Source organism: Salvelinus namaycush, chromosome 20 (assembly GCF_016432855.1).
Source record: "Salvelinus namaycush isolate Seneca chromosome 20, SaNama_1.0, whole genome shotgun sequence".
Lineage (NCBI taxonomy): Eukaryota > Metazoa > Chordata > Actinopteri > Salmoniformes > Salmonidae > Salvelinus > Salvelinus namaycush.
In genome coordinates this window covers 15235489-15523846 of record NC_052326.1, presented here as the reverse complement: position 1 = coordinate 15523846, position 288358 = coordinate 15235489, and the positions used below count along the sequence as shown (strand labels likewise).

General features: G+C 43.4%; 7 protein-coding genes across 12 annotated transcripts; 6 read left to right on the top strand and 1 right to left on the bottom strand.

Moving 5' to 3' along the window:
* The first annotated feature begins 85677 nt into the window (after positions 1-85677).
* On the top strand, positions 85678-101373 carry LOC120065697 (extracellular sulfatase Sulf-2-like). The gene is made up of 19 exons (XM_039016772.1): positions 85678-85912; positions 86453-86692; positions 86860-87011; positions 87538-87707; positions 93207-93357; positions 93664-93839; positions 94003-94131; positions 94231-94287; positions 95192-95321; positions 95473-95689; positions 95990-96251; positions 96489-96585; positions 96679-96833; positions 96946-97115; positions 97330-97472; positions 97640-97748; positions 99751-99784; positions 100120-100173; positions 100530-101373. The coding sequence occupies exons 1-19, from the start codon at positions 85735-85737 to the stop codon at positions 100558-100560; spliced, it is 2655 nt and encodes an 884-aa protein (XP_038872700.1). The 5' UTR covers positions 85678-85734; the 3' UTR covers positions 100561-101373.
* Positions 101374-103543: 2170 nt separating this feature from the next.
* On the top strand, positions 103544-161415 carry LOC120065072 (rho GTPase-activating protein 39-like). The gene is made up of 10 exons (XM_039015758.1): positions 103544-103641; positions 127475-128833; positions 151050-152436; positions 154660-155329; positions 155524-155613; positions 158158-158231; positions 158605-158804; positions 159581-159672; positions 159747-159916; positions 160141-161415. The coding sequence occupies exons 1-10, from the start codon at positions 103628-103630 to the stop codon at positions 160333-160335; spliced, it is 4251 nt and encodes a 1416-aa protein (XP_038871686.1). The 5' UTR covers positions 103544-103627; the 3' UTR covers positions 160336-161415.
* A 1175-nt stretch (positions 161416-162590) lies between these two features.
* On the top strand, positions 162591-181884 carry LOC120065073 (PHD finger protein 20-like). Of its 6 annotated transcripts, none has more exons than XM_039015761.1 (17): positions 162591-162714; positions 165225-165325; positions 165515-165686; positions 165852-165936; positions 172158-172234; positions 173751-174360; positions 174593-174643; positions 174736-175005; positions 175082-175303; positions 175485-175583; positions 176376-176531; positions 177502-177680; positions 178427-178526; positions 178694-178889; positions 179013-179472; positions 179683-179848; positions 180087-181884. In XM_039015761.1, exons 2-17 carry the CDS (start codon positions 165240-165242, stop codon positions 180227-180229), a joined length of 3072 nt encoding a protein of 1023 aa, XP_038871689.1. In that variant the 5' UTR covers positions 162591-162714; positions 165225-165239; the 3' UTR covers positions 180230-181884. The 6 variants fall into 6 exon arrangements, with proteins under 6 accessions (XP_038871689.1, XP_038871690.1, XP_038871693.1 ...); XM_039015762.1 differs by having other exon boundaries at positions 162607-162714; positions 165222-165325; XM_039015760.1 differs by lacking the exon at positions 162591-162714 and adding an exon at positions 163384-163811.
* Positions 181885-182266: 382 nt separating this feature from the next.
* On the top strand, positions 182267-241990 carry LOC120065071 (protein NDRG3-like). The gene is made up of 15 exons (XM_039015757.1): positions 182267-182395; positions 207839-207910; positions 209425-209457; positions 225118-225223; positions 225724-225907; positions 226012-226072; positions 228610-228696; positions 237071-237127; positions 237294-237397; positions 237518-237583; positions 237690-237741; positions 237904-237951; positions 238054-238089; positions 238194-238245; positions 240611-241990. Exons 2-15 carry the CDS (start codon positions 207854-207856, stop codon positions 240781-240783), a joined length of 1116 nt encoding a protein of 371 aa, XP_038871685.1. The 5' UTR covers positions 182267-182395; positions 207839-207853; the 3' UTR covers positions 240784-241990.
* Positions 241991-243369: 1379 nt separating this feature from the next.
* LOC120065696 (src-like-adapter 2) lies at positions 243370-246841 on the top strand. Its single transcript, XM_039016771.1, has 8 exons — positions 243370-243455; positions 243796-243915; positions 244043-244142; positions 245124-245210; positions 245520-245623; positions 245789-245941; positions 246094-246223; positions 246427-246841. The coding sequence occupies exons 2-8, from the start codon at positions 243843-243845 to the stop codon at positions 246560-246562; spliced, it is 783 nt and encodes a 260-aa protein (XP_038872699.1). The 5' UTR covers positions 243370-243455; positions 243796-243842; the 3' UTR covers positions 246563-246841.
* Positions 246842-248193: 1352 nt separating this feature from the next.
* On the top strand, positions 248194-262695 carry trpc4apa (transient receptor potential cation channel, subfamily C, member 4 associated protein a). Its single transcript, XM_039015754.1, has 17 exons — positions 248194-248361; positions 251122-251250; positions 251372-251488; positions 251678-251735; positions 251837-251892; positions 252008-252136; positions 252298-252499; positions 252743-252931; positions 253154-253296; positions 253409-253540; positions 253684-253742; positions 253829-253930; positions 254270-254585; positions 254790-254901; positions 255059-255171; positions 255321-255527; positions 259964-262695. The coding sequence occupies exons 1-17, from the start codon at positions 248242-248244 to the stop codon at positions 260099-260101; spliced, it is 2322 nt and encodes a 773-aa protein (XP_038871682.1). The 5' UTR covers positions 248194-248241; the 3' UTR covers positions 260102-262695.
* Positions 262696-263700: 1005 nt separating this feature from the next.
* Positions 263701-280015, bottom strand: LOC120065070 (myosin-7B-like). Its single transcript, XM_039015756.1, is given in 28 exon segments — positions 263701-263817; positions 263944-264037; positions 264160-264264; positions 264778-265020; positions 265130-265385; positions 269446-269573; positions 269693-269816; positions 269915-270032; positions 270175-270262; positions 270782-270985; positions 271347-271527; positions 271766-271935; positions 272128-272238; positions 272240-272284; positions 272648-272766; positions 272918-273056; positions 273183-273286; positions 273377-273435; positions 273437-273473; positions 273612-273675; positions 273798-273890; positions 276812-276832; positions 277452-277548; positions 277968-277995; positions 278209-278365; positions 278620-278763; positions 279351-279613; positions 279977-280015. Coding segments are annotated over 26 exon segments (3051 nt in total). The 5' UTR covers positions 279552-279613; positions 279977-280015; the 3' UTR covers positions 263701-263817; positions 263944-264022.
* Between the last annotated feature and the right edge of the window lie 8343 nt (positions 280016-288358).

Below are 288358 nucleotides of genomic sequence, written 5' to 3'. Positions count from 1 at the left end.
GGGTTGGGTTAAATGCGGAAGATGCATTTTGGTTGAATGCATTCAGTTGTGACTAGGTATCCCCTTTCCCTTTACATGAAGGGCCTGATGCTGAGAGAACTCCCTCTGAGTCACTGTGACAACAAACAAAAAAATACACACATTGCTACTGGTGTGTGTGTGTGTGTGTGTGTGTGTGTGTGTGTGTGTGTGTGTGTGTGTGTGTGTGTGTGTGTGTGTGTGTGTGTGTGTGTGTGTGTGTGTGTGTGTGTGTGTGTGTGTGTGTGTGTGTCGGTAGCAAGGCCTGTAGTTTGCTCACCTGTTCACACACAGAGACAAAAGACTTTGGGAGGAAGCAGACGTCCTTGTGGGAGGACAGGCCACTACTCTACCTGTTTGTTTAGAGGATGCCCGCACCCTGATCAACTTCAACACAGCCTGCATGTCTACACGCTACCTGTTTATACAGCTGAGTATGCCTTGTCTCTAGAGGCCTCACAATGGCAGAGGATCAGCTGGAAACATGCTGCTCTCTGGTTGGGTGTAATTCCGTGTCCATTGCTGCCCTAACCACTTCTGCCCAATGAGCCCACTACAAGCCCATTCTGATCAGATGTACAACGATAAAGCCTGCAGGTTTTAGTGAATGTCTGTGGTGTGCATGGCTTACTATATATGGACCAGAGCTTCAACTCAAACATCTAATTATGTGTTAGTGCTGATGGGAAAAGATTACACACATCCACCAAGAATCTGTCATTGTGTGAATTCATTCTCTGGAGTTTAGATTGGTCTAGAATTGGGCACAGTACGGATGTGGTGTGCTATTGAATGAATGACATGTTACCAAAACATTCTGTGGTAAGCTAAATGAGGACAGATTCGGCGCCGGTTATCACAAAGTAGTACATTCTTCTGTACGTTATAGTAACGTGTTGATAATCACATGCAAAGCGGTTCCAACACACACACACACACACACACACACACACACACACACACACACACACACACACACACACACACACACACACACACACACACACACACACACACACACACAGAGATGTGCCTTTTGTTAAGTAAATCAGGAGTTAAATGAGGTGAAAAGGAGACTGGAGTGGCACTTTAACTGCAACCAGAGCAAAGAGGTACTGTACATGGAAAAGGGTGGTAACGTTAGTTGGATCCCTGTGCGTCTCATATAAGTAGAGGGAGGGAAGGTTATTGGCGTTGCGCGTCGCGGCGGGCTCGCCGGCGTCCGCCTGTCGCTGGCCTGCATGTTTTGGGGATCCGTGCGGAGGGAGTTTTGTGGCCACGGTCCTGGCCTGGGTGATTTACAGGCGGAGCGGTGACATCTGCTGGGGATATTCAGAGAACAGCACAGAGCGGGGGCCAACAGGCCAGGCAACACCACACAGCACATCTGGAGTCTAGACTCACTGGCTCTACTAGGCCTCCCTCCCTCTCTCCCTCAGCCACTCGCCTGCCTGCCTGCCAGCCTGCCCCGCCTGCCTGCCCTGCCTGGGCCACCGTCCCCTCTTTGTGTTTGCATAGGTGCTGGTGTTCAATTGAAATTGAATCCCCCTCACCCCCACAGTCCCACGAGCATACACACTCTCCCCTCTCTGTCATCTCCAAACTCATATGATGAAGGACAGAATAACTGGCCAAATGACTGTAGTCATAGAGAGCATGTGGAAGACATCACAAATGGGATTGTTATTACTATCCTTCCAAAGACTGAGAGCATAAGCGTTCACAGGGGACAGCCAGTGATCTTTCGAGGAATTGACAAACACATTGTCAAGTCAAAGAATGGTCATATAAACACATTCCCTCTGACAAACATAATAAACACTATCATGATAAACATTATATCTGCACACGCTTCACTCTCTCGCACGCGCACGAACATACACACACACAAACAAACGGACACACACGCACACACACACACACACACACACACACACACACACACACACACACACACACACACACACACACACACACACACACACACACACACACACACACACACACACACACACACACACAAACAAACGGACACAGGGACACACACACACAGCTGCTGTTGTTTTGGCAGTGTGAACTAAGTGTGGTCCTGTTTCTGGGCAAATGCTCTCCATTCCCCTCAGGGGTCTACTAATCCTGACACTCCTGCTCTCTCTCTCCTCTCTATCTCCCTCCTCTCTGTCTCCCTCCTTCATTCCACCCCTCCCTTCTCCCGCAAACTATCCCTCACCCACACAGAGAACCTTTCAAGCTGACAGTGGTTTATTTTACAAGGCCTCTATCAAATATACTAGGACTCTTTCGTGTTGTATGTATGAGATTCTATAAGGGCTACTCTGTCATATACGTCAGCACCAGCACATGCGTTTGTGTGTTTGCTATCCTAATCTTCATCAAGATATGGTTTGTGTTACTTGGCTGATGTGTTTTATGGTTTTCATGGAGACATGCTCTGTTGCCAATTATATGGCAGATATATTGGGTCATTTGCATTTAAAACGGATGGTAAATACTTGGCCACTATGTCACAAATAACCGAGATATCCAGTACCTGGTTTAGACTAAAGTTGACTTATGCATGTGTGTGTGTGAGTTTCCACAGGGGTTTCTGTTTCTAACTTTATTGTTGGTTCTGTTGTAAACAGCATCCAACCCAGGGTTTCCCCTGGCATAAAAACACAATCACAATAGAGTCCCCCTCCGAAGGGCGGAGAACTAGAAGAAACAACCTTTGTAAGAGAACCCAGAGAGTTAGGCCTCCCGAGTGGCAACGTGATTTACTGCAGACAAACAGTGCCCTCCGTTTTCCATGTTCCCTGATTTCCTCCCCAGTAATGAACATGGTGTTTTTACGGCCCTGCTCGCCCTATCACATTCACACTGTGTCATACACTCGGGGATAAATGGCTGTGTTCAGGTTTCTGGTGTTAAACAGGTCGTAAAAGGGAGCTACGCGATACCCCAACAAGGCCCTAACCTCCCTGAACTGCCTGAACTCCTCTCTCCAACTCTCAAATGGAATAAATGACTGTGGCTACTTGGGAACTACAAGGTAATATCCATAAAAAAACAAAAAGACAGCCTAGTCACATCTGGATAACACTGGTTCTGTTTGCCTTCTCTGGAAGCCATTATGACAAATAGACAAAGTGTGCTTTGCGTGTCTGAATGGCTCTCACTATGAAATCAATCTCTCACATTTGCACTGGTGAAGCGCTCACACCCATTCGCCACCTGTATCCACTCAGGTTCCCACCGTTGTTTTCTGTCCGATGAAGAGGGAGGGGGCGATACCAGATACCGGAGAGAGTAAGCACTCCCAGGTGAATGGGGCTAGAGGTGACCTTAATTCCTCTGATTACAGGTGCAAACAGCCACGGTTGCTCTCACCTGTTGAGGAGGTAGTTTGGGCTGAGTATCACACTACAAAGGTCACAGAGATCCTCTTCCCCTCTCCTGCTTTCTGAAGGTGAGATTTTGAACAGTTCTCCCTGCCTGATTGTGAAATGCCAAGCTGACCCCAGCTGGCACTAAGAACAGAATATGGAACACTACATCGGCATGTACCACCCAAAGTATATCATTCATGAGATCATCCAGGCATATTTTCATTACAGTATGTGATATGGTATTTTACAGAAAAATTAAGAAGTGCATGTGTTTCACCATAGACCGAAAACCACTCAACAAAGCGGCCAATACTTTGACAGTAAAACACAGAGGCAGCTGAATGTGATTTTTGTTATTTACTCTAGAGGCAGGGATAAGGGCTGATTCATAGTGACCATCAGAGACTTATAAGTTGTGCAATAAAATGTTGGGGAGGTGTGTGTGTGTCAGGGTTTGTATTGACATGTTGCGACAGAGCCAAGGCCCTCAGTGTTGGTAATGGTGCCTTGGCTTTGCACAGTGAATGTGCTGCTGGCTGTCTGGGTGTGTGTTTGGAGCTGCCACACTGGCAGAACACAGTGGGACACACCAGAGCCACTGGGGCGGCACCACCACCAACACAGGGCTGACCAGCTGGACCAGGGCAGGCACTCACAGGGCCTGGGTTAGCTCCTCACATCAGACCTGCCCACATGGATAAAAGAACCACTGACCTATAAGATAGGAACAGGGGCAAGAAGAGAATCTACTGCATGTCTGAGCACTGGTTCTTGTTGTCCATAAATCTATGTATGAAGTAGTGTATTTTGAGACTTCTTCCATATGGACAAAGCCACACAGTTGTACCAACAAATGCAATATTCAATCAAATAAACTGAAACTTTTCAACATAAGAGATAGTTGCGAAAGTCACTGATTTTTAAAGCACATTCAGATGTGTAGACAGCAGTCGTTCCACACAGATAAGATAACAGTTGGACAGAACAGGACTGGTATTTCTGAGGAGCTCAGTGAAGCAGAACCATAACAGACCAACCCCACTCACAGATAATGGGAGAGTGTTATTCTTCCAGCCAGTAGACTGAAACGTAAAACAGGGCTCACTATTACAACAACATGTCTGTGTAGCCTATACTTGTATACAGCATCTGTCAAACCAGTCTGTCACGTTCAGTTTGTAAAGCACTTTACTACACTTTAACCATAGTCGTAAAAAATGCTCCAGTCTGGTGTGTTAACCTGGTTTGTAACACACTACATAATGAAATAAGTGGGGTTTATATGGCTGGGTTATAACAGTACCCTTAACCTTGTCTCCAGGCTCGAATTGCTGGCGGATAGAGCCTGGTAACACTGCACAACGGAATGGGACTTAAAAGGGTTATGGATCTATCACATTTACCATATTATTTTTGGGAAGCCCAGCTGATTCTGAGTTCGGACACACAGTACCAGTCAAAGGTCTAATAAATATATATGTATATATACAGTACCAGTCAAAAGTTTGGACACACCTACTCACTCCAGGGTTTATCTTTATTTTTACTATTTTCTTCATTGTAGAATAATAGTGAAGACATCTGAACTATGAAATAACACATATGGAATCATGAAGTAACCAGAAAAGTGCTAAACATATCACGGATCCCCCCGGTACTGCTGCTCATTCCGTTCACCAGTTCCGGAGGTCTACGTCACCGGCCTTGTAGGCTTCACTGAACGGGACTCATTATCATCAACCCCGGACTGTCTTGTCTCATTACGCACACCTGGTTCCCATTTCCCCTGATTAGTATGTTATATATGTGCCCTCTGTTCCCCATCATCCTTGTCGGTTATTGTTACCATGTCCGTTGGTCCTGTGAGCACCTGTGCTGTTGTATCGGCTCCCATGTGACGTGTTATTGTGCACTTGTTTTACGGATCTCTTGTCCTGTGTATTATTTAGAGGTTTACACCTCGTTCATTTGTTTTGGTGGAGAAAATAAAAACCTCTATTACGAATTACTGTGCTTGTCTCCTATCATTATACAGCGTGACAAAACAAATCAAAATGTATTTTAGATGTGAGATTCTTCAAAGTAGCCACCCTTGGCCTTGATGACAGCTTTGCACACTATTTTTCTACAACGTAGAAAATAGTAAAAATAAAGAAAAACCCTTGAATGAGTAGGTGTATCCAAACTTTTGACTGGTAGTGTATAAAGTTTATATGTGAAAACTATTGCCAAGATGCGTTTTTTTAGATTTCCCAAACTTCCTTGTTTAAATCACTTGCTCTGCTCCCGCTTTGAAGTCCACAATGAAGGGGAGGAGGTTCTAAGGGTTATGCTAGCTGATGAAGGACTGAGAGATCAGCCAATGAAAACCAGTGGTTGTTTCGTTTGCTCCTACCACAGATGGGTTAGCTGACAACGTCACAAAAACGATGTACACGTTTCAATGGGGCAGAAGTACGTGTCTTGTGATTCTGGATGGCCAGATAGCTAGCAACCATGACAAGCTGCCATGTGGGGAATCGGTAGGTGGCTCGTTTCAGCTAGTTTCATCTTGTTCTTGATACCATGTCATGTTTTGAGGTGTTTGCTAATATAGCTAAATAACCAACAACTGTAACGATGTATTTGAGAGACAACAAGTGCTCATTGTGCATTCATGTTTTCAATAAACATTGGAGACTAAATATAGTTTACATGTTGTAAACAATCTAAGCCAACCCTGTCTGTTTTACCCCATAGTTGCATACGCGTTGGTTTTGTTGCTGAAAAAAAACTATTTTATTGACTTCCAGTCACGTCCCGTTTTGAGGCGTTTTTTGAGAGAGAGAGAGCCGGCTGGTAGACAAGATTATGGTACCCTTAACCTCTTGTGGCTGAAGGGGCAGTATTGAGTAGCTTGGATGAAAGGTGCACAGAGGTGCCCAGAGTAAACGGCCTGCTCCTCAGTCATAGTTGCTAATATATGCATATTATTATTAGTATTGGATAGAAAATACTCTAAAGTTTCTAAAACTGTTTGAATTATGTCTGTGAGTAAAACAGAACTCATATGGCAGGCAAAAACCTGAGAAAAAATCAAGATCCCATTGAAATCACAGCGAGATATGAATGAGTATTCACTTCCTACGGCTTCCACTAGATGTCAACAGTCTGTAGAACTTTGTCTGATGACTCTACTGTGAAGGGGGGCCGAATGAGAGGAGAATTAGTCACCACTGCCATGAGGTGACCATTCTTTGACCACACGCGTTCACATGAGAGGGATCTCCGTTCCATCGCTCATCTGAAGTCAATGTAATTCTCCGGTTGGAGCGTTATTCAAGATTTATTTGAACAACATTCTAAAGATTGATTCAATACATCGTTTGACATGTTTCTACTGACTGTTACGGAACTTTTGGACATTTCATCAGGTTTTAGTGAACGTGCTTCGTGACTTTGGAATTGTTTACCAAATGCACTAACCAAAGTAGCTAATTGGACATAAATAACGGACATTATCGAACAAATCAAGCATTTATTGTGGACCTGGGATTCCTGGGAGTGCATTCTGATGAAGATCATCAAAGGTAAGGGAATATTTATCATGTAATTTCTGGTTTCTGTTGACTCCAACATGGCGGCTAATTTGACTATTGTTTTGAGCGCCGTCTCAGATTATTGCATGGTTTGCTTTTTCCGTAAAGTTTTTTTGAAATCTGACACAGCGGTTGCATTAAGGAGAGGTATATCTATAATTCCATGTGTATAACTTGTATTATCATCTACAGTTATGATGAGTATTTCTGTTGAAACGATGTGGCTATGCAAAATCACTTGATGTTTTTGGAACTAGTGAATGTAACGCGCCAATGTAAACTCAGATTTTTTGTTATAAATATGAACTTTATCAAACAAAACATACATGTATTGTGTAACATGAAGTCCTATGAGTGTCATCTGATGAAGATCATCAAAGGTTAGTGATTCATTTTATCTCTATTTGTGCTTTTTGTGACTCCTATCTTTGTCTGGAAAAATGTCTGTGCTTATTGTGGTTTGGTGTGACCTAACATAATCGTTTGTGGGGCTTTCGCTGAAAAGCATATTTGAAATCGGACACTTTGGTGGGATTAACAAGAAGATTACCTTTAAAATGGTATAAGACACATGTATGTCTGAGGAATTTTAATTATGAGATTTCTGTTTTTTTGAATTTGGCGCCCTGCACTTTCACTGGCTGTTGTCATATCGATCCCGTTACCGGGATCTCAGCCGTAAGAAGTTTTAACAGACTGCTACCTGAAAGACAACACCAGACACGTTGTAGTCTACCTTTCTCATCCTGACTGAGAGAGAGAGAAAGGGGATACAGTGTCTCGCCATAGACACACACACACACACACACACACACACACACACACACACACACACACACACACACACACACACACACACACACACACACACACACACACACACACACACACACACACACACACACACACACACACACGCACTTAAACACACAAACTAATGAATAGATACAGTGTCTGTTCATATTTATAATAACACCAGTGATGTGAGAAAATATTACAATGACTTGAATTAGTGTCAGGTAACAAAACCAGCAAAAAGAGTCTGTCAAGCCTATGTTAATAGCAGTAATTAAAACGATGGTAACAACCATAACACAGATTATGACGTGCCACTCAACTCTACCCAGCATTTAGACTGATTATAGTGTCATCTCTGTGAGGGATCTCTCTCTCCATCTTAGAAGAAAATAGAAATAATAAAAAATTGTGAAAATGTATGCACATGGCTGAATCAGAGATGGCTCCTGAAGTGAAATCCCAACATTAGGATTATAAACAGCACAGTGTGGTGTCTCTCCAGTGGAGCGGAAAAGAGGTGGTAGTAGGAGGAGGACACTGTGTTCATCAGTAAGGTCATGGGAACCTCACTGGAAGCTCTGGGCCACTGGGAAATAATGAAGAACAAATAGCAAGCCTTGATGTTTACTCAGAGTGAAGTGATCCACAGGTTATTATTACGGCTGTGTTTTCACTGCTCACTGAGCTCTTGATCCTGGGCCACTACCGCTCGGGACCCTGGGACACCACCCTCTGCAACTGGATCCTGAATTTTGACAGGTCGCCCCCCAGGTGGTGAGGGTAGGTACCAACACATCTGCCACACTGACCGTCAACACAGGGGCCCCTCAGGGGTGTGTGTTTAGTCCCCTGTACTCTCTGTTCACCCACGACCATGTGGCCACGCACGACTCCTAACACCATCATCAAGTTTTCTGACGGAACAGACGGTGGTAAGCCTGATCACTGATGACGATGAGACAGCCTACAGGGAGGAGGTCAAAGACCTGGCAGTGTGGTGCCAGGATAACAACCTCTCCCTCAACGTCAGCAAAAACAAAGGAGCTGATCGTGGAATACAGGAAATGGAGGGGTGAACACGTTCCCACCCACATCGATGGGGCTGTAGTGAAGCGGGTCGAGAGCATCAAGTTCCTCACACCAGCTCAGTCGGGAAGAAGGTGTGACACCACCTTTTCTTCCTCAGGAGGTTGGAAAGATTTGGCATGGGCCCTCAGAACCTCAAAAAGTTCTACAGCTGAACCACTGAGAGCATCTTGACTGGCTGCATCACCGCTTGGTATGGCAACAGCAAGGCGCTATAGAGGGTAGAGGTCCTGGAGCTCACTGCCATCTAGGACCTCTATACAAGGCGGTGTCAGAGGAAGGCCCAAATAAATTATTATAGATCCCAGCCACCCAAGCCATAGACTTTTCACTCTGCTACCACACGGCAAGTGGTACCGGAGCACCAAGTCTGGGACCAAAAGGCACCCATAACAGCTTCTACCCCGAAGTCATTTTTCTGCATGGACCCTTTTTGACACTGACTCTCTTACACTGACTCTATGTACACTTACTGGACTCTACCCACACACTCACACATACTTACATGACATTCCAGTACTCACACACACATATTTACACCACACACACACACACACACACACACACACACACACACACACACACACACACACACACAGACACACACACACACACACACACACACACACACACACACACACACACACACACACACGCACACACACGTACACACACTTACACACACTTACACACCCTCCACATACCCTGCTGCTACTCTGTTTACCTATCCTGATTGCCTAGTGACTTTTACCCCATCTACATGTACATATTACCTCAACTACCTCGTACCCCATTGACTCTGTACCGGTACTCCTTGTATATAGACTCGTTATTTTTATTTATTGTGTTACTATTTTCTGTTTTTATTTACAAATATTCATCTGTTTTAACTCTGCATTGTTGGGAAAGGGCTCGTAAGTAAGTATTTCACGGTAAAGTCGATACCTGTTGTGTTCGGAGTATGCAACAAATACAATTTGATTTGGATTTGATCCAGCTTACTTAACTAGAGATTGTTCTCTCTGCACTGCACCTATGCACCCTCAGGCACTAGATGTCAGACGCTCATGTCATGTCTCATTTGCACCTATGGAAGAGTGTAGACCACAGAGGTGCACTGTGGAAACAACTGGCATTGGAACAAATCCAAATCAGATTAGAAACAGTTTACCTGGATCTACAATTCTTCCTCAGGGAAAGCCTCATCCTTCTAGTCGAATGCAGTCCTAAAAAGCTTTGGGGTCTTGTATCACAACAGAGAGAGAGATTGATATTAAGCATGAAATGGTAAACCTATGTCAAAGTGGTTAACATCGTGGGCAAAAGTTGCTTGTCACAAACTGCATGTTCCAGAGATGTGCTCTGATATTTTTGCTCTTGAATTTTGATCTCTGCTTCTTGTTTCTGGAGCAATGGCGCCCCCTTGTGTCTAAAACATGTTCTTGTAGCTTCAACTGAAGTGCAGGTGCTCACCAACTCCCTCAAAGTGGGACAAAGAAATGACCTTTGAGATGCGACATATCATGTTTCCTTTTGTCTAAGAATTCAGATAATAATTGACAGATTAATTTAGAATAGGGAGAACTGCATGTGCTTTACATACATAACCACTAGATCACTGTGCAACTTCAAGGGCGACTGCACTTCCTGATTTGGCCTTGTTTTAGATTTTGTTAATTAAGAAATGCTAATAGCAATGACTGAATTCAAACGTGAGTTGGCTTTGGGGTGTGGTTTGATGTGGGTGTCTCATGTATGTGTGTTCATAGGTGGGAAGAGTTAGCCAAATTATTTAGCCAATTATCTTCAGCCTGCTGGTGAGTGACCATGGCAAAGTCGGTTTGACTTTGGATAGCCTATATCAGGGGATAGTTAGGGACCGTCAATACATTACACAATGTAAATTAGACAATATTTTAATGTTGCACACCTTTTAGTTTTTTCATTAAATGCTTTCAATGTTTGTATATACATTTCTACAATTTAAAGTTGGTTTAAAAAAGAAATAAACTTTATTTTAACTAGGCAAGTCAGTTAAGAACAAATTCTTATTTACAATGACGGCCTACCGCAGCCAACGCTGGGCCAATGTACACCGCCTTATGGGACACTCAATTACAGCCGGATGTGATACAGCCTGGATTCAAACCAGATACTGTAGTGACGCAATGAGATGCAGTGCCTTAGACCACTGCGCCACTCGGGAGGTTTGTGGTTTTTAAGTAATTCAAAGTGGGAGATATTGGAGTTTTTTATATATTCTCCCATGTACATTGTGTAATTTACCGATGGTCCCTAACGAGGGATGCAGTCATGACCACAAGTCTCAACAAACTACGTTTTGGACGAGACTGACTTTATGACCAAAATCATCCTATTTACACATTGTAGTCAATTTTGATAGTTTTCTAAATGAGAAGTCGTTTTTTAGGGGCAGTTGCTCTTTAAAGAGAACATCCATCAGCCTACACTTCTTCCATCAATTCTGTTAGAAAATAGATGGCTACTAGCTAGCCGTGTAGCTATCTTTACATTATGAAAAAAGGATATGTAACAAAACAAAAGAGCTATTAACCTTCTCTTCCAGGCAGGCAAGATTATACCTCACATACGCTGTGTGTGGTCAATGATCCAATTCCATCCTGAATTGTCATGTAAGGCAAACTATAGCCTCATTTTATTCAAGGTGCTGTCAGGAAAACCCGAGGTAGATTTGCCTGGCTACCCATCCACATTGCTCCTGCCAAACTGACGTTTCTTCTCCATGATGAATGCGGGCACGTACCTAGGCTTAGACGTTGCTGACGTCTGCCAGATCTTACAACGCCGGGATAGGTATTTTACATATCAGCTAACCACATCATATGTTATAGCAATCTGTCAGTCGATGACAAAGTCGATGACGTGGCACACAACCATTGGTTGTTGCGTCGCCTCGCCTTAACTGTGGAACACACCCTGTATGTAGCGATCGATAGAGCAGCGGATTTAAATTCAAGGTGAGTCGTCAGGAACTCCAAAAAGTTCTGGGACACTGTAAAGTCAATGGAGAATAAGAACACCTCCTCCCAGCTGCCCACTGCACTGAGGCTAGGAAACACTGTCACCACCGATAAATCCACGATAATTGAGAATTTCAATAAGCATTTTTCTACGGCTGGCCATGCTTTCCACCTGGCTACCCCTACCCCGGTCAACAGCTCTGCCCCACCCCCACAGCAACTTGCCCAAGCCTCCCCCATTTCTCCTTCACCCAAATTCAGATAGATGATGTTCTGAAAGAGCTGCAAAATCTGGACCCCTACAAATCAGCTGGGCTAGACAATCTGGACTCTCTCTTTCTAAAATGATCCGCCGCAATTGTTGCAACCCCTATTACCAGCCTGTTCAACCTCTCTTTCGTATATCGTCTGAGATCACCAAAGATTGGAAAGCTGCCGCGGTCATCCCCCTCTTCAAAGAGGAGACACCCTAGACCCAAACTGTTACAGACCTATATCTATTCTGCCCTGCCTTTCTAAGGTTTCTAAGGAGGGCCTGTTGTCCAAGCCTCTGGTAGTCTCTATGGGGGTGCCGCACTGTTCGATTCTCGGGCGACTCTTTTCTCTGTATACATCAATGATGTCGCTCTTGCTGCTGGTGATTCTCTGATCCACCTCTACGCAGACGACACCATTTTGAATTCTTCTGGCCCTTCTTTGGACACTATGTTAACTAACCTCCAGACGAGCTTCAATGCCATACAACACTCCTTCCGTGGTCAAACTAAATGCATGTTCTTCAACACCAGCACCTGCCCGCCTGTCTAGCATCACTACTCTGGACGGTTCTGACTTAGAATATATGGACAACTACAAATACCTAGGTGTCTGGTTAGACTGTAAATTATCCTTCCAGACTCATTAAGCATCTCCAATCCAAAATTAAATCTAGAATCGGCTTCCTATTTCACAACAAAGCGTCCTTCACTCATGCTGCCAAACATACCCTCGTAAAACTGACTATCCTACCGATCCTTGACTTCGGCGATGTCATTAACAAAATAGCCTCCAACACTCTACTCAGCAAATTGGAGGCAGTCTATCACAGTGCCATCCGTTTTGATACCAAAGCCCCATATACTACCCACCACTGCGACCTGTATGCTCTCGTTGGCTGGCCATCGCTTCATATTCGTCGCCAAACCCACTGGTTCCAGGTCATCTATAAGTCCCCTAGCACGTGCTCCAGCAGGTATATTTCACCCCCAAAGCCAATTTCTCCTTTGGCCGCCTTTCCTTCCAGTTCTCTGCTGCCAATGACCGGAACAAACTGCAAAAATCACTGAAGCTGGAGACTCATATCTCCCTCACTAACTTTAAGCATCAGCTGTCAGAGCAGCGTACAGATCATTGCACCTGTACATAGCCCATCTGTAAATAGCCCACCCAACTACCTCATCCCCATATTGTTATTTTTTGTTGTTGTTGCTCCTTTGCACCCCAGTATCTCTACTTGCACATTCATCTTCTGCACATCTATCACTCCAGTGTTTAATTGCTAAATTGTAATTATTTCGCCACTATGGCCTATTTATTGCCTTACCTCCCTAATCTTACTACATTTGCACACACTGTATATAGACTTTTCTAATGTGTTATTGACTGTACATTTGTTTTTTCCATGTGTAACTCTGTGTTGTTGTTTGTGTCGCACTGCTTTGCTTTATCTTGGCCAGGTCGCAGTTGTAAATGAGAACTTGTTCTCAACTGGCCTACCTGGTTAAATAAAGGAGAAATAAATATAATAAAAAAGTAAACATTTGAAAAGGATTACTTCATGCCCAGGCTAATTGCGCAATGCGCATAGGCGGAATTGACTGGCCAGGTAATTTTTGGAAATGTTTTGGATGGGTTGTTTTATGGAGTGGGATGAGCACAAAATGTTTAGCAGTCTAATTCAAAGACTAATTCATAGACTAGCCTTATTAATTTAAAGTTCAAGTATATATGGCAACATTACAGAAGAGTTGTTGGCTATGCATGACCAAAACCTTATCTCAGTTCACTGGTCACGATAACAACACCCACCCGTAGCACGCGCTCCAGCAGGTATATCTCACTGATCATCCCAAAAGCCAACACCTCATTTGGCCGCCTTACCTTCCAGTTCTCTGCTGCCTGTGACTGGAACGAATTGCAAAAATCGCTGAAGTTGGAGACTTTTATTTCCCTCACCAACTTTAAACATCTGCTATCTGAGCAGCTAACCAATCGCTGCAGCTGTACATAGTCCATCTGTAAACAGCCCACCCAATTTACCTACCTCAACCCCTTACTGTTTTTATTTATTTACTTTTCTGCTCTTTTGCACACCAGTATCTCTACTTGCACATGATCATCTGATGATTTATCACTCCAGTGTTAATCTGCTAAATTGTAATTATTCGCTCCTATGGCCTATTTATTGCCTACCTCCTCATGCCTTTTGCACACAATGTATATAGACTCATTTTTTTTCTTTTTTTCTTTTCTTACTGTGTTATTGACTTGTTTATTGTTTACTCCATGTGTAACTCTGTGTTGTTGTCTGTTCACACTGCTATGCTTTATCTTGGCCAGGTCGCAGTTGTAAATGAGAACTTGTTCTCAACTAGCTTACCTGGTTAAATAAAGGTGAAAAAAAAATGTACAGGCTAGAACAGTGGTCACCAACCTTTTCTGAGTCAAGATCACTTTCGCAATCGAGATCTACCGCTCAGATGTTTTTTAACATTACTTATAAATGTAACATTAACCTAACATAACAGTTCTGTAGAAATGATGTTTGTGTAGTAGGCTTAATACATTAGCACAGCATATTGGCTATAGTTTTGTAGGCCGTCATTGTAAATAAGAATTTGTTCTTAACTGACTTGCCTAGTTAAATAAATTTACTGAACTGATGGTGCCTGCATCTGATGGTCATGGTGCTTTCAAAGCTACTGGGAACTCGGGGGAAAAGGGAAGTAAAATCATGATGTCAGTGACCTTCAGGTCGGAAAGTCTGAGCTCTTTTCCCAGTCGGATCTCGTTTCTTTCCGAGTTCCCAGTTGTCTTGAACGCTCGGAAGTCGGAGATGTCCGAGTTCCCAGTTCCCAGTTGTTTTGAACACGGCATTAGTCTCAGCGGAAGAAAAGAGCAGCCAGAGGGTCCGCCTCTCACCGTCCATGCTCTCTCCAGCCTTTCCATTGTGAGACTAACCAGAGAGAGGGGACACCATCGTCCACCTGATGGCAAAACTCGAGTCGCACCACATCCGCATTTGCCTTATGCACAAATTCATGTTGTTCCTATGACCGGAGAAAGCGAAATATTCCTTAATATTAAAATAGACATGACGAGCGGCTAATAATAATAATACAAATGCAGGGCTATCGATACACTTAGCTACTATACTTAACAAAAATATAAGGAAATCAGCCAGTTGAAATAAATTCATTAGGCCCTAATCTAAGGATTTCACATGACTGGGCAGGGGTGCAGCCATGGGTGGGCCTGGGAGGGCATAGGCCCACCCTCTTGGCAGCCAGGCCACTTACTAGGGAGCCAGGTCCAGCCAATCAGAATGAATTTTATCCTCACAAAAGGACTTTATTACAGACAGAAATACTCCTCAGCATTAACAGGGATGTAAACAAGTTTGTGCACAAAATTTGAGAGAAATAAACTTTTTGTGCATATGGAACATTTCTTAGGATTTTTTATTTCAGCTCATGAAACATTGGACCAACACTTTACATGTTGGGTTTTATATTTTTGTTCAGTATAATTCATTGCAGCTGCAGCGCGAGCGGTAGTACGGAAAAGCGAGTTTTATGTTTTGTAATAGTGTTGAATAAAACAGTTTTGGCAGTGCTGAATAAAAACTTAAACATGAATTGACTCATAAAAATACCAGCTCTTTGCTATGTTCTTTGACAGTCTCTCTCTTGTCATGGTTTTTAAAAGTTACGAAATCTCATGCAGGTTAGTACACTACATGACCAAAAGTATGTGGACACTTGCTCATTCCAAAATCATGGACATTAATATGGAGTTGGTCCACCCTTTGCTGCTATAAGGGGCCTCCACTCTTCTGGTAAGGCTTTCCTCTAGATGTTGGAACATTGCTGCGGAGACTGATTTTACAAGAGCCACAAGAGTATTAGTGAGGTCGGGCACTAATTTTAGGCAATAGCCCTGGCTCGCAGTCAATGTACCAATTCATCCCAGAGGTGTTCGAGGGGTTTGAGGTCAGGGCTCTGTGCAGGCCAGTCAAGTTCTTCCAAACCGATCTCAACAAACCATTTCTATATGGACCTCATTTTGTGCACGGGAGCATTGTCATGCTGAAACAGGAAAGGGTCTTCCCCAAACTGTTTCCACAAAGTTGGGGCCTAGCCCAAACCATAAAAAACAGCCCCAGACCATTATTCCTCCTCCACCAAACCTTACAGTTGGCACTATGCATTGGGGAAGGTAGCGTTCTCCTGGCATCCGCCAAACCCAGATTAGTCCGTCGGACTGCCAGATGGTGAAGCGTGATTCATCACTCCAGAGAACACATTTCCACTGCTCCAGAGTCCAATGGCGGTGAGCTTCACACCACTCCAGCCGACACTTGGCATTGAGCATGGTGATCTTAGGCTTGTATGCGGCTGCCCGGCCATGGGAACCTTTTTCATGAAGCTCTCGACGAACAGTTATTCTGCTGACTTTGCTTCCAGAGGCAGTTTGGACCTCTGTAGAGTGTTGCAACCGAGGACAGACGTGCTACACGTTTCAGCACTCAGCAGTCCCCTTCTGTGAGCTTGTGTGGCCTACTACTTCGCGACTGAGCTGTTGTTGCTCCAAACCTATGATGGTGCCATGTTGAACATCACTGTGCTCTTCAGTAAGGCCATTCTATTGCCAATGTTTGTCTATGGAGAATGCATGGCGGTGTGCTTGATTTTATACACCTGTCAGCAAACAGGTGTGGCTGAAATAGCAGAATCCACTCATTTGAAGGGGTGTCCACATACTTTTTTATATACTATATAGTGTATAAAACTTAGCTGGAAGCTGTAGGCACGGTGATTTGAGCTATCCGATTGGCCAGCACAGTAGGCACACTCGATACAGCTACAGATCTTCTGTACAGCCAGGTAGGCAGAGTTTCTCTTTTCAGACAAATGAAAAGGTTAAAAATGGGAACACTTTGCCTACAAATAGGAGCACAAATCTTTATTGTTGGCTTTTCTAAAGAAATGTTTGGTGATTGACTAGCCTTGACTGGTTGGTGACTACTGGGCTAGAAGAAGTGAGAAATATAGCAGGGCACGTGTTGGAGTATTAGCCTGGACTGAACAGGAATTTATCAGGTTACATGGGCTGAATATATTTACACTAATTGTATAGCCTACCAATGCTGAGTTTAAGGGACCATAGGGACTCACTGCAAGCATTGCGTGACAGGCTTCAGGTCTGGCAAGATGGTTGGAGATAGGGTCTATTTAACAGAAAATGTCAACATGCCTTCTTGTCTCTATCTCTGCGGGGTAGAAAACCACAGTTTGCAGCTCAGTTGGCTTGAGAGTACACACACACACACACACACACACACACACAGTGGCCTTCATGAAGGTCAGTCTTTTGCTGGAATACTTTAAACCAAGAGGCCCACAGTCTCTTTATAGCATTTCTCCAACACATGCCATATTTTAGCAGCTTTATTTGGGCTTGACTTACATTTAAGTCATTTAGCAGACACTCTTATCCAGAGCGACTTACAAATTTTTTACCTTTTTATATTTAACTAGGCAAGTCAGTTAAGAACAAATTCTTATTTTTCAATGGCGGCCTAGGAACAGTGGGTTAACTGCCTGTTCAGGGGCAGAACGACAGATTTGTACCTTGTCAGCTCAGGGATTTGAACTTGGAACCTTTCGGTTACTAGTCCAACGCTCTAACCACTAGGCTACCCTGCCGCCCCAGGGTAGCCTAGTAGCCTTATACTTACCCAAAGTATAAGTGGATTTCAAGTTTTGAAGTCAGTCAACTGAAGTATAAATTCAGCTGCCTCAGCAACTTGGGGCATCTACTCTCAATAGTCGGAAGTAGCCTCCTCTCCCATGTGTCCTTTCCAATATCTGAACTTGTGAAATAAAATATCCAGTAGGCTTCCACCATATTGCTCTCAACTATTCTGAATAGTCAGATCAGTGCAAATGCAGGAAAGGAGTCAAGTAGAGAAAATTATTCAGAGGGTGGATAGCTATGTGTCCTCTTGTCACATGGTCCCAGAGTCTCTACTGATCTCCACCAAAACATCACTTTGTCCCACTCTCCTTTCAGCACGTCTCATTTACAAAGACTGTACATCTTTTTTTGAACGAAGAAGATAAATATTTATTTAGCTTTTTCCTTCCTGTAGGGGTCTTGGATGGAAATATGGCATCATAAGTACTTTCAAGGAAAGGGATTTATTGATTGTATGAACATACACAGACATCAGGTTTTAAGTGTGAGCAGGATGTTAGTTGGTCTCAATATAGCAGCTCTCCATGTTTAATAAAAGTGTATATGAGATATTGATATGGTTGGCATTCAGGGCCCTGATTGATTGTGATGGCATTTGGATGCTCTCAGTAAATGCCAGATCCCATGCTGAGTGCTTGACTAATGGATGTCCACGGATGGCAGCCTCAGCATCAGTCACTTCTGCCCCCCCATCCCTTCCCTCCCCTCCTCTCCTCCTCTGCCATCCTCTACCAGAGAAAAGGTTATCTATGTTCCTCCAGGTGGAGTAGGAAGAGATGAGTGGACTGATACAGTAAGGCCCTTAGACTTCTGAATGGCAATGTGTGGGACACCCTGCTCATATTTTATGTATGAGCAGTCTTATTTATATTAACAATCACTTTTACAAGAGAGACCTGGCCAAAATAGCAGCACAAACAGTTGCAGACACATTTACAACATAAAACACAAAGCACTACAGTTTTAAAAAAACATACATTTACACATTGAACAGCAAGATGGTTTGGGAAAGTGCAACTAGGTGTCAAAACATTGACAGCCACCCACTTCATTTTCCATTATATTGTTTAACCTAGGAGCTATAGGAGGATGGGCTCATTGTAATGATTGAAATGGAGTCAATGGAACGGAGTCAAACACATTGCCTCCATGTGTTGACGTGTTTGGTACCATTCCATTGATTCCATTCCAGCCATTACAATGAGCCCATCCCGGTATAGCTCCTCCCACCGGCCTCGTCTGATGTGCAGTAAAAGAACAAAGGTATCTAAGATAGTAACAATATCCTCTCAAGATTTGTGTAAATGGGTTTTGTCAGAGACAGATGATTGAAGGCTGAATGGAAAACCACCTGATTGAAATTACAATTAGGTGCTCTCTACCTCTCTCCTTCTAGTTTGAATTCAAATATTGTCCGCTTATCCACTCCCTCACAACGATTGCCATTGCTTCATTTTCAAATTAAAATAGCAATTAAAATTGAAAAATGAATTTTAAAATCAAATTAAGAGTACGGACTATGCATCTCAACAGTTGGGTTGGAAACATGCAAATCGCTGTGGGAGCGGCCGATATGATTTGACAGAATCTCATCTGGGTAGTCACCAGTCAGATAGGAACATTACTCAACCATATTTGAGTGGAGGGCTGCAGATGAGCAGCATGGACATGTATTGTGTTGCTGTTTTTCCCGTTGGGACAGAGAGACAGTTAATTAAAGTGAGAGGTGTACAATATGTCACCCTGATGATGGGAGAGGTCCATTTCTCTAATGGCGTTCTGGACTCTGTCTGTCTACATCAGCTTTTTCTGCTTTTGCCTGACTCTCCAATCTCTGGATTTGTAATATGACGTGCCAAAGAGGATTTTACACAATTCATAATTTAGCTCTGGGTAGAGTGAAACATGAGTTCATCTTCCTTCCTGTCTATGTTGCTTATAGGGTGGTTTCACTTTGAGCTGTGGAGGAATGGTTCTGTAAAGAGCTGTTGTCATGGTTATGCATGTTTTATAGCTTAACCTAACAGGGTATTGTCCACCTTTGTAATAGTTCTACTTCAGTCTCTTTCTATGGCCCTTAGGCTTCACTTACTGACTTTGCAACTGACATAGGTATGGGCACAGAAAACACAGAACAGTTGCAGTTGGTGCTTAGTGCTTGGGTAGCAAGGTTTTTATAGTTTTGTGTTTCTATAGTTTTATAATTTTTTTGATTTTTATTTGAAATTCAGTTTAGTTTCAGTTAGTTTTCAGACCTTTTTATTTAGTTTTACACAAATATTTGTATTTCACAATGTATACTAAACAAAATATAAACACAACATGTTGGTCCCATGTTTCATGAGCTGAAATAAAAGATCCCAGAAATGTTCCATAAGCACAAAAAGCTTATTTCTCTCAAATGTTGAGCACACATTTGTTTACATCCCTGTTAGTGAGCATTTCTCCTTTGCCAAGATAATCCATCCACCTGACAGGTTTGGCATATCAAGAAGCTGATTAAACAGCATGATCATTACACAGGTGCACCTTGTGCTGGGGAAAATAAAAGGCCACTCTAAAATGCCACAGATGTCTCAAGTTTGGGGTGCAACTGGCATGCTGACTGCAGGAATGTCCACCAGAGCTGTTAATGTTAATGTTCCATTTCTCTACAATAAGCTGCCTCAAACGTCATTTTAGAGAATTTGGCAGTACGTCCAACCGGCCTCACAACCACAGACCACGTGTTACCATGCCAGCCCAGAACCTCCACATCCGGCTTCTTTACCTGCGGGATCGCTGCGGGATCGTCTGAGACCAGCCACCTGGACAGCTGATGAAACTGAGGAGTATTTCTGTCTGTAATAAGCCCTTTTGTGGTGAAAAACTCATTCTGATGATTGTGTTGAATATTTTGTTTTTTGGGATGTCACACCTTGCCACTGGGGGGCAGTAATACATAAGGGGATGGGACAGGTCATATGTTAGGTTTAAATGATAAAGTAAATCTCAATGTGACTTGGATTTAAAAGGAATAGGCTAGCGCTGAGACTGGTCAGAAAATATTGTAGCTACCTTAAATCAACTCCTAGTGATCTCAAGAGCTTTCAACCTCTTGAGGTAATGGGTAAGGTGTTGGCTTGTAAGTCACTGGATCAGGGTTTGAGTCCCAGTTGGAGCTATCCTCCAAATTTGCTACAATATGGTGGAAGGAAACTCTCAGCAAATCCAATGCTTTTTAACTTTAGTAGTACATGTAAGAAGAGTCAATTTAGCTACCTGGACAATTTCACCTGTTAGCGAGTGATAGAGGCACGAACTAGGCCTGTTTGAAACATCGCCATCTCCTGGCAGCTCAGTAGCTTAAACTCCCCAAAAGATTGAAAACCGCTTTAGTTTTTTTTTGCAAAGTTTAGAAAAAAAGGAAAACTGAACATAATTCATGATGGTTTTGTTTTGAAGTTTGAGTCAAATATAATTAACAAACCCATTTGAAAAACTATAACTTTAATGATTTTTTTTCATGATTAGTTTCAGTTTACTATAACTTTCTTGAGTAGTTCAAGTGGTGTACCCAGCCTTTACGTAACAGCCCCCACCTTCCACACACACCCCTCCAGCAGCCTGTGGATGGATGTTTGTTCTACAATTCTGACATCAGACCCTATACTGGGCCATCTCTGGAGTGTTCCCTCACACCTTGCCTAGTACTCCCTCTTGCATGCGAGTGTTTGTTTGCAGACAGCACTCGAAAAAAAAAAAGTGGTCCGCTTTTGGTACAAACTCATTAATTATTTAGGACAGCAAACATGACTGGCTGCTAATCTACATAGCCTTTAAAAGGCCCCGCAATTTATAATGCAGGCCTTTCTCTCCCACTGTGGGGACACTCCGAGGCTGTCTTAACCCTGCCTGTCCACAACACTGCTGTGTCTCTGGAATGGAGGCCACGTCAAAACTCTGCCAGGATACTTTATCTTTACCCCAAATGTGGTGTGTTTGTGTGTGCACTCAACTGTACGAGGATTTAGAGCAGGGTTGAGTAAAGCCTAAACATGTTTGAATTAGTTTTTCCTGCCTGTCTCAGATATGGGAAAACTCAGGTTATTTTGTGGCCCAGTGCAATTTCAGAAAGTATTAATGACAAGCAGGCAAGTTTCACAATTAATAATACTTTATTTGGAAAAAGGTAGGAAGTGTTCAAAAATATTATAAAAAATTAAATTTAAAAAAAGTATCCTCAAATAGAAATTCCATCCCAAAAAACGATTGGGTAAAATCCATCAATCAACATTTATCTTAATTTCAAACAGTCAATATTCATCCAAATGTAGCCTTTGTAGTCGAGTTCAACCTGGTGTCAGTTCCTCCACTTTTAGTTAGGCCTCTTCTCCTTACTGTAGCTCTCCATTGAAGCGCTTTCTCTACACAGGTTCCCTTCTCCGTGTAGGGAGGGTTCAGGTCCGTCCCTGGGAAGGCGGCAGTGGAAGTATCCGAGTCAGGTAGATACAGTTTCCCCGTGTTAATATCTTCAGCACAATGTTAGCTCATATCCTGCGTAATCATCACTTTTCCAAAGTGTACACATTACAGAAGTGACGTTGATCCGTAGATAAGAACGAGAGGAAAATAGTACTTCACTTTAGTTCATTGTTTAGAGTGAGGAGTGTTCAGAGGCAGTCGTGGATACAGGCCCGGGTGCGTCCTAGGAGCAGGCTGCCATCTGAGCGCTGTATGTCTGCACAGCAGGATACTGGGAGAGAGGCTTGCTCACTGGCTGTGCGCTTCTGTCCTTTGGGGAGTACTGTTCATTTACTTCACCTGTGCACAATCAAGAGCGGAAAGAGAGGCACGCAGGAATGTCGCCTCTCAATTTGGATTAGAGCATGTCATTGGCAAACGAGTTTAAAGACGCAGTCCGGTGTTTTAAGCGCAACAAATTTGTAACATATTGTACGAATTGGATTCATAACATATCATCCGAATTGCAAAAAAAAAAAGTTTTTGCAGGACATAACATCATACAAAATGAATTACTTAGTATACAATTGCATGACGTAGTATACAAAAAATAGGGACACGTTTTGGTTCGTGAGCACCGCTTTCTAAACTGCTGGCTGAAATTATACAGAAGTTCTTGAGCGTCACTTTAGTAGATGGCATGGCACACATGATAATTTAGAACATGCATGTGGGCAGCACTCCTGAGAATTTAGAACATGCATGTGGGTAGCGCTCCTGAGAATTTAGAACATGCATGTGGGCAGCACTCCTGAGAATTTAGAACATGCATGTGGGTAGCACTCCTGAGAATTTAGAACATGCATGTGGGTAGCACTCCTGAGAATTTAGAACATGTATGTGGGTAGCACTCCTGAGAATTTAGAACATGCATGTGGGTAGCACTCCTGAGAATTTAGAACATGTATGTGGGTAGCACTCCTGAGAATTTAGAACATGCATGTGGGTAGCACTCCTGAGAATTTAGAACATGTATGTGGGTAGCACTCCTGAGAATTTAGAACATGCATGTGGGTAGCACTCCTGAGAATTTAGAACATGCATGTGGGTAGCACTCCTGAGAATTTAGAACATGCATGTGGGTAGCACTCCTGAGAATTTAGAACATGTATGTGGGTAGCACTCCTGAGAATTTAGAACATGCATGTGGGTAGCACTCCTGAGAATTTAGAACATGTATGTGGGTAGCACTCCTGAGAATTTAGAACATGCATGTGGGTAGCACTCCTGAGAATTTAGAACATGTATGTGGGTAGCACTCCTGAGAATTTAGAACATGTATGTGGGTAGCACTCCTGAGAATTTAGAACATGCATGTGGGTAGCACTCCTGAGAATTTAGAACATGTATGTGGGTAGCACTCCTGAGAATTTAGAACATGCATGTGGGTAGCGCTCCTGAGAATTTAGAACATGCATGTGGGCAGCACTCCTGAGAATTTAGAACATGCATGTGGGTAGCACTCCTGAGAATTTAGAACATGCATGTGGGTAGCACTCCTGAGAATTTAGAACATGTATGTGGGTAGCACTCCTGAGAATTTAGAACATACATGTGGGTAGCACTCCTGAGAATTTAGAACATGTATGTGGGTAGCACTCCTGAGAATTTAGAACATGCATGTGGGTAGCACTCCTGAGAATTTAGAACATGCATGTGGGTAGCACTCCTGAGAATTTAGAACATGTATGTGGGTAGCACTCCTGAGAATTTAGAACATGTATGTGGGTAGCACTCCTGAGAATTTAGAACATGTATGTGGGTAGCACTCCTGAGAATTTAGAACATGCATGTGGGTAGCACTCCTGAGAATTTAGAACATGTATGTGGGTAGCACTCCTGAGAATTTAGAACATGCATGTGGGTAGCACTCCTGAAAATTTAGAACATGTATGTGGGTAGCACTCCTGAGAATTTAGAACATGTATGTGGGTAGCACTCCTGAGAATTTAGAACATGCATGTGGGTAGCACTCCTGAGAATTTAGAACATGTATGTGGGTAGCACTCCTGAGAATTTAGAACATGTATGTGGGTAGCACTCCTGAGAATTTAGAACATGCATGTGGGTAGCACTCCTGAGAATTTAGAACATGTATGTGGGTAGCACTCCTGAGAATTTAGGATACGTGTTATTGGTAGCACACGTGAGATTTCACATTTCAATTATTGAACATACATCACTTGTGAGTAGGTTGACCGGGCAAACATACTTCAAAACATGTGAACACAGCAAACATGAGAGGGGGAAAAAAGGAAGCTCATCGTTACCAGGTGACGTGTGTACAGGAACTTTCCATTTACAGAACAACTTGACACATTTTGTAATGTACTCGCCTGTTTAAAAACTGATTACATGAGTCATTATTTTAGACAACGGGGTTCCTTGTTAAACCAACCTACAGGCGCCACCCGCTTAGTATGTGTGGCAGATATTACAGCAAATACGGTATATTATATATGCAAATGGTAAGACGTCAACAGGGTTTAGTTAATTAGCCAGCAATGTGAGCATGGCTTTCCAAACAGAGGCTTCTTTTACTCTGGAGCGAAGGTCTCAGCAGGGGGCCCCACTTTGATCTGTAGATCCCACGGTCTGAAGGAACACTGCTCCTACTAGCAGCACTGTCAGTCAGACAGGGAAATTTCCATGTAAAAAGCCCCATGAGCACTAACATGTGAAGTTTATATAGGAGAACATGAAAGCTAAGTCTATATTTTTTTTAAATTAAGGCATGTATAAATGTTTTTAACCATTTCTATCCAAAAAAGTAGGAATAAGCAAAGGCTTTGATTTCTGCTCAAACAGATGGAAAAGGGGTCTTAGGAAACAGTTGCCGAAAAAGTCTTAAAGCTGCAATATGTAATCTTTTGGGCGACTAGACCAAATTCACATAGAAATCTGAGTTATAGATCTGTAATTCTCATTGAAAGCAAGTCTAAGAAGCGGAAGATATGTTCTATGTGCTCTATGGTCCCCGTTCTTAAGTTTTGTTTTTGCATCTTTTACTTTTGGTTTTGTACACCAGCTTCAAACAGCTGAAAATACAATACTTTTGGTTATTGAAAATATATTTCAATTTAGATGGCACACCATGATTTTCTACACTATGCATTGCTTGTTTTGTCACATAAACTTAAATCAGGCAAACTATGAGAATTTTTGCAACCAGGAAACGGCGAAGCGATTTCTGCATGTTGCACCTTTTAAAAGGTATTAAAAACATCAAAACAATCATGTTGAAGTAAAGACCTCTGACAACTAATATCAACATTTATATTTAGTTTTGCAGAAATTTGCCTTCTGGAAGTTATATTGCCTAGTGTCTTGTCATTCTGTTACCAAAAACCCACATATATTTAAAGCTAGAATCCTTAATTTAAACAATAACAAAGAGGCCACCCAGCTTGTGTTACCGCGCTTGTGTTTTGGTAAAAAGCTGAGGGATGGGCCTGGAGAAATGTAGGGCCCAATAAAATCCGTAATGTGGAGAACGCAGACAGAATCAATACGTTTTTTTTTTACTTAGTAGGGAATAAACTAAAGGTATTTCAAAATAATTAATTAGCCCAAGTTTATCATACGACATGAACAGAATGCATCAGTGATTCGAATTTCCTGCAAATTTCAGAAGAGGCAATGAGAATTCCCGATCTGTGTATGTGCGGTGCACGTGTCTACCACTTTGTGTAGCCATTAGCGATGATGCTAATGATAACCTTTTTCGGGTATAGATAGAAAGGCTTTGCCATAAACATTCTCAATTAAATGCTAACTATACTGAACAAAAATATAAACATGCAACAATTTCAACGATTTTACTTTACTGCACATTTTAGATTGGCCTTTTATTGTCCACAGTACAAGGTGCACCTGTGTAATGATCAGGCAGTTTAATTAGCTTCTTGACATGCCACACCTGTCAGGTGGATGGATTTTCTTGGCAAAAGAGAAATGCTCACTAACAGCGATGTAAATAAATATGTGCACAAAATTTGAGAGAAATAAGCTTTTTGTGTGTATGGAACATTTCTGGGATCTTTTATTTCAGCTAATGAAACATGGGACCAACACTTTACATGTTGTGTTTATATTTTTGTTCAGTATACATAGTAGCCTATCCTTACCTGGCAGAATTATATGATTATTTGCATCAGTCCAGTGGGTATTTGTTTTGCAAACTCTACCAACATTTGCACTACAAAAACACTGTTAAACAACAGTGAGTGAAAACCAGAGAGTGAAAACCTGAAGAAAGGGGGAAAATGAAAATCTGAAAAACTAAATGGAGAAAACGGAATTTAGGAAAGAACTAAACGGAATCAGGCCAAAAGATTAAAAGATTTTATAGGGCCCTAGAAATGTAACCACTCTCAAATGTGTAAGAATCGACGCTGGTAGACGAGAAACAAGTACAGGGAGTGAACATTTAATTAACGACGGACATGGAGAAAACATAGAGAAAACAGAGAAAACATAACAACATTAATGCTGACATGGGGAACCAACTGAGGAACAGACAGATATAGAAGGGCAATCAACAAAGTAATGGAGTTCAGGCGAGTCCAATATTGCGCAGCTACGTGTAATGATGGTGACAGGTGTGCGTAATGAAGGGCAGTCTGGCGCCCTCGAGCGCCAGAGAGGGGGAGCGGGAACAGGCGTGACAAAATGCCTATACATAGCTATAGATGCAAGGACGGACCATCCATGATATCAAAATTATAGTTTTAAACGTGTTGAGGCAATACAGTGTTTGTTTACATTTACATTGTTTACAAACATTGTAGTAACACAATATTGTTTTTGGGGTTCTGATGGGATACGACATTTGAACTAAGCTCATGAGACTTAAGTCTTTACTGAAGACTTATCTCTTCAGTAGGTCATATGATTGAGTGTAGTCTGACCCAGGAGTGTGAAGGTGAACGGAAAGGCTCTGGAGCAACGAACCGCCCTTGCTGTCTCTGCCTGGCCGGTTCCCCTCTCTCCACTGGGATTCTCTGCCTCTAACCCTATTACAGGGGCTGAGTCACTGGCTTACTGGTGCTCTTCCATGTCGTCCCTAGGAGGGGTGCGTCACTTGAGTGGATTGAGTCACTGACGTGTTCTTCCTGTCTGAGTTGGCGTCCCCCCCCCCTTGGGTTGTGCCGTGGCGGAGATCTTTGTGGGCTATACTTGGCCTTGTCTCAGGATGGTAAGTTGGAGGTTGAAGATATGGCAAAGTGGGTGGGGTTATATCCTGCCTGTTTGGCCCTGTCTGGGGGTATCATCGGATGGGGTCACAGTGTCTCCTGACCCCTCCTGTCTCAGCCTCCAGTATTTATGCTGCAGTACTTTATGTGTCGAGGGGCTAGGGTCAGTCTGTTATATCTGGAGTATTTCTCCTGTCTTATCCGGTGTCCTGTGTGAATTTAAGTATGCTCTTTAAGTATGCTCTCTCTAATTCTCTCTTTCTCTCTTTCTTTCTCTCTCTCGGAGGACCTGAGCCCTAGGACCATGCCTCAGGACTACCTGGCATGATGACTCTTTGCTGTCCCCAGTCCACCTGGCCGTGCTGCTGCTCCAGTTTCAACTGTTCTGCCTGCGGCTATGGAACCCTGACCTGTTCACCGGACGTGCTACCAGTCCCAGACCTGCTGTTTTCAACTCTATAGAGACAGCAGGAGCGGTAGAGATACTCTCAATGATCGGTTATGAAAAGCCAACTGACATTTACTCCTGAGGTGCTGACTTGTTGCACCCTCGACAACTATCGTGATTATTATTATTTGATCATGCTGGTCATTTATGAACATTTGAACATCTTGGCCATGTTCTGTTATAATCTCCACCCGGCACAGCAAGAAGAGGACTGGCCACCCCTCATAGCCTGGTTCCTCTCTAGGTTTCTTCCTAGGTTTTGGCCTTTCTAGGGAGTTTTTCCTAGCCACCGTGCTTCTACACCTGCATTGCTTGCTGTTTGGGGTTTTAGGCTGGGTTTCTGTACAGCACTTTGATATATCAGCTGATGTAAGAAGGGCTATATAGATACATTTGATTTGATGAGGCATTTATAAGTTATATTCTTAAAGAATCAATGGGTATATGTCATACATTTACAAGTCAGTTAATGTCACCTTCCCCGGCTCTTACTGACACCTACCTATGAGCCCTCTCTCTTTTCATTTACTGTAACCAGCCCTCTCACCCACTTAGCACCGACCAACACCGGACGACCATGGACGTTGAAAAATAGTTGAAATTTGGATAATCCAAGTATGAACCAATCTTAAAGTCTGTTTCACAAGTTTGTACAGTGCAGTGCAGTACAGTACAGTAGAGCACAGTACAGTACATTAAAGTACAGTACAGTAAAGAAAAATAGAGTAGAATATAGGTCAGTACAATACAGTACAGTAATGTACAGTAGGGTTTAGTATAGTAGAGTAGAGTACAATATAATTTACTGTAGTGTCAGTGTTTCCCCTAGGATTTCTTTTCAACAGCGGTGGCAAAGTTAGCATGCTAGCTGTTCCCATAGACTTCTATTCATTGCGGTAATGCTAGTGAGCCTTTGCGCTAGCGCTAGTTAGCAACTTCCTTCCATTAGTTAATCTATATCTGTGTAAGTAGACAAAGGGCTTAATTGCCAGAATGCCTTTAAAAACGCAGAAATATACACTACCGTTCAAAAGTTTGGGGGCACATAGAAATGTCCTTGTTTTTGAAAGAAAAACACATTTTTTGTCCATTAAAATAACATCAAATTGATCAGAAATACAGTGTAGACATTGTTAATGTTGTAAATGACTATTGCAGCTGGAAACGGCTGATTTTTAATAGAATATCTACATAGGCGCACAGAGGCCCATTATCAGCAACCATCACTCCTGTGTTCCAATGGCACGTTGTGTTAGCTAATCCAAGTTGATCATTTTAAAAGGCAAATTGATCATTATAAAACCCTTTTGCAATTATGTTGGCACAGCTGAAAACTGGTGTCCTGATTAAAGAAGCAATACAACTGGCCTTCTTTAGACAAGGTGAGTATCTGGAGCATCAGCATTTGTGGGTTCGATTACAAGCTCAAAATGTCCAGAAACAAAGACTTTCTTCTGATACTCGTCAGTCTATTCTTGTTCTGAGAAATTAAGGCTATTCCATGCAAGAAATTGCCAAGATTCTGAAGATGTCGTACAACGCTGTGTACTACTCCCTTCACAGAACAGCGCAAACTGGCTCTAACCAGAATAGAAAGAGGAGTGGGAGGCCCCGGTGCACAACTGAGCAAGATGACAAGTACATTAGAGTGTCTAGTTTGAGAAACAGATGCCTCACAAGTCCTCAACTGGCAGCTTTATTAAATAGTACCCGCAAAACACCAGTCTCAACGTCAACAGTGAAGAGCCGACTCCAGGATGCTGGCCTTCTAGGCAGAGTTCCTCTGTCCAGTGTCTGTGTTCTTTTGCCCATCTTAATCTTTTCTTTTTATTGGCCAGAATGAGATATGGCTTTTTCTTTGGAACTCTGCCTAGAAGGCCAGCATCCTGGAGTCCCCTCTTCACTGTTGATGTTGAGACTGGTGTTTTGCGAGTACTAATTAATGAAGCTGCCAGTTCAGGACTTGTGAGGCATCTGTTCCTCAAACTAGACACTCTAATGTGGTACGCCAGTGTTGAATAAAAATGTTTCCTTCTTGCTAAAATTCTATGTTATCTTCCACTTCTCAGATTCCTAACACCTCTCACATTGTCATTCTAGAAACTGTTCATGACACTGAGGTTGACACATGGCCGCCCTGCTCCAGACAACATTTCTACGTCCTCCTGTTGGCACTTGACTCCAGACAAGAGGTGGGTGGGACATGGGTGAGGACCTCCCTCTTTCTCTTTTTTCATTAGTTCTGTCTGTCTGTCTATTCCATTGTTTTCTTTCTACCATATTGAGGATCATGCATGTGCGGAGAGGTTGGGCGCTCATGAATGAATTATATCAATACCTTGGGGCGTAGAAGCAATTGCTTGAAAAAATGGTGGTTGTCCATAAATGCCCAATTAACTATTTATGGACATAATGGGAGCTTGTGATGTGAGAGGACAAATAAATAAGGCGAGAATACATTAAACATGACAAGATGATGAGTGGTATGTATCATCACTGGCGTCCTAATGACCCTTAGACGTTCGGCTAAATCACTGCCTTGCATTCATGGAGAATGGTGTACTATTAATATACGGTGTGGTTATTAGCATAAGTCGGCCTTACACATGGGTAAATATGTACCAAATGGTACTCTTGACACTGGTCCACATTGCTATGTGTGTTCAGAATACTGTAGCATTTTCAGTAATGGCGAGGGGCTGATATAGTGTGATTTGTATGCAGGGCCATGAGTCAGGCCAGTGTAGTATGGTAATGGGCCAGTAGTGGTCCAAGAGGTCACTACTGGCTATTTGCATTTTACAAGTTGCCGAAAAGCTATACTGAGGGGTTTTGCAACACTGTACTCATCCCAGTGTCACTCAAGCCTCTGTGGTTGAGTCTCCACATTCAGAGCACCTCCATGCACGTCCTTTGTGATGGCTCACTCGCTCCCTGGGTAGTCATGGTGATCAAGCGTTGTCTCAGTGCTAGGGCCTGCTGATGGATAGACACCCGCATTCAGCCACGGATTTCTCTTTTTGAAGGGGGTGGGAGGAGTGGAGGGCTGGGGGAGGACTGGGAGAGGGGCTCAGCTCAGCCTTGAACCAAATAAACAGAGGGAATGAAAAGAGGAGTGCTTTCAGAGATAGAGAGGGGTCAGTCTCATTTGCGCAAAGTCCTCCCTCATCACAAACACAGCTGACACGGGACATTCTTATCAGCGAGGCGCACACTGGGCAAAAATAACAAATTCATTTGTAACTGAGACTGCGAGCCAAGGACAATAGCCCAGCAGGACACAACGTAGATGTCTGTTAGGAGTATCAGAGGAAAGATCATTCATTCTTATTTATTCGCTGGCCCAACAACCTCACCCAAATGGGCTTACATGGCTCTCAGCTTGAAGCCCACTGAAGCACAAAAAGGCAAGACAAGTTTCCCAAGGTTACTGCATACAGCTATGGCTCTTTGTGGATGGAGTCCAAGGCTGGACTCTTTGCAGCCTATAGCTGTACAGTTTTCGAATGTATTTATTTTTCTCTATCCACTTTGTTGCGCCACGTACAGTACATCACATATTGTACATTTATTGTAAATCTCTCTTAACTGATCCTCCACTCCAGACTAATAGTCGTCCACATGCTGCAGAATCAATTTCCTCCTATGAATACTTCATTAGCTCCTTAATAAACATCCTCGTTATCCACCATGTCAGGTGGAGTAATGTTAACCCCCCAGATGTGAGCTATTTTTGTTTCCATTTTCCACTGTTAGACTTTTTTCTCTGAATCAGCCATCATGGTGGATGAGAGAAGAGCACCCATCAGGACGTTAAACCTGCAGGATTAGACTGACCTGACTTTATGACCTCACCTTCCACAGTGTGTCTGCTACTTATCTGATTCATCCATTGTAGTAAAGCAATGCTAGTTGTTTTCAACCCAATCCAATAATTATATTATAGATCTTCCCTGAAAGCTGAGGTAATTGCAGGCGTAAGCTTTCAGTATTAAAAATGGATCTTTGCAATAGCAAACCTCAATCTCTCACCTATCAGTCATCATAAAGCCTAAACAAGGAACATAGATGATAAACTGGTAATAGGATGTAGTAAGGATGAGATCAGGAAGTAATAGGCAGAAATAAAGTAGAAATTGTGCACCAATTTTAAAAGCCTGTTATATTCCAGCACCTGCGTTTTTAAGGATGTGGGTATGACCACAAATTGTTCTATATTAAATGAAGTGACCTTTCATTTAATATAGACCACATGGAGAATTCAATAAATCCAATTTTTTTATTCAGCATTTTGACATACCCCTCCGCCAACCCTGTGTTAAGTTTCACCATCATTGCAAAGCTCTTTATGACAGAATGCTCTTTATGAAAGAACGTAAAAAGTAGGGGAAAAAGGGCCTCCCGGGTGGCGCAGTGATCTAAGGCACTGCATCGCAGTGCTAGCTGTGCCACCAGAGACTCTGGGTTCAAGCCCAGGCTCTGCCGGCCGCGACCGGGAGGTCCATGGGGCGATGCACAATTGGCCTAGTCTCGTCCGGCTTAGGAAGGGTTTGACCGGTAGGGATATCCTTGTCTCATCGAGCACTAGCGACTCCTGTGGTGGACTGGGCGCAGTGCGCGCTGACCAGGTCGCTAGGTGTACGGTGTTTCCTCCGGCACATTGGTGCGGCTGGCTTCCGGGTTGGATGCGCGCTGTGTTAAGAAGCAGTGCGGCTTGGCTTGGTTGGGTTGTGTTTCGGAGGACGACCTTCGTCTCTTGGTGGAGTTGGTGGAGTGACCCAACACAGTCAGATGTCAGTGCCATGATGACACAGCTGAAGCGCATGAGAAAACACTATGAATAAATCATATCATAAAGTGGTGTCATGGGCTCATGAGTTGGCATGTCATCTCTGCTCAGGAAAAACATGTCTGTCTCAAGGGGCTCGTCCTAATCTTCTATGTTCACTGTTTACTGGATCACTGGGATGTGGTTTATACTAGGAGCTTCTCTTTGGTCTGGAATACACTCTGCAAGAGATAAGATAATTTTATTATGCTGTGTGTTGTAATGAATCGTGTCAGACTTTGCTAAGACAATCAGAAAATAGCTTCTTGGAGACAGGCCTGTCATGCCCTGATCTGTTTCACCTGTCCTTGTGATTGTCTCCACCCCCTCCAGGTGTCGCTTATTTTCCCTGGTGTATTTTCCCTGTGTTTCCTGTCTCACTGTGCCAGTTCGTCTTTTATGTTCAAGTCAACCAGCGTGGTTTTCCCGTGCGCCTGCTTTTCTATTCTCTTTTACTAGTCCTCCCAGTTTTGACCTTTGCCTGTTTTTCTGGACTCCATTCCCGCCTGTCTGCCATTCTGCCTGCCCTGACCTCAAGCCTGCCTACCATTCTGTACCTCTGGAACTCTGAATTGGTTTTGACCTTTTGCCTGTCCACGACCATTCTCTTGCCTACCCCTTTTGGATTGTTAATAAACATCTTGGACTCTAACCATCTGCCTCCTGTGTCTGCATCTGGGTCTCGCCTTGCGCCCTTATAAGACCATGTTCATCAGGATTTTTGAAGAAGTCGACCATTGAACAACAATGTAAAGGCTATGTGCTGTAAGATTTCTAAAGGATGATGCAGGGACGGTCATCACATTTCATCATATCAAATGTGATTGTATGTTTTCATGCAGCATGATTTCATCTTAGCAGCAAGGCAATAGTGTTGCGTGACAAACTGACAGATTATTTATTGTGGGCATTGCAATTTAATGCATTGTGAGGGGCCTACAATCTATCTCCCCTTCTGATTTCCATGAGAAATATACAAATATAGGACTAGATAAGGGAGTTATTGATTGGATGGGTGGGAGGAGGGGGATTGGGATGGGAGAAAGGGGAGAGGGAGGGAAGGAGGGGGAAAGTACACCTAATGCGAGGAGGAGGAGAGGGAGAGGAGGGTTTCCATATGTAATCTGTGATGCTGTGGATACATCTAAATAACCTGTTGAGAGAAACACACTCAGTGTACAAAACATTAAGAACACCTGCGCTTTCCATGACAGACTGACCTGGTTAATCCAGGTGAAAGCTATGATCCATTATTGATGTCACTTGTTAAATCCACTTCAATCAGTGTAGATGAAGGGGAGAAGACAGGTAAAAAAAAGTGTTTAAACCTTGAGACAATTGAGACATGGATTGTGTATATGTGCCATTCAGGTGACAAAAGAATATTGCATAGAATAGGTGCCAGGCGCACCGGTTTGAGTGTGTCAAGAACTGCAACGCTGCTGGGGTTTTCACGCTCCACAGTTTCCTGTGTGTATCAAGAATTGTTCACCACCCAAAGGACATCTAGCCAACTTGACACAACTGTGGGAAGCAATGGAATCAACACGGGCCAGCATCCCTGTGGAATGCTTTCAACACCTTGAAGAGTTCCTGCCCAGACGAATTGAGGCTGTTCTGATAGCAAAAGGGGGTGCAACTCAAAATTAGGAAGGTGTTCCTTATGTTTTGTACACTCAGTGTAAACCGAAGCATCAATCACCAGGGAGACCAGGAAACAGTGATGGATTCCTCCTAAAGCTCTTTTACACGACCCGAGCGGGCCCCGACATTATACATCGGGTTAGGGCAGGGTAGGGCATGTTTTTCATAAATAACTAGGGTATTGGGCAGGGCTCGAGTATCACTAAATAGATCACATTTTCTGATTAATAAAAAGGCTTCACTGAAATCTAACAATACAGCGCCAACTATCATCTTATTTTCCATTTAATTTAACCAATCATCTGTTATCTGAGTCAGTACAGTACAAGTTGAGTTCCCTTCTCTATATGCATGCTGAAAGTCAGTAGTTAACTTATCTGAAAATTAGCATTGTATTTGGTCACACAAATTCTCTCCATTAGTTTACTAAGAGTAGGCAGAAAACTGATTGGGTGGCTGTTAGAGCCAGCAAAGGCTGCTTTACTATTATTAGGCAGTGTAATTACTTTAGCTTCCTCCCTCACCTGTGAACACACACGCCTTTAGGCTTTGGTTAAAGATATGGCAAAAAGGGGAGGCATAACAGTCTGCTACCATTCTCAATAGTTTCCATCAAGGTTGTCTATACCTGGTGGCTTAACATTATTAATGGATAACAATACTTTTTCCACTTCTCCCACAATAACTTGACCAAATTCAAAACAGCAATCCTTCTCTTTCATTATTAGATATTTTATACAACAAAATGATGATTCACTTTTCAATGTCATTCCACTTCTGAGTTATTTCACTTTACTAGTGAAATAGTAATTGAAATGGGTTTTCTGCCGATGAGATCATTTAACGTACTCCAAAGTCTTTCCCCATTGTGTTTTATGTCATTTATCTTGGTTTGGTAATATAATTTCTTCTTATTTTTTGTTAAGTTTAGTCAAAACATTTCACAATCTACATTATGTCAACCAATCATCTGAGCCGCCTGACTTGTTTGCCACCTCTTTAACATCATTTATTTGAACCATACAATTGTGCAATTCATCATCAATCCAGAAGGTTCTATTAGGTCTCACATGTAATTTCTTAACAGGTGCATGCTTGTCAACAATTGGCATGAATCATTTTACATATGCTTCCAGTGCTGCATCGTGATTCACTTCCTCATACACATCAGACCAACATACATTTTTTACATCTTCAACATTTTGTGTGATCGCTTATAAATTACTTTAAGCCCAAACTTTGGCACTTTGATTTTCCTTGTTATTGCCACAATGTTATGGTCACTACAGCCAATGGGAACTGATGTTGCTTTGGAGCAAAGCTCTGCAGCATTAGTGAAGATATGATCAATACAAGTCGGTTAAGTGATAACCTGGGTCATATTACAGGCATTAGTCACAGTTAGAAGCTTCCTCTGAAGAGGACATCTAGTTGCTAACCAGTCAATGTTCAGGTCACCCAGAAAATAGACCTCTCCTTTAACATCACACACAATATCAAGCATTGTGGCCTACAGAAGCACCCCAAAAGAAGAGGCTTTAGATGAGGCAGGTGAACTTGCAACCACAACACTTCAACAACATTTGACAAGAGATCCTCTCTAAGTTTTACAGGGATATGGCTCTGAACATATAGGCCTTCCGCAACATCTCTCCCATAGGCATTCCTGTCTTTTCTGTAGATGTCATATCCTTATATTGCTACTGCTGTATATTTAAAGGAATTATCTATGTGATAGTGGAGCACGGGTCAGCTGTTTGTTCACCTGCACCTGCCCGCAATTGCTAATAACCCATCCGCAACCATCTGATTATATGTGATAAAGTAAAAAATCTGAGGCCCGCACCCGATCCTAACCTGCTAATGTAGAAGAGACGGTGGAAGGATTTTTTGACAGGGGGTGCAGGATTGTTTTTGCCTGATTTAGATGTTTCTGCTTCCAATTTCTGTCATTTTGGTAGGCTATCTGTGAGCCAACTTATCTATAACTAAATACATGCAGCTTCTATTCTGTAATTATATGTTGCCTGAGAAGACTAAATAAACCCTTGCTCACCAGAATGTCATAAATCGATAGAATGAATGCTTCAATCTAGTTGACATTGGTAAAGTTTTCTCTGTCTTCTCTGCTTCTTTCGCGAAGCAAAGACATTTAGGGACCAGGGAGAAAATGCAATATATATATTTTTTAAATGACATCAGTTTGTAAGGAAATAGAAAGCTGTGAAAATGACCCAACATGTTTATGATAATACTTCAGTTCAGCTTAGATGCATATTTTATGTGGTTGAAATATCATCAGCTTTTATGATGCTGATAAAGATAGCACCTCTACAGACGGTATCTAACTGCGCATTCACATTCTCTAAGATGCTCAAAGAAAGAAATCATATTTATCCTGTTTTTTCCTCCTGTTCCTTGGTAAAAATGTTGCCTACATTTGGTGTATCATTTTACTGCAAGAAATGCTCAGTTCTGCAGTTAATATTGTAGAGTTAGGCCCTGAAGTTTAGGAATATGCACTAATGCCAGATCGCCTAAAATAAAATAAATATAAACTCAATGTAACCTATAGATAGATAGAAATTGCACAATAATGATACGTTTATTGAGTTTTTAAGGTATTGTTTTCTCTTTATTCCTCCCGCAACCCACCCACCCTTCATCTACACAATATTGAATTACCCTAAACCTGCTCGCCCCACGGATATAACTGTGGGGACTGCGGGTTATGAGTCAACCCGGGCATCACTACTAAGTGAGTTTCAGAGATGGCCAGGATACTAAATGAATTTCAGAATTGGTCAGTATATGAATATTATCCGGTGTTATTGATTTCATTAACCTTATTTTTAAGGCTACATATATTAATATGGGCTATTCTTAGCCCTTTCCTGGGTAGCTTATTGGAGATAGACATAATATGGAGAAAAAATACATTGTTTTGTTTCGTGAATAGTCAGTCAATCAGGTGCTTGTAAATGTCAGTTGTTGTATGTGTGTGTGTGTATATGTGACTCACCACCTGGATTTGGTCTTATGTAGCAAAATTTGTAATGGTGTTTTTTACATTGGATAAAAGTAGAGACTCAGAGCTACAAAATGGTACATCATACACTGCATTTTTGAGGAACAATGGGAAAGTAATTCTGCTTTGAAAGTTGATAAAGTTGTAAACTCACTTTTGAGAAAATGGCTTTTGAATGTTTTGGCATCTAGGGAAGAGCTCCACTATCAAAGCAATTAAACTATGTAACTGTTTTAAAGTCACCATTGGCCTCCCTGAGTGGTTTCCTACCTCTCCGGCAACTGAGTTAGGAAGGTTGCATGTGTCTTTGTAGTGACTGGGTGTATTGATACACCATCCAAAGTGTAATTAATAACTTCACCATGCTCAAAGGGATATTCAATGTCTGCTTTTTTTTTACCCATCTTCCAATACAGTACATTCGTAAAGTATTCAGATCCCTTCCCTTTTTCCACATTTTGGTACGTTACAGCCTTATTCTAAAATGGATTTAAAAGATACACTCCCTCATCAATCTACACACAATACCGCTTAATGACAAAGCGAAAACAGTTTTTTTTAATTTGTGCAAATGTATTCAAAATAAAAAACAGAAATACCTTATTTACATAAGTATTCAGACCCTTTGCTATGAGACTCAAAACAGAGCTCAGGTGCATCCTGTTTCCATTGATCATCTTTGAGATGTTTCTACAACTTGATTGGAGTCCACCTGTGGTAAATTCAATTGATTGGACTTGATTTGAAAAGGCACACACCTGTCTATATAAGGTCCCACAGTTGACCGTTTCAGCAGAATTGAAGGTCCCCAAGAACACAGTGGCTTCCATCATTCCTAAATGGAAGAAGTTTGGAGCCACTAAGACTCTTCCTAGAGCTGGCCGCCCGGCCAAACTGAGCAGTCGGGGGAGAAGGGCCTTGGTCAGGGAGGTGACCAAGAGCCCGATGGTCACTCTGACAGAGCTCCAGAGTTCCTCTGTGGAGATGGGAGAACCATCCAAAAGGACAACCATCTCTGCAGCACTCCACCAATCAGGCCTTTATGGTAGAGTGGCCAGACGGAAGTCAATCCTCAATTAAAGGCACATTACAGCCCACTTTGAGTTTGCCAAAATGCACCTAAAGGACTCTCAGACCATGAGAAACAAGAATCCCTGGTCTGATGAAACCAAGATTGAACTCTTTGGCCTGAATGCCAAACGTCACATCAGGAGGAAACCTGGCACCATCCCTAGGGTGAAGCATGGTGGTGGCAGCATCATGTTGTGGGGATGTTTTTCAGCGGCAGAGACTGGGAGACTACTCAGGATAGAAGGAAAGCAAAGTACACAGAGATCCTTGAGAATGGGCGAAGGTTTACCTTTCAACAGGACAACAACCTTAAGCACACAGCCAAGACAACGCAGAAGTGGCTTCGGGACAAGTCTCTGAATGTCCTTGAGTGGCCCAGCCAGTGCCTGGAATTGAACCCGATTGAACATCTCTGGAAAGACCTGAAAATAGCTGTGCAGCGACACTCCCCATCCAACCTGACAGAGCTTGAGAGGATCTGCAGAGAAGAATGGGAGAAACTCCCCAAATACAGGTGGGCCAAGCGTGTAGTGTCATACCCAAGAAGACAGTGCTTCAACAAAGTACTGAGTAAAGGGTCTTATGTATGCTTATGTAAATGTGATATATATATATTTTTTTTCTTTTGCAAACATTTCTAAAAACCTGTTTTTGCTTTGTCATTATGGGGTATTTGGTGTGTATTGTGATGAGGGGAAATAAACAAATGTATCAATTTTAGAATTATTTTTTTATTTAACTAGGCAAGTCAGTTAAGAACAAATTCTTATTTACAATGACGGCCTAGGAACAGTGGCTTGGTCAGGGGCAGAATGACACATATTTAATTTGTCAGCTCAGAGATTCGATCTAGCAACCTTTCAGTTACTGGCCCAACACTCTAACCACTAGGCTACCTGCCGCCCCATTACAGCCTTAGAATAATAAAATGTGGAAAAGTCAAGGGGTCTGAATACTTTCCGAATGCACTGTAGGTTCCCTGTTTTGCGAGGCATTGGAAAACCTCATTGGTCTTTGTGGATGATTCTGTGTTTGAAATTCACTGCTTGACAGAGGGACCTTACAGATAATTGTCTGTGTGCGCCACAGAGATGAGGTAGTCGTTTAAAAATCATGTCAAACACTATTATTTTACAGAGTGAGTCCATCTAACTTATTATGGGACGTGTTAAGCACATTTTTACTCCTGAACTTATTTAGGCATGCCATAACAAAGGGATTGGATAACTTATTGACTCAAGACATTTCAGCTTTTCATTTTTTATTAATTTGTAAATATTTCTAAAAACATAAATCCACTTTGACATTATTAGGAATTGTGTGTAGGCCAGTGATAAAAATCTTCAATTGAATGTATTTTATATTCAGGCTGTAACACAACAAAATGTGGAAAAATAGGTGTGAATACCTTCTGAAAGCACTGTACAGTACATTATAATGGAGAGATTTAGGGATGTGTATGAGAAATTGTGCTCTGTTTTATTCTGATAGGTTTGTGTTTGTTTGTGTAAGTGCATGCGTGTATAGGTTTGTGTGTGTGTGTGTGTGTGTGTGTGTGTGTGTGTGTGTGTGTGTGTGTGTGTGTGTGTGTGTGTGTGTGTGTGTGTGTGTGTGTGTGTGTGTGTGTGTGTGTGTGTGTGTGTGGTGTGTGTGTGTGCGGTTGGGCATGTATCAGGGCTGTGCACAGACCTTTTCGGGGGCAGGTGCTCAAAAAGAAATAACTGTCACAACTGTCACAGATTTGTTGAGTAATTATGACTTTGATTATTGAATTACATAAAAGCAATAGATGGCCACATCTTAATGGCTAATTAAATTACACATCTTTAACGCAAATTTAACAACGACTTGCGGGCGGTGGGTTCAGAACAACAATGACAAAAACTGTATACAAAAAGTGCCATTTAATTTTTTTACCCAAAACTAAAGAGCACTTTAGAGACTGGAAGGGCGAAGGGGAATGCGCTCTGCACAGGTAAAGCTTTATCTGTGCACTTGCCTGATGTGCATTTGTTTGTCCATTAATGCATATTCCTCTCTGCAGCTTGTTGGTGTCTGATCCTCTTAAGGGGCCATGCCAGCCAGCCTTATAGAAGTGCCAGGCTCATAAATATGGTGCCAAGCTCTCCCTCTCCTCTCCCGCCCTCCAGCATTAAGATTGATCCCTGGTTCCCTCCCCTTCCTTTCTCTCTCTCCTCTCCCTGGCCCTGCCTTTATGAGCCTGTGAATAGGTGAAGCACACAGGCTCCAACAGATGGCCAGAGCTGCCCTGATTCACTCACACACACACACACCACAGCCACATGAATGAGAGCGGAGCGAGAGAAAGAGAGAGAAAGAGACAGGGAGAAAAAGAAGGTGAAACTGAGAACTAGAAAGAGAGGAGAACGATATAGGAAGAAAAGAGTGGGAGAAAAAGAGAAGGGGGCAGAGAGAGAGAGAGAGAGAGGAGGACAACGAGGAGAAAGAGAGATTGCAAATCAGAGTGAGTGTAGGAAAACGAGAAAGCTAGAGCGTGTCAGGAGTGTGTTGGAGTGAGTGATAAAAAGTGCAAGAAAGAGCGCAAGACACTATGTGATAGAGAGGGAGAGGGAGGGAGAGACAGAGATGCGGCGAAAAGGGGAGTGAGGCGAAATTGAATTGTAGATAGAGGGACCTTCTCTCCTCCTCCTTCCCTCCCTCTTTTATCAATCTCCTCTGAAACCACGCCTCCCTCCTTTCACTTGGGTGTGCATCTATAACAGTGGGCGGCTGTGTGGGAGTTAGACTCTCAGACTGCCAGCAGAGCGGACAGTAGGGCACAGGACAGGAGTGTGTCCAAGACTGGTCAGAGCAGGTGTATGCCTGTGTGTGAGCTGACGGACGGAGCTCTGTGTGCATCCTGTGTGTGTCGCCTCACCCGCTCCACCCAGGGACATCGCTTCTGAGGAGCACAGCTGGGAGGTACAGTACTGTAGCTTTGCTCTACTTTACACTTCTCCTTTGCTCTCCATTGCACTCGCCTTCATTAGATTTACTCTCACCTCCACCACCACCACCACCACCAGCATCATCATCTCGTCTGCGTAACGGTGGAGGAGGACGTGAACACTCACTTGCATGTGGCACTGAACTCCTTCACAAAGTATCTGACTTTGCATTGGGCTGTTGTGGAATAGACGTATCTGCAGTTTGGATCCATCTATTCATTATAAGTTGGTACATTGAATGAAAAGTCATTATAAATTAACAGTCACATTTTCATTAGGCATGTAGCTTTGTTATAAGCATTGATACAGTAAGTCACTGTATCATGGTAGTGGGTGACATTAGATGTCAATACTGTTCCTAGTAGCAGTGGTTCAGTTCTTTTATAATAGGGCACTGGTTTTAAAGATTATTCTGACATGAGGAATTGTCATTTCCTCAAGTTGACCATTTCCCCCAGGTTTATCAAGAGTGGAGTTTAGGAGATTGATCCATCTTGTAGAGCTTTGTTCTGCCAACACTGACACGGCTCCTACTTGTTCTTGGTGTAGTTTTTTTTGTGTATTAGTTTTGGTAATGGTATTGTTTCTATTCTCTCTCTGGTTCGCATTGACATAATTGATCTTGAATTGATATATTGATGAGTGTTCATGCACAACAATTATCCCAATACAATACAAAGTTGTTACTGGTTTGAATTGCTCCAAATGTGTCAACGTTTTATACTTTTGTGAGATTGAAGTGAATAAAACCATACTGTTTCTGTTCCAGTAAAAACTGCTCTACTATCCCAGGCAGTAGGCTAGACTAGGTTAGATGTTTACATAATGTTTTGTCAGTGTCTTTATGGGTGAAAAGGATCAGGCGGTAGTGAGTGCTCTCTGAGTGATGAGATAGAGAGTAGAGGGCGCTGGTTGTGACCTGGACCTGAAATATTTATTGCTGAGACTGGATGGCTGCCTGGCTGGCTGGTTCTCTGGCTGCTGTTTACTGACTGGAGGGATGAGGGGATGGAGGGCCTTTGGTTAGTGGTGGCAGAAATCAGTGGTTAAGACATTCATTATTTACTGTGCACTCTGCAGCTGGAGGCTGGATCTAACCCCCAGATCAACTGGCCTCTTTTCTCTGCTAGAGTGGAGAAGGCTGCTCCTGTTTTGTCTACCTGTCAACTAACCCCTAGGCACTCCGCTAGTTCACCCACACATATACGCACAAGCACAGATGCACGCATAGGCTACGTACACACATGCATGCACATACGCACACACACACACAGTAGACATCCCAGTACCTTGTATGATCTGTCTCTCTTTCTCCTCACACACACTCAGCAGGAGTCTTGACCTGGAGACCTGTTGGAAGACTGTCTGCTGTGGCTCAGAGTGAACGCGTAAAAGGACTTATGGACTCCACAGAGAGGGTTGCTTGTGTAGGCTATGTGTAAAAGGAGAGAGTGTGCTTGGAGAGAGTGTGGTTCCAAGCTCTGCATATGTGTATTCATCTAGAATGTTCTGTAGGTTCTGCATGTAGAGGCTGTAGAATTGACCGTTGTTGAATTAAGTACAGGACACATCTGGTGTCTCCCAGCCAGGGGGAAGATATATTGGCAGGCCATGACACACTAACCACAGAGCCAGCCAACAGGGGCACACACACACACCACACACGTACAGTGACAGGAGGCAGATTTCGGTAACAGTGACAAAACTCAAGGTGACATGGCTGGCTGTCTGACTCCTGCCTTTAGTGTGGCTGCTCACTTTACCTCCACTTTTAATTAAGCTGGTTAGGTCGAACATAGGCCTACCTAGAGGATGAAGGTGGTGAGGTGATGAAATAATACACAAAGACTGAGATGCAAAGAGCATGATTCAAATTTGAGAATGATTTGGAGGATGGTGGAGGATTGTGACTGTCTACACCCTGATACTACTGATCATCTAAGAAAATATGTTGGGTAATGTAATAAGTGAGACCTGTAACTAGTGCTCCTGTTCCCCTCTGAGTTTCCTGTTCAGCGTTATGCGCTGCTGTGAGCTGTACTTGTGATGAGAAGGTATCTGTAGATCACTGTTTAAATCTCAACCTGCAGCTCTTCTCTTTAATGATATTGGCTGAGATGGCCTCTCTATTGGTTTGTTTTGTAATTTTTTTGTTTTGGGTGGTTACAGGTCAATTGTTCTTTGACGAGCACCAATCATTCTCACTTTTGATAATTCTAATGTTATCATTTCTAATAGTAATTGTATCCACTGGCGAATTGAGAGAGAGAGAGTGAGGTGATTGCCGTCCAAGAGCCAACATATTTTTTTGCGGCAGTGCTGGCTGCCAGCAGTAATCGTTTCATATTGATTGAGAAATTCAAGGAGCTACCATTGTTAATTGATGCAAAGCATTGAATATATACATTCATGCACTTCAAAATGAATTTCGTAAACATTTCCCCAGAAGCGTTTAACTGCAGGGCACTCCCACATCATATGAAGGAATGTGCCTACCTGATTTTTGGGACACAGTGAACATTTGGGAGTATGGGCCAATTTCATCGTAAAATATTTCCTTGGTGTTAAATAGTCAGGGAACAACCTTCAAATGTATTAGTTGATGGTACAAATTATGGGATGCCAAGGTCATTTTTTTCCCATATTCTGTTCTACTTAAAGGATTACCTTTACCCTGGACCATCATTTTTTATGATTAGCTCAGAATATGAGCTTTCCAGAAGTTGTTTATATATTATAGAGATCAGCCCTTTCGTGAGCCCAGATAATTTATTTATAAATCCCATCAATGGATGGTTCATTAGTTGGGTTTCCCAAGGGAATCCATTGGCCAGTATAGCTAAATTGTAAATATAGAAAAAAGGATTTGTCTGGTAATGTGTATGTCTTTCAAATCGTGGAATATTTTCAAACCCTTACTGTCCATGATATCGGCATGGGTAAGGATTCCACATTTAGGGGGATGAAAAAGGCCGCCCTCCAGATCACAAGGGATTATTGTGAAATATTGGAGTATGGGCATGCCATTCTGATTCCCAGTTACATTGTTTTTCAATTTTGCACCAAATAGATATTGTGTGAGCTATAATAGGACAAAACGTAGTTTACATTGTTTAAAATGGATATATCAGTAAAGACCACCTCTTCCAGGGCAATAGGAGACACCCTATTTATCTCTATTCTCAGCCAGGGGGTGGAAGAATCATGTCTAAATCAATTTAGGATGGGATGAAATGCTAGTGCCTGGAATGCTAGTGCCTGCTACTTCTAGTTATTCTGAACGGAACAGAGCAGGTACTGACTGTTATTACTATGACTGAGGAATTGCCATAAAGTGTTTTTATTAAGCCAAGTCCCATATGTTCCAAAACTGACCAAAGATATGATCATTCTAGTCTATCAAAAGATTGTTCTGCATTGAGAGATAGAACTGGCCAAGGTGCTTTGGTTTCTGATGAAGCATGTAAGATATGTAATAGACGACGGAGGTTATCTGAGGGTATTTATTTTTTAAGGAGCCCGCTTTGGTCCAGATTTACCAATTTGGGTAAGTAAGTTTCGTGACGGGATGACAGAATTTTAAAAATTAGATTAATATCTGTGTTTATCAAAGACAGAGGGTGATAAATATAAAAAGCTAAATTAATGCTGTATTTAAATCACTTCCAAATTAAGGTTTGTGAATGGCTGTGTTAATCATTTCAAGTAACAGTGGACATAATTGGTTACAAAATGTTAAATACTGTAGACCTCAGGAGGATGGCCTCTTTGATTAAGGTTTTGAAGTGCCACTTTTCTAATGAACAGATGTCCAAAGAGAGAAGCATGAGAATGTGTAAGAGAGGAAGAGATAAAGAAAAGATGTGTGTTTATATACACTCACCGGACAGTTTATTAGGTACACCACCCAGTTCAAGAAAATGGATCGCTCCTACAGACAGTGAGTCACGTGGCTGTGGCTTGCTGTATAAAGCAGGCAGACAGGCATCGAGGCATTCAGTTACTGTTCGATTGAATGTTAGAATTGGCAAAATGAGTGACCTTAGTGACTTTGAGCCTGATATAATCGTCAGTGCCAGGCACGCTGGATCCAGTATCTCAGAAACAGCCATCCTCCTGGGCTTTTCGCGCACGACAGTGACTAGGGTTAACAGAGAATGGTGAAAACTGCTCCTTGATGAGAAAGGTCAAAAGAGAATGGCAAGAGTTGTGCAAGCTAACAGGCGGGACACAAACAGACAAATAACCGCGCAGTATAAAAGTGGTGTGCAAAACGACATTTTAGAACACACAACTCGTCAAGCCTTGTCACGGATGGGCTATTGCAGCAGACAACCACAGCGGGTTCCACTCCTATCCGCTAAAAACAAGAAGAAGCGGTTCCTGTGGGCACGCGATCACCAACACTGAACAACTAAGGAGTGGAAAAACATCACCTGGTCCGATGAATCTTGTTTCCTGTTGAGTCATGCTGATGGTAGAGTCAGGATTTAGCGTATGCAGCATGAGTCTATGGGCCCATCCTGCCTGATGTGAACGGTAGCGGCTGGTGGTGCAGGTGTACCGCCATCCAATCTGCAGCAACTGTGTTATGTCATCGTGTCAGCATGGACCAACATCCCTGTGGAATGTTTCCGACTTGTAGAATCCATGCCCCAAAGAATTCAGGCTGTTATGGAGACAAAGAGTACTAGATGGGTGTACCTAAAATTCTGTCCGGTGAGTGTATGTGTGTGTGTGTTTGCAATCTTCTGTGTATGCTGTGTGTCTTGAGGCTTGTGCAATGTAATTTCAATCTGCTATCTATGTGAACGGTGCAGCAGTGTAGGTATCCTGCATTGAAATATAATTACACCCATCCAGTCAGCCCCAGAGTGGAGACTTCAGAGTCCTGCATCTTTCACTGGACATATCAATCACTAGTGTTGTCAGTGAGATTCATGCCTTTGATTTCAACTAGATCGCTGCTTTTGTGACGTCCTCTGATCAGTTTTGCCTTGGCGTCATGGTTTTGAATTATTTATGAAATTAACTTTGATAGTTTCACTCATATTTTCAAGTGCAGAAATCTTGAGATCGGAAACCCTTCTGAGTATGATATGCTTTTGTTGAGGGCACAAGGCACAAGAATCCTTATCATCATCCCAATTACCATCATGGTCATCATCATCCTCTGCGTCACTGCCACCCCCATTTTCAACATTATGTTCCTCTCTAGCTACCCATCTTCATCATTACTATTTCATACCTCTCTCTCTGCATGCTGACTATGGTCCCCATTAAGACAGTAGCACCAAACAAACCAGGGTTGTGGTCAATTCCACAAATTATATTTTATTTCAATTCTCTCTCTCTGTAACTTCCATGTCAATCAATTCAAATTCCAGGTCAGTCTTTGAGTTCAGAGATAACTCAATTCCTCTGAATTCCATTGTTATACAAATTCCAATAATAAAATTCCATTAGGCTTCCAGGCTGATCATGCAACTGTTCAGACAGCCTATGTAACTATGCTGGAATATATGTTTAAATTATTTTAAAAATATCTTACCATCAAGGTTTGATAGTATGTGCATTAATTCCATGAACTGTGAAGTATAAAAATATTGAATTCCAATTCAATTCCAAAGATTAAATGTTTTTACAAATCCAATTCCATAACTTGAAGATTTTTTGTATTCAAATGTAATTCAACATAAATTCTCTACTTCATGTGTAAATTCAAGAATTGAATTGGAATTTCTAATTAAATTGGAATTGACCCCAAACCTGAAACAAACACACCCTCCCTTCCCTCCTCCCTCTTGGAAAACAGGGAGGGACAACAATCGATGTCAGCTCTCAGATAAGAGTGGTGCTAAGTGGCCCATCGATGCTATGATTAAATGAGTACAGGATGCAGTGGTGCAATTGGAACCAATATTAAAGGCGCCATGGTAAGCAACAGGGAGAAGAGAAGAAAGGTAATCAGATTAGGACTGAGTGATGTTACTGACAGAGGCAATGAGTTCCCTGTGTTTCTCATCTTTGAGCATTTAAATAGTCATTTGGGGTGCTGCTGGGTCCAAATGATAGCATTGCTGAAACCTATATTTAAACTTTTGCTGCTTGAAGATATTGTGACATACCAAGTGAAGGTTTGTCTATTTTCATTACAACTCCATGTTATGATGACTGCAGATAAAGAGGTAAATGATGAATGGGTTCTCGTAATGATTCAGTGGTTCATCATTTAGACAGCTGTAGGCCTACGGACATCTGCAAATCTATTTGGAAGCATTCCTGAGGGGCCCACAGCAAATACTCAGCAATGTATATGAGTAACAAGATTACAACTGCTTCTGACACTATTTTCTCCAATTGCTGTGTGCTTCGTCTCATCATTGATTTGAGCCTGGTCTCATAGACTAGACGTAACATAGTACATTTAAATCCGGGACACTCAAATTAGTATGATATGTTACGTTTGGTATGGTTACATAAAACATATGGTTTAACCTAACTCCTAAATTTAACGCTAACCTTAACCCTAATTTCTAACTCTAACCCTTAGCCTACCTAACATTAGCCAACTAGCTAACATTAGCCACCTAACCACCTAGCTAAAATTCTTAACATATCATACATTTTGCAAATTCGTAACATATTGTAGATTTTGCTAATTCGTTACATATGATACAAATTGTAATATTATACAAAATGGGTGATGGACAACCACAAATTAATAGATATCAAATTAAACGTAACATATCATACTAAATTGAGTGTCTCAGATTTCTGTAAAGAATAATATGAAATGCTCTGTGGCCAGGTTGTTCATTTCCATTTCTTCCAATTTCTCCCCGTCATTTTCTCTCTCTTTCTCCCGGTGTTTAGAGGTCCCTTCCCAAGCCTGTCATCTTCTTCCCCGTTCCCTCCTTTCCACTCCCTGCCTGGTCCAGCCATTGTGGTACCTAATAAGGTTTATGGAATTACAGATCTCTGAAATTGGATTTTTCACTTCACTAAAGCATGGGGATTAGCGGTTTAGTACTTGGTGCATTAGGGCCTCTGACCTGTAACTGAACTGCTTTGGTTAAGGGGCCCCAAGGTGGACAGATCAAGGGATGGACAAATGTGGGCTCTCTCATCCCGTCCCACTGTCTGTCTAATCTTCTCTTTCTGATTTAAGCCTCACAATTCTTTGGTCTTCTTGGTTAACACGTAGGCTAGTTAGATACACTCTGATATTCTGCCTCATACATTTCAATGACATAGATTAGTTTGAAAACTGAGCTTCAGGTGTTTTGTTTAATATTCATCATAATTAGGTCAAGAGATTAGGAATTGCCCCCTCTGGTTGTGTTTCATGAAGTGTGAGATCCACTAGTTAACCTTGTGATCATCAGGCCCCCTAAAGCCATGTTGTGCATCATCACAGACACAATAGTTGTTGAACTATAACTTAGCAATATCTGGGAATGGATGGAGCGATAGAGGCAGAGGGTGGAATAGTGAGGGAAGGATTGGCACGGAGACAGTACTAATTGAGTAGTCCAGTCGCAGCTCCGCTCATTGAACTCTTAATTGGGGGAGAGAAAGGGTTGTGGAATCAATCGGGGGAGAGGAACAACATTCTCCTCCACTGAAATCAATCAGGGGTGTGGTTGAGAAGGATAACATACCCAATCACAGAAACACAGCCTGATGCTTCCTCTAAGTCAGACCTGATGACAATCAAACTGCTGAAAGACCGCTGTGTCAGGCAGTTATACTCCGAAGTCCCTCCACCTCTTATTACATGTAGGGGATTGTGCACTGAAACATTTTTAATTCCTATGTAGTTTTAGTCCTGAAAATATGAGAATGTTTCTAACAATGAGATCTCACGTTGCAGTGCAGTGAGGGACAATAATTGATGGAGAATAATATTTTTTACTTGTACTAAAAATAGACTTTTCTTCTCGTTCCCCTTCCTCTGTGTAGTAACCATTTTTTTTTGCCCTGTCACTTTGTGATGTATCATCCTTTTATCCGAATCAAGGACGAGGCCAGGTGTCGCATTTTCTCTCTGCTGCGGTTGTCCCATCGCCTTGTCACCCTCCGTCCACTGAAACCATTGCCTCTCACTCCTGTTATTTGTATTACAACTGTCAATCTTTTTTATTTTAGTGAGACAAGAGGAAAATGAATAGTTTTTAAGCTACTTTTGAAATTGTGTTTCACTGGATGTCTGTGGGTGTCTTTGTAGGCCAAATAAAACCTTTTGGGTATATGGGTTTGTCTCCTCAACCTGACATGAGTAATATGTTTGTGTTGTGAACACCCTGTCCCTTTCCCCTGTATCTATCAGGCATGTGTTAACCTGCCTCATATCGCTGCCTTTGAGAACACAGCATAGGGTGGCATATAGAATCTTGAGATGGACAGACAAACAGACAGACAGGTGCGCTGCCTCTCCTCCCTTTGATGCCCGTGAGTGGCTGGCATGACCTGGCATTGAGCTCCATGGGTGCTTAGGTGTTATTCTTAGAATATCAAACACCCCCTGACACACACGCAGGCACGCGCACACACACTCCCAAAATGCTACCCTTGCTTAGTGTCTGTGGTGTAAAGCGTTATCTACTTTAGGACCACAGAATTATTTTACAGAGAACAAAGAATGAAATGTTTGTTGAGTCATATCATTACTGAGAGCGGTAGGTCAGAGTCCGGTATGATGGGAATAGAATGTTTGGTGCGGTGTTCAGTCTTGTCTTTTATGGAGATAAGAGCTTGGTTTGGCAACATGGCTGAGTGGTTTACACACTGGACGTTGACACCCAGCCAATCACAACAAAGAGCAGATAGCTTCAACACTGTCAACGTGTCTTGTCTTCACAGCCAGGCACAGAACAAAGCCTTCAGCAGGCACTAAAAGAAAACAAATATAGATAGTTTAAGACATACAGACAATTTTAGAGATCGAGACAGTTTTAGAAGTAGAGCCAGTTTTTAAAGAGCTTGCTGATTGAAAGAGCGTGGTGAGTTCAGAGATATTTCTGTTTCTCAGACATTTTGACAGGTGCATGACGTTAGAGCTGGTCTATTGAAAATATATTTTGGGGTATTTGATGATATTGATAGTGAAATAGGATCTAGACATAAAGCAGACGTTTGATCCACCTCTCTGTCATCTGGGAGGGAGGAGCGGTGGTTGTGAGTGTCATCTGCTGGGAAGGAATCATAATGGTGGAAGGCATCTGTTAATGAGGAACAACAATAGAGTATGGCATCTGTTGGGGATAAGTCGTAATGGAGTAACGCGTAAACACCAAAAAGAGCCAGAATGGAGTATGGACAGAGGCTGTTTTATGTGGTCTACACGCATCCCAGATCAGGAATAGGCTGCATGAAAAGAGTATGATGCATTCACTCACTTTGACACCCTAACAGGGAGAAAAAGACAATGTTTTAACTAGCCACATGAGAAAATACTACAGTTTACTATAGAATTCTGTAGTAAACTGTAGTATACTGTAGAGTAGTATACTTCATACTGTAGTATCCTCGATCATGTGTAGTACTTACTATTGAATGTTGTAGAATACTATAGTAAATACTACAGTACTCTCTGCAAAAAACACTGTAGCAAATAATACAGTAATGTCGGCAAAAACACTACAGCTGCAAAAACCCTACACTTTTTTAACTATAGTCAATACTACAGTACTTCATTTGCATACACCCTGCCTAATGCCCTCCCCCATATCCCAATTTCTGCCATCCATCATTGAGAAACCTACATGCCAATTATAGACCATATATTGTGTTTCCAACAGGTTATAGAAAATAGTATTTCCTCAAAGAAAAAGCCTCCATTTTTTTGTCAGAGATAATAAAACAAAAACATGACAGTAAATACTACAGTAATGTACGCAAAACCACTACAGTGAATACTACAGTATACTACAATCTACAAAAAAACTACAGTAAATACTACAGTATACTACAATCCGCCAAAACACTACATTAATTCCCTTACATAAAAAGATTACAGTTTTAAAAGTGCAGTAACTGCAGTTGACTGTGGTATTTTGGACGCAGTAACTGCAGAGTACTGCAGTTGAACTGCAGTTATACTGCATCATTACTGCAGTAAAAAAAACGGTGTTATTTTGGATGCAGTATTTGCAACATACTGCAGTTATACTGCATTCTAACTTTAGTTGTACTAAAACACTAAAACACTGTAACTGCAATCAGCATACTGTAGCATACTGCAGTTATACTGCACTCTAACTTTAGTTATACGAAAACACTAAAACACTCTAACTGCAATCTTTTTTCATAAGGGTTACGTACTGTATGTACTACAGTTTTCTTTTACTACAGTAGTTATAATATAGTTAACTGTAAATACTACAGTGTACTACCGTGAATACTACAGTAAAGTATGCAAAAACACTACAGTGAATACTACAGTATTTATACCATAGTATACTGTAGTATTTTTTTCATGTGGGTAACAATAATACTTTGATGGGTTTATTTTCAGCTCTCTATTGATGTTGTCTGACTCCTGATCTTTTTCATCTTCTCTTGACTTTCTGTGTTTACTTCCAGACCTTGGTCTCTGAACACTGCGAGAGAATATTTGAGAAGCATTGTTTGGAAAGGAAGGTAAGACTTGTTTACATCTTGTTATTGACTTCTATGAGTTTGTTCGTGTCTCTGTGCGTATGCATGCGGTACATCTTTGATGTGAACATCATAAGCCTGTCAGTGGGTGGAGTGAATCTGATGTTGTACTGGACTGTTGCATAGCTGGTTACACATCTCATGGAGCAGAAATAGCATCAACTCATTAGTATGGCATCACCATGGCTGCTGTAAAGAGACAACTGCACAGCAGGCTACTGTCAACACCACAGCGTGTACCATAGGGAATAGTCTATCAGTACCAGACAGAACTCACACATTCAAACCACTTTATTCAGAGTGACATATTTCACCTCAAATACTCTGCTTCTTTGGTGTTAAACCAAAGCCCAATTGTGTGGACTGAATAGTGTAGGTTTGGGGTTGATTGTGTGGTCTCAGTAAGCGGTGATCGTTGGTTTTAACCACAGCACAACCCCTCTGGTGGACTCATCTGTCCATCTGCCACTCACCCTGAATAAGAAAGGATCAGGGGCATCTGAGTGGAACAGCCCCCCAGGCTTGATGTCCAAGCTAAGAGTTATAAATCAATGACTGAAACAGCAGAACCCTCTGTGGTTTGGGATTCCCTCAGCGCATGGATTTATACCACAAGCTGAGCTGTTATATTCTCATGATGCAACCAATACTGATCACATACCTGATACATTCATAGCTACATAACACTGTGCTGTTTAAATTGACTGTAGACCTATTGGAAAACCTGTCTCTTTTATTCAGATAACACTGAGGTAACAGATGAATCTATTCTAGTCCATATGAACAGTTGGGCAGCTGTATGAGCAGCAGTGAACAAATGTAGCCATATGTGCACAGCTGCCTACCTCTCACAGCCTCGTAATCATTTGTAAAAACTACAGCTGACATTAATTGGTCTGTCACCTATATTCACCTACTACTGCCTTCATTCAGTAGTTTACTGCAGTGTCACTGAAATGCAGCTCAGGTACATTTCTATTAGCTAAAGAGTGGCCTGAAAGAAGAGGCTTAACTTTCACTTTCTGCATGTCTGTAAAACCGGAGAGGAATGACAGGGGAATGATGTCCCTTTGGTGAGTTATTCTGTTTGAAGCCTGATCTCCACATCAACCCCAGGGTGCGAGGCGGGCACTGTTCACCTCTCCCTTTCTTCCCTTCCTCTCTGCCAGAGGAGGCCTGTGGCAGGCTGGATAACACTGAGAAAGAAGTCTTAAATAAACTTTTCAAAGGAAGAGATCAGCCTCAGCCACATCAAAACTTTAAAGTGATTTGAGTTTTTTTTAATCACTGTCCCTTCACCAAGCCTGATTGTTTTCTGACTACAGAAATGTGTCATCTTTACATTTATTGCAGGCGGTTGCGTATGGTGCTTTTGATAGCTCACCACAAAGGGCCTCCTCTCTCTCTGCTCCCTGAATCTGACCGTTGTGGTGCTATTCTTTCCTCATAGCACATTCATATCAGATCCCCTCTCATGTCGGAAGTAGCACTCTGTCTGTTTTCTGACCGTATTTAACCAGATCACCACCACTCATCACACTGGTCTGCTTCCTCTCTCCATGCCCCTGCTCTCCTCCTGCACACTGATTAAAAGTCAAATATAAAAGTGGTCTGTTGTAGTACGGTCTAATTGATTCTTTCCACTGGATGCACCCAGAATGGGGTGACAGCAGACCATACCAGGCTTTGTCAACATTGGGCCCGGTGCCCGCCTCTCAGGAAGGCATCCCAGTAAAGCCCCTGTGTGTGCCAATGTACAGGCCACACACAGAGGCACCCCTCAGTGTGCCAGCCTGCCAGCCTGGTGTTATGGGACAGACAGATAGACACAGAAGCAGCTCCTTCTCTTTGTGTCTCTAGCTCTGAGCTCCCATCAGCTGAATGGGAGGCATGAACCAGGAAGGTCTGTGGGAGGGAGGCTGGCAGGTGGTTGATTTAAATGTGTTTGGGGGAGGCACTAGGCAGTTTCTCACCTTCTTACTAAGTCTCTGCAATGCCCACTTGCATTACCACTCATCTTACATACACGTTTCTTGAGGGACGGTGCTGAAATGTCTTACATCCGGATTCTCACAAAAGGCTTTTCTCCAATCCCCAAGTCTCCTGCTGCTAACATCATTGCTTTAATGTTTACACACAGTAATGATTAACAACCATTGGGGGCTTATATGAAGCATGAAGTGGTAGCAAATAAACCTTTGCTGCTGCGCTTTCTGGAAGCTTCAGTTTAGGGAGCCTTCCATTTGACTTCCATTTAAGGATTATACAGTTCATTTTATTGCTTTTATATAGCAATAATAATAATAATAATAATTGAATCCTGCTTTAGTAAAACATAAATCTCTTCCTATAGAAAGGCAGTATATCTCTGTGTATGTTCCTATACACTATGGATTTATGGCACATGTCAAACTCATTCCACGGAGGGCCAAGTGTCTGCGGGTTTTCACTCCTCCCTTGGACTTGATTGATGAATTAAGGTCACTGATTAGTAAAGAACTCCCCCTCACCTGGTTGTCTAGGTCCTAATTGAAAGGAAAACCCAAAAACCAGCAGACAGTGGGCCCTCCATGGAATGAGTTTGACACCCCTGATTTATGGACTGATTTATGGTGGCTTGAGTTGGCTCCTCCACTCCACATTTTGGTTTTAGTGCTTTTTTCTTGCTCCACACATTAGTGGCACACTGCATTACATGCTGTTCATTACCAGAGGACATCCATCCGCTACGCTCCTTTTCTCCATGAATCTAATTGACCTTTAGCTCAGTGTGATGCACAGTAAAATGTGATAGGCCTTTATTATAATTTCACATGCTTGAATAGCTGAGTGTATGTCCTGCGCCTGTTTTATCACCCATCTGAGCAGAGGGAATGGGGGAATGGAGAGAGCTTATAAAGAGAGGGGCAGGGAGACGGCCATTGGTCTGGTGATTACTTCATTAGATGGATGGGGCTGTGCTCTACCCGTCGACGCTGTGTTAATTAACAGGCAAGGCTGCTGATCTTCATCAAAGCTCATCTAATTTCTATTTAATGGAATGAAAAGAGAGTGGTAATCGAAATTATGTGAGGGGAATATATTTTAAAAAAGAAGAAGACTTCATTGAATCAGCGGTTAAGTATTAATTTATGGCATTATGCAACTGCATTCATTACTGGAAAGAGTTATTGCCTTATGCAAGATTCATGTTTGCATCGTGTCATTACATTGCTTTGTGACATGTAGTTCTGTCTGAGAGTAGGCCAATAGAAATGTGGGCTAGCTGGAGGGCATGCTGTACTGTACCTCCACCACACTCCCTCCCTCCCACTCTCCAGAGAGTTAGTGGGTGTAGCAGGGTCAGGAGCACAGCCACAGGGTCCTGACAGCTGTGTGTGGTTGTGACATGGGCCTAATGGATGCCTGATTAGAAATGCAGGAGCCCCACCCCAGAACTGACCTTGACATGGGCTGTGGTTACTTTTGCACTCTGAGCTGGGGGTGGGGATCGTGGTGGAGGTATGGGGTGGTGGTAACGAGACAACATTAGAGGGGGGAAAAGTCACTCTGATTCATAGGATTCAGCACACATGTCTCTCTGGATCTTTCTCTGGTCTCTCCCTCAAGTTGTCTTCCTTCCTCAACTTCTTGTTTTTCTCTTTTTCGTGTTGACAGGTGGTTGATACTTGTATGTGTGTGTGTGACTGTGGTACATGTGCACTTGGATCCCCAATATAGATTACAAGCCAAGCTCTGCAGGGAGAAACAAATGATAGCAATCAGAATGATCCAGAGGTCCACTGATGCACGATCAATCTGAGCCTTCATTAAAAGCCTGCTAGGCAACCCTATGCAATATCAATACTGCAGCGCCACAGAGAGATGTCTGGGTTGGGCTGTTAGGGAGGGAGGCTGCTGGCAGCCTGACTGACTGCTGTAACACTGTGGGAAGTCAGCCAGAGGATCAGTTAGACTGGAACACTTACCCTCATGTGCCAAAACACAGGTCAGGACAGACAGATGGGGTGTCTGGGCTGCTGCTTTAAGGAGGGATTGGGTAGGGATGGCTCTGTACCGTTAGAGAGGGGGACAGTGACGGTTCACTATGGGATCATATGAGTGGAGACAAAGGGTTCTGTGTTGAGTTTATGTTGCTTCACAAGGTGTGTAATTGTAGACTATGGACTATTAAGCTACCATTACTATGACTGTGGTCTGTTAGTCACATTTCTGAGCCTGATAGGCAAATAACAAAGATTTTAAAATATTCAAATAGAGCATTACCAAAAACTCAGAGAAACAGTGTTATTGAACCATTCCTTTCAGTGGTTCTCTACCGGGGCTAAGGAGGCATTGGAATGGACATAGGGTGGTTGAGGTCCCTCTCTTATTCCCCTCTTTATGTTCCCATCTCCCTTCCAGTCTTCACCCCCTGTGTGGTTCTGACAGGGTTTGGGGTGTGTGTTTCTAAGCCAGATAATCTACCGACAAAGGCTAAGAAGGAGAGAGAGAAGGGGGGAATAGGATGGAGAAAGGGAGTGAAGAAGAAAATAAGTGGTCTTTGCCTCTCCATTCCCCAAGGGAAAGCTTAACAGCAGATAAGACTGTCCCCACTGCGCCCATGTTCCCATTATCAGGCCCTGTATGAGACAGGCAGGCTGGGTTGGGCTGGGCTGAGCACTGGGACACTCTGGAGCTGACAGGAGATAATCCTTGTCCCTGTGGGAAGCTGTGGTCGCTACAAGTGCCCCCCTGGGAAGAACATGGGACCCCCAAAGGACATAGGAGAAGTTGGAGAAGAAAATAAACCAGTGTTTTTGAGAGCTCTGCCCAAACTTGTGTCATTCTGTACTGAAGCCTTCTGATATATCTGTAGCCCACCGTGATTTATTCTCCAGCAGCCAGTGGCTGTTTACTGAAAGGCGAAACCAATATTGTCTGTAATCATCATTAAGTCAAGGCCATTAGGAGTGGCCTCTCCCTGCACTAATTTGATGACGGAAGAGAAATGGGCAGTAATTAAAAGAAAACAAATGACAATATAAATCTCTCTCCTGTGGTGCTCTGACAATGATGGTTGATCTAACTTGATTAATGCTAGTAACCTACTGATAGGAAACTGGAAATAAACAAACAATAAGCAGTGGGGTCTCATGACCATCACTTATGTGGTTCTACCAGTGAGGTTCAAGCTGGGATGGAAGCACTTTATTTGCATAGTCCATCTGTAGATGCTCTGCAGACTATCTACAGACTACCAGTAACATTTATCTATCTATTAACCCTAACCTAACTTTAACCCTAAACTTCACCCTTACCCTAACTCTAGCCCTAGCCCTAACCCTAACCTTAACCCTTATCTTAACCCTAAATTTCACCCTTACCCTAGCCCTAACTCTAACCTTACCCTTACCCTTACCCTTACCCTACCCCTTATTCTAAACCTAGCCCTAAACTTAGCAAGTAGTTGCTTATCAACAGATAGTTTGTTGATATTATGACCATCTGTAGAGCATCTACAGATGGACTATCCGGACTATCCAAATAAAGTGTGACCACTAGGATCTATCACGCTCTCTATAATGTGGTTCCAAACAAACGTTCCCACAACTTTAGAGAACATTCCCTTAAAAGTCTCATTAGGTCATTAACTAACGTTTTCATAGGAATGTTCCTGTGATATGCAAGGAATGTTTCTAAGATACCAGAACGTGGTTACCATGTTCTCAGAATATAAGATATTAAAGTTCTAGACACGTGAAATGAAAATATTACACGAACATTCCTGTTTCCAGTTTTCTGTGGGTTAGGAGAATATTCCATTAACGTTCCACCAAACATACACAGAACATGGTTGCCATGTTCTCAGAATATATGGTAGGAATGCTCTAGACACGTTAACCTCTCTGGGGTAGGTGGGACGCAATCGTCCCACCTGGCCAATAGCCAGGGAAAATACAGAGCGCCATATTCAAATAAAATGATATAAAAATCTAACTTTCATTAAATCACACATGTAAGATACCAAATTAAAGCTACACTCGTTGTGAATCCAGCCAACATGTCAGATTTCAAAAAGGCTTTTCGGCGAAAGCATAAGATGCTATTATCTGATGATTGCACAACAGTAAACAAAGAGAGTAGCATATTTCAACACTGCAGGCACGACACAAAACGCAGAAATAAAAATATAATTCATGCCTTACCTTTGACAAAATTATTTTGTTGGCACTCCAATATGTCCCATAAACATCACAAATGGTCCTTTTGTTCGATTAATTCCGTCGATATATATCCAAAATGTCAATTTATTAGGTGCGTTTCATCCAGAAAAACACAGCTTCCAACTTGCGCAACGTCACTACAAAATATATCAAAAGTTACATGTAAACTTTACCAAAACATTTCAAACTACTTTTTTAATACAACGTTAGGTATTTTTAAACGTTAATAATCGATCAATTTGAAGACGGGATGATCTGTGTTCAATACAAAAAGAAAACAAACTGACGCAACTTTTTTGGTAATGTGCCTCTCTCAAACAATTTACTTCAAGTGACCCTCATTTACGATGGCCGTACTTCTTCATTACACAAAGGAATAACCTCAACCAATTTCCAAAGACTGGTGACATCCAGTGGAAGCGGTAGGAACTGCAAACAAGTCCCTTAGAAATCTGGTGTCCCAATGAAAACTCATAGAAAAGACAGTGACCTCAAAAAAACAAAATCTGAATGATTTGCCTGCTACATAAGTTCTGTAATACTCAGAGACATCATTCAAACAGTTTTCGAAACTTCAGAGTGTTTTCTATCCAAATCTACTAATAATATGCATATCTTATATTCTGGGGAGGAGTAGCAGGCAGTTGAATTTGGGCATGCTATTTATCCAAAAGTGAAAATGCTGCCCCCTACCCCGAAGAAGTTAAATGAGAACGTTGCAGGAACATTTGTGTGTCTTGTGACTGTTGCCGTTCCAATCAAGGCCCTGACTGGTGAACTGACTGATACTCACACACACAGTGCTTTTAACATAGTGTTTTCAACATAGATATTTGACATACATTAACATATAAGAATGTGAGACTAGGGTGACTAATGTGAGAGTAGGGTCCAGATTTTTTTTTTTTAAACCATTCCGCTCTAGGCACTTGTGTAAATCTGAAACACCTTGATAGGTGTAAGTAATGGGGTGAATGCACTTTGAAGTAAATCTCAGCTCTGTTAAAAGTACACTCAAGAAAACCTTGTATTGTTTACAGTGATTCAATAGTATCATTCAAACAGGTTAACATACCTCAAAGTACAAAGAAGGGTTTTTGTGTGTTCTCTGTCAAATGTTTGATCAGCCTGCATGTTCCTACATGTTAACACGTTTTATTTCTGTAATACATACAATAACAATGTATTCATACTATGTCCACCGCCCTCATATGACGTCTGCTAAAATGTTTTATCTGGTTCGTCAATGACATACGGAGCACACAAGATTAACTTTGATTCTATACAAGAAAAGGACAACAAAATCCAATTTATTACATGGAATATGCACAGGCTTCATGATGGCAAAAAAAGTACAAGGTTCTTGAACATTTAAAGAGATTGTCTGCAGATGTGTTTTTTCTGCAAGAGCTACACTTATTTTTTGTTGTTGTTGAAATGTTATATTTAAAGAGGAGCTGGGTTGGAGAGGCCTATGCTGCCACCTACTGTAGTAACAGCAGAGTTGAAGGCATCCTGATAAATAAGAATACATCCTTTTCCCTTATATCCCAGCATACAGATTTAGATGTTTCCTCATTTTGAATTGTACCTTATATGGGGAAAAATAAACATTGATTTAATTTTATATCCCCCAGGGGCAAACCTGGGGTTTTTAGATAGAATTCAAGCTTTATTAGATCCAACCCAGACAGGAACTATTATTTTAGCAGGTGAGCTAAATCAAGCATTCAGCAAGTTAGACAGACATAGCAATAAAAACAATTCAAATAACCTCCAAAGAGGCTGAAAAATATAATCTAACCAAGTATTTTACAGGACACCTGGAGATTATCATTCCCAAATACAAAAAACAATTTTTGTTTCTCAAATTAAGAAAAGCTATTCAAGAATTGACTACATTCAAGATTTTAAAAATGGAATACATTTTTTATGCACTCAACAATATACTGGGTTCTAAAATATAGTAAAATTCGGATCATTCTAATGTATCATGCTCAATTACACCAACAGAAAATACACTTAGTGACAGAATATGGAGAATAAGCAGAGCGCATATTCAAGAACCGAAATGTATTCAATACGTACAGTACCAGTCGATAGTTTGAACACACCTACTCATTCAAGGGTTTTTCTTTATTTTTACTATTTTCTACATCGTAGAATAATATTGAAGATGTCAAAACTATGAAATAACACATATGGAATCATGTAGTAACAAAAAAAGTGTTAAACAAATCAAAATATATTTAAGATTTTAGATTCTTTAAAGTAGCAACCCTTTGCCTTTTATTTATTTTATTTAACCTTTATTTAACTTGCAAGTCAGTTAAGAACACATTTTTATTTACAATGATGGCCTACCCCGGCCAAACCCTAACACGGGCGATGCTGGGCCAATTGTGCGCCGCACTATGGGACTCCCAATCACAGCCGGTTGTGATACAGCCTGTAATCGAACCAGGGTCTGTAGTGATGCCTCTAGCAGTGAGGTGCCGTGCCTTAGACCTTTGCGCCACTCGTGAGTCTTCATAACAGCTTTGCCACTCTTGGCATTCTCTCCACCAGCATCACCTGGAATGCTTTTTTAACAGTCTTGAAGGAGTTCCCACATATGCTGAGCACCTGTTGGCTGCTTTTTCTTCAGTCTGCGGCCCAACTTATCCCAAACCATTTCTATTGGGTTGAGGTCGGGTAATTGTTGAGGCCAGGTCATCTGATGCAGCACTCCATCACTTTCCTTCTTGGTCAAATAGCCCTTACACAGCCTGGAGGGGGATTTGGTCATTGTCCTGTTGAAAAACAAATTATTGTCCCACTAAGCGCAAACCAGATGGGATTGCGTATCGCTGCAGAATGCTACGGTAGCCATGTTGGTTAAGTGTGCCTTGAATTCTAAATATATCACAGACAGTTTCACCAGAAAAGCACTAGCACACCATCACACCTCCTCCATGCTTCATAGTGGGAACCACACATGCGGAGATCATCTGTTCACCTACTATGCGTCTCACAAAGACACAGTGTTTGCCAAAGCAAGTCTCTTCTTCTTATTGGTGTCCTTTAGAAGTGGTTTTTATTTGCTGCAATTCGACCATAGCTCAGCGTTCAACACCATAGTGCCCCCAAAGCTCATCACTAAGCTAAGGACCCTGGGACTAAACACCTCCCTCTGCAATTGGATCCTGGACATTCTGACGGGCCGCCCACAGGTGGTAAGGGTAGGTAACAACACATCCTCCACGCTGATCCTCAACACGGGGGCCCCTCAGGGGTGCGTGCTCAGTCCCCTCATGTACTCCCTGTTCACTCATGACTGCATTGCCAGGCACGACTCCAACACCATCATCAAGTTTGCCGATGACAGGTAGGCCTGATCACCAGCAACGATGAGACAGCCTATAGGGAGGAGGTCAGAGACCTGGCCGTGTGATGCCAGGACAACAACCTCTCCCTCAACGTGATCAAGACAAGGGAGATGATTGTGGAAAACAGTACAAGGAGGACCGAGCACGCCCCCATTCTCATCGATGGGGCTGCAGTGGAGCAGGTTCGGCAACTGCTTGGCAATCGACCGCAAGGCACTACAGAGGATAGTGCGTACAGCCCAGTACATCTCTGGGGCCAAGCTTCCTGCCATCCAGGACCTCTATACCAGGCGGTGTCAGAGCAAGGCTCTAAAAACTGTCAAAGACTCCAGCCACCCTAGTCATAGACTGTTCTCTCTGCTATTGCACAGTAAGCGGTACCGGAGTGCCAAGTCTAGGTCCAAGAGGCTTCTTAACAGCTTCTACCCCTAAGCCATAAGACTCCTGAACAGCTAATCAAAGGTTTACCCAGACCCCTCTTTTAAGCTGCTGCTACTCTCTGTTTATTATCTATGCATTGTCACTTTAACTCTACCTACATGTACATGTACATATTACCTAAATTACCTCAAATAACCAGTGCCCCCGCACATTGACTCTTTTTGAATCTTTTACTTTTGAAGAGAGCCAACAACTACAGGCTAAACTCAAATAAAGCATACTAGTTAATGGAAAAAAACTGATAAACACCTCTCAGCCCTCACAAATGAATACACACCAAACCAATTATAATTTTTGAAGAAAAGGATACAAATGCTTTAATTAGAAACAACAACGCTATTAATAACAATTGTAAAAGCTTCAATGAAAATCTATATAAATCAGAATTAAATAACAGTTGGACTAATCCCTGAAGCAACTATTAGCAGATAAAAAAATAATGACTAAAAATGGAAATCACCCAAAAATAAATATTAGACACTGAAAACATTCACGTGGAGAAAAGCACCAGGGATAGATGGCTTTCTCATATAATACTATTTGATATTCTGGAACAAAGCAGAGACCCTATTTACTCAAATGACATCACACATGCCACTCAATTCAGTGCTTCCAAGTTCCATGTATCTAACAGTTATTTCAGTTATATTAAAACCAGGAAAAGCTGGAGAGTCCCCTGCAGATTACAAACCCATAACTTTAATAAATTGCGACAATAAAATAATAACAAAACTCATTTATTTTGTTTATTTAACCTTTATTTAACTAGGCGAGACAGTTAAGAACAAATTCTTATTTAGAATGACGGCCTACCCCGGCCAAACCCTTACGACGTTGGGCCAATTGTGCGCAATAAGCAACAGAATGGTAAAAATATTACTAGACTTGATACATATTAATGAAAAAGGGTTTATTTAATATAGGCAAATTCAAACAAATTCAAAAACATGTTTTAGTAGAATACAATACTCTATTTATCAATAATGGCTGTTGATGCAGAAAAGCCTTTCGACCGTCTTGAGTGGCCTTTTCTATTCAAAACTTTGGAAGCGTTCAACTTTCCAGCTAAAATAACACATTTCATAAAAATATTATGTAAATATCTTAAAGCAAAAATATATACAAATAATACATTATGAAATCGATGACATTTCTTTAGAAAGGGGTACGAGACAGGGATGTCCTCTCTCCCCCCTCCTGTTTGCACTGGCAATTGAACTTGCAGAAAGAATTAGACAGAACAGGTATCAGTATTGGTAAACATGAATATAAACTACATTTATTTTTCGACGATGTCCTGATATATCTGACTAATATTGAAAACTTAATGCCCCCTGTTAAAAATATTTTCAGAAGGGCCTCCCGGGTGGCGCAGTGGTCTAAGGCTGTGCCACTAGAGATTCTGGGTTCGAGCCCAGGCTCAGTCACAGCCAGCTGCGACTGGGAGGCCCATGGGGCGGCACACAATTGGCCCAGCGTCGTCTGGTTTAGGGAGGGTTTGGCCGGCAGGGATATCCTTGTCTCATTGCGCACTAGTGACTCCTGTGGCGGACTGGGTGCAGTGCATGCTGACCAGGTCGCCAGGTGTACGTTGTTTCCTCTGACACATTGGTGCGGCTGGCTTCCGGGTTGGATGGGCATTATGTCAAGAAGCGGTGCGGCTTGGTTGGGTTGTGTTTCGGAGGACGCATGGCTCTCGACCTTCGCCTCTCCCGAGTCCATACGGGAGTTGCAGCGATGAGACAAGACTGTAACTACTACCAATTGGATACTGCGAAAAAAGGGGTAAAAAATATATATATATATTTTCGGAATACTCTAAAATCTCAGGATATAAAATAACATCAACGTTTTTTTCCTAATGGCAATAGGAAAAAAGAAAATAAGTGGACAACAACAGCAATCCCTTAAGTGGACCACAACAAATAATAAATCCTTAGGACACTTAATAAGTAACAACAAACAACAAATATATAAAGATAACTTTATCCAATTACTCAGTAACATGAAGCAGATCTAATTAAATTGAATAATCTCTCCATAAATCTTACAGTTAGAATAAACCTATTTAGAATGGCATGGCTCCCAAACATTTTATATTTATTTTCGATAATACCAATTACACCACCGAAGACATTCCCTGAAAAAGTATGCTCTGCCATAACAGAGTTCATATGGGCAAATAAAACTTTTTAAATGTCCCTAAGTCTGAGGGTGGTTTTAACCTTACAGAATTGGAATTGTATCAACTCGCTACCCAAGGCTTTTACTAGCGACATATTGTTAAATGCACTAAAGAGGAACAATGGGTACATATTGAAGATGCGCATGCTCATCTCCAGAATATTTTCATGAAACGGATAATACAAGAACCAATATCACTCCCTAAAAACAAACCCCTATGGAACAATCCTTTGATAGCGTTTCAGAATTCACTGATAAATTGGTACACATGGATGACGTGGTAATAGGAAATGCAATTATTTCCATGACAGAATTAAAAATGCATTTTGGACTGACCAATGTAGACATTTTCAAAAAATGGATATTTGTATTTTTTATTTCACCTTTATTTAACCAGGTAGGCCAGTTGAGAACAAGTTTTCATTTACAACTGCGACCTGGCCAAGATAAAGCAAAGCAGTGCGACAAAAACAACAACACAGAGTTACACATAACCAAACGTACAGTCAATAACACAATAGAAAAATCTATGTACAGTGTGTGCAAATGTAGAAGAGTAGGGAGGTAAGGCAATAAATAGGCCATAGAGGCGAAATATTTACAATTTAGCATTAACACTGGAGTGATAGATGTTCAGATGATACAGAATGGTGTCGTCTGCGTAGAGAATCACCAGCAGCAAGAGCGACATCATTGATATATACAGAGAAAAGAGTCGGCCTGAGAATATAACCCTGTGGCACCCCCATAGAGACTGCCAGAGGTCCGGACAACAGGCCCTCCGATTTGACACACTGAACTCTATCTGAGAAGTAGTTGGTGAACCAGGTGAGGCAGTCATTTGAGAAGCCAAGGCTATTGAGTCTGCCGATAAGAATGCGGTGATTGACAAAGTCGAAAGCCTTGGCCAGGTCGATGAAGACGGCTGCACAGTACAGTCTTTTATTGATGGCGGTTATGATATAGTTTAGGACCTTGAGCGTGGCTGAGGTGCATCCATGAACAGCTCGGAAACCAGATTGCATAGTGGAGAAGGTACGGTGCGATTCAAAATGTGATCTGTTTGTTAACTTGGCTTTTGAAGATTTTTAGAAAGGCAGGGCAGGATGGATATAGGTCTATAACTGTTTGGGTCTAGAGTGTCTCCCCCGTTGAAGAGGGGGATGACTGCAGCAGCTTAAAACTTATTCTCAATAGGGGGTGCTGTTTGCACTTTGTAATAATTTCGTTCCCAAATTAAACTGCCTCGTACTCAATTCTTGCTCGTACAATATGCATATTATTATTACTATTGGATAGAAAACACTCTCTAGTTTCTAAAACCGTTTGAATTATATCTGTGAGTTAAACAGAACTCGAATTTTTCCTATGAGGATGTGAGAATGCAGAATTATGCAAGCTGTTCCCAGGTCAGTTTATTAATTTGCCTGTCTTCTATTGGTTGAGATGCACTGCATACGCCTTCCCCTGGATGTCAGCGAAGAGTGAGATTTGAAATGGAGTCTCTAGGCAGATCTGAGAGGTTATAAATAGCTTGGGAACGGAGGGTCCTGTCTTTGTTCACTTCGCTCTGACGCAGGAAGGACCTTGGCATGTCGTAGTAGAAAGCTCCGGTTATAGCTCTTAGATATATCCGGCTCTGTTTTTATTCGATATAGCTGTTAAAGACATCATAATGTTGTTATTTTAAACCGAGTTATATCAGTTTATGTCAGTATATTGCGATTTTCGGATATTTATTAGTGTTGCGTTCTAGGGAGTTGGTGATGTCTGGCCCACATGGCTAATGTTTACTGCTAATTGCAACGTTGAAGACTACATTCTACAACCGAGCAACGATTCTTTTGGACAAAGGACAACTTTCCCAAGATTCTGATGCAAGCACATCAAAAAGTAAGAACTATTTATGCTGTTAATTCGTTGTTCTGTTGAAAAATGTAAAATGCATATTCCGCCATTAATTTCCGTGCGGTCTCGCTTTAACGCACGCTGTATGTCGTAGTAATGTTAATTTTAAAAATGTGACACAGCGATTGCATTAAGAACTAATGTATCTTTCATTTGCTGTCCAACCTGTATTTTTTAGTCAAGTTTATGATTAGTTATCGATTAGAATAGGTGCCTCTCCCAAGATTTCTCCTGACATTTTCTTTGCAGCTTGGCTACTTTTCTCATTGTATAACCACGATTTGTGCCGCTAAATATGCACATTTTCGAACAAACTCTATATGTATTGTGTAATATGATGTTATAGGACTGTCATCTGAAGAATTCTGAGCAGGTCAGTGAAAAAATTAATATCTTTTGCTGGGTTATACGTTATCGCTATGTTTGGCTTGAATCAATGCTGTTGTGTGGTTTGCTATTGTGGTAAGCTAATATAATGCTATATTGTGTTTTCGCTGTAAAACACTTAAAAAATCTGAAACATTGGCTGGATTCACAAGATGTTTGTCTTTCATTTGCTGTACGCTGTGTATTTTTCAGAAATGTTTTATGAGTATTTAGATAATTCACGTTGCTCTCTGTAGTTATTCTAGTCGCTTTGGTGAGAGTTGTGATGGTGGCTGCAATGGTAAACTATGATTTATACCTGAAATATGCACATTTTTCTAACAAAACATATGCTATACAATAAATATGTTATCAGACTGTCATCTGATGAAGTTGTTTCTTGGTTAGTGGCTATTTATATCTTTATTTGGTCGAATTTGTGATAGCTACCTATGCAGGAAAAAAATGGTGGAGTAAAAAAAGTGGTGTCTTTTGCTAACGTGGTTAGCTAATAGATTTACATATTGTGTCTTCCCTGTAAAACATTTTAAAAATCAGAAATGATGGCTGGATTCACAAGATGTGTATCTTTCATCTGGTGTCTTGGACTTGTGATTTAATGATATTTAGATGCTAGTATTTACTTGTGACGCTATGCTAGTCAGCTTTTTTACTGATGGGGGTGCTCCCGGATCCGGGATTGGGAGGAATTAGAGGTTAATAATCTTTAGGGATCTCAGATGATATGAAAGAGAGGTTGAATAGGCTAGTAATAGGGGTTGCAACAATTTCTGTAGATCATTTTAGAAAGAGAGGGTCCAGATTGTCTAGCCCAGCTGATTTGTAGGGATCTAGATTTTGCAGCTCTTTCAGAACATCAGCTGTCTGGATTTGGGTGAAGGAGAAGCTGGGGGGGGGGGCTTGGGAAAGTTGATGCAAGGGTGCTGAGATGTTGGACGGGGTAGGGGTAGCCAGGTGGAAAGCGTGGCCAGCCGTAGAAAAATGCTTATTGAAATGATCGATTATCGTAGATTTATCGTGGTGACAGTGTTTCCTATCCTCAGTGCAGTGGGCAGCTGGGATGAGGTGCTCTTATTCTCCATGGACTTCACAGTGTCCCAAAACTTTTTGGAATTAGTGCTACAGGATGCACATTTCTGTTTGAAAAAGCTAGTCTTAGCTTTCCTAACTGACTGAGTATATTGGTTCCTGACTTCCCTGAAAAGTTGCATATTGCGGGGGCTATTCATTGCTAATGCAGAAGGCCACAGGATGTTTTTGTGCTGGTCAAGGGCAGTCAAGTCTGGGGTGAACCAAGGGCTATATCTGTTCATAGTTCTACATTTTTTGAATGTGGCATGCTTATTTAAGATGGTGAGGAAAGAACTTTTGAAGAGCAACCAGGCATCTTCTACTGATGGGATGAGGTCAATATCCTTCCAGGATAACCGGGCCAATTTGATTAGAAAGGCCTGCTCGCTGAAGTGATTTAGGGAGCATTTGACAGTGATGAGGGGTGGTCGTTTGACCGTGGACCCATTATGCACGCAGGCAATGAGGCAGTGATCGCTGAGATCCTGGTTGAAGACAGCATAGGTGTATTTAGAGGGAAAGTTGGTCAGGGTGATATCTAAGAGGGTGCCCATGGTTACGGATTTTGGGTTGTACCTGGTAGGTTCCTTGATAATTTGTGTGAGATTGAGGGCATCTAGCTTAGATTGTAGGGTCACCTAACAGTACGAACTCTGAAGATAGATGGGGGGCAATCAATTCACATATGGTGTCCAGGGCACAGCTGGGAGCTGAAGGGGGTCTATAACAAGCGGCAACGGTGAGAGACTTGTTTTTGGAAAGGTGTATTTTTAAAAGTAGAAGCTCGAATTGTTTGGGCACAAACCTGGATAGTATGACAGAACTCTGCAGTAGATTGCAACTCCGCCCCCTTTGGCAGTTCTTTCTTGTTGGAAAATGTTATAGTTAGGGATGAAAATTCAGGATTTTTGGTGGTCTTCCTAAGCCAGGATTCAGACACGGCTAGGACATCCGGGTTGGCAGAGTGTGCTAAAACAGTGAATAAAACAAACTTAGGGAGGAGGCTTCTAATGTTAACATGCATGAAACCAAGGCTTTTACGGTTACAGAAGGCAACAAATGAGAGCGGGGCTCCTTGTCGGCAGTAAAGGGGTCCAGGCCAATTGGCTAAAGAGGTACTGTAGCCCAGGAATTGGCTGATGGATCTCTTCGGCTAGCCGGGAGATGGGCCTAGCTCCAGGCTAGCTCCAGGCTAACTGGTGCTTGCTTCGGGACGGAGACGTTTGCCCGGAGTAGCCACTCGGATGGCAGCTAGCTAGCTGCGATGATCCGGTGTAAAGGTTCAGAGCTTGCAGTAGGAATCCGGAGATGTGGTAGAGAAAAGCAGTCCGATATGCTCTGGGTTGATATCGCGCTGTGCAGACTGGCAGGAATTGACCGGGCTGAGGCTGACTGATGTTCGAGTTAACGGTGATGACCGCTAGCAGTGGCTAAGTGACTACTAGCTAGTAGCTAGTTAGCTGGCTAGCTTCTGATGGGGGTTCCCGGGTTCTAAAGTATAAAAAATAGCAGATTCGTACCACATTGGGTGAGGCGGGATACAGGAGAGTATGTTCAGTCCATAGATGGACATTGAGATAATAAAAAAAAATAAAAAAATGCGAAATATATACAAAGAAAACAATATATATACTGGACAAGACAAGACAAAAACAGATGTCCGACTGCTACGTCATCTTGGAACAAAGATGCAACTTAAAAGTTTATCACAAATTTTCGACCTGAAAGCTTTTGGACATTATAGAAATGTTGAGGGAATCCTATTTGACTTGAAAAATATACTCATATGATACACTACATGGCCAAAAGTATGTGGACACCTGCACCTGAACATCTCATTCCAAAATCATGGGCATTAATATGAAGTTGGTCTCCCCTTTGCTGCTATAACAGCATCCACTCTTGCTGGAAGGTTTTCCACTAGATGTTGGAACATTGCTGCGGTGTGGCTGAAATAGCCGAATCCACTAATTTGAAGGGGTCCGCATACTTTTGGCCATTTAGTGTAAAAATATAAACTGTTAGAATTAAGACTTAAAAAGAACTGATATAGGCAAAAGAAAAGCGAGAATGTTTTTATTTGTCAAAACGGTAGTCAAGCATCGATCATCAGAATAAGACACTCAAAATGTATAGCTCCTTTCCAATTAATGTCAAGAGTCTTATTGTAAATAAGAATTTCTTCTTAACTGACTTGCCTAGTTAAATAAAATAATAAATAATCTTTCCAATAAATGTCGAGGGTCTTCTTCTGGTGACATGATGATTGATGCTTGCCGGACGTTTTGACAAATAAAACATTCTCGCTCTTATCCATAACATAAGAACTCCTACCCTATCGGCAACAAGTCAGTTCGGTGGAAACATATTTTCTTTATGCTATTTTAGAATATTCGCATGGAAATCTGTTGCCAATTGGATGGAAACCTAGCTACAGATAGAATGTTACCCTAACTAACGGAAACTGGACACTCAAACATTAGAGGAACATTATGGCTAACATTACAAAAACGTTCTTTCTCCCTAGATTTGTTAGCTGGGTTGTTACTGGTAGCAGGACAAAACCAAATGTATAATCCGTTTAGTTTACATGTGACAAATTGTGGGGGGGCTTTGCTTCTGGTCAATAAGTGCCAATAAGACGGCCCGATCACTCAGCAGGTTGTCTTGTCGACCAGCTCAGTCACTTGTTTCAGCCATCAGCGTCCGTCCCAGTGAAATAAACCATGGTACCGCACAGTAGGACACGTCCCCCTATGTCAGCTCTCCCTTACACAACAACACAATAGGCTATAGCAGGGGAAAGCAGAGAGCACTCATTGACTCTTAATCAGCTAGAGTTTTACCCGCTGCTAGAATAAACCCATCCAGACTGAAACAAAATACAAAATACCATTTACATTTTCTTCCTCGAGGCCCAGAGATGCGGGGGGGGGGGGGGGGGGGAACCTGCCTTCGGCACAATCAAGGCTCTGTTTCTGTTTTTGCTACCACCTCCATGTTCTTTTTGGCGTACCACTGGGAGCGCGGAGGGGGACTAAGTGGCCTGACCCCACCGGGTCACCTCACACGGTGGTGGCCTCTGTTGGGCAGGCCCCAATCCGCAGCGCTCACATCCCACCCTGTTACCGATAGAGAAGACTCCACTGGTCCCCAAGAGATGATGACTGAGTTCACTCCTTCTATTATTAAAAAGCACATCCCTGCAACAACATTTATTACTGAATTACATCAAAATAAGCACATGTAAATGTGAGAGGTGTCAAAAGCATGATTTTTTGTTGTTGTTGTTGAGGTAAGGGACAAGGCAGAGTGATGTTGGTGGAGACAGGGGAAAAACATCTTGATCGTTTTGGATCTTCTCGTGTTCACTTCAGTGAGCGTGGCTAGTTAATGAGATGTTTCTCTGTGCCTTTGTACTGTCTATCACACTCCAGCAGAGTGCTGTTTGAAGTCTGATATTCTGTGTCTTGTGTGTATATGCTGTGTCTTGTTTCTAGTCCACAGGGGTCTGTCTGAGCTTTTTGTTATCATGAACGGGTCTTTTGTCTTTAGTGAGACCATTTCACATTCATCTCCTCCTCATTAATCCAACAACCCAATCATCGGCCATCTTATCTCTCTCTCCCTGTCTCATCAGAGGAATTAAAGCAATTATGTATAATATGGATGATGGGAGAGGGGGATGGTGTTTGTGTGTGTGTGCGTGTGGTACTCACAATTCTCCTATAACAGCCAGACCACATCACCAACTCCTGTTCCTCTTTAAAAAAAAGAAAAACAAACCCATAGCAGGATTAATGATGTGTTAGGCTCTAAATGTATACACATCCACGTCTCACTGTCTGTGTCTCTCTCTCTGACTGATATGGAGAGTTGTGGATGAGTGCCCCTGTGCTGCACAGAGTGGTACAAGCAGGAGAAAACACTCTGCCTGATGTTTCCACTGACACACACACACACACACACACACACACACACACACACACACACACACACACACACACACACACACACACACACACACACACACACACACACACACACACACACACACACACACACACACACACACACACACAGGGACTGTCCAACACATAAACAGCCATAAAACACTCATCTGTTTTTCCTTCGATCTGGCAGAGACTACTACTGTACCTGGTCCATTGTGTCTGTGTATTAAAATGGGAAATGGTTGTGCCAATTCTGATTGTCAGGTTTTGTAACAAGTACTGTACACGGAGCTCATCAGAACTAGAGGATACCTAAATAAATGATTTGCTGTGATTGTCTGACAGATCCTCTGGGCTATTTACATACTGTATTATAGGTTATTAGCACTCCTGCAGTAAAATCACTCCTATAAAATGATGTGTGTTTTGGTACATGGGCCCTGCCCAGTGTTATTGAATGGCATGTAAGGGTTATGTACTTTGGGCTTGACTGGTGCGGGTTCTCTGCATTGACTTTGTAAGGGGTCATTGTTTTAGCGGTTATCACATTAGTGTTCATTGATTGAGAAGTCATTGATTTACACATAATTGTCATTATAATCCATCTGTAGCTGACTCGCCAGTATGTTTTTGTGTTGCAGCTTTATCTCTTCGTGTACGTCTCAACACCTGACTATTATGAATAGTGTGCTGTCTGGATGCCATGGCATATACTATGTGATAATGCATGGATGTGTGAGTGGAGAATAGATTATGAATAGCAATCACTGCACCTCTCGATACAGTAGCTACACATTATCACGCAAAAGGGGGTTCCAGTTCTGTACAGTATTCAGCATCCCAATCTCCACCCATCCCCCAACACACCAAATCATCCTCCAAACATACTCTCTCCCCTCAGAGAAAGAGTTACTCTAACATAGAGGCAGGACGTTTCAGAATTTGCATCTGAATACCAACTTTTGTTGGTAAATTCAAGGGTCCTTGGAGAGTTTGCAAATTCTGTCCAGATGCAGCTTTACAATCCAATGGGAACAAAGTCACACATTCTCAAAGCCCTGCCAGTCTCAATTATGACCAAAGGAATCTGTGTGATAGTGTTGGCAATAGGCTGCATTCAGGACTGGGATATGTGTTTGACATTCTTAGGTGTTTCATTAGTTTGTTTTTACTTGTTGTGGATGAGTGGAGAACTTGAGTGTCACGAATGTGAAATGGACAGTGGAGTGTTCTATTTTATTCTATTTCATTTGACTCTATTCTATTTGAAATCCTTGCACTGGGAAACTAGTAAAAAAAATGCCTGAAGCAGACATTCTCATGCTTTGTTCTATCCAGACTATTCCTTGAGCTGTCTCACTCTCTGATCCCTTTTATATCTAGACAAAAACCCACAATCTTTACCATGCCATCTTCTTTATAGCGCCTTTTCTTTGTATCTGAAAGGTGTAGCTGGTAAGAAAAACTATACATTAAATTCCCCTCTGGACCTAGTGATTGTTGTGGTATTTTCTTTAAAAATTCATCTTACGGCTCTGTGAGAAAACCGATCTGTGAAAACGTGTCCTGGTTTTGGGACGCTCACTTGGGTCAACCAATAGCTACACTCCATTCACTTGAGAATATCACCGGTCACTTCTCTTCGCATGTTTTGCTCCGACCATTTACTGGAGATAAGATCTGCTGCTACTATTATAAATCAGTTGGCGAGGACGTTTTCTAGCAAGCTATCAATGTGCATAACATCAAACAAGCAGAGAGAGGGTAGGAAAAAACGGTGAAATGCCGATCTGCGTTTTGACTGAGTGACAGCAGATCATCTGCCCACTGCAACTTTTGAGACACACACAGACACACACAAGTCCACTGCTCCTGATCTGCTGCCACTTGTTTAATAGAAACGTGCAGGGAGATGAGTAGCCTAGATATTTCCAACCCCTATTAAGCATTTTAAAACACATCGTTTTTTCCAATTATGAGTAAGCTATCATGCGATCTGACTATCAACTGTCAATTACGAATACCATTTCCAATTCAGTATAGGCTATGGCCAGATCCCGCCGAGGCTACTCCTACCCCTCGGTGTGCCAGCTATTCACTGGGATGTACTGTATGTATGGGGATATAACTCAAAGAAAGTGGCAAATAAGGGACCATTTGAAAGGGAACACAAGCATTGGAATTCTGTGTGAAATATATATCTCTCGCTCTCCCTCTCTCCCAGTTGGATCATTGATTGGGGCAGACAGTCTGTTTTGTGCTTCTGTGCTCTTCCATATTTCATTGGCAGGAAGCTGATTAAATAATGAGAAACGTACGGATGGAATCAGTCGTCCTTCAATATGTAATAAGAGTCTGGTTCTCCTCATATTCTCTCTTTTTAGCCCTCTCTCCCTGGGGCATTGCTTGCATGCATCAGATGAACAACAACATTTATTTTATTCGTAGGAAAACAGCATTAACTACACTGCTAAATCTTTTGGATATTTCTATGATGTTTTGATGTTTTTGTCCAAACTGAGACGTTTCTGTTCAACTTGCTAGGTGTCTGTCCCTCTGTCCTCTGTGGAGGGACATTGCTATAATGTGTGTGTCTCTCGGGTGTTTGTCTCTCTGGTGAAAGCATTTGGCCCCTACACTCCCCTCTGTTTCACCACAACGCCCATAGTGTGACACAGCTCCGTTGTCATGCCATTCATAATTCATCTTTATCCATAAAATATACAGCCATCATTAACATTTAATGCAAAGATGGAGTGTTCAACATTATATTTTCAATGGCCTTCACATTAGGGGGATTTCAATATGTATCAGATTTTGGTGATGCACTTCCATTTTTAACCAAGATACAGATCGCATTGACATATAGTCACCTCCAAAATTATTGGCACCCTTGATAAAGATGAGCAAAAAATACTATAAAATAAATAATACAAATACAGAGCTATGTTGTATGCACAAAACATTTGGTGAAATGATATTATTTTATACTGATTCAATTGCTCAGAGAAAAATATTTTCTTCTTAAAAATATGTCAAAATTATTGGCACCCTAAAGATTCTTATAAATAAAATGAAACTGAATGTAATCTTCATTAACATTCTACTTGTTTTAAGTTCATCTAATTTGAAGGAACTGTATTGTGGCCTTTGATGGCTTCCCGTTTCACTGAGATAGAAAAATGAGGTAACACTCATGTAAAATCCCTTTGTCATCCATCACCATGGTAAAAGGTAATGAACTCACAAATGAAAATAGACAAATTGTTGTTGACGTTCATAAATCAAGCAATGATTTACTCTACTCCTCCTCTGTTCCTCTGGTGATGTAGAGGTTAATCCAGGACCTGCAGCCCCCAGCATCACTCGCATTCCGCATCACTCGCATTCCGCATCACTCGCATTCATTTGTTGCCTTCTGTAAACGTAAAAGCCTTGGTTTCATGCATGTTAACATTAGAAGCCTCCTCCCTAAGTTTGTTTTATTCACTGCTTTAGCACACTCTGCCAACTCGGATGTCCTAGCCGTGTCTGAATCCTGGCTTAGGAAGGCCACCAAAAATCCAGAAATTTCCACCCCTAACTAACTATAACATTTTCCGACAAGATAGAATGGCCAAAGGGGGCGGAGTTGCACTCTAATGCAGAGATAGACCTGCAGAGTTCTGTCATACTATCCAGGTCTGTGCCCAAACAATTCGAGCTTCTACTTTTAAAAATCCACATTTCCAAAAACAAGTCTCTCACCGTTGCCGCTTGTTATAGACCCCCTTCAGCTCCCAGCTGTGCCCTGGACACCATATGTGAATTGATCGCTCCCCATCTATCTTCAGAGTTCATACTATTGGGGGACCTAAACTGGGACATGCTTAACACCCAGGCCGTCCTACAATCTAAGCTAGATGCCCTCAATCTCACACAAATTATCAAGGATCCTACCAGGTACAACCCAAAATCCGTAACCATGGGCATCCTCTTAGATATCATCCTGACCAACTTTCCCTCTAAATACACCTCTGCTGTCTTCAACCAGGATCTCAGTGATCACTGCCTCATTGCCTGTGTGCGTAATGGGTCCGCGGTCAAACGACCACCCCCCAAACACTTCAGTGAGCAGGCCTTTCTAATTGACCTGGCCCGGATATCCTGGAAGGATGAGCCCATCAGTAGAGGATGACTGGTTGCTCTTCAAAAGTGCTTAAATAAGCATGCCACATTAAAATAATGTAGAACTAAGAACAGATAAAGCACTTGGTTCACCCCAGACTTGACTGCCCTTGACCAGCACAAAAACACCTTTTGGGGTTCTGCATTAGCAATGAATAGCTCCCGCAATATGCAACTTTTCAGGGAAGTCAGGAACCAATATACTCAGTCAGTTAGGAAAGCTAAGGCTAGCTTTTTCAAATAGAAATTTGCATCCTGTAGCACTAATTCCAAAAAGTTTTGGGACACTGTGAAGTCCATGGAGAATAAGAGCACCTCTTCCCAGCTGCCCACTGCACAGGATAGGAAACACTGTCACCACGATAAATCTACGATAATCGATCATTTCAATAAGCATTTCTCTACGGCTGGCCATGCTTTCCACCTGGCTACCCCTACCCCGGCCAACATCTCAGCACCCCTGCAGCAACTTGCCCAAGCCCCCCCCCCAGCTTCTCCTTCACCCAAATCCAGACAGCTGATGTTCTGAAAGAGCGGCAAAATCTGGATCCCTACAAATCAGCTGGGCTAGACAATCTGGACCCTCTCTTTCTAAAATGATCCACAGAAATTGTTGCAACCCCTATTACTAGCCTATTCAACCTCTCTTTCGTATCATCTGAGATCCCTAAAGATTATTAAGCTGCTGCGGTCATCCCCCTCTTCAATGGGGGAGACACTCTAGACCCAAACAGTTATAGACCTATATCCATCCTGCCCTGCCTTTCTAAAAATCTTCAAAAGCCAAGTTAACAAACAGATCACCGACCATTTTGAATCCCACCGTACCTTCTCCACTATGCAATCTGGTTTCCGCCACCCTCAAGGTCCTAAACTATATCATAACCACCATCGATAAAAGACAGTACTGTGCAGCCGTCTTCATCGACCTGGCCAAGGCTTTCGACTCTGTCAATCACCGCATTCTTATCGGCAGACTCAACAGCCTTGGCTTCTCAAATGACTGCCTCGCCTGGTTCACCAACTGCTTCTCAGATAGAGTTCAGCGTGTCAAATCGGAGGGCCTGTTGTCCGGACCTCTGGCAGTCTCTATGGGGGTGGCACAGGGTTCAATTCTCGGGCCGACTCTTTTCTCTGTATATATCAATGATGTCGCTCTTGCTGCTGGTGATTATCTGATCCACCTCTACGCAGACGACACCATTCTGTATACATCTGGCCCTTCTTTGGACACTGTGCTAACAAATCTCCAAACGAGCTTCAATGCCATACAACACTCCTTCCGTGGCCTCCAACTGCTTTTAAATGGTAGTAAAACTAAGTGCATACTCTTCAACCAATTGCTGCCCGCACCCTCCCGTCCAACTAGCATCGCTAGCCTCCTTCACTCATGCTGCCAAACATTCCCTTGTAAAACTGACTATCCTACCGATCCTTGACTTCGGCGATGTCATTTACAAAATAGCCTCCAACACTCTACTCAGTAAACTGGATGTAGTCTATCACAGTGCCATCCGTTTTGTCACTAAAGCCCCATATACTACCCACCACTGCGACCTGTATGCTCTCGTTGGCTGGCCCTCACTACATATTCGTCGCCAAACCCACTGGCTCCAGGTCATCTATAAGTCTTTGCTAGGTAACGCCCCGCCTTATCTAAGCTCAGTGGTCACCATAGCAACACCACCCGTAGCACACGCTACAGCAGGTATATTTCACTGGTCATCCCCAAAGCCAACACTTCCTTTGGCCGCCTTTCCTTCCAGTTCTCTGCTGCCAATGACTGGAACGAATTGCAAAAATCACTGAAGCTGGAGTCTTATATCTCCCTCTCTAACTTTAAGCATCAGCTGTCAGAGGGGCTTACCAATCACTGTACCTGTACACAACCAATCTGTAAAAAGCACACCCAACTACCTCATCCCCATATTATTACTTACCCTCTTGCTCTTTTGCACCCCAGTATCTCTACTTGCACATCATCATCTGCACATCTATCACTCCAGTGTTAATGCTAAATTGTAATTATTTAGCCTCTATGGCCTATTTATTGCCTTACCTCCCTACTCTTCTACATTTGCACACACTGTACATATATTTTTCTATTGTGTAATTGACTGTACGTTTGTTTATGTGTAACTCTGTGATGTTGTTTTTGTCGCACTGCTCTGCTTTATCTTGGCCAGGTCGCAGTTGTAAACTTGTTCTCAACTGGCCTACCTGGTTAAATAAAGGTGAAATTATACAAATTAAAAATGAATCAATAAAAATGGGTACAAAACAAATGCTCAAAAATAAATACCACTTATCACTATTAGGACAACAATTAAGAAGCTTAAAACTACTGGAACAGTGGTAAACTTGCCTGGTAGATGACACATGTATCTTGTTCTGATGCACAGTGAGGAAGATATTTCGTGAGGAAAATAAAAATCCAAGGGACAGTTGGAGAATTACAGAACCTGGTCACATCTTGGGGTCACCAAGTCTCCAAATGTACAATTAGACGCCACCTCCATGCTAAAAGGCTATTTGGAAGGGTTACCAGAAAAAAAGACTATTGAGAGCAACCAACAAATGTAAATGTCTGGAATTTGTTAAACGGCATTGGCACTTGCATTGTAACTAGATGCTATGGTCAGATGAGATGAAAATAGTGTTCTTAGGCCACGCCGACCAGTGGTTGGGTTGGCATCGAAAGAAGGATACAAATGCTGAAAGTACATCATACCTAATGTCAAATGTGGTGGTGGATCTTTGATGTTATGGGGCTATTTTGCTTCCACTGCATCTTCCAGCAAGACAATGACCCCAAGCACACATAAAAATCCACAAGAAATGGTTAATTGACCACAAAATCAACATTTTGCAATGGCCATATCAGGTTTCAGGTAAGGGCAGACTGTGTTGAAGTAACAATGTTTATTGCAACAGGGGCAGGCAAACGACAGGTCAAGGCAGGCAGGTAATCCAGAGTAGTGGGACCAAGGTACAGGACGGCAGGCAGGCCCAGGGTCGGGGTCAGGTCAGGCAGAGGTCGGTAATCCAGAGTAGAGGCAAAGGTACAGGACGGCAGGCAGGCTCAGGGGGGAACAGGAGCTGAGAAACCACTGGTTGACTTGAACTAACAAGACGAACTGGCACAGACAGACAGAAAACACAGGTATAAATACCCAGGGGATAAGTGGGGAAGATAGGCAACACTTGGAGGGGGGTGGAGACAAGCACAAGGACAGGTGAAACAGATCAGGGCGTCACATGCCATCAGACTCCGGACTTGAACCCCATCAAACACCTGTGGTTTGAATTGAAGAGGGTCCATAAGCGCAGGCCAAGGGATATCAAAGAATTGGAAAGATTCTGTATGGACGAATGGTCTAAGATCCTTCCCAATGTGTTCTCCAATGTCATTAAACTTATTGAAAAAGGCTCAGTGCTGTTATCCTTGCAAGGGAAGGGTGCAAAAAGTATTGAAAACAGTTGTGCCAACAATTTTTAGACCTACCTTTTTAGATTTGTTTTATTAATTCTTAATTAATTTATAATTTTCTCAATAATGTGAGCATACAATATAGCTCAGTATTTGTATTATTTATTTTATAGAGTATTTTTTCCCCTCATCTTTATCAAGGGTGCCAATAATTTTGGATGATGGTTATCGATCGTCAATCAGGCTTACAACAATGTGCTGTGTTCTCTCTCTCTCTCTCTCACTGTTATTGTTCAGTTTTTAATGAGGTCTGCTCAGATTAATATTTACTCATGTTGTGATTTGTGCCTCTGTCTAAATGGCAAATGTCTGCCTTGATTCTGACTCAAATGTTATTGGTCGCATACACATAGTTAGCAGATGTTTTCACAACTGTAGCGAAATGCTTGTAAAGATAATTGCCCCATGTGAGATTAGAACTCGCAACCGTTGAAATATGGCTAACTGTTTTAGCAGTCTGCGCCACCAATCAGTCATCAGCTGCATCAGCACTGTGGGCCTTTCGCTTAGTGTAAAATAACTGATCTGACAAACAGTTTACCTTCTATATTCGTCCTTCTTTATCAGCAAGGTATCAGCAACACTGGGTTCAAAAAAAAATATTAAGTAGGTATTATGAAAGACATACCATTACTCAACTCAACGCATGGACACTCAAGGCCAGGTTTATATTCACACATACAGTAGAAAGCATACTGTTGGGCTGTTGTTTATTTAGTAGTTATTTCTGCTGGGATTTTTTGTTGTTGTTTCCAGAAGTATAGCAGTGCTTATTCTTTTGACTAATGTAACTTTATTTTTATATTTTCACATATTTTTTTTCATCTAGGATATACACCGAATATGTGTTATGAAAGAGATAAAATAGAGAGATAGATAGAATGTTTCCATGTAACTAGGGCTGCAGAATTCACTGTTTTTCACAAAATCCTGGTTGGAGGGCTCTGGATTTCCTACTTATTCCCTCCTAATTCCAGGAATCCACCAACCAGGATTTCGGGAAAAGCAGGGAATTTATTGAAAGTTCCCGGACCTTTGCAGCCCTACATGTAACTGATAAAAGGCAATAAATCCAGTCTGACTTCATATCAGGGAAACACTGAGGTCTCAGGAGAATAATACTGGACAGTTTTCACTGCTCTGCCTCGTCAATACGATCACATACATATTATCTATTGATGTATCAAGGCAGTGTGTGAAATTGAGCTGTACATTTTCTCAACTGTGTGGATATACAGTACGCTTCCCTGACATGAGAACCCAGTGTTGTCTGGATCAGCGGGATCCGTACGGGAGTTGCAGCGATGAGACAAGACTGTAACTACTACCAATTGGATACCATGAAATTGGGGAGAAAAAAAGAGAAAGGGATAGATATAGATACTTTATAGCCTACTAGGCAAGCAATGTTTTGTTTCTGGATTTTTGCAGCACAGCCTGAATTGTGTAGCAAAATGTGTGGCCAAAAAAGCACAATTGATTCCTTCAAAACCACGTGCCATTTACTCCTCAGACAGCAACAGATGCACAGTATTTACAGTGCATTCAAAAAGTATTCAGACCCTTAGACTTTTTCCACATTTGGTTAATGTTATTCAAAAATTGATTAAATAGTCACCCCCCCCCCCCATCAATCTACACACAATACCCCATAACGACAAAGCAAAAAACGTTTTGGGGGAAATTTGGCCCAAAAAATAAAAACATATCTACATAAGTATTCGGACCCTTTACTCCGTACATTGTTGAAAAACCTTTGGCAACGATTACAGCTTCGACTTTTCTTGGGTATGACGCTACAAGCTTGGCACACCTGTATTTGGGGAGTTTCTCCCATTCTTCTCCACAGATTCTCTCAAGCTCTGTCAGGTTGGACGGGGAGGGTCGCTGCACAGCTATTTTCAGGTCTCTCCAGAGATGTTCGATCGGAATCAAGTCCGGGCTCTGGCTGGGCTTCTCAAGGACATTCAGAGACTTGTCCCAAAGCCACTCCTGCATTGTGTTGGCTGTGTGCTTAGGGTCGTTCTCCTGTTGGAAGGTGAACCTTCGCCCCCAGTCTGAGGTCCTGAGCGCTCTGGAGCAGGTTTTCATCAAGGATCTCTCTGTACCTTGCTCCATTCATTTTCCCCTCGATCCAGACTAGTCTCCCAGTCCCTGCTGCTGAAAAACTTCCCCACACCATGATGCTACCACCCCCATGCTTCACCGTAGGGATGGTGCAAGGTTTCCTCCAGACGTGTCGCTTGTCATTCAGGCCAAAGAGTTCAGTCTTGGTTTCATCAGACCAGAGAATCTTGTTACTCATGGTCTGAGAGTCCTTTAGGTGCCTTTTGGCAAACTCCAAGCGGGCTGTCATGTGCCTTTTACTGAGGAGTGGCTTCCGTCTGGCCTCTCTACCATAAAGGCCTGAATGGTGGAGTGCTGCAGAGATGGTTGTCCTTCTGGAAGGTTCTCCCATCTCCATAGAGGAACTCTGGAGCTCTGTCAGACTGACCATCGGGTTCTTGGTCACCTCCCTGACCAAGGCCCTTCTCTCCTGATTGCTCAGTTTGGCCATGCGGCCAGCTCTAGGAAGAGTCTTGGTGGTTCCAAACTTCTTCCATTTAAGAATGATGGAGGCCACTGTGTTCTTGGGGACCTTCAATGCCGCAGAAATGTTTTGGTACTTCACATCTGTGCCTCGACACAATCCTGTTTCAGAGCTCTACGGACAATTCCTTCGACCTCATGTCTTGGTTTTTGCTCTGACAACTGTGGGACCTTATATAGACAGTGTGTCCCTTTCCAAATAATTTCCAATCAATTGAATTTACCACAGGTGGACTCCAATCAAGTTGTAGAAACATCTCAAGGATGATCAATGGAAACAGGATGCACCTGAGCTCAATTTCGAGTCTCATACCAAAGGGTCTGAATACCTATGTAAATAAGCTATTTCTGTTTTTTAATTTTAATACATTTTATCCTTGTCATTCTGGGGTATTGTGTGTAGATTGATGAGGGAAAAAAGTTATTTCATCAATTTTAGAACAAGGCTGTAACGTAACAAATGTGTAAAAACTCAACGGCTCTGAATACTTTCCGAATGCACTGTATACTTTATGTCATACAGCACTAACACTCACAGTGGAGAGGAGAGGGAACCATCCATTCCTTTATTTATTGTCAAAGTCATTGCAGCAGTGTCGGTGAGGCATTTCTGGTGTTTGGCGACAGAGCTGTTTAATTAAGTGGCTTTTCACCAATGTTTTTGTATAGCGTTCCTTGTTGTTGTTTTGGTTTTCATCCCATGCCAGCGATGGGAGGATAAGGGAGGGATGGAGAGGGGACAGGAGGGGCAGAGGAGTTGGGAGAATATAAAACAGCAGAGCCTACCTGGTCAGAACCTCATCCATTCCCCAGACAGGCAACAATGCCCTGAGAGACAGAGACAGAGAGGTGCTGGAATAAAAGCAGAGAAAAGGCAGATGTGTGTGCGCGTGTGTGCGCATGTGTTCGCGTTGTGTGCGCATGTGTGTTTGTGTGCATTTGCGTATGTATGCATGATGTGTCTGGGTCCATACTCGCATGCAAGAGGGTGGGGTGGATGCACATAATATATGTGTGTGTGTGTGTGTGTGTGTGTGTGTGTGTGTGTGTGTGTGTGTGTGTGTGTGTGTGTGTGTGTGTGTGTGTGTGTGTGTGTGTGTGTGTGTGTGTGTGTGTGTGTGTGTGTGTGTGTGAGTTTGTGCTTCCGAGGGATGGGGAGGTGGATGCATGTGTGTGTGATAGAGGAGCTTGAGTGTGAGTATAGAGAGGGTATGAGTGTGTTATAGAATCAGGACGTTCACAGACAGAAGGGCCTGCTTGGATACGGGTACTGTTTGGGACCGAGAGGTCTGTTTTCCATGAGGATATCCCTGGGCATCAACACTGTGATGAGGTAGGGGGGAGGAGGGTGACAGAAACAAGGTGGCACCATTCTTCTGGAATAGTAACATACCCAACTGACTTATCTACTTTGTGTTTGCTTGAGGTTGATGGATATGGCGATATTGTTTTATTAAACGCCTTCGATTGATTTGGCTCTGTAGGCTATTTAGTTTGCATGTGAAGTGTGTGTCCTTGTGTGCATGCATGTGCGTGTGTGTCTGTGTATGTGTGTGTGTCTGTGTATGTGTATGCGTGTGTGCTCTATTGTCCCCCTAAACAATAGCATCCCAGTGAGGTTGTTGTTGAGTGAGTTACCTCCCAGCAGGGAGAGGCTGGGTTTGGGCTGATGTTGTGGGCTGTTTTGTGTTCATACAGTTTCTATGCTGGGAGGAATACGCTCCCTGTAGACCCACAGAACACTGAGCAAACACAGGCCATTCAAACCTGTCAATGCTCTCAGTCAGTGGTGCTGTTGGTTAATTTTGTGAGGAGGCCTTGTGACGCTCTTTTATACAGTGGTGTAAAGTAACTATATTAAAATACTTTAAAGTACTACTTAAGCAGGTATCTGTACTTTACTTTACTATTTACATGTTTGACAACTTTTACTTTTACTCCACCACGTTCCTAAAGAAAATATGTACTTTTTACTCCCCCATACATTTTCCCTGACGCCCAGGGCAGCAAAATCATCCAATTCATGCACTTACCAAGAGAATGTGCATCATCCCTACTGCTTCTGACCTGGTGGACTCACTAAACACAAATACTGGGTTTACATGATGTTGGAGTGTGCCCCTGGATATCTGTGAATAAAGAATTGTATGTATTTCATTTACTTTTACTTTGGATACTTAAGTACATTTAAAACCAGATACTATTTTACTCAAGTTGTAACGCTCGTCGGAAGAAGTGGACCAAGGTGCAGCGTGGTACGTGTTCATGATTCTTTATTTAATCAGAACACCAAACAAAACAACAAAAGAATAACGAACGTCACGTTCTGTAGGCTTCACAGAACTAACAAAAAACAACATCCCACAAAACTAAGGTGTCAAAACATGCTGCCTAAGTATGATTCCCAATCAGAGACAACGATAGACAGCTGTCCCTGATTGAGAACCATACCCGGCCAAAACATAGAAATAAAGAACTTAGAGTTTCCCACCCGAGTCACACCCTGACCAACCAAACATAGAGAATAAAAAGATCTCTACGGTCAGGGCGTGACACAAGTAGTATTTTACTGGGTGACTTTAACTTATTCTAATACTAATCTTTCTCAATCTCAAAGCTGTGAGAAGAAACACCACATCATATTTGTATTCAAGGCAGTCTTTTCGAAACATTTACAGCAAGTACAATCAATTGCCATTCCTGTACTGTGAACATATGTAATCAACAGTTTCCATGACAAACTCTGTTGGGGTTCGTTTGTAAGAAATCAGAGGTGTACTTGCATTATCAAATCAATATAAAACAAGTAAACATTTAGCAAATGATGCATGAAGCTATAATTTAGAGAAAATTGTACTAACAGAGCACTGTCACAACGTGATGTCTATTGTTTTATAAGGAAACGCAGTGTGTAGAGCATCAGTGAAGTATACTGCGTCTACATAATTTTCTCTTACTGAGCACACAGATAATGCACCACCACATCACCACGTCTACATTGTCTGAAATCAGTCTGATGAGCACTTTGTTATCCTGCCCTGAAACACTTTCTCAATGCACACTGTAACTATTTGAGAGCAACAATATTCTGTATTTCTTTCCTCAAACATTCACCAAAGCAACCCACAATGCCCACCTGTTCAATAACCTCTGTCTCCTCTGGTAAATCTCATACCGTCTTTAAACTCTTTCTCCTCTCCTTCACCTCCGCCCCACTCCACCCCCCTATTCTTTTCGGGTAGACGAGGGAGCGTTGGCCCCTGGCCCAGGCCCATTAGCCCCAGACTGGCAGCCATGTGTTCACCAGCAGAGATCATTACACTGAGGCAATGACACCGCTCTAATGCGTCATTAATGATTGATTAACGAGGGTAGCCTAAACAGGTGCATTTATATGGAAGAGCGCCGTGAAATGGCTCTACTCACATCTGCCTGTTCTTTACTTGAGTGTGTCTATGTGAGAGAGAAATAGTTGAAAGAGTGAGAGAACGAGAGAGACACTTACAGTATTTCTCACAGACAACTACTCCTGATGACCATAGACCAGACTTTCTGACTCGTTAATATTACATGTTTTATAATTGTCACAGCATAGCTACCAGATGGTAGCAATTTGTATGGTATGGATTGTTTCGGTCTGGTCTCATCCTTGTGTCTGTCAGGGTGAGTGAGGGAGTACGGCAGCAGAGTGGCCCCTGCTTCAGTGAGAAGGAGGTGAAGACAAGGTAGATCCATGGGAGGACGGGGCCTCCTTCTCCTCCTCCTCCTGGGGGTGGTCTCCCCGGCCCAGGGCTCGTCCTTCCTCTCCAGCCAGCGACACCGGACACGTCTGCAGAGGGATCGCCAAGCCCGCAACAATGTCCGACCCAACATCATCCTCATCCTCACTGACGACCAGGACATCGAACTGGGTAAAACACAGTGTGTGTGTGTTTGTGTGGTGCTTGTTCAGTGTCTGTCAGCATGTTAGTGAGAGAGGTTAGGGTAATGCTTCCTCTTGGCACCATTCTCCATTTGCCCACTCGAAGTCAAGTACCCCATGGCCAACTTCAGTATTGGCATGGAGCGAGTGGCCTATGGCATCCATTGTCTGAGTGCCAAACCCTGGCCATCTCCCTACCCGTTTAAGCCCTTAAACTGCATATTGGACTGGAGTGCCAGTATAACAGCCTCACTGACACCCTTTGTTCCGCTCTGATTGCTCGTGAGAATACCATTGAAAACCAGGAATTTATGGTCGAGCATCTGTTTCACTAAACAATCGGCATCAGCCTGAAAAGCCTTTAGTACACATGAATTCAAATGGGCGACACTTCACAGAAAATATTTATTCTCTCTCTCCCCCTCTCTCTCACATTCCTCACCCCCTTCCATCTTTATGCCTCTCTTCCCCTCACCCTTTCCCTCTCTCCCTCCTTCCCCTCTCTTTTCCCTGTCTCTCTCTCCTCCAGGCTCAATGCAAGCCATGAATAAGACACGGCGTATCATGGAGCAGGGAGGCACCCATTTCTCTAACGCCTTCTCCACCACTCCCATGTGCTGCCCATCGCGCTCCTCTATTCTGACAGGGAAGTACGTTCACAACCACCACACCTTCACCAACAACGAGAACTGTTCCTCACCGTCCTGGCAGGCCCACCATGAGCCTCACACCTTCGCTGTGTACCTTAACAACTCAGGCTACAGGACGGGTGAGTGTGAGCTGTGCAGCATATATATACACACACACACACACACACACACACACACACACACACACACACACACACACACACACACACACACACACACACACACACACACACACACATTATTGCATAGTGAATCACTTTGTACTCATGCCCACCTCTTGTCCCAGCCTTCTTTGGGAAGTACCTGAATGAGTACAACGGCTCGTATGTGCCCCCTGGCTGGAGGGAGTGGGTAGCGCTGGTGAAGAACTCTCGCTTCTACAACTACACTCTGTGCAGGAACGGCGTGCGGGAGAAGCATGGCAGCAACTATCCAAAGGTTCCATCCTGTTTCAGTTTTCACTCAAATATTGGATTTGTAACCTATGATGATGAATAACCCTGATTTAATCATCAAATTCTTAAAAATTATGATAATATTGTTATACAGTAGTATACAATAGTAAACAGTAGTAAACAGTAGTATACAGTAGAAAACAGTAGTATACAATAGTAAACAGTAGTATACAATAGTATACAGTAGTAAACAGTAGTATACAGTAGTAAACAGTAGTATACAATAGTAAACAGTAGTATTTAATAGTGTACAGTAGTAAACATTAATATACAATAGTAAACAGTAGTATACAATAGTGTACAGTAGTAAACATTAGTATACAATAGTAAACAGTAGTATACAATAGTATACAGTAGTAAACAGTTTATCTCAATCTAAATACTGTTATAAGGCAGCCATTATGACACGCTTTATTGCTCTATACACATTTTTATTTCCCTTTCAAGGGAGGAAGTAGCCTAATATTAGAGTTCAGAACCTCATGTACAGGCGATTATTGCTTCCACAGGACTATCTCACAGACATCATCACCAATGACAGCATCAACTACTTCCGCTCCTCTAAGAGGATGTACCCCCACCGACCAGTGATGATGGTCCTGAGCCACGCTGCCCCACATGGGCCAGAGGACTCAGCACCACAGTACAGCACTGCCTTCCCCAACGCCTCACAGCACATGTAAGGATATTGTCACGTTCCTGACCTGTTTTCTGTTAATTTTGTATGTGTTTAGTTGGTCAGGGCGTGAGTTGGGGTGGGCATTCTATGTTTTGTGTTTCTATGTTTAGGTTAGTGGTAATTAGCCTTATATGGTTCTCAATCAGGGACAGGTGTTTGACGTTTCCTCTGATTGAGAACCATATAAAGGTAGGCTGTTCACACTGTTTGTTGGTGGGTGATTGTCTTCCGTGTCTGTGTATGTTGCACCATACGGGACTGTTTCGGTTTGTTCGTTCGTTTGTTGTAGTCTGTACCTGTTTGTGCGTTCTTCGTGTTATATGTAAGTTCTCATGTTTTAGGTCAGTCTACGTTCGTTTGTTATTTTGTAGTTTGTTGAAGTGTTTTCGGGTTTCGTCTTTTCTTTAATAAACTTCATTATGTCAAATTATCACGCTGCGCTTTGGTCCAATCCCTACTCCTCCTCTTCTTCCGAAGAGGAGGAGGACACCCGTTACAGAATCACCCACCAAACAAGGATCAAGCAGCATGAGAGGAACCAACAACAGCGGCAAAGAAACCAGGACTCGTGGACTTGGGAGGAAATATTGGACGGAAAGGGACCCTGGGCTCAACCAGGAGAATATCGCCGCCCCAAAGCTGAGCTGGAGGCAGCTAAAGCAGAGAGGCGGCGATATGAGGAGGCAGCACGGAAACAAGGCTGGAAGCCCGTAAGTCAAACCCAAAAATTTCTTGGGGGGGGGGCTCTCGGGAAGTGTAGTTGGGTCAGTCAGGAGACGTGAGCCAACTCCTCCTGCTTACCGTAAGGAGCCGGTGAAGGCGGATTTGGAGGTGAGTGACGCAGAGACAGTAAAGGAGTTAATGGAGAAATTGGAGGAGAGAGTTATGAGGGATGTACTGGTTTGGTGCTTTAGGCACGACATCCGTCCGACTGAACGTGTTGGTGAGTTGATGTCACCGGGTACCGCTCTCCATACTCGTCCTGAGGTGCGTGCTAGCCGTCTGGTTAAGACAGTACCTACACCACGCACCAAGCCTCCTGTGCGTCTCCAGAGTCCTGTGCGTCTTCAGAGCCCTGTTTCTCCTCCATGCACTCTACCTGTGGTGCGTGTCTCCAGCCCAGTACCACCAGTGCTGGCACCACGCATCAAGCCTCCTGTGCGTCTCCAGAGCCCTGTACGCACTGATCATTCTCCCCGCACTCGCCCTGAGGTGCGTGCCCTCAGCCCGGTACCACCAGTCCCGGTACCACGCACCAGTTCTATAGTGCGCCTCGAGAACTCAGTGTGCCCTGTTCCTCCTCCACGCACTCTCCCTGTGGTGCGTGTCTCCAGCCCAGTGCCTCCAGTTCCGGCACCACGCATCAAGCCTCCTGTGCGTCTCCAGAGCCCTGTACGCACTGTTCCTTCTCCCCGTACTCGCCCTGATGTGCGTGCCCTCAGCCCGGTACCACCAGTGCCGGTACCACGCACCAGGCCTATAGTACGCCTTGAGAGTCCAGTGTGCCCTGTTGCTGCTCCCCGCACTAGCCTGAAGGTGCGTGTCTTTAGCCCGGTACCTCCAGTTCCGGTACCACGCACCAGGCCTACAGTGCGTCTCAGCCGGCCAGAGTCTGGCGTCTGCCCAGTGGCGCCTGAACTGCCCGTCTGCCCAGCGGCGCCTGAACTGCCCGTCTGCCCAACGGCGCCTGAACTGCCCGTCTGCCCAACGGCGCCTGAACTGCCCGTCTGCCCAACGCCGTCTGAACTGTCCGTCTGCCAAGCGCCGCATGAACTGCCCGTCTGTACTGAGCCTTCAAAGCCGCCCGTCTGTACTGAGCCTGCAAAGCCGCCCGTCTGTACTGAGCCTGCAAAGCCGCCCGTCTGCCATGAGCCTTCAGAGCCGTCCGCCAGACAGGAGCCGCCAGAGCCTTCCGCCAGACAGGAGCCGCTAGAGCCTTCCGCCAGACAGGAGCCGCTAGAGCCTTCCGCCAGACAGGAGCAGCCAGAGCCTTCCGCCAGACAGGATCAGCCAGAGCCTTCCGCCAGACAGGATCAGCCAGAGCCTTCCGCCAGACAGGATCAGCCAGAGCCTTCCGCCAGACAGGATCAGCCAGAGCCTTCCGCCAGACAGGATCAGCCAGAGCCGTCAGCGAGCCATGACCAGCCAGAGCCGTCAGCGAGCCATGACCAGCCAGAGCCGTCAGCGAGCCATGACCAGCCAGAGCCGTCATCCAGCCATGACCAGCCAGAGCCGTCATCCAGCCATGACCAGCCAGAGCCGTCATCCAGCCATGACCAGCCAGAGCCGTCATCCAGCCATGACCAGCCAGAGCCGTCATCCAGCCATGACCAGCCAGAGCCGTCATCCAGCCATGACCAGCCAGAGCCGTCATCCAGCCATGACCAGCCAGAGCCGTCATCCAGCCAGGATCCGCCAGAGCCGTCATCCAGCCAGGATCCGCCAGAGCCGTCATCCAGCCAGGATCCGCCAGAGCCGTCATCCAGCCAGGATCCGCCAGAGCCAGCCAGCCAGGATCCGCCAGCCAGCCAGGATCCGCCAGCCAGCCAGGTGCTGCCGTCCCTCAGTCCGGAGCTGCCGTCCCTCAGTCCAGAGCTGCCGTCCCTCAGTCCGGAGCTGCCGTCCCTCAGTCCGGTGCTGCTCCTTATCCCGGTGCTGCTCCTTATCCCGGTGATGCTCCTTATCCCGGTGATGCTCCTTATCCCGGTGATGCCCCTTAATTTAGGTGGGGTTATTTGGAGGGTGGTCATTGTGAGGGGGATAAAGAAGCGGGGATTTATTATGGTGGGATGGGGACCACGCCCAGAGCCTGAGCCGCCACCGTGGACAGATGCCCACCCAGACCCTCCCCTAGACTTTTGGTGGTGCGTCCGGAGTTCGCACCTTGAGGGGGGGGTTCTGTCACGTTCCTGACCTGTTTTCTGTTCATTTTGTATGTGTTTAGTTGGTCAGGGCGTGAGTTGGGGTGGGCATTCTATGTTTTGTGTTTCTATGTTTAGGTTAGTGGTAATTAGCCTTATATGGTTCTCAATCAGGGACAGGTGTTTGACGTTTCCTCTGATTGAGAACCATATAAAGGTAGGCTGTTCACACTGTTTGTTGGTGGGTGATTGTCTTCCGTGTCTGTGTATGTTGCACCATACGGGACTGTTTCGGTTTGTTCGTTCGTTTGTTGTAGTCTGTACCTGTTTGTGCGTTCTTCGTGTTATATGTAAGTTCTCATGTTTTAGGTCAGTCTACGTTCGTTTGTTATTTTGTAGTTTGTTGAAGTGTTTTCGGGTTTCGTCTTTTCTTTAATAAACTTCATTATGTCAAATTATCACGCTGCGCTTTGGTCCAATCCCTACTCCTCCTCTTCTTCCGAAGAGGAGGAGGACACCCGTTACAGATATAGTGTAACAGACACACTAATTGGACAGAAGATGCAGTGTGCTAGTGTACGCTGAATGTAGGATCAGCGATGATCCTTGTTCATTGCAGACTTTACAGTAGATTGGCATCGTTAAAGAGGTTCATGATAAATAGGCATCCATAGATTATGATAACACACTATGGGTCCCAGCCTTTGTCTGCTTGGCACAGTACCCCGAAGATAAGCACTTGGTCCTGGGCTAATACAACCTCTCCCATTGGTCATGTGAGAGACAAACAGGGAGGCAGTAATGAGCCTGTGTCTTTGGTCGATCATCCTCTCCTGTAAGAGTGAATCCCATAAGCATCGTTAAAGTACTGAATAAAAGTGTAACACAGTGATTATGTTCAGCCCAATCTGTTTTAATGTCAACTTTAATTGCTTTATCTCAGAAATCTACACCACCCCCGTTGTGAGCTTATAAATTATCTCGCTTTCCCTTTATGGAGGGAAAGAAAATGACTCCCCTCTTACTCCATCCCTCCAGAAAACCCTTTTCACGTCCACATTGCAGTGACTCATCTTCATCCTCTGTTTAAATCTGTTGTCAGGGCCTTGTGCTCCAAGGCCATAGACGATTAGCTTTTTGCCAAGTCAAATCGATATGCTGTAATGTTAAATATGCCTTGCCACCAAGACCTTATTAGATATTTAGCAGTATGTTAACTTTGAAATCATTAAGGTTCCATCTACCCCTGAGTTAATATTAATAAAATGGTCCTCTCTATGTTAGCTGATATTGATCAGAATGGCAGCAGGTTGCCTTTTCTTTGGTTCATATGCCTCCAATTCAGCATACACAATAAGTTATGAGATCAGTTTCAAAGGTGTAGTTGGAGCCATTTGCAAGCACTGGGAGAGCCTATTGTTGTATATGCCAATCGTAAAACAACACAGGGGTTGGAACCGGTTCAGGGAAAATAACAACTTTTTTGAGGAACGGAAACAGCACCCGGAACACACAAGTCCCCGCTTCATGCCAAGCCCCCTCCATGTTCATTCCTCTCTATAGATCTCTCTCTATTTCAGTTGCATCTCACGCCTGCACTTATCTGTCCATCAAATATGTAAACAACTAGCTTACCCTTTCACTAGCAAGCTGCTCTATCCGTGCTAATTGTGGAGTAAATAAATTAGCTTAATGTGAAAACGATGTTGATTTGACGTGTTCAAAAATTCACGAAATGAACTATATGAACCGTTATTTTTTGGGGTTCGAACCGGTTCAAAACTTTATTATGGTGGTCGGAAAACTGGAACTGAACGAGAAAAATATTGATTTTGTTTGGAACAGAACGATTGGAAATGATTTTGGTTCCAACCCCTACATCATGAAACCAACCACAGCTTTGTATAATCCGATTTCTATTGGAATTCACATGACAATTCAATTCAATACAATACAATATGCAATACAACACAATGCAATGCAATGCAATATAACAATGCTTCCTTCACACCAGAATTTCAAATTTAGACTATACAGCTATGCATATTAAACACTCTTCTATGAATACTGTGAGAACTATCACAATGTTCCCTACCATAATACTATTCAGTGTTAATTCAAAAGATATGTCACCTCTATAGAATGTGATCTCTAAAATGCTTTCCGTAAAGGGGGAAACAGAACCACTCTTCACCCCACCGCCTTTAAAATAACGTTTTTGTTTTGTTGATGAAACGGAGGAGAGGAGCATCCAGCATCGTGGTAAAGAAAAAGTTGCAGTACATATTCTACTGTTCTATTGCGCGTGCAGTGAAACTGTGTTTGTTGGTTGAAGTAACTTCTCTGTTGTTGTAATATTGTAAACAAACATGGCAGTTTCAACAACTACAGATTTCAGCTTAAAGCTCCTCTGGGATTTCTGGAGACATAATGGTGAAAATATCAGAGCAGTAAGCACTCCTCTGTCTCATGTGCTTGGTAAAAAAATCTATTCCATGACAGGAAAAACAAAGACACGTCAATGAAGATAAATTGTGTCGAGAACTAAGTATGTGTGCAGGTGCTTTCTCCTTCTGAGATGATTTGCCGTCTTTACTGGCTTTATCTTCACACTCGTTTCCCTCCATCCCTTTCTCAGAACCCCGAGCTATAACTATGCTCCTAACCCAGACAAGCACTGGATCCTGCGCTACACAGGCCCCATGAAACCTGTCCACATGCAGTTCACCAACATGCTGCAGCGCCGGAGGATGCAGACCCTGCTGTCTGTGGACGACTGTGTGGACAAGGTGGGTCAGACAGGTAGACAGGCAGACTGACAGACAGATAGCTAGGCAGACAGACAGATAGCTAGGCAGACAGACAGACAGACAGACAGACAGACAGACAGACAGACAGACAGACAGACAGACAGACAGACAGACAGACAGACAGACAGACAGACAGACAGACAGACAGACAGACAGACAGACAGACAGACAGACAGACAGACAGACAGACAGACAGACAGACAGACAGACAGACAGACAGACAGACGTCTCTCATGCTCAACTAAATCTACCTGACAACCTGTCTCACTGTGTCCTCCTCCTCAGGTGTACAACATGCTGGTGGAGACAGGTGAGTTGGACAACACCTACATTGTTTACACATCAGACCACGGCTACCACATTGGTCAGTACGGCCTGGTCAAGGGCAAGTCCATGCCCTACGAGTTTGACATCCGGGTGCCCTTCTACATTCGAGGACCCAACGTGGAGGCAGGAGCCATGTGAGTGCAACTTTGAAGCTTTGTATAGTACCTTTTTTAGGATATGTTTCAATGGAAATGGTTATCTTTTGGCGCTTATCTCACTGTTACTACTACTCTCTTGGTAATATCTCTTACGCAGCACTCATCTCTCTCCCCCATCTGCTCTTGTGCCCTCCTGCAGTAACCCTCATGTGGTGCTGAACATTGACCTGGCTCCCACACTGTTGGACATGGCCGGAGCCGATGTTCCCTCTGATATGGACGGCAAGTCCATCCTCAAACTCCTGGACACAGACAAACCTGTCAACAGGTACAGAGGGTCGCAACTTAATTTGCATGGTTTGAACTTAACACAATGGACACTCCATGTCGCTTCAGGATGACCTGAAATATCTTGCTTTTGTTGCAGGTTCCAGGTGAACAAGAAGGGGAAGATGTGGAGGGACTCCTTCCTGGTAGAGCGAGGGTCAGTACGTTACATTCATAATTGAGTCATTAACCCTCCTGCTGTGTTCCGGCAAAATTGGACCGATTTCATAGTTTTCTTTCTGAAAAATGTAGTTAATTTAATCTGATTAAACACACACACACACACACACACACACACACACACACACACACACACACACACACACACACACACACACACACACACACACACACACACACACACACACACACACACACACACACACACACACCTCACTCCCCTTCTTGGCTTCCATGGCAACCCCCACGGGAACCATTCCCCAATGGAATCTTTTGCCCACAGGAACCACACCTGTTGGCATTCTCACAAACAATCGCAACATTGTTTCAATAATATATAGAACTTTTTTTGCAGCTCTGGTGTATAAAGCTTTTTTGAGGCCTTGCTCACAATTAATTATGTGGCAACACAATGACCCAACGATATAATGCACGTGAGGCTCTTGATCATCTCTTTGATCACACTGGTGAGGAGGAGAGAGTCTTTGTTAAACTTAGTATTTCTTATAGTCAAAATTATCCGTACATTATGTTCTTTTTACTCAAAAACGAGTTGTATGAGCTCAGGTCAATGAGGCCTACAGGCCATAAATAGTAAATAGAAGTTCAAAACGTGTAATGTTCACAAGAACTTAAGTTGATAAAAAGATCTAACACAACATTAGGTGATAATATATATATTATTATGGATTTATAATCAGCTATAATAGGGCTGTCATTTTGGACTGGGAACACAGAATGAATTAACATGAAACAAACACAACAGGAGGGTTAATCAAGTGCAATTGAAGGGATAATCCCCCACAGCCATGTGATCAAAGTTTTATGCATGTTTAGTCTATGTTCTATTACTCTCATCTGAGTCCACCCTGTTCACACAGGAAGCTGCTCCACAAGAAGGCTGATGGGAAGGAGGTGGCCCAGGAGGAGAATTTCCTCCCCAAGTACCAGCGGGTCAAAGACCTGTGTCAGAGGGCAGAGTACCAGAGCTCCTGTGAACAGCCAGGACAGGTAAGAGTTCCGTACAATACCCACAGGCACAAACACTTATACATTAGCAGAAATATAGCTAAATCTCTCTCCCCATTTTCCCCTCTCTGAAAAAGGAGGGAGAAATGTAGCTAAATCTCTCACCCCCCCTTTCCCTTCTCTATGTGTGTAGAAGTGGCAGTGTCTGGAGGACCCGTCTGGTAAGTTGAGACTGTATAAGTGTAAGGGCATGGCCAGTCTCTATGCCCCACGTATGCAGGCTCTGATGGCCAGCAGTGGGTCCCAGCAGTGGGTTGGACACGTCTCCAATGCTGGAGACAGCTGTGACTGTGGCCCCCTAGGCCTCAAAATTACACCCCTGAAGAGGAAGAGACTGCCTACCAAGAAAAGTGAGTAGTCCTTTCAGTGGCTTATAGATTTACCATTTATCAAAGGCTTATAAATTGTGCTTGCAAATTATAGGACAAGTGTTTGTTGTCCCGCAGTGGCAGATCAGAAAACTTTACGAAAATATTACATTTTTATTGAAATGAGACATAATACAATTTAAGTTTTAAGTGACTTCCTGTGCGTCATTTAAAAACAGTGACAAATGCTATATACTTTAACCCTCTCTCTCTTGAGTCATTGGCGTTGCAATACCTTTGTAATAATAACATTGAAACGAATAACTCTTGTAACCCCATCAGAGGTAAAGTCCACTAAGAGTCTGACTAGGAACCGTTGGGCCCGGTCCATTCCCTTTGAGCTGGATGGAGACCTTTATGCTGTGGACCTGGAAGAGGGCTACAGGCCCGTGGGCCTCCGGAATACCAGCAGGCCTGGGGAGAGGAGGAGAGGATCGGTCCTGCAGGAGGACGACGATGAGGAGTTCAGTGGAATGGGAGTTACAGCCAGACCTACAACCAGCAACAGCCTTACACCACCTGCCGCTCTTAAAGTCACCTACAGGTGTGTGGTGTGTGTGTGAATATCTGTGAATATGTGTGTTGAGTTTCCATGTTAGTGGGTCTTTGAATATTAGTATGATTAATCTTTATGTTCTTGTGAAGCACACTAGCTTTACAGTAATTCATTCTCAGGTGTTGAGAGGGTGCTGTAAGAAACTGCTAACTGCTGTAAACTGTGGTAAATGCAGTTGTCAGGTAAAGGTGCTGATACAGTAGCTGGTGTGTGTTTTCCCCACAGGTGCTCCATCCTGATGAATGACACAGTCAGGTGTGATGGAGGACTCTACAAATCCCTCCAGGCCTGGAAAGACCATAAGCTCCACATCGAGCACGAGGTACTGCTCTAGTTGATCCCCAATCTGACCTGGCTGATCTGTAGCCTTTCTTGTCATTGCAGGGGTTAACTATTTTGTATGTGTTTTGTGCAGATTGAAACCCTGCAGACGAAAATAAAGAACTTGCGTGAGGTCAAAGGTCACCTGAAGAAGGTTCGGCCTGAAGAGTGCCAGTGTAACACCCCCAGTTACCTGTCCAAGAACAAAGGGATGTTCAGACTCGATGCAGGCCGCATTCACTCACTCAAGTAATGATTGTGAGATGGTGGTGTGTGAGGGAGGGAGGGAGGGAGGGTGAGAGAGAGATCCTCACAAATCAGTGTATCTCTCTTTATATGTCCTCTTGTGGTGTGTCCTCAGCAAAATGCCCTCTAAGCAGAAGAAGCAGTGGCTGATGAAGGAGCAGAAACGTAGGAAGAAACTCCGTAAACTGCTCAAGAGGCTCCGCAACAACGACACCTGCAGCATGCCTGGTCTCACCTGCTTCACCCACGACAACCAGCACTGGCAGACTGCCCCCTTCTGGACAAGTATGGAATGACAGAATGCAGACTAAAACAAATGCAGAACAGTAGTAACAGTTAGAGTAAAATTAAAGAGACATAGGATTCCTGAATTTTTACCACTCTGCTTCATCACTGCCACAAAATGATATATTGAATGATTACTAGTAAGTAGGCGCGTTAAAACTGGCCATGTATCTTGTTTGAATAACTACCTCTGTCTCTTTCCATCCCCTGCCAGTGGGTCCATTCTGTGCTTGTACCAGCGCCAACAACAACACTTACTGGTGCCTCAGGACCATCAACGACACACACAACTTCATATTCTGCGAGTTCGCCACAGGTTTCATAGAGTACTTCGATCTGAACACTGACCCATACCAGGTATCGCTCTCTCTCGCTCTCTCTCGCTCTCTCTCTCTCTCGCTCTCTCTCGCTCTCTCGCTCTCTCGCTCTCCCTCTCTCTTTTAAATCTCACAAATGAGTAGTAGCCTCCTATTGTGATTTTTTACAGTGTTTGGTAACATATCCTGTCCTCTGTTTGTCTGTAGTTGATAAATGGGGTTAGCACCCTGGACCGCACTGCCCTCAACCAGATGCACCAGCAACTTATGGAACTGCGGAGCTGCAAAGGCCACAAGCAATGCAATCCAGAGACAGGTGAGTCAGAAAGACACACACACACATGCAGTACCAGTTAAAAGTTTGGACACTCCTACTCATTCAAGGGTTTTTCTTTATTTGTAATATTTTCTACATTGTATAATTATAGTGAAGACATCAAAACTATGAAATAACACATATGGAATCATGTAGTAACCAAAAAAATGTTAAAGAAATCAAAATATATTTTAGATTCTTCAAAGTAGCCACCCTTTGCCTTAATGACAGCGTTGTACACTCTTGTCGTTCTCGCTTCGCCTGGAATGCTTTTCCAACAGTCTTGAAGGAGTTCCCACATATGCTCCCACATATTGTGGAGGCCAGGGCATCTGATGCAGCACTCCATCACTCTCCTTCTTGGTCAAAAAGCCCTTACACAGCCTGAAGGTGTTTGGTCATTGTCCTGTTGAAAAACAAATCACTGACAGTGTCACCAGCAAAGCACCCCCACACCATCACACCTCCCCCTCCATGCTTCACGGTGGGAACCACACATGCAGAGATCATCCGTTCCCCTACTCTGCATCTCACAAAGACACACCGGTGTCAGCGTATGCGCTACTGGTGTTGAAGTCAGGTGCAGGAGAGCAGAGAGTTGTGATCAGGCGCACACTTTATTCGGCAGAAGCAAACAACAGATGGATGCAACAGTGTCCTACAAACCTCCAGCCAAAGGCAAAAGTGCAAAGCGCAACAAAGTCACAAATAAGCAAAAATGTTTAACAATTAAACATACTCCGGGTTGAAACATAGTACCCGGGGAAAAACCAGCTAGGCGCGTCAATACAAAACACGTAACAAAACAATCCCACACAAAGACATGGGGGGAACAGAGGAATATATATATGCAGTTGATTAGGGAATGTAAACCAGGTGTGCGGGGAACAAGACAAAACAACTGGAACAATGAAAAATGGAGCGGCGATGGCTAGAAGGCCGGTGACGTCGACCGCCGAACGCCGCCCGAACAAGGAGGGGAGCCGACTTCGGCGGAAGTCGTGACAGCCGGTTGGAACCAAAAATCTCAAACCATCAGACCAAAGGACAGATTTCCACCGGTCTAATGTCCAGTGCTCGTGTTTCTTGGCCCAAGCAAATCTTCTTATTGATGTCCTTTAGTAGTGATTTCTTTGCAGCAATTCAACCTTGAAGTCCTGGTTCACGCAGTCTGCTCTGAACAGTTGATGTTGAGATGTGTCTGTTACTTGAACTCTGTGAAGCATTTATATGGACTGCAATTTCTGAAGCTGTTAAGTCTAATGAACTTATCCTCTGCAGCAGAAGTAACTCTGGGTCTTCTGTGCCTTTCCTGTGGTGGTCCTCATGAGAGCCAGTTTCATCATAGCGCTTGATGGTTTTTGTGACTGCACCAACTGACCTTCATGTCTTAAAGTAATGATGGACTGTGGTTTCTCTTTACTTATTTGTTCTTGCCATAATATGGACTTGGTCTTTTACCAAATAGGACTGTCTTCTGTATACCACCCCTACCTTGTCACAACACAACTGACTGGCTCAAACGAATTAAGAAGGAAAGAAATTCCACAAATTAACTTTTAACAAGGCACACCTGTTAATTGAAATGCATTCCAGGTGAATATCTCATGACGCTTGTTGAGAGAATGCCAAGAGTGTGCAAAGCTGTCATCAAGGCAAAGGGTGGCTACTTAGAGGAATCTAAAATCTAACATTTATTTAGATTTGTTTAACACTTTTTTGGTTACTACATGATTCCATATGTGTTATTTCATAGTTTTGATGTCGTCACTATTATTCTGCAATGTAGAAAAAAGTAAAAATAAGGAAAAACCCTGAATGAGTAGGTGTGTCCAAACTTTTGACTGGTACAGTACATACATACATACATACATACATACATACATACATACATACATACATACATACATACATACATACATACATACATACATACATACATACATACATACACACAAACCACTGCTACTTCAGTTCTTTAATAACATGATCTCTATTTCAGGTGGTAATGACAGAAACTCTTTAAGTGAATACAGGTACTCTAATTTTTCAGGCTTTATGTCTTTTTGTCCTTTGGTGTCTTATTGTACATTTTCCTGCATTTCCTACATTGGGTAAATAATATAATGGAACACTTCTTTTAAGCAGATTATAAAGTCTCTGAGGTACTTCATAGGGATTGCACAAATTGTCACATTGTTGATTCTATTAATGAACAACTATTTAGCACAAGGTGAATTCTAAAACGCAAGCATGATACTGTAGCAGCTTCTGTTCCTCATGTTGCAATGAATCCTAATGGCTTGTTTCCGCTGTTTGTGTGTGTGTTTCCCCCGCACGTGCGTGTGTGTCCGCGCTGTACATTCTTCAGGCCAGTTCATCGTCGAAAGAGGCCAAAAGTGAAGAAGCCCTCTTCCAAATCCCTGTGAGTTTGCATAACCCATCTGTTCCTCTCAGTTCAGCCAACCTCCCCCTCTTCATCCAGATTATCTTGCTTTGTTAGATGGCCCAGCAGCATGCTTTTCAACCTTCTCGTTTGAAGCCTTTCATGTAACTAATACTTACCTGCATTTCAATGTCATGCCCTTAAGGCTTAGATAGACCCACTTTTCAAAGTCAGTGGTGTTGTACTGATGAAGTGTCCTTTGTCTTTGGTATTTTCTGGTCATTTGTCAGAGTTGTCTTCTAGTTTTTTCTTATTAGAGTTGCTGGAACTATGATTATCAGCAATTTATACTATTGAAACACTAATATATCTCTAACTGTGTGTTGTTTATACAGAGGGCAGATATGGGAAGGATGGGTTGGTTAACAACCTGTGTCCCACAACCCACCACATTGCAGTCTGCCAATAGAGGAGGACCAGAACTACTGGAGAACCTGAGGACTTTGTACAGACTTCATGGGAATGTAATCTGATCTACCATTATTGTGGAAGTTCATGGAGGACGATGCTGATCCAACATTAGCTGCCACTGATGCTCAGATCATCACCCAGCAAAGCAAATACTGAAACATCCAAGAAAATGAAAAATATAACCTCTCCTGTCTTCTCTCTTTCTCTCTCACACACACACACACACTCATTCACTCGCACAGGAATGTCCTCACCTCTCATCTCACCAGTTGTCAGGACCGCCAAACTGAGTTGGAGACTGATCAGTTGAGTGGGGATACACTTCGAACCTGTACTTTGACTTCCAACAGCCGCCCTGAGTGAACAGTGAATGTGAGGTGTGTTTAATATTAGTCTCTCGTAACCGCCTTAACATTGGGTACCGAGATTAGTTTAATGTCAATTCTGCTGCCACAACCTGAAATGTATCATCCCTTATGGCATTGTGCCACATCTGGGTTAAATCATCACCCCGTGGGAGTATAATGTCAGGCGATAACATCAAGTCAAGCTTTCTTCTCACTGCACAGCATGAAAGGTACTGTCCAGAACACGCTAGTACGCCTGAGGGGTATGCTACAAAGCAGTATAAAGGAGTTAGCCGGCTAACTTGCCTGAATATTCTGAAATAACTTATTACTTTTTAGAAAGATAAGCTTGACATATGTATGGTCTAATTGACTTAACCATAAACACATATCTATGTTTAGCTTTCTTAATGAACCAGAAAATCAGCTGTAAAAAGACATCCACCAATGACATGTACACATTCTGCTGGTGTGAAGATGTTTGTTTGGTAGTCTCGTCTGTACCATTGTCTAGGAGGGTGGGGTAGTGGTTAGAGAAGTCCCATCCTGGTTTAAAGTGAACAACTTAATCAAAGTTGAACCTGCTTTGTAGTATACCACTCTGGAAACTTCTCACTTCTTTTTGTTTGTGTTATGGCTACAGAATGGTTCCCCAGGACATTTACTCCATTATTTTGCAATATACATTATATTAACGTTGATGTCATGCAAGGATTCTTTACACCCCCCCCCCCCCCCCCCCCAAGGATGATACAGGAGTGAGGACAACAACACACCAGACTGTATGGGGATGGAGCTGGTCAGGATATGAAAGACACATCACATCACCACCTTGCTTATCCCCCCTAGTTCACTTTAAACCAGGATGGGACTTCTCTAACCACTACCCCACCCTCCTAGACAATGGTACAGACGAGACTACCAAACAAACATCTTCACACCAGCAGAATGTGTACATTTCATAAGTGGATGTCATTTTCCTCCTTTGTATTGCTAATGCCACCTGCTAGATCCAATCAGGTTAGTTTGTTCAGCTTGCTATACATGGTGCTATGATAACATTGTGAAAAATAAAGACTTGCTGTACAGTATGTATTTGAATGTATGTTGTGCAATTAATATAAATGTTTACAATATTTTTTATAATGCAGAAAAATAGGCAGACCTCTCTTTCGTGTTTGATATGAGTTGACAAATATGACCTTTTAGAAAGAACGTAGCCTGATGAATTATCCTAGCTCTGTATTTGTCCATTTGTCCTGTCTGGACATCTCTCTGAATTTCTCCTCTGCTCTGTCGAACCCCACTGTAGTTTGAAAATACTTATTTAAGATGAGAAAGCATTTAGAAAATATTCACTGTGAAAAGAAGTCCCTGTAAAATGGCTCTGTTGTACACAAGAGTAAACAAGTTACACAACAATGTAATGCATCTTGACATGCATATTCATTTATTGCCCTCATTTTTAGCGTTCTTTGTTTCTTAGGAGTGAGACTCCCGTAGCAGAGTTCTGATTGTGAATAAAGTGTTGATTGCTCTCATGTCTGTTTACTACTTTAACCTTTAACCCTGCTATGTATTGGTCACCTCTCTGTTGTTGTCACTGCTGCAGCTATACATTAGTGGGCTCTCAGGATGAGTGAAAACGTTCTGTGCTAAGAAACTCAACCAGCAGGTGTCTCTGTTTGCATTCTTGTTGCTTACCCCCTGTCTTCCATCCAGTTCACTCTGACTGTGAGATCCTAATCAAAGATAGACACTAGAACAGGGATGTGCAACTTTGATGTGGGGGGTGGGGGCCTAAAATAATCTGAACTCATCATGAGGGGCCTCAGATAATTTCTACACATTTTGTCAATGGATGTAGAAAACATGTTTCTGTTGTAAAATTTGATGAAATTCTACACGTTTTGCCATGAGAAAAGGTTGCAATTTTATAACTAATTTCATGCACTTTTTCAAGTTTTAGTGTTAATTTTGGGCAATTCTACAATAACCCCCCCCCCCCCTACACCAGTGGAGGCTGCTGAGGGGATGACTGCTCATAATAATATCTGGAAGGGAGTAATTGGAATGGCATCAAACACATGGAAACCATGTGTTTGATGTATTTGCTACCATTCCACCGACTCCGCTCCAGCCATTACCACGAGCCGTCCTCTCCAATGAAGGTGCCACCAACCTCCTGTGACACAAACACGCAAAAACGGTTGGCGGGCCGCCAGTTGCCCAACCCTGCAGAACCAACAGCTAGTGGCCTGTTAATAATGTTAAGCCCGTAGGAACGCCTACACTTTAAATTCCCATGTGGGGGGCAAATGTATTTAGGACTCTCAAAAACTTCAATATTAAAGACGTGAAAATGAGACATAAATCTAAAGCATCAACAATGGACCAAGGGTAGGCTTAGAATTGTGTCGAATGTCCCGTCAGAGGTAGCCTTATGGCAATAGCAGGATGAGCGGGAAGCGCGTGGGTGCGTCCTGGACTCGGACTCCGGGGTGACCCCCATCGTATGACTCACGTGCAGAGGCGGAGACTCCATATCTAAATCACTACGGGAGTACAGTCTCTTGTTCAGACCGTCCAACGCGGTGGGAAAATTAACAAGAATAAGTCAACATTACATTATAATTTCAAGACCAAGGCAAAGCAATGTTTACAATGTGAAGAAAATGTCCGTGATAAGGTAAGATAACTGGTATTGGAAATTAAAACTAACGGGCAACATTTATAACAGAATTAACTTTAACTCAACCAGCACCGCAGGATTTGTTTGGCGGACTATTTTGAATTTCGAGCACCGACTAACCACACTTAAGTGTAATTTACTTAACAGACGGATAGGCTACGATTGTTTCAATGTAGCCTAGGATGTTAAACATTTTACATTTAAATTTAAAGTGTGTACTGTCTTATCCAATATCCCTGTGAAGATGAGGAATGGTGGAGGAAAGTGATATTGCAAGGTTATGGACCTAACTTTTATTATAGTGTATGTCTGTTGTCCTGTTTATACAGGTTAATGCTGAAAGATATTCAGATAATCATTTAGAAAACTAGTCACCAAAAAGTTTCCCCCCATGTTATCTGGTGGTTGTTTGAGAGCTATAACTGATATGAATAACATATTTCAGTATCCTATAGAGACAATTATTAGCCATTAATCTTGTTAAAAACATGTTTTAAGTCAACATATTCACCCAACATCAAAGCATGATTGAAATTGTTGTCTATAAATGAAGTATTTCCCATAGATGCTGTATCCTTTTTGGGAATATTTAGTTTGCCTTTTGAGTTTCATTTAATTGTCAGTTCCCACTATGATTCATCTTTAACTGATTCGCAAATTGGCTTTACTGGCTCTTTAGTGTGGTTAACAGACCAATAACCAAGGCGGAAGACAAATGTTCCGTATCCCATTTGTTGCACCGCTGTTTCACTCATGTAGGTTAAGATGGCTGGTGCAGTTAGATTGACTTGGTTTATTCACACATTAATATTCTCCAACATCTGTCTCTATGCCTTAAGACAGATGTGAAGTTGCTCATTAAAACCCTTTAGCCTCTCTTCTGCTTTGATTTTGTTTTATGAAACAGATGGTTCAATGGAAATAAGTCTTCGCCACAAGCTCAAAGAAAGTCTTATGTGAATGTACTCCATTTTTTTACTTCCCAAAAAGTGAATTATTGATGAACATAAATTAAATTGTGTGTATGGATTTGAATGTGTTATTGGGTGTCACCGGTTTAAAGCAAGCATTTCTGAGATAATGTGTTTAGCCAACCCCTGCAGTCTCAACAGCCTTGATGTCTCCGTTTAGAGTGGTTCGAGGGGACATTCAACACTTTTTTGATGGCTTTCATTCCCTCACTGGTGGTGTAACCATCAGACATATGAGTCACTCCAATGTCCTCAGTAGCATGCTGTTTGCAAAAGACGCCATTTATATGGTCTGGAGTACTAGGGAGTATACATCTCACAGCGCAGCACTATTTTACCTCTCCGTGTGCAGCTGGTGTTCCTATCCAACGTTCGGGTATTGGTGACAGCGTGAGATGGGGAGCATCTGTGTGGTGTTGGGTTCTGCCTACACACTCACTTTTCAATCCGTCCCACTCGATCTATCACACATTGTACAAGAGGATAAATCCCCCCATCGATACACATTGCTAAATACTGCACAATTTATCACTTGCCCCCAATCCTCCCTTCCCCAAAACAAATACATTTTACCTTCCTGTATTATACTTATGCTAAAAAGTTTATTCTATTCTACTGAGCCATTTACTTTGCTCTATTTATATAGTTTATTTTTTCTTATTGTTGCGTTGTCGAGAAGGAACCTGCAAGTAAGCGTTTCGTTGGACGGTGTATACCATCTGTATCTCGTACATATGATTAATAAAACGTAAAACTTCAAACATAAGCGTCCACTGACTCCTGGAGACTTTTGAAACAGAAACTAAGTAATATGGGCAATTCCACAGTAACGGAATTACACTTTGACTGCAATATGTATGTTTTTGGGCGACCCGACCAAATTCACATAGAAATTTTTGTTATATATCTGTAATTCTCATTGAATGCAAGCGGTAGATTTGTTCTGTGTATGCAATTTCTACGCTTCCCGTTCCTAAGTTTAGTTTTTGCGTTTTTACTTTTTTGTACACCAGCTTCAAACAGATGAAAATACAATGTCTTTGGTTATAGAAAATATATTTCAGTGGTTTAGATGGTACAATGATTCTCCACACTATACTTTCTTGTTTTCTCACAAACGGAAAATAAGCAAACTATTCAACATTTTGCAACCCAGGAAATGGCAGAGCGATGTTAAAAAAATAAAATATAATAAAAATGTATTTAAAAAAAACTATATAGATGCAAACTGGTAATGGAATTCAAGTAAATTCTCCCTCAGGTTTTTATGCGACCACGTTTTCCAAAATGTCTTATCTTATATTAATCTTACTTCAGAGGTCTGCAGAAAGAATGGGGTGTCAGCTATGACATGGCACCTTGAGTTTAAAAATATCTCTTAGTTATTGATCTAGACAGTGGACCCTGGAGAAGTGGGTATACTTTAATTTTGGCCCAAAAATTCTAATGGCCTGCCCGACAAAGGAAAGGCGCCCTGTGTGGAAAATTCTATGAGAAACAGTGACATACACTCTGAATGATTTAAAATGATAAATCCCATATTGGTCTTTCACAGTCAGGCCAACTCAAGCTGTACTGTGCAAAAGGCTAATAGTATTTTTATAATGACTTGCTCATTATGCGTTCTCCTGTTCTATTGGTTTTCTTTCAACTTTATTTCGTTGTCTATCACCCAAATGCATTATCCTACTCATATTAGTAACCCATGATAGTTAATGCGTCTTTAAATCCCCCCTCTTTCTAATGGATATTTCCATCTCTGTCCATGAAACTGCTTGCATGTGTGCTGTTCATTTTAGAATGGTGTTTTCCCTCAATTTGCATTTTGTAATTAACACATAGGCCTACCTCCATGTGTACATTGCTGCGGAAAAAATGTGAAGAACTAATAGTTTATAAAAAAATAAGCTAATCATTGATATCAGTAAAATCACTATAACAAATTGATAGATCTCCCATTCATTTTTACTTCTGTGAACTTTCCATAATTTCATTAGAAAATATCTTGTGGGTTTTTGGTAACGGAATTACAAAGCACGAGGCAACAATTTCTCCAAAACAAAATATAAGTGTTTATATTAGTTGGCAGAGGTCTTTATGTCAACATTATTGTGTTTTGATGTATTTCTAAAACCTTTTAAGACTTTTGCTGGTAAATGTTTTCTAAGACCCCTTTTCCATCTGTCTATCCAGAAATCAAAGCCTTTCTTATGCCTAATTTTTTTAAATGGAACATAAAAAAATAATAATACATGTATAAATGCCTTCATTTCCCAAAATATAGACTCTTAGCTTTAATTTGACACCCAATTGATATGCTCCTATGAACATCACATGTTGATGCTCATGGGTAATTTTCGATGGAAATGCCCATATGCAAAGAAGTAAGAGTCAGAAAAGCCCTGTTAATGCAAAATGTTGCAATTGCCATTTGACTTGTGATTTAGAGCAAAACAATTGGGTGAACTGTTGGAATCTTGGAAATATAATGATTATTCTAATTCTATAGTTAGAATATAATAGTGGGAACTTTTGAATGCAGTGTTTGATATGACAAAGAATGAAAAATGCCAGGGAGGTGTATTGTGAAAGGGTAGGAACCAAAGTGTTGATAAGTGTTTCCTAGGGGACCCTATAATCTTTGGCTACTTAACCTGTCTGGCTCCGGGGTTCCGCTAGCGGAACTCCTCCCACATTCCACTGAAAAGGTAGAGCGCGAAATTCCCAAAATATTTTTGAGAAATATTTAACTTTCACACATTAACAAGTCCAATACAGCAAATGAAAGATACACATCTTGTGAATCCAGCCAACATGTCCGATTTTTTAAATGTTTTACAGCGAAAACACCACGTATATTTATGTTAGCTCACCACCAAATACAAAAAAGGACAGACATTTTTCACAGCACAGGTAGCATGCACAAAACCAACATAACTAACCAAGATCCAACCAAACTAACCAAGAAACAACTTCATCAGATGACAGTCCTATAACATGTTACACAATAAATCTATGTTTTGTTCGAAAAATGTGCATATTTGAGGTATAAATCAGTTTTACATTGCAGCTACCATCACAGCTACCATCAAAAATAGCACCGAAGCAGCCAGAGTAATTATAGAGACCAACGTGAAATACCTAAATACTCGTCATAAAACATCTCTGAAAAATCGATGGTGTACAGCAAATTAAAGACAAACATCTTGTGAATCCAGTCAATATTTCCGATTTTTTAAGTGTTTTACAGCGAAAACACAATATAGCATTATATTAGCTTACTACAATAGCCTACCACACTACCGCATTCATTCATCAAGGCACGTTAGCGATAGCAATAGGCACGTTAGCGATAGCGAATAAACCAGCAAAAGATATTAATTTTCACTAACCTTCATAAACCTTCATCAGATGACAGTCCTATAACATCAGGTTATACATACACTTATGTTTTGTTCGAAAATGTGCATATTTAGAGCTGAAATCAGTGGTTATACATTGTGCTAACGTAGCATCTTTTTCCCAGAATGTGCGGATATTTTTATGACACTCAACTATTCTGACCAAATAACTATTCATAAACGTTACTAGAAAATACATTTTGTATAGGAAATGATAGATACACTAGTTCTTAATGCAATCGCCGTGTTAGAATTCTAAAAATAACTTCATTACGACATCCAGCTTAGTTATAGCGAGAGAGTGCCCAAAATCTGGGCGCAAACTACTAGTTCACATGTTCGACAGATATATGAAATAGCATCATAAAATGGGTCCTACTTTTGATGATCTTCCATCAGAATGTTGTACAAGGGGTCCTTTGTTCAGAACAATCGTTGTTTGGTTTTAGAATGTCCTCTTCTCCAGTCAATTAGCACGGAAAGCTAGCAAAGTAGCGCGAAGCTCTCCTTCCTGAACAAAGGCACACAACGCAACACGCCTAACGTCCCGAATAAATTACAATAATCTAATAAAACTATATTGAAAAAACATACTTTACGATGATATTGTCACATTTATCAAATAAAATCAATACCAGGTCCCTTCTCGCGCGTTCCAGGAAACAGGAAATGGGTGTCACGTCATGCCAAGAGCTTTTATTCCACCTCAGATCATGTTATACACTCCATTTCTTCTCTCACTGCCTGTTGACATCTAGTGGAAGGCGTATGAAGTGCATGTATACTAATATATATCAAGCACATTTATAGGCAGGCCCTAGAACAGAGCATCGATTTCAGATTTTCCACTTCCTGTCAGGAAGTTTGCTGCAAAATGAGTTCTGTTTTACTCACAGATATAATTCAAACGGTTTTAGAAACTAGAGAGTGTTTTCTATCCAATAGTAATAATAATATGCATATTGTACGAGCAAGAATTGAGTACGAGGCCGTTTAAATTGGGCACGATTTTCCCCCAAAGTGAAAATAGCGCCCTCTGTCCTCAACAGGTTAAATGTTTTCGCTTAGCTACTTCATGTAGTGAACGTATTTCTCTTTGATTTGAAGATACTGTTGCACAAACAACATGCTGATTTAGGTCTACACAATCACTGGTATTATCAAGCTGTAGAGCTAATTACATTTGCTTTGACTCGGTACATTTATTAGCTAGCGATTAGCAGTAGCGGCTAACAATTAGCTAAGAATTAGCTAACTTGCTAAGAAAATGTAAACAAGCTGTTTGTAGATGTAAGAAACACAAATGAATAGTGTAATTATAGAATGCTAGTGAATTTATATTAAGAAGCAAAGTGAAAATAGCATCGTTGTCATCAACGTTGTTGCATGTGCTGCATTGACCATGCAGACTGAAGGCAAGTGTCTTATGGTCAAGGAACAACAAATGCGCTTCTTGAGTGACAAGGGGCGGGGCTAGGTCTATGTGGAAAGCGGCAGCGAGAGATGACTCACACTTATCACATTTTAATAAACCAAACATTCAAATACCTTTTTATAGAAGGCAAATTCAAATTGAAACATCAATACCTGTATACCGTTAGATATGGTATATTGCCCAGCCCTAGTTTATTGTAACAAATCCCAGAAGTTTGCTCGCAGAATGGCAAGAACCTGCATCTTGGAACAGAGGAAAGTTTAACACAAAACCAGTTTGCCTCACTGTCTGCTCTTTCTGAGCTAAACTTAGTTCCAAAAACAACTCTCACATTGGGATGGACTGAAAAACTCCCTTATTAAAAAGCATTCTTGTTGGAGAGGGCCTAAATATAGTCTAGCTAATTAACCTTACTTTTAAAATGTCTAAATACTTTTAGCGGGTCAGAGTAGGATATGATTGTGAGCTCCTGAGATGCCTCACAATAGGATGTTGTCCCTCTGTTTACTCTGTAGACTCACAATGGTCTACAGACAAAGGAGGATGGGACACTGCATTCCTCTAGGAAGGTTACCCCAGTGCAAACCAGCCAGCCAGGCCTTTTGGGAGAAACATGACAATGTGAAGGCAGGATCTCCGTCACACAACCAATGGCTTTGATGATGGATGTGTTGGATTGGGCCGTTAAGGGCTAGTGCGATGTATTATGTCTCGTTGTTCTATGGTGCTGATTGCTAATTTTCTGTAGAGATTGGTTAAAACGTTACGATGAAAGAACGTGATAATTCATTAACACTCATTCACTCCTCTGTGATTCTCTTTGGCTTTTACCAAGGTGATGGAGCTCCTATTTTTTTCCATCCAAATTTGTGTGCCCTGTCCCAATCCAACCTCTGACATTTGGAATCCTTCTTAGACAGAGCTAAATGACTGGCTTAACTTTCTGACCTCAGCTGTGGTAAACATGGTTTAGTGTTTTAAGTGCTCATGTTCCTTGCATTAGGGCTGCATTGGGACTACCAGTCCAAAAGTTACAGATGGTCATGATTTAGAGAGACCAGTCCTTCACCTGCATCCTCAGGTTTTTACCCAGACGGATGCCTCTTTCCTGTGTGGCTCACTTGGCCACCTCTGACCCCCCTCTCACCCTGTAACTCGGCCATGGTTTAGACACTGGGGTTGTTGTCATGTTGGCAGGAGATGGGGAACAGAGATGGCAGGCGCAACTCAAATTGCAGTTCCATACAGAGACTGTCCAACTACATAGTTAAACAAGAACATTGAATGGAAAGGGTGTTGTTTGACTATTGTCCAAGCAGATGGCTGAGGTTAACTCCTTATGGGCTTTTTTAATAATCTCAGCCCTAAATGTTGGTTTATGTCTTCATTTGTTACATTTCACCTCAGATAATCTGATGATAAAGAATGGACAAAGAAATAACAAAGATTAATCAGAGTTGCATCCTAATTGGTTCATTTATCTCCATATTTGTTTGGACAAGTGACCCCATTATTCCTGGTATTGACTGACATTGAGTCGTGTATTTTGTAAACACCCTGTACTCTGTCTCTATGTCCCACATGCTCACTCTCATCCAGAGGCCGTCTGACCTGATAGTGCTCATTTGTTTGAGGATGGGAGGAGGAGTAGTGGAGGCCTGTAGGGGGTAAAGGGGGCTGTTGTTGGTCAGGCTTGCCCCCTATAAAAGAGGATTTATTGTGGTTTGACCCTGCTGCTGTCTCATGTCTCAGAGAGACAGTCACTGGGCATGTCCTGCTGGGCTATGAGGGGCCGGAAGTTCCCAGCATTACTTTAGTGGTAGGAAGAGCAGGATGGTGGGCGAAGACCAAGACAAAAGCCTCCATACAGCCACCATAGAGCACTGTTTCTTAGTTATTTTGGAGGGTTAGGGTTAGGGTTAGGGTTAGGGTTAGGGTTAGCCAACATTCAAATATTCCACATCTAAACCAATAGGAAGGTCTTGTTTAATCTTGACTCGCACACAGAGCAAGTTTGTTGCAGGGGCATTGGGTTGAGAGTGGGACCCTTGTATGGATTGGGAAAGAGTATATCCTATCTGGTAATGTAAAACTGTAAGTTGGAAATAATATTGGAAAATCAATCCTTTTTCAAGGGCCACCTTGTCAACTCTAAAATGTAGTCTTAATCCCAGGGCAGGAGAAGTGCAAACTGTTCATGTTTTGGATTATCACAGCTGTTGATGGAGTTCACCCCAAATCTCCTAAACATGTCCCAAGCTCCACCCACTGGACTCCGATGGAGGGCTATGATTGGCTGGCGGCCCTTGTGGGAATGGTAATGGAGACAGTTCTAGTTGAATGAAGTCTGGTTGCTGATCTGACAATAGAGCCCATTGTCCATGGCCATCAGGCATTAGCATAGGGTACACTGCATACCCATTGTAATGCATATGATTGACTCATGGTTCAGGTTTTTATTCTTTCACAGACACCCTCTGGGTTTATGTAACACTAGAAACCTCTCAGAAGACAAACAAGTTATGATAGAAGTTATGATATTCTCGAACTGTTAAAAAATAAAAAATATAAAAAATAATGATTTAATTTCCTAATTGTTTTGGTGCAGAGACACAGGGAATTTCCCTTTCTACACTTCTGAAGATGAACTGACAGCTATTATGTAGAGGGCAAAAAGTAAGTTGCGGAATGTCCACTTTGAGCTGGACCATTGATTTGGAACAGACAGAACCAAGCTTCAATTATGACACACCTTATGGCTCCCAGACAGTCAGGTTTGGAGGTGTGCAGTGTCACTCACAGGTGATACTAGAGTGATAAAGGTCACTTAATAGCAAACAGGTGTTTTATATTCCCTCGCCAAGGAATTTGTGCATTTTATGCTGGGGCTACCCAGTCATCATGACCCTTATGGAGGTGACCCTGCAGGGTGGTAGCATGTATAGTACAGACTCCTGTCCTTTCCCTGCTAGCCAGGCAGAATGTGACCGCAGGGCTGCTGGCTGGGGCTTAAAGTGCTTTACCTATCTGCCCCTCCTTGGCAACCTGCCCTCCCTGCCTGTCTCCTGTGCAGTGGTGTAATGTACATAAGTACAAATACTTGAAAGTACTACATAAGTCATTTTTGGGGGGTATCTGTACTTTACTATTTATATTTTTGACAACTGCATCTGATCTGGCGGACTGACTAAACACAAATGCTTTGTTTGTAAATTATGTCTAAGTGTTGGAGTGTGCCCCTGGCTGTCCGTACTTTAAAAAAAAAGATTCTGCCATCTGGTTTGCTTAATATAAAGAATTTGTAATTATTCTTTTACTTTTGATACTTAAGTATATTTAAAAACTTGAAAAGTATATTTAAAAGTTGGTTGGATGTTTTTTTTTTTTTTACATATGGTCTGTGTACAGCTGAAGCGATCGTTAAGCTGCTCTGACAGCTGACGCTTAAAGTTAGTGAGGGAGATATGTCTCCAACTTCAGTGATTTTTGCAATTTGTTCCAGTCATTGGCAGCAGAGAACTGGAAGGCGGCCAAATGTGGTGTTAGCTTTACGGATGACCAGTGAAATATACCTGCTGGAGCGCGTGCTACAGGTGGGTGTTACTATGGTGACCAGTGATCTGAGATAAGGCGGCGCTTTACCTAGCAAAGACTTATTGTGATAAGGTGCGTCTCGGTGAGAGGTGTAGGAGTCAGGCGCAGGAGAGCAGGGATTACTGAGAAGCGTGTTTAATATAATAATTATATATACATAGTCCACCAATACAAAATTGGCACAGATCTGTCTATATAAGGTCCCACAGTTCACAGTGCAGATCAGAGCAAAAACCAAGCCATGAGGTCGAAGGAATTGTCCGTAGAGCTCAGAGACAGGATACTGTCGAGGCACAGATCTGTCTATATAAGGTCCCACAGATCACAGTGCCTAAATAGCGAAAACAAAACAGAAACTCGTGCCAAACGCACGGAGGAACAAACTCAGTTCCGAAAATAAACTACACGTGCGTAATAACGAGAACAAGAAACATCAACGATAAACGAGCGCAAAATACCCACAAGCTTAATCCCGCACGAAATAAGGCAGGTAACAGGTGCCCTATATACACACAGAAATAAACGCAATTGAAACCAGGTGTGAAAAGGAACACAGACAAAACAACCAGAAAAGGAAAAAGGGATCGGTGTCGGCTAGTAAACCGGCGACGCCGAGTGCCGCCCGAACAGGGAGAGGAGTTACTTTCGGTAGAAGTCGTGACACTTATAGATCGCCGAAGTCAAGGATCGGTAGGATACTCAGTTTTACGAGGGTATGTTTGGCAGCATGAGTGAAGGAGGCTTGTTGCGAAATAGGAAGCCAATTCTAGATTTAATTTTGGATTGGAGATGCTTAATATGAGTCTGGAAGCAGAGTTTACAGTCTAACCAGACACCTAGGTATTTATAGTTGTCCACATATTCTAAGTCAGAACCGTCCAGAGTTATTTTTACTCAAGTATAACAATTGGGTACTTTTTCCACCACTGCTCCTGTGCTTTATTTGATCTCTTAACACAAGGCCAGCTTTATCATGCCTGACATATCCTCCATAAAAAATTACCCCACACTGGCTCCCAGTGTTGGATCTGGATGTGTGAGGAATGAACATGAACAACTGCTGGGGGGGGTTGACAACCTTTTGGCAAAGTGATCAGCAATGTCAGGCTGATGTAGGCTACTTCAGAAAGAAAGACACCAGAACCTTCTTTCAAAAACTATTGAAGCACACCTATACGACCACAAAAACAGTCCATAACCCAGAGACATTTGACCAAATGCTTCCTAGTTTGAGGATTTCACAACTCCATCAATGTCACCATCGCATGAGCTCCTTTCCCGGTCTCACAAGGGAAACCCTATGCCCCAAAGGCAAGTACAGATCCCATACTTCATTAATCTCCTCACCACAATTACCTATATCCTCAGGGCACTCCTGCAGTGGGGAAGAAGTTTAACAGGCTTCTTAGCACTACAGTAGAATCAATGGCATGGCAAATAAACCCATTCACATTCTAAAGGGGCAGACAGTATGCAGCCTTCAGGGCCTGATATAAAGCACATTGCTGTTAGGCCTAAAGATGTAATGAAGCACCAGGTTTTAATCCTCCCATTTATTGTGTTGCCAATGAGGAGAACTGGTGGGACGGTTGGAATTAGAGTTGAAAAACAATAGAAGCAAAGAATGTGTGTGACAGGTGCAGGGCTGTTCTATGTCATCTGAAACATGTGCACGCTCTCCTCTCCCTCTGATTGTTCTCTCAAGCCTGGATGTGGGTTCCTCCCTGTGTCTGTCCAGTACAATGGTGACCCAATACTCTGTATCCTATTCCTAATTCAGAAAATGTGTGGCTAGTAGGCTTCAATGGTATGCCGTATACCGGGGTATTTGGAAATGGCCACAGGATAGTTTTTCAATACCATTTAAACTACTACTTTGAAGTTTATTTTTTCTACATTTGAATATTTGTAGCTACTTTTTAGTACGTACCTGCAGTCAACTTGTGCAATATGTTAGGAGATAAAGCAGATCATGTTCATTTCACCTGTCACATTGTTTTACATTTTGAAGCTTATCGGTAGTCCCCAGTCACATGTAGTTAGTTTACAAGCACACAACCACGAGAGACCAGAGCCTTGTGAGTCACTCACTGTTTGATATCTTAGAACTATTAAGTTAACTGTCTAAAATGTGCTAAATGCTGTGCAGTTATCCATTTGGTTTACTAACTTCTTAGCTTCTTGCAATCAAGCTCCTCTTGGTAACAACAGCAGAGAATTCCCTCCTTGATCAAAAGCCAATATTTGTTCTGTGCATGCAGCAAACTTTGAGTAGCATTTTTGAGATACTTGTATACCTTTTATGAGCTGGGATGTTTGTCCTGGAAATAGTTTGTCAAAGACTTTATAAAAATGTTTTCATGCGTTCGTTAGCATTTAGCTAGCATTTGCTATGGGATTACATTACTTAAAATAGCGCCCCTTGTGTTCAGTGCTGGTATTACTGAATATCCCAGGATAGAACAAGGTCGGTATGACAACCTGGATACCGCCCAAGCCTAGTGGCTAGGTGTTAGAACTTTAATCAAACATCACTCTAAATGTAATAAATGGCCATAAGTCTACACCTGACATCCATACATACATCATCTTGGTTTACTTAAGCTGTTAGTTCCCTTGTGTTCATTGCAGATACATTGATATGCTTTGTGTTCTGGGGGCCCCTAACTCTAGCATACACTGTACACTAAAGGGGACATGGTACAGTCTGAATTACACACTGCTAATTCGGGGTGTGAACGTTTAAACGAAATTGGGACATTAATGTTAAAAATCTTAATCAGAAAAACTTTCTTCCACAAAATTTACAGTGCAGTTACCACAGAACTACCACGAACAGGTCCCGATCATCATCACTAAGGGAAAAATACAAATTAAACAAATGACTAACGCAACAATTCTGTAATGGTAGTAGGAGATATGCATCTTTCAAATTATTTGCCACGAATATAAAGCGCTCTGCACATTATCGTCATGTTGGAAAAATGGCAGAGAAAGACAGTGAACAACCTGCTCTACCCTGAGTTAGTACAATTTCGAGTTGGCTGCTGCGCTGGGATTTTAGCTGACCCAACATTACAACCTATTGGTGCTAGCGATTAGTGCTTTGGAAACATGCTAAAGTACGGACTAACTGCTAGAAACATGTCTACAACTTCATCAGCAAGCTGTCAAACTATCGTAAGTGACAAACTACATACTGTTTATCGGTGCACTGCCTAACATCCTTAGACATTCCATCCCTGTGTTTGTCAGTGAAGCTAGCTAACTTTCTCACTGTATATCAGAGCAAATGTCTGTCTGCCCCCGTGCCTGTATTTTAATAGTGAGTAAGTCATGCACAAGACATGTCATGGGAGACATCATCTCAATGTTAATTTTTGCCAAATCTCTTGAAGACTCGAGTGGCCACTTGCTTATGGGCCAAGTGTTCGCTTTGAGATTCAGTACATAGAACTTCATTTCCCACTAGCGATCCTATGCAATAGGACCACCATACGCAATAGGACCATATTCTGCATTGAGTTCACATAACAATTTCTGTTTTTGTAATTGTCTTAAAGGAAAACCAATAAAAAAGGGCAGTTTAAGCATTTAAGATAAATTGTCCATTTGTTATCACATCCCTACTGCTAATGGGGCTACTGTCGAGCACGGCACACTCAGTCCATGTCTTTACAACACATTATGTTTTACAATATTTGGATAAGCAGGTTGCCTGGCAGCTATGTTGTATAGACTTTGAACGTAATACATAATCAAACAGAAGGTGGCCTTTGCTAGATTATAACTAATTTTATGTTGAGGTGTATGCCACTGCTCGCACGACTGGGCTGAATGGCTTATAGAAGAAGGTTTGTTGTCTTTATATTGTCTGATTCCAGCCTCTGACACATTTCCAAAGAACCTCTGTGACCTGTTTTGCAAGGTGAGTAAAGAGGATTTTAACTGAATTTAGCTGAGTTTGTTATTTATAAAAACCAGTATCTGAGCAGAAAGAATATTTTATGTCTTCAGATAGGAAATAGTAGGTCTGTAAATACACTCAGGCTGACTTAGTTTGGCACTGGTGGACGGAGTGCTAGGTTAGCTAAATGACAGCCCGTGTTTGAAACATCAGCCTGGGCTGGTCCTCAGGAGACAGGGCAGAGTCTCTCTGAATAACCTGTTGTTAGGCGAGGTTAGATGTTGGTTTACGAGGGCAGTAAACATTAAATGGCTGTTTTAAATTGGTCACTGATGGCTTTAGTCCTATTTCCAATGAATTTAGATACACACACATGCAGTTATTCCCCATTGGTTTAGATTTCTGTTATTCAGCCGTTAGACCATCTGTCTTTACATCAACTTGTATGGCTCCTGTTAGCCCTGTACAGAACACTGTCTCTATAGTCTCCTGTCTCTTCACTTCATTGTGGCTGAGGTACTTGGAGGAAAACCTTTTTTCACAATAGTTTATCTTTGAGGGAATCGATTTGAGCTATACTGGAATTTGAATTTGATTGAAAGCCAAAACTAAACAATTGCAGAACTGTGGTGCCCTATTTTCAGACAATGCAATGTCCACTCCTATGTTTTTCACTGCTGGGAAAACTGTCATTTATACTTTGGGTTGTTTTAAAACAATGGAGCAGATTCCATGAGCAGAATGCTGTTCTGCCTTCTGGGGAAATGCCATTCAACATCTCAAGTTATTTTGGGACAACTGTAAATTGTGGGTTGTGGATGAAGTTATTATTGAGAATGAGACGTCTGACACATAGTGGCTAGGAGAAACAGGATGGAGGAGAGAGTGCGTGTGTTTATGTTGGTCTTGTTGCAATGCTCTGTCTTGTTTTCTGTTTGGGGAGGTGTTTTTTAGTATTTTTTGTCATCCTAGAATAACCACTTGGTGCATAGACGTAGTGTCCCTTCTGATGTTTACTGTAGTCAGTGAGGTTACTGGAGTGAGGCTAAGTGCCTCTCTCAGTAGTATAACCATAGCACTCTCCCAATGCACATCTGCTTCAATTTAGAATATGTTGTCTTACAGAAATTCAGGTGCCGCTTTCATTAGTCACACGAGCACATGTATAAAGAGTTCATTTCAGATCATTATAAAACATTTAGAGTAGTGTTTTCAACTTTACTGGAGTTATGCGGACTGCATTCCAAACCATTTGTAGACATTACACTGGGTGAAAAGGGTAAATATCAGGGAATATCTTTACCTATACAATTCCGGATATCTGACATTTTATTAGATATACTGTAAGGAGTAGACATGCTCCAGATACGCATTTCCTTATTTCATATACAGAGCTAGGATATTCTCTATAATGGGACTGTAACGATCGTCTATAGGTGATTGAGCGGACCAATGCGCAGCGGGTGCTGAATACATAATGAATTTATTAAATCAAGACGACGAACACGAAGAACACTTGATAACTACAAAACAATAAACGATGTGAACAAACCTGAACTAGAGAACATATAACATGAACGCACGAACAGGAAGGAACACACGAGAATGAATGAAAGAACGAAACAGTACCGTGTGGTGCGACATACACAGACACAGCAACAATCACCCACCAACAAACAGTGAGAACAGCCTACCTTAATATGGTTCTCAATCAGAGGAAACGTCAAACACCTGCCTCTAATTGAGAACCATATCAGGCAACACATTTAACCCAACATAGAAACACATAACATAGAATGCCCACCCCAACTCACGCCCTGACCAACTAAACACATACAAAAACAATGGAAAACAGGTCAGGAACGTGACAGAACCCCCCCCTCAAGGTGCGAACTCCGGGCGCACAACCAAAGTCTAGGGGAGGGTCTGGGTGGGCATCTGTCCACGGTGGCGGCTCCGGCTCCGGACGTGGTCCCCACCCCACCATAGTCAATCCCCGCTTCCGTAGCCTCCTCCAAATGGCCACCCTCCAAATTAACCCCACTGGATTAAGGGGCAGCACCGGAATGAGGGGCAACACCGGAATGAGGGGCAGCTCCGGACTGACTGGCGGATCCTGGCTGGCTGGCTCTGGCGGATCCTGGCTGGCTGGCTCTGGCGGATCCTGGCTGGCTGGCTCTGGCGGATCCTGGCTGGCTGGCTCTGGCTGCTCATGGCTGGCTGGCGGCTCTGGCTGCTCATGGCTGGCTGATGGCTCTGGCTGCTCATGGCTGGCTGACGGCTCTGGCTGCTCATGGCTGGCTGGCGGCTCTGGCTGCTCATGGCTGGCTGGCGGCTCTGGCTGCTCATGGCTGGCTGGCGGCTCTGGCTGCTCATGGCTGGCTGGCGGCTCTGGCTGCTCATGGCTGGCTGGCGGCTCTGGCTGCTCATGGCTGGCTGGCGGCTCTGGCTGCTCATGGCTGGCGGAAGGCTCTGGCTGCTCATGGCTGGCGGACGGCTCTCGCTGCTCATGGCTGGCGGACGGCTCTGGCTGCTCCTGTCTGGCGGACGGCTCTGGCGGCTCCTGTCTGGCGGACGGCTCTGGCGGCTCCTGTCTGGCGGACGGCTCTGGCGGCTCCTGTCTGGCGGACGGCCCTGGCGGCTCCTGTCTGGCGGACGGCTCTGGCGGCTCCTGTCTGGCGGACGGCTCTGAAGGCTCAGGACAGACTGGCGGCTTTGAAGGCTCAGTACAGACGGGCGGCTTTGCAGGCTCAGTACAGACGGGCGGCTTTGAAGGCTCAGGACAGACGGGCAGTTCAGGCGGCGCTTGGCAGACGGACAGCTCAGACGGCGTTGGGCAGACGGCGTTGGGCAGACGGGCAGTTCAGGCGCCGCTGGGCAGACGGCAGACTCTGGCCGGCTGAGGCGCACTTTAGGCCTGGTGCGTGGTGCCGGAACTGGAGGTACCGGGCTAAGGACACGCACCTTCAGGCTAGTGCGGGGAGCAGCAACAGGACGCACAGGACTCTGGAGGCGCACAGGAGGCTTGGTGCGTGGTGTAGGCACTGGTGGTAATGGGCTGGAGACACGCACCATAGGGCTAGTGCGTGGAGGAGGAACAGGGCTCTGGAGACGCACAGGAGGCTTGGTGCGTGGTGCCGGCACTGGTGGTAATGGGCTGGAGACACGCACCACAGGGCTAGTGCGTGGAGGAGGAACAGGGCTCTGGAGACGCACAGGAAGCCTGGTGCGTGGTGTAAGCACTGGTGGTACTGGGCTGGGGCGGGGAGGTGGCGCCGGATATACCGGACCATGCAGGCGTACTGGCTCCCTTGAGCACTGAGCCTGCCCAACCTTACCTGGTTGTATGCTCCCCGTAGCCCGACCAGTGCGGGGAGGTGGAATAACCCGCACTGGGCTATGTAGGCGAACCGGGGACACCATGCGTAAGGCTGGTGCCATGTATGCCGGCCCGAGGAGACGCACTGGTGGCCAGATGCGTTGGGCCGGCTTCATGACATCCGGCTCAATACTCAATCTAGCCCTGCCAGTGCGGGGAGGTGGAATAACCCGCACCGGGCTAAGCACACGTACAGGAGACACCGTGCGCTTTACCGCATAACACGGTGTCTGCCCGTACTCTCGCTCTCCACGGTAAGCTCGGGGAGTTGGTGCAGGTCTCCTACCTGACTTCACCACACTCCCTTGTAGCCCCCCCCCAAGAAATTTTTGGGCTTGACTCACAGGCTTCCGTGCTAGCCGCGTACCCTCATAACGCCGGTTCCTCTCTCCGGTTGCCTCTGCTCTCCTAACTGCCTCCAGCTGTTCCCATGGGAGGCGATCTCTTCCAGCCAGGATCTCCTCCCATGTGTAGCAACCCTTGCCGTCCAAAACTTCCTCCCATGTCCATTCCTCCTTCTTGCGCTGTTGCTGCTGCCCGTTAACCCGCTGCTTGATCCTTCGTTGGTGGGTGATTCTGTAACGATCGTCTATAGGTGATTGAGCGGACCAATGCGCAGCGGGTGCTGAATACATAATGAATTTATTAAATCAAGACGACGAACACAAAGAACACTTGATAACTACAAAACAATAAACGATGTGAACAAACCTGAACTAGAGAACATATAACATGAACGCACGAACAGGAAGGAACACACGAGAATGAATGAAAGAACGAAACGAAACGAAACAGTACCGTGTGGTGCGACATACACAGACACAGCAACAATCACCCACCAACAAACAGTGAGAACAGCCTACCTTAATATGGTTCTCAATCAGAGGAAACGTCAAACACCTGCCTCTAATTGAGAACCATATCAGGCAACACATTTAACCCAACATAGAAACACATAACATAGAATGCCCACCCCAACTCACGCCCTGACCAACTAAACACATACAAAAACAATGGAAAACAGGTCAGGAACGTGACAGGGACAGTTTCTACATGCATCCAATCCGGAACTCAGAAATCTCCCTGCTACCGTATGAGTCCAGGGAGATATCTGGGGTGAGATACGTTCACCTGATGCGCTTGCTCCAGCTTACATATTTGTAGAATACTATAACTCCTGAAAGAGTATGTAGTCAGTACCTGAACATTTATGTATCTGTATTTCTCAAAAACAGGCATTTCAATAGATATCCTTACATGATATGTAATATTCCTCCTCGTATGTCTGATCAAAAACGGGCTAAATCCAAACTATGAAATGCCTCGAGGCCAAATTATTTTACCTGTTCAGGCACTGGAAATCATCCTGCTTCTTCACATGATGTTGACATATCTGAGCATACATTTGCACCATATTCAGTAGTAGGCTATACAAGGCACGGAAAGGCAAACATTTTATATTTAATCAAAGTTGCTATTTCCAAAGCACATATCTGCTATTTCTGTAAAAAAAAAAAAAAATGCAGCATAGCAAATCCAGAGTTCCAATCACAACACATGTTTTCTGTAAAGATGCAAACATAGCAAGGATCGGCCTAAAACATATATTTGTATATATTTTCACAGAAAATAAAAGTTGCACACCCTCAATACCCCATACCTGCCCTGTTTTTGTTAAGGACTACGGGTGCAGGTTGGGGCGTCATCGGCGGTCCCTCGCAGTCCTGACCCAACGTGGTGGTAGTGTTGGTCTGTGATCCACTCCAAACTGTCAATGCATCAGTAATGAATCAAATTTGTGTCTATTGCAAGAAAATATTGTCATTTCACATAACCATACCACAAGGTAGCTACCTTACTCTACCTGCTTCATTCATGACGAGACAACGAACTGGAACAACCTAGAAAAGTTGTTAGTTGTTAGCTAGCTAGGCTACCAGTTAGCTTTTACCCCCCTATCAAGCCTAGCTAGCTAGCTGGCCATACTGGCTGCTGGCCAAATTAGCTAACGTTCTTGATTCTAGTTACTAAGATCAATAAAACATCTCAAATTAGCTACTCACTTAAGTGTTAACAACTTCAAAGTATTTTCTGAACAGTTTCTCACGTCGTTTCTCCAGTTATCAGTTCAACCACACACCGTTTACACACTCATTTGTGGCCCCCAAATTCAAAAATGACAGTTGTATCTCCACAGCAGAAAATATGAGATTCTTGTTGCTAGGCTACCAGTTACAGTGCTTTCAGTTTGTGCATGCCTTTATCCAGAGGGAATAGAAAAATTATAGCTAGTGTCTGAAAGAATGATATGGATTTAATATTTGCCCAATTATTGAGCATGTCCTCAACTCAAATAAGCATCAGAAATTGTCCTTATTTAGCATATCAAAATGCATATCATGATCCTGATGTGGCCCTCACTCAATAGCATATAATATGTAGACCTACTGTCAGTAAAAAAAAATATTGAACCTTTATTTAACAAGGCAAGTCAGTTAAGAACAAATTCTTATTTACAATGACGGCCTACACTGGCCAAACCCTAACCCGGACGATGCTGGGCCAGTTGTGCGCCGCCCTATGGGACTCCCAATCACGGCCGGTTGTGATACAGCCTGGAATCGAACCATGGTCTGTAGTGACACCTCTAGCACTGAGAAGCAGTGCCTTAGACCGCTGCGCCACTCGAGAGCCCTAACCGGCTGTGATTTGTCATCATATAGAGAAAATAAGATGTTCACATAGGCCTGTCTCCGGATATCTAATGAGCACATCCTGCCATAGGAAATGCCCATGAGTAATCCCAATATCATATGTCTAAAAGACACATGTGGATTCAGAATTTGTCAGGATATGGTGCACATCCACAAACTCAATATGTATTGGAAATTATCTGTATTCTCTACAATATCAAAAACGTATCATGTGAAGATATCCCCTGATATGGACCCTTTTCGCCCAGTGATTTTCTATTGAGTAGGCCAACTGCATACTCACACACTTCTAACTCAGCGACTGGCTCGAGTGTAACAGATTAGTTTGACCATCAAGTAACACTGTAAAAGTTCAACCCTATCTCACCAACCATTTGAAAGAGGGTCGATCTCTACTCTGCACAGTGAACTCGAGTGGCTGGGTGATGTTACACATCACATAGTTAGATAACGGGGAGGGTGTTGATCTTGTATAAGAGCTCCCAGAATACATCTTCCAAGAATTCCAAACCTGACCGACAGTCCATCTTCCTGCTTATCAGCAGCTGTCAGCGAGATGCTGGTTCCACTTTGTATCCTAACTACTGTTTATTTACCCTGGTGGAAAGTCCATTATGCAACCACTGTACCCCACGCTGCTTCTACACAGCTAACTCTGACCTACGCACATGACCTTTAACCCCTGGTTTCTTGTCAGCACGTTTACATGGTGGTGTCTTATGCACGTGTTCACAACATCTCTCCGCTGCTATGTTTTCTCTTTCTGATTTTTTTTTTCTCTCATTACAATAATGTAATGCCAAAAACGTGACTTTGACAGGGTTGCCAGGGACCTCACATTGCGATATTGTCACGATACTTATGTGCCGATAATTACAAGTTTTATTGCGATTCGATGTTCCAAGCACATTGCTCACCATGTCTGCTGCAGAGGGGAAGAGAGCCATAAGAAAACAAATTGTCTTACTATTTAAAAATTATGAACAAGCTATGAAGCAAAAATACTGGCGTTTTTGGTGCAGGTACAACTGACTAGAGCAAAGATAATATTGTGACAGTCAAACTGGAGGCATAAGCAGTCAATAGTCCTATGCCACACACTCCCCACTACTCTGCTTGCTGCTGTAAGGGAATGCCTCCTTGGGAGACTGGAAGCAGTGGGAGGGAGGCTGAGGAGTGGGTGTGTGGGATAGGACTATTGACTGCTTATGTCTCCAGTTTGACTGTCCCTTTATTTCCACCCGCTTCCCGCCCATTAAGCTTTTGATCCATCAGTATAAAAGTCGTCCCCTCCTCGACTGAAACTATCCATGGCGCCTCACTGCAGGAATTCTCTTTTGTGATTAGCTAGACTTGTAAACACCCCCCCTTCATGCCCATCCCTCATCACATCAAACTCTCTCAATTCAAAAGGGCTTTATTTGCATGTGAAACATGTTTACATTGCCATTACATCGTCTGTCTCTGTCTCTGTCTTTCTCTCTCCGGCTCTCACACACATTCTCTCTCTCACATAATGATGTATGTGGACACTTACATACTTTGACTGCAGATGTTCAGAAGAAAACAGGGCTAAATTAGATTTATTCGTCTCTCTTCTTGAAGAGGTTGGTCATGTTAATTACAGTCATGTAAGCTGTGACAGGGAATTATGTGTCCTTGTTCAGAGTGGGAGGCAGATGGTCTCCCAACAGACAGCAGAAACATTCACACTGACACCACACAGGCAGGGATCATGTGGAGAGCCCCTGTCCCCCTGGATGTTAACCTGGCAGTGAAGAGGGGAACGCATACAGATAGTTTCCACTGAGCTTTATGCCCAATGCAAAGGCAGTCCTGTCGACTTGGCTGGCATTCTTCTCTTCTGAGGCTATTTTGAGGCTGGGGGTGCGGGTGGCATGTGTTGGGTACTGTGGCCTGTGCCAGACACCCTGCAACCCCTCTTCACCACAGGTTCCCTGGCCATGTGTCCCAAATTGTAGGGAAATGGTCAAATACCCTCGTCCATGATGATCTGGGAGTGCATTTGAAAAAGAGAATCCCGGCTCTATGCATTTACTGGTCTGTCAACCACTGACACCGCCCCCAGTTAACTCTTGGGCTGCTTTATTCCCCTTTAACACACACAGGGACTTTATTTACACACAGAAACATTCAGGTACCTGGGGATGTACTGGAATGGTTGTGGTTCTCTAATGGACAGAAACAGAGGTAATGAACACACTTTACACAATGCAATAACTAATAGCACAAGTAGAGAAACAAAGCTTTTAACAATGGAAGCAATGTATACATGTCAACAAGCTCTCTCACTGCAGAATTAGACGTTCATCCACGTTCTTCAGACGTCACATTTGGAGTTGTTTTTGTTGCTCCTGCTGCTCTGTATCATTCCATTTCTCCAAATTTCGAAGATAAGGATTAAGTTTAGGCACTCATTCCGAATGGTTAAGGTTTGGGATACGGTTAAAACCAAAAATTACAAACCTGTGTCCAGGACTAGGATCGAACGCGCAACCTTCTGATCCAGAGTCATGGGAGTATGCCCATCCACAACACCCTAGCAAAACCCAAGCCTACTTGATGGTAATAGCGCTCACTGTTGCCCCTTCTCGACGTCCTCAGGACATGGATAGACGTCCAATTCGAACTTCAATCTTGAATGACCTGGCTGATAAATGTATATGCTACCTGCACACATTACATAACAAAGTAAACATACAATACAACTAATTTTGAAGAACAATATACATGTCACACAACTCACTTTGTGCACGCACACCATCCCAGTCCACAGAAGTCCAGTTGTGTTGAGTAGAGCATAGGTGTAGGATCTTGCTGCTCTCTCTGCAACTGCTTGGAGGAGACTGAGAAGTGTGTGACCTGGAGATTCAGAAGGGTGTCCGGCACCCTAGCAACTGGCATGGCAACCAATCAGAGCTAGGTCAAACAGGTCAGAGAGTTTGAGGCCGGCTATGGTAAAACTAGACTATCAGGCATCACTACTGGGGAATAGGGAGTTTATTTTTATTTTACCTTTATTTAACTAGATAAGTCAGTTAAGAACAAATTCTTATTTTCAATGATGGCCTAGGAACAGTTGGTTAACTGCCATGTTCAGGGGCAGAACGACAGATTGCTACCTTGTCAGCTCGGGGATTCGATCTTGCAACCTTTCGGTTACTAGTCCAACGCTCTAACCACTAGGCTACCTGAGTGAGGTGTGCAACTTGAAAGGTTGTGAGGTGATGGTAAGAGTCATCGGCAGGGAACTTGTAACAGCCACCCCTAAATATGAGCAGCATATTTTGCCCATGTAGGTCCAGACTCAGTGGTGGTATATCCGGGAAGTCAATCAGCGGCTGGACCAGGACTGGAGCTGGGTCAGGTGGTGCATGCTGGGCAGGGGCATCCTGGGCAACCCCAATGGACCTTCATCTGACACCGCCTGGTATAGAGGTCCTGAATGGCAGGGAGCTCGGCCCCAGTGATGTACTGGTTCGTACGCACTACCCTCTGTAGCACCTTGCGGTCGGATGCCAAGCAGTTGCAATACCAAGCAGTGATGCACCCAGTCAAGATGCTCTCAATGGTGCAGCTGTATAACTTTTGAAGATCTGAGGGCCCATGCCAAATCTTTTCAACCTCCATTTTCAGGTTCTTCTTCTCCAATGCCCTGTCTCTACCTCCTGCCTAGCCCCTAACTGGGTTCTCAGCCGACCTATAAGGACACGACAGGCTGGCTGTGGGTCTCTCATGGATTCATTGGCACACGTGAAGCTGCTCTGCATCAGAGAACTAGATCAAAAGAGACCATATAAGGGATTTCTCAAAGGGAAACATGACCCAAATGTATCTCCTCAATCTGACAGGTTGCCCCCTTTCTCAATGACACATTCCTCTGTACCCTGTCTGTGTGTGTATGTGGGCCAGTCTCAAACCCCTCCCCACCCCTTCCCAGTGTTCTGCTGAGTTAGCTGCTAGTGATCCTCATGCCATGCCCAGTGTGGTGCTGTTGGAGCGGATGGTGCTCTCCAGGCCTGCCGGCTGTGGTCCTAGTGCCGTACAGAGCGGGTACACCTGTCCCTTAGTCAGATCAGACACACAGAGCTATTCCCGCTGCTCCTCAGCCCACCAGAGGGATGACATCACTGCTGAACCAGCATTCTATAGCACTCACACACAGATGGACACGTGTTGTGGTCGCAAACATTCACTATACATATGGGTCGTGTAAGGGTGTTTGCTTTGTAGTCCGTTTTTGACTTTAACTTGTGTGCAGGTTATCGGATAAGCATTTAACAGGGATGGTCATATCAGTAGGATTTCCATACTGAACAAAGTGTTTTGTTATTAATTGCTTCAAAGCTGTTTTCCTCTTTCTCGTTACTCTCAGTCCTAACAACATTATTTTCTGTCTGTTTTTTAGTCCAGATTGGGTGGAGATCCTGGAGCCACGCTCTCGGGAGCGCATGTATGTGAACCTGGCCACTGGCGAATGCGGCTGGGACCCTCCCTTAGGCGCTCCCGTTCGTCAGGCTGACGGCAACCAGTGGTGGGAGCTCTTTGACTCCCAGAGCGGCCGCTTCTACTACTACAACTCCGTGGGACGCCAGACTGTCTGGCACCAACCCCAAGGGGGCGACATAGTTCCCCTCTCCCAGCTACAGGCTATGAAGCGCTGCTCTGAGGCCAAGCGGGCTGGGGGAACTGGAGAGAGGGACAGGGAGCCTGGAACAGGTAGACTGGGGAGTACAGGGAGCCGTACAGGGAGCCAGGGACGCGGCACCCCTCTTCCAGAGCACCATGGAGTGGGGAGTACAGACAGCCAGGGGCGCCTCACCCCTCGTCCAGAGCACCATGGAGCAGGGAGCCTGGGGAGTACAGGCAGCCAGGGACACCGCAATCCTCGTCCAGAGCATTATGGAGCGGGGAGTACAGACAGCCAGGGACACCGCACCCCTCATCCAGAGCATTATGGAGCGGGGAGTACAGACAGCCAGGGACACCGCAATCCTCGTCCAGAGCATTATGGAGCGGAGAGTACAGACAGCCAGGGACACCGCACCCCTCATCCAGAGCATTATGGAGCGGGGAGTACAGACAGCCAGGGGCGCCTCACCCCTCGTCCAGAGCATCATGGAGCAGGAAGCCTGGGGAATACAGGCAGCCAGGGACACCGCACCCCTCGTCCAGAGCATTATGGAGCGGGGAGTACAGACAGCCAGGGACACCGCACCCCTCATCCAGAGCATTATGGAGCGGGGAGTACAGACAGCCAGGGACACCGCACCCCTTGTCCAGAGCATTATGAATCGGGGAGTACAGACAGCCAGGGACACCGCACCCCTCATCCAGAGCATTATGGAGCGGGGAGTACAGACAGGCAGGGACACCGCACCCCTCATCCAGAGCATAATGGAGCAGGAAGCCTGGGGAGTACAGGCAGCCAGGGACACCGCACCCCTCTTCCAGAGCACCATGGAGCAGGAAGCCTGGGGAGTACAGGCAGCCAGGGACACCGCACCCCTTTTCCAGAGCACCATGGAGCAGGTAGCCTGGGGAGTACAGACAGCCAGGGACACCGCACCCCTCGTCCAGAGCACCATGGAGCAGGTAGCCTGGGGAGTACAGACAGCCAGGGACACCGCACCCCTCGTCCAGAGCAGAGTAAGCCTGTCCCCAGAACCCCTGAGACCCCAAGCGAGAGAGAGACTTCAGACACAGTGGTGGACAGCAGACCAGCTCAGGGAGACAACAGCTCGGACGAAAGCAAGGAGTCACTGAGGTACGTCTGATCTCTTTGTTTTGCTATTGAACCAAATGATTGTTGATAGGTAGGACATGGTTGGATTTAACTATTAGAGGATCACGTTTCAGTAAAGAGGCCATATGGTAATAGCAAAAACCTATTTGTTATCCCATTGTGGCATGCTGACTTTAAAATGCTTTGGGCATGAGACCATTTGACAAGTAAGGCTACCTCGACTGCTTTATTTTCACTCTCACTTATCCTGACATTCCACATGCACCACGTTTCCATAATTTTCTCTGTGAATCACACCGCAACCATTTTAAAGCAAATTGCTACCAAATGTGAAGACGGGTGCAGTCATAAAGTGCATGACATTCCCCTCTCCCTTCACGTTGGTAGAAAGGCACCTAACAGTAAGGGCCATTCAAAGACCCTATCGTGTGCTCAGCGCGGTGGCAGAATCCAAACCAGCATCTCCCCTTGAGAGGCAGATTCCACACATGCCAGCTCTATTTCCCCTGGCCCATGGCCACTAGTGCTGTCTCAGTGCCCCTGTGTGCTGCTCACTGCCGCTACGCTCCACTCCAGCCCCATATACGCTCATTTATTTTTCCTAAAACAACACGAGGCCCCTCGACATCAAAGACCAATGGGGGTCTCTGGTGGGGGAAGCCATACCACCGGAGACAAAACATGACTGAGGTACCCTTTAATAACGTTTCAGAGGAAAGGAGGAGTGTTGTCTGTTCTTGGGTAATAACATACAGAACTTCTACATTCCAGTTAGTTCTAAACAGGAGACCCTGCTGTTCCTAGAGTTGTCTGTGTCTCTTAACTTCGACCTGGCCCCTCTGCTCTCTACCTGGGTCCTGGGTATCAATCCTCAGCCACGTGGAGGACCTCACCTCGCCAGGGTCAGCAGGACTATCCTACCCTCTGACCCTGATTGCGTAAGGTAGAAGGGGAACTAATTGCTCACCCCTTGCTGTCCGAAGGCCCTGGTGGAGGTACAGCCTGCCTGACTCTTTGACATTCCATCCTTTTAGAAGCATTTACTCCCCAGGGATCTCCACCACTCTGCAGTCATCCCTAATGACTCAATGTTTCCCAGAAGTCTCCATGTCTCCCCAAAACAATGGGCATCTGTGTCTCTGGGTGGAGCTGAAGAGTCTTAAACTCTTCTGGGCTTTGCACCCCACTTAGCCATATGGTGGTTTTCACTGGTCTTTCTCTCTGGGCTTATAATTAGATCCCACCATGCAATGAGGAGAGAAGATGGAATGTGACAAACAATAAATGGATGGAAACAGAGTTTGTTTCATGTTTGGGGTTGGAGAGGAACATTTCGGGACCTGTGCCTTTCTCTTCTTCACGTCTGGCTGATTAATAGCTGAGCCTAGTCATGATTAAAGGGACATTTCAAACATTTTCAACTTCATATTCTCCAGCACCACCCCAACATCAACCTACAGTATACAAATGGTGCGTTTCTATGTTTAGGAGTAAAAAATATAGAGGAACTGTTTCCAATGACATCATGAACCAATTATTATGTAACACCTACTCATAATTGGTTAAAATCACGATTCAACACATCTTCCTTTTTTAATACAAAACATAGAAGCTTGCAGTTTTCACATATGTTGATGTTGGGGAGGTGCTGGAGATGATGAGTATGAAGTAGAATTGTTTTGACATTTTCCTTTAAGAGGCTCTGCCAGTTCAGTAGTGTGGAAGGCTCTGCCTGTTCAGTAGTGTGGAAGGCTCTGCCTGTTCAGTAGTGTGGAAGGCTCTGCCTGTTCAGTAGTGTGGAAGGCTCTGCCTGTTCAGTACTGTGGAAGGCTCTGCCAGTTCAGTAGTGTGGAAAGCTCTGCCTGTTCAGTAGTGTGGAAGGCTCTGCCAGTTCAGTAGTGTGGAAGGCTCTGCCTGTTCAGTAGTGTGGAAGGCTCTGCCTGTTCAGTAGTGTGGAAGGCTCTGCCAGTTCAGTAGTGTGGAAGGCTCTGCCAGTTCAGTAGTGTGGAAGGCTCTGCCAGTTCAGTAGTGTGGAAAGCTCTGCCAGTTCAGTAGTGTGGAAGGCTCTGCCAGTTCAGTAGTGTGGAAGGCTCTGCCTGTTCAGTAGTGTGGAAGGCTCTGCCAGTTCAGTAGTGTGGAAGGCTCTGCCTGTTCAGTAGTGTGGAAGGCTCTGCCTGTTCAGTAGTGTGGAAAGCTCTGCCTGTTCAGTAGTGTGGAAGGCTCTGCCTGTTCAGTAGTGTGGAAGGCTCTGCCTGTTCAGTAGTGTGGAAGGCTCTGCCTGTTCAGTAGTGTGGAAGGCTCTGCCTGTTCAGTAGTGTGGAAGGCTCTGCCTGTTCAGTAGTGTGGAAGGCTCTGCCTGTTCAGTAGTGTGGAAGGCTCTGCCTGTTCAGTAGTGTGGAAGGCTCTGCCTGTTCAGTAGTGTGGAAGGCTCTGCCAGTTCAGTAGTGTGGAAGGCTCTGCCAGTTCAGTAGTGTGGAAGGCTCTGCCAGTTCAGTAGTGTGGAAGGCTCTGCCAGTTCAGTAGTGTGGAAGGCTCTGCCAGTTCAGTAGTGTGGAAGGCTTTGTAGGGCATGTAGTGCTCTATTGAAAGAGATGCACCAGATAGCCTTAGTTTGTTCTTGAGGAAAGTGTAGGCTCTTTTTACAGAAGCATCATTCATTTCTATTCCAGGACAGAAGTGGGCTGGGCATTCATGTATTCCATGCTGAACATGGGGTTTCTTGACATTCAGCTATGTTCCTTTAAGGTGTGCATAATGTCTACTTCAGTTTGACCAAGTTCCCTTTTCTTACTTTGTTGAATCTGTTCAGAAATTCATGTGCATTTCAACATTGATGATGATGTTTGAGAGAAAAGTGTTCAGAGGAAACTTGACAATCAGTTGTTCCAATCCCAGTTTCCTTTTAGTTCTATAAATACATCGGAGGAGTGGTCTTACAATATCTATCTGCCTGTTAACACAGGGTTTCCCAAACTCTGTCCTGGGGCCCCTCCTGGGTGCATGTTTTGGTTTTTGCCCAAGCTCTACACAGCTGATCAAATTAACCAATTCATCATCAAGCTTTGATTATTTGAATCAGCTGTGTAGTACAAAGGCAAAAAACAAAACGAGCACCCAGGGGGGGACCCAGGACCGACTTTGGGAAACCCTGTGTTTACACACCAACTGTGTTCAGTTGGGTTGCACTGTTTAGTTTTTTCAGCTTTTTCTCTCGCTCGCGCACGTTAAATCTGTTACTCTTCTCACATGGCCTGGGAATTTCTGGGTGTTCTGACCCTGTACAGCTAATCAGGAAAATGCCTTAAACTCCTTGGGTAAACATGTCCAGAAGTACTAGAGCAAGGGATTCTGATCTTTTTAAACAGTAAATGGTTGGCGATCACCTTGCTTACGACCTCTGTACTGGATTGTGGATTTCACAACAGATGCAGAGTTTCCGCTGCAGTCATTTAGTTGTGGCGCTGCGCCATTGCAAACTCATTGCCGCCACGCAAAAAAAAATATGGAACAGCCGGGGCGCACTTTGAAGATACTAGAATAGTACACATTTAAGTCCAAAGTTGATCTATTTACCTAGTCGGTTTGTTGTGCATTCTGTGCGAGATGAATATTCCTCTCAAGGCACATTGAAGTTGCGAGTACCATAGGGAGGGAAACATGCATTCTGACAAGCAGTCAATGCACAACGATTCATACTGCAATCACAGGGAAAACAGTTGTTTTAATGGCCTTTGTTAAAAAGAGGGGGTTCCCAGCATCCCATTACCACTTTATTTATTCATTTATTATCAACTCCTAAATATGCAGGAACTGCACCAGTTTAAACCAAGAGTTTTTAGTAGCTGAATGGTTAAATGCACCTTACCTCTCCGCAATTCGCTGTGAGTGTATAAGGGAGAGTGGGGCTGAATATAAAATGGGTAGCTTGGGGTAAAGTGTATTCCAGTTTTAAACAGGAGACTGCTGTTCCTAGAGTTATCTGTGTGTCTCTTCACTTCCCCCTGGCCCCTGCTCTCTGCCTGGGTCCTGGGTATCAAACCTCAGCCATGTGGAGGACCTCGCCAGGGCCAGCAAGACTCTCCTACCCTCTGACCTCTGACCCTGATTGCGTAAGGTCGAAGGGGGAAGAGATGACCTGTGTGTGTATGTAGAGGGGATGCATGAGAGGATTCATGTGGGGTAGAAGTTGGGTTAGCTTGCCCTGTAGCTTGTCCTGTAGTGGTTTGGAGTTCCATGGGACAGATGAACTGTAGGGGAAGTGTCCTACTTTTTGAAGGCACATGACAGAGATGTGTAAGGTAACCCAGAAGTGACTTGGGGTGGTTCACATATGGGTCATAGCACCCCATTATCCTGTGGGTTGCCCCAGGGTTAGAATGGGTCAATAAAGGAAGAAAGGCCCTCCGTTAATCACAAGTGGCCCTAGGGGCAACTGATCTGTGAGATATCTCTGAGGAGGAAGTGAAGGTATGGTGTATAGTGAACTAAGTTACCAAAAGAATAGTATGTGCCTTTTTCATTAGCCGCTAATGATATAGCTACACTCAAAAGACTGACAGGATTCAATCCAAGTCAGTCAGGCGAAGATCAAACACACTTTAAACTTGTTGTTACGGATCGGTGCGCAATCGCCATTGCACAACGTGTGCAAGTCTACCTAGAGATTCTCATGAAATAGATATCTATTATATAGACATTTCTATGTTGACCTATAGCCCGTAAACACATTCTTTCTGTGTCAAGATATAGCTAATGGGATCCAGATTTCAGGCGCTATTCATTACGTAGCCAAATTAATGAAGCCCTGAGTCTCTTATTTTGACGAAGATTCAAACCTTCCCTCCTCAGCTCTGCGAATGAAAGCAAAAGTAAATCCAACCTGGTTATCATCACATGTGCCTCACTCTGAGTCATTGTAAGTATATCACCAGTACATTGAGGAGGAGTCTGTGGTTGAAATAGTTGAGTTTAAATAAGTCACACGTTGACTGGATGTTTCTAGGTCTGACACAGGCGCTAACACTGTCATCTGTCTGTGCAATCGGTGGCTGGACTAACAGCAGCGCTTTAAAGACATTGGGAATAAGACTTGTTCTCTTTTTATCTCTGTGCGCCTGGCTTGGTAAGATCATTTCTTAGTTCTTGCCAGATGTTGACTGAAGTCACTCTTATTGTGTCGTTTTTCCAGTTAAAAAGTACTACGTTGAACTTTAAGCATCTGGTTAAATGGGTCTGGGTGGCTGGTGCTTGTTGTGACTGTCCTTATTACTTTCTCTCTGTCCCAGTTTTCACTCTCTCCCTTGTAAAGTAAAAGTTTTATGGTGTCCTCAAAAAAACTAGATTACAGACCTACTTTTTTACCATTCTTTTAACTAGAACAGCAAGTCCAAGCTCTGGTTTTATTTTAAACCTGCTCTAAGCATTACCATGTTACTGGACCTAGATGTCTTCATGTACAGATTGCTATGCCGAGAAGCCTTTCATTGCTCTGATGAACGGCCAGTACCACCATGTGCACTAGTCTCTGGCATGACAAGCATGCGTATCGGTTGACCTAAAGGATACATTGCTGACTTTCATAGTTGAGGTTAATGGGAGCATGTTGTTTCTGTGGCTCCTGTGGCGCACCTCCAGATCAGTGTTAAGAGGATGTGTGATTGAGAGGATGTGTGATTGTATTACTGTAATCCAAGGAGTGTGTTCTGATGCTGTATCTGGTTCCATATGAACACATGTAGAAGCACAGTTCAGATTCCACAGGCGTTTCTCTCTGACCCCACACTGGGATGGTCTCTCTGTCACCATGTCCTACAGTCTGGAAACCAGGGGTCCCGGTGTCTGTCCCCAGCCCCAGTGCCTCCTAGCTGGGTGGGGAGACGGCGGAGGGTGGGGTAGGGTTGGGTGGTATGTGCAGCTGGTAGACATGGTGTCTCAGATCAGGGAGGTGCGTTCAGCTGTCTCATGATGACATCTGGGTCTTTAACCTCAGAGGTGTCCCTGCATGTCCCCCATCGCTCTGCCACTCCTGCTTGGGTTGTCTCTGTTGTGGGGTTCCTACACTACATGACCAAAAGTATGTTGTGGATACCTGCTCGTCAAACATCTCATTACAAAACCATGGGCATTAATATAGAATTGGTTCCCCCTTTTCTGCTATAACAGCCTCCTCTCTTCTGGGAAGGCTTTCCACTAGATGTTGGAACATTGCTGCGGGGACTTGCTTCCATTCAGCCACAAGCATTAGTGAGGTCGGGCACTGATGTTGGATGATTAAGCCTGGCTCGCATTCGGCATTCCAATTCATCCCAGATTCGTCCGTTGGACTGCCAGATGGCGAAGCGTGATTGATAACTCCAGAGAACGCGTTTCCACTGCTCCAAAGTCCCATGGCGGGGAGCTTTACATCACTCCAGCTGATGCTTGACATTGCGCATTGTGATTTTAGGCCATGGAAACCCATTTCATGAAGCTCCCAACGAACAGTTCTTGTGCTGACGTTACTTCCAGAATCCGTTTGGAACTCGGTAGTGAGTGCTTCAACCGAGGACAGACAATTTTTATGCACTTCAGCACCTGGCGGTCCCGTTCTGTGTGCTTGTGTGGCCTACCACTTCGCGTCTGAGCCATTGTTGCTGCTAGACCTTTCCACTTCACAATAACAGCACTTACAGTTGACTGCTGCAGCTCTAGCAGAGCAGAAATTTGATGAACTGACTTGTTGGAAAGGTGACATCCTATGACGGTGCCAAGTTGAAAGTCACTGAGCTCTTCAGTAAGGCCATTCTACTGCCAATGTTTGTATATGGAGATTGCATGGCTGTGTGCTCAATTTTATACACCTGTCAGTAACAGGTGTGGGTGAACTAGCCGAATCCACTATTTTGAAGGGGTGTCCACATACTTTTGTATATATAGTGTATATCACTTTGGCATTGGGATATTCCTCCAATTTTGGTTTCTGATGACGTATGTGTCAAACCATGTGGTCACTGTTGGAAATTGACCTTTGTCTTGTGTCCTTCTTCTACGCAGATTGTGATGATCTCATTGGCCCAAGTTCTGAGGTGTTTGTGTTGAGAGCCTGGCCTACAGGACCTAATTTCCTCTTCCTGTCTGACGGGATATAATAATAGCCCCTGTTTTGAGACCCCTACTATTCCCAAGGGCTTGTATTTTAGGGGTACTTCCCCATCCATATCCCTATCCACCAAAGTGACTCAGCTGATGGGTTTTACAACCATGGTTATTCCAGGAAGGAAAGAAAGAACATTTCTTGCAAGTAGCTTAATATGTATATTTAGCTTGCTTTTCCTACCACAATCACACTCCGTGGAGGTAGGAGCAGTGGTCAGGGACATATGACACCAGAGCTGCCGAGACAAATTGAAATTGGCTGACCGTTAAGTTGATTTGCTGCGCCATAACCCAATCGAATTACCCAGTTGGGCTCCAAAGGATTCTAACTTAATTTCAACCTTCGGCGTTACTCAACGTCTCACATGTAAGGAATGTGTGTGTCTCTATGGAAAACAAGTGAATGTGTTAAATAAAATTTGATTTGTCACGTGCCGAATACAACCGGTGTAGTTACAAGCCCTTAACCAACAATGCAGTTTAAGAAAATACCTATAAAAAAAAAAGTAAGATAAGAATTACAAATAATTAAAGAGCAGCAGTAGCTAACAATAGTTGAGGTGATATGTACATGTAGGTAGAGTTATTAAAGTGATAATAAGATAAGACAGATAATAACAGAGTAGCAGCAGGGTGGGGGGGGGGGGGGGGAAATGCAAATAGTCTGGGTAGCCATTTGATTAGCTGTTCAGGAGTCTTATGACATGGGGGTGGAAGCTGCGAAAGTATTCACCCCCCTTGGCATTTTTCCTATTTTGTTGCCTTACAACCTGGAATTAAAACAGTTTTTTGGGGGGTAGTATCATTTGATTTACACAACATGCCTACCACTTTGAAGATGAAAAATATGTTTTATTGTGAAACAAACAAGAAATAAGACAAGAAAACTGAACTTGAGCGTGCGTAACTATTCACCCCCCCAAAGTCAATACTTTGTAGAGACACCTTTTACAGCAATTACAGCTGCAAGTCTCTTGGGGTATGTCTCTATAAGCTTGGCACATCTAGCCACTGGGATTTTTGCCCATTCTTCAAGACAAAAATGCTCCCGCTCCTTCAAGTTGGATGGGTTCCACTGGTGTACAGCAATCTTTAAGTCATACCACAGATTCTCAATTGGATTGAGGTCTGGGCTTTGACTAGGCCATTCCAAGACATTTAAAGTTGATGTCGAAGTTTACATACACCTAGGCAAATTCATTTAAACTCAGTTTTTCACAATACCCGACATTTAATCCTAGTAAAAAATCCCTGTCTTAGGTCAGTTAGGATCACCACTTCATTTTAAGAATTTGAAATGTCAGAATAATAGTTGAGAGAATGATTTATTTCAGCTTTTATTTCTTTCATCACATTCCCAGTGGGTCGGAAGTTTACATACACTCAATTAGTATTTGGTAGCATTGCCTTTTAACTTGGGTCAAATGTTTCGGGTAGCCTTCCACAAGCTTCCCACAATAAGTTGGGTGAATTTTGGCATTCCTCCTGACAGAGCTGGTGTAACTGAGTCAGGTTTGTAGGCCTCCTTGCTCGCACACGCATTTTCAGTTCTACCCACAAATTTTCTATAGGATTGAGGTCAGGGCTTTGTGATGACCATTCCAATACCTTGACTTTGTTGTCCTTAACTTCTTATGGCTGCAGCCCGACACCGGTACACTTATGACAACAGCCAGCTCAAAGTGCAGGGCGCGAAATTCAAAATATATTTTTTTTAAATATTTAACTTTCACACATTAACAAGTCCAATACAGCATATGAAAGGTACACATCTTGTGAATCCAGCCAACATGTCCGATTTTTAAAATGTTTTACAGGGAAGACACAATATGTAAATCTATTAGCTAACCACGTTAGCAAAAGACACCACTTTTTTTACTCCATCAGTTTTTTACTCCATCAGTAGCTATCACAAATTCGACCAAATAAAGATATAAATAGCCACTAACCAAGAAACAACTTCATCAGATGACAGTCTGATAACATATTTATTGTATAGCATATGTTTTGTTAGAAAAATGTGCATATTTCAGGTATAAATCATAGTTTACATTGCAGCTACAGTCAGAAATTGCACCGAAAGCAGCCATAATAATTACAGGCACCAACGTCAAATACCTAATTACTCATCATAAAACATTTCTGAAAAATACATAGTGTACAGCAATTGAAAGACAGGCATCTTGTGATTCCAGACAATATTTCCGATTTATCAAGTGTTTTACAGCGAAAACACAATAGAGCGTTATATTAGCTTACCACAATAGCCAAAAACACAAGCAATTTCCCAGTAGCAAAAGTTAGCGATCGTAACAAACAAGCAAAAGATATATAATTTTTGACTAACCTTGATTTTCTTCATCAGATGACAGTCCTATAACATCAGGTTATACATACACTTATGTTTTGTTCGAAAATGTGCATATTTAGAGCTGAAATCAGTGGTTACACATTGTGCTAACGTAGCATCTTTTTCCCACAACGTCTAAACAGCAACGATATTTTTCTGACACGTTTTCTGACACACATATTCTGACCAAATAGCTATTCATAAACATAAGTAAAAAATACATGTTGTATAGGAAATGATAGATCCATTAGTTCTTAATGAAATCGCAGTGTTAGAATTCTAAAAAATAACTTCATTACGACATCCAGCTTCGGTATAGCTGAGTACCCCAAAGTTGGGCGCCCACGACTAATTCACATGCACGACAGATATATGAATTAGCATCATAAAATGTTTCTTACTTTTGGTGATCTTCCATCAGAATGTTGTAGAAGGTGTCCTTTGTCAAGAACAGTCGTTGTTTGGATTTAAAACGTTCATTTTCCCTCTCGATTTAGCACGCGCACTTGCCAAGTGGCACAAAGCTCTCCAAGTCAACAAACGGAAGAGAACGGAACACGGCAAAACTCCCGAAAAATTTTCAATAATCTGATGAAACTATATTGAAAAAACATACTTTACGATGATATGGTCACATGTATCAAATAAAATCATAGCCGGAGATATTAGTCGTCCATAACGACAGCTAAACAGAAGGCAAATCCATGTCCCCTTTCGCGCGCTCCAGAAAACAGAAAATGGACGGTCACGTCAAACAAAGAGCTTTTATTCCACCTCAGACCAAGATAAACACGAAATTTCTTCTCTCACCACCTCTTGACATCCAGGGGAAGGTGTATGAAGTGCACGTAGACTCTTATGTATCATGCCCATGTATAGGCAGGGAGTAGAACAGAGCATTGATTTCAGATTTTCCACTTCCTGGTCAGGAAGTTTGTGCCAAATGAGTTCTGTTTGACTCACAGATATAATTCAAACGGTTTTAGAAACTAGAGAGTGTTTTCTATCCAATAGTAATAATAATATGCATATTGTACGAGCAAGAATTGAGTACGAGGCCGTTTGAAATGGGCACCCTTTTATCTGGCTACTCAATACTCCCCCTGCAGCCCAAACAGGTTAAGCCATTTTGCCACAACTTTGGAAGTATGCTTGGGGTCATTGTCCATTTGGAAGACCCATTTGCAACCAAGCTTTAACTTCCTGACTGATGTTTTGAGATGTTGCTTCAATATATCCAGATAATTTTCCTGCCTCATGATGCCATCTATTTTGTGAAGTGCACCAGTCCCTCCTTCAGCAAAGCACCCCCACAACATGATGCTGCCACCCCCACGCTTCACGGTTGGGGTGTTGTTCTTCGGCTTGCAAGCCTCCGCCTTTTTCCTCTAAACATAACGGTGGTCATTATGGCCAAACAGTTCTATTTTTGTTTCATCATACCAGAGGAACTTTCTCCAAAAAGTACGATCTTTGTCCCCATGTGCAGTTGCAAACTGTGGTCTGGCTTTTTTATGGCAGTTTTGGAGCAGTGGTTTCTTCCATGTTGAGCAGCCTTTCAGGTTATGTCGATTTATAAGGACTCGTTTTACTGTGGATATAGATACTTTTGTACCTGTTTCCTTCAGCATCTTCACAGGGTCCCTTGCTGTTGATCTGGGATTGATTTGCCCTTTTCGCACCAAAGTACATACATCTCCTTCCTGAGCGGTATGACCGCTGCATGGTCCCCTGGTGTTTACACTTGCGTACTATTGTTTGTACAGATGAAAAAAATATATATAATTTCCGAGGTCTTGGCTGATTTCATTTTCCCATGATGTCAAGCAAAGAGGCACTGAGTTTGAAGATAGGCCTTGAAATACATCCACAGGTACAACTCCAATTCACTCAGGCTAATTGACATCATTTATCAGACGCTTCTAAAGCCATGACATAATTTTCAGGAATTTTCCAAGCTGTTTAAAGACAGTCAACTTAGTGTATGTAAACTTCTGACCAACTAGAATTGTGATAGTGAAATAATCTGTCTGTAAAGAATTGTTGGGAAAATTACTTCTGTCAAGCACAACATAACCGACTTGCCAAAACCATAGTTTGTTAACAAGAAATTTATGGAGTGGTTGAAAAACGAGTTTCAATAACTCCAACCTAAGTGTATGTAAACTTCCGATGAAATGTGTCCCCTTAAACCACTTGAGTGTTGCTTTAGCAGTATGCTTAGGGTCATTGTCCTGCTGGAAGGTGAACCTCCATCCCAGTCTCATATCTCTGGAAGACTGAAACAGGTTTCCCTCAAGAATTTCCCTGTATTTAGCACCATCCATTATTCCTTCAATTCTGACTAGTTTCCCAGTCCCTGCCGATGAAAAACATCCCCACCGCATGATGCTGCCACCACCATGCTTTACTGTGGGGATGGTGTTCTATGGGTGATGAGAGGTTTTGGGTTTGCTCCAGACATAGCATTTTCCTTGATTGCCAAACATCTCAATTTTAGTCTCATCTGACCAGAGTACCTTCTTCCATATGTTTGGTGACTCTCCCACCTGCCTTTTGGCGAACACCAAATGTGTTTGCTTATTTTTTTCTTTAAGCAATGGGTTTTTTCTGGCCACTCTTCCCTAAAGTCTAGCTCTGTGGAATGTATGGCTTAAAGTGGTCCTATGGACAGATACTCCAATCTCCGCTGTGGAGCTTTGCAGCTCCTTCAGGGTTATCTTTGGTCTCTTTGTTGCCTCTCTACGATTTAATGTCTTCCTTGCCTGGTCTGGGAGTTTTGGTAGCCGTCCTACTCTTGGCAGGTTTGTTGTGGTACTATATTCTTTCCATTTTTTAATAATGGATTTAATGGTGCTTCGTGGGATGTTCAAAGCTTCTGATATATTTTTTTTATAACCCAACCCTGATCTGTAATTCTCCACAACTTTGTCCCTGACCTGTTTGGAGAGCTCCTTGGTCTTCATGGTGCCCCTTCCTTAGTGGTGTTGCAGACTCTGGGGCCTTTCAGAACAGGTGTATATGTATATATATACACTGCTCAAAAAAATAAAGGGAACACTTAAACAACACAATGTAACTCCAAGTCAATCACACTTCTGTGAAATCAAACTGTCCACTTAGGAAGCAACACTGATTGACAATAAATTTCACATGCTGTTGTGCAAATGGAATAGACAAAAGGTGGAAATTATAGGCAATTAGCAAGACACCCCCAATAAAGGAGTGGTTCTGCAGGTGGTGACCACAGACCACTTCTCAGTTCCTATGCTTCCTGGCTGATGTTTTGGTCACTTTTGAATTCTGGCGGTGCTTTCACTCTAGTGGTAGCATGAGACAGAGTCTACAACCCACACAAGTGGCTCAGGTAGTGCAGCTCATCCAGGATGGCATATCAATGCGAGCTGTGGCAAGAAGGTTTGCTGTGTCTGTCAGCGTAGTGTCCAGAGCATGGAGGCGTTACCAGGAGACAGGCCAGTACATCAGGAGACGTGGAGGAGGCCGTAGGAGGGCAACAACCCAGCAGCAGGACCGCTACCTCCGCCTTTGTGCAAGGAGGAGCACTGCCAGAGCCGTGCAAAATGACCTCCAGCAGGCCACAAATGTGCATGTGTCTGCTCAAACGGTCAGAAACAGACTCCATGAGGGTGGTATGAGGGCCCGACGTCCACAGGTGGGGGTTGTGCTTACAGCCCAACACCGTGCAGGACGTTTTGCATTTGCCAGAGAACACCAAGATTGGCAAATTCACCACTGGCGCCCTGTGCTCTTCACCGATGAAAGCAGGTTCACACGCACATGTGACAGACGTGACAGAGTCTGGAGACGCCGTGGAGAACGTTCTGCTGCCTGCAACATCCTCCAGCATGACCGGTTTGGCGGTGGGTCAGTCATGGTGTGGGGTGGCATTTCTTTGGGGGGCCGCACAGCCCTCCATGTGCTCGCCAGAGGTAGCCTGACTGCCATTAGGTACCGAGATGAGATCCTCAGACCCCTTGTGAGAACATATGCTGGTGCGGTTGGCCCTGGGTTCCTCCTAATGCAAGACAATGTTAGACCTCATGTGGCTGGAGTGTGTCAGCAGTTCCTGCAAGAGGAAGGCATTGATGCTATGGACTGGCCCGCCCGTTCCCCAGACCTGAATCCAATTGAGCACATCTGGGACATCATGTCTCGCTCCATCCACCAACGCCACGTTGCACCACAGACTGTCCAGGAGTTGGCGGATGCTTTAGTCCAGGTCTGGGAGGAGATCCCTCAGGAGACCATCCGCCACCTCATCAGGAGCATGCCCAGGCGTTGTAGGGAGGTCATACAGGCACGTGGAGGCCAGACACACTACTGAGCCTCATTTTGACTTGTTTTAAGGACATTACATCAAAGTTGGATCAGCCTGTAGTGTGGTTTTCCACTTTAATTTTGAGTGTGACTCCAAATCCAGACCCCCATGGGTTGATAAATTTGATTTCCATTGATCATTTTTGTGTGATTTTGTTGTCAGCACATTCAACTATGTAAAGAAAAAAGTATTTAATAAGAATATTTCATTCATTCAGATCTAGGATGTGTTATTTTAGTGTCTCCCTTTAGTCTGTTGGTGATGTGAAATTTATTGTCAATCAGTGTTGCTTCCTAAGTGGACAGTTTGATTTCACAGAAGTGTGATTGACTTGGAGTTACATTGTGTTGTTTAAGTGTTCCCTTTATTTTTTTGAGCAGTGTATATATCATGTGACACCTAGATTGCACACAGGTGGACTTTATTTAATTAATTATGTGACTTCTGAAGGTAATTGGTTGCACCAGATCTTATTTAGGGGCTTCATAGCAACGGGGTGAATACATATGCACGCACCACTTTTTCATTTTTTTGAATTTTTTGAAACAAGTTATTTTCATTTCACTTCACCAATATTTACTATTTTGTGTATGTCTATTACATGAAATCCAAATAAAAATCCATTTAAATTACAGGTTGTAATGCAACACAATAGGAAAAACACCAAGGGTGATTACTTTTGCAAGGAATTGTAGAAGCCTCTTGGACCTAGACTTGGCGCTCTGGTACTACTTGCTGTGCGGTAGCAGATCGAACAGTCTATGACTAGGGTGGCTGGAGTCTTTGACAATTTTTAGGGCCTTCCTCTGACACCGCCTGGTATAGAGGTCCTGGATGGCAGGAAGCTTGGCCCCGGTGATGTACTGGGCCGTACGCACTACCCTCTGTAGTGCCTTGCGGTCGAATGCCGAGCAGTTGCCATACCAGGCAGTGATGCAACCCGTTAGGATGCTCTCGATGGGGCAGCTGTAAAACCTTTTGAGGATCTGAGGACCAATGCCAAATCTTTTCAGTCTCCTGAGGGGGAATAGGTTTTGTCGTGCCCTCTTCACGACTGTCTTGGTGTGCTTGGACCATGTTAAGTCTGTTGGTGATGGAACTTGAAGCTCTCAACCTGCTCCACTACAGCCCCGTCGATGAGAATGGGGGAGTGCTTGGTCCTCCTTTTCCTGTTGTCCACAATAATTTCCTTTGTCTTGATCACGTTGAGAGAGAGGTGGTTGTCCTTGCACCACACGGTCAGATCTCTGACCTCCTCCCTATAGGCTGTCTCATTGTTGTCGGTGATCAGACCTACCACTGTTGTGTCATCGGCAAACTTAATGATGGTGTTGGAGATGTCCCTGGCCCGTGCAGTCATGAGTGAACATGGAGTACAGGAGGGGACTGAGCACGCACCCCTGAGGTGCCCCCGTGTTGAGGATCAGCGGATGTGTTGTTACCTACCCTTACCACCTGTGGTCGGCCTGATAGGAATTCCAGTATCCAGTTGCAGAGGGAGGTGTTTAGTCCCAGGATCCTTAGCTTAGTGATGAGCTTTGAGGGTACTATGGTGTTGAACGCTGAGCTGTAGTCAATGAATAGCATTCTCACGTAGGTGTTCCTTTTGTCCAGGTGTGAAAGGGTAGTGTGGAGTGCAATAGGGATTGCGTCATCTGTGGATCTGTTTGTGTGGTATGCAAATTGGAGTGAGTCTATGGTTTCTAGGATAATGGTGTTGTAGCCATGACCAGCCTTTCAAAGCACTTCATGGCTACAGACATTTAGGCAGGTTACCTTAGTGTCCTTGGTCACATGGACGTTGGTCTGCTTGAAACATGTTGGTATTACAGACTCAGACAGGGAGAGGTTGAAAATGTCAGTGAAGACACTTGCCAGTTGGTCAGCGCATGCTCGGAGTACATGTCCTGCTAATCCGTCTGGCCCTGCGGCCTTGTGAATGTTGACCTGTTTAAAGGTCTCACTCACATCGGCTACGGAGAGCGTGATCACACAGTCATTCGGAACAGCTGATGCTCTCATGCATGTTTCAGTGTTACTTGCCTCGAAGCGAGCATATAATTATTTTGCTCATCTGGTAGGCTCGTGTCACTGGCAGCTCTTGGCTGTGCTTCCCTTTGTTGTCTGTAATAGTTCGCAAGCCCTGCCACATCCGATGTGCGTCGGAGCCGGTGTAGTACGATTCGATCTTAGTCCTGTATTGATGCTTTGCCTGTTTGATGGTTCGTCGGAGGGCATAGCGGGATTTCTTATAAGCTTCCAGGTTATAGTCCCGCTCCTTGAAAGCGGCAGCTCTACCCTTTAGCTCAGTGCGAATGTTGCCTGTAATCCATGGCTTCTGGTTGGGGTATGTTATAGATTTTGAAAATGAGTGCTGTTTTTGTCTGAATACTGGTAATGTCTTTTTTATATTCCGTGGCATATAATAATTTATTTTAAGTTTACATTATTTGAAAAGTACCCAACAGCCAATGTGGTCAGTGTGATGAAACACAGGCTCTTTTTATGATTGTGGTAAAGCAAACATGTTGACAGTGTCAATGTAAGCTCAGCACTGCCATACTGATGTTAGGTAAGTGTTTATGTCTGCTTGAGAGAATCTGTAGATAGTCTTTAAATGGGATTCTGCTCCATAGAGGGGCGTTGCCGTGACAATAGCAGAGCCAGGCATTGTCTAAAGGCTCCCCGGCCTGGGGCCCCTGAATGAGACCTCTGAGGAATGTCAACGTTCCTGCTCATTCCCTGACGGCACTCTCCCACGACAAATCCCCTTCTCATTCTCTCTCTCTCGTTCTCTCGCTCTCTCTCGTTCTCTCGCTCTCGTTCTCTCGCTCTCTCTCTCACTTCACCCTATTTTCTAACCACTGCTTTCTTACTGTCTCACTGTTTTAGAAGTGAGATCATTCTGGTTGGGTGGTATTTTTTTTTTTATATTTAACTAGGCAAGAGGTTGTTGGTGGTAAATTATAGTTGGATTAGGACTGCTACAGTGAGGAAAGCTTATCTACTGTGGGCATTGGCATGAAGCCAGATGTGATTGGGATAATCATCTATTGCGCACCAACTGTTTCTGTTAACAAACAAAATAATGAGCCGATGCTGGAGGGCTGAACACTAGCCTGGCTGTGCCACCCTGGGTGTGGTGTGACAATGACAAGTGAACAACAACCACAAAGCCAGATGAAATCCCCAGCTCTGCTCTGTGCTAGGAGCTTGACTCAGCATGTCCAAACTTCCTCTCTTATCATTCTGTCGTGTTGCTCTGGTTTCACCTCAAAACAACATCCATGCAGAGGATAGGGTTTCTGTTGTTATTGGTGACATTTTAAAGAGGACTGACATCATTTAGCGTGTAGATGGAATTAGCACTCGGGTAGTATGGGGATGTCGAGTGTAATGGCAGTGATGCTGTGTAGGGACTTAGACAATGTTCTTTCATATATGGTTGCTTTTGTTTGAGTTTAATTTAGCAACATGTAAACCCCCTATAAGTGAAGGTCACCCCTCTCATTCGGCCTTACTCCAGCGTGAATGTTAGATTTGTCATTTCCTGTTTGTGTTGTATGGGAGGCTCCAGTGGGTTTCAGCGATATGAAGTAGAACCCCACCCCCCTCTCTCAAGGTCATCAGTGGTAAACCAGACCACTCATCACTCTCACCACTGGAGAATGAGACTAGTCATAAGATGGAACCTGTTGGTCATCAATTACATTTACCAGTTCCATGTCATGAGTAGTAACCTTATGATATGTGTGGGGGGTGTACAGTCACCGGCCAGTTTATTAGGTATACCACCCGTTCACGAAAATAGTTTGCTGTTACAGACAGTGAGTCAGGTGGCCGTGGCTTGCTATATAAAACAGGCATCGAGACATTCCGTTACTGTTTGATTGAACGTTACAATGGGCATAACGAGTGGCCTAAGCGACTTTCAGCGTGGTATGATCTAGAGGTCGACCGATTATGATTTTTCAACGCCGATACCGGTTATCGGAGGACCAAAAAAAGCCGATACCGATTAATCGGCCGATTTTATATTTTTATTTTAAATTTTTTAATTTTTTAAAAATGTATTTGTAATAATGACAATTACAACAATACTGAATGAACACTTTTATTTTAACTTAATTTAATACATCAATAAAATCAATTTAGCCTCAAATAAATAATGAAACATGTTCAATTTGGTTTAAATAATGCAAAAACAAAGTGTTGGAGAAGAAAGTAAAAGTGCAATATGTGCCATGTAAGAAAGCTAACGTTTAAGTACCTTGCTCAGAACATGAGAACATATGAAAGCTGGTGGTTCCTTTTAACATGAGTCTTCAATATTCCCAGGTAAGAAGTTTTAGGTTGTAGTTATTATAGGAATTATAGGACTATTTTTCTCTCTACGATTTGTATTTCATATACCTTTGACTATTGGATGTTCTTATAGGCACTTTAGTATTGCCAGTGTAACAGTATAGCTTCCATCACTCTCCTCGCCGCTTCCTGGGCTCGAACCAGGAACACATCGACAACAGCCACCCTCGGAGCAGCGTTACCCATGCAGAGCAAGGGGAACAACTACTCCAAGTCTCAGAGCGAGTGACGTTTGAAACGCTATTAGCGTTCACCCCGCTAACTAGCTAGCCATTTCACATCGGTTACACCAGCCTAATCTCGGGAGTTAATAGGCTTGAAGTCATAAACAGCGCAATGCTTAAAAGCATTGCGAAGAGCTGCTGGCAAAACGCACGAAAGTGCTGTTTGAATGAATGCTTACGAGCATGCTGGTGCCTACCATTGCTCAGTCAGACTGCTCTATCAAATCATAGACTTAATTATAACATAATACACAGAAATACGATCCTTAGGTCATTAATATGGTCGAATCCGGAAACTATCATTTAGAAAACAAAACGTTTATTCTTTCAGTGAAATACGGAACCGTTCCGTATTTTATCTAACGGATGGCATCCCTAAGTCTAAATATTGCTGTTACATTGCACAACCTTCAATGTTATGTCATAATTGCGTAAAATTCTGGCAAATTAGTTCGCAATGAGCCAGGCGGCCCAAACTGTTGCATATATCCTGACTCTGCGTGCAATGAACGCAAGAGAAGTGACACCATTTCACCTGGTTAATATTGCCTGCTAACCTGGATTTATTTTAGCTAAATATGCAGGTTTAAAAATATATACTTCTGTATATTGATTTTAAGAAAAGCATTGATGTTTATGGTTGGAGCAACGACAGTTGGAGCAATGACAGTCCTTTTTCGCGAATGCGCACCACATCGATTACATGCAACGCAGGACACGCTAGATAAACTAGTAATATCATCAACCATGTGTAGTTATAACTAGTGATTATGATTGATTGTTTTTTATAAGATAAGTTTAATGCTAGCTAGCAACTTACCTTGGCTTCTTACTGCATTCGCGTAACAGGCAGGCTCCTCGTGAGGCAGGTGGTTAGAGCGTTGGACTAGTTAACCGTAAGGTTGCAAGATTGAATCTCTGAGCTGACAAGGTAAAAATCTGTCATTCTGCCCCTAAACAAGGCAGTTAACCCACAGTTCCTAGGCCGTCATTGAAAATAAGAATGTGTTCTTAACAGACTTGCCTAGTTAAATAAAGGTGTAAAAAAAAATATATATATTTTTTTTTAAATATTGGCAAAATCGGCGTCCAAAAATACCGATTTCCGATTGTTATGAAAACTTGAAATCGGCCCTAATTAATTCCGATTAATCGGTCGACCTCTAGTATGATCATCGGTGCCAAGGCGTGCCGGTTCCAGTATCTCAGAAACAGATGGCCTCGTGGGCTTTTCACGCATGAGTGTCTAGGGTTTCCTGAGAATTGTGCGAATTCAGCGGCAGTTCTTTAGTCGAAAACAGCTCGTTGATGAGGTCGAAGGAAAATGGTAAGAATCGTGCAAGCTAACAGGCGGGCCACAAACAGGCAAATAACGGTGCAGTACAACAGTGGTGTGCAGAACGGCATCTCAGAACATACAACTCATCGGTCCTGGTTAAAAACAAAAAGAAGCGGCTCCAGTGTGCACGAGATCACCAACACTGGACAATTGAGGAGTGGAAAAACATTCTCTGGTCATACGAATCCCAGTTCCTGTTGAGTCATGCTGATGGCAGTCAGGATTGGGGCCATAAGTAGTAGGAGTCCATGGCCCCATCCTGCCTGGTGTCAACGGTACAGGCTGGTGGTGTAATGGTATGGTGAATGTTTTCCTGGCACACGTTAGGTCCCCTGATACCAATTGAGCAACGTTTCCATGCCCCGAAAAATTCAGTCTGTTCTGGATGCAAATGGTGTCCGACGCGGTTCTCGATGGGTGTACCTAATAAACTGGCCACTGAGTGTATAATGTATTTAGCATGTGAACATTGTGCTAGGTTACATGTGGTCTTTGGCCTTTTGCTTAAATTCCTTCTTGTCCCTTTAATGGTTACTGTAATGTAGCCCATTCTGTGCCATAGTAAACTATTAACTGGCTGTTTTAAAACAGCCAGTTTTATGTTTCTGTATTTTTTGCAAGTCAATTCAAAGGTTAGTACCAACATCAGACCATAATCCTTGATCATAAAAATCTGCTTGACACTGCCTCTGTTGTGGAGGTAACATCACTGACATCACCAGCCCCTGACCATGACTGAAGGAGGACTTCCTCTGAGTCCCGCATTTCAGAGTTCAGACAGCAGCAGCACGTTTTCAGCTGTCTCCCACCTCAGTCTGTCACACTGCTGAGAACTAAAGCAGCCCTAACACAGCCGGTTTGAAGTGGCTCCCGTCCACTCTGCAGCGCGTGACTAGTCTCCGCTTCTCTGGATCCACGTGTGGGGCAGTAAAAACTGTTGATTGGTCTTTTGTCGCGTCTGAGCGGGGGGAAGGGAGGTGAGGCCCAGGAATGTTCCCAACACCACAGGGACAGGGCTGACTGTGCTGGGAGGCTGCCAGGTGGCTCAGGCCCAGCTGTTTATGGGCTGTGGAAGCTATATCTGCTCAACCATTTGAAGAGCCTGTTTACATTCAAATCACTGAGGTGGCGTGACTGTTTGAGGGAAAGAGAGAGAATGCAGTTCAGTGGCAGATGGGGGGGTAAGAAGGAAGTGAGGAAGTTTGCCATTGGCCCGAGAAGCTTGAGCCCCAGGGGAGTTGTTATTGTATTGTTACAAACTACCGAAGGTCTTCTCTGTTGTCTTCCTGCTCCTCAGTAACTCCTGCCCTGAGACTTAGGAGGAGGTATGTGTGCAGTGGGTCAGTCTGTTAGATGTCTGGCTGCAGAAGGATAGAGCCATGCAGGTTTAATAGTATCGATTACAGTGTGTTGTTGGCTATACGGTAGAGAGGGTGGAGGGCAGAAGGTAAGTCTCTGCTTTTCTAATCCTTGGTCTGTAGTGCTAGTACTGTAAAGCATGCTCAACCTTTGATTCTTGAAGTTAGCAGATAACTCTTATATGCTGTATGATAGGAGTTGTTTCAGTCACAGTTGGTCAGATGGATAGAAGTGTTTATTTGCTGAACCACAGATGGATGGCAGTTAGATCTAAGTGAGGTATTGAGGAATGAATGAGGCCTGATGCTGGGGCCACAGGGATTACAGGGTTAGAAAGCGAGAGAGAGGTGTAAACAGATTAATGCCAGATTAGTTCCCAGTGCTTGGATTAGCATTCTGACAACGTCTGAAGTTAGCCGCAAGGGAGGAGTGTCAACCTCCAGTCCCTCAGGCCAGATGGAGACACTTCTACTGTAATTCTGCTCCCCAAGTATGTTCTCATACACTCTTCTCTACTACTCTACTCAGTATGTGAGTGTTTTGGAACTGTGGCAGCTGGGAATTTAGATCTTATCATGTTTTGTCATTTTCTCAAATGTAACCAAATGTTTCACATGAGGTGTTTTGAGTCTGTGTAATTGATGGGTCACTACTCTTGGGAAGAGGTACTGTGTTATGGTCCAAAGCAGGAGAATGCTTAACACACTTACAGTACGTAGGAAATGTTTTCCACACCTCTAACCCAGACAGCAATGAGAAGTCTTCTTTTGCCTCAGTCAGAAGTACAATGGTAATTGTGTCTTTTTAGGAGGTTGGTTTGCACAACACACACTGGAGATATTGTCTTATGACTTAAGGCAGTATTTTGGAGGGTCAGTGAAATGTCTGGGGAAAAATGCGAGGAATCGGATCACAGTTTTCCCAAATCTGTCTGAGCTTGGAATTTAAATTAGTGGAGCATTTTTTTGATGGTCACAATTTAGAAGTAACCACAGGCTTGTTGAAGTTCGGGACAATGCTTTGCTTGTTCGGGTGACTGTCATCTTGTGTGTGTGTTTTTATCTGCAGTTATCTCTTTAAATCCAAACCCAGATCTCATCCTTTCCCATATTCTCTTTCTATTCCAGAGAGCGCTCTCAGAGATGGCAGCCTTCCCCAGGGTCTAAGGCAGCAATGTTGGTTAAAGTAAACAGTGTCAGTCGGATCCAGCCTGGAGGCCCATCTAGCCCGGACCTGCAGCTCCGCCACCACAACACACACGCACACAACAAGCCCAATGGCCACCAGGCCTTTACCCTCCACCCCGTCAGCAGCAAACCCCCGGGGGCTCACTCCTGCTCCACCCAGGGCTACAAGACCGCACCCTCCGGCAAGATGGCCGCCGACGCCCGGCAGGCCCACCACTTGAGAAAGATCGGCAACGGCAGCTTCTGTCTGGTGTCCTCTGACCCTCCCCAAACTCCAGGCAGTCACAGGTCCCAGCCCAGCACCCCCAGGTCAGTGTCACCACAGTACGCCTCCACACCTCACCTCTACGACGACCCGGGAAAAGAGTGTCCCATCTATGATGAGCCTCCTGTGGACATGGAGGTGGAGGGGGCTCACCATAATGGGCCTGGTGGTCTATCCTGTCTCACCCCCACACACAGCCTGCAAAAGCCCAGGCTCCTCCAGCACCCTGGCTCCTCTCACTCAGAATCCAGGCACAAGAGGAACCCTTCTGCTTCTGACTACAGCCCTGCTGGCCTGGAGTGCATCAAGCACATGGTTGTTGTGGACCCAAAACAGGGCCTCCTCTCCACCTCCCCCGGTCCCACCCGCACCCCCTCCCCCACACCACGATCAGACCCCCTCTTGGCCCAGCCCCAGTCCCAGCCCCGGGGGCAGCAGAGGGAGCCAGGGACCCTGGAGAAAAAGCAGACATGGCGAGCCCTGGAGGCCAGTGTGTTGAGGGCAGTGGAGGCTCGTCACAGCAGGCAGAGCAGCCAGGCCTCCCAGGACTTCCCCACACCTCCAGGTCCCCAGACCACCGCCACCTACCAGGACTCTGGCTACTCTACTGGCCCCTCTCCGAGCCTGAGGAGGAAGAGCCGGCGGAGGCTGGGGGCCGGAGGCCGGCCTGGCTCAGTAGGCAGCAGCGGAGAGCTGTGTGCCCTTAACGAGAGGCTGATGGCGGAGATGAGGGAGGTGGTGAGCCGCTCCAACACCATGAGGGAGATGAAGGCTGGAGGCCTGGGGGCAGAGATTAGCGAGAGGGGCGCAGTGCCCCGGACACGTTCCCCCGTGGACTCCCTGCAGTGGTATGGAGGAGGAGGAAGGTGTGCGTCACGAGAAGACGTCCCCTCCGCCAGCCTCTCGCTGAGCAGGGCGGGTAATCATGGCAACCCAGCCCTGCCACCCCTGGAGATGCCTGGTAGGCAGAAGAGGACCTATGAGAAGGTGGACACCTTGGAGAAGAGCATCACCAGTCAGGCCGGCCTCTCCTCACCAGACACCCCCGGACCCCCATCAGAGGTAAGCATACACTCCAGTATTTGTCTCTGTCTGGCTGTGAGAGAGAGGAGAAATATGGGAAGACCTTGGAAGTCCACTCCTGATAAATGGATTAGTTCTGGTTTGTCTGCTTAGTTAAAACTCTGACTGGTGCCTGTTGTTGTGTGGTCTGTTTATGTGGAACAGTTTATTTTTCTTTGGATTCTGTTTTGTTTTGTCTGGAGGTGGTCACATTGCTGGTGCATTTCCAGGGCTACTTTTATTGCTAGATTACTTAGGATGTCTCTATGCCAAGTTAAATACATTAAGAGAAGTATTTAAATTCATGGTTTTGTGTTTGTCTCCCATTTTCAGAGGTAAAAAAAATCTGAACAGAGTAAGGACAGAGTAGGTCATTATGCGTATTCTAAAACTGGATAAATGTACTAATGATATTTTAACTAGGCAGAGTAATTCACACAGATGGGATGGACAGAAGTGATAACTTGCTTGCTGTCAGGAGGTTGAATTATTAGGCTAGTACAGGTGCACATGATTTGTGCAAAGCCTCAGCGCTATGAAACCTACCATTTTATAATCCCAAAACCCTTTCAACAATGCACTTACTTCACCCACCCCACTCCATATGTCTTTATGAAGTTCCAGGAATCTAATGAAACTATAGAGCTAATAAGTCTTGAGGTTCAGTTGAAATTTAAATTAAGTCCTGAAATCAATAAGACTGGCGGTAGAATCTGACTGAGAGAAACATAAGGTGCCGGGAAGATGCAACACTTTAAACATTCCAATCAGGAGCGTCAGGCTCAGAAGCCCCACTGGACCAATATATGGCCCAGGCATGGTGCCTGTGAGCTTAGCGTTACCTGTCCCCCTCTGACTGTCCTAGACCTGGCCAACGCAGCAGGCCCCTGTCCCCCTGTGACAGCTCTCTGCCTGGGTATCAGGAGCCCGGGCCAAGCGTGGGAGAGCCAGGACATGGCTCCCCCTGGTCAGGAAGGAGGGCCACTGTGGCCCAGATGGCACAAGTTTGGCAGGGAGAGCTGAGTACGGGTGGGGTTCAGAGGCTGGTGCCATGAGGGGTTGGTACTGAAGCAATCGCATTTATACAAATATTGGAAACAAGCCCCTAATCCTGTCCTGAAATGTTCCACAGACCTGCTGTTATATCATGATACACACAGATTTGCTCGTACAGAATGCACACACACACTATTGGTTGTTGACTATACCTCATGTGAAGCTTTGGCTGCATTGGTCTATCCTTTCAGAAGCAGAACATGTACTTCTTATTTTATTTTTTTAAACAGTGAACCCAGTGGTTTAAAGCCAGCATGGAAATGTGATCTGTTTTCAATGTGTAATCTATACAACTCTGAATATTTGATACAGAAATCCGTTTTAGAGACTTGTTTTATTTAACTCTGCTGTTGAATTATCACCATGTCACGGTGCATCTGTAAGCTATCTGTGTATAAGAGAAGAGGAATTATAGAACGTATCATTCATACTGTAAATGTTCCTTTGCCTAGTTAAACTTGCCCGTGGTTCCATTTGATCTCAAACAGTGACCCATACCACTCATTTAACACCATTAAGACCATATGACCATAAAGAAGTGCCGCCAAACCCAAATCTGGAGATCTACACTATTTGATCAGGAACCCTAAATATAAGTTCCAGACTGTCTGGCACACTTTACTACTATATTACATCATAGTCAAATTAAAGAGATATGTTGAACGTTTTATGTTCAGATAGTACATTCCTGCTGTGAATTGGCCTGGGTTTCTTGTTGTTCCTGGATGTTTCTCTGACCAGAGCTGCATTACTGGTTTGGTTTTTGCTGTGAGGAGCAGTGACTGTGGACAGGGCTCCGTATAGGCAGAAATCCCACTTGGGATCAGACGAAGGATTTGCACATGTAGTCTTAAAGGAGCAGTGGGTCAGGCAGAACAGAGGTAGGGCCTCTCATGTCACTCTATGCTCCTCACCTGCTCCTGATGAAAAAGTCCATTTAGATATTGGGGAATTTTTGGTGGACGCGGCTTTAGAAAATGTATGTGCCGGTCCTGCAACAATTCCCCCTCGAGCCCTCGCATTGCAGAGCAAAGGTAAAGCAGCCTCGTCGACACTGAGGAGACTGCAGCTGTGGACATCCATACATACTGCTGCACTGACGCTTTCTCTTTCCCTCTCTCTTCCCTCTTTTCTCCTCTGTTTTCCCTCTCTCTCTCTCCCCTGAAGGTGGGAACCCTGGAACTGAAGGCTCAGTTGGACAGCAGGAAGAAAGGTATGGTGGACGGACGAACAGGCTCACTGGGCCCCCATCACCAACGCTCCGTCTCCCATGACAACATAGAGGGAGAAGGAAGAGGAGGAATAGGAGGCTCCTACCACCAGCTCTCTTACGCCACCCTGCGCAAGCCCCCGCCCCCAGACACCTCAGGCATGGCGGACTGGGCCAGCAAGCACCTGAACATGCACACCCAGGGCCTGTTCCGCCGCCGTGTCTCCATCGCCAACATGCTCTCCTGGAACCGCGGCTCCATCAAGAAGCCCATGCTGGTGACCAGCGACCGCGCTGTGAGGAAGGAGGCCTGTGAGATGTTCAAGCTGGTCCAGGCCTACATGGGAGACCGGCCCTCACGGCTGGACCGTCGCCACGCCGCCCTGCTCATCGTCACCAAGTGCTGGGGCATGCAGGGCCTGAGGGATGAGCTGTATGTGCAGCTGGTGAGGCAGACCACGGGCAACACCAGCCCTAGGAGCCTGGCTGCAGGCTGGGAGCTGATGGCTGTCAGCCTGGCCTTCTTCGCCCCCTCTCCCAAGTTCCGCTGCTACCTGGAGGGATACATCCAGAGGCACACGGATCCGAGCAGTGACAAGAAAAGTGAGTCTCAGACTGAGCAACAGGGTGGGTCACCTTCCTCTCTTTGTTTCGTCACTGTCTGTGTGTCTGTCAGTATCAGCATGATGGGTATAGCTTGACGTGTGTGAGGATTTTGAAGTGTTTTTTTCCCTCTCCTCTTCTCTCCTGTTTGCTCTTCGAGGATGTTATTTGATTTTCTAAATAGCCTTTTAACCTCTGCCTTATTTCCTGGTTTCCAGTGGCTCAGTTCATACTAGACCAGCAGGACATGAAGCTGAAGAAGAACTCAAAGTCCAGAAAGAAACGGAAACAGAACACAGATGAAGAAGGTAGGTCTGAGATCACTTAGGCAGCATTATAAAGATTTATGTTTGGTATGGGATGAGTTTTCCTAAGGAGGACATATGTTGGAGAGTGCTGAAGTGAGAGACCAATCATTTATTTATTATTTTCTCATGGGTAAGAAACCATTACATATCAAACATAGTTCATATCTCACTGCAGATTAAGAATTTGGGAGTGAAATAGAAATTTGTTATGATTTGTCACTTGACTACCATGCTAATATGCAGAACTTCCCTGGTAGATGTATTAAATGGTTTTCACAAAATACCAGTGGAGGTGGTAAGAGAGCTGAAGGATAAGAATTTCTATAGAGATACAATAGGGGGCCATGTTAGTGTTCCCCTCTGGCAGCCCCACATTGCGATTTAGGTAGCCTACTCACTGCACTGAGCCCAGTAGACAGGTTGCCTGCGGCACGAAAATGATGCGCGCGCATCGCAGGGGTAAAAAGGCTGTGTGTTATGATTCTAGATAGCTGGCAACAATGACAAGAAGCTGTCATGTGGGGAATCGTAGGTGGCTCGTTTCAGTTTGTTGTATTGTTATTGATACCATGTCTTGTTTTCACTGGTGTCATGTCTACTAAAATGGCTAAAATTCACTGGCTAGCTAACAACAACTTCAACAATGTTTGAGAGACAAGTGCTCATTCTGCAAATGCATTTATGTTTCCAATAAACATTCAAAGAGGAAATATAGTTTATATGTTGTCAACAATCTTTTGATTCTAAGTCAATCCTGTCTGTTTTGCCCCAAACCTGCACACTCATTAGTCTTGTTGCTATAGGGCAACCCACAATATCAGCTGTGATGATGTCACCAGAGAGGAACCTACCCGTCTAGTGGCAGTGACCACACTGGTGAACCCACACACATTGTACATCAATGACTGTAACATCGACCTCTTGTACACCCTGGACAACATCAGTGACTCACAGGCCATGAGGAATGGCTACCGTTCATGGGAGTGACTCACTGTAGAGGTCTTGAGATAGAGGCGGGAATAATGACTTGAGGGAAAGGGCTATTGCATTGCTCACGACGTGGACCCACCAGCCAACCACAAGGGAAAGCCTCCTCACGAACAGCATAATGAGAGCTGCTGTCTGGATAGACGAGCTGAAATGAAGGGTGGTGTTGTGACCACGGCACGGAGCAGCTGTGAGCAGAGTGGTGGGAGGGAGTAAGTGTGTGGGAACTGGAGGCCTCTTGTCTGGGCTTGGAAGGGCTTTTCTTGGGCCTAGGCTGGTCTGAGGCGGGCCTTGCTTACTTGGGTTTAAAAACTTTGCTGAGGTAGCGTCACTAAACTGATACCTCGGGAGAATCTAACAGATATAGGCAGACCGTCTGAACCAAGAAGTTAACAGGTGTCATCATTACAGGATTTGCCTTCTGCTCTTAATCCTCTGAGGGGTGATTTCTCATGGGCTCTGGTTGCTTCGTTGTTGTTTTGCCTTATCAAAACAACATTTTCATTTGGACCACCGCTGGTGTTCAAACCTGCTCTCAGGCTGGGTAAAGAAAGTAGTCCAACTCTTGCTTTTCTTCCCCTAATGATTAGTTAATTCAGGGAATCTTGGGAAAAACAGTGTGTTTTCCCTGAGATCAATGGGAAATTATCATTATGATCTCTGTAATTAGCTGTAATTAGTCAAACTGGGCCAGATTAACGATGGCGGTGTACATGCATGACAGTCAGTCACCTGTTTGCTATAAATCCAGGGTCTTTCAGTCTAGAGAACATTCCAGGAAGGATATTTTTCATTGCAGCACAAAATTCTCCATCTGGCCAGGGCTCAGCCACCTGAGAGTTCTCTGGGAAGGAAGGGAGATGGTTGGGATCCCATGGGTGTGATAGGGAGGCTCTGGGAAGGAAGTGGAGACCTGTTTTATGTGTACATTTTAGTTACCACAGTGACGGCCTGTAGTACGGAAATTATGCGATTCTCTTAGGAAGTGGCTCAAAAATTTGGAGCATGATTGTTGAGTGCCTTGTTCCATTACTTTTTGAGGCAGAGTCATGATTATTTAATTCCTCAAATGTATCTTACTTCAGAAAATACACCCAAGTACAGGGAACGAGGCAGACCGATAGTTTGGGTCTGTAGGTAGGGGTACTGCTCCCTCCAGTGTACTAAGTGTCTGTCTGATGAATCAGCTGGGACAGGATGTGCTGGCTGGATGGCTCCATTCTCCCAGCTTTTCTTTCTATACCGGGACAGTTGAGACATGTATACTCTGATCCCCTTATGCCAGAATCACACAGCCAGCATATCTCCAATTACTGCCTCGGAAATATCTGACATCTATGGGAACAAATTGCGTGTCCATTTAGTGAGGAATTGTTCAACCCTTTTATCTGTTGTTTTGGTTGAAAACCAAGGTTCCTTAGAGGATTCACTCACTGAGCAGACGTATCTGAAGGTGTGACGTGCAGCTATAATAAGAGCTGTATTTCCCATGGTGTTGGGTTACTGAGTCGCATTCCTCAGTGTTACAGTGGCCCTGTCTTCCTTCTCTCTTCACAGGTCTGCCCATCAGCACGTATGCAAAGTTCTGTTATCGCAAACTACAGAAAGTGGCCATAACTGGAGGCAAAAAGGTGAGTTGAGAAGTGAGCATGGCAAAGGGGCAGGGAAGGGAAAATAGTATTTGTCATAAACCAAGGTATTTAAAAATGCCCAAATAGAGCATGCAGTCAAAACACAACCCTACCCTGAATGTCTCTATTTGTTTAATACTCAAAGGGTTCCTAACCAATACAGATGTTGATAAAGAGATTAATAATGCTAGAAAGATAAACATGGACATTAGTCAGAAACATATCATGGATAGATTCTTAGTCACAGGGCTTAACATACACACAAGACAGTCTATTTCAGATATAATCGTTGATGTTAACAGTCATAGACAATGTATTACATGAACAGTGTAAAATATAGTCCTAGTAGTCACACTCTGAACCTCCCCTGCAGGGTCTTCGTAAGCCAACTCTGGAGGAGATTGACCACAGCAGACGGGCCATCGTGACCCCCTCCCTGTTTGGCAGCTCCTTGGACGAGGTGATGGAGCGCCAGAGTGAACTCTTCCCAGACAGGAAGCTACCCTGGGTACAGGTGCAGCTCTCCCAATACGTCCTGGCACTGGGAGGGGCCCAGACTGAGGGCATCTTCAGGTGAGACAGATGGGCAGGGTCAGCAAATCACCTCATTGGACTTGGGGTATTCATCAATGAGGTATGGGTTTGTGTTTAGCAGGGTCGGGGTCATAAAAGGAGATCTAGTGAGGATCTAGACAAATGTATGCCAGCCTTGGTGGGTGGTCTCCTGAAGCAGCACAGTTTAAAGCAAACATTCCCTGTGTACTCTACAGTAAAGAGATGGACAGCAGAGCAAACATTGCATACCACTGCTCAAGAGCCCCTGGAGACCAGCAATGTTTCATTTGATACTTTATAAAAATGTGTTTACATTTTTGTTTTTGCATGAGGCCATGGGCTTTCAATCACGTTGTTAGAGCTATTCTCATATCTGTGATTTGTGAGTATTTTTGTTTGGTCTGTATTTCTGTAGATTATTCTATTAGATTTGAATTTGTTTGGAGGAGGAGTATTTATTCTCAACATAAACGTTATACCCCACCCACTACAATGTTTCATGGGCGATAAGGAGCTTTGGTCGATTTTTTTTTCTCCTACTCCAGCTAATACAGAACAGGCCTATTCACCATGATTATTATCATGGTCAGTCCCTAAATCCAAACAAATTCCGCCAATTAACAACATGATACTCCCAGTGCCGTTTGAGTCATGATAACCGTTTCACCATGTTATAATGGGTTTTCAAGCTATGCCACTGAACATACCTGTAGATTGGTAATAGTGGGGGTTATAGTTCCCCCTAGTGGCCATGCAGTGCAACTGAATACTGAATTAGAACGCTTGTTCTGAAGGGTGCCTGGAGATATCGATGAAGTCAACGCATTGAAGCTCCAGGTCGACCAATGGCGGATCCCAGAAAACCTCTCAGACCCCAACGTACCTGGTGAGTTAGTCTGTACCTCTGCTATTATCTGTGCGAGTGTGTGTTAGTGTTAACACTGTCCCCGTCTCCTCTAGCCTCCCTGATGAAGCTGTGGTATCGTGAGTTGGAGGAGCCTCTCATCCCCATGGCCTTCTACAAGCAGTGTGTCAGTAACTATGACGACCCTGTGGCAGCCATTACTGTTGTACAGTGTCTGCCTGAGCTCAACAGACTGGTGCTGTGCTACTTCATCCACTTCCTGCAGGTAATAACCACGACACAGAACACCACAGCTAATACAATACAGTCATACTGACACAACTATTATCATATTCAACATTGGAGACATGGTCATTGGTCAGGAAGTTGAAATGGAACAAATCACTACAAACTCATTAATTTGTCCTTAGTCAATCTGTTTCAAGTTACATACTCTGCCTTCAGTCCCTAATGATTTTTCACCCTCTCTCCCACACTAATTATCCCCAGGTGTTTGCTCAGCCTGCTAATGTGTCTGTTACTAAGATGGATGTCAATAACCTTGCCATGGTGATGGCCCCCAACTGCCTCCGCTGCCAGTCTGATGACCCACGAATCATCTTTGAGAACACACGCAAGGAAATGTCTTTCCTGCGCATGCTCATCGTTCACCTGGACACCAGTTTCATTGAGGGCGTTGTGTAGACTAACTCCCTTGACACCACGTGCCCCAGTGTCACTGAGAGATTCACTCTGCTCTGCGAAGCCCGCCCCACTCCATTGACCTATCACAAAACACACACACTGGAAATCATACTGTAACAATACCAGAGTTAATCATGTCTGTCTTCAAAGGCAGGGTCATAAGAAGATAAGCGAGAACCCAGATGTCTCACCACTGAGTACTGTATGTAACACTGTCACTTGACCCATCCTCTATCCTACTTTCTGACTGCAGAACAATACATCTGTGCCTACTTCATAGGTGACATTGTGTGTGTTATGTGATGGAAACACCACAATTATTGCACACAAAAAGACTACAAATTACTTTACATCGTACTTTACATCGCATTTTATCCAGTTCATTTTGCTGACTTTTTTAAAACTGCATGTAAAATCTGATTTTCCTCCTACATTTATAACTGAATGTGAAGTGCCATTGTTTCGTTGCTGGATATGGGCTGTGCAGGAGGAGTCTCATATGATTTGTACAGGATGGACATTGTCATCAGGAAACAGACCCAGGGTCCCCTCCTTATATCTATTTGGCCTCTTGTATGTATGTGTGTCTGTGTGTGTTTGAGTTCTAGAGACTCAGCCTCCAGTTCTTATTTACAAATGAGAAAAAAAAATCTAATTTAAAAATAAGCTTGCCTGTGATGTTTTTAGTAGTTCTATCAACAAGACTGCATCAGTCTCACTGCTATGTTGGTGATTTTATCTGAAAAAAACTGTTCCACCACAGCCATTTTGATATAGAGCCACAGTCTATAGTCCGACTACAGTCGAGCCACAGTCAGAGCGTACATTTCAAAGTACAAACTGGAAGCAATAAGACCATGTGTTTTGGAGCTTGTGTAAAATGCCCGTTTTAGTGGTCTCCTCAACAGTGTGTGTTGTGCAATAACAACCCTCTGATTTTCAACTGCTGAGGGAGGATGTTATAAATGTATTCTGGTACATGTATGTACTGTGTGTATGGGAGATCTATTCGGCAGCAGGTAGCCTAGCAGTTAGAGCTTTGGGCCAGTAACCGGAAAGGTCGCTGGTTGGAATGCCTGAGCCGACTAGGTGAAAAATCTGTTGACGTGCCCTTGAGCAAGACACTTAATCCTAATTTGCTCCAGGGGTGCCGTACTACTATGGCTGACCCTTTAAAACACTTCACTGCATTTATCCAGTGTGTGACAAAAATACATTTTTTGTTGCAATACACCAATATTGAAAGAGGCATAAACACATGTGTAAAGTAGTAGCACTATCACTTCTTTTCGCCATAGATATTTTGGCTCAGGTGTTCTGTTAAAACGGGTGTAGTGATAACTGCTCTCTGCTTCCCTCGCTAACTGAAAGTCTGATTTTCACATGCGTCCAAACTATGATGTAGTAAACTAAAAATGTAGATAAGACACTCCCTGGAAGCTTTCCTGTGTAAATAATGCTTGTAAATATTAATAGTAACTGGCTGTATTTTCAAATGATCCATGATAAAGATGAACCTTCCTGATTTTGTAATTACTCCTAATTTCCCTCCTGCAAGCTTGCCTTTGAAAATAGTACTGATTCAACCACTCATTGTTTGTGTGTGTTATGTGAACATACCCTCTGTTATTCTATGAAATGATTGTTCAAGGAAAATAAAGGTTTAATTGTAGACTGGTTATCAGACATTTACTGGATTAAGTGTATAAAAATGTATATGTTATTGGGGCTATTGCCTAATAGCATTCCCCTTTATTAATGTATTGTCCAAATGTGTTGTACCGTCTGATTTTTCTGTTTGAGTATTGTAACGTAGGCCGACATGGTCCTCAGTTCTTTATGGTTGTCTTGTCATTGTCCTTATCGTCCTGGAAATTAAAACAAATATAGTGGATATTTTTGTACATAAGAATGTAATGCAGAAGTTGCAGTAAATTAACATTCTGATTTTTTAAAATAAAGTGTTAAGTCTTCTAAATAAAGAAAATATAGCCTATTTCGGAGTAAAATCGAGCACTATTCAAGAAACAATACCCTGACGATGCAGCAGCAGCCAGCCAGCAATTAGCTATGTTACTAATACGATGTAATATAGCCTAGCCTACTATTGATGTAAATTTGCCATTGGCTGTAAATGCCGTATAGGCAGGCTTACGACTGTAAAAGTAATTTACTTATGTATAGCCTGCAAATAGCCTCTACCATGCATCTCTGGAACAGAAGGTATATTTAATACATGCGTAGTTGCGCGCCGGTAGTGCGAGTGCATCGAGAAAAAATTCAACTGCGTGCTCTCGAATCAGAAGCGGAGGCACCACACGAGAGGATTTTATCACACGCTGCACATCACCATTGGAAACCCAGTATCCAGAAATCAAGGTAACATTTGACATCAGTTTTATGCAACATTTTAGTCATTAGTATTTGCGACAGAATAGAAAAGGGTTTTATGCATCAATAACACAAAACATTGTGTAATCTGAATGCGGCATGACGCTTCTGCTTCCTAAACAAATAACTTTTAAAGACTTGTAATGTAGATTTGTTTTGGCTTACGGATATCTTATACTGTTTGGTGTAAGGTAGACTCGTCATTGTTTCGGTGGCTTCAGGGAAGTTTAAAGTGCTCTATTTCCATGCCGTATTTACCGTAACAAAACGTGTGGCCAGGCGTAGAGGCCCGATCCTCTTATGAATGACAGTCTGAATGGCCTGTAAAATTTCTCAAGTCCGCCCCTATCATACCGCTTAACCAATTAGCTTTATTCAAGTCACTGACAAACTACAGTGAAATATATTCAAGACTCCTTATAGAATATCGGAAGATAAACTGTCAGAAACGAATCCACAAAAGGCAGCTTTGAATTGTATAAAATCATATGCATCTTATTTACGCCTTACTTTGGAGTGGATGCTGGGTGACTGCTGACGTGCAAGCAGCGCTGCCAAATAATGGAGAGAGAAAAACATGGCAATTTACAGGATTAGGCTATATTTCAACATTTTATCGGCAATTAGCCTTCTATGGTTATGTTACATAGTTAATGTAAAGCCATGGACTATAGTAGGCCTATAGTTGAAGCCAAGGTCCAAGTTGAAAATGATTTTCACCCTTATCGAGTCTGGGATAAACAACTGACGTGTATTGCGCGTCATTGAGGTCGCTTCCGTGCGTTTTGAGCCTCTCCACCAGAAAGAATTATGCCCTATTCGTTCACAAATGCTTCGTCGGAGTATGTGTTTATGGAACCTACATAACGTAGATTCATGTTATCCATGTATGTTACATAAGCAACTGGCCTACATAACTAGCTTAATCTAATTTCAGAGACCATTTGCATTGCTATTGTCTCCCATTGTTTCAATATGTGGAATGTTCGCCTGACCAGAAAACACGTGGGTTGCCAAGTAGTGTGAAGATATCCGGCTACTATTGTTGCATTTAAATGGACTATGCTCAAAGTCTCTACCCAAAGGTGAGTTTTTCCTCCCGAAATTAGGCTAATGTATTGCAAAGATCTGTTTAGAATCGTGTGATTGTGTTTGACAATGCTATAGGATACAAAGTATTCAGGGCGCGAGACACAATGTAACGCTCTGCAATGGACCAGACAATGGACCATTTTGAGTAGCATAGATTTTGTTTGAGCAGATTTAGTCATCAAAAGCAACATTTTTGTCAATTTGACCGAATTGGAATCCAGTCATGAATCATCACACTATGATCACTCCAGTTGGACAAAAGGATACAGAATAGAGAGTGTCGGAATTTCTAATCGTGCTGCCCAAGTCTTTGAAAGCTGTCTGGCTCTTGAACTCGTTATTAGGTACTGGCTGCACACAATTCTCGAGACAGGGATTAGACAGTATTGCTATAAAATAGATGGAGTAAGGGTTACATACAGATGCTTCAAAGAGGAAGGTTTGCGCGCTGTTGAACATTGCGTTAAGCATATAACGTTATGTGTTTCTTTGCTAAGTGTTTTCGTTGGATAAACATTGGAGCCTGATAGCCTAAATGATGGAGCAGACATATTTGCTATCATAAACGAATGTCAAGCCATTTTAAGGGTGTCAATGGGGTTATGCCATTTTTGGATGAGCACCATATTTAAGGGCCTTTCACATCGCTCATTATGTAGTACGACTTTGCTTAAATTCTTATTAAACGTCTATGTAGTGCTTATGACTACTTTATGGATGCCCTATAATGCCTTAAGTTGTTATTTCTTAGTTTTTATTTATTTAGATTATACACACTACAATGTTTACACCTATCTTTGGATGCAACAATCTAAGATTTTAGATATAGCTTAGAACTACATGGTGTCAACACACCTTTTAGACTTGGGGCTAAATTCCACTGTCTGCCTGCCAACATTGTTGCTCAGTCGTTGGTCTTTTGTAATCATTGTGGAATCCCCTCATGTGTCTACTGCTACAATACTAACTTCAGTAATTATAGTTTTTATTCCCCATGTGTCTACATACATACAGTAGTTATTGTTGGGTACACACAGTATTGTGTTCCTGTATTTATGGAATAATTCCCTTTTCTCTCAGCCATACAGACAAGCCTCATCCCTGTTCTCTCACCTCTTCCTGGCAGTCCACTCAGCAAAATGACTAAGACCCTTAGCGCCATTGTTTGTTTTCACTTTCCACCTCTATGATTCATTATGTAACAAGTAAATGCTGATCAAAAGAAATTGAGAACTAACTAAATTCTCCACTGATTATGGAGTCAGGCCTTTTTTGTATTTAAGCCAGTTCGCTCCAATCCAGTCTCTAGACCAGTACGAACTCACGTTCGTACTTGGCAGTTTTAAGAACTAGAAGTATATGTGTGTCTGGTCTTTAACCAAGTAGAACTGTGTGTCTGTCAGCAGGAGGTGGATGTGAGCATGATGAGCAAGATGCCACCTAACAGAAGAGGGATAACTTTTGAGGTGGGAGCAACGCTAGAGGCCAGAGACACCCTCAAAAACTGGTGAGTCATGCTTCTGTTCCTCCATCACTCTCTCTCATTCTCAGTACAGTATGTCTTTATCTGCCTGCACTCTCTTTGTTGCTTTCCTCAGCTATTTTTCAGTCTTTGTCTTTCTCTCTGTCTTTCTGTTATCCAGTTCAGTTGCTTTGCTCCCATCTCAGTCACCCCTCATATATCCCCTGCTCCTAGGTATCCGGCCAACATAGAGAAGATTGACTATAATGATGAGAAGATCCTGATCCACTACCGTCAGTGGAGCCACCGCTATGATGAGTGGTTTGACTGGACCAGCCCCTACCTGAGACCTGTAGAGAGGATCCAGCTGAGACGACAGGGACTGCTGGACGACGATCCTATCCCTGTAAGAGAGGGACTCTACTTACTTACTCTCCCAACTAGATCCCTACTGATTGCTCTGCTTAGCTTTACCTGGTCTTCTGTTTGCTCCGCCTACTTCTATTTGATGTCATTTGCTCAGGCTGATACTGGATCCATGTGTGACACTTCCTTTCATCTGTCTCTTCAGGGATTTCATGTAAATGACAAGGTCCTCGCCAGTTGGTCCGATTGCCGCTTCTACCCTGCCAAGGTCTTAGCAGTCAATAAAGATGGTGAGTGGTTTGGAAGTACACTCGTATGCATATTGAAGGGATTTGTGTGTTCTGTTCTGCAGAACAGTGTTCTGTACCATCACTCATTCATATATCTTTATGTACATATTCTTCATCCCTTTACACTTGTGTGTATAAGGTAGTTGTTGTGAAATTGTTAGGTTAGATTACTCGTTGGTTATTACGGCATTGTCGGAACTAGAAGCACAAGCATTTCGCTACACTCACATTAACATCTGCTAACCATGTGTATGTGACAAATAAATAATAAAATAATAGAGGACCACAATGGAAATAAGTCTCTTGACGTTTTTGTGTTAGTATCCTCAACAATTTTGTTATGTACAGTTGAAGTCGGAAGTTTACATACACTTAGGTTGGAGTCATTAAAACTCGTTTTTCAACCACTCCACAAATGTGTTATTGTAACGATCGTGATTGATATTAATATGGTTCTCAATCAGAGGAAACGTCAAACACCTGCCTCTAATTGAGAACCATATCAGGCAACACATTAAACCCAACATAGAAACACATAACATAGAATGCCCACCCCAACTCACGCCCTGACCAACTAAACACATACAAAAACAATGGAAAACAGGTCAGGAACGTGACAGAACCCCCCCTTCAAGGTGCGAACTCCGGGCGCACAACCAAAGTCTAGGGGAGGGTCTGGGTGGGCATCTGTCCACGGTGGCGGCTCCGGCTCCGGACGTGGTCCCCACCCCACCATAGTCAATCCGTAGCCTCCTCCAAATGGCCACCCTCCAAATTAACCCCACTGGATTAAGGGGCAGCACCGGACTAGGGGGCAACACCGGAATGAGGGGCAGCTCCGGACTGAGTGGCAGCACCGGACTGGCTGGCGGATCCTGGCTGGCTGGCTCTGGCGGATCCTGGCTGGCTGGCTCTGGCAGATCCTGGCTGGCTGGCTCTGGCGGATCCTGGCTGGCTGGCTCTGGCGGATCCTGGCTGGCTGGCTCTGGCGGATCCTGGCTGGCTGGCTCTGGCGGATCCTGGCTGGCTGGCTCTGGCGGCTCATGGCTGGCTGGCGGCTCTGGCTGCTCATGGCTGGCTGGCGGCTCTGGCTGCTCATGGCTGGCTGGCGGGTCTGGCTGCTCATGGCTGGCTGGCGGCTCTGGCTGCTCATGGCTGGCTGACGGCTCTGGCTGCTCATGGCTGGCTGACGGCTCTGGCTGGTCATGGCTGGCTGACGGCTCTGGCTGCTCATGGCTGGCTGACGGCTCTGGCTGCTCATGGCTGGCTGGCGGCTCTGGCTGCTCCTGTCTGGCGGAAGGCTCTGGCTGCTCCTGTCTGGCGGAAGGCTCTGGCTGCTCCTGTCTGGCGGAAGGCTCTGGCTGCTCCTGTCTGGCGGAAGGCTCTGGCTGCTCCTGTCTGGCGGAAGGCTCTGGCTGCTCCTGTCTGGCGGACGGCTCTAGCGGCTCCTGTCTGGCGGACGGCTCTAGCGGCTCCTGTCTGGCGGACGGCTCTAGCGGCTCCTGTCTGGCGGACGGCTCTGAAGGCTCAGGACAGACGGGCGGCTCTGAAGGCTCAGGACAGACGGGCGGCTCTGAAGGCTCAGTACAGACGGGCGGCTTTGAAGGCTCAGTACAGACGGGCAACTCAGGCGGCGCTTGGCAGACGGACAGCTCAGACGGCGTTGGGCAGACGGGCAGTTCAGGCGCCGCTGGGCAGACAGCAGACTCTGGCCGGCTGAGGCGCACTGTAGGCCTGGTGCCGGAACTGGAGGTACCGGGCTAAGGACACGCACCTTCAGGCTAGTGCGGGGAGCAGCAACAGGACGCACAGGACTCTGGAGGCGCACAGGAGGCTTAGTGCGTGGAGGAGGAACAGGGCTCTGGAGAGAAACAGGGCTCTGGAGACGCACAGGAGGCTTAGTGCGTGGAGGAGGAACAGGGCTCTGGAGACGCACAGGAAGCCTGGTGCGTGGTGTAAGCACTGGTGGTACTGGGCTGGGGCGGGGAGGTGGCGCCGGATATACCGGACCATGCAGGCGTACTGGCTCCCTTGAGCACTGAGCCTGCCCAACCTTACCTGGTTGTATGCTCCCCGTAGCCCGACCAGTGCGGGGAGGTGGAATAACCCGCACTGGGCTATGTAGGCGAACCGGGGACACCATGCGTAAGGCTGGTGCCATGTATGCCGGCCCGAGGAGACGCACTGGTGGCCAGATGCGTTGGGCCGGCTTCATGACATCCGGCTCAATACTCAATCTAGCCCTGCCAGTGCGGGGAGGTGGAATAACCCGCACCGGGCTAAGCACACGTACAGGAGACACCGTGCGCTTTACCGCATAACACGGTGTCTGCCCGTATTCTCGCTCTCCACGGTAAGCTCGGGGAGTTGGTGCAGGTCTCCTACCTGACTTCGCCACACTCCCTTGTAGCCCCCCCCCCCCCCCCCCCCCCAAGAAATTTTTGGGCTTGACTCACAGGCTTCCGTGCTAGCCGCGTACCCTCATAACGCCGGTTCCTCTCTCCGGTTGCCTCTGCTCTCCTAACTGCCTCCAGCTGTTCCCATGGGAGGCGATCTCTTCCAGCCAGGATCTCCTCCCATGTGTAGCAACCCTTGCCGTCCAAAACTTCCTCCCATGTCCATTCCTCCTTCTTGCGCTGTTGCTGCTGCCCGTTAACCCGCTGCTTGATCCTTCGTTGGTGGGTGATTCTGTAACGATCGTCTATAGGTGATTGAGCGGACCAATGCGCAGCGAGTGCTGAATACATAATGAATTTATTAAATCAAGACGACGAACACGAAGAACACTTGATAACTACAAAATAATAAACGATGTGAACAAACCTGAACTAGAGAACATATAACATGAATGCACGAACAGGAAGGAACACACGAAAATGAATGAAAGAACGAAACGAAACGAAACAGTACCGTGTGGTGCGACATACACAGACACAGCAACAATCACCCACAAACAAACAGTGAGAACAGCCTACCTTAATATGGTTCTCAATCAGAGGAAACGTCAAACACCTGCCTCTAATTGAGAACCATATCAGGCAACACATTAAACCCAACATAGAAACACATAACATAGAATGCCCACCCCAACTCACGCCCTGACCAACTAAACACATACAAAAACAATGGAAAACAGGTCAGGAACGTGACACTTATTAATAACTTATTATGGCTGGTGGCAGTATTGAGTAGCTTGGATGAATAAGGTGCCCAGAGTAAACTGCCTGCTACTCAGTCCCAGAAGCTAAGATGTGCATATTATTAGTATATTTGGATAGAAAACTCTGAAGTTTCTAAAACTGTTTGAATGATGTCTGTGAGTATAACAGAACTCATATGGCAGTCAAAAACCTGAGAAAAAATCCAACCAGGAAGTTGGAAATCTGAGGTTTGTAGTTTTTCAAATCATTGCCTATCGAATATACAGTGGGATATTGGTCATATTGCACTTCCTACGGCTTCCACTAGATGTCAACAGTCTTTAGAACCTTGTTTGATGCTTCTACTGTGAAGGAGGGGGGACTGAGGGCTCTTTGAGTCAGGGGTCTGGCAGAGTGCCGTGAGCTGACCATGTGCGTTCACGTGAGAGTTAGCTTGAGTTCCATTGCATTTCTGAAGACAAAGGAATTCTCCGGTTGAAACATTATTGAAGATTTATGATAAAAACATCCTAAAGATTGATTCTATACATCGTTTGACATGTTTCTACGGACTGTAACGGAACTTTTGGACGTTGTCTGCTCGCGCCTCATGAATTTGGATTACTGGGCTAAACGCGCAAACAAAAAGGAGGTATTTGGACATAAATTATGTACTTTACCGAACAAATCAAACATTTATTGTGGAACTGGGATTCCTGGGAGTGCATTCTGATGAAGATCATCAAAGGTAAGTGAATATTTATAACGCTATTTCTGACTTCTGTTGACTCCAACATGGTTTTGTTGTCTGAGCGCTGTACTCAGATTATTGCATGGTTTGCTTTTTCCGTAAAGTTTTTTTGAAATCTGACACGGTGGTTGCATTAAGGAGAAGTATATCTCTAATTCTGTGCATAACACTTGTGTCTTATATTAAAGTTTATGATGACTATTTCTGTAAATTGATGTGGCTCTCTGCAAAATCACTGGATGTTTTGAAGCAAAACATTACTGAACGTAACGCGCCAATGTAAACAGATTTTTGGATATAAATATGCACTTTATCGAACAAAACATGTATTGTGTAACATGAAGTCCTATGTGTGTCATCTGATGAAGATCATCAAAGGTTAGTGATTCATTTTATATCTATTTCTGCTTTTTGTGACTCCTGTCTTTGGCTGGAAAAATGGCTGTGTTTTTATGTGACTAGGTACTGACCTAACATAATCGTTAGGTGTGCTTTTGTCGTAAAGCCTTTTTGAAATCGGACACTGTGGTGGGATTAACAACACGTTTATCTTTAAAATGGTGTGAAATACTTGTATGTTGGAGGAGTTTTAATTATGAGATTTCTGTTTGAATTTGGCACCCTGCGCTTTCACTGGCTGTTGTCAAATCGATCCCGTTAGCCGATCTCAGCCATAAGACGTTTTAACAAACTATAGTTTTGGCAAGTCAGTTAGAACATCTATTTTGTGCATGACACAAGTCATTTTTCCAACAATTGTTTACAGACAGATTATTTCACTTGTAATTCACTGTCTCACAATTCCAGTGGGTCAGAAGTTTACATACACTAAATTGACTGTGCCTTTAAACAGCCTGGAAAATTCCAGAAAATGATGTCATGGCTTTAGAAGCTTCTGATAGGCTAATTGACATAATTTGAGTTAATTGGAGGTGTACCTGTGGATGTATTGCAAGGCCTACCTTCAAACTCAGTGCCTCTTTGCTTGACATCATGGGAAAATCAAAAGAAATCAGCGAAGACCTCAGAAAAAATATTGTAGACCTCCACAAGTCTGGTTCATCCTTGGGAGCAATTTCCAAATGCCTGAAGGTACCACGTTAATCTGTACAAACAATAGTACGAAAGTATAAACACCATGGGACCACACAGCCATCATACCGCTCAGGAAGGAGACGCATTCTGTCTCCTAGAGATGAACGTACTTTGGTGCGAAAAGTGCAAATCAATCAAAGAACAGCAGCAAAGGACCTTGTGAACTGCTGGAGGAAACAGGTACAAAAGTATCTATATCCACAGTAAAACGAGTCCTATATCGACATAACCTGAAAGGCTGCTTAGCAAGGAAGAAGCCACTGCTCCAAAACCGACATAAAAAAGCCAGACTACGGTTTGAACTGCACATGGGGACAAAGATCGTACTTTTTGGAGAAATGTCTTCTGGTCTGATGAAACAAAAATAGAACTGTTTGGCCATAATGACCATAGTTATGTTTGGAGGAAAAAGGTGGAGGCTTGCAAGCCGAAGAACACCATCCCAACCGTGAAGCATGGGGATGGCAGCATCATGTTGTGGGGGTGCTTTGCAGCAGGAGGGACTGGTGCACTTCAAAATAGATGGCATCATGAGGCAGGAAAATTATTTTGATATATTGAAGCAACATCTGAAGACATCAGTCAGGAAGTTAAAGCTTAGTCGCAAATGGGTCTTCCAAATGGACAATGACCCCAAGCATACTTCCAAAGTTGTGGCAAAATGGCTTAAAGACAACAAAGTTAAGGTATTGGAGTGGCCATCACAAAGCCCTGACCTCAATGCTATAGAAAATTTGTGGGCAGAACTGAAAAAGTGTGTGCGAGAAACCTGACTCAGTTACACCAGCTCTGTCAGGAGGAATGGGCCAAAATTCACCCAACTTATTGTGGTGGAAGGCTACCCGAAATGTTTGACCCAAGTTAAATAATTTAAAGGCATTGCTACCAAATACTAATTGAGTATGTAAACTTCTGACCCACTGGGAATGTGATGAAAGAAATAAAAGCTGAAATAAATCATTCTCTTATTATTCTGACATTTCACATTCTTAAAATAAAGTGGTGATACTAACTGACCTAAGACAGGGAATTTTTTACTTGGATTAAATGTCAGGAATTGTGAAAGACTGAGTTTAAATGTATTTGGTTAAGGTTTATGTAAACTTCCGACTTCAACTGTATATATACAGTACCAGTCAAAAGTTTGGAGATATATGTTGCCTGGTGTAACATTTTTAAGTTGTTAAATAAAATAAAGCATCAACCTGATCCATCTGATCTCCATTTGCCCTCAGCATCTTACAGTGTGAAGTTTTATGATGGAGTCGTCCAGACAGTGAAGGGGATCCACGTGAAGCCTTTTGTCAGAGAGGTGAGCTCTTTGTTTCCTTCTCTCAGCAGGGACTGTCAATTGTTTCTACCTGCTCAAAGGGCACATACAGTGCCTTCAGAAAGTATTCACACCCCTTGACTTTTTCCACATTTTGTTGTGACAAAATGAGTTTAAAATTGATTAAATTGACATTTTGTGTCAATGGCCTACACACAATACCCCATAATGTCAAAGTGGAATTATGTTTTTAGAAATGTTTACAAATTAATAAATGAACAGTTGAAACGTCTTGAGTCAATAAGTATTCAACCCCTTTGTTATGGCATGCCTAAATAAGTTCAAGAGTAAAAATGTGTTTAACAAGTCACATAATAAGTTGCATGAACACACTGTGTGCAATAATAGTGTTTAACATGATTTTTTTATTGACTACCTCATCTCTGTACTACCACATCAAATTATCTGTAAGGTCCGTCAGTCGAGCAGTGAATTTCAAACACAGATTCAACCACAAAGATCAGGGAGGTGTCTGGTCACAAAGAAGGGCACCTATTGGTAGATGGGTAAAAATAACAACATTGTAGTTACTCCACAATACTAACCTAATTGACAGACTGAAAAGAATGAAGCCTGTATAGAATAAAAATATTCCAAAACATGCATTCGGTTTGCAATAAGGCACTAAAGTAAAACTGCAAAAAATGTGGCAAAGAAGTGAACTTTATGTAATGAATACAAAGCGTTATGTCCAACACATCACTGAGAACCACTCTTCATATTTTCAAGCGTGGTGGTGGCTGCATCATGTTATGGGTATGCTTGTCATCTGCAAGAACTAGAGTTTTTTAGGATAAAAAGAAACAGAATAGAGCTAAGCACAGGCAAAATCCTAGAGGAAAACCTGGTTCAGTCTGCTTTCCAACAGACAATGGGAGACAAATTCACATATCAGCAGGATAATAACCTAAAACACAAGGCCAAATATACACTGGAGTTGTTTACGAAGATGACATTGAATGTTCCTGGGTGGCTTTGATACAGTTTTAACTTAAATCAGCTTGAAAATCTATGGCAAGACTTGAAAATGGCTGTCTAGTAATGATCAACAACCAACTTGACAGAGGTTGAAGAATTTTTAAAAGAACAATGTGCAAATATTGTACAATCCAGGTGTGCAAAGCTCTTAGAGACTTACCCAAAAAGACTCCAGCTGTAATCGCTGCCAAAGGTGATTCTGACATGTATGGACTTGGGTGTACATACTTATGTAAATGAGATATTTCTGTATTTCGTATTCAATAAATGTGCAAAAATGTATAAAAACATGTTTTCACTTTGTCATTATGGTGTATTGTGTGTAGATGGGTGAGAATTTTTTTTAAAATTCAGGCTGTAACACAACAAAATGTGGAATAAGTCAAGGGGTATGAATACTTTCTTTAGGCACTGTCTCTGTTCATTTTGTGTTGGCTTCCCATGCAAAGGGTCACATTTCTGTGGGTCATACTTTGCATTATTTTCATCTCTTTTCATCCCCCTCTCTTCCTGGAAATAGAGAGGAGGAGGGAAGACTCGGTCTGCTGAGAGGAACGGAGTCAGGAAGCACCAGAATGGCAGAGACAGGAGGCCTCAGGAAAACAGCCCCAAGAATAAAAGGGCCAGACGCAGTACCTCTGACCTGGAGGGAGACAGTGAGACCGAGGATAATAATGATGTTGATGAATGGGACAAGAGGGAGGAACAGGAGAAGACCAAGAGGAAGGATGGTGAGGTGGATGTCACCAAAGAGAGTCCACCCGCGATTAAGCAGGAGGAGCATACAGAGCAGCATGCAGGACAGAACGACGTCCGGGATCACATGACAGCCACTGTGGGCCCGAACGGAGTGAAGGTGGAAGAAGACCGAGGACAGAGTGAGGAGAGGTCTACTCATAATTTAAATGGAGGGATAAAAAAAGAGGTGGAAATGAAAACTGAGTACACAGTCCTGAGCTCACCAAATGAACCTAAGCTATCCACTGAGCCACCCAATCAGATGTCAACACTGACAGGGCCAGTGTCTATCCCATTACCCTCAGCTTTGTCCACCAATGACGGAGTGGAGCAGAAGGCAGCGAGCCAACCGGATAGCTCAAAATCTGCACCACTGGACGTCCCAGTGAAACGTAAGACAACCCTCTTCAGAAAATCACTATACAAAAGGACTTATTCCCAAATAATGGAAGCTGTCACTGCAGTTATATTTCAAGGTTCTGTCCACATTTCAAGTCGTCAAAATAGTATAGGTTTGAATATATTTATGAGAATTCTGAAAGAGTGAAGTGTTTTTAATTTGTTGTTGAACGTCGTCAGTCAGTGATTGTCAGTTTTATATGGTCTCTTTGTCTTTTGTTCCAGCAATAAGGAAGCAGGGTTTTCACAACCCCAATAGATTCAGCAGAGAGCCATGTGAGTTCTCCCCCTGCACTGTGTTAGATCAGTTTACATGTTTCTTTCCACTACTAGCTGTTTGTCCTTACATGTCTCCATTGTGTTTTCAGTGTACAGAGTGATCAAAAACCAGCCTCCCCCAGTCCTGTCCATCAACTTGGACCACAACCCGTTTAAATGCAGCGCTGTGGGTTGCACCAAGTCGTTCCGCAAGGCCAAACTGCTTCACTACCACATGAAGTACTACCACGGAGAGGACCAGCAGCTAGAGGACGACCTCAGCCCCACCAGGAGCGTCCAGACCCAGGCCTCAGAGAAGCACCCCTCCCCTACCACTCTGGAGAGTCCTAAGAGGAGACGCACCTTCTCTGCCTCAATGCGTAAGTGTAAACAAATGGCTGTAGATAGATTTACCCAAAGTTTTAGTCATAATAATGTTTTTTCTATGCATGGCAGACTCCACTGTGCACAGTCCTATCAGAACTCCCCCGTCTCCACGTAGTGAGGCAAAAACAATGAGCAGACGCACGTCAGTGCCACCTGCTGTCAGCACAGAGCCAACACAGAGCCAGCAGCAGAGGGCACTGCTGAGGGAGAAGAGCAAAGAGAACCAGCTGGACAGGAATGGCCAGAGACCGGTGGCGACAGAGACGTTTATGAGCAGTGGCATGGACTTAGGTGTGTATAAAATGGAGACGTGGAAAGATCTAAAGAGAGGGCTTAAATAGGTCAATAATGTTCACTTTCTCTAAATGTGACACAACAGGAATATTGTGAAATTTGACATGCTCTAGTGTTTGTAACGCGTTCAGGATCTAAAGCACTCTCTTAACTCTTGGTTCACTCTGTGTCACTCCAGGATTGGTGAAAGAACGAGACCGGCTGAAGGATAAGAAACAGACCGACTTCCTTCACGTTAAACTGAAGAAAAAGAAGAAGAAAAAGAAGGCCAAGTCTGGTAAGAAGGGGACTCTAGTCACCCTACTGTTCTGAATGGGGCTTGTGTCCTGTTGATCAGCTGCATGTGCAACGCTTCATTCAGGCCGTGGGAAGGCCCCTGAGCACAGAGCCATCCTGCATTCCTCTTGGTGTGGTAGGTGTAGGTCTGTGTTGGATTATCACTAAAACTACCTGTCCTCACTACTGGCCTATACCGCTTCATCAGTCAAATAGCCACTGCTCATTTCATTTGCATCAGCAGTCTTGTGCTTTTACCTCCTTTTTCACTGACTTTTAATGATTTGCACATCTTTGGCTCATGTTTGGTTCATATAATAACACATTAGGCTAGGAAGGCCTTTATTATGGATTTAATAATCATCTCACTAATCTGTGAAAAGTCTAATGCTGACCACAGGCCACTGTGACAGCACTTCTCTAACCAAGTTTGAACCGCTATTGGTCTATTGATCTATTTTAAATTCACTGTGAGTGTGGATAACACTTGTTATAACACCTTTTATGAGGATAGTTTATTCACTATGCACAATTAGACTATATTTACATTGTTTTGGCCAGTTCACCTCTCAGAAATACTCAAGTAGAGGTATTTCCATTTATGGTTTCTTTGTTATAAGGAAATATTTCCCTACCAATAATAGTATCTTTAGCTGTAAACATCAGAATTCTGTTTTATATAGTGTCTGTTTGTCCCCCCCAATAGAGTTATCTCTTGTTTGTCCTCATCAGCAAGTCCAAAGTTGACATTTTGTTCTGCGTCTGCTTCCCCCTCCCTCCCCTTTATTAACAGAGTACACAGGTAGTGAGGAGAATATTGACATCTCAATATTTGATCTCCAGTCCAAATTGAATTTGCCACTCAAATTCCCCCTCTCACACAATCACAAGCCTGAGTCATACCACTGCAGGCCCGGATACAACCAGTCAGAGCAGATACACGTGGATGGTGGGTATCAGTGTGTGTATGTTATGTGTGTGTGTGTGTGTGTGTCGCTCTCTCCCTTTTGCCATTATTCTTTGCCTGGTTTCAATCCAAGTCATTTGTCCTTGGCTTCAACCTGTATCTTTTCAATTCTGTATTAAACCAATGTTGCTCATTATTTTCCACACTTTCTGGCGTGAAAAGCAAACAAACTGTTATCACAGTTGAGGACTGATTCTATGGTTTATTGATAGAATCAAGGGCCTTTTTTTTGCTGCTATGGCTTGCTTTATACTCGTTATTGTGCAACATACGGTTTGTTATAAGTCCAACCCACAGAGCTATGCATAAGGGATATACAGGTAACTGCCAAATGAAAGGAAACACCAACAAAGTGTCTTACTAGGACGTTGTGCCACCACAAGATTCCAGAACAGCATATATGTGCCGTGGCATAGAGACACACACACACACACCCTTTAAACCCCTATGCTCCTTTGAGACCCCTCTTAAAGTCACTGAGATCTCTTCTTCTAGCCATGGTAGCCAAAATAATGGGCAACTGGGTATTTTTATACATGACCCTAAGCATGATTGGATGGTTAATTGCTTAATTAACTCAGGAACCACACCTGTGTAGAAGCACCTGCTTTCAATATACTTTGTATCCCTCATTTACTCAAGTGTTTCCTTTATTTTGGCACTTAAATGTACGTTAAAATACTGTGGATGAAATTAGCTATAGTTTCCTCCTATATTTTCTACCATTATTGCTGGTGTTACAATATTCTCTTCATCAAACACGTCATTTGGATGTAAATGATATTATCTTCTGGGGACTCACATTGAGAAATATACTGTTTGGTATGAAACTAGCTCATGGAAGAAATATAGATGTCTGTAGTATTGTAATGTTTCTAAAAGAGATGAGAGTCATCTTGACCAGGATTGTTTGTATTAGTTAACCTTTTCCATTCCTTGATTTCCCCTCTAGATGAGGATAGCATCAGTGATTGGTCAACTGACAGCTGTGGGTGGAGTGATGAGCAGGGGGCGGAGCTGGACGTCACTACTCCACCCCTGAATCTGGGCTCTGTTGCCTTGGAGACGGGCGCTCAGGAGATTGTGCGTTGCGTCTGTGAGGTGGAAGAGGAAAACGACTTCATGATACAAGTGAGCTACCTTGGGGTTTTACCTGGCTCTAGCCCAAACCTCCCTCCAATACACATCAGTGAGACTGCGAGACTAGTGGATTCCTACCAACTATATATTTAAATCAATCACATTTGTCAAATGGCACCTAATCTCTCGGAGACAGATTCTGCGTGTAAACCCAAGAATCTGTCGCGACAGGATGGAATGCGTAGGTTAACGAGCAGCAGTAGTTCAGGTGTTATGATAGTGATGGTTTGACGATACTGATGGTGTGCCGGGACTTTTACCGTTGTGACTAGATGGAGTTAGGACTACAGTTGGGTTAGGCCTCAGGCCTACTGGATGGAGTTAGGCCTCATGTTGGGACTACACTTATTGACAATTGGAGCATTTTCACTAAGCCTAACCCTTTTCCTACCCTTAACCTCATTCACATAACCTGCTACGTTAATTCTCCCAACTTGCCGTGTTAGTTCTAACCTGCTATGTAAACAAACCATCAGCCTTGACAAACTATCAGTGTCACCACATCAGTGTTTGGGTTTTCATCCCTGATTATTTGGACGTATCAGGGTTGGGGAAAGGCAGTCCTTAAACGATAGTTCTGGAGTTAACCCGAGATTAAATAGCACCTAACTGAAGGCCAAGCCCATCTCTGATTCTCTGAAGCAAGCTCAGGCCAACCATTGGCCAAAACTTTGATTTGCATGATTAAGTAGTTGATAGTAACTCTGCTCCCTGGCCTTGTCTCTCGTCTCCCCCAGTGTGAGGAGTGTCTGTGCTGGCAGCATGGCACCTGCATGGGCCTCCTGGAGGAGAACGTCCCAGACAAATACGCCTGCTACGTCTGCCGAGACCCACAAGGTGAGAGCCAGAAACACACAACTGGGATTGCTAGTAAATCCATCGCAGGTTTCTCCACAGGCGTTTAAAAGAGGCTCACACTAAACTAAATAAGCCAGTACATTTAACTGTAATTTTTCTGGATTTGTCTTATGATATCATGTGAGCCTTCATGATCTTTGTTCCAGGTCAGAGGCAGAGCCTGCGGTACTGGTATGACCGTGATTGGCTGAGCAGCGGTCACATGTACGGTCTGTCCTTCTTGGATGAAAACTACTCCCACCAGAATGCAAAGAAGATTGCAGCAACACACCAGCTACTAGGAGACGTCCACCGTGTGGTGGAGGTGCTCAATGGCCTGCAGCTCAAGATGAGCATCCTACAGTAAGTAGAGGAATAGAATGGGAAAAACTATCTATCTATACACTAATATGAATGAATATCTTATATCCTTATAAAATGGGTAGAGTCTGTATGGAGTCTGAATGCCCCTGTGTGGCCCTGTAGTACCCAAACCCACCCAGACTTGCGGCTGTGGTGCCAGCCCTGGAAGCGGGCAGAGAGGCCCTGGAGGAGAGACGGCTCGGGGACGGGCACCGACGCAGCACCGTCTCCAGCGCCAACAGACGAGGGCTCAGAGAGGGACCACAAGAGTCTTGCGCGTGGGGGAGCAGAAGCTCTGATGTCAGCCGCCATGGAGAAGCTCAGTCGAGCCTCCTCTTCCACCTTCTCGCCCTACCAGTCGTTCCAGGACTCGTACATCATGAGTGAGCACTGCTACCAGAAGCCGCGGGCGTACTACCCTGCGGTGGAGCAGAGGCTGGTGGTGGAGACCACACGGAGGGGCTCTGAGCTGGAGGACAGCCTGAGGAGTACTGAGGACCTGCTGGAGAGAGAGCAGCGCTATGGAGGCATGCTAGAGACAGCCAGGCCCAAAGCCCATACACACCTGAACACTCACACCAAGGTTAGTGCTGTTTCAGCCCACACACACACTCCGTTCTATTTCAGCCAGTGATGTAGTGGTTAAACAATAGGTGGGTTTACAACTGTGATCGCCGGTTCTTGTTAAAAAACTAAAGCTTCCTATACTCTCTATCCATACATCCTGCATGCACAATACTATAGATTGGTAGTCAACCTTATGACTGAAGCATCCTCTTTCCCATGTGTCCAGGGTTCAGATGTTGGTCGCTGGGGCCAGGCCGAGGTGAAGATGGAGGGAGGGGACGGAGACGGCAGTAGCCAGCAGCACCAGTGGCAGATCAACCTGCTGGATCACATAGATGCCGTACAGGAAGAGGTCACTCACAGGATGGACTTCATCGAGAGGGAGCTGGATGGTGAGGCATGCCCTTTGTTTTCTGTCAGCAAGTAAAGCGTTTTGTGATGCCACTGATTGTATATGTACAATGGGGAAAAGGATAGAATTTCAAGAAAAACAACTCAAGACATTGGCCTCTTACCTGTCACAAAGGTGTAGCCACAATCAATACATCTACTGTATATTATAGGTTCCTCTCAGCTATGCATTTTACATGAGTGATTGACAGTGTTGTCTGTTCCATCTTTCCTCCTCAGTGTTGGAGAGTTGGCTGGACTACACAGGGGAGCTGGAGCCCCCAGAGCCTCTGGCCCGCCTGCCTCAGCTTAAACACAGCATGAAGCTGCTGTTAACGGAGCTGGCCAAGGTGCAGCAGATTGCCCTGTGCTGCTCCACATGAGGGCGCCAGTGAGCAGTGTGACATCCATATTCACAGACCAACACAGCACTCCCAAGAGACAATGCAGTGGAGAGCAACACTCACTGGTCTATCTATGGCATTTGGGGGTTGGACTGAGGAGAAATGACCAGATAATTTAATGCAAATGCACTTTCAGTATACTGCAGACTAGTGGGAGCATTTCATGGCATGGGGTAAAATGCTTGAGGATGACAGTTGGTGTTCCTCTGTAAGGCCTCTAGTCTGTACAGGGAAAAGCCCACATAATGGAAATGTGCTGTATCATGGTCATTGCAGTAGGTATTGGATGGAGTCAATACAAGAGAGAACAAACGGGGACAGTTTATGATCGGATGGGTTTTGTTGGTGCAAACATGCATCATATTAATGCCTTGGTCTGAGGTTTTGTTTGAAGCTTGCTGTCATGTACTCCACAAATGGATGACCTGTACTATGTATTCAAAGACCTCACCTGAACTTCTGATAGACACACTGTCAATATTCATAATGACAGCTGTTGGAAACACTGTCCTTGGAGCCATATTTTGCAACTCTTTTTCCTTTCTCAATATTGTAAAGTACTTAGTCATTGATAATCTCGCATAATTATTAAGCTTATGTTTGCTGATCATGTGGATTGTTTTACAGAGCACAACCTTAATAAGGTTATAAATAGGGTGTGACAATACAAACTATATTCTTATATAATGGCACTGTATAGATAAGATTCATCTTTCAGATTTTACGTAGTGAATTTTTACTTTGTCTGTATTATAGACACTGGAGGGACAGTACACAGTTTGATGACGAGTGACGTTTCTGGATTTTTGTTTTCATATTGTTTAAATGTGGTTTCTTTCCAAAGCTAATGTCACTGTTGTATTTTGTTGATTCTGTGTATCTTCTCTTCTATCCTATTCACTCTCGTCTCGCGATATCGTCGCTCGAGTTCCTGCCCTACTACTTTGCAGATGCATACCAGATCTTAGAACGCCTGCAATAGGTGTAACATTTTAGCTAACCACCTCATATGATATAGCAATCTAGTGCCCGACTGCAGTCTGACGTGGCACACAGCCATTGGTAAATGCAATGCCTGCCCTGCACATCTAGTCGGGCAGGAACTCGACCTTCAACTTTGCTTCACTTGTAGCCTTTGACTTTTGGCTTACTGCAAATGTTTGTGGAAATGTCTGCTACAACCTCAGCATTTTGTGTTCTGTTCTCAGTGGAAGACTTGTAACAGATCCACGATTTTCCTTTTCTTGTATTTTACCTGTACTGTTTATTTGCAATATTTTGTATTTCTTGTGTAAATACATCTGAATGTTTCCTGGGATGACTTTGTATTGATGGTTATTTTTAAACATAGTCCTCCAAAGAGCCATACTGTACTAGTGGGTCAACCAGGTTAAGAACCAAACAAGATGTTGAAAAATGCAACAGATATGCTGGTACATAAATACACTACTATATCTCATTGATATACAGTGCATTCAGAAAGTATTCAGACCCCTTGACTTTTTCCATATTTTGTTACGTTATAGCCTTATTCTAAAATTGATTTTTTTTTAATGTTTCAATGACAAAGCGAAAAAGGGTTCTTATTTTTTCTTTCATGTATTAAAAATTAAAAAACATATCTGCATCCTGTTTCCATTGATCATCCTTGAGATGTTTCTACAACTTGGAGTCCACCTGTGGTAAATTCAATTGATTGAACTTGATTTGGAAAGGCATACACCTGTCTATATAAGGTTCCACAGTTGACAGTGCATTTCAGAGCAAAAACCAAGCCATGAGGTCAAAGGAATTGAGGATTGAAACTGAATTCTAAGCGCATAATCTCCCGAGAAATGGGTCAATTCAGTGATGGGACTGGTAGTGTACACTACAGTTTTTAGACAGAATCTTCTCAGTTAAACCTCTTGGGGGCGTTCAAATTAATTGGTACCTGCCTCCTCGTAGGCTATTGGTTGGCTGCTTCGTTCGCTTCTCCTCTGTGTCTAGGACGCAATGTGTAGTTCCGCCCTGAGAGTGACATCGAAATACTCGTTGGAATAGGAACGCAACCAGGCAAAGAACGTGCAGTTTATAACACCGGTATTTCACCAAAAGTCCAGAGGATTTGACGCATATCGAACGGATACGTATTCAACCCAAGCGGTAAGTATAGAGCTTGACATTTTCTAATACTGCTATGCCAACAGCAGATGTGGCCATTGGTGTGGATAGTCCACCAGTTCGCGGTGTATTCTTGATATAATATCCCATATTCATCTTCCAGACAGTTCTAATGTAGGCCTAGGTGAGATCTGTGAGTAACCTAAATTAAACGTCACAATAGTGTCCAATGTAATCCACGATTCTGCGCGCGTTGAAACAAATGTAACAAGATGAGGTTAACTTGATAAGTGTCAAATTCTGCATATGAACTGTATTGTTACTCTATAACTCAACTAGCCTATTCACTTTCATTGTTGCCTCTAACACGATTTGCTGCTGCGACAGTAGCCTCTGTAGGATATAATTACCTGTTGAATAACTTACTTTTGAGTCACAGGTTAGGCACTTCATACTGTATGTCAATGGCCCGCCCATATCTATGTCTCAACATCGAACGATTAGAACGGCTGCTGTATGCAGTTGCTGAATATTTTGTCACGATCCTCGAGATAGGGCATGCAGTTTTTATATTGCTCTGTTTCACTCTCACGTCTAGAACCGTTCATTGTAACATCAACGTTACAAAACATGATCTTGCTCGTAGCCTACTGAATTATATGGTTGCTTAATTAAGTAGACAAGACTTGGCAAATCCACGCTGTTACGCTGATGTAGTTGGCAACCAGTGGCGTGGAGAAATTAGGCTGCATATCATTATTCTGGCACCACATGACATTGTCAGCAGTCACCTGGATAGGGTCTATGAGACCAGCCTGGGATAGGTGAAGGTCACACAGGTGTAGCTGTACTGTAGGTCATTGGATTCAGGCGTGTAATCATTAGTACAAAGTGGGGTGTCAAACTCATTCCTTGGATGGCCTGGTGTCTGATGTTTTTTCCCTTTCTTTTCAATTAAGCCCTAGACAACCAGGTGAGGGGAGTTCCTTACTAATTACTGACCTTAATTCATCAATCAAGTACAAGGGAGGAGAAAACCCCCCCAGACACTCGGCCCTCCATGGTATGAGTTTGACACGTGTGCTGCATTTCAAACTCATAAAAGACACACCCTCGTCATATGACCTTGGGAGAAATCCCATCACCATCTTGGACGTCGGTCCAAACAAGTGTAGTTTGCAACGTAAGCCCCCGTTTTTGCGAGTGTACAATTATGTTCACTTCGGGGCCTGAAACGCCCCATAAATTACATTTGCGATAATTGTACATCCACTAAGAAAAGTCAGCCGAAACTTACAACCTCAACGTAAATATGGATAAGTCAACATACAAGTGTAAGTAAAAAGGGTAGAAATTGTGCTACTAATGCACATGACGGCACAAACAAGTCTCGTAAATTAATGTTTGGTTAACTTTTGGAAATTGTAGAAATAAAAAAACGTTAGTTATTTAATTAATTTGCTAGCTATGATACAGTAGGTTTATATTAATAATGATATAGTTAATATAAGTAGACATGCAATCATAATTGACGTAGCGCATATAAAACACCCACAATCATCGCGGGATGCACGAGTGATGAATTTCCGGGAAAGGGCGGTCCATGTAAAAATCATTCCTTCCTCCCTTGCCCTGCAAGTTTCATGACGTCTGAAGAGTATACACGTCATCAGAAGTGTCCACTTAATTTGAGGGCTGAGGGGATAGGGTATGTCTTAAGTGTTTGGAATTCAGCCGTGGTCCAAACAGTTGCATTTTGCAACAGAAATTAGTGTTTCTATTGGACAAATTCATGTAGGTCACTCTTCGTTTTCTTTTGCTTGGTTCTGTTTGGTTTCTAGTGAATACACCCCAGGTGTTTGAATTCAGTTGGTGGGAGGGAGGGACTATTACCTGAATGACCTCAACAATGCCACATAATCAGAGGCGGGCATAGAGTTTACAAAATAAACAGTGACATTCTTTCCAGTTGTTTTCATTCACAACAGTGCTCCCATTACATGACCACTACAGGCTTTTGGTCAGTTTATTATGGTCTGAAGAGGCTTTAGTTTGAGACACCGAAATTATACTTTAGACCAGAGATCATCAACTAAATTCCACCGCAGGCTGATATTTTTTTTCTTGAGTGGATGGTTGGTCGGAATCACGCGTCTCTTTATTATGCATCGGAATACTTGGGGCAGATTACCAAAATTAAAATCACTTGTTTTTACAGTCTTTTATGTCCAACAATGAAAATAAAATAATAACATTTTGCTCAGAAAACTTGGGGTCCAAATAAAACCACCCACGGGCTGCCAGTTGGGGAACCCTGATTTAGATGTTATCATAATAGCCTTAGCCTTCTAATGGGAGGGCGCTGCAGTCCACCATAGTTAATTATCACGGTAGAAAGTGATGCTTAACAGGTGACTGCTGACAGTGTCATGTGGTGCCAGAAGAATGATATGTAGTGTAATCTCTCCACACCATTCACATCCCAACGTCCTTTCTCCAACAAAGCTGATACGTGCTCAACTTTGGGGCAAGACAGACGGGGTTGGCTTTCAATCAGAACAACTCACGGCTTTTAGCCTTTGTTGCATATGCATCAATATTGTACGCGTGATGTTGTCAACTAACCTGTCTTTACATCCATCTACCAAAGAGAATATTCAAATTTATACTTAGGATGCCACGTCCTTTCTCCATTCTCCATTAATGTGGACGCTACCATGATTACAGATAATCATGAAGGAACCATGAATAACGATGAGTGAGAAAGTTATAGAGGCACAAAGATCGTACCCCCAAGACATGCTAACATCTCACCAATAACAGGGGAGGTTAGCATTTTTTTGAAGGGGTATGATATTTGTGCCTCGATTTTATTCACGATTCATTTAGGATTATCCGTAATCAAGATAGCATCTACATTCCTGTTGACGTGTTCAGAAACTTATTATATTCTTTAATGCAATAAAAGTAAAAATTTGTTAACAAAATTCCCCCAGCCATAAGATACTTTTTTCAATAAAGCTAAAGCAGTTAGCATCTATGAATGGGTTAGTCCAGACTCAGACTGTTTTAACGTTCTTGGTTTGAACACCAGATATAATTTTTTCCTCATCAATCTACACACAATACCTCATAATGACAAAGCGAAAAAAGGTTTTTACATTTTTTTTAAATCCCTTATTTACTTAAGTATTCAGACCCTTTGCTATGTGACTCGAAATTGAGCTCTGGTGAATTATGTTTCCATTGTTCATCCTTGAGATGTTTCTACAATTTGATTGGAGTTCACCTGTGGTAATTTCAATTGATTGGACATGATTTGGAAAGGCACACACCTGTCTATATAGGTCCCACAGTTGACAGTGCATGTCAGAGCAAAAACCAAGCCATGAGGTCAATGGATTTGTCCATAGAGCTCAGAAACAATATTGTGTCAAGGCACAGATCTGGGGAAGGGTACCAAAAATGTCTGCAGCATTGAAGGTCCCCAAGAACACAGTGGCCTCCATCATTCTTAAATGGAAGAAGTTTGCAACCACCAAGACTCTTCCTAGAGCTGGCAGCCAAACTGAGCAATCGGTGGAGAAGAGCCTTGGTCAGGGATGTGACCAAGAACCCGATGGTCACTCTGACAAAGTTTAAGAGTTCCTCTGTGGAGATGGGAGAACCTTCCAGAAGGACAACCATCTCTGCAGCAATCCACCAATCAGGCTTTTATGGTAGAGTGGACAGACGGAAGCTATTCCTCAGTAAAAGGCATATAACAGTTAGCTTGGAGTATGCCAAAAGGCACCTAAAGGACTCTCAGACATGGGAAACAAGATTCTCTGGTCTGATGAAACCAAGATTGAACTCTTTGGCCTGAATGCCAAGCGTCAAGTCTGGAGGAAACCTGGCATCATCCTTACGATGAAGCATGGTAGTGGCAGCATCATGCTGTAGGTATGTTTTTCAGCGGGAGGGACTGGGAGACTAGTCAGGATCGAGGGAAAGATGAATGGAGCAAAGTACAGAGATCCTTGATGAAAACCTGCTCAGGACCTCAGACTGGGTCGAAGGTTCACCTTTCAACAGGACAATGACCCTAAGCACACAGCCAAGACAACGCAGGATTGGCTTCGGGACAAGTCTCTGAATGTCCTTGAGTGGCCCAGCCAGTGCCCGGATTTTAACCTGATCGAACATTTCTGGTGAGTCCTGAAAATAGCAGTGCAGCGATGCTCCCCATCCAACCTGACAGAGCTTGAGAGGATCTGCAGAAAAGAATGGGAGAAACTCCCCAAATACCGGTGTGCCAGACTTGTAGCGTCATACCCAAGAGTCGAGGATGTAATTGCTGCCAAAGGTGCTTCAAGTACTGAGTAAAGGGTCTGAATATTTATGTAAATGTGATATTTTATTTTCTATTAATTTCAAAAAATCTGTTTTTGCTTTGTCATTGTGTGGGGTATTGTGTGTAGATTGATGAGGGGGGGGAGACGATTTAATCCATTTTAAAGTAAGCCTGTAACTTAACAAAATGTGGAAAACGTCAAGAGGTCGGAATACTTTCCAAATGTACTGTATGAAAATACCCTCAAATAAAAGGTGACATTTTGTACTGCCGCTTCATATGAAACATTTGATCTCATATCCAAAATTCTGGAGTATAGAGCTAAATTAAAAGTTTTAGCGTCATTGTCAAAATAAATACATAGGGGAGTGTAGTACACCTGAGACTATATTGTACATGGAGTTACAGTTAAACACCATACACACTTAGTGATTCCTTTACCCAAGTGAGGACTCTGGTGATGTGAGACTTGTAATGGAGTTAGAGAGATGAATGTCAGGGAATACTGGCCACAGGGGATATGAGTGATTTAATTAAGCTGCGCTGCAAGTCAGCCAGTGTTTTGGGTTCCCTCTATCACCTCAGCTTCCCTGTCTGTCATGGCTGGGGGGCAAAATAACGCCCTGGGAACCATGGCAAAGAGAGAAGTAGTGTGTCTTGACGTTTTCAAACCTCCTTGTTTCCTCCACATCCATCTCATCCTCACACGGAACCCAAACCGGCTGCACGCCTGCGCCATCGTGCATAAATGTATTTTGTCCCCCCACACCAAACGCGATCACGACACGCAGGTTAAAATATCAAAACAAACTCTGAACTAATTGCATTAATTTGGGGACAGGTCGAAAGGCATTAAACCTTCATGGCAATTTAGCTAGATAGCTTTCACTTGCTAGCTAATTTGTCCTATTTAGCTAGCTTGCTGTTGCTAGCTAATTTGTTCTGGGATATAAACATTGAGTTGTTATTTTACCTGAAATGCACAAGGTCTTCTACTCCGCCAATTACTTCACACATAAAACAGTCAACCAAATCATTTCTAGTCATCTCTCTTCCTTCCACCCACATGGGTATAACCAATGAGGAGATGGCATGTGGGTACCTGCTTCTAGGAGGAGATGGGAGAGGCAGGACTTGCAGCGCGATCTGCGTCACAAATATAACTGACTTCTATTTTAGCCCTTGGCAATGCAGACGCTCGTTGGCGCGCAATAATTGAATAACATAGATTTCTAAATTTATTTTGCAACGCACGCAACGCAAGCGGTGTGGTCAGCCTGTCAGGCTGCTAAAATTCTTATCCATTAGATTCTCATATTAAGTGTACGGTTCTAGTAGTGACGTCTTCTAGCCTGGAGTATCAGACAACTTCACTGTTTGTGGTTCTTTTCTCACTCACTGGTTAGTATAGTTATGTGCTACCTCTCTCTATACACATCACTATTTTTTGTATGGCACAGTTTCACCTATTTGCCCTCAAGTGAAGTGATGGGTCTTTAGTTGCTGTAGTTGAATAGTGTGGATGTAATTTAAGCTTTGCTTGTCCCAGCAGTCCTTAGCAGTACCTGCTTTGCACAGCAGGTTCTTTTAAGTGGACCTATCAGAGGAAAGAGATGATGCACTGGCTCCTGTCCTGTGCCTATAGTTCTTGTAAAGGGGATCTTTAGTTGAACAAAAGAGAAGAGCAGTCGCGGATATAGTCAATCATAAATCATTTTGGTTTAATTACAAGTTGCAACAGGGATACCCTTCCAGCACATAAGCAGAGAAAATCTCTAACTTGGCCTTTGCCGAGAAAGGCCCTGATATTCTAATTACACAGAACCAAGAAGTCAAAACAACTTTGTCATCTGCTCCATAATCACAAAGTGTTCCACAGAATACAACAATCAATGTCCTTGGTACTTGAACCTCCAGTCTGGCGTCAGTCCCTATCTACAGATGAGTTTAACATAAAGCATCGAGTCTAGTGACCATCAACCAGTGACACATGAGTGTCAGAAATAGAACACTTGAAATCATGTGAATTACATAGAGAAAACATAAGTATGCTAATCATTGTGTTAATTACTCTTAACTGAATATTAACTTGATTCATCTTAAATATTCCCCATTACAGTCCCCAGTTTTGGTCATTTGACATACCCATCAGAAGTAGCATGCCAAATGGCCAATTCTGACATTTGGATACAGGGATTTCCATCGAAAGGACACATGAACACCAACGTGAAGTACATAGGAGCATATCAAATTGTGTGTCAAATGAAAGCTAAGAGGCTACATTTTTCGGACATGAAGGCATAGATACATTTTTCTAAAATGTTCCATCATAAGAATTGGGCATAATTAAAGGCTTTTATTTTTGGATAAACAGATGGAAAAGGGGTCTTAGAAAACATCTACCAGAAAAAGTCTTAAAAGGTATCAGAAATACATCAAAACCCATTAATGTCGACTATTTCAGCCACACCCGTTGCTGGCAGGTGTATAAAATCGAGCACATAGCCATGCAATCTCCATAGACAAACATTGGCAGTAGAATGGCCTTACTGAAAAGCTCAGTGACTTTCAACATTTTACCGTCATAGGATGCCACCTTTACAAGTCAGTTCGTCAAATTTCTGCCATGCTACAGCTGCCCATGTCAACTGTAAGTGCTGTTATTGTGAAGTGGAAACGTCTAGGAGCAACAATAGCTCAGCCGCGAAGTGGTAGGCCACATAAGCTCACAGAACGGGACTGCTGAGTGCTGGTTTGGCAGATGCCAGGAGAATGCTACCTGCCCGAATGCATAGTGACAACTGTCAAATTTGGTGGAGGAATAATGGTCAGGGGCTGTTTTTCATGGTTCGGGGAAGGCCCCTTAGTTCCAGTGAAGGGAAATCTTAACCCTACAGCATACACTGACATTGTAGACAATTCTGTGCTTCCAACAGTTTGGGGAAAGCCCTTTCCTGTTTCAGCATGACAATGCCCCTGTACACAAATCGAGGTTCATATAGAAATGGTTTGTTGAGATTGGTGTGGAAGATCTTGACTGGCCTGCACAGAGCCCTGACCTCAACCCCATTGAACACATTTGAGATGAATTGGAACGCCAACTGCGAGCCAGGCCTAATCGCCCAACATCAGTGCCCGACCTCACTAATGCTCTTGTGGCTGAATGAAAGCAGGTCCCCGCAGCAATGTTCCAACATCTAGTGGAAAGCCTTCACAAAAGAGTGGAGGCTGTTATAGCAGGAAAGGGGGGACCAACTCCATATAAATGCCCATGCTTTTGGAATGAGAAGTTTGACGAGCAGGAGTCCACAAACATGTTTTCTTTGTGTTTCTGTCATCTGGTGGTCGAACCAAGAGTGTTAAAACAGTCTGAGTCTGTACTAACCCATTCATAGAGGCTAACTGCTTTAGCGCCTATTGACAATAGTATCTTCTGGCTGGGGGAGTTTTGTTAAGATCCCCAACACTCTGAACGTCAAAACTCATCACTTGCGGTACTGTTCTGGAAACAGGAAAGATACGTACTTTATATCAGTGAGAAATAATAATACTTATATTATTTAATAATATAATAAAAACTAAAGTTTAAATTACTACACACCTTTTTTTAGGGTTATTGTTCACACCCGGCCATATCGCCATGTTACATCACTGGTTTATGTGCTATTTACACCTGTGTAACTGGGGAGGAAGTGTACAGTCGTGGCCAAAAGTTTTGAGAATGACACATTAATTTTCACAAAGTCTGCTGCCTCAATGTCTTTAGATATTTTTGTCAGATGTTATTATGGAATACTGAAGTATAATTACAAGCATTTCATAAGTGTCAAAGGCTTTTATTGACAATTACATGAAGTTGATGCAAAGATATTATATTATATCAATATTTATTATTATATCAATATTTGCAGTGTTGATCCTTCTATTTCAAGACCTCTGCAATCCGCCTTGGCATGCTGTCAATTAACTTCTGGGCCACATCCTGACTGATGGCAGGCCATCCTTGCATAATCAATGCTTGGAGTTTGTCAGAATTTGTGGGTTTTTGTTTGTCCACCCGCCTCTTGAGGATTGACCTCAAGTTCTCAATGGGATTAAGGTCTGGGGAGTTTCCTGGCCATGGACCCAAAATATCAATGTTTTGTTCCCCGAGCCACTTAGTTATCACTTTTGCCTTATGGGAAGGTGCTCCATCATGCTGGAAAAGGCATTGTTCGTCACCAAACTGTTCCTGGATGGTTGGGGGAAGTTGCTCTCGGAGGATGTGTTGGTACCATTCTTTATTCATGGCTGTGTTCTTAGGCAAAATTGTGAGTGAGCCCACTCCCTTGGCTGAGAAGCAACCCCACACATGAATGGTCTCAGGATGCTTTACTGTTGGCATGACACAGGACCTTGTCTTCTCCGGACAAGCTTTTTTCCAGATGCCCCAAACAATCGGAAAGGGGATTCATCAGAGAAATTGACATTACCCCAGTCCTCAGCAGTCTGTACCATGTACCCTTTGCAGAATATCAGTCTGTCCCTGATGTTTTTCCTGGAGAGAAGTGGCTTCTTTGCTGTCGTTCTTGACACCAGGCCATCATCCAAAAGTCTTCGCCTCACTGTGCGTGCAGATGCACTCACACCTGCCTGCTGCCATTCCTGAATAAGCTCTGTACTGGTGGTGCCCCGATCCCGCAGCTGAATCAACTTTAGGAGATGGTCCTGGCGCTTGCTGGACTTTCTTGGGCGCCCTGAAGCCATCTTCACAACAATTGAACCGCTCTCCTTGAAGTTTTTGATTATCCGATAAATGGTTGATTTAGGTGCAATCTTACTGGCAGCAATATCCTTGCCTATGAAGCCCTTTTTGTGCAAAGCAATGATGATGGCACGTGTTTACTTGCAGGTAACCAAGGTTGACAGAGGAAGAACAATGATTCCAAGCACCACCCTCCTTTAGTAGCTTCCAGTCTGTTATTCGAACTCAATCAGCATGACAGAGTGATCTCCAGCCTTGTCCTCGTCAACACTCATACCTGTGTTAACGAGAAAATCACTGACATGAGCTGGTCCTTTTGGGGCAGGGCTGAAATGCAGTGGAAATGTTTGGATTCAGTTCATTTGCATGGCAAAGAGGGACTTTGCAAATCATCTGATCACTCTTCATAACATTCTGGAGTATATGCAAATTTCCATCATACAAACTGAGGCAGCAGACTTTGTGGAAAATTTATATTTTTGTCATTCTCAAAACTTTTGGCCACAACTATAGTTCCTCAACTGGAGGCACCCATAGCTGTATGGATTTGTGCTAAGCTGCTACCGTAAGTGTATATTTTTTATTTGAAGAATTATTTCTCGCTGACATGAAAGATAAGGGCCATATCAGCATGTGTTTTGAAAACCATTCAGCAAGCGGCGATTATTCACGTTTCTAAGCGTCTGAATTGTAGTTCACACGCAGCCAACTGTGGGTGAAGCTAACCGCTTCGAGAGCTAAGTCTGGACAACCTCTCTCTCTCTCTCTCTCTCTCTGTCTCTTTCCAGTTAATGTCACCTCTCTCAGCTCTTACTGACACCTGCCCCCTCTCTTTCCATTTACTGTAACCAGCATCCTCATCCACTGAGCACCCACCGACACTGGACGTCCATGGTCATTGAAAAGTAGTTGACATTTGGTCAGTCCACCCTGGCCTTGATGTTAACGTCCACAGACGGATCGGAATGGACCAAATCTGAACCTATCAGTGATGTACATGTATGTTTCACAAGTTTAGATAGCACAATACAGTAAAGAAAAGTAGAATACAGTATATTGTACTGTACTCTATACTCTACTTTATTGTAGTGAACTGTACCCTACTCTGCTGTGCAGTATTGTACTGCACTGCACTGTACTCTACTGTGCTCTGCTGTGCTGCAATGTGATGTCCTGATTTGTGAAACATGAGGAGAATGACATTCATATTCATAATATTTATGCATTTCTTTGTAGTACAGATCAGGGACCCAATTCGGTTACCGGGTGTAAATCAGCTTCACTTACTCTTGTTAAATAACCAAAATATATTTTTTTCAAACTGAAGGTGTCATGTCATAGCTGACACCCCATACTTTCTGCCGACATCAATGAATCTTAAAACTGCAATATGAAACTTTTTGGGCGACCCAACAAAGTTCACATAGGAATGTGAGTTATAGATCTGTCATTCTCATTGAAAACAAGTCTTAAGAAGTGGTAGAGCTGTTCTATGTGCGCTATTTCTATGCTTCCCGGTTTTACATTCTGTTTTTGTGTCTTTTTACTTTCTGTTTTGTACACCAGCTGAAAATACAATATCTTTGGTTATGGAACATATACAGTACCAGTCAAAAGTTTAGTCACACCTCCTCATTCCAGGGTTTTTCTTTATTTTTACTATTTTCTACATTGTAGAATAATAGGGAAGACATCAAAACTATGAAATAACACATATGGAATCATGTAGCAACCAAAAAGTTTTAAACAAATATATTTTACATTTGAGATTCTTCAATGTAGCCACCTTTTGCCTTGATGAAAGCTTTACACACTCTTGGCATTCTCTCAACCAGCTTCATGAGGTAGTCACCTGGAATGCGCCTTGTTAAAAGTTAATTTGTGGAATTTCTTTCCTTAATGTGATTGAGCCAACAAAAAATAAATAATTGTTTAACACTTTTTTATTTAATTTTTTGGTTACTACATGATTCCATATGTGTTATTTCATAGATGTGATGTCTTCACTATTATTCTACAATGTAGAAAATAGTAAAAACTAAAGAAAAACCCTTTAATGAGTACGTGTGTCCAAACTTTTGACTGGTATTGTATATTTCACAGCGGTTTAGATGGAACAATGATTCTCAGACCATACTGTACTTGCTTGTTTGTTCACATAAACTGAAATTAGGCAAACTATTCGAATTTTTGCAATTGGGGCGGCAGGTGGTTAGAGCCTAGTGGTTAGAGCGTTTGACTTGTAACCGAAAGGTTGCAAGATCAATCCCTGAGCTGACAAGGTAAAAATCTGTCGTTCTGCCCCTGAACAAGGCAGTTAACCCACTGTTCCTAGGCTGTCATTGAAAATAAGAATTTGTTCTTAATTGACTTGCCTAGTTAAATAAAGGTACAATTTTAAAAAGGCAATGGCAGAGCGATTTCTGCATAGTGTACCTTTAATTTGGAACAGATATTTACGTTTTTAGAAAATGTGGTCACATAAACCCGAGATATTTTACCGTGATTCTGTTACCAAAGTTTGCATCTGCACAGTTCTTCCACAAAATTTAGTTTTTGTACATTTTTCATTGGAAACTGTTAAAAGCAGTCGTTGAGCATGGAGTTGTATGTTTTGTTAAACTTTTGAAGTACATGGTTTTTGTTTTAAGGGGAAAAAACATACGCATACTATATGTCCCTAAATCAATATTCTGTTAAGCCTCTATTGTATTAGCCAAGTCAACAAACATCAAAGACAAATATACATGAGTATAGACTGGTGGGTCGTGACCAACTTTGGGACAAGACAGACTGGGTTGGCTTTCAATCGAAACAACTCACAAGTTTTAGCCTTTTGCGTTGCACGCGCATCAATACCGTGATGTTGTCAACTAATCTGTTTTTACATCCATTTAACAAAGGGAGTATTCAAGATTTAAATTCAGGCTGCCGTTCACATCCCACCACCCTTTCTCCATTTTGGAATGTGTTTTAGTAACTTTGTTCTACTGTTCCAAAAGATTACCGAAATCCAGTGGTCATCTTTGGATACCAGAGGAAGACGATCTCTTGGAGAGAAACCATAGAAGCTCCTCAGAGTACAAACAATTGACTCACCTCCAGGGAGCTGATTCTGAAGCTTTGCTCAACGAACATGGCTGAAAACCTTAGCATCCCATCCTTGTCGCCAAACTGTAAAGGGGATTTTCCGTTGAACAAAAGGGAGGGGCGGTCTCGGATATAGTCGATCACCAATAATTTTGGTTTAATTACAAGGTGCAACAGGGAGACTTTTTCTTTGTTTCTGTGCTGGAGGTGTCTCCCTGTTGCAACTTGTAATTAAACCGAAATGGTTTATGATTGACAATATCTGCGACTGCTGTTCTCTTTTGATCACTTGAAAATCCCCTTTACACTTATTCAAAACCTGGGCCTATACTTAAATGGTCAGTTTTACTACATTGTAATAACAATAATACTAGTTAGGCCTATACTCCACTACTGTACTCTAGCCTAACACACAATACAGAGGTGATGTATCTAGTCTGTGCTGGACACAGTATCTAGTCTGTGCTGGACACAGTAAACCTATCTGAACCTCTGTACAGTCTCATCCATAGTCATATGAAGCTCTGGGGTATCCTTTCCTCACAAAGCTAATCTCTTGGATCACATCTCTGGGAGCTCTCTCTCTCTCTCTCTCTCTCTCCTTTATCAGCAGTAGCAGCAGCAGCAGGTGAGGGAGAGGGAGCACAGGTGGCCGGCTTGTTGATCCAGGAAGATGGATAGAGTCCAAGCCAGCCCTCTGGATGCCCTGTGCTGTCCTTCACTGCTGCTGGGGTTCATATTCACAGTCGCACACATACAGACACACACATGCACGCACGACACGTACACACACATATAATACATAATACTCACACGCACCTCTGCTGCAGTGAACTATTAGGAGATGCCAGACTAGGGCCATTGTGGTGACTGTATTACCGCCACACCGACAGTCACAAGTCATGAAGGCAGTCAAATTCCACGGTAATTAGGCTACTCCAAGCTCGATGCTGCTGCTGGTAGGCTACTAATGACCAAACTTGCTAACTGCCTGGTACTCTGCACTCTATTGTGCCTCTAATCACTCTGACATCAATGCAAATGTAATCGAAAATCTAATCAAACACTTCGTGAGAGCCCATGAGCTCATGTTGCGCAACATTTCTATAGGCTATGCAATTACGCAAGAAAACAGAGTGATGGCCTCTACTAAAAAGAGAGGAGGATCCCATCAGCTTTCAATAGGCTTGGCCTACTATATTTATTTCTCAACTTTTCATTGCTTATATTTACAACAGGAGTATAGCCTACCTGGCTGGCATGAAAATGAACCGTGCAAAAAGCGTCCTCCGTTTGCAATTTAAGTGCATAGATGACATATCTTTTCCCGCTGCATAATGGTCCATTCTAAATCAAAACAAATTTCACACATATATATTATTTAGTGTATGTAAAGACAAGATTAAATCAAGAATAGTCTGATGGGTGACAATACTGAATCGTTTCTAGTCATCTCTCCTCATTCCAGGCTTTTTCTTCTCTTGACTTTATATTGCGATTGGCAACTTTCATGAATTAGGTGCATTACCGGCACTGACCTCGTTTGTCTTTCAGTCACCCACGTGGATATAACCAATGAGGAGATGGAACGTGGGTACCTGCTTCTATAAAACAATGAGGAGATGGGAGGGGCAGGACTTGCAGCACGATCTGTGTCAGAAATAGAACTGACTTCTATTTTAGCCCTTGGCAACGCAGACGCTCATTGGCGCGTGCAATAATTGAATAACATAGATTTCTAAATGTATTTTGCAACGCGAGCGGTGTAGTCAGCCTGTAAGCAGATCTCATGCCTTTAAAGCGACTTTAAAAAAAAAAAATCATCATTAGAGTCACATCATGCAACCTTATAATGTATTAAAATTCAAAATATATAGCCTAACGTTTGTAGAACTACTAAAGTTACATTAATAACTCTAAATTAAGCATATAGTTATACCTATTTTTTTGTTAACCGCTCAACACAGAATAGTGTGCGCACTCGTTTGGAGCTTTTTTTTCAGCTTTGTTCAATTGTATTCTTCATACTATAAAATAATGCCATGGACTTCTAAGCAAATCTTGCCTGCTAAATGAACTAGTGTAGCTACAGCCATTTGGCATAGGCAGATCAGGACCTAACATTAGGACAACTCAGAGTATGCGGTTCTATTCTTCTAAAATAGACTATATTTTCTTCATGTCATGCTTCTTTAGATCTGTCTAAAATAAATAATGGATTTATTGTGAAGGTGTAGGATATATTACATGGATTTATTAGACTTTTTAAAATGTACACGTTCCAAACGTCTTCATGTGTTGAAGCCAGGAGATGTTAAATGTGTTTATGTTAATTAACGGTCAATTACCGTGAGACAGTTATTTGCTTGACAATCACCAGCTGACAAAATTTTGTGACAGCTACAGCCCTACACCAAACCAGATACGTTCCTCATTCGACATCTGGGTATCTACGCTGTTGGATATTCTCAACAAGGTGTTAAGGTGTCTGGGAGAGTGTCCAGTGACTGCATTTACTGTATATTTCTGACCGATTTAAGATCTATGGACTGGACACTAATGGACAGATGTATAGTCCTCATTATTTTTCATCTTCACGGAAAGACTGATCTTCTGTTGTCTTCGTTTTTTTTTCTACTTCATCTTTTATATTTTGTTTTATATATTTTTACGTTTACTTGTTCATAAGTGTTTTGTCCGTCTGTTATTGTGATACTTTTGCCTGTGTATCTCAGCTTTTGTGGGTTACATCTAGAGATTTCTCATGTTCTGTAGCTCAAGCACCACTTGGGAGGCCTTTGCTGATCTGTGCTCCGTTCAACAAAACACTTCATCAACCGATCGATGATTGTGGTCAGGCTCCTCCCGTACATAAATATCCACTACAGTCAGCCTTCTAGAGAAGGGAATCAAACGATGGAAGGTTATAGACAGGGTTAAGAGTATAAGGATTTTGTCCTTGGCTTCTTTTAACAGGCCCAGAAAATGTAATACCTTACCAGTTGTAATTGCAGAGAAGAAAATATGACGCCCCAGTGAATTGAACTCCTCCTAGGGCTGTTTCTGTGAGTGCAGTTAAACTGAGAACGAGAGGAACATAACAAACTATCATCAAACACTAATTTACTAAGTGAATGGCACTCAGTGAGATTGGGCCTGTGCTTGAGCAGCAGCTCCCCAGTGAGTCGTGACCCTGCTGTCTGTGGAATGTATGTAGACCACAGGATAGATCTGGGCATTTCCATGTAAAAGGACCCATGAGCACCTACATGTGAAGTTCATAGGAGCATGTCAAATGAAAGCTAAGAGTATATTTTATTTAGAAATTAAGGCATATATACATTTTTCAACCATTTAACATCCTAAAAATTTATTTTTAAGGAGATGCTTGGATTTCTGGTCCAAACTTGGAAAAGGAGTCTTCGTCAACATCAACCAAGAACAAGTTTTAAGGTATCAGAAATGCATCAAAAACAATAATGTTGAAGTAAAGACCCCTGCCAACTAATATCAACACTCATATTTAGTTTTGGAGATATTATTTGCCTTCTATAAGATTAAGAAACATTGCATTGTGCCTTGTAATTCCATTACCAAAAACCCATATATATTATCTAATTTCTCTACCTCATAAGGGGGAGGATAATGAAAGTTCACATAAGTAACAAGTAAATATAGATCTACCAATTAGTTCTAGCATTTTTACTGATATCAAGTTTGTTTATGAATTATTATCCTGAATAAAACTATAAACGCAACATGTAAAGTTTTGATCCCCTGTTTCATGAGATGAAATTAAAGATCCCAGAAGTGTTCCATATGCACACATTTGTTTACATCCCTGTTAGTGAGCATTTCTCCTTTGCCAAGATAATCCATCCACCTGACAGGTGTGGTATATCAGGAAGCTGGTTAAACAGCATGATCATTACACAGGTGCACATTGTGTATATGATGTCGTGTGGGCAAGAGGTTTGCCACTGTTAGGAACAGAGTGCCCATGGTGGGGTTATAGTATAGGCAGGCGTAAGTTACGGACAACGAACACAATAGCATTTTATCAATGGCAATTTGAATGCGCAGAGATACCGTGATGAGATCCTGAGGCCCATTATCGTGCCATTCATCCGCCGCCATCACCTCATGTTTTAGCATGATACTGCGCAGCCCCATGTCGCATGGATCTGTACACAATTTCTGGAAACTGAAAATGTCTGTTCTTCCGTGGCCTGCATACTCACCAGACGTGTCACCCGTTGAGCGGGTTTGGGATGCTCTGGATCAATATCCAGCAACTCCGCACAGCCATTGAAGAAGAGTGGAACAACATTCCACAGGCCACAATCAACAGCCTGATCAACTCTATGCGAAGGAGATGTCGCGCTGCATGAGGCAAATGTGGTCACACCAGATACTCACTGGTTTTCTGATCCACACCCCTACTTTTTTTTTTTTTAAAGGTATCTGACCAACCCATGCATATCTGTATTCACAGTCATGTGAAATCCATAGATTAGAGCCTAATGACTATATTTAAATTTCCTTTTTATATGAACTGTAACTCAGTAGAATCTTTGAAATTGTTGCCTGTTACGTTTATATTTTTGTTCGGTGATAAATCGGTAATGGAATTACCAAAACATCAGTAATGGAATTGGCTATAATGGGATATCATAGTAGTTACAAACCACAGGTGGGCATACTGTTGTGTGCAGCTGATAACTGTTTTTTTCTTTCTCTTTCTTTCTGTCTTCTGGTGATCAAAGCAAGAGTGTGAAAACAGTCTGGACGACCCCTTCCTCTCTCTCTCTCGCTCCCTCTCTCTGCTCCTCTCTCACTCTTTCCAGTTACTGTCAACTGTCCAAGCTCTTAGTGACTGACACCTGCCATGACACCTACCACTTACCCTCTTTATTTTGCTTTAAAAATATATATATATTTTCTACTTTTACCCCTTTTGTGATACTGTAATTGGGGGCCTCACTTACCCTCTTTCTATTTACTGTAACAAGCATCCTCTCCCACTGAACACTGACCGACACCAACGTCCATGGATGGTGAAAAGTAGTTGAAATTTGTTCAATCCACCCTGGCTGGACCAAATCTTAACCAATCATAGACCTCTGTTTCAAGTTTGGACGCCACTGTACATTACTGTACTACAGTAGAGTTCAGCACAGTATAAAACAGAAAAGTAGAGTACAGTGCACTGAACTGAACTCTGCTGTGCTGTACTGGGATGTCCAAACTTGTGAAACATACACTTCTGTGATTGTTTCAGATTTGATCTGATCTGGACCAACCAAATGTGGTCTTTTCTGGGGGCGGAGTTCATTACAATAATAACCAATGTGTATAGTAATACCCAAATATGCAAAAGAAGGATATTGCATATTTCTACATTTTGTGTATCTATTAAGGATACATTGACATGAAGAGAACTATATTCAAATCCCAAATTATGCATTTCTGTATAGTACAGATCAGGGAGCCCTGATATAATTATGTTACTGGATGTAAATCCACTTCACCTACTGTAGTTCAATAACCAAAATATTTCATAAATGACAGCCCAATCTTTCTGCAGACATCTTTTAATCTTAATTCAGAGCAGATTTTTAAGAGTTTGGGGAAAACGTGGTCACATAAAAAAAATTGATGGGAGATTTAACTGTAATTCTGTGACCAAACGTTGAATCTGCACAGTTCTTCCAGTAAATGTGTTTTTGTGAAATGTTCTGTGTAAAATGTTCAAAGTAGTCCTTGTGCATAGAGTTATATGGTTTGTTGAACTTTGAAATCAATGGTTTTTGTTTGGCATACATTTTAAGTAAAAAGTCTGAGTCAAGGCGTAATGCCGTTGCCATGGAATTGCCTATTTGTGGGTAGTGTATGTACAGAAAAGATCTGTGCTCAAGAAGGCAATCTTATCTCACAGTTTTTTTTTAGTCCCTGTTACTGTACTTTGTCTTAAATGATCTAGACCTTAGACTATTGGAGATATTTGAATGGTCAGCTTTCAGGGTTTTGCCTCAACAATACTGAGGACAGTTTACACTGTTGAACCCAACTGTCGTTGCTAAATTGTTTGGGTTGGTCTGATGAGCGGTTTTATGTATATTATCATGAAAAGGTCATTTGGTCGTCATGGCGTCACCAGTAGGGCTGCATGGAGGGGGGTGACCAGGAGAGGAGAGATGGTGCAAGTGCTGTTCTGGAAGGGTCGACCTCTGTCTGTCTCAGATTGAGTTGTCATGATCTGTCACAGTGACAGTCAGCCATGGCCGTGTGATGGCTCTATCAGGAGAAAGGCTAGACCCTATTTGGTTAGACCAACTGTGGCTGCTCACCACAGATCCATATATTTCTACAGACTGACCTAGACCCAACCCACCTACCTGCGATCCGCATGGAGATACTCTCATATGCCTGTGTTGAATAAAGAATACCACTTTGCATTTGTTTCTATTTAATAATCTCGCAGAGAGAATGGGTGTGTGACAGTGTCTTGGTTATCTCTGAGTGTGAGCCTTGCTGTTTTAGTTGTCACACTAACATGTACTGATGATCTTGTGGTTCTGTCATCCATCTTTGGGCCAGTGTTCTGCCCTGTAGTGTAGACACACCAGACCCCTGGGTCCTGTAAACCTGTTATCTGGAGTAAGGTTCACCGTGGCACAACTCTGACATGAACCCCGCCTCACCTGCTTTCTCATGCTCTCTCTCGCTCTCTCCCTCTCTACCCTTCTCTTTACCTCTGGCTCTCCCTCCTCCCTCTGTCCTGCCTCTCCACTCCTGTCTGAACAAGTAAGCAGTGCTAGGAATCCCCCACAGACCGTCCCTACCAGCTCCTTGGCGGGGTAGCCTGCGAACAGGGTGGAGTGGGGCGTTCAAGCACATACAGTTGAGATTCTATTAGCAGCACTTCGAACAGACACGTCAGCCGGCCCATTCAGCTTTATTTATAGCAGGAGTAGCAGCACTGGTAGTGTCCTGGACAATGTTATAGATTGTAGCAGATTTATTGGGAGTCATTCATCTGTTGTCATTCCGCTCAGTAGTATATTTTTTTTAAGTTGCCCCTGTGCGTTTTGTGAGGGCTGTGTTGGGTCGTATTGATTTACCAATAATGATAATGCATGCCAGTTGCCATTGTCAGAATGGAAGGGCAGCGTCTCCGTTCCCTGTTTTTGAATCTGTTTTAATAATCCTTTGGAACGTCAGATACGCCTCCAGATTGTTTACCTGGCAGTCCTTTTGTTCTATTTCAATCTGTGGGTATAACGTCATGAGAACAATACATACAAGTAGAGCATTTTCCACCGCTAGTGTTGAGTCAGAGGTTCTGTGCCATCTTCATGCTCTATAATCAACCCCCCCCTTGATGTAACAGGGGTATCATTGCTTTTCTGGCCTCAGAGAAAGCATTAGACACTGCAGAATCAAATCACATCACTCTATAAGTGATATGCATGCAGTGTAGTGCTCAGTCCACCACATGACTTATACATGAACACCAAAATAGACGTTCTTGAGTCGGGAGAGGCTGAGGATGTAGGCTACACACAGAACATGGAAAGACTTACTCATGGGCAATTCCATGCTAATGGAATTATGCTCTCACTTTTTCACTTTAATATGTATACCAAACAAAAACCATAGATTTCATAGAACTCTATGCATAATGACTCCTTTTAACAATCTCCACTGAATATTTTATGAAAACACATTTACAGGAAGAACTGTGCTTCTGTTTGGTAACAGAGTAAAAGGGAGATTTTACCGTAGTACTTCTGTTACCAGAAAAAAAATGTTATTTATTCATTACTGGGTCAATTGTTCACAGTGGTCATTGTGGATAGAGTTGTATGGTTTGTTGGTTTTGAAATACATTTTAAAGTGAAAAATCTGAGTCTCAGCATGATTCTGTTATCGTGGAATTGCCCTCATACAATCGGCTCTCAAAGACACTCAGGATCTACATGTCATGATGCTGTATTTATGGTTTAGACATATACTTCCTTTGATTTAATGTTTAAATGGAGTTTTCCAGTTGCTATTTGCAGTGGAAAAAAAGAGTGCTGGACAGTGACACCACTTTATGGGCAAAGTAGACTGCTGGACAGGTTTTTTTTTTTTTTTTTTTTTTGTGTAGTAAAACTAGCATCCCTTAGAATTTGTGACGTAATGGTTTGTGCGCATGCATGTTGGGGGGGGGGGGGGGGGGGTGTATTGGAAACCTGCTGATGATGCCAACTGATATGAGGTCTTAAATCAATATGAGAAATGCCTTTTTTAATCTCATAAGTACATTAGCAGATAAAGTGCCCCCACAAGGAATGATGCAATTCTTTAAAAGCCCTCTAAGAATAATGAGATGTCTTGCAGCGGATGTTCCGAAAGAGAGAGTCTTGACAGAGCGTGCGTGTGCACCTGTGTTTTGTTCGAATACGACAGGGTTGCCCAGTCCTTAGTGACTTTAGAGAGGGGGATGAGGCTCCCCTTTTGGCAGACAAATAAGCGCAGTGACTGCTGTGTGCCAGTGAGGGCTCTGATAATGAACTGAGCCATGACCTGCTCTGACATTCACACACACACACACACACACACCGGTGACTGTGTTTTGAGTTATTGCTTGTAGGAGGGTCATGAAATTAAATCTCTGAGAGTGTCTGTGTGGTTGTGTTTTCCAATATGAAAGTGACAGGTTTAGACATTGAAGTCATTATAAATGAACAATGTATTGTGTATTTGGCTGTTAATCCTTCAAAGATCCAGAGAAGTGCTTGGCATTGTGTGGGCTCAGTTCCAGATTATTCCTAACACTAACCCAGGCAGCTACTTTTGGTCAGGGAATTAGAGGGAAAATCTCTTCATTTCACAGAATTATACTCTGGGGTGGATTATGCCTTTCTTGCATTAACACTCCCATTTGTCTTTTGTCACTAGCACTAACTTGGCTGATAGCTGCTTTATTGAGGAAAGGTTTTAAGGATGACTGTGGGCTGGGTGGTAGCCCAGTGGTTAAGAGGTTGGTTCAGTAACCAAAAGGTTCCTGGTTTGAATCCCCGAGCCGACTATTCAAAAATCTGTCGACGTGCCCTAGAGCAAGGAATTTAACCATAATTGCTCCTGTAAGTCGCTCTGGATAAGAGTGTCTGTTAAGATATAAAGATAAAATATGCGCAGTTGTCTCATCTAGCCACCTTAACATGAATGCACCAACTTTAAGTTATACACAGACTAAGCGCTCTAAACAGTGTGGAGGAAAGCACTGATGTGGAGCAGCCAGGGCAGATGTTTTTAGTGAGATGTTCCTGGTTTGAACACAGGCCAGTTAGTTGTACCTTTTCAGAAGGTGGCCATGACAGGACCATTGAGTCACATAAAAGAAAGCAGGCATGGGGTCTGGTATCAATTGTTGGCTGGGAGGGCAGCGTGCGCATCCCAGGAATTTGGCTTGGCTTGTTTTCCTCCTGAGTTTTTTTTTTATGCCTGACTACCAATCCAAAACACCTTCCAAACACACATAGGATTCTCTGTTCTTTAATTGGAACTGTCATTAAAGTTATTTGGCCCAAAATGAAACGGGACAGCCAGAAAACAGACAGTCCCTCTATTTCAGCTTGTTGTCAGGGCCCTGCTCTCGCATTAGATCCTTCAGCCATAGGGGACCTTAAGGTAGGTCAAATCAAACCATGGTAACATACAGACAGGTTAGTTAACTCAGGGTCACCATTGTGACAATACGGTAGGTCAAATTAGGGTCACCATGGTGGTGTCTAGGTAGGTTACCCTAGGCCTAGGGTTTCCATGGCGATGTCTAGGTAGGTAGAAATAAGGTCACCATGGCAACATGTAGGGGAATAATTCAGGGTCACCATGATGTCGTTTTAAGGAAGGCTACCTCAGAGTCAGCATCATGACTAGGTTCTCAGAAAAATGTGATCCATCATTGGAGCCTCTCCCAGACTGCACTGCTCTTCAAGGTGAGATGGAGATAGATAGATGGGGAGGAGGCAGGGGGAGGAGTGTGAATGCGTCCTCTCCATCGATCATTCAGCACCGGCTGCTGACAAGGCGGCTACAGGACTCCCTTTTGTTTCGCGCTGGCGTGTGTGTCTCAGCACTAGGCTAAAGCTAATAACACATCTGACCCCCAGCTAGCCCAGGTCAGAGGGCAGGGCATCAATGGTGGGTTCTCCTTTAGACCAGTGGAGTTTCAGTCACACAGGATGGAAGATGGGGAACAGAGGAATACAGTCAAACATTTTAAAATAGGACTATTTTAACTCTTAAATTCCTATTAAGTAGTATATTGCTAGGACTTTAGTAGTATATTGCTTGGTAGCTGGGGTGAAGACCTGAGCTTTCTTCAGTTTAGTGGCTGTGGTTTCTCAGACATGATCTCCAGTGATGTTTTTCCTAGCGCTCGGTCCCAAGTCACTGTTGCAGTGTGGTGGGATGTTGAACATTGATAGGAGGAGGCACTGGGTGCAGCGTGCTGAGAGCTAAAATTGACCACGAGAACAGCTACTGTGTCTGTGTGTGTCCACGCATCTCCTTAACCTTTTCATAAACGAGACCGTTGATAGCCATACTGTATTCAGAATATCCATAATCCACTACCAGTCAGGTCTTCCAGACAGTTATGCACCTCATTGTACTGTTTTAGCTGTTTACGCCATTCCCCCTTCCTCCATATTTATCAATGCACTTGGCATGTTCTTAGAATCGTCTGATGTCAGAGGCATTTAACCAAATGTGACCATCTCTCTAATGGACTCCCAGTCAAATATGTGTCCACAGAGAGCAAACACATGCCTTGTCTATCCATCTGTCCTCTAGGCGATCTCCTCTTAACTCTCATTGCCTGAATAATCTCTGAATGACTATCTGAAGTGTGTTACATGGCACAGTGGATGAATGTGACCACAGGGAAGGAGTTAGATGATTTAGTGTCTCTCTCCAGACCTACACTGCCCCGATCTGTTCCTCCCATTATAGTCTATCTCTTCGCCTTGTCTCTTTGGCTCTCATTTGTCCCAAGGGGCTCCTAGCTTAGAATAAACATCGCCGGCTTTGTCTCTATGGCAACCGCAGCACACTGCGTACAGTAGAATGTGAATCTGTTGGAGACGGAGGTGTCTAGACGTGACCTGGTGTTCTTATAGTTAACGTGGGACAGGGTCGGGCCATAGAAAATATACAGTACAATAAAATACAATACCACTTCCTATTGTGGGATAGCTCTTAGGGATTTACCCCCCCCCCCCAAATGAGAGAGGGGAATTCCACGATAACTGAATTATGTCAAATGTATGCCAAACAAAGTTTAACAAACCATACAACTCTCTGCACAATGACTACTTCGAACAATTTTACACAGTAAAAAAAATACATTTACTGGAAAAACTGTGCAAATGCAAAGTTTGGTAACAGAATTACAGTAAAATATCCCTGTTATTCTGTTACCAAACTTTGTATCTGCACAGTTCTTCCTGTAAATGTGTTTTTATCAAATATTCAGTGGAAATTGTTCAAAGTAGTCATTGGGCATGGAGTTCTGTGGTTTTGTTAAATGTTTAAATGAATGGTTTTTGTTTATTATACATTTTTATAGTGAAAAATCTGGGTCTCAGTGTAATTCCATTTACCATGGAATTTCCAAGAGCAATTGAGGTTTGTTTGTCAGGTAACCCAGTACGGGTCAAAGGAGTTGAGGTGGGAAATGAACCTGTTTGTCTGTCATTTGGGTATAAGCCTGACCCTGCCCCCTGGGGGCTGCGTTAGCCGATTAGAAGTCTATGATTACAGTTGGCCTTTGCTACCGGCCCACTTTCTGTGTCAGTGCTGAGGAAGTGTTGGATTGATCCGGTCAGTCCGGTCAAGCATGCAGAATATTTGTTTTTCTTTTTTCTAGCTTCTTGTCGAAATATTATTTAGTTCCTTTGAGCCGGATTTGTCAACAGGATTGCTGGGCATATTTTCACCCTGCTAAGTACCGTCGACGCTTGATGTGCAGGCATAAGCTACCGTTTTGATTACTTTTATATGATGGAACGTCCAGTCTGTTTCAGGAAGACAGTGAAGTCTTGCCACAGGGATATATTATGTTATGTATATTATATTTCACTCATCATACGGAGGCTATTTACACTGGTCATGCACTATATCAGGTCTAAGAACAGCCTAATGCTTCCTGCTGACTCAAACTGGGATGACGTAATCTGTGGAGTGGAGCTGTTCTGGTTGGTTGAGTTCCAGGCAGTCCAAGCAAATCACCAACCCACCCTGAAGGTGAAATGCTACCTCAGCTCAAGGTTGTCAGAGGCGGGCCCTGACACAGGAAGTGATTGTAGTACTGGAACTCCCATTGGCTGTTGTCAATCCAATACCCATTGCCTTTTCTTTTGAAGACCAGCCTTCACTGTATTTGTACTGTACATTTTTAGAGCAATTTTTCTGTTAATTGAGCTTGTTAATATGAGTATATAAAAAATATAGGTGAGAGTTAGTTACAATATGGGCTCAGTTTTATTTTATTCTGTTGTTAGAAGCATTGACCTAAGAGAAGGCCTCTAGATGATATCTCCTGTTATCCGTAACATGATCTTGTCTTTCAGAGAGCCAGGTAACAGAACACCATTAAGGTCCTCACCTTGAGCAGGCGGCGATGGGGTAAAAGGGGCTGGCAATGGTGGGGGTGATTGCGTGCCGCCCGGGCGTCGTCTCTCTCGGTGAAATTATTTGCCAGGACAAACTGAGGCCTCAAGGGGAAAACAAATGAGGGACTTGTGTGGTATCCCTGCTTGCCTTTCTTCCTGCCTGTCTGGTCCCTGGGTGTAAACTATGAAAGGATAGAATCACCTTTTACACAGACAGTCAGAATTCTCTTGAACCCCTCAGCTCCATCATCATCCTCATCCTCGTCACGGCGACACAGCTCAGGTCTGTTCGGGAGAGTCCCAGGGGAGGAATGACAGGGCACGACACACCTCTCTCATCCCACATAAACAGATCAATCAGCCTGTTGTGTAGTTACTAACTGCTCCCATGTTAACTAATAGCGAGAAGCTGACATGAATCTGAACATTTTATCGACGCAGCAGGGGTCTCTCAGATCTTCTTTGTGTTTGCATTGACACATACCATCATACAAAGACTATTATTTGCATGTGCTATAATTGTGCAGCTCTAATTTCTGAAGATGTGCTATGTATGCCATGTGTAGCTCACAGAGAGGGAGACAAGAAATTCACCTGTCTGTCTCTCTCTCTCCTCTCTCTCTGTCTGTCTCTCTCTCTGTGTGGTGTAGTGACAAGACAGGAAGATGGATGAGCTACAGGACGTGCAGTTGACTGAGATCAAGCCCCTGCTGACCAATAAGGTGAGAGGATGAGATGACCACTTGAATGGGAGATTTATACATACACAGATAGATGTGCAGAATGTTGCCTATACATGACACACAGAGACTTATTCAGTATTTGTCTCCAGTGTGAACAGTGCCTCTCTCCCCACTCCAGAACGCTGTTCATCAAAGTGAATTATTTATCATCTCAGCTTCACTGTAGTGAGTGAAGAGTCAATAGAAGAACAAAAAGCAAGCGATGGAGTTAGGCTCAAGAGAGCGAAACAGAGGATAGAGAGAGATGGAGGGAGAGGAGGGAAAGATGAAAGGGGAAGCTAGCATCAACTCTGCTCTTTTTTTGTGAGCTTGAAAGATTCAGGTGCGAGGGGGGAAAACCTCCAGCAGATCAAAGCTTCCTTCCCACGGTTCCTCAAGGACCTCCGTCTACACTGCAGCATCAGGGAGGGCATGAGCTCCCAGCCTGCCTTGGAGAAGGAAGTCAGCCCATCTGTGTAGATTGACCGCTATTAAACCCAGAGGGGACTATTCTGTTCCAGACAGTTCCAGTGCGACCTGGAATTTTCCTTTAGGAGCACCAGTACGCCTAGAAAAATGACAGATTCTAGCTTTATTACCCCAAATATTTTGCATTGTGCTCCTAAATTTCTTTGTGTACATCTGTTTTTCTTAAAACTCAGGCGCATACGTGCTCCTTGTAAAACAAAGGTCAGCGTAGAGCCCTGTAGACTCTATGCTTCACAGGAAATAAGTTGATGTATAGGTTGAGGCAGAGGGTGCTGCGCCATGCATCATGGGCTGAACAGGCCATTTATCACCTGACAGTGGTGCTGGTGAAGTGGGCTGGCTGTGGAAAGAGAGGAAGAGGAGAAGTGCGAGGGTTCACTCCCGTCATTATCTGTCCACGTTAAGCAGACCGCCTGCCTTCCCTCCTTTGGGACAACAACTCCCATTGTTAGGGTAGAGACAAGACCATCTTGTCAATGTATACAGTATCTCGGCTGTGGACCGGTTGAAGGAAGTAAGGCAGAATCATGAGCTCATTTGAATGAATGGGTTTATGGCTGACCTCTCACTCCATCTAGTGGCCAGGCCACCTCATTAAGAACCAAGCAGACACTCACAGGAGCCTGCAGGATAGACGTGAGGACATACAGACGGTAATGAGATTATAGGTGAGGGAGATAGATGGGATACCATATTTCGTCTGTCAATCAACCAGTGCCTGTATACTGAAACTCCCATAGCCGTGTTTTCTAAAATACTGTAGGGCTCCCGAGTGGGGCAGCAGTCTAAGGCACTGCATCTCAGTGCTAGAGGCGTCACTACAGACCCTGGTTCGATTCCAGGCTGTATCACGATTGGGAGTCCCATAGGGCAGTGCACAATTGGCCCAGCGTGGTTAGGGTTTGGCCGGGGTAGGGCGTCATTGTAAATAAGAATTTGTTCTTAACCAACTTGCCTAGTTAAATATCATGTTTTCTAACATCCAACACCTCATTAACATACCTTTCTTTCCTCTTTTCTCTCAGAATTCCCATAACTTCCAGGACTTTGACTGCCAGGTGAGTGTCTCCAGTTCTATAAGAAACGGATGCTGTTTTGTACTGCTCTATTTCAGTGATTTGATTCAGGCCAGGAGAGCTTTGAAAGGGCTCTCCTCTCAATTCCTGTTAATTGAGCCAAACAGAGGGAAGGTGTTCTGCTCAGGTAACAAGTGGTGGTTTGGGGACATGGCCTCCTTCTGATCCTCCTGCATTTAGTTTGCCCTGGATTTAACTGGAGTTCCTTTCTCACAATGAAAAGTCTGCAGGTGGAATGGTGATGCTAATTTCACAAGCCAAGTGGTGGAAAACATGTTTCTTTTGAGACTGGCTCAGCTTTATTTGTTGGTGTGTACACAGCAAACACAAACAGCAGCATTAGTAGTGACCTTTGGGTCACCCTCCCACTGGCCTTAAGCTCAGAGTTATGCCCCCGCTCCCCAGCTCCTGTGCTGTGTGTGAGTCTGCTGATGGGGGAGTTGAGGCCGAGCCATGGAGAGCGCGGGACAGCCTGGCATTCATAGTGGGCCTCCAGCCATACAAGGCTCAGTGAGGTGTACTACGAATCACGTTTGAGGAATTAGTGAGGTTACTTTGGTCAACTCTTAGTTCATCTCGGGTTAACCGGTACAACAAAAGTGGCTCACCTTTTAGCCAGGTACATTTCTATGGCAACGTATCCTTCAGAACTAAATCAAATCAAATAAAATTTATTTATATAGCCCTTCGTACATCAGCTGATATCTCAAAGTGCTGTACAGAAACCCAGCCTAAAACCCCAAACAGCAAGCAATGCAGGTGTAGAAGCACGGTGGCTAGGAAAAACTCCCTAGAAAGGCCAAAACCTAGGAAGAAACCTAGAGAGGAACCAGCCTATGAGGGGTGGCCAGTCCTCTTTTGGCTGTGCCGGGTGGAGATTATAACAGAACATGGCCAAGATGTTCAAATGTTCATAAATGACCAGCATGGTCAAATAATAATAATCACAGTAGTTATCGAGGGTGCAGCAAGTCAGCACCCCAGGAGTAAATGTCAGTTGGCTTTTTTAGCACGTCCGGTGAACAAGTCAGGGTTCCATAGCCGCAGGCAGAACAGTTGAAACTGGAGCAGCAGCAAGGCCAGGTGGACTGGGGACAGCAAGGAGTCATCATGCCAGGTAGTCCTGACGCATGGTCCTAGGGCTCAGGTCCTCCGAGAGAGAGAAGGAGAGAATTAGAGAGAGCATACTTAAATTCACACAGGACACCGGATAAGACAGGAGAAGTCCTCCAGATATAACAAACTGACCCTAGCCCCCCGACACATAAACTACTGCAGCATAAATACTGGAGTCTGAGACAGGAGGGGTCAGGAGACACTGTGGCCCCAGCCGATGATACCCCCGGACAGGGCCAAACAGGAAGGATATAACCCCACCCACTTTGCCAAAGCACACCCCCCACCCCACTAGAAGGAAATCTTCAAACACCAACTTACCATCCTGAGACAAGGCCGAGTATAGCCCACAAAGATCTCCGCCACGGCACAAACCAAGGGGGGGCGCCAACCCAGACAGGAAGATCACGTCAGTGACTCAACCCACTCAAGTGACGCACCCCTCCTAGGGACGGCATGAAAGAGCACCAGTAAGCCAGTGACTCAGCCCCTGTAATAGGGTTAGAGGCAGAGAATCCCAGTGGAGAGAGGGGAACCGGCCAGGCAGAGACAGCAAGGGCGGTTCGTTGCTCCAGAGCCTTTCCGTTCACCTTCACACTCCTGAGCCAGACTACACTCAATCATATGACCTACTGAAGAGATGAGTCTTCAGTAAAGACTTAAAGGTTGAGACCGAGTCTGCGTCTCTCACATGGGTAGGCAGACCATTCCATAAAAATGGAGATCTATAGGAGAAAGCCCTGCCTCCAGCTGTTTGCTTAGAAATTCTAGTAACCTGTAACCCGTCTTGTAACCTGCTCCGGGGCAGGCTAACTCACATTTTACATTTACATTTTAGTCATTTAGCAGACGCTCTTATCCAGAGCGACTTACAGTAGAGTGCATACATTTTATTACATTTTTACATTTCATTACATTTTACATACTGAGACAAGGATATCCCTACCGGCCAAACCCTCCCTAACCCGGACGACGCTATGCCAATTGTGCGTCGCCCCACGGACCTCCCGGTTGCGGCCGGCTGCGACAGAGCCTGGGCGCGAACCCAGCCCAGCCTGGGCGCGAACCCAGAGACTCTGGTGGCGCAGCTAGCACTGCGATGCAGTGCCCTAGACCACTGCGCCACCCGGGAGGTCGAACTCCATGTATCTTTAGCCGGGAGTTGAGGACCAATTAAATCAGATTCCCTCCCTCTCGCAAAGATTGTGCCTTTGTCCCCTTGGACTAGCCATGGGCGATATGAACATGCAGTTACAAGTCTAGCTCGAGCAGGTTCAAGTAAGGGGTGGGTGCATGATCAATATCTACCTTTTGTAATATGGATATAGCCTGAGCTGGAATGTGAAGCTGGCTAGCTTTATAAAAACCTGAGTAGATCTAGCTTGCTTCGTAGTGTTGACGGCTTGGTTGTTTAGCAACAAAACCGATGCATGTGCAACTATGGTGAAAAACAGATGGGGTTGGCTTTGTTGACAAAATGTAAACTATATTTTGTCTCCAATGTTTATTGAAAATATAAATCAATTTGCACAGTGAGCACTTGTTGTCTCTCAAATACATTGTTACAGTTGTTGGTTAGCTAGCTATAGCAAATGTTTGTCAAAACAAGACATGGTTTCAAGAACAAGATGAAACTAACTGAAACTAGCCACTTACTGTTCCCCCACATGGCAGTTTCTTGTCATTCTTGCTCGCTATTTGGCCATCCAGAATAACAACAACACGCTGACTTCTGCACCATGGAAGCATGCACATCGTTTTCAGCTAACCCATCTATACCATCTATACCATTCTGGTTAAACTGTGATAGGCTTGAGATGGGGTTCATCATGGGGTGGTTGTGGTTACGGCAGCCATTTTGGTTCTGGAGTTGTATCTGTCAGTTGCTCTGGTATGGTTCTCTATCAATGTACAATTGAACAAGTGACGTTTTATTTCATGATTAAGGTTTTATTTTGATGCTTTGAACTTGTGCAGATTCTGGTGTGTTAAGTTGTTGTAAGGCCATGTTCTGTGGACAAACCTTTTATGGGATAATACTGAGTCGTGACTCGTTAAACCACACCAGCCTGAGGCCCTGAGGATCAAGACAACAGCCAATGAATGCCTTTCGTTCTCCATTACACAGCGAATCACTGCCATGTAACACTGAGTGGGAAGAAGAAGAAGAGGTGGAGTGGTTTCTGTGATATTGTATGATTCTTTCATATTGTATGATATTGTGTGATGTCTAAATACATTTCAAACATGCAAATAGAACTGCCAGACAGGATAATTATTAGTGATCGATACAGTTACATATCGGGATATTATTTTTTTGACAATGTATTGTTTTGACCTGCGTTAGTTGGCTGTATTTTCACCAAAACGCCAGTATTCTTCCTTCATAGCTTGTGCTCCATCTTCTTTTTAAATAGGGAGCCAATTTGTTTTCAGCACTTTAATGTCCATGACTGATCAGACATCTGGTCAATGTTTGGAATATTGAATTGCACTAAAATCATAGTATCGAATCGCGATACATATAGAATAAATTTCATTGCAATACATATCGTATCGGCACCTAAGTATCATGATAATATCGTATCATGAGGTCCCTGGTAATTCCCAGACTTAGTTATTATTAGCATACATACATACATACATACATACATACATACATACATACATACATACATACAGTCAGAAATGGATCTGAATTATTTTGGTATGTATCTGCTGAAAGTGGACAGTGGTCTGTGTAAACACAGTACAAAATACGTACAGATGATGGTTTGCTTTTCAACTGTTTGGATGCTGCCTCTCAGGCTGTAAAGGGTTAACTAACACTGGCTCTCTCAGCCTCCTGCAGTCTTCCCTGTTCCCTGTATCATCTCCTGGTGCATTCGGAAAGTATTCAGACCCCTTGACTTTTTCCACGTTTTGTTACGTTACAGCCTTATTCTAACATATATATATTTTTAAATGTATCATCAATCTACACACAATACCCCATAATGACAAATCGAAAACAGATTTTTAGACGTTTTTGCAAATGTATAAAAAAAAATATTCAAAAAAATCCTTATTACATAAGTATTCAGACCCTTTGCTATGAGACTCAAACTTGAGCTCGGGTGCATCCTGTTTCCATTGATCACCCTTGAGATGTTTCTACAACTTGATTGGAGTCCACCTGTGGTAAATTCAACTGATTGGACATGATTTGGAAAGGCACACACCTGTCTATATAAGGTTCCACAGTTGACAGTGCATGACAGAGCAAAAACCAAGCCATGAGGTCAAAAGGAATTGTCCGTAGAGCTCCGAGACGACAGGGTTGTGTCGAGGCACAGATCTGGGGAAGTGTACCAAAAAATGTCTGCAGCATTGAAGGTCCCCAAGAACACAGTGGCCTCCATCATTCTTAAATGGAGAAGTTTGGAACCACCAAGACTCTTCCTAGAGATGGCCACCAGACCAAACAGAGCAATTGGGGGAGAAAGAACTTGGTCAGGGAGGTGAACAAGAACCAAATGGTCACTCTGACAGAGCTCCAGAGTTCCTCTGTGGAGATGGGAGAACCTTCCAGAAGGACAACCATCTCTTCAGCAATCCACCAATCAGGCTTTTATGATAGAGTGGCCAGATGGAAGCCATTTCTCAGTAAAAGGCACATGACACCCCGCTTGAAGTTTGCCAAAAGGCACCTAAAGGACACTCAGACCACGAGAAACAAGATTCTCTGGTCTGATGAAACCAAGGTGGAACTCTTTGGCCAGAATGCCAAGCATTCATTTTTGGAGGAAACCTTGCACCATCCCTACGGTGAAGTGGGGATTGGCAGGGACTGGGTGGCTAGTCAGGATCGAGGGAAAGTTTAACAGAGCAAAGTACAGAGGTCTTTGATGAAATCCTGCTCCAGAGCACTCAGGATCTTAGACTCGGGTGAAGGTTCACCTTCCAACAGGACAATAACCCTAAGCACACAGCCAAGACAATGCAGGACTGGCCCAACCAGAACTCGGACTTGAGCCCGATCGAACATCTCTGAAGAGACCCTCAATATCTGTGCAGGGATGCTCCCCATCCAACCTGACAGAGCTTGAGAGGATCTGCAGAGAAGAATTGGAGAAACTCCCCAAATACAGGTGTGCCAAGATGGTAGCGGAATACCCAAGAAGACTCGAGGCTGTAATCGCTGCCAAAGGTGCTTCAACAAAGTTCTGAGTAAAGGGTCTGAATACTTATGTAAATGTGATATTTGCAACATTTTTTTTTATTTCTTTTTACTTTTTTTGCTTTGTCATTATATGATATTGTATGTCATTTGATGCCTCCCCCCAATTTAATCAATTTTAGTATAGGGCTGTAACAAAATGTGAAAGTCAAGGGGTCTGAATACTTTCCAAATGCACTGTATCTACTGCATGTAGGAGAGTAAGCATGCTCAGTGGAGCAGGGCTGGTGCATGCTCTCCTTCTCCAGGTGGTCCTGTCTGTGCACCCATCCACCCTTCATGCATGCACTCAGCCACACACATTGGCCTTGTCACTCACACACACACACACACACACATTCAGACATACAGTATTGTCTTCACTTTTGCCACATCCAACAGACAACCCGCCGTGTTTTACATCTAGCCAGCGTCATTATTACAGAAGCTCCCATTAGTCGGTCCACTGCAGCACTGCTGTGACGTCATCACCCAGAGACTGTGTGTGGATGGGAGGGGGAGACTGGGCCAAACGGTGTGGTATCAGTCTTCATTCTCCACAGGGATGCTGCCCATGTCTTACATCATAGGGAGGTATCCACTAGATGTGTCACCCTCCCTCCCTTCACACATGTACACTGTTGCAGGAATTCTGAACAAAATGATGGAGCTAGAAATGGCTATGCTTTCAAAATGGAAACGTGTGAAGTGATGCTAAATAAGTGCAATCCCAGGAGACCTGCTCTGGCAGCTGCAGTGATACGAAGGCGCGAGTAATGGGATGCTTAGCTCTATTCAACATCACAATTTATTTCTCCTTGCAAAGATAATGGTGTAGGCCTAATCCATTTCAGATGTATTGTTCTCCTATGTACAGTAAATATACTGAACAAAAATATAAACGCAACATGTGACAACTTCAAAGATTTTACTGAGTTACAGTTCATAGAAGAAATTAGTCAATTGAAAAAAAATGCATTAGGCCCTAATCTATGGATTTCACATGACTGAGAATACTGATACACATCTGCTGGTCACATAACTTTTTTTTAAGGTAGGATCGTAGATCAGACAACCAGTCAGTATCTGACGTGACCACCATTTGCCTCATGCAGCGTGACATCTCCTCTGCATAGAGTTGATCCGGCTGTTGATTGTGACCTGTGGAATGTTGTCCCACTCCTCCTCAATGGCTGTGCGAAGTTGCTGGATATAGGCGGGAACTGGAACACGCTGTCGTACATGTGTTCCAGCTGTCGTACACCTCAATGGTTGACATGTCTGGTGGGTATGCAGGCCATGGTAGATCTGGGACATTTCCAACTTCCAGGAATTGTGTACAGAAAGCCTTGTGACATGGGGCTGTGCATTATCGTGCTGAAACATGAGGTGATGGCGGCAGATGAATGGCACGACAATGGGCCTCAGGATCTTGTCACGATTCTCTGCATTCAAATTGCCATCGATAAAATGCAATTGTGTTCGTTGTCCGTAGCTTATGCCTGCCCATTCCATAACCCCACTGCCACCATGGGGCACTCTGTACACAACGTTGACATCAGCAAACCGCTTGCTCGGACGACGCCATACACATGGTCTGCGGTTGTGAGGCCGGTTGGACGCACTACCAAATTCTCTAAAATGACATTAGAAAGGGGGTATACCAAGTCAGTTGTACAACTGAATTCCTTCAACTGAAATGTGTCTTCCTCATTTAACCCAACCCCTCTGAATCAGAGAGGTGCCGGGGGCTGCCTTAATCAACATCCACGGCACCCGGAGAACAGTGCCTTGCTCAGGGGCAGAACGACAGATTTTTACCTTGTTAGCTCGGGGATTTGATCCAGCAACTTTTCGGTTACTGGCCCAACGCTCTAACCACTAGGCTACCCACCACCCCTCAGAGGCAGCTTATGGTGGAGAAGTGTACATTCAATTCTTTGGCAACAGCTCCGGTGGACATTTCTGCAGTCAGCATGCCAATTGCACGCTCCCTCAACTTGAGACATCTGTGGCATTGTGTTTGTGTGACAAAACTGCACAGCTTTTTGTGCATATGGAACATTTCTGGGATATTTTATTTCAGAACATGAAACATGGGACAAACACTTTACATGTTGCATTTATTTTTGTTCAGTGTAGACTAGAATGAATGTAAAGAACCTGACAATAACTTTGGCTTGACCTTGGCCTCGTCCAGGAAATGCACTGTCCTCTCTCTTCCCCTTCAGTGGGTGAAATGTCTCGGTATAGCGTCAAACTTGGATTGCAAGTCATTGCTGTGGCCCCTTGTGTTTTGCTGATCTTATTTAGCCCAGGAGAGGGCGCTGTAAGCCTGTCTGATGGTATGGAGCAGAGGAGCTGATCTTTAGCGTGATGTGCCAGTACACAGGTTTGGGTGGGTTACTTTCTAAATTGTAATCCGTTACTAGTTACCTGCCCAAAATTGTATTCAGTAATTTTGGGATTACCCGAACTCAGTAACGTAATCTGATTACATTCCCCTTAAGAGGCATTAGAAGACAAAAAATATATGTTACCAACTGAACATCTACAACATCTATAGCAGGATAAATCCATGTTAAAGTTTACATAGCTGGCCATAAATGGATGTTACATTTTACCTTATGGGTTGGTTATGTAGGCTTCTTCTAACCTATCGCTTTCTACTACATATAATAATACGATTCAATTAGACTTTGGTTTTAATGTAAAGATATATCAGAATTCCAGTCATTCCAATAAATGTTATACCCCTTGATCTTCAAGAATAGAACTTGGAAATATGGAAGTATAGATTAACCAACATTTTTTCCTGAGCATAACCCCAAACCTAAGGGTTTATTAGCCAGCCCTACTCTGTTGTTTATTATTTTGTTGTCATGGAGGACTGATTGGGCTCATTGATTGGAGTATAAAATAAATGCTGCGCTCATGGAATGGCATGCTTTGAGCACTACTGAAAAGTGCTATTTACACGTGAAAAATGAATGCCATATGCTGCATTTGCTATAGGCCTATTGTTTACCTTTTTGTTGTTGACACTGTGATATCTTGATAATGTGCAGCTGTTTAAAGGGCAAATCCACAGATGAAACAAAAACAAAACGGTTGCCACGCCTCTGTTTTGGTAAAAAGCTGAGGGATGGGCCTGGAAAAATGTAACCACTCTCAGATTAATAGACAGAGCTATGGATGGAAGGACTGAGCAACCATGATATCAACATTATTATTTTAACCATGTTATGAGGCGAAACAGTGTTTGTTTACATTTACAATGTTTACAAACATTGGAGAAAAACAAGTTTATATTTTGGGATCTCATGGAGTGTGACAGTTGAACTGAGTTCATGAGGCATTTCTAAGTTATATTCTTCAAGAATCAATGGATATACATTTATAAATCCAAAAATGGATGTAGCAACTACAGATTGCCCCTTTAAGTCTATCAAAAGTGTGCTAATTTGAGCATGTGTCCATTAGGCCTATGGATTATTTTATTTTTTTTATCCGCATGAATTAGATTGAGCAATAAAAGCCCCACTTTTCTCTTTTTATCCATATCACCGTAGACTACAACACTGCTGTCCTCCTTACCTTCAAGGGTTTATTCAAGTTGTATAATCTTTGGATGCCGACAGCAGTCGCTCCATTGGAAGACATTGCTTGGACTGTAGCCTACAAAAGCCTATTCCGGCTCTTTACCCGGGATCCATCAAATGCATTTGGTGTGTCATCATAGTGGTTGGTCTCTGACCTGTGCTCAGACTCGCTCAGGTGGAACAAACTTAAACTTGCGCCTTTTTTCAATGCTGATTTGAATGTCATTGAGAAAACAGAAGTGTCAAAGATTTTGTTTTGTTAACATCCCTTCTGAATTTAAAAGTAATCCTCAATAATCATCTAGTTTTTCAAAGGTATCTGTAATCTGATTACAATATTCAAGCTGGTAACGGATTACAGTTACCGTTTTTATTTGTGATTAGTTACTCCCCAACCCTGTGTGTACAATACAGAAGGCTTGTCTATGTTATATTTAAAAAGGGCTGATATTAAAATGGAATTCAGATGTTGGTAGATGTGGTGAAAACAGTGCAGATGAAATACATCAGTGTCCCCTGTGACTATTTCTGTCCTCTACTTTCTCCTCTGAGTGTCCGTCCATCTGTCTGTCTCCTTGGAGTGGGTGGTTGGTGCTGAGGCGGCAGTGTCTATATGACTCACAGGGAGGGAGGTGGCAGTATGGCTGTGTCACTCTCACTGTGGTGCCTGAGAGACTTCAAAACAGTCACGCTGAGTCTCTGTGATTGCGTTCTATAAAACACTGTGGAATTGGACAAAAGAAGACCGTAGTAAGAAATGTATGCCTGAATAAAAATGGTGGTGTTTATCAGTAAAAAGATGTGTGCATCGCTCCTGTGTGCATGAGAGAGCAGATATTGACATCCAAGTGGGGTAATTTATTCCAGAGATGCACGCATCATCATCATCATTAGACCGGTCAACGTGTGTTTGTACAGTATGTATGTGACACCCCCCTGTGGGGCAGTAGTGGGAATCATTCATGTAGAAACGCTAGGTAGTGCGTTCCACCCAGCTCGCCTGGCGCTCCCTGTAGGTAGGTGGAGTTCACACTGTAGGACCAATAGAACACACAGTGAGTGTGCTGCTCCGCCCACTCTACACATTCTATGTACGTTCCATTGGTCCCCTGATGGAAACTCCGCCCACCGGGCCAGCTGCTTCCTGCAGGTAATAGAGAAGAGAACATGACAAATCAATAGGCTATCAAGCTCAATAAGTAAACACATACTGTTCACACACACAAACACACACTCACGGTAGTGATATAGAGCAATTTGGATTGTTATTACAGTGTAACAGCCAGTTTGTTCATCTCTCTTCAACGCAAGGTGCTCATTTGCAGCCCATCATAGTGACGGTGCGTTGGATTACCTTGGGGTCACAGCAGGTCGATTGATTGCAGGGTCGTTAGTGAATAAAATCAATATACTGAATGTCTTAGTTACTGGAAAATCTACTGTTACAAAACCATGTTGGTGCATTGGAAGACTGAGCTCATATTGATATTCAATGCAGACCTTCTTCCCTCACTGTCTAGTCTGACACTCTGCGACAAGAAAATGGATTTCGTCATCATGTATTAGCCTGGTTGCTCATTGATGACAGGTGTAGTGTTTAATCCAATTCCAGCCCATAAACTGACATCTCAAGGTGATGCTCTGATAATTCAGCAGGATCAGACAGTGACTTTAGAGCGCAGCTGCTGAGCTGATGCAGAATACACTGGAAGGAAGGGGTCAGTACTCAACGTCAGCATCCCTTCCCTTTTACAGCACCACCTCTCTCTCTGTGACGTCAGAGTGCTGCATGTCTCCACCCCAGCACCCTCTCCACTCTCCATCCATCCCCCGCCCTCTTTCCTCTGTTCTCTAGCCCAACCCCTTTCTGCCCACCTGACCTGCTGAAATCCAATTAGAATTACCGGGACAAAGCCTTGGCTGCACAGACGCGCTGTGCTTACCAAGCACAAACTGCAGTCTCACTCTCTCCTTCTCCCACTCTCTTTTCCTCTCTTCCCTCCTCTCTGTCCCTCTGCATCTTTTCCATCCCTCTCTTTCAAAATATTCACTCTTTCTCTCACTCCATTTTATCTTTGTCTGTCTTTCGCTCTCTCCCTTCCCTCTTGCTGGTCTAACTTGTGCAGCGAGTCTCTATCTCTTCTCTTGCTCTCTTGCTCTCCCCCCTGTGCTGCCTCCCTCTCTCCCTCCCTCCTAGCAGCACACAGTCCTCTCCTGCGTGGGAAACATGACAGCCATTCTGGACCTGGACCAGATCGCATGCTCTGGGAATGCAGTGGTGAGTGGGTCTAACTGACACACCTCGCTGGGTTTAGATTCAGGGTGCTGAGCCCCTGGTTCTCTGGGAGGGGCTGGACTGGGCAGGACTCCCTGGCTGGTTGGCAGCACACCTGCCTGTCTGCCTCCCCAGACAGACGGCTAAGCAGCTGAGACGTTTCAGTGTGCAGAGAGGCATTTGCGTGGGCGGACGTTTGTCTGCAGGAGAACACTAGATTGTTCTTGTTTGCGTGCACTTACTGTCGAGACTGTGTGTGTGTGTATTCGTGTGCGGGGAAGTGCGTGCGTGTGTGTGTTGTCAACATAGACGTCATGAATGTGTTCTTGTGTGTTGGTACATTTTAATGTGATGGCATGAAATATGCATGCGTATAAGTGTTCAGGAGTCTCAGCATACAGGACGGTATGCGGGAGGGTATGCGTATGTACCTGTCTGTGTGTGCACGTCTCTGGATGTACTGCATTTCTGTGTCTGTGTTTGCCAGATCGTGAAGAGAAAATAGCTGTTTTCTCTGTACATATCAGTGGTGTCCGAGACCAGCTAGACAGGCCTTGTGATCCCTGTGTGTGAACTGCAACAGTCTGACAGGGACCAGGAACGGCTCTTTCACCCACATTACAACGACAGATCTGTTGAAGTCTGAAAGATATCCCACAAGGACCTTTTACAGCCTGAATGTTGTTTTCAACCCCAAGACATAGACAGGCTGTGTGTGTGTGTGTGTGTGTGTGTGTGTGTGTGTGTGTGTGTGTGTGTGTGTGTGTGTGTGTGTGTGTGTGTGTGTGTGTGTGTGTGTGTGTGTGTGTGTGTGTGTGTGTGTGTGTGTGTGTGAAGGAAGCTGTTAGCAGTGGGGCTGACGTTTCTGTCCCATAAAGCTGCTCTGTGTGGTGATTGATGCTGTCACAGGCCAGGGGGAGGAGAAGCATAAAGGGGGTAGTGGGAGTAGACAGGCAAAGGAGATGGATGGCAGAAAGAAGTGAAGCATGACACATTGCTCTCCCTTTTCACCTCTTTGAATTCCCCTATTTATCTACATCACATTACCCTCCTCCCTCTCCCTCTCTATCCTCTCACCCTCTCTATCCTCTCCTCCTCCTCCCTCACCCTCTTTAACCTCTCACCCTCTCTATCCTCTCCTCCTCCCTAACCCTCTCTATCCTCTCCTTCTCCTCCCTCCCCCTCTTTATCCTCTCCTCCTCCTCCTCTCTATCGTCTCCTTCTCCTCCATCACCCTCTCTATCGTCTCCTTCTCCTCCATCACCCTCTCTATCGTCTCCTTCTCCTCCATCACCCTCTCTATCCTCTCCTCCTCCTCCCTCACCCTCTCTATCCTCTCCTCCTCCTCCCTCACCTTCTCTATCCTCTCCTCCTCCTCCCTCACCCTCTCTATTCTCTCCTCCTCCTCCCTCACCCTCTCTATTCTCTCCTCCTCCTCCCTCACCCTCTCTATCCTCTCCTCCTCCTCCCTCACCCTCTCTATCCTCTCCTCCTCCTCCCTCACCCTCTCTATCCTCTCCTCCTCCACCCTCACCCTCTCTATCCTCTCCTCCTCCTCCCTCACCCTCTCTATCCTCTCCTCCTCCTCCCTCACCCTCTCTATCCTCTCCTTGTTCTCTCTTTTCCTTCTGTGTGACTTTGTTTCCATCTTTGGCAGATTCCTCTGGGTGTCTCTGCAGGGCACCTCTCTGCCCTTAGCCGTCCATTTGTTATAGATCGTTATCAGCCGTCTTTGACGATACACAAATCCAAACCCCAGATTAACATTCTCCTCCACATTCTATGAAGTTTGTCTAAACCCCCATTAAAGAAGCACAGTTTCACTTTGGTAAAGGGTAAAAGGGGTGCAGCCATTGCAGTGCTCACTACTCTCCCCCCTCCCTCTCCAGGCCAGCAGCCCCGCCCCAGTTCTGTTTGCGTCTGAGGCTCAACTGCGGTGTGTGTGTGTGTGTGTGTGTGTGTGTGTGTGTGTGTGTGTGTGTGTGTGTGTGTGTGTGTGTGTGTGTGTGTGTGTGTGTGTGTGTGTGTGTGTGTGTGTGTGTGTGTGTGTGTGTGTGTGTGTGTGTGTGTAAAGAGAGAAAGATTAAGGAAACAGACCGCATGCGTGGCTTACTCCTAGATCAATACAACCCAAAGACAAGGATCTAAGCTAGATGACTGGATCTGGGGCCTTGTTCAGATCATGGTGTTTATGATAAACCATATTCTTCCTCTATGCCAAGAAAGCCACTCCCTTGTGTTTGTTTTTCATCAGTGGGTCTCCTGTCCTCTGTCATCCTTTTATCCATCTTTAATCACTCTTTCATGCTCTACTTATCTTCTCTCTTCTGTTCTATCATTCTGTCTCTTCTTCTTCTCACTCATCAGCAGCCTCCGATTGTGTGTTTGTGCTCCATTTATTTGAACAATCGTTTTTATCTCACTCACTGTGTCCTTGTTGCTGTCCTTCTCTCAACCTGAAACACTCCTTTTGCAGCAACACAGAAGGGAGTGTTTCATTGTTAATAACAACAGGTCGTGCAGCAACACAGAAGGGAGTGTTTCATTGTTAATAACAACAGGTCGTGCAGCAACACAGAAGGGAGTGTTTCATTGTTAATAACAACAGGTCGTGCTGCAACACAGAAGGGAGTGTTTCATTGTTAATAACAACAGGTCGTGCAGCAACACAGAAGGGAGTGTTTCATTGTTAATAACAACAGGTCGTGCAGCAACACAGAAGGGAGTGTTTCATTGTTAATAACAACAGGTCGTGCAGCAACACAGAAGGGAGTGTTTCATTGTTAATAACAACAGGTCGTGCTGCAACACAGAAGGGAGTGTTTCATTGTTAATAACAACAGGTCGTGCTGCCTTCATCCTTTGACCATCGTGTCATTTCTGTGAGCTTCAAATACGTTCTTTGAATGCAGAGCTGTTTAACGGGGTCTCTTCTTTTTCATAATACTTTGATATGAACAACATATAATAGTAAAGACGGTAACCTGAGGAAAAGCCTTTTCCATTGATCTCTGTTGCATGTGTCGCCATGTTTCTGTTCTGTGTTTGTCTTTGTCTCCACTCTGTGGGCGCCTGGCTGTTAATTAATGCATGTACTTGCCTCCGTGCATTTAAATGAAGTCTTAATTTGACTATAGTGAATTTTAAAGCATTGAAAATGGCTGGTATGTTTGGTTGAGATCTTAGACAGGGATACCGCTGCCTTGTCCTTGACCGGTAGGTTTAACCTTCACTTCCTCCAGAGCAACTTTGAAATCCACCATTCTCATTTCTTAAATGTTCAAATGGTTCCTGCTGCAGTGTTCCCAGCCCTGCCTCTGAGCAGAGGAGGCTCCTTTCGCTCTCTTAATTATTGCATGACCAGTGCGCCCTGAGACTAGGCAAGCTCTGTGACCACCACGACCTCATGCTCCTATACACACTCGCTCACACTCATACATTAACATGCTCAGATACCCAGTCCCAAGTCATGCCGACCTTGCGTATGGTGTGTGACGTCAGCAGATACTGCTGTCACGGATTTAGAGAGGTACAGGATCGGTCTTTAGGAAGTGTGGAGGAACACCAGGGAATGACGCTGTTATTTCCTTGGTGTATTGCATCACTTCCTGTTTTAAGTCATGATATGTGATGAAGCTCAGAAAGATGGCAGTTTATTGCTGTCATATTTTTGGGCCTAATTTTCCCTGGTCAGCCAGATTATTATCTGACTCGGTTACACTGAAAACCTTCATGCACAGACTTGGAATCCTAAAAATCATTCAGCATTTTATAGATGGCTCTAGTCTCTGTCTCTGTGTAATTTTAGGGTTCAGTCTCTTGATAAGAAAGGAAGCTATTTAGTGCAGAGAGAGGCATGGAGAAAAATGAAGGCAGTTTGAGTCTGAATTTGAATAGAAGAGGGCTAGTCCTCCCTGCAGTGGCAGCTTTCAATGGAGGCGATGACTCTGGATTTTTGCACAGTAATACTTTGGGGTGGAGTGCATTTTAAAATCTCCAAGAGAACCATCTGATCCTCTGCCCAGTGCACACTCTCTGCTCCTCCTCGTCCCATCTGAGGGCTCTGGATAGGAGACAGGAAGCTGTATAGTCTGTATGCATTCAATCATAAGGACTCACTCATGATTGGATTGTCAATTTGTTTGGCTTTTTATGTCATTCTCATATCTGAGGAATGATGTAGTAAACTGTAATTAGAATGTTAATCCTTAAATGTCCACATCCAACCCACTCCAGATCCCCCTACACAGCCCCTGAGGCACTTGGTGTAGATTGAAAAAGATTAGATAAGACAAAACAATACGGTGAAAATGTCCAAGGGCCTAGGAGTCAGTTTGGAATTGGGCATATGTTGGTCAGGCCACCAGGGTGGCTCCCTCCCTACCTCCGTACTGTTCAGATCTGTCTACCAACGCCCTGACCTGTCTGTTCTCCTCTCTGATTGGCTGCAGGAGCATGATATTGAGACTCAGCATGGCGTGCTCCATGTGACCATGAGGGGCGTTCCCAAGGGCAACCGGCCAGTAATCCTCACCTACCATGACATCGGACTCAATCGTGAGTGTGCAGATTAACCGTAATACTATTATCTAAGACTGTGTGTTTATAAACATGTAACTTATCTTCTATAAGTATTACTTGTAAGTTTGTGCCATGGATTTGTGTTTTATTTATGATAGGTTTGTGCCATTCTTGTGTATCTTATTTCTAGGTTTACTCAAGCAATAAGGCACGTGGGGGTGTGGTATATGGCCAATATACCACGGCTAAGAGCTGTTCTTAGGCATGACGCATCAGGGAATGCCTAAACACAGCCCTTAGCCGTGGTATATTGGCAAATATCACAAACCCCAGAGGTGCCTTATTGCTATTATAAACTGGTTACCAACGTAATTAAAGATGTAAAAATAAATGTTTTGTCGTACCCATGGTATATGGTCTGATGTACCACGGCTATCAGCCAATCAGCATTCAGGGCTCGAACCACCCAGTTTCTATTTCTTCATATCTAATGAATGGATTTGCATTACTATCCTTTTGGTCCCCTCTCTGTGCAGATAAGTCGTGCTTCAACACGCTGTTTAACTTTGAGGACATGCTGGAGATCACGCAGCACTTTGCCGTGGTCCACGTGGACGCCCCCGGACAGCAGGAGGCGGCAGCACCCTTCCCCACCGGGTACCAGTACCCGACCATGGACGAACTGTCTGAGATGCTGCCCTCGGTTATGACTCAGCTCAAGTGAGTGACATGGACATTGATCAGTTGGCTCGTTCAGGTTGTGATGGATAAACCAGTGGAAGTTGGTGTTGCTGATGGTGTGATGTATTTCCTGATGTCCACAGGGTGAACAGTGTGATTGGGATTGGCGTGGGAGCAGGAGCCTACATCCTATCCCGGTTTGCAGTAAGTCTACTTAACACTTGACAACAGCTCTCTCATCCAGTGTCTATTTTCTTTTTCCGAAATCACCTGTCTCTCTCAGTTCATCTCTGTGTGGACTATTACAGCTTCCTCTACAGTCTGAACATCCAACTCACACAGCAGCATTTCACCAGTCCTCTTGTCTATTATAAACCGTGCCATTCTGAGGGGGGTGAATCACCTTGTTATTCACTCGCCATCTCTCTTGTGCTCTTTTTCTTTCTGAGCTCAATGCCTGGCTTATTTTAGCTCTGCTGCATTCTCTAGAAGAGAGGAGAAAGAATGAGTGGAGCGAGAGAGCACGAGGAGGAGGCCAGGGTGGAAATAGTCTGGAGGATTTAGTGTTTGATGTTCCTCTGGGGGTCTGCTCAACATTTATTTTCAAATTACATTAGTTAGGGGTTGGAGTGAAACGGAAACAAGGTAGCTAGATTGGTAACAACTGTTGTTGCATTTGATGTTAACCTTTCATTGCTACCCATCCCGGATCCGGGAGCATCCTCATCAAAAAAGCTGACTAGCATAGCCTAGCCTAACGCGACAGGGATATCATATAATATAATTTTCATGAAATCACAAGTCCAATACAGCAAATGAAAGATAAACATCTTGTGAATCCAGCCATCATTTCCGATTTTTAAAAATGTTTTACAGCGAAAATACAATATGTATTTCTATTAGCTAACCACAATAGCAAAAGACTCAACCGCATATTTTCACCATTTTTCTACCGCATAGGTAGCTATCACAAAACTGACCAAATAGAGATATAATTAGTCACTAACCAAGAAACAACTTCATCAGATGACAGTCTTATAACATGTTATACAATAAATGTATGTTTTGTTCGAAAATGTGCATATTTGAGGTATAAATCATAGTTTTACATTGCAGCTACCATCAAAAATATCACCAAAGCAGCCAGAATAATTACAGAGAGCAATGTGAAATACCTAAATACTCATCATAAAACATTTATGAAAAATACATGGTGTACAGCAAATGAAAGATAAACATCTTGTGAATCCAGCCAATATTTCTGATTTTTTTAAGCGTTATACAGCGAAAACACAATATAGCATTATATTAGCTTACCACAATAGCCAAACACACAAATGCATTTATTAGCAGCAAAAGGTAGCAATCGCAAAAACCAGCAAAAGATATAAAATTAATCACTAACCTTGACCAACTTCATCAGATGACAGTCTTATAACATCAGGTTATACAATACACTTATGTTTTGTTCGAAAATGTGCATATTTAGAGCTGCAAACCGTGGTTATACATTGTGAATATGTAGCATCGATTCACCAAATTGTCCGGAGCTAGTTTGGACACTCACCTAATCTGACCAAAGAACTCATCATAAACTTTACTAAAAAATACATGTTGGACAGCAAATGAAAGATACACTAGTTCTTAATGCAACCGCCGTGTTAGATTTTTAAACATAACTTTACCATAACAAACAGCTTACGTTATAGCGAGACAGCGCCCGCAAAAAGGGCGGATAACAGGACTAAACATTTTCCACAGAAATACGAAATAACATCATAAATTGTTCTTACTTTTGCTGAGCTTCCATCAGAATCTTGTACAAGGAGTCCTTTGTCCAGAATAAATCGTTGTTTGGTTTTAGAATGTCCTTCTCTCCTGTCGAATTCGCTCCACAAGGCTAGCCATGTGGCGCGAACATGCCCATCTTCTCTTGACGCATAGAACGGAAAACTCCAAAAGTCCCATTAAATGTTGAATAAACTGATGAAACTCGGTTGAAAAAACCTACTTTATGATGTTTTTCTAATATGTATCAAATAAAAACAAAGCCGGAGATATTAGCCGTGTATACCGAACGCTTATCATAAGACAATATGGAGGTACTTCCCGCGCACTGGTAGACAAAGGTAATTCTGGTCACGTCATTCCAAGAGCTCTTGTTCGACCTCGGATCAAGCTAGACACCCCATTCCACCTTCCACTGCCTGTTGACATCTAGTGGAAGGCGTATGCAGTGCATGCATATCCATAAATATAAGGCAATTCAATAGGCAGGCCCTGGAACAGAGCATCGTTTTCAGATTTTTCACTTCCTATCTGGAAGTTTGCTGCAAGAGTTCTGTTTTACTCACAGATATAATTCAAACAGTTTTAGAAACTTGAGAGTGTTTTCTATCCAATAATAATAATAATATGCATATTGTACGATCTAGAATAGAGTACGAGGCAGTTTAATTTGGGCACGATTTTTTCCAAAGTGGAAACAGCGCCCCCATATTGACAAGAAGTTTTAACATGTAGTCTCAGGTAACCAGCATCTCAGCAGCCTCTGTTGATACATCTGGCCTTTCTTGAAAATTACAAATGTTTGTAGCATTCTGAATGCAGTTTTAACGCCAATCACTACATCTCCCTGAGATGTTTATCTTCATTCCTTTCTTACTATATGAAGACTGGAATGATGCTATGCTGCTTCTCCTCATGTTGGGGGGCTGATATGTTGTTTCTCTCGCCTGCAGCTGAACAACCCTACTCTGGTAGAGGGCCTGGTTCTGATCAACGTGGATCCGTGTGCCGAGGGATGGATCGACTGGGCTGCCTCCAAGGTCAGTAGTTCTCAACCCAATCACCCGTATTTACAGACCAAGTCATAGATCATTTTCATCTCCTAGAAGTGACCATATTACCGTCACACCGGCAGTCATGAGTCATGACCGTAGTAAAATTCCATGTGACCGTTTAAAAAAAATAATATATACATTTATTGTACCTTTATTTAACTAGGTAAGTCAGTTAAGAAGAAATTCTTATTTTACAATGACTGCCTACCCCGGCCAAACCCTCCCCTAACCCGGACGACGCTGGGCCAATTGTGCGCCACCCGATGGGACTCCCGATCACAGCCAGTTGTGATACAGCCCGGGATCGAACCAGGGTCTTTAGTTACGCCTCTAGCACTGAGATGCAGTGCCTTAGAGCGCTGTGCCACTCGGGAGCCCCCCAGTCCTCTTGAGACACGGTAATCTCATTTTATGCACTCTGGACATGTTTTGGTAGTACCCAACTCACTAACGACCATCAGGTCGAAAATCACATCAGACACTTATCATCAAAACTATATCATGCTTTTAAAACTCACCTTACTGATCAATTTGAAGAAAGAAGTTCAACAGCAGGTTGAAACTAAGTGGAAAACATGGTCGTTGTGGATGTTGTTTCAAAGCCTTATGCAACTAAATTGACAGTGCTTTCTAAGGTGATTCATTCAAATATTAAAGCTTATGCATGCATACACATAGGCTAATGAGCCCAAGCCTGAAAAAAAAAAACGAGCCATTATACAATACATAGCGTATCGCATATTACCCATGGCAGAAAAACATAAATGGTCTATCCTCTACTCCAAAATTAAACTAATTTCAGTAATCGCCTTTGAGTGTAGACTGTATTATTATTCATACTGGATGGACTGGTTACGTTTTGCTGCGCTCCAAAATGTCTATACACTAGTCTGAGAGAGAACGTATAGCCCTAGTCGATGCTGTTGGTTCATTGATTTGTGCAGGGCGGCTTACAGTTAGTCTACAATTATAGTGAATTTGTATTTGATTTTGAATAGCCTAGTAATAGGGATTTTTTATTTATTTTTCATAATTAATTGGGTGAAATTTGTTTCGTTGCGAAAACATGTTATTGTTGATTTTCCCAAACAGATTTCACTTAGTTTTCGAAATGAAGCACTTGGTAGATGCAGGAACAGGGTTGGAGAGCCCATGGCATTCAGAGTTTAGGCGGAATATCACCTGTCGCGCAGTGAGAGTGTTCTTCTCAAACAGTAGTTGATGCGTGGAGTGAAATAAGTGTATTTCTCAGCTGCTCATATTAAGCACAGCTCCGCTATAAAAGAGAAGTAGCTTATCCGGAATCGTTGAAAACAGACCTCCGGGAAAGCGCACGACCTTCATTCGCTATTTGAGTGCATACAGATTACACATTTCTCCCCCCACCCTGGTTCCTGCCCATTGGGCCATTCTAAATCTAAACTCATTTTCCATATTGGTAAAGACTAAAATGAGAACGTCTGATGGGTGAAAATATGATCACTTGATGGGAGAACAGCTGTACAGCCTGAGGCAAGGAACAGAGCGCAAGCTTTTTTTGCGACATTCTCAAATCATCAATAGCCTATAGTCGCATCATACATCCCATATATGTTTTGATTTCTAAGACATTCTAAGTTTTGTATCACTCATAACTAAAGTTGCCACATCTATGCTAGATTTAGAGCTGTTTTAAATTATCACTTTTACGCTCAACAAAGCAACTTCGCTGTAGAATGGGAAAAATATACTTTCTATTTTAAGTTCAATTATATACTTCTTACTATAAAATCATACAATATAAAATAATGGGATGGGACTTATAAGCATATCTTGTAAGCTAAATGAACAAGCCTACAGTCTATGGCATCAAATCAAATACACATATTTAGCAGGGTGTTCCTAGCTCCAACAGTGCAGTAGTATCTAACAATGCACAACAATACACACAAATCTAAAGTAAAAGAATGAAATTAAGAAATGTTTAAATATTAGGATGAGCAATGTTGGAGTGGCATTGACTAAAATACAGTAGAATAGAATACAGTATATACTGTACATATGAAATAAGTAAAGCAGTATGTAAACATTATTAAAGTGACTAGTGTTCCATTATTAAAGTGGCCAGTGATTCCATGTCTATGTATATAGAGCAGCAGCCTCTAAGGAGCAGGGTTGAGAAACCGGGTGGTAGCCAGCTAGTGATGGCTATTTAACAGTCTGATGGCCTTGAGATATAAGCTGTTTTCCAGTCTCCGGTCCCAGCTTTGATGCACCTGTACTGACCTCGCCTTCTGGATGGTAGTGGGGTGAACAGGCAGTGGCTCGGGTGGTTGTTGTCCTTGATGATCTTTTTGGCCTTCCTGTGACATCGGGTGCTGAAGGTGTCCTGGAGGGCAGACAGTGTGCCCCCGGTGGTGCGTTGTGCAGACCGTACCACCCTCTGGAGAGCCCTGCGGTTGCGGGGCACAGCCTGACAGGATGCTCTCAATTGTGTGTCTGCCAAATTTCTTCAGCCTCCTGAGGTTGAAGAGGCGCTGTTGCGCCTTCTTCACCACACTGTCTGTGTGGGTGGACCATTTCAGATTGTCAGTGATGTGTATGCCGAGGAACTTGAAGCTTTCCACCTTCTCCACTGCGGTCCCATCGGTGTGGATAGGAGCGTGCTTCATTTTGTTGACATTGATGGAGAGGTTATTTTCCTGGGACCACGTCGCCAGGGCCCTCACCTCAGCACTGTAGGCTGCCTCGTCATTGTTGGTAATCAGGTCTACTACTGTTGTGTCATCTGCAAACTTATGATTGAGTTGGAGGCCTGTGTTGCCTCGCACTCATGGGTGAACCTGGAGTACAGGAGGGGGTTGAGCACGCACCGTTGTGGGGCCCCAGTGTTGAGGATCAGCGAAGTGGAGATGTTTTTTCCTACCTTCATCACCTGGGGGCGGCCCGTCAGAAAGTCCAGGACCCAATTGCACATGGCGGGGTTGAGACCCAGGGCCTCAAGCTTAATGATGAGCTTGGAGGGTACTATGGTGTTGAAGGCTGAGCTATAGTCAATGAACAGCATTCTTACATAGGTATTCCTCTTGTCCAGATGGAATAGGCCAATGTGCAGTGCGATGGCGATTGCATTGTCTGTGGGTCTATTGGGGCAGTATGCAATTTGAAGTGGGTCTAGGGTGTCAGTAGAGCTGATGTGATCCTTAACTATCCTCTGAAAGCACTTCATGATGACAAGTGAGTGCTACTGGGCGATAGTCACTGAGTTCAGTTACCTTTGCTTTCTTGGGTACAGTAACAAAGTTAAATCAAATCAAACTTTAGTTGTCACATGCGCCAAATACAACAGGTGTGGACCTTACCATGAAATGCTTACTTACAAGCCCTTAACCAACAGTGTAGTTCAAGAAAGAGTTAAGAAAATATTTACCAAATAAACCAAAGTAAAAAAATTATTAAAAGTAATGCAATAACAATAATGAGGCTATATACAGGGGGTACCGGTACCGAGTCAATGTGCGGGGGTACAGGTTAGTCGAGGTAGTTTGTACATGTAGGTAGGGGTGAAGTGACTATGCATAGATAACAAACAGCGAGTAGCAGCAGTGTAAAACACAAATGTGGGGTGGTGTCAATTTGATTAATTGTTCAGCAGTCTTATGGCTTGGGGGTAGAAGCTGTTAAGGAGCCTTTTGGTCCCACACTTGCCATGCGGTGGCAGAGAGAACAGACTATGACTTGGGTGACTGGATCTTTAACAATTTTTTGACACCGCCTAATATATAGGTCCTGGATGGCAGGATGCTTGGCCCGTGTGATGTACTAGGCCGTACGCACTACCCTCTGTAGCGCCTTACGGTCGGATGCTGAGCAGTTACCATATCAGGCGGGGATGCAACCGGCCAGGATGCTCTCAATGGTGCAGCTGTAAAACTTTTTGAGGATCTGGCGACCCATGCCAAATCTTTTCAGTCTCCTGAGGGGGAAAAGGTGTTATTGTGCCCTGTTCACAACTGTCTTGGTGTGTTTGGACCATGATAGTTTGTTGGTGATGTGGACACCAAGGAACTTGAAACTCTCGACCCGCTCCACTACAGCCCCGTCACTGTTAATGCCTGTTCGGCCCGCCTTTTCCTGTAGTCCACGATCAGCTCCTTTGTCTTACTCACATTGAGTGAGAAGTTGTTGTCCTGGCACCACACTGCCAGGTCTCTGACCTCCTCCCTATAAGCTGTCTCATCATTGTCGGTGATCAGACCTACCATTGTTGTGTCGTCAGCAAACTTAATGATGGTGTTGGAGCCATGCAGCCGTGGGTGAACAGGTAGTACAGGAGGGGACTAAGCACACACCCCTGAGGGGCCCTAGTGTTGAGGATCAGCGTGGCGGATGTATTGTTGCCAACCCTTACCACCTGGGGAAGAAGGAGAAGGATGTGTTTAGTCCCAGGGTACTTAGCTTAGTGATGCACTTTATGGGCACTATGGTGTTGAATGCTGAGCTGTTGTCAATGAATAGCATTCTCACATAGGTGTTCCTTTTGTCCAGGTGGGAAAGGGCAGTGTGGAGTGCGATTGAGATTGCGTCATCTGAGCCATGACCAGCCTTTCAAAGCACTTCATGGCTACCGACATGAGTGTTACGGGGCGGTAATCATTTAGGCAGGTTACCTTCGCTTCCTTGGGCACAAGGACTATGGTGGTCTGCTTGAAACATGTCAGAATTACAGACTCGGTCAGGGAGAGGTTGAAAATGTCAGTGCCAGTTTGACCTCGCATGCTTTGAGTACACATCCTGGTAATCCGTCTGGCCCCGCAGCTTTGTGAATGTTTGACCTGTTTAAAGGTCTTGCTCATATCGGCTACCATGAGCGTTATCACACAGTCGTCCAGAATAGCTGGTGCTCTCATGCATGCTTCATTGTTGCTTGACTCCAAGCGAGCATAAGAGGCATTTAGCTAGTCTGGTAGCCTCGTGTCACTGGGCAGCTCGCGGCTGGGTTTCCCTTTGTAGTCCGTAATAGTTTTAAAGCCCTGCCACATCCGACGAGCATCAGAGCCGGTGTAGTAGGATTCAATCTTAATCCTGTATTGACGCTTTGCCTGTTTTGATGGTTCGTGAGGGCATAGCGGGATTTCTTATAAGCGTCCGGATTAGTGTCCTTCTTCTTGAAAGTGGCAGCTCTAGCCTTTAGCTCAATGCGGAAGTTGCCAGTAATCCATGGCTTCTGGTTGGGATATGTACAGTTGAAGTCGGAAGTTTACATACACCTCAGCCAAATACATTTAAACTCAGTTTTTCACAATTCCTGACATTTAATCCTAGTAAAAATTCCCTGTTTTAGGTCAGTTAGGATCACCACTTTATTTTAAGAATGTGAAATGTCAGAATAATAGTAGAGTGATTTATTTCAGCTTTAATTTCTTTCATCACATTCCCAGTGGGTCAGAAGTTTACATACACTCAATTAGTATTTGGTAGCATTGCCTTTAAATTGTTTAACTTGGGTCAAACGTTTCAGGTTTCCTTCCACAAGCTTCCCACAATAAGTTGGGTGAATTGTGGCCCATTCCTCCTGACAGAGCTGGTGTAACTGAGTCAGGTTTGTAGGCCTCCTTGCTCCCACACGCTTTTTCAGTTCTGCCCACAAATTTTCTATAGCATTGAGGTCAGGGCTTTTTAATGGCCACTCCAATACCTTGACTTTGTTGTCCTTAAGCTATTTGCCACAACTTTGGAAGTACGCTTGGGGTCATTGTCCATTTGGAGGACCCATTTGCGACCAAGCTTTTACTCCTTGACTGATGTCTTGAGATGTTGCTTCAATATATACACATAATTTTCCTGCCTCATGATGCCATCTATTTTGTTAAGTGCACCAGTCCCTCCTGCAGCAAAGCATCCCCACAACATGATGCTGCCACCCCCGTGCTTCACGGTTGGAATGGTGTTCTTCAGCTTGCAAGCCTCCGCCTTTTTCCTCCAAACATAACTATGGTCATTATGGCCAAACAGTTCTATTTTTGTTTCATCAGACCAGAGGACATTTCTCCAAAAAGTGCAATCTTTGTCCCCATGTGCAGTTCCAAACCGTAGTCTGGCTTTTTTATGCCGGTTTTGGAGCAGTGGCTTCTTCCTTGCTGAGCAGCCTTTCAGGTTATGTCAATATAGGACTCGTTTTACTGTGGATAGAGATACTTTTGTACCTGTTTCCTTCAGCATCTTCACAAGGTCCTTTGCTGTTGTTCTGGGATTGATTTGCACTTTTCGCACCAAAGTACGTTCCTCTCTAGGAGACAGAACGCGTCTCCTTCCTGAGCGGTATGACGGCTGCGTGGTCCCATGGTGTTTATACTTGCGTACTATTGTTTGTACAGATGAACGTGGTACCTTCAGGCGTTTGGAAATTGCTCCCAAGGATGAACCAGACTTGTTGAGGTCTACAATTTTTTTCTGAGGTCTTGGCTGATTTCTTTTGATTTTCCAATGATGTCAAGCAAAGAGGCACTGAGTTTGAAGGTAGGCCTCGAAATACATCCACAGGTACACCTCCAATTGACTCAAATAATGTCAATTAGCCTATCAGAAGCTTCTAACGCCAAGACATCATTTTCTGGAATTTTCCAAGCTGTTTAAAGGCACTTATTGATGAAGCCGATGACTTCGGTGGTATACTCCCCAATGCCATAGGATGAATCCCGGAACATATTCCAGTCTGTGCTAGCAACAGTCCTGTAGCGTAGCATCCACGTCATCTAACTACTTCCGTATTGAGCGAGTCACTGGTACTTCCTGCTTTAGTTTCTGCTTGTAAGCAAGAATCAGGAGGATAGAATTATGGTCACATTTGTATGCATCTCTGTGTGTGGAGTAAAGGTGGTCTAGAGTTGTTTTTTTTACCCCCTCTGGTTGCACATGTGACATGAAATGAGGTAAAACGGATTTAAGTTTGCCTCCATTAAAATCCCCGACCACTAGGAGCGCCGCTCCTGGATATTAATTTTCTTGTTTGCTTATGGCCTTATACAGCTGGTTGAGTGCGGTCTTAGTGCCAGCATCGGTTTGTGGTGGTAAATAGACAGCTAAGAATAATATAGATGAGAACTCTCTTGGTAGATAGTGTGGTCTACAGCTTATTATAAGGTACTCTACCTCAGGCGAGCAATACCTAGAGACTTCTGTAATATTAGACATCGCGCACCAGCTGTTATTGACAAATAGACACACACCCCCGCCCCTCGTCTTACCAGACGTAGCTTCTCTGTCCTGCCGATGCATGGAAAATCGCGCCAGCTCTATATTATCTGTGTCGTCGTTCAGTCACAACTCGATGAAACATAAGATATTACAGTTTAATGTCCTGTTGGTAGGATCATCTTGATTGTAGATCATCCATTTTATTTTCTAACGATTGCACGTTGGCCAATAAAACGGATGGCAGTGGGGGTTTACTCACTCGCCTACAAATTCTCAGAAGGCAGCCCGACATCCGCCCCCTTTTTCTCTGTCTTTTCCTCACTTAAATGACGGGGATTTGGGCCCGTTCCCAAGAAAGCAGTATATCCTTTGCGTCGGACTCGTTAAAGAAAGAATCTTTGTCCCGTTCGAGGTGAGTAATCGCTGTTCTGATGTCCAGAAGTTATTTTCGGTCATAAGAGATGGTAGCAGGAACATTATCTACAAAATAAGTTTAAAAAATAAGTTACAAACAACGCGAAAAAACGAACAAAATAGCACAGTTGGTTAGGAGCACGTAAAATGGCAGCCATCCCCTCAGGCGCCATTCTCTCAATGGTGGACTTTTTGAAGCAAGTGGGGACAGCAGACTGGGATGGGTAGAGATTGAATATGTCCGTAAACACTCCCGCCAGCTGGTCTGTGCAAGCTCTGAGGACACAGCTAGGGATGCCATCTGGGCCGGCAGCCTTGCGAGGGTTAACGCGCTTAAATGTCTTACTCACGTCGGCCACGGAGAACGAGAGCCCACAGTCCTTGGGAGTGGGCCGGGTCGGTGGCACTGTGTTAGGCCTACATTAGGCCAACTCATATTCTGTTCTTCTGAAAATAAATGTTCTTCATATCGTAATGTTTCTTTAGACCTGACCAAAATAAATAATATATTTATTGTGATGGTGTATATTAAATAGATTTATTAGACTTTGTTTACATGTAGATGTTCCAAAGGCGTGCACAGTGGCTTTTATGCTGCCTGTATGCGTGGAGGCCTGGAGATGCTAAATGTTTATGTTAATTAACGGTTAATTACCGTGAGACCGGCAGACCTTTTTTTGCATGACAATAATCATCTGACAAAATGTCTTAACTGCCACAGTCCTAGCTATGTATTACTTAAACTGTGTCCTGTTTTTTTTCTCTTCAGCTCTCTGGATGGACCAGTAACATCGTGGACACAGTGATGGCTCACCACTTCAGCACTGTGAGAATGATGGGTTGGCATCTGCCCATCTTTGAGTTCCATTCACCTTTGATAATATACAAAAAACTAACCTGATTTGAAACATTTTTATATAAAAGTGATCGAAGATGACGTCATGATACCATACACACACATAGCCATACTGATGCCTTGTGTGTTCCTCCAGGATGAGCTAACAGACAACCAAGAGCTGATCCAGACCTACCGCCTTCACATCGCCCAGGACATCAATCAGGACAACCTGGCCCTCTTCTGTGCCTCCTACAACGGGTACGCTAGGCAGGAGTGGAGAGGGGGCAGGGATCCACTCCTGCCCAAGGTACTCGCTGACTCTACTACTGACTGACTAAATGTGGCTTTAACCTTTTTTTCTCTTTTTTTCAATGACAGTCGTCGGGATCTGGAAATCGAGAGACCAGTCATTGGTCTGAATGAGGACACAGTGAACACACTGATGTGAGTTTGAAAGTTTGAACTGGTTTTGACGTGTTTTCAGCAGTATGCTCAAGCTGACCTGTTGTAACTCACAGTGCTTATGGTTCACTCCTGTCTTCCCCTCCAGGTGCCCTTCTCTGTTGGTGGTTGGAGACACATCTCCTGCAGTGGAGGCAGTGGTGAGTTAGTTAAGGTGGTTGTTGTTTAGCTTGTGACTATGGATCGTGCGCTTCTACATGCTTGTGTATATATATATAGTAGGATGATGGAACTAAATGTTGAAAATCAGTTCCTTTATGTGATTAAGTTTTGTCCACTAACTCTCTTTAAACTTGTTTCAGGTGGAGTGCAATTCCAGGTTAAATCCAACCAAGACTACACTGTTTAAGGTGAGGTGAAGCAGGACATCCTGTGTGTGTCATGCATAAATATTTGATGCTAAGCTATTGCATGTGTAGTGACTCAAAAGTTCTCTCTCTCTCTCTCTGTAGATGGCTGATTGTGGAGGCTTGCCTCAGGTTGTGCAGGTGAGGTTTGAGCTTCTGAAATGCTGTTATTATATCCTTGTGTGTGTTTTTAATGTCATTTTTTATTTACATTGATAACTAACTTACTGTCATCTCCTCAACAGCCTGGGAAACTGGCAGAGGCCTTCAAGTACTTTGTTCAGGGTATGGGTTATAGTAAGTACATAACTCTTACTTTTCTTTGTAAATGTGTGATCTCAATATCCACTCCTTTCTAGCATACTTGAAAAATAAATAATGTCTCTGGCCACTTGTCTCTGTCCACTGGTAACTGTTTGCTACTTTGGAATTTGACTCTTGAGTATTGATTATCCACTAACAAGCTGTTGTACGTCTTTGTGGTTAACATGTGTCCTCAATGTATTTCCTGTTGACGTGAGCAAAATAACAACTGTTGCTGAAATGAGTATTGTTTTCATCACGGTTTCCCATGAGCCTTTGCCAGACCCCCTCCTGGGTTTGGAGTGCAGCCAGTCGTGTCTGAAAGGACCCTCTTTTTGTCACACTGGTCACGGAGGAGGCCGCTCCTCACCTCTCACAGCTAACGTCATTTCCTCTTTCATCTTTGCAGTGTTGACTAGCCTCAGTTCTTAGTAGGTGAGAAACAGTGCTTGTAGCATGAATGACGAGCAACAAAGATGTTTTGAACAGCAATTGACTTCCTGTTCAATTCTGCGTGGGAGAGACTCTCTTGCCTTGTGTGTTTTGTTTTCTAACCAAATTGTTTAAGATGCAGCTCTTCCTGTGACACAAAGCAAAGGCTTCTCTGTTTTCACCTCTCACCTTTCACCAGCACATCATTTCTATGGTACTAGGCTCTTCTGTTTCCTCCCCCAGTCCTACTCAGTGGGAGTGTTGCATGCAGCCCCAGGTGTCACTGTGTGAGAGAAGAATTGTAGAGTGGAGGTAAAGGCCATGCAGCACAGAGAAACTCCCTGCAGAGGCACAGCCAGAAGAGGACTGGCCACCCCTCAGAGCCTGGTTTCTCTCTAGGTTTCTTCCTAGGTTCCTGCCTTTCTAGGGAGTTTTTCCTAGCCATTGTGCATCTGCATTGCTTGCTGTTTGGAGTTTTAGGCTGGGTTTCTGTAGAAACATTTTGTGGTATCTGCTGATGTAAAAGGGCTTCATAAATACATTTGATTGATGATTAGATTAGGACATTTCACTGCCAGATTAGAGTTGATTAAAGCCTCTTCTCATAGTGATCTATGAGATATGTTATACTGCACGCAAAAGCATCACGTCAGCGAAGCGAGGTTAGTTTGAAGCAGCATAGTTTTACGTTTCAAGTCCGTTTTCTTCGGCAGCGAGAGTGTTGTAGAGACATAGATGCACAGAAACAAGCACATAATATCAAATATAAATTCATAAGTAATCTCAATAATCCTAAAACTATAAGTAGTAAAATAGCTAAAATCACCATACACACATTGAAAGAAATGGTATCACATTTTAGGCTTGTATTAAAAAGACAGATCAGTTGACACAGTTGTTGATGTAACTAGCTACTTCAAACCATTTAAATTACAGCAACTTTGTTGGAGAGGTTGCAAGAATATCCTCCTATTATGAAGTGTGGCCGAATGAAAATAAATCTTCTCATTATGAAATAAAGCCTTTTTTTAGATTGGGTATGGACTCTATGGCTTGACATTAACGCATCTCGTCACGTTCCCAGTGCAGCACCCGTTTGGGCTATCACTGTCTCTGCCCTACCCCAGAATCAGACAGCAAGAACACATTGTTTTTTGGGGGAGGGGCGGGGGGGGGGTTGTCTCTCTGGTATACAGCAGTTGTCTTTTCCTTCAAAATGACTTCTATTCATTACCTCAGCCTTCATAAACCTTATTCCCGTCCAATATGTTCTCCTTTCTTCTTTTTTCAATCCTTTCCTCCCTCCATCAATGCTAACAGTTCCCTACATTCTTCTCAGTCACCTGAGCAACGAATCAGGTACCAGGTTTTAAAGCAGTAGCAGTTTTAGACCAGTTGGCCAAATACCAGCCTCCATTCAACCTAACACACAGTACATGAATGTCAATGTATGCTCAGAAAGTCAATTTAACATCATATTATTGGTATTTTCGGTCATCTGTATTGTTCAATTAAGTGGAGAACTGTCTGCATACTTTGACATTTGCTTAGGTGATTATGTGGCTCCTTTAAGCATGAAACTTATGTTAGATTTTTTCCTATTGTTGCACAAGGTGCTAGTTTTGCATCATTTTGCCTTTATCAATTTCTTTCAGTGCTTTATGCTATTATTGTATTGCCTTTTTTACAAGACATGCTTGTCAGTGTCTTTGGCTTGCATAGTGTAGTTGTGTGTGGTGCTGAAGTCAAAAAAAAATATATATTGATCCCTTTATTTCCTCAGATTTGTCTGCATGGTGAATGTCTGCAGTATTTGTGTGATTTCTTGATGTGATTCCCTAACAGAGGGAACACATCATGATTCCTGCATTGCATGAAGTGCTCTGCATTGTGACTGGAATGTTAACACTCCTGTGTTGTGTCGTAGTGCCCACGGCTGGAATGAGTCGTCTGGTCCGATCCCGCACCACCTCCTCCTCCAGCATCACCTCCATGGACAGCATCCGCAGCCGCAACCTCAACAGCCTGCTGGAGAGAGCCAACACCACTGGGGGCCTGGACAACCAGCCTGGGCCCCAGACCATGGAGGTCTCCTGCTAAATCTTCCCATCTCTCCCTCACTCCACATAGGGTAGCAGCCCTCACCGATGGCCCTCTCTTCCTCCCTCTCTTCCTCCATGTCTCCCAGTCTCTCTCTCTCTCCTACCCTGCTCCGAAGCTACTCAATGCCAGGGTGTTCTGTGATGAATTGTGTGATAAATATGAGAATATATACAATTGAAGATTAAATATAATACTGTATACATGTCAAACCTCGAGCCACAAGCTGAGGGGACAAAATAAAGGATGAATCAGATATACTGTATACTCCAAGGGTCTAGGTACGATCCCCCACCCAACTGTTTCTCATCATTTCATATGTATGCATGTGTCTTGTGCAAGTGAATCTGGAGACTTATTTTCCGGGTTTCAATTACTGTTTGTCCCTCCTTTGTTCCGATTGTTGCCTTTCACATCTTTTATTTATTTGATTCACCATGTGTCTGTGTGTATAGGATTGGTTCCTCAGCACAGGAGGGGTTGAAGAGTCCCATCTCTCACATCCACTGTAGTCTAAACACACATTCCTCTTCCTTCTCTTATACTATGTTCTAGAACACATTTACACTTAAAACCTTCATTCATTGCACATATTTAGACACATTTTTTGTTTGTTGTGAACTGTGAACACACGCCTCCTTTGATTGTGTGGCATAGTGTAGATGTGTGTTTTCCTGTACTGTACCTTGCTGCACTGCTCTGCTCTGCCGAGTCACTCCATTCACACTGTAGAATGATCACTCAAGCTGGGTGCAAACACAAGATTCATGACTTCCTGTACATTTCTCTGCATTGTGTTGTTTTCCAAATGGCAGGTTATACTGGCCCAAATGACAGAATGAATGCGCTGTGTTTTGGTTGTTCTAGAACATTATACTTGCTTTTTAGGAATATGCAAAAATGTAAGGAAATTCAATGGGAAAGAACCGTGGGCCAATGTGATTGTCTAGCTTCAATCACTTCTCCTTTCATCTGTTTCGAAAATGTTTATTTTGTAATTGATGTCGTCTTTTTCTGCTTTACATTTTTGTTTTTATAGTCCGTTCACTCATCGCTTGAGTAGACATACACGATGAATAACAACTTAACAAGCCTGTTATAATGTGAAAATGTGTTCAGTCTTCACTGCAGGGCCCAGTGGTGCTTATCACGGTCTGCCAATTCAACTCATTTATACTACTAAATAAAGCTAGAAGATGTAAAATGGGCCCTTGGTTTGTGGTCATATCTTCAAGTGTTTCCACTGCGCACACAACCAAACACGCCAGCAAGTCTATCTAATAATTGCAAAGGTTTGAGAAAAATAATCAATGTTATGCATTTCAGACTAAAATAGTTGACACCTTTCAGCTTTGTCTTGACAGAAGATTTAAAGGAATATGGTCAATAGTTTCCAACCGCATATGTGAGCTTTTTCTCTCACTCTTACATCGGTTGACCTCAAACTGCATGTAAACGGTGAGGGCAGGCTATTTTTAGCTTGCTCTAAAAATAAAGTAGAACGGTCAGCTATGCCCTAGCTCAGATAAGGTTCTCTGAAGTTTGCTTTTCCTTTTCAGCTAACCACAGAGTGCAAACATATAGCTCATTTCTGTGTCTCACCAAGATGTTCCATCTGAGTGCATCAGGTCTTAATCAGTTGTGTTTAGGTCAAGGAAAAATAGATTATCATCCTTTGTGAGTCAGATCCTCTCCTCCTATCTGATGTCCAACAGTCTATATGGAAAGTATTCATTCCCATTTGATATATTCCACATTTTGTTGTGATACAGCCTGAATTTAAAATTGATTAAATGTATTTATTTTTCTCACCAATTGACACACAATACTCCGTAATGACAAAGTGAAACATTTAGCAAATTTTTTGAAAATGAAATACAGAAATATGTCATTTATACTGAACAAAAATATAAATGCAACAATTTCAACGATTTTACTGAGTTACAGTTCATATCAGGATATCAGTCAATTGAAATAAATAAATTAGGCCCTAATCTATGGATTTCACATGACTGGGCAGGGGCCCACTTGGGAGCCAGGCCCAGCCAATCAGAATGAGTTTTTCCCCACAAAAAGGGCTTTATTATGGACAGAAATACTCCTCAGTTTCATCGGCTGGCTGGTCTCAGACGATCCCGCAGGTGAAGAAGCCGGATGTGTATGTCCTGGGCTGGCGTGGTTACACGTGGTCTGCAATTGTCTAAAAACCTGTTTTTGCTTTGTCATCATGGGGTATTGTGTGTAGATTGATGAGGGAATTTCTTTTTAAACCAATTTAAGAATAAAGCTATAACCTAGCCTAATGTGGAAAAAGTCAAGGGTTCTGAATACTTTCCTATACTAAATACATGCTGATTGCTACAATCCTGGAAAAAAGTAGTTTGTAATTTTAAGCAGAATATTGATCTTGTGTTTTTTGTGCACCTATGCAGAAATAAAATGTTATTGATATATAAAATGTCAACCCTCCATACACACACCCACACATTGCTTAGTGCCAGGAGGATGTCAGAGCCTTTGGCTTCACAGGAAGCTACTAGAGACATAAAAACCTGTCCTCATCCAGTGAGCCTCTGTCTTGTTTCTATCTACCCTTTGGCCACATCTGCGTAAATGGAGTAGTCGCCTGAGCAACAGAGCAGAGGAGTGAGACGTTATTCTCTTTCAATAAGGTGAGCAAGTTTTCAGTTTTAGTTTATAACCCACTAACATACTATGGAAGCAACTTGTATTGCATTTACACTAATTACAAGTTATTCCACTGGTAAGTATACTGTTCTAAGGCCTGTGTATTGTAAAGTGCACCCAACTCTTTTATTTCTTCAGAGTTAATGTTTAGATAGTAATGAATATGTATGTGTAAGGCTTGTCATATATATTTTTTAATGGAAACTTCAGGTTGGGGAAATGATGGTTTCTGGTTGTGGTCATTTCTCTTCCTGTGTCATCTTGTTTTAGTTGGCCATATGACAAGAGAAGATAAATGACACTACACTTCTTTCTGTCTCTCAGCCTATAGAGCCATACAGACATATACTGTAGCTAGAGAACAGCTGGTCATGGGGAATTGCCCCGTTAAAGGTCGATCCAATATGCCAACCCTTGAGAATCCAACTGAACCTGCACTGTCAGGTAATACTAAACGCCCAGCTTCCTCCATAGGTCTTCTGAATTCTTGAATTTGTTAACCTAATCTAAAATCATCAACCAGCCAGCGTGAATGCTGATTGCAACTATTAAAACCATTCTTCCTTTTTAGACAATAACAGGCCCATGGTGGTGTCCCTTTATGACTTCCCCTCCCAAGATCCCTTGGAATCCAGCATCCGCATGGGGGAGAGGCTCACTGTGTTATCAGAGTACGTGGCATACACGCATGGAGCTGTACATATACAGTGGTGTCTGAAATTATTGACACCCTTGATAAAGATGAGTAAAAGTTACTGCATCAAATAAAGTATTCAAATAATGATTCATATTTTATGCAACAAAAAATTGAAATTATATTGTTTTAGAATAATACAATTGCTCAGAGTGGTGGTTTGTTTGTGTTGAAATGAGAATGCATAAGCAGAAAATAACCCCGTACCTACTGTAAAATATGGTGGTGGATCTTTAATGTTATGAGGCTATTTTACTTCCACTGGTCCTGGGGCCCTTGTTAAGGTCAACGGCATTATGAACTTTACCCAGTACATTTTAGCCAAAAACCTGGTTGCATCTGCCAGGAGGCTGATACTGCAAGTGGATCTTCCAGCAAAACAATAGCCCCAATAATACATGAAAATCCACAAAGAATTTGTTAATTGGCCACAAAATCAACATTTTGCAATGGCCATCTCAGTCTCTGGACTTGAAACCCATTGAAAACCTGTGGTTTGAATTGAAGAGATTTTAATTGAAGAGGGCATTCCATAAACGCAGATTAAGGATATCAAGAATCTGGAAAGATTCTGTATGGAGGAATGGTCTGAAATTGCTCCCAATGTGTTCTCCTGCTCATAAAATATTTTAGAAAAAGTCTCAGTATTGTTATCCTCCCAAGGCCGTTATCCTCGAAAGATATTAAAAACAGGGGTGTCAATAATTTTTAAACCTACCTTTTTGAGAAAATATTGTATTACTTGTTGAACAAAATCTATTTCTCTGAGCAATTGTATTAGTATAAAATATAATAATTTTCCAACTTTTTGGAGTATACAATATAGCTCAGTATTTATTTATTTTATACAGTCCTTTTTGCTCATCTTTATCAATGGCGTCAATAATTTCTGACCCTATTGTATGTGATAGTTTGTGATAGTTTAGTTGAATGCACTGACTGACCTCTTTATTTGCAGTGATGGGGATTTTTGGATGGTGCGATCCACAACAACAGGCAATGAGAGTTACATCCCCAGCCACTACACTGCCAAAGTAATAAACAGGTAAGATACCTACTACTTATTCTCAAGTATTACTTCTGACTGTCACAGCTGTTTACACATCAGTGAATGTCATTAGAGGGTGGGAATTGGAATGTATCAATTTGAAAGAGCAATACTGTAGATGTTCTCTCGCTCTGAATGACATCATCAATGTCCTAATTATGTCACTCCTCCCCCAGTGGGGGATGATGGCACCAGTAGTTCCAATGGAGTTTCCTAGCAGGGTGGAGAGGAGTGAAAAATATAATGTACTATCTTATTTGTCTTCTGATAGTGAATATTTTATATTTCTCATCCATCTTTAATCAGGTGGCAGTATAATGGCATCAGCAGGTTAAATGCAGAGGAGCTGCTGCTGATGCCACACAATTACACAGGGGCTTTCCTGATACGACAGAGTCAGACAAACACAGGTGAGTCCATGTTCATGGCTTAGGGCTCGTTTAATTAAATTCATTTTACTGAATGTTATGTCAAGTTTTTTTAAAGTTTGCTATAAGCACAACAACTAGCCTAGGACTTGTGCACTGTTTCATTGCTGTAGCGTGACAAGAGTCTTGTGTTATTTTTGGTCACAGACACCTACTCGCTCTCGGTCCTTGGAAGGACCGACTCCTCGTACATGGGCACAGTGAAACACTACCACATCCGTTGCCTCCAAAACGGCTGGTTCTACATCTCCCCCAGCCTCACCTTCTACACCCTGGGCCAATTGGTGGAACACTACTCTGGTGGGTACAAGCCCATCGACGGGCTCAAATGCATTATTATTACAGCACAGTTCTTACTCTGGTATGCAAAGAGGGTGGACTGTATGGTACTACTGTAATAAGTTGTTTGGGTAGAGAATGTTCTAAACATTTGGAAACATGTCTATCCACAGAGTCAGCAGATGGGTTGTGCTGTTTACTGAGGGAGCCTTGCATCATCCAAGGCTCAAACAATACTACTATGACTAGACCGTACCCCAAAGCTATCAGGAGGCCCACCCTCAACTGGAAGGATGTAGACAGGTGGGGCACATTCCTAAATCCTCCATCTACCATACTTTGTGTCCCAAGTGATCTACACACTACTTATTTGACTATTTGTCAGTATGATATGACGTGTCATGCTATAGCTATGCAATTAACTGCATTGTAATTCACATTGTAAGATGATGCATATACTGGTGGTAGTTATATCACATTCCATGTGCCTGCCTCTGTCTTCCCAGCTCAATGATCTTCAGTAAGGGCAGAGTGGATTCAGAGGACACTCTGGTGAGCAAGGGGCTGAGGGAGGCCATGAGCTCATACCTCTACATGACAGAGGCCAGCTGCCAGGACTGTGGCAAACACTGGGATACCTGATGAGAGGGAAGACTGAGAGTAAAATAATAATACATAATACTGTCTGGTCTGTCGCTGCCGCTGCACAACGGTACTAGGCCAGAAAGGGTGACCTAAACAAAAGCATAGAGGAAGTTAAAAAGAAGTAAGCCTACCATTTACAACCACAATGAAAAAATGAAAACTACAAGCACAATTCATGTCTTGATGGTCAAATGTGGGTTTGGGTTCAGGTAGCCACAAGGAGCCGTGTTACTTGGCATTTCTAATGCTACTGGTTCTTGTTCTCAAGAGCACATTTCACAAGGTGAAACTAATGATTTATATATATATATATATATATATATATATATATATATATATATATATATATACACACACTAGATGACTGACAGGGGGTGCACCTCCATCTTGTCACTCCCCCACCCTTGCAAAAAATATTTTGGAAGTTATAGAAATGCATGTATTAATGTCTACATTAATTTTTGCCATGTTTATTCTATTACGGACACCTTAATGCATACTATTACATTATATGATGTGAGCTAAACATAAACATTTAAAATACAAATATATATAAAAACATACTTTCTTAAAGTATAACTTGTTGAAAGTACTAATGTTACTGTCCCCACTACAACAACAAACACTTAAATATGTGTAATTGTGTTCTTGAAATATTTAATTGAAAAACTGTAGAATTCCATTAATTCCTATGGAGCAGGGTTTCTCAAACTCTTTTTTAGTTTTTTTCCGTCACTACACAGCTGATTCAAAACCCAAAGCTTGATGGTGAGTTGGTTATTTGAATCAGCTGTCTAGTGCTAGGGCAAAAAAATCTAAAGCTGCACCCAGGGGGGGGTCCAAGACCGAGTTTGGGAAACTGCTCCTTCTGGGGAGTGACAATATGGCCGACCAGTGGCTTTAAAGGTTCTTATTGGCCAATACATAGTATCAGCAATCCAGGGTTTATATACATTGGATGGAACTCAGAGGTCTTATGATGTGAGGAGGAGCTCTTCCTTTCAGCTCATGGAAGGTTTCATACTGTTTGTCCACACAGAAACACCTATGTATTGGTCTATTTTGAACAAAGAAGGAAGATCACTGAAATACAATAATGTTGTATCTGGACTATGAATGTTTGTATGAATGAAATGCCATGTCTGAGTAAAGGACGTCACGCTGCTTGCATAACAAGAATAAATTCCTCCCGATTCGGCCCATACCTGGCGCGAACTCGGGACTTCTGCCTTGCTAGCACACGTGACCACCCTTCTGAAGCATCTTTCCACTCGACGCCATGCGAAAAGCTAGCGCAAATAGCGGAGACACTTAAGGCTGAGGAGTACATTTCACACATCCCCATATAACTTGAAACTAACTCAGACGTTTTTACCAGAATATGGCTGCGGGTGAAAATGAGTAATAAATAAATAGTTCTGATTGACTGTTTTGTTTCATTGGTTTCTTATCATGGCCAACCTCTTAATTATAAAAACAAGATCGTCAAAACATACAAGACAATGGATGCTGTAGTTCTCTCACATCTGGGCCACAAAGAGAAAGCATCTCATGTCAAAACCATTTTCAAATCCTACCACTAGATACCGCTAGATACATGGGAATATTTTTGTATCAACCATAGCTCGCTAAATCCACAGAACTTCCTGCTTAGAACTGTTCGGGAAAAATAAATAATGGCGACGCTTCTGGGGTCTGAGTCCCCTTGGACTGGAGGAAAACGAAGCAGTCGCAATATCATTGCAAAGATCACACACAGTCAGATCGCAGGCCAGGGTTTCAGCAGAGGGACACAGGTAAGACAACTTGTGCGATGTCTTGGCAATGAAGGTATCTGAAAAGGGGGAGGACGACTCAAGCCTGGTTGGGATTGCGTTTGGTAACCCTGCTGAGAGCTAGCTAACGTTAGCATATATATGGAAGCTAGCTAGCTGTTTTATCAGACTTTCTGGTTAGTTGGCTAACATTAGCTGTCTATGCTACAGAATAATGTGATAATTTCGCTATATGACAAAGTCGGAATACACCCGCAAATTAGCTACTTACAATAAAATGACAGCCGACAACCTTCATGTAGCCTGCACTTGTTAGCTCTTTTGTTGATTAAGATAAAAATGTTGCTAGTATATTTACGCTAACCTTTTTTTTTAGCTGTAGCTAACGTAAGTAGTTAGTTATCTTTGGTATTATCGTATGTTTGTCTGTTCCCATCCATGACGTTACATGCAATTGGTATCTGTAGTTAGTTGTATTACTCAATGTTGTTATATTAGCGAGCTACCTAACATTTGATGACTTTGCGAAACGGAAAGAGTGCGCCACTGCTGCTAGCTCAGTTTGGCTATCAGTTAGCTAATGCTAACTAGCTTGGTTTTAAATTTGATCAGCAAATTGGGAGCAAATAAGCCATTGAATTTTGACAGGATGTTTTTAACCTGCTAGATAGAACAATCGCGAAATAACTTGAAACAACACGCGTGATTACATAACGTTAACGACACCAGCCCCCAACTACTTTCGTTTCCATAAATGGGTGCCGCCCATCTGTGACTGGTCACGGCTCAGTCGTTATACTGCTAACAGGTATTTTACCTAACTAGCTACCTGTTTTTGCTCATGTGAGCCTCCCATTACTAGCCAGATAAATAAACCTTACAGGGGCAAAAACCTTTCTCTTTCATGCACTGTTGAAAAATCTACGGCACCTTTTTTGCAAATAATCTTCTGGAAATGGTCAGTTGTGGAAAAAGTACCCAATGTTTATACTTGAGTAAAAGTAAAGATACCTTAAAAGAAAATGACTCAAGTAAAAGTCACCCAGTAAAATACTACTTAAGTAAAAGCCTAATATTATTTGGTTTTAAATGTACTTCAGTATCAAAAGTAAAAGTAAAATAATTTAAAATGTGTTATATTAAGTAAACCAAACCATTTACGGATAGCCAGGGACACAGTTCAAAACTCAGACACAATTTACAAACGATGAATTTGTGTTTAGTGAGTCCGCCAGATAAGAGGCAGTAGGAATGACCAGTGATGTTCTCTTGATAAGTGCGTGATTTAGACAATTTTCCTGTCCTGCTAAGCATTCAAAATGTAACGAGTACTTTTGGGTGTCAGGGAAAATGTAAGGAGTAAAAAGTACATTATTTTCTTTAGGAATGTAGTGGAGTAAAAGTTGTCAAAAATATAAATGGTAAAGTACAGATACCCCAAAAAAACGACGTAGGAAGTATTTTTACTTAAGTACTTTACACCACTGGAAATTATACATTATGCAGTCATTCATGTGTGTATACAAATGGCTGCAGTAGACTAGATGGTGGTGATTTTAAAACAAACCTCTTGAATTATACATTTAACATGAAGAGCTACCTTCTGCATGCTGAGGATGTCTATCCTAGAATTACCCTCTGACTCCCTGCCCTTCTTCTATGGAGATCATGGCAGTCCGCAAACAAATGTTTACAGTGCATGCCACCACCTACTGTGCTGGAATGTACGCTCAATCATGATCTGCCCAATTCTGTACTACCATGAAAATAAAATCCAAAACCAAATAAATCCCTACTAACTTCTACCACACCCTCCCAAAAAACCCTTCCCTACCCCATTAAACTTTATCTATATCATGCTGAAACACTCCACCCTTAGGATTGTTCAGCATGTCAACAATCATTTCAACAGTAACATCTGTTACCCCCAATATTTCTTTTGCCGTCTCCACAATAATCTTCAACTTGGCATTTATGCTTTCAAAACAAATGTTATTTGTCTAATGCCCCGAATACAACCAGTGTAGACCTGACCCTGAAATGCTTAAATACAAGCACTTAACCAACAATGCAGATTTTTTTATTTTATATATATATATATATATATAAATAAGTAAGAAAATATTTGCTTAAATTTTTTTTTATTATTATAACACAATAAAAAAACAAGAACGAGACTATATACAGGGGGTAACGGTACCGAGTCAATGTGTCAATTTCTGAACATGCAATGGGGACGGGACAAATTCTCTGATATTGAAACTAAGGAATGTACTTTTCAAGGCAACCTCAGACCTCAGCAGCACTGATAAGCTTTTACTACTTTGCCTCATTCCATTCTTGTGAAATGTGGCCTGCTTAACTCACTGCCAACTTGCCGTAAAGAATAGAAAAGGCCTATGTGTTGCTCCACCGATTCCAATAAAAAGTCTCAAATGGCAGTTTGAGCCACATTCCTCTCAAAGTTTCAGTAATAATTGAGTTATGAGAACTGAAAGTTATATTGTGCTCCATTTGTGAGGAGCATTTGGGCATGATTTGGAATGACTTCTGACTTAACTGGTGCCAGAAGATGGTCTCTGCAACTGGAATTTGGAGAGGATGTGATTATTTTGCACTAAGACCTAGGCTTTTATTAAATCTGTCTGAGGTTGTGTGGGTGTGCGGAGGGTAGGGTAAAATGATCAACTGTCAGTGTTCTTGTGACACGGGAACATACTGGAGACATTTTCTAAGCTCTTGCATATTTCCTGTATTCACCACTCATTTGTTGTGTTCCAGCTCCCAGAGGCTCTGCTCCAGGAGAGAGATAAGAGGGCCAAATGGCACGGCATCCCTGAGCTGCTGCAGAAGCTCCATGAGAGCAGCCATCCTAACAGTGACCTCTCCCACACACACAGTGTACTAAAGGTACCCAGATAATATATACACCACAACATCAACAAAGCGCAGTCTCCTAGGCTATAGGAGCTGACTGAATGTGTATAGTTTACTCTAAGATTAAGGCCTAATTATCCGTTATTTTTAACAGGAACTATCATCCCTACTTTCCATGGAGGCAATGTCTTTTGTCACAGAAGACAGGAAGAGTGCTCAAGAATCCACCTTTCCCAACACATACACCTTTGACCTCTTTGGTGGAGTAGATGTATGTTTACATACTGTTTATTATGCTCTTGTTACTAGTTTGTTCGGTGCTGTGATGGAAAGTAATCAATGACCAGTTTGAATGTCTTGAATCAGCCATGTCACCTCATACTGCAGTGTATCAGTGCCTTCTGAGATATTATCAGGCGACGTTTGTTCATTGCATTCTTTTTTTCCCGTCCCTTCGAAGCTGCTTGTAGAGATCTTGATGAGGCCTACACTCACTATGCAGAAGAAGAAACCTCAAAGTAAGCAGTAACACTTAGGTCTGATATAATTTCTCTCTGAAGGCTGCACTTTTGACATAAAGGACCGTTGCTATTCATGTCTGTGTCTCTTGTCCCTGCAGTGAATGATGACTTGGTCAAGGACTGCCTCAGTGTTCTTTATAACTGCTGTATATGTGTAAGTACCTTCGCCGCAGACCAACACTTCATATGCAAAAAAAAGGACTCGTCATGTCTGCTTTTTCCTCTATAAACATTCATTAATCGTCAAATCTCTCCCCAAATTTTCTCAGACGGAAGGGGTTACAAAGAGCCTTGCAGCCAGAGACGACTTTGTCCTGTTTCTCTTCACCTTGATGACGAACAAGAAGACGTTTCTACAGACTGCCACTTTAATCGAGGATATTCTCGGCGTCAAGAAGGTCAGAGCAACTTCACGGCAAAATCTTTATATTATTTTAATTTATACTAATATTGTTCACACAGAGTATGGGGGTTTGCTCTAGGTAGAGATTTGGTGTCCATGATCATGTTATGCCGATGGTGATCCATTTGTTTGGTCCTGGTCTTCTCTCTGCCCCAGGACATGATCCAGTTGGAGGGGATTCCTAACCTGTCTGGTCTGGTCCAGAGCTTCGACCAGCAGCAGCTGGCTAACTTCTGTCGCATCCTCTCTGTCACCATCTCAGAACCCGACGTGAGAAATGATGACAAACACACCCTGCTGGCCAAGAATGCACAGCAGAAACGCAACGCAAGCCCCTCACGTGCAGAGGTCAATCAAGGTAGGACAGGGATAAGGGAACACACTGGAGAAATTAGATTTTATTCTCACTATTTAGCTCAATTACCCTTTCTTAGGGTCTTGTTAAAGTATTGGTTTGATTCGTCTGTTCATTTGTAGTATTCATTTAAATTTGATACCCTTATTCTGTCCAAAAGTTTTCTCGTCGGTGCTCAACCTAAAACTATTGTAGAGTAACGTTACATGATCAGTTAATGAGCCCACCCTGCCTCCCTGTTCCCAGTTACCCTCCTGAACATCCCGGGCTTCATCGAGCGCCTGTGTAAGCTGGCCACCAGGAAGGTGTCTGAGGCCACCGGGGCGTCTAACTTCCTGCAGGAACTGGAGGACTGGTACACGTGGCTGGACAACGCCTTGGTGCTGGATGCCCTCATGCAGATGGCCACGGAGGAGGCTGAGCACAGCAGCACAGGTCAGCATCCTCTCTCCTCCTGCTCTGTACCACTGCCTTAAACATCAGTTATCACTGAAAAGGTCTAACATTAGATGCACCATTCTGCCTGTGAAATGTTTATTTATTGTACTATACAGAAATATCCTGGACATCTCGGTTGTCACCTACCCTTGTACCTCTGTACTTATCTATAAACATTTCTCATTTTCATTTTTTTACATCCTGTTGTCTGCTCCACAGAGTCATCAGATGAGAGTTCGATGGCCACCAGCCCTCTGAGGCACCGTCTGCCCCAGTCCATGAAGATCGTCCATGAGATCATGTACAAGGTGGAGGTGCTCTACGTGCTCTGTGTGCTGCTAATGGGCCGTCAGAGGAACCAGGTGAGGGGCTGGAGGACAGAGCAGACACCTCACCTAATACAGGAGAGGGCTCTCTGGTGTAGGCACTCCTGTGCTCTTGCGTGTATTTGACCACCTGATCCGTCTTCCTCAGGTACACAAGATGTTAGCAGAGTTCCGTCTGATCCCAGGTCTCAACAACCTGTTTGACAAGCTGATCTGGAGGAAGTACACCTCGTCCGATCACGTGGTGCATGGCCAGAATGAGAACTGTGACTGCAGTCCGGTAAGCAGTGCACTCGTCTCTCACTGAGCTGTCCCTGGACATGATCAGTGGCTTTTTCTAGGATTCTCAATCTGGGTTCATATTACCATTGCTGTGTTTTAACATTTGCAATATCAATCACACTGATTCTGTCCTTCCCTCAGGAAATATCCTTCAAGATCCAGTTTCTGAGGCTTCTCCAGAGCTTCAGTGACCACCACGAGTGAGTAACCTTCAAACAGTCTGTTTGACCAAAAGTTCCCCGTTAGCTTCACTTGAGTTTAACAAACAACATTTTCTTTATTTCAGGAACAAGTACCTTCTTCTGAACAGTCAGGAGCTGAACGAGCTGAGTGCCATTTCTCTGAAGGCCAACATACCGGAGGTGGAGGCCTTAGTCAATACAGACAGGTATGCATCCTAAATGTAACCTTTATTTAACTAGGCAAGTCAGTTGCGAACAAATTCTTATTTACAATGACGGCATACCCCGGCCAAACCCAGACGACGCTGGGCCAATTGTGCGCCGCCCTATGGGACTCCCAATCACGGCCGGATGTGATACAGCCTGGATTTGTCCCATCATCTACTTCCACCTTTTTGACTCCACCCTCAATACGTCACACTACAGTGCAAAAGAGGCATCATGTTCTCTGAAACCTCAAATGCAATACCATATTGTGTGTCCTAAATCTGTTGTGAGTGATTCACACACTAATGCACTCTCCCTGTCTCCTTGTGCTCCTGCAGGAGTCTAGTGTGCGATGGGAAGAAGGGTCTCCTCACACGTCTGCTCGCCGTCATGAAGAGGGAGCCTCCAGACTCCTCCTTTAGGTTCTGGCAGGCCAGGGCAGTGGAGAGTTTCCTCCGTGGAGCCACCTCCTATGCGGACCAGATGTTTCTGCTGAAGAGGGGGCTGCTAGAACACATCCTGTTCTGCATCATAGACAGTGGCTGTAAGTCCAGAGACGTCCTGCAGAGCTACTTTGACCTGCTGGGGGAACTCATGAAGTTCAACATCGACGCCTTCAAGAGGTTCAACAAATATGTCAGCACAGACGACAAGGTGAAACCCTTAGCGAGTAGCAACCCCCCCCCTCTCAATGTGAGAGGAACCTGTCAGTCCTTTTAATCGTCCCAGAAAATACATGAAATAATGCAAAATAGATTCTTATAGTCATATATAAGTAATCTCAATGTACCCAAGTTTTTGCGATGTGTATGTTCTATAATGCTGTGTGTCCCATCCCTCTGTTCGGCTCGGCTGCAGTTCCAGATCTTCATGACCCAGATCAACAGTTCCCTGGTGGACTCCAACATGCTGGTGCGCTGCATCGTCCTGTCCCTCGACCGCTTCGAGAGCCAGACAGAGGACGTGAAAGGTAAGCCGCACTGTCTATTCCCATAGTACGTGAATGGAACGATGAGAGAGGGTCACATGTAGGATCTCAAGCTGCCGATGTTGGAATGAATTCAAGCTTTGAGTGCATTATAATGGTGCTGTTCCTGATGTAATTGTTGCTGGGTGTGGTCCTGCAGTGGTGGAGGTGCTGTCTGAATGCTGTCTGCTGTCCTACATGGCCCGGGTGGAGAACAGGCTATCCTTCCTCTTCAGGCTGGTCAATGTCATCAACGTGCAGACTCTCACACAGGTCTCTTTAACACCAGACAAACCCACACCTCTGTACCTCTCTTTCAGGATAAGAGGAATGTGTCCTCAGTTTGTTAGGGTTTGAGGTTGTTGTTCTCCAACATCTGGCACTGACATGTCCCCCTCTGCCCTGCCCATCCCCTGGCCCAGGAGAATGTGAGCTGTCTGAACACCAGCCTGGTGGTCCTGATGCTGGCGAGGAGGCGGGGTAAACTTCCCTTCTACCTTAACACATTGAGAGAGAAGGAGTATGCAGAGAAATACCCTGGCTGCCTGCTAAACAACTTCCACAACCTGTTGCGCTTCTGGCAGCGCCACTACCTCAACAAGGACAAGGACAGCACCTGTCTGGAGAACGTGAGTGTCCTCGCCCTGCTCTGTCCCAAACAAGGGAAAACCAGATTTATTTTCTTAAAAAGATATTATGCAGGGATGCAAACTTACCGCTTCTTGGCGATATTCACAGTTTTGATCTCAAAATAGGTAATTCACATGAATTGTGTAGATCCGTAAATAAAAAGTATGTTTGGGGGGGGTCTGGCAAAGTACGCAGAGTGTGTCACCCATTGAGCTATAAAAGAGAGGTGCGAACAGAATCTCAATTGCATACTCCTCACATCCTTTCTCCTCGCCTCCTTCTCAAAACCCATTGGAGGAGAAGGTCAGAGGGGAGGGAACTGGCTTTCACATCCATTGGGGTTTGAGGAGCGAGGAGTATGCAATTGAGGTTCTCCCACTGTGTGCTCACTAACGTTACCTTCTCTGGCGGCTGAGTCATCATCCACTCCACCCAACAAACTTTGTTCCTGACTGGGAAATTTGGAATGCAACTTGAGGTAAGCAACCTGTGTTCGAAATAATGCTGCGGTTATATTTGATACATGCAACTATAATTTGCTTATGTTTAGGGCTGTGACGGTCACAAAATTTTGTCAGCCGGTGATTGTCAAGCGAATAACTGCCGGTCTCACGGTAATTGACCGTTAATTAGCATAAACACATTTAGCATCTCCTGGCTTCCACACATAGCCTACAAGCCACTGATGCAGACCTTTGGAACATCTACATTTTAAAAAGTATAATAAATCCATGTAATATAGCCTACACCTTCACAATAAATCCATTATTTATTTTAGACAGGTCTAAAGAAACATGATATGAAGAAAATGTAATCTATTTCAGAATAACAGAATATCATACTTGAGTTATCCTGATCTGGCTATGCCATATGGCTGTTGGCTACACTAGTTCATTTAGCAGACAAGATTTTCTTTGAATTTTGTGGCATTATTTTTCTAGTATGAAGAATACAATTGAACAAAGCTGAATAAAATAGAAATGATATTTTCACCAAACAATTTGAGGGAGTGCACACATGCAACTATTCTGTGTTGAGCGGTTAACAAAGAAATAGGTATTCCTATATGCTTAATTTAGAGTTATTAATGTAACTTTAGTTGTTCTACAAACGTTGGGCTATATGTTTTGATTTTTAATACATTGTAAGGCTGCATGATGCGACTCTAATGATGATTTGAAAAAAGCCGCTTGAAAGGCATGAGCTCTGCTTTTGTTTTTTTTCACAGACTGTACACAATACATCAGTCTCTCATTCACAATTTGACAAGCACTTGATAATGCCTCATATTTCCCGGTGGCATCCTCTTTGTGTGACCGTAATGAACCCTAAAAAAAATCCATGCCTTTTGTGGCCGTTGTGCCCTTGGGCTAAGTATAATCATTTATAATGCGCCTCTCCCTGAGTGCTGCATGCGCTGAAGCACCTCTCACTCACATGGCTCTCCATCACTTGTTCAGGTCTTCCTCGCAGGCTACAAGTGAACAGACACATTGGGACGCAACTGTGTGCATCCTTATCCAATTCCGAGGTGCATATTGAAGAACTGTCCACATTTACATTCCGTCATCCAACCAGACGAGTAGGCCTAACGAACAGCAAAAGCACTAGCCTATGTCAATCTACTATCCCCCATAGTACAAAAGTTGACCTATTCTGTGAGAGAAATAAATATTCCAAACATATGGGACAGTTGTGGGATGCGATGGATCCCAAATTAATATAACCACTAGAATCCCAAAACTTTTTTTTATGCAATGAGGCTGACGCAACAGATCAGAACGTTTAGCTTAAAATGTTGATAAACTATTAGGCTATTTCTTCACATTATAAGCACAGTAATGTGCACACAGCAGTAGGTTATAAGCGTGAATGTTCCATTAGCGGGAAAACACCATTATCAAAAGTGACCGTAAATGTGATCATGCATGTAATGATTTTATTATAAAGGTGAATTTGTTTGGTGAAAATTATCTTCCCCAAACTTGAAACTCACACGCCAGTTAAGCTCTACAACCCTTGTAAAGAGGATTAATGTGCTTAATTGTAAGAAGTTATTTGGCCACTTTAGTTGTGATACAAACCTTATTAGAACATATATAGGCCTATGGGCTAGGCTGCATGAGGTGTGCGACTATGATTTGAAAAAGTCGCCAAAAAAAGGCATTGTTTCTTGCCTTACGCTTGGCCATTATTCACAAGTGATAATATAGAATTCACATGTGATAGGCTAATATTGTCATCGGTCAGACTATTCTTGATTTAATTTTGTCTTTACATATACAAAATAATATATGTGTGAAATTTGTTTTGATTTAGAATTGACCATTTATCATGCACCTGTCAAAAAAAGTTGGAAAAATACATCTATGCACTTAAATTGCGAATGGAGGACACATTTCCCCGTGGTTTATTTTCATGCCAGTCGGGTAGGCTATACTCCTGTTGTAAAGAGAAGCAATGTACTTAATATTAGGAAAGTTAAGAAATAAATATAGTAGGCCTAGCCTATAGAAAGCTGATGGGATCCTCTTATTTTTAATAGAGCCAATCACTGTGTTTTCTCACGCAATTGCATACATAGCCTATAGAAATGTTGCGCAACATGAGATCATGGGCTCTCATGAAGTGTTAGATTAGATTTTCGATTACATTTGCATTGATGTCAGAGTGATTTAGAGGGACAATAGAGTGCAGTTACGAAATTTGGTAGGCTACTAATGAGCATCAGCAGCATCAGAGCTTGGAGAACTCTAATTACCGTGACTAAACGGCCACGTGGAATTTGACTGCCTTCGTGACTCGTAACCGCCGGGGTGGCGGTGATACGATTACTACAAAGCCGTACTTATGTTTCAATAGCGCAAATTATTACACACAAAGTCATTAACGTTAGCTAGCGAACTACTTTAGCATCTATGCTGACAAGCTAAAATAGAATATCAGAGTTCAGAGTGTGATGTCATATATGTCAAATCGGATAGCTTCATCCAATATCACGTGTGACAGCTGTGAGCAGCCAGTCACATCCCCTAACCAGCCATTAGTCTACTCAGCTGCTCCTCTCCAGACCCGGCGCCAGGATAAAGTGACTAAGGGGGCAGTCGACATTTTTGGGGGTTCGTCAATTCTTTGGGGGGAGTTCTTGCATTGGAATTTTATATTGAGTTCTGCTTATATCACGCTACACCACAATAACCATAAAGTTAAAATGGCGAGACTCTGAGACCATTGATTGAGTGATTTTGGAAGTGACAGGTTGGCACAAAATCTGTAGCCCATCTCTGCTGCTTATCACACTGAAGCAAGGCTGTTTTGGTAATGAATATAGGCTACAAGATAAATTAGGGTAAATCACCTATTACCAACAGCCTGTGAATGTTAGCGTGAACACTGCTGTCTTAATAAATGCTGGAAGTAGTAGCCTAGTTATTCATGCATGCAAACAAAAATACTGGATAGCAGTTTGGCTCAGTATACTGACAACTGCAAATGCAAACGAATGAATTCAAATAGAACAAAACAGTGGTACCAAGTAGGCCTAGTAAACAATATCAGATTGATAAAAGCACGACACAATCTATATTTAGGCTACTTACATTAACAGTAAACAAAAGGCAAATGATACTACTCCACTGCATGGTTGGAGCTAGGAACACAAGCATTTCACTACACCCGCCATAACATCTGCTAAATATGTGTATGTCATCAATAAAATTTGATTTGAATGGAGATCCAAATAACCAAAACACAGCCTACTACAGTGAGATGCAGCCCTGCACAGCTGGCTTGCCAAATAGGCCTATACATGCCCTCTTCTTCACTCATGAATTCAGCAACACGCTGTGATATGGAACTATACACTTATGTGGATTAAATTCGACCCACGGCATCAATTAAACAAGGCCAGCCTACCATAAACATGTTTCCAGAGTATTGAGATTGTTCAAATATGTATTATGTACCGGTACTTGTTATTCTCTGAAAATATGTAACGTTTGTCACCTTTTTGGGCCTTCGCCAGTTTGCGTCCCTGTTATGAGCTCACCCGATCTAGTTGTAGTCTGTAGACTGGCTGGCCTGTCATTTAACTAGCCTTTGACTAAACTTTAAATTCAAATCTTGCAAGGTTTAGTGAGGGGCCATTTAGTCAGAGGCTAGTTCAATGGCACGGAGCTGGGTGCGTCTCGGAAGACGCGGGAGGAGGCCAATCTTCAAATCCTATAAATGTGCTTATGTTTTCATTAGTCGGTGTCCACCACAATTTGTTGGGGTACCGGGCAGGTGCGGCGGTAGTATTTTGTATTTCCTAAGACCGGGGAAAGTTTCACGTTGCGATTTTGCACTACTCCACTTACCATGAATATCCCCTTCTCCTCTTTGGGTAAAAAGTGTGTGTTTTACAAGTCTTAACCCCCTGTTTCCTCTCCCTCAGAGCTCCTGCATCCCTTTTGACTACTGGAAGGAGACAGTGTCAGTGCTGCTGGGCTCAGACAGGACTTCTCTGTGTGCCATAGCCAGCTACATAGACGAGCCCTTCATGGACCTGGACAGGGACCTGCTGGAGTATTAACCCATACAGGCGGGTGTGGCTGGGCTGGTGGAGGGGGTAGGGGGTTGCTGGGGTATGGACACCTATCATGAGTGATGACCATGCCAGAAAGCTAGAGCAGGACTGTAACTGTGGCTGGACACAGAGACTCGTTGCTATGCTGTCTGTAACTAGGCCAGGAGGCCGTTACTGAAGGAGCGGGGGGGGGGGTGATTCTACAATCCTGGCCATCTTCACTCCTCGCTCCATTCTCTTCGGAGGAGAAGGGGCGAGACTGCACCTGTTTGTCTTTCCATCCCAGACCCTACAGTAGAGAGATACATTTCTTGGACCTTGAAATACTCCTATGTTGGTGGTTTGCTTTAGGTGAAATCAAATAGCCTTTTATATATTACATAAATATATTGAAAAATCTATACGTACGATGCAACAAATTAGATAGGATGTATCTATCTACCCATCTAACACAGAAAATGGTTTGTTTTCACTGTGGGGGACTTGTTATATGAGGGGAGGCCCAGAGTGTGTCTGAAGACTAGTCCCCCCTGCGAGAAGGGAAGTGTTGACTCCATGTCTGGGAGCCTAAGAGGGCTGCTCATGACTGGATGCAGAGATGGCATCAGTCTTGTCCAGTGGTCATTTGAATGAATGGCTTCGTCTCTGATCTATATGTGTATGTAGGGCTCTCTCTCTTAGGTGAATCTAGTCGACTGGTACTTGTAGCTTTACTCAGCCCGTCCAGGTAGCTTGTGGATCTGTTAATGGTTTACATTCTATGGGGTCCTATGGTGGATGAGATGGGGCTGGACGGGACCCCCACTCACTTGAAGTCACCAACCCCTTCATGACTTGACCCCAACACAAGGAAACATTTTCCTTTCTGTTTTTCAGACATTGTTTTTGTTTTTCATCTTGTTAAGAGAATAGCTTTTAGTTCTAAATAAAGTGTAGATAAAAGGAAGAAAACATTGCACTGTTTGAATTGTTTTGTTTATTTTGATGACCGATGTTTTCATTTTGTATCAGAATTTGTATGCATCAAGTGAAAGGGGGTTTGGCAAAATAATAAACTATGCAGGTTCTAGTATTTAATCCCACTTTCTGTCGCCGACAGCTCTCACAACAGTTCCTTAACCCCTTATCCTTCAACCAACAGCCACGCTGTGCTTCGTCACTTGATTGTTCTCTAGTCGTCCACTTAACTCTTGACTGCTCTTATCTTAGCATGAGCCTAGACTTCGACAATCTTGATCTGTCTTTGTGATGATTCTGTGCTTGGTGTCACCTCTAATGTGATTGGCTGAAGGGGGGAATGGGAGTGGTTATATTGCTATGGCTCCTCTGGCTAGAATGTGCTGATGTTGCCGAGGCAATGGATGCTGAGTAAGCATTTAGCAAAAAACGAGTCCAAGAAATTGACCAATGATTGAGCTACCTCATTTTTCAACCCAGCAAGCACCAATTGGATCACTCATGTCGAAATGTCGAAATGGAACTAATCCTGTTCAAACGTTGTTTTTTTTTGCTTTGTACGTTCACATGACTGAATGTATGAATCTGTTCACAATTTGGTTTGCCCTAACAGTTGGTATTGCTACATAACCACAGGCTTTCCTACGATGTGTGGTCTCGCACCATTTGGTTTCTTTACCTACCTACACTTCACCACTACTTAATGTGGATGACTTGTGTTCATGTACATCATGGAAGGAGCCTGCAATGTTCATAGGAGGTCTACCGGTGCAGCACCATTTAGGTCATTCTGTGTGTCCAGTCTTCTTCTAGTGTTTGGAACAGAACTGTTGCCATGAGAACTCTGTGCATGTTTCACGCTCCCCAAGAGTCATGATTGCCTGTGGAATAGCATATTGTCTGTTTTTTTTTGTTTTTTTTTGGCATCTGGTGCAGAGTAGATAACCTACTTTTAAAAAAATCTGGTCTTAATTGCTAGATATAACTTTGAAAATCAAACGCAGTACTGTATTTCTATACTATCCCTCATTAACAGCCACCCAGATTTTGTACTGTTGAAACATTGTACATACTGTATATTTGGTTTTGTGCAGATTTTCTTCACACTAAGAACTCAGACACTTCAGAAGCAGCCTATATACATTAAATCCAATACAAAAGAAATTGAAAGTCTGACTTTACATTTTTAGTTGATAATTGGTGCTTAATTATTTGAATTTGATTGTATTCCTAGTCTCCTACCCTTCTTACATCAGGTACATTATTTGATGGAATTGTTACTCTGTTCTTTGGCATACATGCCAAGTTAGTTTCCTTTGGACTGTGTGTGGTATAACCCAGTCACTGTTATCATTGGAGATGAATAATATAAAGCATATGGTGCGTGTATAGCTAGAGAAATTAGATAAGCAAACCTTTGTTTAATGAAACATGATCAAATCATTTTTGTATTTTGCTTTGGTGATGTTTTAGTGTACATTGGTTTGCCCCCCCCCCCCCCCACTCACACACCACTCCTAATCCTGACTCAATCCCCCTAAAATTCAATTTCACACCTGTTTTCTTAATCTTGTTTAATTTAACAGTCTTGTTTGTGAATTTAATACAATGATAATCCTAATAAATTCTCAACTTTCTTTTGAGTGTGTGCCTGGTGTATTTTGTCACAGTGGTTTTAAGGATGGGACACCGATAATGATAATGTGTGGTGGGTGCTTATATTTGTCCTCATGAACATCGGCTGTGTGCAGCAGGCAGCCGTCCTCTTTCCTCTGACCACAGAACATTGGGTGTCATTTTTTATTTAAATTTCCTGACGATTCCATGCGTTGACCACTACCATCCATTACTCACTGCATCTCCACGTACCACACTGACTGCAGATAGTAATGTGGGTGGTAGGTAGCCTAGCGGTTACAGCGTAACCAAAAAGTCGCTGGTTTCAATACCTGAGCTGACAAGATTAAAAAAAATCTGTCTGTACCCATGAGCAAAGGCACTTGACCTTAATACGCTCCAGAAGCACCGTACTACTATGGTTGATCCTGTTAAACATGTGTCCAACTCATTCCACGGAGGGCTGAGTGTCTCACTTTTCACTTCTCCCTTAGTAAGGAACTCCCCTCACCTGGTTGTCTAGGTCTTAATTGAAAGGAAAAAACAAAAACCAGCAGACACTAGGCCAGCGTTTTCCAAACTCAGTACTTGGAACCCCAAGGGGTGCACGTTTTGGTTTTTGCCCTAACACTACACAGCTGATTCAAATTATCAAAGCTTGCTAGTTTGAGAAACCCTGCACTAGGCCCTCCATGAAATGAGTTGACACCTCTGCTGTAAAACAACACCTTTCACTGCACCTATCTGGTGAGACAAATTGTACTATAAATGCTTTTAGAAGTCTTTATTAGATCTGTATTGCACTCCCACAGTCACACCACAACTGTTGCAGCTGGCTGGCTGTGATATCTTTGGTTTGGTAGTTATCCTCTGGATTACTCTGTGAGCTGAAACACACGAGAAACACAGTATGTTTCAGTAACAACCACCGATAATACAGAGGGCATGGGAATAAATACTCCGGAGAAGACCATGTTATGTGATCTATCACAATTTACTGGTATCGTCCATAAAGTGTAGTACTGACCTTGGGCCCTTGGTCCCGAGTGCGAACACGGAGCTTGTTGACAGTGGTCTCGGCCCTCTGCATCGTCCAGTTCATGCTGGATCTTCCTGAACTTGGTCAGATTGGAGTTGGCTTGTTCCTCCTGAGAGGAGAAGACAGAGAGCAGGGAACTAGATCATACCACTGTAGGCCATTTGGAAACAGACCCACATTTCATACAGTAACACAACAGTTGAAATGAAAACTTGAAATGTTGTGGGGGACTTACCGCTTCCTTAGCCTGCCTCTTGTAGCTCTTCACCTTGGCCTGCAGCTTGTCTATGAGCTCCTGAGAACGGGCCAGGTTCTTACTGTCCTCCTGTCTGCAAGGACAAAAACAAACAGCAGAGGGCAGCATGACGCACTACATCACATCCCAACACCTGACAGGCCAGGCAGCTCTTTCAATAAACAGTACATACAATCATGTGGTATGTTTCAGTACCTGGTAGGTGAGCTCTTTGATCCTCCTCTCATACTTGCGGACTCCCTTCTGGAACTCCTGGCTCCTCTTCTGCTCAGACTCCAGCTCATTCTCCAACTTTTTCACCTGTTGATGGGAGACTATCAGATCACTGATCTACACTCACCGTCCAATATTGGTGAACAACTTTAACCAAGTAAGTGAAGTAGCCTTGCACAAGCCTTGGCTGGAGCAGGTTGCCATTTATTGGGATGACTCATGTACTGGAGGCATCTCTGCAGGGTAGTCACTACCTGGCACAGCCACAAAGTCATAAAATCAGATTTTAAACCTAAACAGTAAACACACTTTTAACCTCATGCCTAACCTTAAAATAAGACCAAAAATCAAATTTTTGTTTACATGCATTTTTTCGGTAAATAGCCAAATTTGACTCTGACGCTGGCCCATCTAGTGGAAATCGCTCAGCTCTGCCACCAGGATAAGATTCATCCAAATAAACGCCAACCTGCCGACCTGGAGCGGCTCATAGAAGCAGCAGCTTATCTCCTGTTTCTGTAGCGCGAGGCAGCATGATGTACAAGTACACCCCCTGGATAGAACGCAGGTCCCTTCTCTGTGATCCTCTAATCTCCTCACCCTGTTCTCAGTGGTGTGTTTCTCCTTCTCCACCTTGGTCATGGTGATCTCTATGTCATCGTTGTCTTTCTTCAGCTCAGAACACTCGTCCTCTAGCTTGCATATCTTGGCGAGCACGCAGGCGTTCATCCCCTCCTCGTCCTCCAGCCTCTCCATCATCTCTTTGACCTTGGCCTCCAGCTGGATCTTAGCCTTGATCAGGAGGTCACAGCCGTCCTCCGTGTCCGCCAGGTTTTCCTGCTCCTGCAGGGAGAGAGAGAGGGAGAAATGGGAGGTGACATTGGAGCCCTAATGGTACCATGCTGTAGGAGGTAGTAAATGCGTGCATCGCCGTCAGTCTGTGGGAACTTACTGCCTGCAGCTCCAGAGAGAGGTCATTCTTCTCTTGGATCAGACTGACCTGCTTCTTCTCCAGCTCTTTACGTTTTACCTCTAACTTCTCCAGGGCCTCCTTCAGCCTGGCCAACTCTTCCTTTAGAGTGGCCATCTCCTTCTCTGTGGTGGCGCTCTTTAGCAGAGGCTTGATCTTGAAGAAGAGCATCATCCATTGCCAGTGCTTCACCGTGTTGAAGGCCCGGATGTTCCACTGGATGATCACCAGAGCCTCCCTGGAAACAGGAAGTAAGTAGAGGTCAGAATTAGGGCTTTTTCTGTCTTCTTCCTGTGCTTGACTTGGACTCAACCAGTTTAAGGTGCTCCATCGAGTTCATATGAGCAAATCCATACCTGACTTATACCCTGACTTAGATGACAAGTGTGGACGTTGGGCCCAGTCTCCTGCTAACCTCACACACATGTTCTGGTCTTGCTCCAAAATGATGAGCTTCTGGACTTCGATCTTTTAAATCTCATCACAGGTTCTAGCTATTCAACTTCAACCATCACCCCATGTTGCTATTTTTAGAGATGTAGAAGACCCCATTTACAGTGCATTTGGGAAGTATTCAGACCCCTTCTCTTTTTCCACATTTTGTTACGTTACAACCTTATTCTAAAATTGATAAAATCCTTTTTCAATCTACACACAATACCCCATAATGACAAAGCAAAAACAGGTTTTTAGAAATTTTAGCAAATGTATTAAAAAAAAACAACTGATATCACATTTATTCTGACATTTTACTCAGTACTATGTTGAAGCAACTTGGCAGCGATTACAGCCTCAAGTCTTCTTGGGTAGGACATTACAAGCTTGGCACACCTGTATTTGGGGAGTTTCTCCCATTCTTCTCTGCAGATCCTCTCAAGCTCTGTCAGGCTGGATGGGGAGCGTCGCTGCACAGCTATTTCGATCAGGTTCATGTCCGTGCTCTGGCTGGGCCACTCAGACGTTCAGAGACTTGTCCCGAAACCACTCCTGCATTGTCTTGGCTGTGTGCTTAGGGTCGTTGTCCAGTCTGAGGTCCTGAGCACTCTGGAGCAGGTTTTCATCAAGGATCTCTCTGTACTTTGTTCAGTTCATCTTTCCCTCAATCCTGACTAGTCTCTCAATCCCTGCCGCTGAAAAACATCCCCACAGCATGATGCTGCCACCACCATGCTTCACCGTAGGGATGGTGCCAGGTTTCCTCCAGACGTGACACTTGGCATTCAGGCCAACGTGTTCAATCTTGGTTTCACCAGACCAGAGAATGTCATGGTCTGAAAGTCTTTAGGTGCCTTTTGGTAAACTCCAAGTGGGCTGTCATGTGCTTTTTTACCGAGGAGTGGCCTCTGCCTGGCCACTCTACCATAAAGGCCTGATTGGTGGAGTGCTGCAGAGATGGTTGTCCTTCTGGAAAATTCTCCCATCTCAACAGAAGAACTCAGGAGCACTGTCAGAATGACCATCGGGTTCTTGGTAACATCCCTGACCTAGGCCCTTCTCCCCCGGTTGCTCAGTTTGGCCGGACGGACAGGTTTAGGAATAGTCTTGGTGGTTCCAAACTTCTTCCATTTAAGAATGATGGAAGCCACTGTGTTCTTGGTGATCTTCAATGCTGCAGACATTTTTGGGTACCCTCTGTGCCTCGACACAATCCTGTCTCGGAGCTCTACGAACAATTCCTTCTACCTCGTGGCTTGGTTTTTGATCTGACATGCACTGTCAATTGCGGGACCTTATATTGATAGGTGGACTCCAATCAAGTTGTAGAAACATCTCAATGATGATCAATGGAAACAGGATGCACCTGAGCTCAATTTTGAGTCTCATAGCAAAGGCTCTGTATACTTATGTAAGGTATTTCTGTTTTACATTTTTTATACATGTTTTGCTTTGTCATTATGGGGTATTGTGTGTAGATTTAATCAATTTTAGAATAAGCAGTAGCGTAACAAAATGTGGAAAAACACCCTTATGCTATTGCATTCACAACTGTGCTGAGCCGTCACAGAATTCTGCTGAGTTGGAAATCCTCAGCGCCTATACCTCCTTAGCTGTGTGGCTCAAAGACATTGTTTTTTTCTTAAATTAGAAAAGATCAAATTTACGTTGAGGTTTATCTTTATCTTATACTTTGAGGGTCTCTCTACCGTTCCTACTAAATGAACAATTACCACACATAAATAATTAAACTGTATTTTTTGACCAAGTGAAAATGTCTGGTTAGAAATTCACCACAGCTTGTAATTGACCTAGTCTGTCTCATCATAATTATGAGTTCCCTTATTGTTAGGCAAATTAAAGCTGGAATAATTATGCAATCTGGCATCCTTCATGACATGTTTAATGTCTTGGATCAACCAAAGGCTGAAGATTTTCAAAATAAGGATGGCGTCTCACACCCCTAGACATATGCAACTACAATATTTGAAAAAAAGTGCTATCTAGAACCAAAAAGGGTTATAGGAGAACCCTTTGGAGAACCCATTTTGGTTCCAGGTAGAACCCATTTTACAGAGGGTTCTACATGGAACCCAAAAGGATTCTCCAAAGGGTTCTCGCTTTTTTTCAAATAGTGTGGTTGCATATATCTAGGGGTGTGAGTCGCCATCCAGGTAGAACCAAAAATGGTTCTACCTGGAACCAAAAAGGGTTCTCTTATGGGGACAGCTGAAGAATCCTTTTAGATACAAGACATTTTTGCAACCTGGTCAGGCACTGCCTGTCAGAGTTGTGAATGTGTGCCTGAGTGAGTACAGGGCCATGGTCAGGCAGGGTGTCGGGGGTAGCAGAGTGAATGGGGAGGTGGCTGTGGTATGAGTATGATTGCATTTCTGACATGACTCCATGCTCTGCCTCTCAAAGGTGAGTGTCTATGTGTTTATTTAGAAACTAAAGCTCTCTATCAAACAGCAGGCTTTAATCATCTGTCACCCGCCACATATTCCATCTATGTGCTTACTTAGAACTGCAGGCGCCTGGGACAAAAGAGGCCAAGGGCCACGGGGCAGGCGGGGGGGTTGTATTTTTAGGGTGGGCCCTAGCAGCTGCCACTTTGCACATGTCGCCACCTAGCTCTAAGGACACCGTCAGCATTGTTTAATTTAGGGAGAGCAGAGAGGGGAGAGGGACCGGGACGGGTGGGGAGGAGTGTGTGTGAGGGAGGTAATGGGGTCAATATTACCGTGGGGGCCACACACATGCAGGGTAACCATACATGGACAAGCACACGCCTCACACACGCCGCTAACATTGCCCTTGCATACCACACATACTAGACCATTCAACTGGCGGCCCGCGGGCCAGATCCAGCCCATGTATTAATTTATACTCGCCCTTTGATCAATTCTGAACATTTAATAAAAGTTCTGCAAAAAATTCCCTGCACAATTTTGACGTTCAGTACCAAAACGACAAGCACTATAGTGGTTGTCTATAGTGTTTTTTCTAGCATTTTTTAGAGGTTTCTAGCACCTCTGGCGTGTTGATTTATTTTTTCTTCATATGAATTTGGATCTAGCCTCAGTTTAAGCTACAAAATATTATGACCCCATTCCTGAAAGCTCTGACTCCAAGGAACACGTATGTACGTGCATTCTGTTTCCCTCTCTGAGACTCGTAGGACTCGTTAGAAGGGAGTGTGACTCAAAGTGCACCTAATGACAAAGGGAAATGAATTCAAAGCATACTTCCTTCCGACTGGAATTTGGCAGTACCTGATTTGACATGTTTTGTGTTATTTATTGAGATGCTTAGTTTTGGTGAGCGAGCGTTGCTCCTTTTCCTTTTCACTGATGATCAAATTCGGGGGTTGCACCTCGACTCACGTTGGTTGAGCGCCCTCCTCCTTTCCTAACTACTTTTAGTGACGTTTCATTTGAAGAAATGTGCTTTATTGGTGGTTGTGCGTTGCTTTTTTACAGTTCTTCCAAAGAATGTGGAAATTGTCTGGCCCCCCTGCAATAAACCTTTTTTTACATCTGGCCCGCATAAGAATATAGTTGAATAGCCCTGTACTACACCATGGGAGCGTGCACAAAGTTATAATATATCACAAACTGAAAGGGAGCAACTGATCATATTACTATTGAACCTGTTGGAGGAAGCAACTGGTGGAGGAGTTGGTTTGTTTATACTGATGTCTTTATCTTACTATGAATGGTTCCAAAAAAATGCCATGATCAAATCTCTCTGGGTTTAAATGTTGACCAAATACTCTCAGATCATAAGTACACCTGACTTCATTTAGGTACTCTACTAGAGCACTTGAAAGGATCAAATCAAATGAAGCCATGGTCCCTTACTTCCTGGTCATCATATTCTGGAGCTCCATCCTCATGATCTTGCCTCGGCTGACAGCCTGGAGCAGCGTGAGGACCTTGGCCAGACACTCATCCCTCATCTCCTCCAGCAGCCCCACCTTAAAGAACACCTACAGGAGGAGAACACCCAGTCAGGAAGATCAAATGCAACTTAATTTGCCTGTAGACAAAATGTGTGTTAATGTGATTCATTGACAAAACATGGAAATGTAAAGCCTCAGCCTCCTACCTTGGTGTGTCCAAATTTGTACTGGTTGTGGTCAATATCTAGGGACCAGAGCCGTTTCTCTGTTTCTTTCCTGCTGTCCACAAACGTATCATCGGGGAAGGCATGTGGGTTCAGGATGTGATAGCTGTTAGTAAAAAACAACAACATTGTATTGTATGATTAATTCCAAATGTCTTTTTTTATGTGTGTGTTGTGGGAATGAACGTGTGTTATCACACTCACCGCTGTTTGAACTCTGCGTATATGATACGGTTTGGAAATCCCTTCCTGCATATCCTAATGCCCTCCAGCACACCGTTACAGCGAAGCTGGTGCAGCACCATGAAGAAATCCATGATCCCTGCAGAGGACCGGGGGAGAGGAGGTAATCAATCAGAGTAGAGGATGCTCTCTGGAGCACTTACAGTAAACAAGATGTTCCTCAGATTTCCTTGGCACTCAGACTCCCTTGGATCTCAGTTGAATGTTGTACTGTGGCGTACCTGGGGTCTTGGTCTTGTTGGGGATAAGGCAACGCACAAAGTGTGGCTGAGTGCAGCGAAGGTTAGTCATCAGCTTGTTCAGGTTCTCCTGCAGACAGAGAAGCACACATAACGGATGGAGAGAATGAAAACCTAAGCTAGCATTGACGATGGGAATGTTGCTCAATGTAGGTTCAGTGTTTACAACATCAGCAAATATCTAAGTTATTGCAGCAGTTTATGAAAACAAATTCTCCCTCACACTTTCAGTTATGGTGCACAGCTGTAGCTCTTCCATTGACTTCAGGGAGGATACAGTATGTGATGTTTATGAGAATGGAGCCAGCACAGACTTAAAGTGATGTTCATGTGATCATTTCCCTAAACATCACTGCAAGTCTTAACTGTCTCCTTCTCAGCACAGGATAGATGATCTCTCAATGTTGATGCAGCTTCACTGCCTAACTAGCTATATCCTTTCTGTTTGTTTATTACACCTTAATGACTTGTATAGTTTTACTGTCTACTACAGTAGATAAAGTATAATCCAGCTGGATCACATTAGATTAGCTTGTGATATTGTCAATTTAGCCAGCATTTTGTTGATAGAGTAAATTGTCACTCTCACCTCATACAGCTGTGACATGGTCTGGAAAGAGGCAGCCTTCTTCCTCTTCTCCTTTCCTCCAGTCTTTTGGTCTGAGTCAGAGCCAACATAGTTTTCATGGAGGCACGACAGCAGCTTGTTGGAGGACTTCTGGAAGCCCACCACCACCGTCTCATTCAACAGGTCTTTGTTTTTGTCCAGCCACCCAATGACGTTGTATGGTACCTGGAGTGTCAGGATGAGGTCAACCGTTAACATACTTTCTAGATCATATTTTCACATACACTACACGATAATTAGGAGGACACATCGTTTTCTGGAAAGAGGGGTATAGAAAGGAGATATCACAATACTTTCAAATCCTGCTCGGTTTTGAGTGAATATCACTAAGGATTTTGATGGATTGAGAAGCTCATGTGGCTAAAAGTTGCTCTAACTACTGCCAAAAAAATCCTAATGAAAGTTGTAGGTGAAAAATGAAACGTTTGTTTCCTTTTTTACTTTCTGTGTTGTATATATATTCATGATTGTCAAGTTATTGGTTTGTTTCAATTGTATTGTAATATTATACCATTCATACATACACCACTCCAGCGTAGTGCATCAGCTCAAAGTGGGCCTCATATTTGCGCTTCTTATCGGGCCGCGGTTTCTGGAAGTTAGCTGACTTTCCAATGTGGTTGTCGTACATCTTGGCTTTAAAGCTGTTGTCTGTAGCCTTGGGGAACATGCACTCCTCTTCAAGGACGGACATGATCCCCAGAGGCAGAAGAAACAAAGCTCAATTAAACATACATGTTGTGAATCTGAAATGGATCATGCAATCAAATATAATACAATACATACAACAAATTCTGCAGGAACAAACACACATGCAGGATCCTATCATGAAACATATTAGCAAGCAAACACATCATTGGGTTCAATACCTCATCCGATGTGGGAAGTTCTTGTTCATTTCTAATGTTAATGCAAAGTCTTTGAGAAGTGGTAGCTCCCCATACCTTCTCTATGAGGTCAATGCCAGCCTGTAGGTCGAGTCCGAAGTCTATAAAGGTCCACTCAATAACCTCCCGTTCGTACTCCTCCTCCTCCAGGATGAACATGTGGTGGTTGAAATACTGTTGCAGTTTCTCATTGGTGAAGTTGAGGCATAGCTGCTCAAAGCTGTTGAGCTGAAATGAAAGAGGGACAGGGGTTCGGAATAAGCATATCGAGTGGAATAAGCACTTCAGATTTTAGTCTTGTGAAATGAAGCTGAAAAAGAATGTTGATATTTACAGACCACACACAAAAAAATCGGTTTAAGATCCAGGAAGAGAGTGAATTAAAACATTCTGTGAAAATTGTTGTGAGGAAAGACTTACATCAAAGATCTCAAAGCCAGCTATATCCAGCACTCCGATAAAGAACTGGCAAGGCAGGGATTTGTACAGGGTCTTGTTGATGCGTCCCACCAGCCATTTGAACATACATATACATATAGTAAGTGGCTTTGGCCAGAGCTCCGACGGAATAGTTAACCTACAACACACACACACACACACACACACACACACACACACACACACACACACACACACACACACACACACACACACACACACACACACACACACACACACACACACACACACACACACACACACACACAGGTCACACAACTGTCATTCACATGGATAACACTCTGTTGCTTGGATACCAGTTTCTAGAGTCTGGTGAATATATTGATCAATAGAGGATTAAGAAGCTATCCCTGCAGACATGCTCAGCACTGAGGTAAATGAACACACATTAAGCTGAATTCACTTCAAGACAAGTGAATATTTGTAGCTGTACAGATGCTGTTGAGTGCTGTGTCCTAACTGTGCGGTGGTGAGTCCTCACCTGTTCGACGCTCTGTCCCTTCACCACATACTCGTTCCCCACCTTCACCCTAGGGTGCAGGAGCCCCTTGATGAGGTCAGCTGAACTGACTCCCATCAGGTAGGAGGCTTTGTCAGCACCTGGACAAACACACAGGACATATACATGATGAAAAACATGCATAACACACTTGGTTGGAGGCTACAATGGAATTGGTCCTGATCTGCTCTTGCTTATTAGTCTTAGACAGTCCACTTTTATGCAAAATCTCAAATTGGTAGTCCCCCTTACTTTCAGTGCTATCATTCTCTGCCTGCTCCTCGCGCTGCTTCTGCTTGAACTTCATGTTGCCGAAGTGCATGATTGCTCCCACTATCTTATAGCAGCCATACTTCTCATCAGGAGTGAACCTCAGGATGTCCATGGCATTCTGTGGAGAAACCAGGGTAAGTGATGTCATGACTCACCAAGGCTGATCAATGGAGCAAGTACATTTGACAAATTCCTTACTGATAGTTGGTCTAGCAGTAAGGAATAGCAGAGTAAGAGCTCTTACATCGGTGGCCATGAGCTCCCCTCCATCGTCCATGTTCTCCACATTGGTCACGCCATGAGAGCAGAAGTGGTAGTCGTACGGGTTGGTGGACACCAGCAGTATGTCTGTGGTGGAGACAATCTTTGTCAATCAAAACCCATGGGTCACCTAACACTAACACTTTCTGGGTAGTATTGAATTTGATCCTAATTTACCTAGAAGTTCTGGTTTCTTCTGGGACATGATCTGGTAGTAGATATGGTAGCTTCTCTCCAGGCTGCTGAAATATCACTCTGGATTTTTCCAGAAGATCTAAAGGAGAGAAAGAATGGGCATATCTTTAATTTATCACACCCTGAAAATTCTGTTTTAGAGAAACTTGTGTGCAGAGTTTGGCTCTTTATGCAGGTGTTATGAGCTCATCCCATTTTGCTTTTTGATGGTACTCACATATATCAATATCTGCAGAGGCTAGTTTCCCTGTGGGCCCAAAGTGGATCTTGATGAACCTGCCCTGTAGGAGTGGTGGAGAGTAAACAGTAACAATCACATAAAGCAGATGGAGTATAATCAACCTACTAATTTATGCTATTGCCATCCATTTTTCAAAAGCTTTCATTCATTTTGTATACTCACAAAACGGTACGAGTTGTCGTTCCTCAGCGTTTTGGCATTGCCAAATGCCTCCATGGCGGGGTTAGCCTCAATGATCTGGTCCTCCAAGGTGCCCTAGCAGAGAAGCAAGACAAGTACAGGACTAACACTGAGTCCCAACTAGACAGAACTGCTTTTGGGGATCACACTGGAGTTGATCAAGCCTGGCCTGAGAACAATACAAAATATACTTTACATATTTCTGAGCACCTCCAAGACGTATGATACTTACTAATGGTCTTGTTACTTAAGACAAACATGAAAATAGGAAGGTTGGTCAGGGAGGATGGATGTGCGTAATCTGTGACAGTCTAGTACAGGGGTTCTCAAACTTTTTAGGGACCGGGACCCCATTTGTGATAGAAAATTCATCAGGGACCCCCTCATAATCCGAACATAACTCAAGTGAGATAGAAATAGCATACAAAGAGTTTTACTTTTACTTTGGCAGTACATAGCCGGACAAACCAAGTCTCAGACCTATGGAAGGAACATTTTAAAGGCCCGCCACTTAGCAACAGAGAGAAAATGTTGCAGTTTTCAAGCGAATTTCCAGCATTTCTGCACATTTTGTCAAGTGTCAGAGATATTTTGTTGTTGCAGCTTTAAAGATAATATCCTGCAATTCAACATGTTTTTCCATGAGGCAGAGAGAATACTTTGCGGTTATTAAGCTTAAATTAGAGTGCTTTTATGCTTAAAAAAACACATTTTGGGGAATACAAGAAGTAATAAGTTGAAAATTGTTATATTTGGTGGAGTACTGTGGAAACCAATATCCCTGTGAGCTTCCCAGGCCCATGTTGCCCAGTGTTAAGAACATAAATTGTAGATTAATATTACAAAGTATTGTATTACACCCTCTAAACTTATTCTACCGATCCCTTGGCCAACATGTGTTTAATCTGTTGTTGTTAGTAATAATCCTAATGTTTTATATATATACAATGCATTCGGAAAGTATTCAGACCCCTTAACTTTTTCCACAATTTGTTACGTTACAGCCTTATTCTAAACTTCTTTTTTTTTATCCTCATCAATCTACATACAATACCCCATAATGAATAAATGTTTGTGAATGTATTAAAGAATAAAACTTAAATATGACATTTACATAAGTATTCAGACCCTTTACTCAGTACTTTGTTGAAGCACCTTTGGCAGCGATTACAGCCTCAAGTCTTCTTTGGTATGACGCTACAAGCTTGGCACACCTGTATTTGGGGAGTTTCTCCCATTCTTCTCTGCAGATCCTCTCAAGCTCTGTCAGGTTGGATGGGGAGCGTCGCTGCACAGCTATTTTCAGGTCTCTCCAGAGATGTTCGATCGGGTTCATGTCTGGGTTCTGGCTGGGCCACTCAAGGACATTCAGAGACTTGTCCCAAAGCCACTCCTGTGTTGTCTTGGCTGTGTGCTTAGGGTCGTTGTCCTATTGGAAGGTGAACCTTCGTCCCAGCCTAAGCTCCTGAGCACTCTGGTTTTCATCAAGGATCTCTCTGTACCTTGCTCCGTTCATCTTTCCCTCAATCCTGACTAGTCTCCCAGTCCCTGCCGCTGAAAAACATCCCCACAGTGATGGTGCCATGTTTCCTCCAGATGTGACGCTTGGCATTCAGGCTAAAGAGTTCAATCTTGGTTTCATCAGACCAGATAATCTTGTTTCTCATGGTCTGAGAGTCCTTTGAGGACCTTTTGGCAAACTCCAAGCGGGCTGTCATGTGCTTTTTACTGAGGAGTGGCTTCCGTCTGGCCACTCTAACATAAAGGCCTGTTTGGTGGAGTGCTGCAGAGATAGTTGGCCTTTTGGAAGGTTCTCCCATCTCCACAGAGGAACTCTGGAGCTCTGTCAGAGTGACCATCGGGTTCTTGGTCACCTCCCTGACCAAGGACATTCTCCCCTGATTGCTCAGTTTGTCCTGGCAGCCAGGTATAGGAAGAGTCTTGGTGGTTCCAAACTTCTTCCATTTAAGAATGATGGAGGCCACTGTGTTCTTGGGACCTTCAATGCTGCAGAAATGTTTTAGTACCCTTCCCCAGATCTGTGCCTCAACACAATCCTTTCTCGGAGCTCTACGGACAATTCCTTTTACCTCAAGGCATGGTTTTTGCTCTGACATGCACTGTCAACTGTGAGACCTTATTTAGACAGATGTGCCTTTCCAAATCATGTCCAATCAATTGAATTTACCACAGGTGAACTCCAATCAAGTTGTAGAAACATCTCAAGAATGATCAATGGAAACAGGATGCAGCTGAGCTCAATTTCGAGTCTCATACCAAAGGGTCTGAATACTTACATATATAAAGTATTTCTGTTTTAACTTTTTTATACATTTGCAAAAATTTCTTAAAACCTGTTTTTGCATTGTCATTATAGGGCATTGTGTGTATATTGATGAGGAAAAATAATAATATAATCAAGTTTAGAATAAGGCTGTAATGTAACAAAATGTGGGAAAAAGGAAGGGGTCTGAATGCTTTCCGAATGCACTGTATATATTTTGAGATCTGGCCGCGGACCCCACATTGAGAACCCCTGGTCTAGCAATCCAAAGGTTGCATGTTCGAGTTGCGTCGGGGATAACTGTATAACTTTAGCTAACCCTTCCCCTGACCCTTACTTTAAACTTAACCCAATTCACCTAACCTTTTGTTGTTTTAGTTCTCTTAACCTTTGTCTTAGTTACCTTAACCGCCAATGTAAATTCTCCCGTAATTCTCTTTTGTTGTTATGACGCAACAAGCAACTTGGTCTCAGAGGTGAAAAATTCTATATGTCCTCTAAGATGTATGATAAGTTACATCATCCAATCCGTATGCTATTGTACGGTAAGCTGTATGATACGTCATCGAATTTGTAGGATATTGTACGACCGCTATTCCATTCATAATGTAACATAACGTAACATATCATACTAAATGGAGTATCACAGATTTACATACAGATAAGAATTGCCCTGAGACCACATTGGTTGATCATGATGTAATTTACTTACCCCTGTTTTGGTTGCAGGACCCTGTTTTGAGGGAAGAGGTTGAGATCATTGTAAATGTATTATGCTCTTTCTGAACTCTTTCACAGTCAATAAAGAAAATTACAGCAACATTTCATATACTGAGGAGGTAGACAATGATACAATTTAGTTAGTGCTGAATAATATGTTTATTCTAAAGTAAATAAAGAAACTTTGTGCCTAGAGAGAAATAATGGAGTGCATATTGAGCAACAAGGACAAAAAACGTAGAAAAATTTTAGCGAGGAAAATCTAAATGAAAAATCAAAATGGGATTGAGAGGAAAATCTAAATGGTGGAGCTGTAACGGGTGTTAATAACAACAGAACATTTCAAAAAGGAAAGATATAAGACTTGAATGAATGAAAAAAATAAAGATAAAAAAAATGAGAAAGAGAACAAGCAGTAACAAAAGAGGGCTGCATACATGACAAACATGGGTAGACTTTGAGCCACAAAGGACAGTAAAAATGTATATTAACATTCACTGTTTTGATGCTGAATGACGGAATATGACCAAGAAGTCATAAAGGGAAAGGGTAAACATTTAGCGAGTCCCAAACACCCCAAAAAAATGTAAAAGGGGGTGGAAAAAAAATCTGGAATGCCATATTGGCCTTACTCCTTTTTTAGCAGCTGCTTCCCCAAGAGCTGCTACAATGGCAAAATACTGAATGACACGTTTCGTGTTGACAGTTTTGCCAGCACCGGATTCTCTGCTATAGGAGTGTGGGACAAGTATAGATAAGAAAGGAAATGTGCAGATAAAACAGGTAAAAAATGCACAAATCAAGAAAATTAGACTAAATACTGCAGCCAAGCACAAAATACCAGAATGTTCTCGCTGAAAGAAAAAATAGTACCAACATCTTTAGCCCCCCCCCCCAAAAAAACTCCTGTTTCGACATCTTGAGTTATAGCACAAAAAAAAATAGAACATTGTTTTATATACACATTTTAAAACAGTGGCTGTGTTTGGACGGCCTAGAATACATTATGATTGCTCATACAGAGACAAGGCCAACGTCACAAGTTGTTCTTCTTGTTTTTGCTAGCAGTGTATGATACAACAGCAGACGGTAGGGTATCACAGTGATTAGAGCACAGTTTTCTGAGGTGGATTTGGGTTTTTACTTACGTGATGAGCATGGACTGATTCACGCGATCTGTGTAGATATCATAAAGAGTGAACTGTTAGAAAAGGCTTGTGTAATAGTAGTAGTACTACGTCAACTTGTATTTTGGTGAAGCTCTACTTAAGTCACGTTATATTCCATTACTGTCTGGAGTTTGTGTGCACTATCATGACTTCTAGTGGCAAGCATCAGGTTTCTGACAACATGGAGGAGTGTGAGTATTATTTGTGCTGAGTGACTCACTGCGCAGCATGTCATTGTAGGCGTTGTCTGCGATGGCGTAGACGTGGGGCGGGACCTCTGCGCGGCGCTTGCCTTTGTAGGCAGTGACAACAGGGGAGATGTAGACAGGCAGCCATTTGCATGGGTTCACTGTCACACAGAACAGCCCAGAGTAGGTCTGTGGAGAGAGAGTTGAATAAGCCAATTCATCATACTTGGGCTATAGTTTCAACACCTCTGACATACTGTTTAATCAAGTTGTTCCCCAAAAGACCCAACTGAGCAATAATAGAAGGATGAGGGGCACTAACTGACAGTCTCATTTCATATGGCCTAAAAACAGACTGACGTGTGGTTCTGGCTACTCAGGGATCCCAGGAAGTGCATGGAACAACTGTCCCACCCCGCCATTGCCCCTGTGGGGTCACTCACGTAGATCATCCATGCGGCGTAGCGCCTGCGCAGGTTGAAGAACACAGAGGCCTCGTTGAGGTGTGTCAGCATGGCCATATCCTCTATCCTGTCAAACTTAGGAGGATTTATCTGCTGGATGTCCGCCTGCTTCACTGTAAGAGACTAGAGTTAGGGAGAGGAAGGAGGAAGAGACGTCAGTGAGACTGGGGCCTTGGGCAAGGAAAACTGTGGTCATATATATTCTGGTTCTGTTGTCATATCATATTCAGTCACTACAAACCTATATTCCATGTTATTCTTAAAAACGATTCATAATAACGTATCAGAATAAATGATTTATTATATTTATTATGAGTATTTAATTATTTTATTTAGTATTTAACTATCTATAAACACTTGCAAAGAAATGACCCACTGGGAACAGATGCCAGTTCAACGTCTAGTTTTGATTTACATTTAGTTGAGTTGTCAACTAACGTGAATTCAAAGTGAAATCAACAAAACAATACATGTTATTTGACTTGGGTTAAAAGGTGGGTGACAAATATACGAAATTCCCTTATGTTGATGACTTTTTGCAAATCCAATCAGTTTTCCCACATTGATTCAACGTCATCACATATATATACTTATTAAAGACGTGGAAACAACGTTGATTCAACCAGTTTTTGCACAGTGAGGAGGTAATGCAGTCATATTTTCTAAACCTGAGTAAATGGTTGTGTCAAATCCCTGAGCGCAGCACTCACCCTTCTATCTTTGGTCTCAACGATGACTTGGTCTCTGTTGAGCTCCTTGATCTTAACCTCAATGTAAGCCTCCTTTTCGTCTGGAACCCATGCTCGCTTTTTACCATCAAACGCGATGGTCTTCGCAGTCAGCAACTCCAGGTCAGTTTTGCATAGAAAAGGACCAGCCTCTCCGAACTCATTCGCATCAAAGCGGGACATCACCGCAATGGCAACTCCACACGCCGACGAAGCACCGACAGGACAGACGATTTGTCAAACTCCTTGGAAAAGAGAGGAACATTTACTTTGCATTCTTTTGTTTTCTTATTACGGTTCACATTTAAGTGAGTCAACTTTTTCCTCATTCATAAAAAGTTAAGTTTGGACAAACGTAGGAATGAAACATGACCAAACCAAAAACGCACTCAAATAACAACATTTACGATTCGTGCGTAATGTAGTGAGTAAATCCATTCTTGACAATAGAAGACAGCACAGTTTAGGCAGCACAGAAATAGCAAGATACATTTTTCAGCAAGAATTTAAAAAATATATTGTATAAAAAACCACACATGGGTATGGCACCGGTGCGTAAAGGCGTGTAATGATGTAAAAACCCAAAACCAGGCGAGTTGTAAACTGACCTCAAAACAGGGTCCTGCAACGGGATGACTATTTGGAACAGTGTGTGCGCTTTATATTGTCTTTCTCAAGGTCACAGTCAGAGTAGCTTAGTCCCTAATTAGCATATGCCACCTCCTCCATCGCCTATTGGTTGTGACCGCGTGTCTCAATTGACACAAAAGGAAAGCAAGGTTTTTATCTCAAGCTGACTATTTTTACAGTAACAATTTATGTAGGGTACACATTGTGAAGGGGTAAACATAATTATAATACGATTGAACTGCTTTTATAAACTTTGGTGTCACTGTCAGCTGTGGAACCACTATCTAGTCGACAACCATGCAGAATGACAATACGTAATTGCCTCTAACTAGACTGAAACACAATACATTTCACTGATAAGCCGTTTAAGTTGCCCACGAATTTGTAAACATAAGGGGTTTAAAAAGTTAAAATACCGTTGTGAGCAGATAGGTCTATAAAGTGTCATCCTGAAATATATTCTAAATAACTGTCTTATTACACAAGGGTTAACTAATAGTTTACTATTAAATAGTTTATTCACAATTATTTACAGTTATTATTGCCTGTGAATGCAATTGTCCGGTATATTTTACAAAATACTTCACACTTATCCATTATATGTAGTAGCTTATTAAATCTATTTGTTGACACTAAAACCTGTCTAGTGTCACTTTTGTCCTCAATGAAAATACCAAGTGTTATGTTATTCTCTAAATAAAAGTTCCTGAAAAGCTCAAGTCTGCACAGCGCAACAGGAAGTGAATGAGATGCCCATGTGCTCACTCTGTCCCTCAGTAATTGCCCAGGCGGCTTCTTTGTTGTGAGGAGCCAACAGGGGTGTCTGCCATTGTGTGTGGCCACAGGAGGATGCAACCTTAGAAGAGATTATTTCAGGAGCCCGTCTGTGTGACATTAAACATGCTCTATAAATACATCACACAATATTAATAGAGACAAACGGCTCTGTGTTTGAACATGGTGGCGGACAGTACATCTACATTCTCTACGTGGAAGATACTGACACACTGAAGATGTTTGAGCAATGTATTGATGAAATAGCAAAGCAGTAATATTTTGGTAACAATTTATATTGGTGTTCTGTCATAATGTCTCCACAAGGTGGTCATAAATGACTTATGCAAAGATAATGGCACATTGCCAGTACTCCATATTGTGAAAGTGAAATATCTCAACTCCTGAGAACTCTACTGTGCTAAATGTAAAAGGAAAACTACTAGTGTGCTTTAGTCTATGAACGTTATGAGTCTTATTATTAGGACGGTGCCTCTCAAATTCTGGCCCCAGTGGACCTGACCTTCAGTCCAGAGGAGCAGAGGAGGAGATGGTGCCTTGTATGAGTGCATAGAGGGGGGTGGGTTCAAAGTGTCCCAGAATAGACAAAGCCAGAGTCCAGCATTCCTGATTGAAAGATTCACTGTTGGAAAGATCTATTGTTGAACAGGCACAGTAGCACATTTTCATGTTCCAGTGCTGTAGTCACAGCAGTACAGAAGCAGTGGCCGAAATGCAATTGCAATTCATTTGTAATTTCCTCAGCTGAAGAGACAGTACAAACAGAGAGAAGACACAAATTAGAGGGTTATAATGTTCGGTAACACTTTATTTGAAGAGTCCATTATAAACCATTCATAAGGCATTAATAAATTGTGTGTTCATAATTTATTAATCCTTACTGCTACATTAATAAACCATTTACTAGTCATTAGTAAAGTATTTTTGCAGTCCCTAATCTAAAGTGAGTGCTATTTGTACTTTAAAATGAATACTTTATAAATGTTTTGATTGACCAGTGTAATTTCTCACAAAAAGATGGGCATGCCATTGGACATTAGACATTCCTGCAGTACCTGGTAAAAGATTAATCACACAACACAGGATGTTTAAGGAACTGCATACACATACAGTTGAAGTTGGACGTTTACATACACCTTAGCCAAATACATTTAAACTCAGTTTTTCACAATTCCTGACATTTAATCCTAGTAAAAATTCCCTGTCTTAGGTCAGTTAGGATCACTACTGTCACGTTCTGTCCATAGTTCTTGTGTGTTTTGCTTGTTTTAGTGTTGGTCAGGACGTGAGCTGGGTGGGCATTCTATGTTGTGTGTCTTGTTTGTCCGTTTCTATGTTTGGCCTAATATGGTTCTCAATCAGAGGCAGATGTTTTGTGTTGTCTCTGATTGGGAATCATATATAGGTGGCTTGTTTTGTGTTGGGGATTGTGGGTGGTTGTTTCCTGTCTCTGTGTTTTCTCTGCACCAGATAGGGCTGTTTCGGTTTGCCACGTTTGTTATTTTGTTAGTTGTAAGTGTTCACAGTTTCGTCTTGTTTATTAAAGTCATGTTGAACACGAGCTACGCTGCGTCTTGGTCCGATCCCTGCTACACCTCCTCTTCAGACGAAGAGGAGGAAGGCTGCCGTTACAGAACCACCCACCAATCTCGGACCAAGCAGCGTAGCACCGGGCAGCAGCAGCAGCAGCAGCAGCAGCCCATTACACAGGACTCCTGGACATGGGAGGAAATTCTGGAGGGAAAAGGACACTGGGCTAACATTGGAGAATATCGCCGCTCTCGTGAAGAGATGGAGGCAGCTAAAGCCCAGGAGCGGTGGTATGAGGAGGCAGCACGGAAGCGTGGCTGGAAGCCCGAGAAGAAACCCCAAAAATTTCTTGGGGGGGGCTAAAGAGGAGTGTGGCGAAGTCAGGTAGGAAACCTGCGCCCACTTCCTGTGCTTACCGTGGAGAGCGGGAGTACGGGCAGACACCGTGTTATGCGGAAAAGCGCACAGTGTCTCCTGTATGTGTGCTTAGCCCGGTGCGGTACATTCCAGCTCCACGTATCGGCCGGGCTAGAGTGGGCATCGAGCCAGGTGTCATGAAGCCGGCTCAACGCGTCTGGTCTCCAGTGCGTCTCCTCGGGCCGGCATACATGGCACCAGCCTTACGCATGGTGTCCCCGGTTCGCCAACACAGCCCAGTGCGGGTTATTCCACCTCCCCGCACTGGTCGGGCTACGGGGAGCATTAAACCAGGTAAGGTTGGGCAGGCTCGGTGCTTAAGAGCTCCTGTACGCCTTCACGGTCCGGTCTATCCGGCGCCACCTCCCCGCCCCAGCCCAGTACCACCAGTGCCTACACCACGCACCAGGCTTCCAGTGCGTCTCCAGAGCCCTGTTCCTCCTCCACGCACTCTCCCTATGGTGCGTGTCTCCAGCCCAGTACCTCCAGTTCTGGCACCACGCACCAAGCCTACTGTGCGTATCCAGAGCCCTGTACGCACTGTTCCTTCTCCCCGCACTCGCCCTGAGGTGCATGCCCTCAGCCCGGTACCACCATGCCGGTACCACGCACCAGGCCTATAGTGCGCATCGAGAGTCCAGTGTGCCCTGTTCCTGCTCCCCGCACTAGCCTTGAGGTGCGTGTCTCCAGTCCGGTACCACCAGTTCCGGCACCACGCACCAGGCCTACTGTGCGCCTCAGCAGGTCAGAGTCGGCCGTCTGTCCAACACCGCCTGCACTGCCTGCCTGCCCAGCGCCGTCTGAGCTGCCTGCCTGCCCAGCGCCGTCGGAGCTGCCTGCCTGACCAGCGCCGTCGGAGCTGCCTGCCTGCCCAGCGCCATCTGAGCTGCCTGCCTGCCCAGCGCCATCTGAGCTGCCTGCCTGCCCAGTGCCATCTGAGCCGCCCGTCTGTCCCGAGCCATCAGAGCCGCCCGTCTGTCCCAAGCCATTAGAGCCGTCCGTCAGTCAGGAGCCGCTAGAGCCGTCCGTCAGTCAGGAGCCGCTAGAGCCGCCCGCCAGTCAGGAGCTGCCAGAGCCGCCCGCCAGTCAGGAGCTGCCAGAGCCGCCCGCCAGTCAGTAGCTGGCAGAGCCGCCCGCCAGTCATGAGCTGCCTGCCAGTCATGAGCTGCCTGCCAGTCATGAGCTGCCTGCCAGTCATGAGCTGCCCGCCAGTCATGAGCTGCCCTCCAGTCATGAGCTGCCCTCCAGTCATGAGCTGCCCTCCAGTCATGAGCTGCCCTCCAGTCATGAGCTGCCCCTCAGTCCGGAGCTGCCCCTCAGTCCGGAGCTGCCCCTCAGTCCGGAGCTGCCCCTCAGTCCGGAGCTGCCCCTCAGTCCGGAGCTGCCCTTCAGTCCAGAGCTGCCTCTCTGTCCGGAGCTGCCCTTCAGTCCGGAGCTGCCCCTCTGTCCTGAGCTACCTCTCTGTCCTGAGCTACCTCTCTGTCCTGAGCTACCTCTCTGTCCTGAGCTACCTCTCTGTCCTGAGCTGTCTCCTCAATCTAGTGGGGACCTTGGTGAAGATTCCTAGGCCAAGCTCGGGGGCGAGGGTCGCCACTCAAAGGACGCTAAGGAGGGGGACAAAGACAATGGTGGAGTGGTGGCCTCGTCCTGCGCCGGAGCCGCCACCGCGGACAGATGCCCACCCAGACCCTCCTCTTGAGTTTTAGGGGGTGCGTTCGGAGTCCGCACCTCAGGAGGGGGGTACTGTCACGTTCTGACCATAGTTCTTGTGTGTTTTGCTTGTTTTAGTGTTGGTCAGGACGTGAGCTGGGTGGGCATTCTATGTTGTGTGTCTTGTTTGTCCGTTTCTATGTTTGGCCTAATATGGTTCTCAATCAGAGGCAGATGTTTTGTGTTGTCTCTGATTGGGAATCATATATAGGTGGCTTGTTTTGTGTTGGGGATTGTGGGTGGTTGTTTCCTGTCTCTGTGTTTTCTCTGCACCAGATAGGGCTGTTTCGGTTTGCCACGTTTGTTATTTTGTTAGTTGTAAGTGTTCACAGTTTCGTCTTGTTTATTAAAGTCATGTTGAACACGAGCTACGCTGCGTCTTGGTCCGATCCCTGCTACACCTCTTCAGACGAAGAGGAGGAAGGCTGCCGTTACAACTACTCTATTTAAATAATGTGAAATGTCAGAATAATAGTAGAGAGAATGATTTATTTCAGCTTTTATTTCTTTCATCACATTCCCAGTGGGTCAGAAGTTTACATACACTCAATTAGTATTTGGTAGCATTGCCTTTAAATTGTTTAACTTGGGTCAAACGTTTCGGGTAGCCTTCCACAAACTTCCCATAATAAGTTGGGTGAATTTTGGCCCATTCCTCCTGACAGAGCTGGTGTAACTGAGTCAGGTTTGTAGGCCTCCTTGCTCGCACAAGCTTTTTCAGTTCTGCCCACAAATTTTCCTATTTCGTCCAAACATAACAATGGTCATTATGGCCAAACAGTTCTATTTTTGTTTCATCAGACCAGAGGACATTTCTCCAAAAAGTATGATCTTTGTCCCCATGTGCAGTTGCAAACCGTAGTCTGGCTTTTTTTATGGCAGTTATGGAGCAGTGGCTTCTTCCTTGCTGAGCGGCCTTTCAGGTTATGGCGATATAGAACTTGTTTTACTGTGGATATAGATACTTTTGTACCTGTTTCCTCCAGCATCTTCACAGGGTCATTTGCTGTTGTTCTGCGGTTGATTTGCACTTTCCGCACCAAAGTACATTCATCTCTAGGAGACAGAACGCGTCTCATTCCTAAGCGGTATGACGGCTGCGTGGTCCCATGGTGTGTATACTTGCGTGCTATTGTTTGTACAGATGAACGTGGTACCTTCAGGCGTTTGGAAATTGCTCCCAAGGATGAACCAAACTTGTGTACAATTTTTTGGCTGATTTCTTTTGATTTTCCCATGATGTCAAGCAAAGAGGCACTGAGTTTGAAGGTAGACCTTGAAATACATCCACAGGTACACCTCCAATTGACTCAAATGAGGTCAATTAGCCTATCAGAAGCTTCTAAAGCCATTACATATTTTTCAGGAATTTTCCAAGCTGTTTAAAGGCACAGTCAACTTAGTGTATGTAAACTTCTGACCCACTGGAATTGTGATACAGTGAATTACAAGTGAAATAATCTGTCTGTAAACAAATTGTTGGAAAAATTACTTGTGTCATGCACAAAGTAGATGTCCTAACCGACTTGCCAAAACTAGTTTTTTAACAAGAAATTTGTGGAGTGGCTGAAAAACAAGTTTTAATGACTCCAACCTAAGTGTATGTAAACTTCCGACTTCAACTGTATGTGAATAATTAGCTTACTAACATTTACAAATGTGGGAGTGATGATTAATAAATGGTGAGCAAATGCTTTGTAAATGCTTTATAAGTGTTCTTATGTGTTAGAGTGCAGGACTCAATAGTGACGATAGGGGGAAACAATGTAATACATGGAAATCTTGGTTTAAGAGGCAGCCATCTTCGTTAATGGCATTATCTCCTGCCGTGGCATGGCGGGAGGTGTTGCGTTGATGGCTGAAACGTTCTTGGGCATCAGTTAGATATAGCAAGCCAGAGCTATTTCAGGACAAGGGGCACTTCATAGTGGTGGCTGTGTTATGTACTGTGTCACTTGCTCTGCAGTTAAAAAAGCTGACATGCCGATAACACATGAGAGGGGATGAATCCCCAAAGTCCACCAGTGTTGCTTTAAAATAAATCCACACTGTAGTGTACTATGGACCCACCCAGCACGTCCCTCTGTAGTGCCATACTGCATCCCACTGCAACAGCTGAGTTCTGAAAACAACAGCTCTCCTTACATCCTGAAAATACTCTACCAAAATCATTTGGGAGGTTGTATGCAGTGAAGGCCCTCTCAATGCCCATATTTTGATTATTACACATACGATAGACTGTATGCTGTGGGTTTACTGGCCCAACAGTAAGTTGATCCCCATGTGGAGAGCCAGTGTAGTCATCTGGGACATCACGACAAGACCTGAATCCCAGGAAGCTCTGAAGGGTCACAGTTGTTTTAGATCTTCATTCACAGAATGCCATGTGGCTTAGACAGAGAGATCGAAAGAGATGGAGATTTACGAGTGCATTGCATTCAGCAGTGTTAAACACCACACGTGGATGCTCTCATTCTCTCTCTCTCTCTCTCTCTCTCTCTCTCTCTCTCTCTCTCTCTCTCTCTCTCTCTCTCTCTCTCTCTCTCTCTCTCTCTCTCTCTCTCTCTCTATCTGTGTCTCTCCCTCTCTCTCTCTCTCTCTCTCCACCTCACACATGCACACAATTACACAATAACAAAAGTAAGACCCGTTGCTCCACATTTACCCCTTTGTCACATGCGCCGAATACAACAGGTGTAGACCTTACAGTGAAATGCTTACTTATGAGCCCTTAACCAACAATGCAGTTTTAAGAAAAATATTAAGTAAAAAATAGATAATAAAAATAACAAATAATTAAAGAGCAGCAGTAAAAGGACAGTAGCTAGGCTATATACAGGGGGGTACCGGTACAGATTCAATGTGCGGGGGCACAGGTTAGTTAAGGTCATTGAGGTAATATGTACATGTAGGTAGAATTAAAGGGACTATGCATAGATAATAAACAGAGTAGCAGCAGCGTAAAAGAGGAGCTGAGGTGGGGGTGGGGGTGGGGGGGGGGGGGGGGTGGGTTGGAGGGGGGGGGGGCAATGCAAATAGTCTGGGTTGCCATTTGATTAGCTGTTCAGGAGTCTTATGGCTTGGGGGTAGAAGCTGTTAAGAAGCCTTTTGGACCTAGACTTGGTGCTCCGGTACCGATTGCTGTGCGGTAGCAGTAAGAACAGTCCATGACTACAGTCTTGCTCCCAGACAAATGAAATAACTTCTTTGCTCGCTTTGAGGACAATACAGTGCCACTGAGACACGGCCCGCTACCAAAGCCTGTGGGTTCTCCTTCTCCGTGGCCAACGTGAATAAAACATATAAACGTGTTGACCCTCGCAAGGCTGCCTGCCCAGATGGCATTCCTAGCCGCGCCTCAGAGCATGGGCAGACCAGCAGGCTGGTGTGTTTACGGACATATTCAACCAATCCCTATCCCAGTCTGTTGTCCCCACATGCTTCAAGATGGCCACCATTGTTCCTGTTCCCAAGAAAGCTAAGGTAACTGAACTAAATTACTATTGCCCTATTGCACTCACTTCTGTCATCATGAAGTGCTTTGAGAGACTAGTCAAGGACCATATCACCTCCACCCTACCTGATACCCTAGACCCACTCCAATTTGCTTACCACCCCAAAAGGTCCACTGACGATGCAATCGCCATCACACTGCACACTGCCCTATCCCGTCTGGACAAGAGGAATACCTACAGTTGAAGTCGGAAGTTTACATACACTTAGGTTGGAGTCATTAAAACTCGTTTTTCAACCATTCCACAAATTTCTTGTCAAAAACTATAGTTTTGGCAAGTCGGTTAGGACATCTACTTTGTGCATGACACAAGTAATTTTTCCAACCATTGTTTACAGACAGATTATTTCACTTATAATTCACTGTATCACAATTCCAGTGGGTCAGAAGTTTA

Bases quoted from the DNA above. Each gene is read 5' to 3' on its own strand.
- LOC120065696 (XM_039016771.1), top strand. From the start codon at position 243,843: ATGGGGAATTGCCCCGTTAAAGGTCGATCCAATATGCCAACCCTTGAG. The intron at 245,942-246,093 runs GTGGGTACAAGC...GTCTATCCACAG, and splicing joins ATTGGTGGAACACTACTCTG to AGTCAGCAGATGGGTTGTGC. The intron at 246,224-246,426 runs GTGGGGCACATT...CTGTCTTCCCAG, and splicing joins AACTGGAAGGATGTAGACAG to CTCAATGATCTTCAGTAAGG.
- LOC120065072 (XM_039015758.1), top strand. The intron at 152,437-154,659 runs GTAAGCATACAC...TCTCCCCTGAAG, and splicing joins CCCCCGGACCCCCATCAGAG to GTGGGAACCCTGGAACTGAA. The intron at 159,917-160,140 runs GTAATAACCACG...AATTATCCCCAG, and splicing joins ACTTCATCCACTTCCTGCAG to GTGTTTGCTCAGCCTGCTAA.
- LOC120065697 (XM_039016772.1), top strand. From the start codon at position 85,735: ATGGGAGGACGGGGCCTCCTTCTCCTCCTCCTCCTGGGGGTGGTCTCC. The intron at 86,693-86,859 runs GTGAGTGTGAGC...CTCTTGTCCCAG, and splicing joins CAACTCAGGCTACAGGACGG to CCTTCTTTGGGAAGTACCTG. The intron at 95,690-95,989 runs GTGAGTAGTCCT...TAACCCCATCAG, and splicing joins GAGACTGCCTACCAAGAAAA to AGGTAAAGTCCACTAAGAGT.
- LOC120065073 (XM_039015759.1), top strand. From the start codon at position 163,782: ATGGACTATGCTCAAAGTCTCTACCCAAAG. The intron at 172,235-173,750 runs GTGAGCTCTTTG...TCCTGGAAATAG, and splicing joins TGAAGCCTTTTGTCAGAGAG to AGAGGAGGAGGGAAGACTCG. The intron at 175,304-175,484 runs GTGTGTATAAAA...GTGTCACTCCAG, and splicing joins GAGCAGTGGCATGGACTTAG to GATTGGTGAAAGAACGAGAC.
- trpc4apa (XM_039015754.1), top strand. From the start codon at position 248,242: ATGGCGACGCTTCTGGGGTCTGAGTCCCCTTGGACTGGAGGAAAACGA. The intron at 255,172-255,320 runs GTCTCTTTAACA...CCCCTGGCCCAG, and splicing joins ACGTGCAGACTCTCACACAG to GAGAATGTGAGCTGTCTGAA. The intron at 255,528-259,963 runs GTGAGTGTCCTC...CCTCTCCCTCAG, and splicing joins ACAGCACCTGTCTGGAGAAC to AGCTCCTGCATCCCTTTTGA.
- LOC120065071 (XM_039015757.1), top strand. From the start codon at position 207,854: ATGGATGAGCTACAGGACGTGCAGTTGACTGAGATCAAGCCCCTGCTG. The intron at 225,224-225,723 runs GTGAGTGTGCAG...CTCTCTGTGCAG, and splicing joins CCATGACATCGGACTCAATC to ATAAGTCGTGCTTCAACACG. The intron at 238,090-238,193 runs GTGAGGTTTGAG...TCTCCTCAACAG, and splicing joins GCTTGCCTCAGGTTGTGCAG to CCTGGGAAACTGGCAGAGGC.